This window comes from Colletotrichum siamense (genome assembly GCF_013390195.1).
Source record: "Colletotrichum siamense strain Cg363 chromosome Unknown KSG_Cg363_contig09, whole genome shotgun sequence".
In the NCBI taxonomy this organism is placed as follows: Eukaryota; Fungi; Ascomycota; class Sordariomycetes; order Glomerellales; family Glomerellaceae; genus Colletotrichum; species Colletotrichum siamense.
Window position 1 is genome coordinate 1,434,287 of NW_023501022.1, and position 273,722 is coordinate 1,708,008.

General features: G+C 53.2%; 65 protein-coding genes across 65 annotated transcripts in view; 35 read left to right on the forward strand and 30 right to left on the reverse strand.

Annotated features, from left to right (window-relative positions):
- Window positions 1-16,263: 16,263 nt before the first annotated feature.
- gtaJ (GATA zinc finger domain-containing protein 10) lies at window positions 16,264-17,656 on the reverse strand (the record flags this gene model as incomplete). Its single annotated transcript, XM_036644960.1, has 2 exons — window positions 16,264-16,446; window positions 16,505-17,656. The coding sequence occupies 2 exons, from the start codon at window positions 17,654-17,656 to the stop codon at window positions 16,264-16,266; spliced, it is 1,335 nt and encodes a 444-aa protein (XP_036489262.1).
- A 14,966-nt stretch (window positions 17,657-32,622) lies between these two features.
- On the forward strand, window positions 32,623-33,005 carry CGCS363_v013112 (uncharacterized protein; the record flags this gene model as incomplete). Its single annotated transcript, XM_036644961.1, has 2 exons — window positions 32,623-32,717; window positions 32,762-33,005. The coding sequence occupies 2 exons, from the start codon at window positions 32,623-32,625 to the stop codon at window positions 33,003-33,005; spliced, it is 339 nt and encodes a 112-aa protein (XP_036489263.1).
- Window positions 33,006-45,176: 12,171 nt separating this feature from the next.
- Window positions 45,177-48,051, forward strand: vpr-6 (Minor extracellular protease vpr; the record flags this gene model as incomplete). Its single annotated transcript, XM_036644962.1, has 2 exons — window positions 45,177-46,737; window positions 46,796-48,051. 2 exons carry the CDS (start codon window positions 45,177-45,179, stop codon window positions 48,049-48,051), a joined length of 2,817 nt encoding a protein of 938 aa, XP_036489264.1.
- A 1,038-nt stretch (window positions 48,052-49,089) lies between these two features.
- Window positions 49,090-50,819, forward strand: lepB-1 (Transcription factor lepE; the record flags this gene model as incomplete). Its single annotated transcript, XM_036644963.1, has 3 exons — window positions 49,090-49,107; window positions 49,164-49,287; window positions 49,342-50,819. The coding sequence occupies 3 exons, from the start codon at window positions 49,090-49,092 to the stop codon at window positions 50,817-50,819; spliced, it is 1,620 nt and encodes a 539-aa protein (XP_036489328.1).
- A 482-nt stretch (window positions 50,820-51,301) lies between these two features.
- On the forward strand, window positions 51,302-52,564 carry CGCS363_v013115 (Uncharacterized protein; the record flags this gene model as incomplete). Its single annotated transcript, XM_036644964.1, has 1 exon — window positions 51,302-52,564. One exon carries the CDS (start codon window positions 51,302-51,304, stop codon window positions 52,562-52,564), a length of 1,263 nt encoding a protein of 420 aa, XP_036489489.1.
- Window positions 52,565-52,818: 254 nt separating this feature from the next.
- On the reverse strand, window positions 52,819-53,721 carry CGCS363_v013116 (uncharacterized protein; the record flags this gene model as incomplete). The annotated part of the gene is made up of 5 exons (XM_036644965.1): window positions 52,819-52,976; window positions 53,038-53,115; window positions 53,168-53,245; window positions 53,303-53,362; window positions 53,415-53,721. 5 exons carry the CDS (start codon window positions 53,719-53,721, stop codon window positions 52,819-52,821), a joined length of 681 nt encoding a protein of 226 aa, XP_036489259.1.
- A 1,123-nt stretch (window positions 53,722-54,844) lies between these two features.
- Window positions 54,845-58,012, reverse strand: CGCS363_v013117 (uncharacterized protein; the record flags this gene model as incomplete). Its single annotated transcript, XM_036644966.1, has 5 exons — window positions 54,845-55,004; window positions 55,066-55,874; window positions 55,929-56,269; window positions 56,320-56,673; window positions 57,718-58,012. 5 exons carry the CDS (start codon window positions 58,010-58,012, stop codon window positions 54,845-54,847), a joined length of 1,959 nt encoding a protein of 652 aa, XP_036489260.1.
- Window positions 58,013-59,047: 1,035 nt separating this feature from the next.
- On the forward strand, window positions 59,048-60,565 carry MCH4-0 (putative transporter MCH4; the record flags this gene model as incomplete). The annotated part of the gene is made up of 4 exons (XM_036644967.1): window positions 59,048-59,222; window positions 59,283-60,200; window positions 60,252-60,299; window positions 60,375-60,565. 4 exons carry the CDS (start codon window positions 59,048-59,050, stop codon window positions 60,563-60,565), a joined length of 1,332 nt encoding a protein of 443 aa, XP_036489487.1.
- Window positions 60,566-60,636: 71 nt separating this feature from the next.
- On the reverse strand, window positions 60,637-62,133 carry CGCS363_v013119 (uncharacterized protein; the record flags this gene model as incomplete). Its single annotated transcript, XM_036644968.1, has 7 exons — window positions 60,637-61,164; window positions 61,224-61,337; window positions 61,391-61,482; window positions 61,533-61,694; window positions 61,757-61,839; window positions 61,912-62,024; window positions 62,080-62,133. 7 exons carry the CDS (start codon window positions 62,131-62,133, stop codon window positions 60,637-60,639), a joined length of 1,146 nt encoding a protein of 381 aa, XP_036489488.1.
- Window positions 62,134-66,934: 4,801 nt separating this feature from the next.
- Window positions 66,935-68,361, forward strand: CGCS363_v013120 (O-methyltransferase; the record flags this gene model as incomplete). Its single annotated transcript, XM_036644969.1, has 5 exons — window positions 66,935-67,138; window positions 67,196-67,328; window positions 67,384-67,504; window positions 67,553-67,992; window positions 68,048-68,361. 5 exons carry the CDS (start codon window positions 66,935-66,937, stop codon window positions 68,359-68,361), a joined length of 1,212 nt encoding a protein of 403 aa, XP_036489856.1.
- Window positions 68,362-68,816: 455 nt separating this feature from the next.
- On the reverse strand, window positions 68,817-70,705 carry CGCS363_v013121 (uncharacterized protein; the record flags this gene model as incomplete). Its single annotated transcript, XM_036644970.1, has 2 exons — window positions 68,817-70,022; window positions 70,127-70,705. The coding sequence occupies 2 exons, from the start codon at window positions 70,703-70,705 to the stop codon at window positions 68,817-68,819; spliced, it is 1,785 nt and encodes a 594-aa protein (XP_036489855.1).
- Window positions 70,706-72,206: 1,501 nt separating this feature from the next.
- On the reverse strand, window positions 72,207-72,656 carry CGCS363_v013122 (uncharacterized protein; the record flags this gene model as incomplete). Its single annotated transcript, XM_036644971.1, has 3 exons — window positions 72,207-72,231; window positions 72,290-72,475; window positions 72,565-72,656. 3 exons carry the CDS (start codon window positions 72,654-72,656, stop codon window positions 72,207-72,209), a joined length of 303 nt encoding a protein of 100 aa, XP_036489858.1.
- A 2,111-nt stretch (window positions 72,657-74,767) lies between these two features.
- CGCS363_v013123 (uncharacterized protein) lies at window positions 74,768-75,553 on the reverse strand (the record flags this gene model as incomplete). Its single annotated transcript, XM_036644972.1, has 1 exon — window positions 74,768-75,553. One exon carries the CDS (start codon window positions 75,551-75,553, stop codon window positions 74,768-74,770), a length of 786 nt encoding a protein of 261 aa, XP_036489857.1.
- Window positions 75,554-76,662: 1,109 nt separating this feature from the next.
- CGCS363_v013124 (uncharacterized protein) lies at window positions 76,663-78,276 on the forward strand (the record flags this gene model as incomplete). The annotated part of the gene is made up of 7 exons (XM_036644973.1): window positions 76,663-76,830; window positions 76,890-76,926; window positions 76,993-77,069; window positions 77,129-77,297; window positions 77,349-77,553; window positions 77,628-78,046; window positions 78,098-78,276. 7 exons carry the CDS (start codon window positions 76,663-76,665, stop codon window positions 78,274-78,276), a joined length of 1,254 nt encoding a protein of 417 aa, XP_036489859.1.
- A 5,662-nt stretch (window positions 78,277-83,938) lies between these two features.
- On the forward strand, window positions 83,939-85,103 carry TVP38 (Golgi apparatus membrane protein TVP38; the record flags this gene model as incomplete). The annotated part of the gene is made up of 5 exons (XM_036644974.1): window positions 83,939-84,053; window positions 84,115-84,188; window positions 84,250-84,436; window positions 84,500-84,612; window positions 84,669-85,103. The coding sequence occupies 5 exons, from the start codon at window positions 83,939-83,941 to the stop codon at window positions 85,101-85,103; spliced, it is 924 nt and encodes a 307-aa protein (XP_036489099.1).
- Window positions 85,104-86,717: 1,614 nt separating this feature from the next.
- Window positions 86,718-87,086, reverse strand: CGCS363_v013126 (uncharacterized protein; the record flags this gene model as incomplete). The annotated part of the gene is made up of 1 exon (XM_036644975.1): window positions 86,718-87,086. The coding sequence occupies one exon, from the start codon at window positions 87,084-87,086 to the stop codon at window positions 86,718-86,720; it is 369 nt and encodes a 122-aa protein (XP_036489860.1).
- A 1,948-nt stretch (window positions 87,087-89,034) lies between these two features.
- aaed1-1 (Thioredoxin-like protein AAED1) lies at window positions 89,035-90,380 on the forward strand (the record flags this gene model as incomplete). The annotated part of the gene is made up of 2 exons (XM_036644976.1): window positions 89,035-89,598; window positions 89,676-90,380. 2 exons carry the CDS (start codon window positions 89,035-89,037, stop codon window positions 90,378-90,380), a joined length of 1,269 nt encoding a protein of 422 aa, XP_036489643.1.
- A 2,125-nt stretch (window positions 90,381-92,505) lies between these two features.
- On the forward strand, window positions 92,506-93,033 carry CGCS363_v013128 (uncharacterized protein; the record flags this gene model as incomplete). Its single annotated transcript, XM_036644977.1, has 1 exon — window positions 92,506-93,033. The coding sequence occupies one exon, from the start codon at window positions 92,506-92,508 to the stop codon at window positions 93,031-93,033; it is 528 nt and encodes a 175-aa protein (XP_036489854.1).
- Window positions 93,034-93,297: 264 nt separating this feature from the next.
- mtr-4 (N amino acid transport system protein) lies at window positions 93,298-94,873 on the reverse strand (the record flags this gene model as incomplete). Its single annotated transcript, XM_036644978.1, has 4 exons — window positions 93,298-93,391; window positions 93,447-94,428; window positions 94,487-94,537; window positions 94,597-94,873. The coding sequence occupies 4 exons, from the start codon at window positions 94,871-94,873 to the stop codon at window positions 93,298-93,300; spliced, it is 1,404 nt and encodes a 467-aa protein (XP_036489853.1).
- A 3,227-nt stretch (window positions 94,874-98,100) lies between these two features.
- Window positions 98,101-99,262, reverse strand: CGCS363_v013130 (Vegetative incompatibility protein HET-E-1; the record flags this gene model as incomplete). The annotated part of the gene is made up of 4 exons (XM_036644979.1): window positions 98,101-98,106; window positions 98,162-98,284; window positions 98,336-99,126; window positions 99,178-99,262. The coding sequence occupies 4 exons, from the start codon at window positions 99,260-99,262 to the stop codon at window positions 98,101-98,103; spliced, it is 1,005 nt and encodes a 334-aa protein (XP_036489301.1).
- Window positions 99,263-99,979: 717 nt separating this feature from the next.
- On the forward strand, window positions 99,980-101,185 carry CGCS363_v013131 (uncharacterized protein; the record flags this gene model as incomplete). The annotated part of the gene is made up of 1 exon (XM_036644980.1): window positions 99,980-101,185. One exon carries the CDS (start codon window positions 99,980-99,982, stop codon window positions 101,183-101,185), a length of 1,206 nt encoding a protein of 401 aa, XP_036489749.1.
- Window positions 101,186-104,574: 3,389 nt separating this feature from the next.
- On the forward strand, window positions 104,575-104,946 carry CGCS363_v013132 (uncharacterized protein; the record flags this gene model as incomplete). The annotated part of the gene is made up of 1 exon (XM_036644981.1): window positions 104,575-104,946. The coding sequence occupies one exon, from the start codon at window positions 104,575-104,577 to the stop codon at window positions 104,944-104,946; it is 372 nt and encodes a 123-aa protein (XP_036489299.1).
- An 817-nt stretch (window positions 104,947-105,763) lies between these two features.
- Window positions 105,764-107,254, forward strand: CGCS363_v013133 (Methionine aminopeptidase 2-2; the record flags this gene model as incomplete). The annotated part of the gene is made up of 4 exons (XM_036644982.1): window positions 105,764-105,806; window positions 105,878-107,013; window positions 107,059-107,145; window positions 107,198-107,254. 4 exons carry the CDS (start codon window positions 105,764-105,766, stop codon window positions 107,252-107,254), a joined length of 1,323 nt encoding a protein of 440 aa, XP_036489300.1.
- A 2,122-nt stretch (window positions 107,255-109,376) lies between these two features.
- Window positions 109,377-109,946, forward strand: CGCS363_v013134 (Protein UPS2; the record flags this gene model as incomplete). Its single annotated transcript, XM_036644983.1, has 1 exon — window positions 109,377-109,946. The coding sequence occupies one exon, from the start codon at window positions 109,377-109,379 to the stop codon at window positions 109,944-109,946; it is 570 nt and encodes a 189-aa protein (XP_036489297.1).
- Window positions 109,947-110,525: 579 nt separating this feature from the next.
- On the reverse strand, window positions 110,526-111,184 carry CGCS363_v013135 (uncharacterized protein; the record flags this gene model as incomplete). Its single annotated transcript, XM_036644984.1, has 2 exons — window positions 110,526-110,750; window positions 111,044-111,184. The coding sequence occupies 2 exons, from the start codon at window positions 111,182-111,184 to the stop codon at window positions 110,526-110,528; spliced, it is 366 nt and encodes a 121-aa protein (XP_036489298.1).
- Window positions 111,185-111,852: 668 nt separating this feature from the next.
- CGCS363_v013136 (putative uridine kinase) lies at window positions 111,853-112,765 on the forward strand (the record flags this gene model as incomplete). Its single annotated transcript, XM_036644985.1, has 3 exons — window positions 111,853-111,928; window positions 112,072-112,101; window positions 112,149-112,765. The coding sequence occupies 3 exons, from the start codon at window positions 111,853-111,855 to the stop codon at window positions 112,763-112,765; spliced, it is 723 nt and encodes a 240-aa protein (XP_036489295.1).
- Window positions 112,766-113,427: 662 nt separating this feature from the next.
- CGCS363_v013137 (uncharacterized protein) lies at window positions 113,428-118,315 on the reverse strand (the record flags this gene model as incomplete). Its single annotated transcript, XM_036644986.1, has 4 exons — window positions 113,428-115,696; window positions 115,748-115,877; window positions 115,931-116,060; window positions 118,103-118,315. 4 exons carry the CDS (start codon window positions 118,313-118,315, stop codon window positions 113,428-113,430), a joined length of 2,742 nt encoding a protein of 913 aa, XP_036489296.1.
- Window positions 118,316-119,118: 803 nt separating this feature from the next.
- Window positions 119,119-120,856, reverse strand: tbg (Tubulin gamma chain; the record flags this gene model as incomplete). Its single annotated transcript, XM_036644987.1, has 7 exons — window positions 119,119-119,349; window positions 119,402-119,866; window positions 119,921-120,214; window positions 120,261-120,443; window positions 120,494-120,660; window positions 120,749-120,789; window positions 120,849-120,856. The coding sequence occupies 7 exons, from the start codon at window positions 120,854-120,856 to the stop codon at window positions 119,119-119,121; spliced, it is 1,389 nt and encodes a 462-aa protein (XP_036489302.1).
- Window positions 120,857-122,405: 1,549 nt separating this feature from the next.
- pld1 (Phospholipase D1) lies at window positions 122,406-127,835 on the forward strand (the record flags this gene model as incomplete). Its single annotated transcript, XM_036644988.1, has 1 exon — window positions 122,406-127,835. The coding sequence occupies one exon, from the start codon at window positions 122,406-122,408 to the stop codon at window positions 127,833-127,835; it is 5,430 nt and encodes a 1,809-aa protein (XP_036489303.1).
- Window positions 127,836-128,189: 354 nt separating this feature from the next.
- CGCS363_v013140 (5-demethoxyubiquinone hydroxylase) lies at window positions 128,190-129,107 on the reverse strand (the record flags this gene model as incomplete). Its single annotated transcript, XM_036644989.1, has 3 exons — window positions 128,190-128,723; window positions 128,780-128,835; window positions 128,969-129,107. The coding sequence occupies 3 exons, from the start codon at window positions 129,105-129,107 to the stop codon at window positions 128,190-128,192; spliced, it is 729 nt and encodes a 242-aa protein (XP_036489893.1).
- A 391-nt stretch (window positions 129,108-129,498) lies between these two features.
- On the forward strand, window positions 129,499-131,637 carry RTF1 (RNA polymerase-associated protein RTF1; the record flags this gene model as incomplete). The annotated part of the gene is made up of 4 exons (XM_036644990.1): window positions 129,499-129,692; window positions 129,893-130,650; window positions 130,699-130,835; window positions 130,885-131,637. 4 exons carry the CDS (start codon window positions 129,499-129,501, stop codon window positions 131,635-131,637), a joined length of 1,842 nt encoding a protein of 613 aa, XP_036489841.1.
- Window positions 131,638-132,509: 872 nt separating this feature from the next.
- Window positions 132,510-133,745, forward strand: CGCS363_v013142 (Phosphatidylglycerol phospholipase C; the record flags this gene model as incomplete). The annotated part of the gene is made up of 4 exons (XM_036644991.1): window positions 132,510-132,555; window positions 132,621-133,003; window positions 133,063-133,167; window positions 133,221-133,745. The coding sequence occupies 4 exons, from the start codon at window positions 132,510-132,512 to the stop codon at window positions 133,743-133,745; spliced, it is 1,059 nt and encodes a 352-aa protein (XP_036489892.1).
- Window positions 133,746-138,839: 5,094 nt separating this feature from the next.
- On the forward strand, window positions 138,840-141,563 carry CGCS363_v013143 (uncharacterized protein; the record flags this gene model as incomplete). Its single annotated transcript, XM_036644992.1, has 2 exons — window positions 138,840-140,234; window positions 140,286-141,563. The coding sequence occupies 2 exons, from the start codon at window positions 138,840-138,842 to the stop codon at window positions 141,561-141,563; spliced, it is 2,673 nt and encodes an 890-aa protein (XP_036489891.1).
- A 2,986-nt stretch (window positions 141,564-144,549) lies between these two features.
- On the reverse strand, window positions 144,550-147,359 carry CGCS363_v013144 (Transcriptional activator protein acu-15; the record flags this gene model as incomplete). The annotated part of the gene is made up of 3 exons (XM_036644993.1): window positions 144,550-146,131; window positions 146,185-146,782; window positions 146,852-147,359. The coding sequence occupies 3 exons, from the start codon at window positions 147,357-147,359 to the stop codon at window positions 144,550-144,552; spliced, it is 2,688 nt and encodes an 895-aa protein (XP_036489897.1).
- Window positions 147,360-151,421: 4,062 nt separating this feature from the next.
- set8 (SET domain-containing protein 8) lies at window positions 151,422-153,435 on the reverse strand (the record flags this gene model as incomplete). Its single annotated transcript, XM_036644994.1, has 3 exons — window positions 151,422-151,535; window positions 151,809-152,696; window positions 153,169-153,435. 3 exons carry the CDS (start codon window positions 153,433-153,435, stop codon window positions 151,422-151,424), a joined length of 1,269 nt encoding a protein of 422 aa, XP_036489896.1.
- A 2,664-nt stretch (window positions 153,436-156,099) lies between these two features.
- CGCS363_v013146 (uncharacterized protein) lies at window positions 156,100-157,240 on the forward strand (the record flags this gene model as incomplete). The annotated part of the gene is made up of 3 exons (XM_036644995.1): window positions 156,100-156,168; window positions 156,218-156,271; window positions 156,521-157,240. The coding sequence occupies 3 exons, from the start codon at window positions 156,100-156,102 to the stop codon at window positions 157,238-157,240; spliced, it is 843 nt and encodes a 280-aa protein (XP_036489895.1).
- An 838-nt stretch (window positions 157,241-158,078) lies between these two features.
- On the forward strand, window positions 158,079-159,567 carry CGCS363_v013147 (putative GTP-binding protein; the record flags this gene model as incomplete). The annotated part of the gene is made up of 4 exons (XM_036644996.1): window positions 158,079-158,172; window positions 158,262-158,271; window positions 158,358-159,477; window positions 159,538-159,567. 4 exons carry the CDS (start codon window positions 158,079-158,081, stop codon window positions 159,565-159,567), a joined length of 1,254 nt encoding a protein of 417 aa, XP_036489894.1.
- A 4,610-nt stretch (window positions 159,568-164,177) lies between these two features.
- On the reverse strand, window positions 164,178-164,977 carry gpi-11 (Glycosylphosphatidylinositol anchor biosynthesis protein 11; the record flags this gene model as incomplete). The annotated part of the gene is made up of 2 exons (XM_036644997.1): window positions 164,178-164,594; window positions 164,651-164,977. 2 exons carry the CDS (start codon window positions 164,975-164,977, stop codon window positions 164,178-164,180), a joined length of 744 nt encoding a protein of 247 aa, XP_036489898.1.
- Window positions 164,978-166,243: 1,266 nt separating this feature from the next.
- Window positions 166,244-166,574, forward strand: CGCS363_v013149 (uncharacterized protein; the record flags this gene model as incomplete). The annotated part of the gene is made up of 2 exons (XM_036644998.1): window positions 166,244-166,437; window positions 166,502-166,574. 2 exons carry the CDS (start codon window positions 166,244-166,246, stop codon window positions 166,572-166,574), a joined length of 267 nt encoding a protein of 88 aa, XP_036489842.1.
- Window positions 166,575-167,371: 797 nt separating this feature from the next.
- On the forward strand, window positions 167,372-168,726 carry ro-4 (Actin-like protein; the record flags this gene model as incomplete). Its single annotated transcript, XM_036644999.1, has 4 exons — window positions 167,372-167,680; window positions 167,761-168,213; window positions 168,291-168,605; window positions 168,664-168,726. The coding sequence occupies 4 exons, from the start codon at window positions 167,372-167,374 to the stop codon at window positions 168,724-168,726; spliced, it is 1,140 nt and encodes a 379-aa protein (XP_036489325.1).
- A 2,189-nt stretch (window positions 168,727-170,915) lies between these two features.
- CGCS363_v013151 (uncharacterized protein) lies at window positions 170,916-171,362 on the reverse strand (the record flags this gene model as incomplete). Its single annotated transcript, XM_036645000.1, has 1 exon — window positions 170,916-171,362. The coding sequence occupies one exon, from the start codon at window positions 171,360-171,362 to the stop codon at window positions 170,916-170,918; it is 447 nt and encodes a 148-aa protein (XP_036489326.1).
- Window positions 171,363-173,277: 1,915 nt separating this feature from the next.
- CGCS363_v013152 (uncharacterized protein) lies at window positions 173,278-173,728 on the forward strand (the record flags this gene model as incomplete). Its single annotated transcript, XM_036645001.1, has 2 exons — window positions 173,278-173,444; window positions 173,590-173,728. The coding sequence occupies 2 exons, from the start codon at window positions 173,278-173,280 to the stop codon at window positions 173,726-173,728; spliced, it is 306 nt and encodes a 101-aa protein (XP_036489327.1).
- Window positions 173,729-178,309: 4,581 nt separating this feature from the next.
- On the reverse strand, window positions 178,310-179,082 carry CGCS363_v013153 (uncharacterized protein; the record flags this gene model as incomplete). The annotated part of the gene is made up of 2 exons (XM_036645002.1): window positions 178,310-178,469; window positions 178,541-179,082. 2 exons carry the CDS (start codon window positions 179,080-179,082, stop codon window positions 178,310-178,312), a joined length of 702 nt encoding a protein of 233 aa, XP_036489960.1.
- A 1,448-nt stretch (window positions 179,083-180,530) lies between these two features.
- CGCS363_v013154 (uncharacterized protein) lies at window positions 180,531-186,132 on the reverse strand (the record flags this gene model as incomplete). Its single annotated transcript, XM_036645003.1, has 3 exons — window positions 180,531-180,574; window positions 180,626-182,249; window positions 182,299-186,132. 3 exons carry the CDS (start codon window positions 186,130-186,132, stop codon window positions 180,531-180,533), a joined length of 5,502 nt encoding a protein of 1,833 aa, XP_036489329.1.
- A 3,939-nt stretch (window positions 186,133-190,071) lies between these two features.
- Window positions 190,072-191,484, reverse strand: CGCS363_v013155 (Uncharacterized protein; the record flags this gene model as incomplete). Its single annotated transcript, XM_036645004.1, has 1 exon — window positions 190,072-191,484. The coding sequence occupies one exon, from the start codon at window positions 191,482-191,484 to the stop codon at window positions 190,072-190,074; it is 1,413 nt and encodes a 470-aa protein (XP_036489330.1).
- Window positions 191,485-194,378: 2,894 nt separating this feature from the next.
- Window positions 194,379-196,822, forward strand: Slmap (Sarcolemmal membrane-associated protein; the record flags this gene model as incomplete). The annotated part of the gene is made up of 3 exons (XM_036645005.1): window positions 194,379-194,412; window positions 194,480-194,703; window positions 194,759-196,822. The coding sequence occupies 3 exons, from the start codon at window positions 194,379-194,381 to the stop codon at window positions 196,820-196,822; spliced, it is 2,322 nt and encodes a 773-aa protein (XP_036489331.1).
- A 5,996-nt stretch (window positions 196,823-202,818) lies between these two features.
- LST8 (Target of rapamycin complex subunit LST8) lies at window positions 202,819-203,981 on the forward strand (the record flags this gene model as incomplete). The annotated part of the gene is made up of 4 exons (XM_036645006.1): window positions 202,819-202,840; window positions 202,940-202,961; window positions 203,013-203,508; window positions 203,565-203,981. The coding sequence occupies 4 exons, from the start codon at window positions 202,819-202,821 to the stop codon at window positions 203,979-203,981; spliced, it is 957 nt and encodes a 318-aa protein (XP_036489332.1).
- Window positions 203,982-204,307: 326 nt separating this feature from the next.
- Window positions 204,308-206,865, reverse strand: scy1 (putative inactive serine/threonine-protein kinase scy1; the record flags this gene model as incomplete). The annotated part of the gene is made up of 6 exons (XM_036645007.1): window positions 204,308-205,706; window positions 205,758-206,131; window positions 206,188-206,334; window positions 206,386-206,496; window positions 206,548-206,685; window positions 206,743-206,865. The coding sequence occupies 6 exons, from the start codon at window positions 206,863-206,865 to the stop codon at window positions 204,308-204,310; spliced, it is 2,292 nt and encodes a 763-aa protein (XP_036489333.1).
- A 2,002-nt stretch (window positions 206,866-208,867) lies between these two features.
- Window positions 208,868-210,340, forward strand: CGCS363_v013159 (uncharacterized protein; the record flags this gene model as incomplete). The annotated part of the gene is made up of 1 exon (XM_036645008.1): window positions 208,868-210,340. The coding sequence occupies one exon, from the start codon at window positions 208,868-208,870 to the stop codon at window positions 210,338-210,340; it is 1,473 nt and encodes a 490-aa protein (XP_036489334.1).
- A 5,906-nt stretch (window positions 210,341-216,246) lies between these two features.
- Window positions 216,247-218,943, forward strand: NBR1 (Next to BRCA1 gene 1 protein; the record flags this gene model as incomplete). Its single annotated transcript, XM_036645009.1, has 2 exons — window positions 216,247-216,369; window positions 216,544-218,943. 2 exons carry the CDS (start codon window positions 216,247-216,249, stop codon window positions 218,941-218,943), a joined length of 2,523 nt encoding a protein of 840 aa, XP_036490046.1.
- A 910-nt stretch (window positions 218,944-219,853) lies between these two features.
- Window positions 219,854-221,121, forward strand: ERV41 (ER-derived vesicles protein ERV41; the record flags this gene model as incomplete). Its single annotated transcript, XM_036645010.1, has 3 exons — window positions 219,854-219,938; window positions 220,027-220,602; window positions 220,658-221,121. The coding sequence occupies 3 exons, from the start codon at window positions 219,854-219,856 to the stop codon at window positions 221,119-221,121; spliced, it is 1,125 nt and encodes a 374-aa protein (XP_036489928.1).
- A 672-nt stretch (window positions 221,122-221,793) lies between these two features.
- Window positions 221,794-224,309, forward strand: CGCS363_v013162 (putative aconitate hydratase; the record flags this gene model as incomplete). Its single annotated transcript, XM_036645011.1, has 2 exons — window positions 221,794-221,838; window positions 221,898-224,309. The coding sequence occupies 2 exons, from the start codon at window positions 221,794-221,796 to the stop codon at window positions 224,307-224,309; spliced, it is 2,457 nt and encodes an 818-aa protein (XP_036489930.1).
- A 695-nt stretch (window positions 224,310-225,004) lies between these two features.
- On the reverse strand, window positions 225,005-226,105 carry CGCS363_v013163 (uncharacterized protein; the record flags this gene model as incomplete). Its single annotated transcript, XM_036645012.1, has 1 exon — window positions 225,005-226,105. One exon carries the CDS (start codon window positions 226,103-226,105, stop codon window positions 225,005-225,007), a length of 1,101 nt encoding a protein of 366 aa, XP_036489929.1.
- Window positions 226,106-227,718: 1,613 nt separating this feature from the next.
- On the reverse strand, window positions 227,719-229,899 carry CGCS363_v013164 (uncharacterized protein; the record flags this gene model as incomplete). Its single annotated transcript, XM_036645013.1, has 2 exons — window positions 227,719-229,213; window positions 229,277-229,899. 2 exons carry the CDS (start codon window positions 229,897-229,899, stop codon window positions 227,719-227,721), a joined length of 2,118 nt encoding a protein of 705 aa, XP_036490081.1.
- Window positions 229,900-232,982: 3,083 nt separating this feature from the next.
- On the reverse strand, window positions 232,983-234,486 carry pepA (Aspergillopepsin-1; the record flags this gene model as incomplete). Its single annotated transcript, XM_036645014.1, has 3 exons — window positions 232,983-233,108; window positions 233,167-234,036; window positions 234,091-234,486. 3 exons carry the CDS (start codon window positions 234,484-234,486, stop codon window positions 232,983-232,985), a joined length of 1,392 nt encoding a protein of 463 aa, XP_036489809.1.
- A 1,396-nt stretch (window positions 234,487-235,882) lies between these two features.
- On the reverse strand, window positions 235,883-236,765 carry CGCS363_v013166 (uncharacterized protein; the record flags this gene model as incomplete). Its single annotated transcript, XM_036645015.1, has 2 exons — window positions 235,883-236,000; window positions 236,056-236,765. The coding sequence occupies 2 exons, from the start codon at window positions 236,763-236,765 to the stop codon at window positions 235,883-235,885; spliced, it is 828 nt and encodes a 275-aa protein (XP_036489927.1).
- A 1,957-nt stretch (window positions 236,766-238,722) lies between these two features.
- On the forward strand, window positions 238,723-240,798 carry tom70 (Mitochondrial import receptor subunit tom70; the record flags this gene model as incomplete). The annotated part of the gene is made up of 3 exons (XM_036645016.1): window positions 238,723-238,914; window positions 239,075-240,512; window positions 240,563-240,798. 3 exons carry the CDS (start codon window positions 238,723-238,725, stop codon window positions 240,796-240,798), a joined length of 1,866 nt encoding a protein of 621 aa, XP_036489926.1.
- Window positions 240,799-242,456: 1,658 nt separating this feature from the next.
- Window positions 242,457-243,577, reverse strand: psy1 (Syntaxin-like protein psy1; the record flags this gene model as incomplete). Its single annotated transcript, XM_036645017.1, has 3 exons — window positions 242,457-242,810; window positions 242,878-243,402; window positions 243,485-243,577. The coding sequence occupies 3 exons, from the start codon at window positions 243,575-243,577 to the stop codon at window positions 242,457-242,459; spliced, it is 972 nt and encodes a 323-aa protein (XP_036490080.1).
- A 2,008-nt stretch (window positions 243,578-245,585) lies between these two features.
- Window positions 245,586-246,705, reverse strand: IMP4-1 (U3 small nucleolar ribonucleoprotein IMP4; the record flags this gene model as incomplete). The annotated part of the gene is made up of 5 exons (XM_036645018.1): window positions 245,586-245,757; window positions 245,811-245,942; window positions 245,993-246,421; window positions 246,474-246,631; window positions 246,700-246,705. 5 exons carry the CDS (start codon window positions 246,703-246,705, stop codon window positions 245,586-245,588), a joined length of 897 nt encoding a protein of 298 aa, XP_036490078.1.
- Window positions 246,706-250,295: 3,590 nt separating this feature from the next.
- On the forward strand, window positions 250,296-253,628 carry CGCS363_v013170 (Regulator of nonsense transcripts 1-like protein; the record flags this gene model as incomplete). The annotated part of the gene is made up of 2 exons (XM_036645019.1): window positions 250,296-250,585; window positions 250,646-253,628. 2 exons carry the CDS (start codon window positions 250,296-250,298, stop codon window positions 253,626-253,628), a joined length of 3,273 nt encoding a protein of 1,090 aa, XP_036489365.1.
- Window positions 253,629-255,197: 1,569 nt separating this feature from the next.
- On the forward strand, window positions 255,198-257,012 carry mns1B-0 (putative mannosyl-oligosaccharide alpha-1,2-mannosidase 1B; the record flags this gene model as incomplete). The annotated part of the gene is made up of 1 exon (XM_036645020.1): window positions 255,198-257,012. The coding sequence occupies one exon, from the start codon at window positions 255,198-255,200 to the stop codon at window positions 257,010-257,012; it is 1,815 nt and encodes a 604-aa protein (XP_036489103.1).
- A 6,592-nt stretch (window positions 257,013-263,604) lies between these two features.
- Window positions 263,605-267,426, forward strand: BUD2 (Inhibitory regulator protein BUD2/CLA2; the record flags this gene model as incomplete). Its single annotated transcript, XM_036645021.1, has 1 exon — window positions 263,605-267,426. One exon carries the CDS (start codon window positions 263,605-263,607, stop codon window positions 267,424-267,426), a length of 3,822 nt encoding a protein of 1,273 aa, XP_036489363.1.
- Window positions 267,427-268,332: 906 nt separating this feature from the next.
- On the reverse strand, window positions 268,333-269,515 carry cyp41 (41 kDa peptidyl-prolyl cis-trans isomerase; the record flags this gene model as incomplete). The annotated part of the gene is made up of 2 exons (XM_036645022.1): window positions 268,333-269,093; window positions 269,158-269,515. The coding sequence occupies 2 exons, from the start codon at window positions 269,513-269,515 to the stop codon at window positions 268,333-268,335; spliced, it is 1,119 nt and encodes a 372-aa protein (XP_036489364.1).
- Window positions 269,516-270,254: 739 nt separating this feature from the next.
- DTD1 (D-aminoacyl-tRNA deacylase 1) lies at window positions 270,255-270,830 on the reverse strand (the record flags this gene model as incomplete). Its single annotated transcript, XM_036645023.1, has 3 exons — window positions 270,255-270,490; window positions 270,543-270,764; window positions 270,800-270,830. The coding sequence occupies 3 exons, from the start codon at window positions 270,828-270,830 to the stop codon at window positions 270,255-270,257; spliced, it is 489 nt and encodes a 162-aa protein (XP_036489368.1).
- Window positions 270,831-272,102: 1,272 nt separating this feature from the next.
- The window catches only part of not3 (General negative regulator of transcription subunit 3), a gene marked incomplete at both ends in the record, with an annotated part of 2,038 nt that continues 418 nt past the window's right edge, over window positions 272,103-273,722 (forward strand). Inside the window, 3 exons of the mRNA XM_036645024.1 lie at window positions 272,103-272,357; window positions 272,414-273,461; window positions 273,511-273,722. The exon at window positions 273,511-273,722 is cut by the window's right edge and continues 302 nt beyond it. Coding sequence (XP_036489369.1) covers window positions 272,103-272,357; window positions 272,414-273,461; window positions 273,511-273,722 — 1,515 coding nt within the window. The remainder of the gene's footprint in view (window positions 272,358-272,413; window positions 273,462-273,510) is intronic.

A 273,722-nucleotide genomic window follows, 5' to 3' on the forward strand; every position in this document is an offset into this window, starting at 1 on the left:
GTAAGGCATCGTTGGGTTTCCTAGCCTCTCTCTCTCTCTCTCGTCATCAGCATCTCCGCCGGGAGACCGAAGAGACATTCCTCCTACACGTAATGATCATAGACTTTCAGCAGTACATCGTACGACAAGCATCGTGACATATTCTTTTCCCTTGTTTTCCCTCAATGACGCCCGACGCCCCCATTTCCCCTAAAGGCCTCCACTCCGTGCCCAGTTGGTCTTGTTCTAGATCTACGTGGCGGGCGGTCATCAGCCGCAGATGAAGTTTTGGATTTGAACATGTCTTACGAATGCGGTGTGGGTATACGGGCGTGTGAGTGGTTCACGGGCAAAGATTCAATCTTGTTCGCCCGCAGCAAGCAGCTAAACTCTAAACCTGAGTGATCACATTTGCAATCTGGGCATTAACGTGCCAGTAGCTCACAATCTCAGCCTCACGGCCGCGTAGGGGACCCCTAAGACATCGTCATCAAGTGGGAGATGCGAGATTAGATGACGTCTGAGATGAAGGTGGATATCGCAGCCTACATGCGCTTCGCGAGTTTAGCTGTAAAAGGAAACAAGCTCTTTCTCTCTTCCGCACTCGAGGAGGCGTGACGGATTACTCCTTGAGCCAAGCCGATTTCGCGTGGCTAGCTATGTGTCTGCTTCACGTGGAAGGGGGTGGCGGATGAGGGAGTGAACAATGTTCGACCCAGCTCCGCGGTGCTGGAGCAGCAAGGAAAGAACTGGCCAGAACGCAAGAGGAATGCGTGTTTCGCACGGGAAAGTTATGATGCGAGACCTGTTTTTCGCTTCCGACCTTCTTACGCCCGTTTGATGCAAGGCTGGGCAATGGGCATTCCCGCTGACGTTGCCTGGCTCTTGATTGGGGAAGGGAGGGCGTCACGCATATGGGTGATATTCCGGAAAGTTGGAATCGGCCGTAATTTGCAACAAAAACAGCCATGGGCAAAATGAAAAGTGGCGTTGCGTTTCGTCGATGGAGTTTCCCGCTCCCAGTTTCCAGGGAAGGGATGACCCGGATAGCTGGTACCTGGCTCTACACTAGAACCGAGGGGGGGTGTGAGAGCCATGTGTGAGAGAGAGGCTGCCTGTGTGCGTGGCGGGTGTGGGGAGAGCTGCGGTTGTGCCATGCCGTGCCCTGTTAGCAAGCCCGCGACGCTGGGACCGAAAACGAAATCGACACGGGGTTCGTGTGATGTTTTCCCCCCCAGAGGCGGGAGCCTAAGCGCCTTGGGCTGGCTAGTTTGACCGAGATGTTGTTTGAACCGCCAGGCCGTGTGTCTTGGATCTGCTCGACGGCGGCACGCCAAAATAAGTTCGATCCTGTGGCGGAAATAGCTGTACCGGCAGTTCGATTACGGGAGCAAGAGAGGGGATGAAGATGCCGTGGGCAAGGCAGAAAGGAGGTCGTTTCGATGGCAGCGTACGATGGCGTTTGTTCGGTGCCGCACCGGGCTGAAGCGAGGTTCTGCGGGCTCCGCAGTTCATCACGGTGCCCGTCAGTCCAAGCCTGCTGGCAGATTACCGTGATTTCGCAAATGCATTCCACACTTCTCTGCCGGAGGGCCACGTTGTGAGCATGGTCATGCGGCTGTCTGTGGCTGGTTTGATGGGCTCTTGGCCACTGAGTCGTCAGGATCGAAGCATGCCAAAGCAGCGTAGTAAGACACCGTATAATTCCCAGCTGTGCCTGGGTTGTCTTGCTGGCACGGCGCATTCGTCTGCAGCACGCGGCGTGGGAGAGAGCTGGGCTTGTCTGAGAGGGTTCGAGCAAAATCTTCTAAACCGAAGCCAAGCCACGAGCTGTCAATGGGGACCCTTCACGGTGAGTGGACTTGTGCGACTCTGCATCTCAGCTTGGCGGTTTGAGCTCTGCCGAGTGATGTGGCAGGACTAGCGGACCGCATCGTCTGGCACTAGGGGCAGCGAGGTCAAGGTGAAGGAGGCGGAATTCCCTCTAACACGATGCCCCTAAGACACTGCAGACAATCTGGAAGGATTCCACTGGTGTTCCCGAGCCCCTCTTGACCTAGGTGTTCCCTTTTCAACCGAACGTATGGGAAGCGGAAGGGGCAAAGGCTGAACGGCGATGCATAGAAGACCAGCCTAGAGCGTGGAAGGCTGCTATTATCACAATCTCCCTACGTTCCCTTGTCGATAGTGCCGCCGCCACGAAGAGCACTGAGGCAAGGAGAAAACATGCTGTTGCGGCACAACCGTTCCTTTCATGCTGGTTCGGGCGCATATTCATCTGCGCGCGGAAAGGCTTTGGACATGGCATGTCGCGTGGGAACCGTGTGGGCAGGCTGAAGCGGCTTCAACTCATGGCAACCGCAAGCGGCAGTGATCGACGCGAGGCGCCATGGTCCGATTGCTGGACCATCATGACGTAGCAGGCTGGGCTGGACGTGCGATGATGGTTCGTACAGAGCGCGCTATTGAAGGATTTAGATGCTAGCCTCCCGCGTCTGGGACTGGAGTGCAATCTGGGCGTGGTTCAGCAACGCGAGGCTGTGCTGCGGTTCTAAGTAGTTTGCAGTTCGTATTGGGCCGTTTTGCTGGATCGACATGTGCGCGTGTTTGGCAGTTACTAGGACCCCTTAAACCGTGGACGACCAAGGACGAACCGAACGGCCGTAGAAAGGATCTCTGAGGGGTCACCGTGAGACGGCTGCAATCATGTCCGCCATCATCATTGGCGCACTGTACGAGTTCGATACACACCCAGGACCGTCAGATGTGACAAGTTACTGAGAGATAGATTGGCGAGACCGGTTGGGTGGTAGCGGCGGGCAGAGATGCGGAATGGGATTGAATGGGCCCTACCCTTGCGCAGACACACGGGTGTCAGATCGTTTGATGAGATCCAACCAGATCTAGGTCCGGTGACCTCGTGGAATGCTGGGTGGGAAATCCGGAGCAAATCGGGTGTTCAGGCAAAAGATCTCGGGCAATAAGGCATGGCGAGGCGAAGGGCGAAGCTTAGATCAGATCGTACGATGTTGTCTATGGGGAAGCGTGAGAGTTTACGCGCCAAGGTTAGGAGTGCGTTGCCAGAGTGGAATTCGCTACTGCGTCTGTCAAAGTCGATGGGCGTCCATACAAGGTCAGCCAGGTGGCGGGTCAGGGTCCTGGGCAGCAGCGTGGCATTCTCTCTGTTCCATGGGCCGAGTCAGCGTGTTTGAAGGGGCGGAAGTGGAGGGGGGAACACTGGCATTGTCGTTGTTATTCGTTGAAGGTGGTCGTACCCAAGAGAGAGGAACGGCGTACATCAGGCAGACAAGGAACCTGTAGCCAGCAGCAAGCAGCTGGAGCTGGCAGCTATGTGTGGCAGTTTCCATTGTTGGAGCAGCAAGCAGGCAAGATTCGCACCCTCCCTGTGTCTGTACTGTGTACTCCGTCTGGCGCCACACAGCGTGTGATGAAGGTTGGAGTTTGGCGGAAGGCATGTACTCCCCTTCTGTATGGATCAGGGTGAACATGAACGGGTCCAGACCCAGATCCAGGGATCTGAGCAGCATAGCTTATCTGCTTTCGGGGCTTGAGAACCCACGTGGCTGGTAGAGGCACGGAGCTTTGTGCTAGAGCAGAGATCAACGGGCAACGGACTTTGTCTTGGTGCTGGGCTTCGGCTAGACCAGCCCAGACGACGAAGTGATTTCCCAGAATGCACTGGCGGCAGATGGGCAAGTGGAAGTGGCAGATTAGGCAGGCTGCTGGGCCGTGGGTAAGAGAGGGACCGAGACCTTAAGGCTTAGTATTAGCCACCCTCCCCCTACCCTAGGGTGTGAGTAGCCTGTTATTTGTTTGAATTTCTTATATTAGTCTTAGTATACTGCTTTATCCCTTAACTCTTTATCCTACTTTTCTTATATAATCTAAGTAATTAATAAAACTTTTAGTAGAATAGCTCTATAAGTAGTATATTTATTACTTTAGAGAACTATAATAAGATCCTATTCTTTTTAATATATTACTCTTTATTAATACTTTTTATAAATATAGTATAAAACTTAAATCTATAAACTTATTAGCTATAGTTTAGTTTATTTTTAGAAATAAATACTAAAAATAAATATAGTAATAATATTCCTAATACTAAGCTTAATAATATTTATAAAGAACTTTTATACTCCTAACTATAACTTTTATATATTTTTAGTAGCTATTAGAAAGTTAATATATATAGCGCTTTCTAAGTTAAAGTTATTATTAAAGTTATTAAGTTATTAGTTTATTATTATATTAATTAATAGATAGAGTACTAATTACTTATTTTACTACTACTTTCTTTATATAAAGTAAAGTTTTTAGAACCTTAGTAGCTAAAACTACTATAAAGAAAAGTTATTATACTTTATTTACTTTATCTTTAATTCTTTTAAGATCTCTATATTTTCTAGTACTAAGTATAGTACTTCTATGTTTATACTTTAGGTTATATCTATTAGGGTTACTTAGTCTTTTTCTATATCTGTACTTTGCTGTATATTGTACCTCGGCTTAGTATTGGCCTCTTTCTGTGTCTGCCGTTATTGAGATCGGCTGTGTCAATTCGTCCGGCTATGTCGCGTGTCTCTTGATGTCTTTGAGGGGGCGCTCTGACGTGTCCGAGGTACGCAGCCGGGACTTGCTACTGCTGCTGCTGCTGCGACTGTTGGTGGAGTAATAGCACGGGGAAGTGCCATGATATTGATGAATAGTGTCTCCGTCTCCGAAGTTTGAAGCGCAAGGGTTATTGGTGATCCGAGAGCGAGTGGGCAAGCGAGCAAAGAGTCGGTCAGGTGTTAGTCGATTCTCATGTCGATGCATCTGCACCATGTAAACCCAGAGATCGGGGTCTCCTGCCCTTGAAGGCCCACACGATAGAGGGGCATCTTGCAGACGACGGACAGCGGAGAGGAGCGATGAACATGGTTTCGAAAGGTGACTCTGAGGCTTTCGGCGAGGTACTTTGGACAGACGGTGGGGCATGGTTTCTCCAGTTTCCCTTGCTCGTGTTGGTTGAACAGACAAAACGCCCGGGCGGATGGTGGTGATTGGGTGCGGAGCACTCTCACCGATGTGGAGAAACGTGCCTGATCTTGCATGACGTGAGGGTGTCGAGTGTCAAGTGATTGGTACGGCGATGGAACCACCAATGACGGCGGTCAACACGGATGAATCGTCGAGGGCCATGTCGACGATGGGGGAGAGCGCACAACTGTTAATCGCGCTATTAGATCCGACTAAGCCGTGAAAAGGCAGATTCCTCTAGTGTGTGTGCATTCGACGCCCTCCCCTTCGGTTCCAGAACAAACCTCAGTTTCAGACCCTGTCATTGAGGGAATTGGACGTACTGCGTAGGTCAGCTTGAGGATCCGTTGCGACCCTAAACATGCAAATACCATGCCATGCAGATTGGGGCGGTAAAACGGTTGTCGATGGCGGCGATGGGCAGATTGGTTTCGACGTAACGGGGAAAGGCAGGGTTGTTGAAGAGGGAAGGGGGAAAAGGCGATGCTAGCTGGGTAGGCACAAAGGCAGTTCTGGATAGTTTGCATAGGATTGCGGAAAGGCATGAGATGATGAAGCCCGCTAGGACGTTGGCGATGGACGGGAGTTGAAAAATCACGCCACGCGCGAGTCGTGAAATGGGAAAATGGGACGAACATTTCAATCACGAGAGTGTGAGTGGATGTGTCCGTCCTGTGTGCCGCGCCTTCTTGAGTGGTATTGTGTGGTATTCCACAGGCAGGGCAGTACAGGCAGGGCCGCTGCTGCTGCACTGCTGCACTGTGAGTTGGTGTGAGTGGAGGGATGCCTGACTTGGAAGGATCCACCCCCGTTTTTCCCGCTCAAAGTGAATCGCAATCAAATCGACGCAAATCTGCGATCGCATCCGGGGAGTCGCCGGGGTCCGATGTGGGTCACCGCTGCCCAATTAGGTAAGCTGCGCCAGGGAACCCAGCCCAGATAGAGACCACCCATGGATGGATACCTCAGTCCCAAGGAGTTCGCGATGGGCGAGGCAGGTACGGAGTAGGAAGTACGTACCTCCGCAGCAGCAGCGATGTATCTTGTATCGCGCCGTACCTGCCACCCCTCCCCTCCCACACGCCCACCGTCGACCTACCCGCTCCCAGAGCCAAAGATACTTGCGATACATTGCAGCTGGGCCGTCCAGTCAAATGGCTGCGCTCCACCCGCCCACCCAAAATAGCGCCGGGACATTTTCCTTCTGTTCCCCGATCGAGCTCTCATCCCTGGCGATGATCTGATTTTGGAGCCCTTGTTCCTTTTCGTCTGGTCCAAGTGCCCAAGGGCAGTCACCTTTTTTTTTGTGAGGACGGAGATGCCTGCCCTCTCCATTCGAAGGCGCGCGCTATCGTCGTTTCCCTGGACGTCAGCAGGGACTACCGCCGTTTCGGGCCCGCGCCGGCGCCTTCCCACGAGGTCTCGACATGTCAATCCAGGGATCCCGCTGGTTTGACCGCCCGGCGCATCTTAGCCTGAGCAAGGTGCACATTAATTATTCTGCTAACTATGCCCACAGATATCCCAGCCGTTATTCTCGATTTCTTCATTGTTGTGCATATCCATGCCGCCGCCATGCCATGCCAGCCATGCCAGCCATGCTATACCATGCACCAACAACCACCACGCATGAGGAGCAGCATGGGATGGATCTCACGCCAACTCAAATAACACAATCAGCTGTTGATCTCGGCATCTCAGATCCTCTGACGAACGATCAAAATAGCATGCCACCTTGCAGCGCAGCCAGACAAGACAGAAAGGAAGAAAGTCGAGCCGAGTCAGGCAACACAATGCGAATATTGCCTGCCTGCCTGCTTCAGCCTTGGCCTGTCTCTGTCTCTGACCGACGTACAAAGCATGCATTACTGATTGCCTCTCTGCTGCATGGAAGGAGATATGTCCTCCAGAGGGAACCAGTCCCGAAGCATCACCGCGGCTACGGCAAAGGGAGGAATGCAGGAAAAAGCAATGTTGGCGGCAACCCGACGCTCGACCCCGTGAAAAAGCCGCCGCCAACCAAGTGCCAGTTCGCGCGCGACATGCGAAATTTGATCATCGACGCGCAATCTGCTGTCCTCGCTCTATTCAATTCGTACCCGGCACGGCAGTCCTCGTGATGGACGCTGGCCCCCCATGGCTGTCAGCCACGGCTGTTAATCTGATCATCAGTTAACCCGGCAGACGGATTTCCAGATCTATCCCTTCCGCAACCGTAACTATAGCCGACCGCCGCAACGATCCTTTCATTGTCCGACCCGCCCGTATCGCGGCACCATCACAAGCGCCCGCCAAAAGAAATGCTGCCGGTGCTGCCATCCAACGCCTCTTGCTTCTCTGGCTCTTCTTCGTCATCAATGATCAATCACCGAAATCCCCACGCCCTCATATCCTGCGCAGGCACGTTCGGGCTTCACCAACCAGACCACCAGCAAACAAGAGACATGGCCCGTCTGGTCTTGTCTCGTCTCGCTGCCACGCCATCCAAATCTCCCCTGTCTCTCAGCTACCTTACCCGTGCCTCCGCTGCACAACCCAACCTAACCTTGGACCCTTCAACTCTTGAAGCCTCGAACTAACCGCAACTTACCAAGCAGCAATAGCACAGGCCACGTCGGGCGCCCGTCTGCAACTTTCTAGACCGCCGAAAACATTGCCGCGTGCAAAAGTCACAGTCGTCGCCGCCACGAGCACCAGCCCCTGGCGCGGCAGTCACATCCACTCTCCATGCAAGTTGGAGAGATGTGTTGCCCGACTCCAACTCTACAAATCCAAAATGCACACGTCCTCTGGAGATCGGCCGAGAAAGATGGGCACGTCCGCAACCTTACCGATACAATATCCCCACGGCACCACCCCTTTGCACCCTGAAATGACTCGCACGCGGACCTCCTCTCGGCGCCAGGCGGCTATCAGACTTCCTCTCACTTCGGGCCTATCCATACAAACTTTGGCCCAATTTCACTTTGATCGTCTTAGCCCTTCGGCATCTCATCTGGATCGATCATGTCTCGTTTCCGGCCAAGCGCCCCCCTCCATCTCCAAGCGAGATTCAACCAACCTCACATCTTCAAGCCCTTTTGACACTAACCTTAAGCAACGTCTCGCTCGTTGTCCAAGCAAAACATTAAACATTTTCGGATAAGTACGGATATCCAAGTCCCGTACTCCGTATACACTTCCCTTTTGGGCACCAACCTCATTACCGCACAGCTTGCTCAAACGGGCCGTATGTCTCTGTCTCATCTGGAATGCCGTCGCAACAGGCACTCTTCTACCACGGCGGCGTTGACTTTGAGGCTGCCACGAGGTCTCGGCGCGCGAAGCTGGGCCCTCGTCATTTTCACCTTAGCCCCGTCTCGATCCTGGCGGACCTTGCTGCCTTCTCGACATCACACATGCTACTACCTAGACATTTTCTCACCGCCGTCAGATCACTCCGTCATCCAGTCCAGATCCTGGAGCTCGCCAGCCCCTTTCTGTCGGACAATAACCCCAATCGTTCCATCTCACATTCCTCCCTCCCCGCCCGGCCGCACTGGGACTGGCCTGGACCCTACGCCATGCCATACCACCACCACGCCCCGTCGCTCGCCCCTCCCTTCCACCTTGCCCGTCAACGCTTGCACAGCGCGAAACAGAGATCTCGAATAGATGCAGATCCGCCTGCTTGCAGGTTATGATTCTGATGCCGTTGTACAGCCCTATTCTCTGTCAAACCATGCACAGTGACAACAGCCATGCACGATTAGTGCCACACGATACGTATCGTCGACCACGCTACACACCACCCACACGCCGCCATGGCACTCTTCAACGAAGGGAAAGGCAAGCCGGGTCAAGCCAAGGCGCGGATGACCGCTTGCCTGCCTACACGAACGAGAAGAGCACTGGCATTGGCTCTGCAAAGGAGAGAGGCACTATTGAAGAACGACAGGACAGCTCACGCCTCACAAAGCCCCCTGGTCCCCTTTTCGCCTCCCGGATGCGCCCATCTTATCAAAATGCAGACTAAGTACTTGCGGCGGCGGCCGCGGGAACGGGGGCAGGTTTCTTCAATTCTGCACGGCGGCGGCGGCGCATGGACAAGCAGACGGCAGCCCTCCCTGGGCGCTGCCATTTTAAATGGCCCTGCATGCCAGGCCATGTCATGCCGGCCCGGAGCCGGTGTCCGACGAGCGTTGTACATGCCGTGCACACCGATTCCCGTACAGGCCTGGCTCTCTCTCTCTCACTCACCTCGGTGTCTCTCTCGTTCTCGGAAAACGAGACACGCCCGTTTTTGGATCAACCGTAGGTGCGCATACCGGTCTGCGACATTGCAACGTTCTTGTCATGAAAGCGAGAGCTCGTATCCCAGAGAATCATGAACTCGCCCGTTGGAAGGTACCATTTTCGGCCCCCAAGAAATCCAAAATTTTCTCACCCTCCCCCGTCACAGTGGTTCCAGTGCTGCTGCCACCGCCGCCCCTCTCCAAGATTTCATTCCAGGAAAACCCAAATCTCCCCGTTTCCGAATACTCGCAAGCCCCAAACATCAAAAGTCAAAATCACTCCATCCCGCTTGAACCGGGAATGTGACTCGCAAACGTCGTCGCATGGGAATGGGAAAAAATGTAACGCAAGGAGATTTTCTCTTTTGACGGAAGCTCCAACCAAAACCCTTCTCCCCGTCAAAACGCAAGGAGTGAAGTCCGCCGATAATAACTAACACACCGAATTCCGGTGCACGACAACCCCGGCAACCATAGAGGATGTGTGCTCCAACAGGAAGAGAAAGAGAGTTGCAATGTAACGAATCAAAAGCCCAAAGCGCAAGAGGAAGAACAAAAAAAAAGTCGAATGGCACGCACACATCAAGTTGTATCTTCGGAATTCCTACAGCCCTCCTTACGGAAAAGAGAACGCTCGCTCGCACGCCCTTGGCTCGTATCGATCTCTCTTCCTCCTCCCCCGTGCAACGAGGAAGGAATGCATCATCTCGAACACTTCTGCCCGTTGACTATCTCTCGCAGTATGTAGACATACCAAAACACCGAGAAATAAGAAAGGGAGAACCACAGAAAGCAGGGCCTATCGGATTAGCTTGGCATCTTAGCACGTTGTCGCACACACACACGCAAAAAGACCATGCAGCAGAAACACCCGCAACAGACAACGGCCGCGGCCGGGGGCTGCCTTGCCTTGCCTTACCTCTGCCTTTGCCTTTGCCTCCCGTGCATTCCCTTCCCTTGCCTTTGCATCCAGCAATCCAATGCTGCACAACACAACCCACGGCGCGCGCATGGACACTCGCATGGCTGATGTGCGGGAGACGGAGACAGAGAAACAGGCAGTCCTTGTTCCTCCGCGCTTGTAGCAAGATGGGCCAGCAACACCTTAAGTTCTGCCCAGCACTGTCACAGCTGAAAATGCGTGTGTGTCTGTGTTTTGCAAGGAGCAACCACGATCTGAGATCCTCTTCAAGATCTCAGCATTAGAGAATGGTTCCCTGAAAGTCATTCCACCTGCCAAGCCTGCGGTCCCTCCGAAGGGCGATAGAGAGAGGGAAAGAAGGCCAGCCAAGACTGCCAATGCCAAAAGACGAGACGAGCGAGACACGTCCAAACTAATCTGCAAGAATAGAATAGAATACGAGCTAGAAGGGCATTCTGGAACAAGAATTTTCGAATGTCGTTCGTTGCCCTTTGGGGGCCGAAAAAGAGGTCAGCAGTAAGCAGTTCGGCCGGTACATGCAAAATGCCATCCAGATGCCCGTCTGCCGAAAAAAAGCAGAGACCGGGCGGGATTTGCGACTGGGAAGAAAAAACCAGGATGGGAAAGGAAATCGTGTTTAGACGCAAGAAGCCGCCGGCCACGAAAAGCAACAAGTAAATACCAAAGACCGAAGATTGATTATCGCAACGCGACGAGCCGCCGAGATCCGATTCGATTGATTGCGGAGGCGATGCTGCTGCTGCTGCTGACTGTGTAAGCCAAAGAAAAAACGAAAGAAAATAAAAATAAAAATAATCAGAGACAAGACAAGACAAGACACGACAACACATCGTCCATCGGCCCCCTCCCCCTCCTCCCGCCCCGAAATCTGAGTGTAAGGTACATACGAAACCGAGGGCCGGAATAGCAGAATGCGACAACTCACATACCACAAGGCGACCTAATATCACCAACCGGCCGACGACAACGAAACAACGCAGCCGCCGAAACCACAACCAAAACCCGAACACCCCGACCGAGAGCCCAACCAGCCAGCCATCTAACCAACCACACCCCGTGGATCGTAACAGGAAAGAAAGAAAAGTGAATAAACAAATAGACCAGCACATGAGAAAGTTGCAGGCCGTCTTGCTACTGGCGTATTGCTTCATATGTTGCTGCTGCTGCTGATGCTCGTAAACCGCCCAATTCCAGTCCCCATTTCCTGTCCGCCTCGCGATCATGCCCCCCGCCGTATCTAAGAAAAATAAAATAAAAACCAAAACATCATCGCCTTGTGCATCTCCAACCGTGTGTCTCCTCCTCTTGTCTTCTCCCCCGCCCTGCGGCCGTAAACAGCAACATTAACCACACTCCTCCCCCTCTGCCTCCGCGCGCGCTGCCTTTTCCCCAAGCTCTTGTACGACGTGTCCCACTGCAGGGCCATGTCGGCTCGCGACTTGGCTTTCGTCGTGTCAAGATTACACAAGAAAGAAGAGGATACCGAAAAAAAAAGACAAGAGGTCCAACTGTATTTCCCCATCCCGCCTCAACCAACTCCGCAACAGCCAGCTACTGCACTTACACGGGTACGTATCCCTCTACCAATGCAAACCCGTTGCAGCCTGTCCCGACCAATGACACGCAGCACGGTCGACGCCCCTCATTCACTCCCGCTGCTCTTCCACTTTACAAGAAAAAGAAGGCTTGTGTACGGCCAACATGCTAGAACGTCGTGCGTGTCACTGCCACCGTACAACGTCCCACCAACACCGATATGAACAAGCAGACTACCCGTCTACGATCTATGCTGCCGCCGCACGCTGCCGCCCTCTTCTTGCCTTGCCCCTTCGCTGCCGCTACACGCATGAGACCGGTAACGCAATGCCGTGTACACGTCGTCGTCGTGTGTCGTCGTATATACAATGGGCACAAGGGGGAGGGGGGGAAACCCAGGTAGATACGCACGCATGCCTTTCGTGACACCCGCCGCGCGGAAATTTCAACCGCGCGCTGGCGACACAAAGAACATAATAAGTACGTATGTATATATGTACGTATGTGTCAGCAGCAGCAGGGTGCAAATGCAGCGCAGACACCGATGCCCGCTCCTGCTTGTGTAACCACGGGATTTGAATTTTGTCCTTTTTCTTTTCATCTGTCACCCGGCGCCTCCTTCTCTATGTGCCTATCTCATGTTACTAACTTTAACAACTGCGAAGAGAACAAAAAAAAGATCGAGCGATTTGCACATGTGAATTTTGGAAAGGGCATAGTCTTAGTCATGTTGTTTTCCGTACGCTGCGATGAAGGCGGAAGAGCATTACCCGGCGACCTGACTGTCGTTTTTTTGACTTTGCCCGCCGAGCCTCTAGAACACAACGTGCCATGTGCCAAAAAGACAGAATAAAACCATATTGGCACACACCCGAACGCCAGAGAGTTCGTGGACAGTGTAAAAAAGGTGTCCCCGGAAAACGCACTACCTTAAGTCCAACCCAAAGCCAAAACCCCGGAGACGAAGCCTAGGCCCCTCCTCTTCGCACTTTCTTCCGTGGAAGGCCTTCCCCCAGGGAAACATCCCAAGAAAAAAAAAACTACACGGATACAGGGACCTGGCCGGTTCCTCCTCCATTCCCATCGGGCGGCGGCGGCGCGCCATCGCAAATCGGACGGCGCGGCGGGATAAAACAATGTCAGGCAGGGACAGCCTTGCCGACACGACGCAAGGCAAGGTTTTTCCCAGGTTGCAACACCAGAACTCAGGATTCAAACAAGCGCGGTACATGAACTACTCGTGGAGTCCCCCCCGATCCATCCTTCTTCCAAAAGAAACCAAAAAAGGTTGCTCGGGCAGATAGATTGCAAAGAGCCCACCCACCAACCATGGTCCATCGTGGTTTGGGCCGACTAATCCACACATGACACTATTATAACCGCATCTGCATTCTGTTATTACCGTAGACACATACTAAGGTAGAAGCAGACCCTGCGCGCGCGCGTTTATGAGTTAAAGTGCGTCGATTTTTAGAAAACTCAAAAGAAGAAGAAGCGACACCCATACACGCACACTAACATCGTCCTTCCCGGTTGACCCGGCACCTCCATCCCGAAAAGCAAAAGACAGCATCCGGGGGGGCTATCAATCTTGGCCACAGACCACGCGGCGAACGCAGGTTTTGTCCCTTTCATGCTGGCTGCTTGGTCGTGTCGCGAACATGACGTGACATAAGATCTCTGTTATAAAGTATGTGCGTCGCGCGTGTCGTGTGTTGCGTGTGTCCCAATATACGGGCGACGCCATCTTGTGTCAATAGCACTGGCCAAAAACGATATGCGCGTCACTAATCGCGATCTGGGATATTCAAATGATGGAGAAGACAAGGCATCGCTTCCTTCGTTGCGTCTCTGAATCCTCCCTCTCTCTCCACATACCAGTGACCATGACACCCCAAAACAAAGAAGTAGGAGTCATCCAATCTTCCGAGAACATTCTTCCTCGCCTTCCATACGTACTTCCACACGACGATCTCTGCCCCCCCGTCCCCCCCCCGCCATTTTCCACCCCAACGCCGTCGGCGACGAAGCCCGTCTCCGTCACCACATTCACACAAACCACCCCATGTAACATACCTTGAATAATAAAATAAACCCAAGGAGCACATGGTAATACCAGGCCACCGGCACTGGCCCCCTTCCCCTCTGTGTCCCAAAAACCTGCTCTGACCCTCGTCCTCCCAGGGGATGGATGGGTGTGCCCGTACCTACCAGGGGCAAAGACCAGGCTGACTGACGGGTGTAGTTCATTTCTAATCACTTCTCACAACCTGCCGAGCACAAGGCCAGGCCGCCCGCCCGCCGACGCGCGATTAGAACAGACAAAAAAAAAAAAAAAAAAAAAAAAAGGTCCTTACCTACCCGTCCGAGATTCCCGCTCCGCTTATCGGATTTTTTATGAACGAACAAAACACCGTAGGCCCCGCAAAAAGGCTGCACTCACTGACACACACACGCCCCCCTCCCCCTGTCTATCCATCTCGTGAAATCGAAGGGAGCAAGGCAGCAAAAAATAAAAAGGACAAATCTCGCGATCTTGTGAGATTCTACCCGTCCGTTCCGCGCCGTTACGATGCCGATTTGATCCCTCCCCCCTCGCCGTCGGGAAATTTGTCATTCGTATCACTGTGTGTTATTTTTCTTACCCAGAATAATTGTCACGAGGATGAAGGGGGTGGTGGAAACACTGGAGGGGGGACGAAGCATGGGGGGGGGGGGGGAGGAAAAGGCCAAAGGGTTAAACCTGCCCACTCAGCAAGCTGATGCTGACAGTTTCTCTTCCTGTGATAGATGTCATGTATCTTGTTCGTGTACATCTTATTTTTGGTTGCAACGTCCCTATTTTAAACCCCGTCGAAACAAAGCGTCCATGGACAGAAAGCGAGAGAGAGACGAACAAATATGCAACATACAGCAGCCCAGTATCTTATACAAACAATCTACATCATACAAAACATCACCAGGTGAGAACATAATCAATGGTTTGCCCCTCCACCGTGGGTGTGGTAGGCTCCATCGTCCTCCTTCGTCACTTGACTCCCATTTCAGGCATGTCCTTGCGCCCGCGGCGGGGACCACCACCACCAAACCGCACCACACCTGGCACACCAACCCAGTCCCAGTCCCAACCCAGCCCAGCCAGCCAGCCAGCCGCCGTCAAATAAACCCCGTAACCGAGGTTTCCTCATCTTTCGCATTGCCTGTCAAAACCCAATCTCTTGGAACGGACATATCCGCCACGCGTCGGTGGGGTTGGGGAGGGGTGGGCTTGTACAGATTCGTAACCGGTCAAGTTAGATCTCCCAGATCTGTCAGGGGGGCAGGAACTTCTGCCTTTGGAGATTCCTTGGGTGTGCCCAGTGCCAGTCAGTTACATTCAAATCGTGGGTTTTTGGCGCGCTCGGCATGGAAATCTCGGTCTTTGGACGAGTAATCCTTGACATGAATTGTGGAGGTGTTTGTGTGTGTGTGATATTTCTCTCTTTCCTATCTCCGATGCAAACCAGCCGCCGCCCGCCTGCTCGTCCCCGTTCATCCGCCCACCGTGGTATTTGTTCCAATCCGGCTACTCTTACAATTAAAAAATCAGCTAATACTGCGTGTAGTTGTATGCCCCTGTATCCTTTCCAGAGACCAAAAATAGCCAGATATATCTCTTCCTCAGAAGGAGATTTCCCGTAGATAGGTAGAAGATAAAGAGAATAAGAGAAACTGAAAACATGAATGCCAAGGTCTCCCATAGACTTGCGCCGGTCAAAAGGGTCGATCTCGGGTATGACGACTCCCAATGTCGTTTGTTCTACTTTCCTGTCCTCAAAGGGACCAATGAAAATGCTCTTCGCCCGAATTTTTCCCCAGTTCCGTAGAGACCACGCCGCGACGATCAAGGAAATATGGATAGAATAGTGAAAAATGAGTAGACGAAGATTCTTGCATGTTCTTTTCAGTAACGATCGACTGTCGGAGAATGTTTGTGACATTGGCTCCAAAGAGCTCATGCTGCGCGTCCCTATGACGAAGCGCCCACTGTGAAGGTCGGGATAGATCCCGGCGTGGCCCGTTGAATGCGGCCATTTGGAGAATAACAAATACTCGGTCCAAAATATTTAGTGAACGCCGCCAGATGAATGCCTTGTCCTTCGATGCCCATCCGATGAGTATGTTGAGGAGCAGGATATATACAATATGAAAGGTTGGAAAAGTACTGGAAAAAGTCGATGCCGGGTATTGAGAAATGATAATATAGCCAGTTTTGTTGCTAGTGTATGAAGAAGAACGCCGGCGGCTGCTACGTGTCTGATGGTGATAAGGTGCCGGGTTGCGTTGACCGGGGTATCTGGGGTTTTATTTGAAGGTGCAACAAACTGGGACCGAATGCGATGTAGTAGTATCGGGGTATGCGTTGTGATCGAAGCCCTGAGCTTCTGTCGGTATATACTATTTGGGTTGAAGGTGGACGGACCACGGGTGGGCGGGGCAGTCGTCGTATTAGCTCCTCTCGTCAGAAGGCTTAGGACGGATTTGTCGCGCTTCAAGCTGACGCTTTCGCTCCAGCTTGGCGTAGTGTAGTCCACAGGCGTTGCAGAGAGTTCGGGCACCGTCAGGCCCCCTTCGCCATTCGGGAGTATCGATTCGGTTACAGCTGTGGCATCTGCCAGGAGGAGCAGCTCTCTGCGTCCCAGTTAGCTTCAGTCGTCCGGGCGTATGATGCTGCTATTAGAAAACTTACCCCGCGTCGCTTCTTGACCTCAGTGATACCGTAGCTGTTCTTGTTCATACCGTCATACATTGGCGTGTCCTCGTCTTCGTAGCCCTTCTGCTTGCCGACTACCCTCGCACGCTCGTTGCTGTCCTTGACAAGTTGCCTCACCGAGTCCAAAGAATTTCTGATGTACTCCACGTTGTCGAGCATGTCATTTACTTCCCGCTCAGTAGGAAGCCTGTCGGGCAGTGGTTGTTGGTTGCCATGCTGCTCTGCGGCGATGCGACCGTAAGCTTCGGCGAAGTTGTAAATCGTCCTCGTAGCGGAAGCGATCTGGTTAAACTTATTGGTAAGCTTGACGGAGGATGTGACACTAATGGGAACACTCACTCTACCTAGGGCATCCGAGTAGCCCCACGCATCCAAATGTCGGTTCAAGGTTCGGTCGTATTGAGGGCGGGCGGGACCGTACTCAGAGTCTTGAGCTTCGTGGACTCCAGGACGCTGAGCATCGTACGGCGATGGCAGAGGCGGCCCACCATGGCGAGGTGACACGGGGTACGCCGCTGGCAAAGGGACCTGTCCTGCCGGGAGTTGGTTCGCGTGCGGGTGAGGATATATCGGGGGCGGCGGCGGCGCGGTATGTTGTGAGTAGGGGCCAGCCGGCTCAGGTGCCCTTGGGTCGGGATCGCGCATATGCTCCGGCTTGTGAGGCGGGCTCGGTTGAGGACCGGAAAAGCTGCTCATAGGCGGCGGAGGACGAGCAGCGAATGGCGGTGGCGGCCTTGAGGGATCCGAAATGGCAGGAAGTGCGTCGGGCCTTGGCGGATATGTCGATGCGAGGTGGTGAGGCCGAGGAGAGTTCTTATCGGTGGAAGACTCTGCATACGATCTTGGAGGCCCTGGTGCGAAGGGAGAAGGGAAGCTTTGGGAACCCGACATGCTGGATGCTTGTGAAGGCGGGTACTGGCTGGGTTTCGCACCAGAGATGACTTCAGAGAGCGAAGGGAGTGATTGTCGATGAGGAGTCTCAGACTCATCCGAGGGTCGTCGAGGCTCAACTGGAGAAATCATGCCTGCAATGCTGGGCCCGGGAGCTGGGTGCGGATAGCTGGATGAAAAAGATGTCGGATGGCCATACGGGGTTGTGCTCGGGCTAATAAGGGCTGCGGTCGCCATGGCGGGGCCGTCGCGGTAGTGTCTGTTGTCGAGAGGTTCTCTTGGGGGAGGGTGATGATGGGACTCAAAGCGATCGGGGTTACTGGCAGAAGGTGGTCGGCTGTTAAATGGGAAGCACTTGTTAATGTCTGGTCTAGGGGCAGGGCAATTGAAATGATGAGGTAACGGGGGGCGTCTGTGAGAATCGAACGGACCTTTGCCTAGTACCAGATCCGCCCGCTTCCATAGCGGGTTTGCCGGGAGAACAGATGAAGTGACTAGAACCCCAGATGCGATCTATGAGCCTCTAGGCATCTGACTCGACCAAGGCGTGAAGGGACGAGAGCGGGCCTAGTCCGTGAGGTCGGTGTCAAGACGGGTGTCCGGTGAGGTTTGGTGTATTTGGGTGGAGATGATAGAGAGAGTGGTTAAAGGTGGGAGGCTCAGAGTCATGTAAGAATAAAAGCCGGGCAGGGCAGAGGGAGAGTGTGAGCAAAGACAGTGTGGTGTGGTGTGGCTTGGCCCTGAGGAGAGGAGGTGAGGTTAGGTTAAGTTAGTCGAACCTCTTCCAGCTGGGTACCCGGTAGGCAAGATCTGATCAAGCTATCGCGCGTATGTGATGCGTGGTGGCGGGATAGGAAAGTCACTGCATGTATCCTTTCCTCTGGGGGGGGGGGGGGGGGTGTGTGGTGTGTGAGAATGAAGGGGGGAGGGTAGGGGAGGAATCGGGGGTAATGCTGGCTCCAATTGGGCTTGTCGAGAGGTTCCGAGCTGAGAAAGAAAAAGCCGCCTAGCGTCGGTCAAGTTACCACGCTGCTCTTTGTGGCGGCTTTTTGTATTTTGTCCAAGACACACACTGTCAAAATCTCTCGTCCAGGCTAGTCGGGGTGGGCCTATTTCGACGGGGTCTGGGAGTGAGACTCAGACTCGTCGATGGGGTGTGGGTGTGCGAAAATACCGTGGGCCTGGGCCAGTGGAATTTCTGAATTTCTTTTCGATGCCGTTGCTTTTTGGTGCCGGTCTAGCGCCTTGGAGGGCGGGCGCCCTTCAATGAGTGCTGAAGAGAAAGGGAGGGTGTGTTTTGGTATGGGCGATGAGTCCTTGGAGCGTTCGTGCCTGGCCGGTCTGGTATGTCCGGCGAGTTGGCTGACGAAGTGCGCAATGTTAGGCGTCGCGTGTCTTCCAAGTGCGGTGCTACTCTTCGATGACTATCTGTCTGAGTTGAGATCGTACCTCTAGATCTGACACCCGATCCAAACAGTTGCGGCGGCCGATCTGGAGATAGTTCGAGTCGCGAACGGTCGCAGGAATATTGCTGGGTTTGTCGGATAAGTCAGATGGATTGGAAATGGGTTGATGGAAGAAGAGAGAGGAAGAGAAGGGAGGAAAAGGAAAGGAAGAGAGGAAACGCGGATGTGTGGGTTATGAGAGGAAATGACAGAGGTATTATGAGATCAGCGACTGACACCCAGGGCGAGCGAGGTGTGATTTCTGAGTGGACGTGCTTGGTATATTCACACGCAGGTAAGGTCTGATATGTACGGAGGTACCCCTTCGCGGCTACAGGGGCGCTGAGAGGGGGGGAGGGTATGGTGGTCTTCGGTACAGTGCCTCAACGGCGGCAGGTCCATGTTGCCTTATGCTTGCTCCTGATGAACCAGATCCATCATCCCTCCCCTAACTGTTCTTGGGGTATGTGGGGGGAGGGCAAGGAATCGCTGCTCGGGGACCAGATGTGCGGTGTGTTGGACTAGGAATCGTCGCGAGCCGGAGGGACTGAGATGCGTGTGCAGACTGCACCTTTGCATGTACCGGTCAGAGCAGACCGGGGTCGTGAGGGATCAGGTAACGCATCGTATTGCCCAGGTATCCATTCAGTCAACAGGCCGGGGTGGTAGGAAGGGGGGCCAGATTTTAGCATCCAGATTGGCGGCAACATGTCGATTGATTGACTGCTGATGTGCAGATGGTCTGCAGTCGAGGCTTCGGTTGTTGGAACTCATTCACCCAGGTCTCTCGTCGGGTCGTGGCGTGGAAGAAGAGAGCTCTCGGAAAATGACGCTCTTTACCAAGCGTCAGTAGTCTGACACTGCCAATCGACGACTATGGTAGACAAGACATTGCAGTCCGCTACATCAGTAGCTACATACTGCGTAGATTTACCAGCAACCATTGGGTGATACCTCGGCGGCAATGTGTAATTTGCAGGTATTTGTCCAGTGCTTTGGCTGTCAAGATAGCACCACGGTACCTCAACGACCCTGGAGGAGATAGAGCTGGAGAAGCCCAGCAGCAGTACTCTGTACGGATACTGCTATGTGGTGCCGACCTCGTGCGCCAGCAAATCCCCCCCTGGGTCGGAGTCTAGCAATCTCTGATGGCTAAGGAAATGGTACGACTTTTTGCGGTCATTGCATCTTGGGCAGGGGATATGCCCCACGATAATTGGCCTGCTGTCACGGCTGGATCGCAGATTGGTTGTCGAGGGGGGCAGCGGCTGGGCAGGGGGGCTCACCAGGGTCAGGGTCAGTGATGACTGGGGGTCAGCAGTAGTATCCCAGTCAGCCATCAGTAACAGCAGTCGCTGCCCCAAAGTTGGTATTTCCATCGCTCATCACTCAGGCGTTGGCTCGTTGGTACTGGTGTGGCAGACACGATGGACGGAGGCGGGCTGACGATGTACTCTCAGGAGGTTCATGGCGTCAGGGCCGGTGGTGTCGATTTGCACCCGCCCTGGTACCTCCTTGGCGAGATTGTGATTGTCGCAATTGCACAGCGACAGACTTTTAGAGATGGACTCAGATACGGGTCAACAATGAGTTAGAAGCGTCGATGTTATGCCACCCGTTGTCTAGGCTCTGGATAGCAAGTTGGTGCAAAAGCGCTGCGCCATTGCTTGGCAAATGCTGGATAATTGCGTGAGAAGGAAACGATGCTTTGCCCACTGCGACGGTCTTCCTTTGCATGCAAGATCCCATTCCTCTCGGCAGCGACATTTCGAAGCGCGAGAAGACTTTTGTCCATGGTGTTTGGCGGTAGTGACGGAATGCGCTAGAGCGATTCCAGGCTTCATTGAGGCTTTGCCTCCTCTTCTGTTGAGTTGAATGGAGGAAAGCAGCTGGGGCGTTTGGAGGTTGAGCTGCTACGTGAGTGGGAGGCGGATAGTCAGGGAGCGGGGAGGGCGCTGGAGGAGGGAAGAGGGCGTTGGCATCGGAGGCGCTGTCAGGGATGAGATGCAAAGTCTTTCTGTGGTGAGCACATCGGTTCCAGTTGGATTTGGTGTTTCCCGCAGTATGATGTCGCTAGGCGCGTGTCTTCGGAGCGTGGTACCATAAGGATACCAAACTGCGCACTCATGATGGAGAGACCAGAAGGAGAGTACTCGGTAGTATCTGTATTCGTGCCGTGCGTGGTGCGATGCGAGTGGAATGCGGCGGCGCATAGTGCCGCACACTGCCCCGGGCTTTTTTGGACGTCAGATGTCCGTGGACAGGGGTCGGTCGATGGCAGGAGTGGTGTTCCCAAGTACGTCTCCCATGTCCAAGTTCCATGTCCATGCCCTTGCGGCGTTGCCTCTCTACGGGGTGTCGTCTCTTTCAACCTCGGAGCGAGATTTGAAGAGGGGCTGTAGACGAGGGGATGGGCCAAAGCTCGAGATGGGTCGTCCATCAGGTTGAGCGCTCGCATTCCAAATGAGGGCCAGGAGCTCGGGAGGCGGAGGGAAGCTAGTTAGGGCTCGATGTATCTTGGGTCCGGTGCAGTTAGACATGTAGTTGGAGTTGATGGTTGCAGGTGAGCCGGAAGGCAAAGTTGAGGTCAAGGGCGACGACATACCGGCACACAGCAAGGTGAAGATAACAGTGGTCATCTCTTGGCGAGGTAGGTACAGCAGGCGATGAAACAGTTTGACGTGGACAGATGATGCATCGCATGCAGTGACGAGCTGTGACGGCAACGAGGATGAGGAGCCAAAAGCAGAGGCAGAGGTAGAGGCAGACCGGAGGCAGGCCCGAAGCCGACTCGAGCTGACGTTGGGATAAGTTTTCGCCATCTGCACTCTACAAGCCTTTTCGGTTCAAGTTTGGACCGCGCCGGTGCGTTGCCGTCCCGAGAAGGGGGACGGTAGGTAAGGTAGGTAGGTATCAAGGTGTGAAGTAGGCCTTACCTTGAGTTGACGTATGCGCTGACCTGGTGGGCTGTGCTTTTCCCAGACAGAAAGGCACGAGTTGGGTTCTTACCATTTGATGTGTACCTTAGCTGTTGGCTTGATTCTCCCAGAACCGCAGGAGCAACGCAGCAGTACAGTGGACGCGCCTTCCTCACCTCCAACCCTCCAACCTAAGGTACGGTAGGTAAGCAATGAAAGCCAGGCAGGTACCAATCCACACCTCACTCAGTTCCACCTATTGTTAAGGCAGGTGCGGATTCGGATTCCTAGGTATCCGCATCGTTGGGCAGATACAGTGGCCACGTGCTGCAGTCCGTCTCAGCGTCCCGAGCCCTGTAGGGAAGGAGACAGCGGCGCCCTAGAACATCCATCCGGGCAGTTGTCATCCACCACCCAGCTCGCGCGAGCCCCTCCTCATCTCTCTCTTCGGTCGCAACAGGCGGGTGCCAAGTATCTCCCGGCAGTAAAACATAGGGCGCGGTACTTCTGTCACCGACGGGCTGGTTAAACTGACTTTGCAGTTGTGGGCTCTCCTGCCTGGTGCCTGTCCCTGTCCTGGCTGTCCTCGTTCCTTCCTTCCTTCCTTCCTTCCCCTTCCCCTTCCCTTCCTCTTCCTCTCGTCTGTCCATGTCTGCTGCCTTGTGGCCTGGGGTTTCTCGAAATGAAAGATTAAAAATCGGGCAAGATGAACCCCAGAGGGAACTTTAGGTAATCCAGATCCATTGCTGGATTCCAGATACACCCGTCCTTCCCCTTCCTCGTCCCACCCGCTGCTCTAGGTTCCCTGTTTCTGTGAGCAAACCTACGACATGGACCGCCCATTCGCCGACCTTCACCCGCCGTCGCCGCCGTCGCCGCCGTCCACCGTCCATCGTCAATCAACTTCCACCGCCCAAGTCCCCTTCGGCTCGGCCAGTTTCGTTCTGTCACATCACATCAGGTGCCATTCCTCCACCCCCCTTCACTGACACACGCACATCTCCCTCTGTCTATTCGTACCTTTCAGGGGTGCCGGAAGAACTGGGCAGAAAATCCATCCGAATAACTGCAGAAACATATTGCCAACCCACATCCCAACCACCACCCCCCGTACGTCATATCTCCCCCATGTCTTCAACTCTTCCCTTTCCTAGCCCAATGTGGCTGGCGGCCTTTGACCGAGCTTCTACTTGTGCTCAGACGTCCTGCAAAGAGGCCCAGCTCCACCCCGTCATCTCGTGCAGCCGAGCCTCGTCTGTCAGATTTTCACTCCGACAATCTGGGAGACAGACAGTCGCCGTGTGATAGTTCACATCCAACCCGCTGCCGCTCCGCCTGGCCAAGCAACCACGCAACCAAAAACACCCTCTTGCGCCGGCGACCTAGTCCGCCCGCCAGTCGCACTGCACATCGCTGTTGTTCACTTGCAGCCTTCGCTATCCACTGGCACCCTATACACCCCCATCTACATCGGGCTTAACCGCCTGTTGGCCTGCATATGTCACAGCCATCACCTTCATCCGGCCTGACTCCATCCGAAGCACACGCACACAATTGGGTACAGCTACAATCACAACTTTTGTATTCCTACACGACTGGCCAGCCGATTCTACGGGTGTGCTCCTCCTTCTCCACGATGCACTAGCCCAGACCGTGAGCGAGAACCAGGTACCCTATCCAACCTCGCCTCATCGCCCTCGATCCTGGGGCCGCACCAGAATCCTGCCCCGGCAATCTGAACAACAGATCGACCCTCCTGAGGATGCGAGACTACTATGCGCCGCTACACCGTCTCCAATCACGACCACCCATCAGCAATTCGGCCAGGTCATCATCTTTTCTGTGCAACCCGCCAGCAAATTGGCTTTTGCTGGCCTGCTCAACCTGTCTTTCCCCGGGGGAAGCCAGATCCGCGCCTGTAATACCCTGAATGGTATCGCACGCTTCTCAGCAGGTCGTGTATTCTTGCCTCGCCGGAGCTCCTCACGGAACCAAGAAACCAACCGCGACGCAAACTGAACCACCCGTGGTCGGCCACCTGTCGACCTACCCGAGTCTTCTTCATGTTGCCGACAGTCTTCGCACCACGAACCAATGGCATGCCGCACATGGCATCCGGCCATGCTTCGCCTTCAGGCTCTTCGCCGTCTTCTGTACCAGCATGTCTCGTATCGACCCAGACAAGAGACAACCTCGGGTCCTGCCTACCCCATCCGCCCGCCGCTGTATCATCATGGGACGGTCGCCGCCGTCGGCCAGCTAGCTATCTCACAGGTCTTCCGATGCCCCCGCCATTTCAAATGGGCCCTAGAAACCAACGCTGTCGATACAAATCAGGGGTCCTTCCTCATGAGCATTTAGCGCTTCAACAGGCCCCGTCTCGGTGCATCCGCGATCAACGGGTATGGATTCACGTCCAGTCAACATCGAGGTTGCTCCCCCACCCGCGGCCCCTCTTCCAGTCGATTGGGATACTGAATCGTATCATGTCTGCCCCCTCCAATGAGAAGGACCTCGAAGACGGGGTTCTATGTCCTGGTCAGCGTCCGCTGCCGTTGTCCCGCGAAGCCTTCGTCCACTCCTGTCCGGCAAACCCTCACTGGTATCTTACGAGCCATTATTCGGTGTTTCGGCAGGAGAAATGAACCAGCGGCCTGCATCTTTGACGGATCAAAGGCTGGGCCTGCTAATTACCAACAGATCTCTTACCGGCTCGCGTACAAATAGATTAGGCGCGTCGGAGAGAGTCTGGTTATCTCGATACGTGCGGCTAACATGTCAATGGTTCATGCCAGTAGGCGGCACGTCATCAGCTGCCGCCGCAAGTTATCAGAACACCATCGACACGGATCAGCATGGATCACACCGGATCGCCACCAAAGCACATGTTTCGTCGCGTTGCTTTAACGGGCAGTATCCACCTCATCAGCGAAGATTTTCTCGCTCCATTCCCAGCCTCCCAAGAGATCCGTCAACAGTCATCGACCCCTGTGTGTGTAATTTCCTCGCACAGTTTTCGGACAACATTGCCTGCAAGCCTGTCGCGTATCAGTGCCGATCGCTGCCATTCTAGTCTCTACTTCCTGATGTTTCGGCTCCACAAACTCAAATGCACCCAGCAAAGAGTCGCAAGATCTACAGGTCTCATCTCAAGCCTCTCAAGCCTCTGTCTCTATTGCTGAGTAGCGGGCTGGCTGACCTGGAGCTTGGCGTATCGTTGGGGGCCAATCTGGGCGTCTGGCGACTGAACTTCACCACCAGCATTGGGTCCAAGGTCTGAGCGCTGGTGCCCAACGAACCACGGCATCACGACCCGAATGACGAAGCATTGCAGCTTTTCGTCACATTTTCTGGTTCATCAGATCCCGAGCTCTCGAAGATCGACCTTCTAGCCACTGCCGTATCTTGATAGGCATCCCGCAAAACCCGGATTGTCTTGGTTGCTCTTCCAGACAGTGAAACATTTAGCGACTGGCGTCGGACATGGCGCTACAACATACCTTACCCTCCATGCCTTCAGGTCTCATTTGTCTCCATCCGAGGTTTGGCAATATTTACGAGGTGGTGATACCTCCCTCCACTATGATCAGCAACGTCATAGCCTCGGGCCAGATGAACCACCAGTCGCATTTGCCGCCGCCACGCCTAGGCTGACATTTCTTCGAGACACTCCTTCCCTGGCGCAAGAAACGTCGGGACAGGACCACGAAGGTGTCACTGTTGCGCAGTGAGGCAGAAATTCATCGTGAGAGAAACGCCTTAGAAGCAGCGTTTAATGCGGCAAATTCACCGTAGGTCGTCATCTCGCAGAACGATCTCGCTACATGCCTGTCAAACTACTCTCTTCCCTGTGTCCAGACAAGGAGCAAACATCGGAGGCACGGCGCCATACCTTATTTTTGACGTGAAGCGTCAACGTCAGGTTTCACTGATCCTGGGAAACCAGGATGTCGTTGTCGCGATGCTAATTCTTCCATTTTCGCGTCAGGAATAACTCATGTAGCTCGCCTGTGCGCAGCAGAGCGATTGCCGTTTCCAGTGGCGCTTCTACGCCTGAGGCTGAGAGGAATACTGGTGCAAGTATCGTCCCTTTACTGGTGGGTACGGGGTGGCATATGCACGGACAGGTATCCGTCCGCGAGTCTCTCTGTGACACGGGCGGACGACCTTCTTCTCCTTAGACAGCGGCAGCCTCGACTCGCCGGTTGTGCAATATTTGCAACTCCGAGATGGCTCTTGCCTATCAAAACTTCCAGGCCTGACTTCTTGTGGACCCTACTGGCTCCGGGTGCGTAAGGTGTCATTCCGAAGGGTGGGCAGAGGAAGATGGCCACGCGAAAAGGGACATGGATATGCCCCGGTCCGCAGCTGTCTCGAAAACTGCGCAAAACCTAATGTCGAAAGGGACTCAAGGACTGATGCTGCTGCGAACTATTCCATCAGCCGTGAGCATTTCTTCCTCCGTAGGAATGAAATCGGCAGGCCATCCCCTCAGTACTACGCCTATCTGGCATCAGTCAATCGAAAACTGAAAGCAAGAGAGAAATAGCGCATCAGTCTTGATCACCCAGTGGCACGGCCGATCTCAAGCCGGAACGGATGGATTTCAACAGGGTTCTCCTGGTTGACCACTGCACGCAGCATAACAGATGTTGGGTTGGCAGACTCGCCATGGGCCATTGGGTAGCCTCCCAGGGATTCTTGACGACGTGCCTTGGTTCGCGAGGCTCCGTCTTTCCATACGGCAGCTCTCTCATGAAGATTACTGAACACGGCATTTCGCCAGGCTGTCCAACACAAACCTTTGATATCATGAACCATCTAAAAACGGATCGAAGCCAATGCACGTTGTTTTTTGTGCGACTCGGCAGACTGCTACCACATTCTGTGTGGTACTTGACGCTGCCGCTCGTTGCACAGTCACACTCGATGGCACATTGGCGGGAGTACTTTCAACGGCCGCTTGCCTCATCAGAGGTTTCTCCTACGCTACACTATGTACGAGCAGGTCTCACAGAATGTGCGAAAGACTAATTATGCTCCGAATCAGCATCCACAGCGGCGACACGGGTCTGGAGCTTGGGCCGTCATCGGTGATTAATTATGAGCACTTCCTCATGCCAGAGCGAAGTCGCGACACAATCACTGGCAGGCCTACCGCGCGGACACATCCTACGAATATGCGAGGCCTTCACCTGGCGTACCATCAAGCGTGAATGCGAATGTCGGCTGCGACACAGTGGGGGGTTGTCGGACGGTCGCCTCACATGCAAATTATGAGCTGATTGAGAGCGGAGGCCTAGGTATTCATACGAATACCACTCATGAACGCAGACGACATGGCCTGGCGGGGCTGTCGTCTGCGCAGCCGGGGTCTTCATGACGAGTCACACAAACATGGCGGCCCTCATAAGAACAAAACGCGGCATGCTGAGTACTCGTAATATGACAGGCGTCCAAGCGCATCACCATGTGCAGCTGGCAGGATCGCTTCTGCCGAAAGATTGTCAGGGAAGGCAGTCAGATGCCTTGACTAATGATATGACGGCAAATCAATTCTAGGGTTTATTCGACTGGATAGGCATGTGTCAAATATGTCTCGACCTTGAGCAGCGGATCTCGAACAAAAATACAAAGTCCACGAAGGACAAAAGGGGCTGGTGTTCATTCCATTTCTATCGGCAATGGCATGCCGAACGACAAGATCTTCACCAGGAGCATATAATGTGTATCGTTGTATCGTATCAGCCAAGCAGTAGACAATGACTCAACTGGAGAGGTTTTCCAACTCCAATCTCTCTGGTTTCTAGAAGACGGCTACCGCAGAGATCACCGCTCCCAAAGATTGGGACAGTCCGTCCGAGAACAGCAGATCAGGCCTGCTCTCCGGTGTGGGCCGGTGTCCCGCAGTGGGAGGCAGACGGTGGACAGGGTTCACGGTGACGGTGCAGCCGTCGTCGTGGTGGCTCGCATCTGGGAGTTCCATTGCGTTGCAGGGCTGCGATCCCACCCACAGCGAGGTGGAGGGCATCTCAGCATTGGGATTCCAACGGATTGCACCCGCCCCCCCTCGATTTGGGGGGCTCAATCTAAGAAAGTTCATGATTATGGCTCCGCTACGGGACCGGACAGCATGTCCGCGCCGCACTATCCAGCCCTCCCTGCCAGACAAGCCTGCTTTGCGGGAGCGAGACAAGTACCAGTGCCAAGAGCTTCTGCAAACTCTGGCGAGGTCCAAACACTGTCATGACAGCCCGGACTGTTGCCTCATTGACGAGAGCGGACGAGGGTCAGAAGCAGAAAAAAACATGGTCCCCCACTTGCCTCGCTCACGTCGTCCCCTGACCGCGGTTCATCAGTTGGGGACTTTTGCCTCCTCTCTCGAATCATCGTGTCACGGGATGACCGCCAGTTTGGTGAAGTGATCGACCTCGGCAGAGCTGAGCTCGATCTTTGTCAGGAATCCGGTGACGTCTCGGGGCTTCTGCGACTTCTATGGGGCTACCTGTGCAGGCCAAAGACGGAGCGCCCTCCGGTGCGGCGCGGATGTGGCCAGTGGGACACACGCAACAACTGGCCAAGGTCGGTTGATCACGATACAAATCTGCCTGTCAAAAACTCAAATCCGCCGACTCCAATGGCAAAGGGGATAAAAGCAACCGACTGCACACGCCTCCACCCGCCCTATCTCACCAGATTTGGGTTCAACTGACCGCTTCACGCTCCAGGTCCACTTACTGCTGTCGCGTTAACTCTACTGACCTGCCGTCCGTCTCGTATAGATGGGTAAGCAGGGTTTGTGCCGGTAACGGGCGAGCGCTCAGGCGCTCTGTGTGCTTTTTTGAGCGGCACCTCAGCAAGCTTGCGAGTACAGGTGCACGTGCATGACAAGAGTAGCAGTACTTCATCATAGCTAAGGCGCGGTGAGAGAGATGCCCTCACAAAGTACCCATACAGCCGTCCGCAGCTTCCCGCAGGAGCTTCGCTCGTACCTCTCTTGGTTCCTGTTCAGTCTTACAGCCCTTTCCCTGCAAGGTGGATGCTTCCCGTCATTTGACAGCTGCGGCGGATGCCAAAATGGCGTTTTCCCGACGTCCCTTGGATCTCGCTTGCATTCCCCCACTTTTCTTTCTCGAAAAGTTGAATGTTGAAACGAGCGCTGGTGGCCTCTCTCTCGATGGAAGTTTCGATTTGCATTCCACTGCTGCTCTGCTATTGACAAGGGTCGCGGGACATCAAACCGATCACCGTCTGCGCCGACGACACCGGCGGGGAACACAGCGGACGAAAGGGGGCCGCATCCCTCCACACATTCCACGCGTCGGTCCTCCACCAGCAGGATATCATGATACGCCTTCAATGGGTCCCACGACCGTGTGCTATTTCACCCTGGATGCACGTTTCGTCCATTCTCTGAGAGCCACGGATGACGCTCATGGGTCTCTTCGTGCGGTTGACCAAATTCTGCAGCGGACGACACCGCTTGCTATGTCACTCTGTCTGTACGGAGTACTAGGAGCTGAAATGTTCAAAGGAGAACGCTACCCGTACATTGATGGTCAGCATCATGGAAGGCAGCCTCCTCACTGGTTCTCTTCTCCGCTTCTGAAGCCTACTGCGCCCGATGCTGCGGCCGTTGGATCGCACGACAGCAGATTCCGGCTTCAATGCCAGAAGGGCAAATGAGGGGGCAAGCCAACCATCAAAAGAGGCGTGTTGCATCAGCTAAGCGGGCCATGTTCTTGCCGCAATCGAGACGGCACAGCGGCAGCATCAGCAGAATCTACGCAGCTCGCAGGTAGCTGGCAAATCAAAGCGCGCTTCCACGTCCAAACTGCATCTGTGGGTGCCAGGGAAAGGCGCAAGACGAGGAGGAGGCAAGAGAGAAGCAGGCCCAGTGGGCTTGGGCTTGTCGACGCAGCCCCCTAGTCGCCGCCTCTTGATCTTCTTACCGCATCTTCACTTCATCTGCAGGATTCATGCTGCTTGCTTGCTGCCAAGTTACCGCTCCGCCGCTCCTCCTGTAAGCCCACATCCAACCAAGATGAGATCGACAGCGCACAGCCAGACAATCCTCCTTGCAACCTACCGTGCGATGCAGTCAGTACACCCCGAATCTAGCAGGCCTATCTGCTTTAGGCAGCCTTGCTCGAGCGACACCTCTCTTTTGGTCTTCAGCCGCGCCAATACTTGGTCTTTCTTGCTTTTTCCGATCCAGTTTGGACCTCGTTCTTCCAGTGAAGGCGGAACAGACTGGCTGGTATCTAGGGATGATGCTACCCGGCCATTATCACGTCGGTATCCTTCGCTCGGCCAAACCAAAGCCACCCACCAACTTGTCTACCCAACGTTCGAGGGATCTGGCGCGTTTCCCTCGATCTCATGCATGCCCAGCGAGCGTGCCCTATCAAATCACCGCCCCTGGTCCACGTCGTGCCCCCGGTCGCCTTACATTTATACACTACTCGATTGACTTTCCGCTTGATGGGGGCACACCAATCCATCACCGCTTCCCCCGGGGATACTGCCATTTATGGCGAACATCTCCTTTTAACAAACAAATCACACGGCTCCATCAAATCCAACTGCCTCCGCTTTATTGGGCCATGTGCCAGATCCGTCCATCGCCATCAGGGCATCATATCTCAACCCGTCCACTGGGTCGTTTTCGCTGTGTCGATATGGGGCTAGAACGGGGGCATACCGTACCGCTCAAGTACCTCTCAAGTCGACCTCCGGTACCCTTCAACTTGCTACGCCGCGGGCTTGATCCCAAATTCGAATTTGGCTGACCCAAGTTTTCAGGCAACTGTGGTAGTAGTGGTTAGCAGGAGTGTCGCTTTCGTTGCTGTTCGAGCCACGACTGCGGTGTCCGTGTGCCAACCTGATTTCGGACCGAGAGCCAACGCGTAGCATACTACTGCAAACTGGACCCGGTGCAAATCGGCTCGGTCCAACATTGCTGACAACACTGCTGGTGTCAGATCATATTCGTCTTCATCATCCTTCGCCAATGCGGTTTTGTATGCCTCGCCATCAGTGCAGCACTCTGGATCCAGACATAACGACTATACTTGGTTCAACATGCTCGCCGCTGGCCCGGAGTCGCATTGCAGTTGACACATGCAGCCACCCACGACGTACTCGAAGCAGCAGCCGTTGAGAGTCATGGTCGACTCCGTGTCCCCAATCTTGTCGATCATTTCTGACCTGTTGATGGACCTACATACGAGAACGAGCATCGAGGCATCTGGTATGTCACATCTGGACGTATGGTGGGTCGCTGCGTCTCGCTCTCAGCACTGTATCATTTCGGAGCGCGACGCCCGTCTGCATCAACGATCTTGAGAAAGCCGTCATCCGCGACAAAGATACAGCCCTAGACTGTCCGAACCCGAGCCGCCATGTGGCGGCACGTTATGGGTCAACGATGCGCTTTACGTGCGAGGCCAAGGCGAGCAGCCGGTGAGGCAAAGACAACCCTACCCTGCCACCGATGCATGTGAGAGGCTCGTCAGACTACCAACGTCTACGCAGCTACTTGGATGATTCGCATAATAAATCGCACACCTCGTGTTTCGGTTGGATCTCAGCCATAGGGTGGCATCCTAATATCACTCGATCGTTTTCTCACGCCAGTGTGGTGTTTCCACAATGGTCACTTGACGATCTGCCGCGTCTGCAATCGGCGAATGCTCATGCAGCCGTAAGCGTATGGTTACCCTGAGACCCGAAGATCCTTGGTTAGGAGATCTCGCACAGTTCACTTGGTCATGCATTGCAATCGACAGTGCCTAAACGTTATGGTACTGATAGATCATGGCTGGCAAGGGGTTCAACTGGGCACATATCTCCAAAATTGACCGGCTAGGTTTTATTCGAACCGTGCTGTGACACCACTTGCGATCTCATTGCAGAAAACGGGGCATCGGAAGCACCAGAAACTTGACTGCTCTCATATCGACAAGTCTTTGATCCTGCGCGGGATGGCGGGACGTGGTCGAATCAGTCGCAAGGGTGCTCGATGTCGCAGTCGAATGCAACATGCGATGGCGGTGCACACCACAGTCAGCGCAGAGCTTACGGCGGCTTTTCCCATCCACTGTACAATATCTTCGATACATCGGTGATCCTCTAAGCGGGTATCTTGTGAGCAGCACATTCGGGTAAAAGCGCTGCTGGGTCCTCGTCAGCATTTTCCTGGGATCTGGCTCCAGTGTGCCAATGATGCTTGGCTCGTGGTGCGATCGTCTGATCTGGAGATCGGTCTGCCACGCCGCCCACACACACGTTATCATCTCGCATCTGCGGCTGTCAAATAACGTGTCCTAGGCGGTGCCACTCGCCCTCCATCCATGGCAAATCGAGAGAAACTAATTGCCAGGGGGCTTCACCGGTGAGAGGGACTGCATCGGCACTAATCTTTGGGCCCCCCTTCAGCCCCGGGCGACCGTTGCCAGAGGCAGGCAGCGGTGGCTCTCATTGAGAGGATATGGCGCGACAGTTGACACCCGTATCTTGGATGTCGGCATATTCAGTCCAATTATCAGCTGGCTCCGGGCGCATCTCCAGCGACCAACGTCTCGACGGCAGTGTCAGAAGTTGCAAAAGAAATTGTCTAGCGCCCGAAAAGGCCAGCAACCCCGCTTCCCGACCATATGGTTAGCACGCTTGGGGCACACCTGGCAAGGAGATTAGAGTCGGCGGCCGGCCAGGAGTCCCATGCTCGTTCCCAGAACTCGACGAAGACATCAGGCCAGAAGAAGTCGATGTGGATTGCTTGCCCGTTGAAACAACCCCACGCCACAGGCACACGGGAATCTGGGACAGAAGCGGCGCTATGCCCGGCTGCCGATGCAATGGCATGAGATCGAGGCCAGCGTACGTACGCACGGTCGACCGTTTGGTAGGCGAGGTGCCAACAAGAAACAGCTCGTGAGTCGCTTTACGTGAAAGCCGGCTGTTTTCTCACAGTGCAGTCACCGCAGGCGGAGACACGGAGTGGGCCACGGGGAACATGCTGACGTGCAATGCTCGGCCGAAGGATGTCAGCGGAGAACTACGAATTCCATGTACCTTCTGCCTTCGATCGATCAGGACGAAAACCTCCCATTCGTGGAATGCGACGTTGCTTTGGCTTGTTTCGACAACCGGTCAGTGCACAAGACGTTGTCCGATGCATCTCGTATGCTGGGAACAGCACTCACTGATGCTTACTTCTAGCTACCAATGACATCGATAGCACTGGCGACATAATGAGCTGGCTTGTATAATCAAGTCGCCGATTGTATTTCGCTTCTGATAGTGGCTGCTGATGTTGGGTGGCCTTGCCTTCCGGCGGCGGGAACAACGCCAAAGCAACCCACAGAGTTGGGCGTTCACTCAAAGGATCGATCGAAAGTTGGGCACTTTTGCTTGTCCTCAGGGACCTCCAGTTGGACGTCAGAACGACGCGTCATTTTTCAATTTCATGAATAGGCAGCCCTATTTCTCTCGCCAAACCTGAGTGGTTCGGTGGATGGAAAGACAATTTCCTTCATTTGCTCGAGTCAACCGAGGCAACAAGAAATAATGAGGCACGGCTGCCGCCCCTTCTCTGTCGCATGAAGTTCTGGTATCGTTTCTGGGGTAGTTCGTCACACGTTGCACAATTGCAAAGCGAGCAGCTATTCCCGTCGCATTTGCTTCTTACCAGCCACCGTATCAGATCATGACTGATGCCTTCCCTGCTCTGTCCCTTGCTCGTTTTCTTATTGCGCACCGAACTCCAATACGACGAGGGGTGTTGGACGCCTCTGTTGCGCCAATCGCAAGGATGGGTCAAGGCTTTCTCACGCCCGCCGCACACGGTTGTTTGTTTGCTCTGAGCTCGCACTTCTTCACACATGGAGTTCAGACGTAATAGAGGCTGCCTCCTGTCAAGTGCAGGTTCTCCGAGTATCAGCAACGTGCTGCAGACTGCGCACGTTCACCGCAGACTTCTGTGTGTTGCTCCGACGTCCGCGTCTCTCGAACCTTGTGGGCCGCAGCTTCGGTCTCTGTACCGCGTCGGCCCCGGCGCCCGCGACAGCAGCAGCAACAACAACAACGGCTTTGTCTACCGATCACCACCAATCTTTGTCAGGCTCTTGAAAAGAAGCCCATGGAGGAGGATAAGATTTTGAAGATAGGGTTAGCTCCCGCTGTTCAGCCTTACGACGTTAGGCCCGTCGGCAACACTAAACGAGCTTGCTTGGCCGCCCGTTTGCTTGCTTTTTCTGCTGCTTGGCCGTCAAGATCGGCAGAGACGCGCCATCGTATGATCACGGGAAGCTGGCCACTCATTGGAGGTTTTACGGCGCTGTTTGCTGTTTGCTACATTGCTACTGATTCTTGAACCATCTCACCGGGCCCCAAATCGAATGTTTGCTTGTCAAAAGGGATCTGGTGGAGGCTGTTATCGACACCGATATCTGAGCTCGAGCCGACTAAACTAATGCCTTCAAGATCACGCCCCTCGATGACCTTCCGATTCTTGGCTTCCCAGTCGCCACCGGGGAAAGTTCGCTGCCTGCCGAACACTATTGTTTTATGTCGACGCCAGGACATGAAGCAAGGGCTGCGCAAGAATTGTCCAGGGTTGACTTCCTATCTAGTCACGACACAAAATCGAGGCTCGTCACCGACGACGCCGCAAGTTGTGATTGAATTGAGACATTCAGCGAATGCCCAGGTGTTGGCAATGACCTGTCATGCTGTGTCTCGTGCATGGCCCCCTTTTTCTTTCTTTTTCCTTCAACCTGAATCATTTCCGTCGCGGGTCAACCACTCTGGATGCGAACCTTCCTATTCTACTGCATTTTACCGGTCTGGAATGCATGCAAGAAACGAATTAAGCAAAGTCGTTCCTCGACAAGGTGGGAGCGCCATACGGTTTTGAGAAGTTTTCAAGACACTATTGGACTTTTTTTCTTTCTCTTTTCTATCTGGACTTCAGTCCCCCACGCTGAGCGGGACTCGTCCTCTTGCCTTGCGCCCCCTTTTTGCCGCCTCACTTCAGACCGTTTCGATATTTCTTTTACCCGTATTGCATATCGCAATGGGTTTCAATGAAGTCCTTACCTCTTCAGCTTCCGTTTGCCATCGCGGCTAGCGTCTCCCGCTCACTGTTCCATATGGGGGCAAGCTCGAGTTGCCAACAAGCTAGGGTGGCGGTCTCGAACGCAATGATATGGGCGGCCTTGCGTTGGCGCGCTTCTGGACGGCGATCATGAGCTGGGGTCAGGTGGGCAATTCAAGACGTAGCCTGCGTGTCTCCAATAAGACGCCTCACGATGTCGCCCAAGTTGCAAGCCAGCGGGAAACTCAGTTCTCGCCCGCATGGTAACCCGTCCTCTTGCCGTCCCCGCCTCACCTTGTTTCCCCCACGAGGCTTTGACCTGTGCAGTAGCCCTCATGACCAGAGAGTTGGTCCCTGGATGAGGACCAAGTCCCACCCGCATTGAATCACAAAGAAGTCTTCTTTGGGAGAGACTCGGCAGTTGCTTCTTCGCGGCATGGCGGCTCTTGGACCTCTGCCAGCGCGAGGCGGATGGCTCCGAAGCAACTCATTGGCAAGCATACCGCGGCAGGCGGCTGTCTGATGCTGTTACATTGAACGGATCTGGGCGAGGCTTGCTGCCACCTCCCTCGTCCGCCCAATGTCTAACCACTCACATCGGCGATGAGGTGTCGGATGCCCTGTGGAGACTTGGCAGTGACATCGTGTCGGGCAAAACTGCTGAAGAAGTCACGGCGTGGCCTGAAGCCCCGAGGTATATTCCCTGGCTTGAGTATGTCGGGGACCTGGTGGCCTCAGTGGCGATGCCGTAATGGTGGTGGGTATGGTGACGAAGGGCCAATGCCGCTCGGTCAGCAGAACGGCTACGACTCCCATGCCAGTCTCCGGCAGCAGCGGTGATGCGGACTGCTCACCGGGATGGATCGCAAGCAAGGGCTCCAAACAGTATCAGAAGCAACCGGTCGAAGGGGCTCCTTCCTGACCTGGTCTCTGGACTGAGGGGCCAGTGTTTGTTGAGGTGGTAGCCGCACGTCAAAGCCTGCCGAGACCGCAGAAGAGAAGAAAAAAAAAGCCCGAATGGAGGGGCGTCTGGCTGGCGGCAGCAGTTGTTTGTCTGTCACAGCGGCTCATCCGAAGCGAGGCCGACGGCCGTGGCCCGGAGAACCGGTTCTCGTCACATATCTCGGGGCGGCTGGGTATGGATTATCCTCTTTTTTCGTTGCCTTCTGACTTGCACACGTATTTACGGGGTGTGACGTTGGGACCGAAAAGAATATCAGATCTCTCCTGCTTCTGAGAAGGGGTCCGCGTTGCATATGCCGGTGATGTGACCGATATCCACTTCTTGACCGGTCAACGACGGCGCATGCCCACATGCCTTCCGTGCGTCTGTTCCCGGAGGAGAAGATCCATACTCAGCGCGCTGTTCATCCCCCTCCCCCTGATCCTTGGTTCTGGCTTTCAGAAGCTCTCTCTCTCCTTTGGCTGTGCGGCCCAATCGCAAGAGTTGCGGATCGGAGGGCGATGCTCGGTGGTGGCCCGCAGCTGTTGGAGGTCATTCACCGCGGATCTTGGCCTTGACAGGAAAAGCGGGAGTGCGGAAAAAAAGACACTGAGAGAGATGCTGCAGTCGATGAAGGGGAGGGGGTGGGCCGGGGCATATCTTTCTTTGCCCTGGTTGGGGGACCGACCCGCGTCGGATCTTGCGCATCAGTGCAGCATTTCAATAGATGCGGGACCCGCGTTGGGGGCTGGGTCGGCGGGTTTTGGAAAAGTGATGTGCCCTTGCGAAGCTGCAGCAAGCACAAGCACAAGCATGAGAGAGGGAGAGAGATATGGGCGATGACGGTCGAGAATGTTTGTTTGTTGGATGCAAGGTTCTTTCGTTTGCAAGGATTCTCTGCTTCATCGACATGGGGAAGGAGGGGGAGGGGGGTGTTTGTGGTCGCCGAGTTCACCACATCGTGTCTTGGGGGCCGCCGCAGCGCGGGACTTCCCCCAGCATTGGCGTCTTCTTCTTTTTCAAGATATGCAGATGGACATATCTGGAGTAGCCTCAAAATGGAGCACGAGCAAGGCTTCACGAGACGGGGCTCGCTGTGGGAGCGGGACGAATGCCTTTCCCGATTCAGGTTGTTGAACCCTGAAGTTTCTGGGAGTTCGATTGTCGCATCCCTTGCGGTTGGCTTCATCATCGCGCATTCTTGAAAGGGGTCCCCTCAATCTCATCGGGGCTGGACCGCACACTGGGGCTGTCTCCAGTTTGTTGGTGCCGGGGTTTGTTTTTGTTCTTCTTGTGCCTGTGTGTCTGTTTTGAGGGACCGCACATTGGCACAAATGCGGTCATGCTGCATTACTTTTTTTTTCGGGGGATTTTATTTTATTTTTATTTTTACGTTCATTTTTCATGTGTGTGCATGAAATCCCTGAAGGAGCCAGCGTTGCTTTTTCCAGCGGTGCTCTCGTGCCTAAGGGTTCTGTTTAGTCATATCTGACAAGTTTTACTCTTTGGTTCCCCTAACGCAAGGCTAAAAATTCATGACGGCGGGAAGGCAAATGGTGAAGGGGCAGCAGAAGCAGAAAAGAACTTGGTTCGGACGGCACACGGCCGGGGCGCCGGGTGTTGGTAGTGGTGGGATAGGCAGGTAAGGCGGGGCTACCGGGGTTTTTTCTTTGCTTTGCTTGCTTCCTCCTGACGGCGGCGGCGGCGGCGGGCGGAGGCGGAGGCGCGGCCGGGGGTGAGGGGAGGGGAGGGGTTCGTTCAGATCTTGACTTGCGCTGCGACTGCGCTGCTGCGCTGCCACACCCCGCTAATGTGAGCCTAGATGATGCGGGCTCCAAGACGGTTGCGTCGATCGGCGATCCTTGCTCGAAGGGATGGATGGGTTGTGATGTGGATGGAGGGGGAAGGGGAGGAACGGGGTGTGTATGGGAGAGTGTGAGTGTGTATTGAGTGAGTATGCATGTGTTGGGATGACGCTGCGGGAAGTTTTTTTCTTTGGTTGTTGCGAGGGTGGTTTGTTTTGCTTTTTTCGAGGCTTGGATGGGGGTTTTGGTTTACTTTAGTGGGAGTTTGGATGTGGTTGCTGTTGTTGTTTTTTGCTTTTTCTGATGGATTGGGTATAGACGCCGCTGCGGGAACGGGGATTTGTGCGAGGAGGGGAGGGGTCTGCAGGGCATGGCAGAGGTGGCGGCAGGTCAGGTCCAGATGATGGTTCGCGCCCGCCCTCTTTGTATTAGAATCCAGTTCGTCGCGATCAACACTTGTTTTTGGAGATGGATGGATATGGGGATGGAGATGTTGGTTTGAGTCTATGTAAGTGTGCATGTGTGCATGTACACATGTGTACTTCTTTTTGTGGGTGGTGGTGGCCGCGTTCTTTTCTTATTGAGTGTCTGCGATCTATGACCTACGTACGACGAAGATCCCGAGATATGCGTTTGCTTGTCTTTGACAGGGGACAGGGCAAAGCACAGGGGTCACAACACCTTTTTGAGGAAATGGATGGCAGGCGGTAGGTGGCAGCTGTTCTTCGGAGGCGAGATGGTCCGGCGGGGTGTAGGAGTGAAAGTGAGACCTGCAGGCTGTTTGGTGATGGGGGCACAGAGGTCCGGGACCCGCATCGGCGCGGCGCGGGGCTTTTTCTTCCCTTCCCCCCCTTGAAGGCCGTGGGTGTATCGGAAGGGAAGGGGTGGAGTTGTGGCGGATGGCTCCGTAAGGGAACAGGAGCTCTTGGAGGCCGTTGACGGCGCGCCGGGAGGGCGGCGGTCCGGCTTGGCGTTTTGGTGGTTTAGCGCGGGGCTGCGTTGGGCTGCGTTGGGCGTCCGGGGTGGCGAGGTTTGGGGGTTGAGCATGGCGATGGAGAGTGTAGATAGTTGCCGTTTGAAGCGTTTCTAGCCCGAGAGGGAGCATGGAGGGTTGGTATTTTGGCGAAGTAAGGGATGGACAGCTGTTGGTTTAGGGTCTTCTTGGGGGAGAAGCGGCAGTTGCGAAGAGAAGCCGGGAGTGGATGTGGGTGCCGGCAGGGTGGCGGACCCTTCTTTGGTTTATCTGATGGGGACGATGGGTGGTTTCCGAGACCTTGATGTCTGGGTAGAGTCACATGGCTTGAGTCTTGCGTCGAGGCAGATGGCCTCCATGGGGATTTGATGTGTGTAATCGCGGTAAGGATGGAGGATTTACCCCGTCGTAGTTGAAAACTATTAGAATACTATCTCTGGCAGGGTAAGGATTGAGCTGCAAACGCATATGGCAAATTACGTAGGTAGGGGAAGATCCCTCTCATTCTTAGGGCTGAGGATTGTCTATTCTGGAGGGGTTGTTATTGTTGCTCTGTTTTCGTTTCTTTTTGGGGGGATCGCTAGTCTCGGTTATGGGTGGGGAGGAGAGCGGAATGAAGTTTAGTCTCGTGGGACGTGGGAAGTTCAGCTCCTGCTTTTGTGAGTTGTGATGGATGCTTGGGGGGGCTGAGACAGGATGTTTGGATACGTGGAAGACATGCCCAGCACGGGGCTGTCTCTTGAGGGGCTTAGGCTCTGGGGGAGGCGGTTGTTGGTATGTTGGTGTAGCGTCTTGGAGGTTCTAGAAGGGGGGCGTGAGCCGGATTTCGAGGCTTGTGGTTCTGGATTGGCATGAGGAGGGGAGGTAGGGACGGGTAGGTGCGGTTGAAGGGAGCTGCGGTGCGGGGGGTTTGAAGGGATGAGGAGATGGGCATGTTGCTGGGTGGAGGATTCAGGATGGGGTGTGGCGTCGAGTTGATGACTGGCGTGGCTTGCATGGCCCAGAGGTAGCATGTGAATATGGTACGAGAGGAGACGGAGGATCGTGAAAGGGAATGGGCTCTGTGGTTGGACTTGTTGATGAAGTTGTGGGGATGGAGTGAGTTGAGCCCCTTGAGCCATGTTGTGAAGTCGAATCTAAGTTGGCTGGTGGGGGCAACGGTTTAAAGTGTGTGACTACCCATGGCCCGGTCCGCATTGCGGCTCGGCGTTTGAGTTCGAGAACGAGTTGCCGTCTATGGGTAGTGTGCCCAAGGATGAATGGAAGATTGGAGTAAACCACGTAGGCTTAACACATTGGGGAACTATTAGGATCCATGGATACGTATTATTGCTGTCATGCAAGTACCCGGCTTCAAATCAGGGAGGGTTGCAATCTCGGCATGAGGAGTGGACTACAGCGCCGGTATGCTTTACTCCTTAATCGATGGATTCGTCTTGGTGGTGCCGTTCGGTCGTTCAGCTAAGGTCTTCACAAGGCTCAGTCATTGGACCACATTCTCAGCGCACGTGTCTCTTAGCGGTGCAGATTTCAGATATACAATCAGAGAATCAAGATCATACCTACAACTCGATGCGCGAACTTTGTCGAGGTGACAGTATATTTCTTTTGCAAAAGTTCAACTCAAGTTGTTGACCCTGGGAAGATGTCCATGACGCAATCGTGTTCATCCACTCCAACTAACAGCCTGAGTCAGGCTAGCAAGAACATGGAAGACAAAGGAGATGAATCAACAGCTCTCTAAAGCCTTTCTCTCGCTACAATTGGGGTTCGTTTTGCGGCACGCTCGCTGCTCGTGAGATAGAGAGTTCTGCCATCCAGGTAGAGTACCGCCTGCAAGCAATTTAGCTCATTGTTCTTCCACTCTATTTGTCTTTTTCTTTATCATCTTTGCTATTATCCTTGAAAGAATCACCATCATCACCCTCAACACCAAATCTTAGGAGTGAAATCGAAATTTGGCCCAGAGCCGTCTACAAATTATACGCGACGACCACAGCGAAGTAAAGAAACGGGGAACTCAATGAGAGCCATGCTGGTAGCAACTGGCGAGAAAGTCTTTAAGAGGGTCAGAACCTGCTCCTACTTTCCTTCCGCGCGAATGGTACCAAAACTAAGTGTTGACGGACAGCTTCGCAGTGAAAAGCCGCGGCAGTTCAATACTTGACACAAATGAAGGAAATGTCAACACGACATCGACATATCTGGGGGGCTATTACTTACACTTGTCTGTTTTGTGTCTACCTTAGTTCCGCAGGTGAGTTCCACCAATGCATTGAAGTTGAAAGCTACACGTCGATCCAGTCAACGATACTACATGCTAGTATGCTGAATCCCACCAAAATGCCCTTTCAATGAGAGAAAACGAAGACGTGCTTGTATGCTAGAGCAAGAAGCTTCAGTATTGATATAACAAGTAGATACTATGTTGGGATCATATGATTCGATTAGCAAAGCGTTATAGTCTAAGTGTTTTCGAGTAACTTCCAACCCCAGAGTAAGTACGCATTGGCGAGGCCTCTGCTGAAACGATTCACTCAAAAGTTTTCAAACGGTTCCAAGTGACTCGCTTGCCGATTTGCTTCTTGAATGCTATCTTCAAGCGATCGTTCTTCGCGGCAATGTTCAAGGGGCGAGAGGTACTCGATGCGAAGGTGGCTGAACCACGCAGAATCGGGATGCACTGTTTATATATATTTTAAAACGTATTGTGCACGACAATTTCGTAATGTGATGTCCCATTTCCTGGCCACTCATAGCCGCTCACGAGTGAGGTGCCACGAGGGCGCATATGCAGCTGTGGATGGAACTGCGTTGGACCAACGATTGGGCCTCGATGATTCTCCAGGTGGTCAGCGTGGCTGAGCGACCCATTAACCAGAACCAGCGCAAGTCGTCCGCCTGAAACGTTCGAAATCTCTCTTTTTACACCTTCCCAGCCTGATTTTCCGTGAGCAAGCCATCATGTCTGGCGTAGAAGCTGGTGCGACAGTCGTTGGCCTTGTCGGCTTCGGTCTCACGTCGCTCAAAACAATCTATCAGTTCATTTCCAACGTGAAAGATGGCCCCGAGAAAGTGCGAGACCTCGCGAACGACCTCAAAACCCTGCAGGCTGCGTATGAGCGGATTGAAGCCCTCGACGATCTCCCGGGTTTCGCGTCCAGCCCTTTGCTCACGGATTTGCTCAAAGATTGCAATAAAAGCATCGGAAAGCTCGAGAAGAAGATCGGAAAGCTTCAAGTTCGACCGAATGACAAATTCCACGGCGTGGTATGGAAGCGCCTGAAGATGGCCTTGAATGATGATGAAATCGTACAAGCTCTGGGCGTACTCTCGGGCTACGTCAACAAATTCACGCTCGAGATTAGCCTGATTGAAATGTAGGTTCATGCTGCTTTGAGGTCTGTTCAGTTGTGTTGACGCTCTTAGGCGCCTCGTGCACCAGAACGCAGGACACATATCCCAATTGATAGCTGGCGGCGAGAGACACTCGACAATAGTGGGACAGCAACATTCAATACTTGAAAAGATTGGAACAGACATGGTCAATTTCATTCCTCAGATACAGCAGGTTCAAAATGGCGTACATGCTGTTGCTTTGAAGATCACAAGCATGCAATCGTCATCTGCGGGACAGTCAGCCGGGATCGTTGAGCGGCTTGAAAGACTCGAGAAAGAAGTCTCTAGGATGAGCCTGCAGACGAAAGAATCCGTGAACATTACTGGAACTGACGACAAGAACTGGCCCGTTTCTCCCGAAGAGACGGAGAACTCAACCATTCTAGCGAGCATCCAGAACTTGTGTGCTTTGGTGGGTCGACAAGAACGTGAAATCGAATCTGATCAAGCGCAGAATATAATCGAAGACCTAGAAACAATCTTGCAGGATCTCAAATCATCAGAAGTGAAGCTGGAACGCTCGATAACAGCCGGCGTTGCGACAGAGTATCTAGCAGACCAAAAAGAAGTTTTCCGGGATGTTCGACAGTTTCATGGGATCGTAGGCTCCAGCATGAAACTCAGTCTAAATCACTCTAACAGCGGTAACAAAGAACTATCAATCACAAACTGAAGCAAACATAGCTGACTTTTCCTCAGATCAACGTGCCTCTGTTGTACCACTTGGCAAGGTCACGAAGAACGTGCATACATGGACTCAGCACAAGAGCCGGCACGGACAGTGGTTACTATCAACTCGAAAGAAGTGCCGTGGCGCTGCTGTGGACAATGACGATGACACTTTGCAGGAAATTGCTACGAGCGTCCTGTTCAAGCCGAGAAGTCGTCATTCGAATTTCGTGATCAAGGCTACTGTCTGGCAATTCCAAAGAATGCACGGATTTTATTCACTGAACCCAGCAGTGGCCGTCAGCCGGATCAGACCTAGATCATCCGAAGTATTTCAATGCGTCAGATATGGGGATATGAGAGGACTTTTGCATCTCCTTGCTTCAGGAGAAGCGTCATTGCAGGATCGAGACGATAAAGGTGCCTCTTTGCTGCATGTGAGTCTTGCGCAAGTCTATTTACATTAGCCATTTACTGATTATTGAAAGCACGCATTTGAACAGCCGGAGATGAGCCAGTTTCTTATACATCATGGTGCCGATCCTGACGATTTGGCAAGGTGCAATCATTTAATGAAGCAGGTTTCAGGTTCCTGGCCTAGGTTAATAGCGTAAGTTCCTCCCTGATTTTAGGTTTCTTTTTGACAGGACCTCTATTGAGTTTGATGGGCATATCCCGTTTACTAATCCTAATGGAACCCAGGACTCCTCTATATCTCAGCTCCGAGTCCCCAACAAGAAATTTCAAGACGTTACTTATGGCTGGTGCCGACCCAACGATTGAAATGCAGGTGAACTCTGACGGTACACTCCAAACCTATGAAGTATGGTCATTCTTAATGGATGACGACTCAAATGTGAGTTTCTGACAATGACTTGGTGTTGCTCACTCAGGGATAACCAAGTTTCTTCAGGGTCCGTTTGAGACCCTGTTTCAGAACGAGCACCAATATATAGATGTGAACCAAGTGTTGGAGTCTCATGGAGTAATTGGTCGAAGCATGCTACATCAATGCTGCAACAATTCGAATGATCAGAAGATACGTGTTCTTATCGACCATGGTGCAAACATTGATGCGCGAGACTCAGAAGGATACACTAGTCTACACTTATTAGTGTCAGTGATAAGAATGGCGGGTTATCAATGGGGCAATGATTGTGAATCATTGATTGCCCTCATCGACGGTGGTGCAGACATTCATTCGCGGAACAACGCCGGTCAGTCTATCTGGGCAACTGCAACGAATAACCGCCAGAAAGGCAGTTATGCACGAGACATGTGGGATTTCGTCCTAGTGTATTGTGGCTATATTTCTGAGATGGAAGCCTGTACCCGAGATAATCCTCGACACGCGGTGTACTGGAAGTGTGGATATGGAAAATATCTACGTGAAGATTTCGAGGAAATTTGGGAAGGATTGGAGCATTTGTGTCCGTACTATGACGATGAGGAGTCTGGTCTGGATTGCGCGTCTCTCATATTAGCGACGCCACCTCAAACTATCCAGTCACCCACCTCCTGCTCAACGTCCACAACTTCCTCAATGTGGGTAATAGACGAACGGGATATCGATCAGACGCCTCTAAATCAGCAACAGGACTCAAGTGAGGATGAGTTACCTATCGAACTGCCAGACGAAACAATCGATCGACTCACACAAGAATCAGACAGAGAGGAGCACAGCCGTATGAATAACAGTTGCCCCGAAGAACGTCGTCTCACCGAGGAACGCGTGGCGAGCTTGGGAGACTCTCACCTGGATGAGTCGGTCAACACATGGCTCTCCAAGTCCAGTGTTTCCAGCGACATGTCTGATTCGCCCTCGGTTGCGTCGCTCCAATATTTGGGCAATGCAGAGGTCGGCTTCTCGGAAGAAGTCTATGAGAACCCGTGGGCCGAAGGTTAGCGACTATGATTATCGGGAGTTGACAACTTGATGGCGGACCTGTATGCACTATCTCAAGGGAACATCTGTTGATTAGGTTACGATCAATGCCTCTCAATTAGGTTATTTGTTTGGTAAAAGGACTATCGTATAATTGAAAAACATCTGTGACTCTTTTAGTGTTTCGCAATATTTAAAATCGTCATTGTCGCCGGGCAAAAGTCCTCGTTTAGTTGATCAACTTCGAAGGTACGAACGATTTCAACTTCGCAAGTCTTTGCAACTTCCAGGTTCCCCACGATAGCCCGCGGAACCCACGGCTTTAGCGGTCTTAGCCGCTGACCGGTCGATATTGAGGTCATTTGACAGGGAACAGAATACGACGCTAGGGGGTGGTGATCTCCCAATACGAGAAATCCCCGCCTATTTAGAGAGGCCCACAAATGGCTATCCCGCGCTCGCATTGTTCGGGAGGGAGATTGGCGTAGGATCGTCCCCCAAGTTGACAGTGCAGAAGATCTAAAAGCATAGGAGTGGAAAGATGAATTGGCCTCTGCATCTTCACGTTCCATTTCGGCAACGTTGAGGTGGCAGGGATCTTACCTGGACGCATCTTCGAAGATGCGTCTCGTCACTCGTTTTACCGCAGCAGCAGCATACTGCCTGGCTCTGGTCACCTCTCACGCAGTGCCGAAAACATACTTCGTCGAGATCTCCAAAGATGGAACAATCGATGGCTTGGGTGTGAGTCCCGAAACTCTCGTTGAAAGAGCTGCCGAGCTTTCAGTGCCGTTGAAAGTACGCTTCGAATACCAAGATAAGAGCGTCTTCTACGGCGCATCGGTTTCCCTCGACGACGATGCCGACGCCGAGAAATTGCGGACTCTTCCTGGTGTCGAGAATGTGGTCCCGGTACAACAAGTGGCGCACCCGTACCGGCTTCCGGAGAACGGCTCCCCGATCGGCAGCGCAAACATCGGATCTGCGGCATCCACCAATGGCGAAAGCAACTTTCGACCGAGATCTGTTTTGCCTCGAGCGTCTGATGTTGACTGGAACAGCCCGCATGTAATGACGGGGGTCGACCGCGTCCATGCGAAGGGCATCCTTGGAGAGGGCATTCGCATCTCTGTTATTGACACCGGAATCGACTGGAGGCACCCTGCTCTGGGCGGCTGCTTTGGAAAGGGATGCAAAATTGAGTTTGGCTCTGATCTGGTGGGCGACGGATATGGAGGAGATTCTGGGTACACCATGATCCCCGGACCTGATCCAAGACCTGGCTGTTTTGATGGTTTCCACGGTACTCACGTCGCTGGCATCATTGGCATGGACGTACCCTCGAACTCTTCGACGTTTGCTGGCCTGGTGGGAGTTGCTCCCAAGGCTACGTTGGGCATGTACCGCGTTTTCGGCTGTTCCGGCTATACGTCGGACGACGCCATCGTCGCCGCGATGCAAAAGTCCGTTGAAGATGGCGCAGACGTCGTGAGCATCTCCATTGGTGGATTCGGCACCTGGTCTGGCTATCCTGGATCACCTCTTTCGGCCGCGGCTGCAGCTCTGAAGGCTAAGGGTGTTGCGGTCATCGCTGCCGGTGGAAACTCTGGCACTATTGGAATGTTTTCCATCAACATTCCCGGAGGATCAGACGATGCTCTCGGCGTTGCGTCGGTGGAGAACTCCAAGTTCCCAACATACCCGATCAAGGACTCCAACGGCGCCGAATTTCGGTACGGAGCTCTTCATCCTTTCCCGGAAGGAGAGTATCCCGTAGCTTGGGCAGGAAGAAACACCACAGGCTACAACTTTGGCTGCTCGGCATCCGACTATCCTCCTGCTAGTAGCTTATCTGAGCCGATCTCCGACTACGTCCTGGTAGTGAAGAGAGGTTACTCTTGCTCGCCAACCCAAGTCCAGCAACATGCCTCTGCTGCCAACTACACACGGGTACTTACTTACCCAGACCCGACTGTCGATGATATCTTCATCGAAGGCCACGCCGTTCCAACACCATCTCTGACCGCTGATGGATACATCTATCCTATGGGTAGCACTATCGATGACACTCTGTCAAATGCTTCCAAGAATCCCGGAGCTTACAAGCTGCTCGTTTCGTCCCAGACACCCTTGCTGGTAGACCAGCCTGGTGGAGGATCCCCCAATAACTTCAGCAGCGTCGGTATGTTGCGTTCCCTGTAAAGTGTCACATAGAACCGGACTGACTTCTCCGATATCAGGACCCAACGCGGATTTCGCCTTCAAGCCTGAAATTGCTGCTCCGGGTGGCATGATTCTCGCAACGTTCCCTCTCATGGAGAACAGCGGCGGTTTCGGTATCATCAGCGGCACATCTATGGCGACTCCGTACACGAGCGGCGTATACGCATTGATCAAATCCCAACACCCTTCATTGTCGATAGACGAGATCTTTGAGTTGATGCAGACTACGGCGAAGCAAGTCAAGAGGGCGAACGCCGATGCTGTGGCATCCACCGTTCAACAAGGAGCGGGCTTGATCCAGGCCTACGATGCTATTTTCTCCAAATCTGTCATCCAACCCGGAGAATTCAAGATGATCGATGTTCGAGAGGCTACATTCAGCATCGACAACCCATCGGAAAGTGATGTCACATATAGCTTCTCAAACAAGCCCGCCAGCGGGGCCGCGTCATTCTCAGCTGGTGCCGGTCCGACCGCCGAAGTCGGATTCCTCTCTGAGCCATTCTCAGCTGAAGTCAAGTTCGCTGGAGGGGATCAAGTCACCATCCCTGCAGGAGAAACTCAGAACGTGACCTTCCAGGTTACTTTGCCAGCTGACATGGACGCCAGTCTGATCCCAATATTCTCTGGCTTCATCGGTATCACTTCATCTATCAACGAGAGCTTCACGATTCCCTACATGGGACCGGCCTACAACTACAGCAGCGCGCCGGTCGTCGGCCTGAAACCCCTGACGGACGAGCAACGAGCCAATGCCTTGACCACAGCCCGCGACCCCTTCTCTGCCCCTCAGGTCTTCGGGAATAGTGACAAGAAGGACCTTGGAAACTATCGATCCTTCAACTTCCAGTACCCGGACTATCCTGTGGCGTACTTCACCTCCCTCCAACCTTTGCGCAAGTTCCGTTTCGATATTGTCCGCGCCAGCACCAACTTTACCCCAACTTGGTATGGTTTCGATCCCGATTTCAAACTGGACAACTTCACAGAGACGGCGATGGTAGAGAATGGTACAGTGGCAGGTGTCCCTATCCTCGGCTCAATTCAAATCCAGGAGGGGTGGCTTCCGAGGACCAACTATCAGTCTAGTTGGTCTTACAGTATCCTTGACATCACGGCTTCGAGAGGGCTAGGATTGAAGAAGGGTTCTTATCGTATTCTCCTGAGATGGCTGAAGTTCTTCAAGGATGAGGAGGATCCCGCGTCCTGGGAGAGTTGGATGAGTGGTGTCGTTGATGTCTTGGAGGACACTTTCGAGCCGACTCCGCCTTAGGTCATGGATCAAGGAACACAAATAATTGATAGGCATGATATTGCCACCAAAGTCTTGAAATTGCCCTACTGAGTTGACGGTGAATTATTTCTTCCAGCGGGGGTCATGATGGTCCTAAAATCGCCCATATTTAGACGAAACTAAGGCACGTTTTGTTACATCCCGACCAACCTAAGAAATGCACCAAGTTCCCGGAATGATCATTCGAAGGATCCGCACGCGAAAGACAGTCAAGGTGTGGCTGAAATAAGCCGCCACAGACTGCGGCAGACGGACGTAAGCGGTCTTATGATGCTGAGCGCGCCTCGACATATCCGCTTACGGCCGAAAACGGCGGATGACATATTTTCTTCAACTCCTCAGGAGACGACGTCTCTTACCTGCTGTGAATATTACAAACAACAAGATAAGTTACCGTCTATTTGCAGGAATCTCTGCCCAATTCTTTACGGCCGAGAAAGAGTATCATCATCACTCATGGAGCGACAACACCGTAAGCGTCGGAGGCCTGCGCTCTCGTGCCTGGAATGCCGTCGGCGCAAGATCAAGTGCGATCGCAACGACCCCTGCACGCACTGCGTCTCTTCAAAACTTCAATGCACCTACAAAACTTACAGAACCGATACGGAGACTCGGGATTCGACCCCTCGGAGCGACGCGGGCCGCGCGCTATCAAACCAGGCTTTGCGCCCAGCATCGCCTGCAGTAGCAGGACAAGGACCGCCGCCCAATCTCGGCCGATCATTCCAAGATCTTGCGGATACCGCTTCCCCTCAGACAATCCGTGCGGATGAGAGACGTATCAGAACCTCGAATGCCGTGGGACATCACAACATATCCCCTCAGAACCGTAGTTCCGAAGCAGAGCCAGATCTGCAAGATCTAGTGAGACGATTACAAAGACTTGAGCAAGACTCCACAGGAACGAATAGCCTCGGGTCGCCTGGACTGGCACGGAATGTACTGTCCAGTCATAGCGGGCCTCAAGACTCCCAGGTTGTTCTAAAGAAGTCGAGACTTTGGAGATGGAGCGACTGGATGGGAGAAGCTGAAGAGGTAGGGCAGTGTTAATCATCGATCCTAGTACTATGTTAATCTGACCCCATCACCAGTTTGAGCCAGTGTTGGCCTGGTTCTCAGCATACACCGAGGCCAAGGACCCCGCCAAAGAACCACCTTTTCAAAATGCCGCAACCCAAGTCCTTGCTGTGGAAACCGACAGTTTGTATCAAAATTGCAAGACTCTGGCGAAAAGGCTCAAGGTTTGCCGTCCTACCAGAAGCATGTCAGGCCTATCACCCAGCTTGATGCCTCCGTCTCGAGAAGTTGCCGACGCAATGGTCGATGCCTACCTCAATTCATTTGAGTTGGTGCATCGGATTTTACACATACCTACCTTTTGGACCGAGTACCACGAGTTCTGGGATCATCCGGAAACCACAACTATGGATATCCGTCTGAAAATACTGCTCGTCATCGGCATGGGTTCAAGCCTGTCGGAACATGGAAATGTCACGCTCCGGCAAACGGCAACCCATTGGGTCTACGCGGCTCAAAACTGGCTGTCTGGGCCTTTGGAGAAAGACAGACTTGGCATAACAGGTCTTCAAGTCCATTGTCTCACGATGCTCGCGCGCCAAATATTCTCGGTCGGCGGAGATCTGATATGGATGTCCATGGGGTCACTCATTCACCGAGCTATGCAGATTGGCCTGCACCGAGACCCCAAGCATTTGCCGAAAATGTCGTTTCTTCAGGCGGAGCTACGAAGAAGATTGTGGGCAACCATTCTCGAGCTGGTTGTACAGTCATCTTTGGATTCCGCTATGCCCCCAAGACTATCGTTTAGTGAGTTCGATACAGAGGCCCCATCGAATATCAATGACGATGAGATGGACGAGTCAACCGACATAGTTGAGCCCCATCCGCGACGTGTGTTCACGAATACCTCACTTCAACTACTGCTACTAGACAGTCTTCCAACCCGCTTGAAGATTCTTCAATTACTGAACGATCTACACTCAGAACTCTCTTACACAGATGCCCTTGCCCTTAGCGACGAGATCACCACGGCTTGTAGAGAAAACATGGCGTTTGGTAAACGATCTGAGGCCCGAGAGATAACCACTTTCCATCGAAATCTCGTAGACTACTTGGTACGGCGCTTCATGTTACCCCTGCACTGTCCTTTCGCCAGCAAAGCGCGGTCGAACCCCTTATTCCACTACTCGATTAGAGCCAGCCTAGACGCTTCTATGGCAATCATTTCTCCGGAACCTGACGATAATTTCTCTCGGCTGACGGCGCTGTCTGGTGGTCTTTTCAGGGAAGGATTTAGGTATGCCATAGCGACTATTAGTTTGGAATTCCTTGCCGTGGCGAAATCGCAGCAGGTGGATGGGACCATTCATCGAGACGATCGTTACAGAGCGCTCCTGAAGAGTTCGGTCAAAGACTTGATTGAGATGTCAGCTGAGAGAATTCGACAAGGAGATACTAATATCAAAGGCCATATGTTTCTCAGCATGATTGTAGCTCAAGTCGAAGCAATGGAGGAGAGTCACTCTGGGGAACACATGATCGCACAGTCTGCGAAGAACAGCCTTGACTTCTGTAACTCTGTACTCCAGAGAAGACTAGAAAGTGTTCCATCGCCATGGAGCACTGATACATCCACGATGGCAGCGGATCGTGAGGGACAGGAAGCGTTCGCGATAGACTGGGCCTTTGATTTCTTTCTACCAGACACAGACTTTGCTGCTTCTTAGGACCAATTTCAAACTTCATATCCTTGAGAAAGTAATTGACAAAAGACCTCGAGAACCTCCTATAATGACCAGTGACTTCAACAGCTACGTTTTGCTTGTGACGATGGGGAAGCTGGCACGTAGATGAAAGATTCAGCCGCCGGCTTTAATCTGTCATCTTAATGGGTTAGGTTACGTAGGGACAGCTTTTGCTCAAGCTTCCCTCTCTTTATTGGTTTGAGCTTGATGCTATCTATGGCTGCCTGTTCCGTACGGTCTTAGACGGCGTCAGGCGGCCTTGAGCGGAGATATGTACGGCCAGGCGGACAAAACTAAACAACTCTCTCACGAAAGCACTCACATCTCAGATCATTATTTAAACACGCATCAAAAGTGATCAATCTCGCATTAAGTACCCTTCTCCCGCATTGCATTCCTAATCAAAATCACATCGCATCACGATACATCTTCACCATTTACCCGTTTCTTAATTTTTACCAAGCATGGCACCCATGAGAATCCTCATCAGCGGCGGCGGTGTCGCCGGAAACTCCCTGGCATTCTGGCTTTCCAAGCTTGGCCATGACATCACAGTGGTTGAGTGGTTCCCGACTTTGCGGGCAACCGGTCTTCAGCTGGACCTCCGCGGCCACGGTATTGAAGTCATCAAGCGGATGGGTCTTGAACAGGCCTTTCGCGCCAAGTCAGCTCCTGAGCAGGGCCTGCAGATAGTCGACAGCTCCGGAAGGCGCCGCGCGTACTTCCCAGCCAACACGTCCGGCAAAGGACTTCAAAGCTTCACAACTGAATACGAGATTATGAGAGGCGATCTGTGCCGCATCATCTACGACGCCACCAAGAACCGAGCCAAGTACGTCTTTGGCACTTCCGTTGAGAAACTCGAGCAGATGGGCGACGGAGTAGAAGTGCTCTTCAGCAACGGGAAGACAGACACCTTCGACCTTTTGGTGGGTGCCGATGGGCAAGGCTCTCGTACCCGCAAGATGATGTTGGGGGCGAAGCAAACAGATGGCTTCGAGCCACTCGGAGGCTCCTACGCTGGGTACTTCACTGTTTCTAAGCCAATGCAGGAGGGGGAGGGGTACAATGCCACGGCTTACATCGGCACCAACAATCGCACCATCATGACCCGAAGACATAGCCCCGACCAGACACAGATCTATCTCATGTGCAGAACTGATTCGGAGGAGATCAAGAATGCTCGGCGGGAGGGACTTGAGAAACAGAAGGAAGCGATGGCAAGGGTCTTTGATGGTGCCGGATGGGAGACAAAGGACATCCTTGAGAGAATGATGAAGTCGACCGACTTTTACTGCGAACATATCGGCCTCGTCAAGATGAATGGTTGGTCGAAGGGCAGCGTTACTCTTGTTGGAGACGCAGCATACTGCCCTTCAGTGATGACCGGGATGGGCACAACATCGGCTGTTGTTGGCGCGTACGTCTTGGCTGGGGAGATCGGCAAACATTGCGGTGATAAGGACTTTAAGGACGGTCTTGGAAAGGCTCTTAGTGCCTACGAACAGAAGTTTCGGCCTTTCATGGATCAGGTACAGCATGGCATCTCAGGCGATGCTTTCATCTGGAAGATCTGGCCCACGACACCATTCGGAATCGGCATTCTGAACTTCCTTCTGGGGTTGGTCTCATTGCTGAGACTTAATGTGCTTGGGGAGTGGCTGTTGAAGGAGAATGTGAAGTGGGAACTGCCAGAGTATGAAGAAATGGGCTCGATGCGCCCTTAGATAGCCTGGCCTGGCAAGTTCAACCAACCCACAGTACTGGAGAAAGAGGCTTTTACTTCATTCGAGTTTTGGATTATGTAGACTATAGGAAGAATACAAATGTTGTCTCAGAAAGTGTTGTCAATCATCGAGGGGACTTGTGTGTATCGCAACATAGCGAAGAACTTGGTTTTATATGTATGAAGGTGGTACCTAGCCACGCGAAAGTATGTACATAGAATATGATTCCGTCACCTGGACCCGTACACAAACATCTAGTTGTTGAAGGTGTGCGAATGGATGTTGATGGTGGTGACCTTGAAGGTCTTGCTGTCGGAAGTTGTCAGGCCAGTAGAGTCAGCTTCGTTGAGGCCAAGGGTGCCCTTGAAGGTGGTATCGGCGGCGTTCAGGATGATCGTCGTGTCGGTGTACTCTGTCAAGGATGTTAGAGGAGCTCTCACTGAACCTTTGAATATTTTATTGATGAAACTTACTGTGAGCAACAACAGTGCCGACGCAAGCATCGTCTTGGCATTCAACGGCAGTACCCCATCCCTGAGCCTGTCCGGAGCCTTTAATGTTGTTAGCATTCGCGCGGCGGATGGTAAAATGGACAGAACTTACTGGTCGAGAGTGTGGAGACAACCTTGCCGTTGAGAGAGACGGTCTGGTCGTACTTTCCGGTGCTGTCGTTGTACTTGTCTGTTTCAGAACTCGTTAGAAGATGCGGGTGGCCTTGGACAAGAGAGAATAACTTACAGTGCATGGTGATCTTGTCACCAGCAGACGCAGGGACCTGCTTGCCACCAAGCTGCTCTCCTATCGCAAGTATTAGTATTCCAACTCTATTGTCTACCTTTTGGCGGCTTACCTTGGAGGGTGCTGGCCCAGGTGCACCATTGACCGGCCTTGGCACCGCAGTTGGCGGCGGGGTCGCTGAAGGAGACAGCCAGAGCCTGGATCAGATCGCCACCGCTGGTACCCATACCGGGCCACAGGGCAAGACGGTCCTTCTGGGGGCTGGGAACAGGAGGGAGAACGAGAGTGGTGTTGGCCTCCCGAATCCAGCTCTGGGTCGGGCCAAGAGAGAAGGCCGGGCCGAAGCCGACCTTGTCCTGAGCGCTCACGACATTGGCGCCGGCAGCGGCGAGAAGAGCGGCGGCAGTGGAGGTGCGCATGTTGATGATTGTCGGAACGAATGTGACAGGGATAGGGATAAAAAGACAGAACCAAAAGAGCGGAATCTGGGGAAAAGAAGGATGACAAGGGGGGTATCTAGCGGCTTGGTAATGGGACAATTCAGACGAAAAGGGCTTCGATTGAGCTTGGCAACGATCTCGGTCTTTATACGATGAATACCAAGTTGTTGATTCGGGGGGTTCTAGATCATTTCGATTCTGGATGATCGGCAACGATCCCCGTGCAGGGCCACAGCGATCCCACCTTCTCCTCACCAATTTGAATCCCACCTTATGGTTATGAGCATGAAACGATCCAGTGGCGGACAAATAATTTCCGCTACAACGGACAAACAACGTCGCGCCAGGTCCCACACAACCTGGTTGAAGGAAGAATTAAGAACAGAGGAGCTGCCCTTTCCCGCTAACTTGAACCCCGTCCACAGGGGTCTTGCTAGCTGCTGACCATCAGCAAGCCATCGTATAAATGCGGCCTCAAAGCCGGTTGGAGGACATACAAGAGCCACAGCTCTCTAAGTCCAAGGACGGTGACAATGGCATGATGGCCCCGTACCGAAATCCTGTTCAGGAAAGAGTCCAAACCGGCGCGGATACGAGAATTCGAGAGAGTGCCAAAGGGTTGGGTATCGCGACATTGAAAGTGGAGTTGAACCGTTTCACGGATGCCCGCCTTGGCCCGAATTGATATCGGCGGGCCCTCCCTGTCCGGAGCTATGATAAAAGAATGGAACCCCGGAGCCGCATCTAGATTGATATCCCCACTAAGACAATTCAAGCCCGTCGCTTAGAGCTCGTTCGGCATTCAACAGCCGCTCTAGCTGTGTTTTGATTGCCCTACAAAAGCAGAAGGTCATTCCTGCTGTTATTAGGGGGCCAGCAGGGCGAGAGTTGCCAACAAAGCGGAGGCGAGGCAATCTTGACTTCACGCAACTTAGTCAAACGGTCTTCAACACGCGCACAGTGCTGGGAATTGGATCTCAGGCATTTACGACTCGATTAATTAAACGACAAGAATTCTTTAACTACGATTTGGCGATACCGAGATTACTGCGGTTAACAGGTTCCGATCCGGTGGTGCGACCTACCTCAATCGTCAAGAAGTTCAGGAAGACTTTGGTCTTCCAACGCCCGAGTCTGCAGATTGAGAGTCCAGTGGTCCTTTCGTGAATCCGTGATCTGTCTTGGTTGGGATGCCAACGTCGCGTTTGAAGCGTCGTAACCATTCTAGGTTGTCTGCCGATGTTTGATTCCAAGGATCACCACTAAAAGAGGTTAGCAAGAGCATGCAGAGAGTCATCCCCCGAGGGGTCTTGTACAACTTACTCTTCAAAGACAATGAAGCGAGCTTGATGCTGTAGCTCCTGATCTGTAGGGATGTGACAATTGGGGTTGTTCGGAGACATGGTTGCTGCAACCCAGCGTCGGAGCTCTAGAGCTAGCCACCGGTTGAAGTTGGCGTCATTGAAGAATGCATAGTTGGCCTTTACCCTAGACCAAGCTGGCGGAAGTTCCAGATCCATCTTGTCTTCCTTCACACCCGGGCTCACTCGCCCATCCCATGGTGCATTAGCGTTGACACCAGAAGGAGACGGCACGGCATCCGGCGAAGGCACCAGCGATGCAGGTGCATGGGAGTCCATGCCTAATGCCAGAGCTGCCGTTTCAAGATCACTAGTAAATGCAGGATCGAGATCTCCTAGTTGAGATAGGAAAGAGCTGCTTTCTTCATTCAACAGGTTGTTGAAGCGCCCGTCGTGAGTACTGAGCCCGATGCGGTCGGTAGTGTCTTGCGGAAGTGGCTCATTGAAAGACCCCCCTTGATCCCCAAAAGTTGACTGCAGTTGTTGAATCGGAGACTTGGCTGGGCTTTCGGGGAAAGGAAGTCGTTTTCTGGCCCTAAACCCCGTGAGCCAGTCCGTTGATGAGCCGATCAGGTTGATGAGCCAGTTGGCCACGAAGTCAGATGGCGATACTCCACATTCTTTGCCCATACCCAGCACGATCTTGGAGGCTTCGTTCTGCAACTCCAGATCAGTAATAACACCTAGGCCCAATACGCTTCGGGCATCAACAAAGCTCTGCAGTTGCGTCTCGCAAGGGCAATGCTCGAAAAGGCTCCGTTTGCCTTTGATCTAAGAGCTGTTAGCGGCAATGGAACTTCAGCTGCGAGATAGGTGAGCACTTACTTGAAGAACAGACATCATGCTTTCGGCGACAGATCTGATGGGTCCAAATCGAGCCTTCCGAGTGATTTCGTCTGACGATGTGATCAAGTCCCGCACCCACGACGCATGCAAAGCGCCAATATCGTATTCTAGAGACGACGATATCTCCGAGGCGAAGATAATACGGCAGGCTTCCAGTTGTATTTCCTTGTTGTCAGGCATGTTTCCGGTCTTGTCGTAGAACATTCGCAAAAAGTGGTTGAGCTCAAGAGTGAGCAATCCGAACGCATTTCTAGGAGACTCTGGAGGGGTTCCGCTGGCCTGATAGGGGAATGGAGAAAAGCGCTCGTACTCAATAAGGTCTGCCCAGTTAGTAACAGTTCTCTCAAATGTTCAGTCGACGGAAGCTTACATGGAGGCACCGAGTTTTCAACCATATCCAACACAGCTTCCTCGAAACCCCAGTCGCCCTTCCAATTTGCCATGTCCTGCCCCATCTTGAAGTGGTCTGCCAGGTGATCCGCTCTGAAAGACCAAGTGTCCAGAAGTGCACCGCAAAAGCCACAGCGAGACCTAATGTCTGGGACAGCGACTCTCCAAAGCTTGGCAGACCAGTCAAGCAGGCCGGCATTATGAACCAGGCGTAGATGTTGCTTCAAGTGATCCTTTCTGTTGAACGTGCGTTCCTGGCAGGCGGAGGGGTTATGATTGTTGATGTGTTCTTGACTTGGCTCAACCTCGCCACAGAAGACGCAACAGACCTGGCCTGTATCTGGGTTAACAGTCTTTGGTCCACCCGGCGAGCACACCCATTTCTCCAGAGGCATGTGAAGAGACTTTTCGTGCCGTTGCCAATCGTGCTTGGTTCTGAACGTCTCGGTACAAAAAGTACACTGATACTGGTTTCGGGGAAACGCAAGTGAAGTTCGCTTCGCGCGCCTTCGTTGTCGCACACGGCCTCGAGGCGCTGGACGAGGAACGGGTACAGAGTTTTTGGACTGGTTGGAGTACGCAGAGGCGAACGATCGTCCACTCGACGTTCCTACGCTGCTTGCGGAAGATCGATGCGACCTTGGTGGCTCGTCGTCAGTGTAGCTGGCGTTGTAACTCTCGTCTACATCTTAGGTCTGTATTAGCCACTATGACTTCATACAACAGAATACGTTGATGGCGATCTCCAAGTATATGATCTTACCTGAAGAATCCGCGTGGGTGGATGCAACAGCCCGCGCTATCGCAGTCACTGTGGCTGGCTCATGTTCCGGAGGAGAGTCAACCCAACGCTCTAGAGGGTTCAGACTCTGGTAACGGGGGCTCATTCTTGGTGCCGGTGTTCCTGGCCTTCTGGGTACATCGATTGGTCTTGTTGAGCTTCCAGAGTATGGCGAAATTGACCGCTGCCGGCTCTGCACCTTGCCACGGCGTCGGGCATTGATGAGCCAATTGGTGATTTGAGTCTTGCTAAGGCCCGTTTGATGTTGAAGAATCTTCTTCTCTTCGTCGTTTGGGTACGGATGGTGTGTATGAGAAGATAGCCACTGTCTTAAGATTCTAGTTGAGTCTCGAGAGAATCTTGTGCCAATCTTTGGTGGGGGCGGGGTAGAAGTGTTCGGTATCGTGACATTGTCAAAAGCGCCACTCGATCTCTTCGAAGCCTCTGGTGTGGGAGGTGCTTGCATGCCGGCCAATGCGGGACTGCTGCCATCAATGAGGTTACTGATTCCTTCTCCAGAAGCACCTGCTACGGCTTCTGTGAAGCTGCACTCGCACCCAAGCGACGCGCATGGTACACAGCGACCTTGGGACTCACGTTCTTGTGCTGTTTGACACTGATAGCCCCAGGTGATACAGTTGGAGCAGGATGCCAAAGGAGTGATCCACCCGCTTCCTAGACCGTCGCCAATGTAGTCCAGGGCTCCCTCAAAGTCGAATGGAGAGTTCGCGCCGCTGAAGGGCTCAAAAGATGTGAACTGGAGGGCATCATCGCAGGAAGAGATGTCACCGAGAGAAATGCTGGGTCGAGAGTCCTGACCGGGTGAGGTCAACGGAGGAATAATATTATGCCCTCCAGCTGCCGAAGACGTCTTGTCGTTGAATTGGTCCATTTCTCCGCCGTTGCTCTGAATCTGCCAGCACTCCACTGGCTGCGGCGGAAGGTCGCTGCGAAGATAAGACACCACCCCTGCCGATAGCCTTGAAAGTCGGATATCGATACTGATAGCGGGTGAACTTCAATGTAAGATAGGGCGTAAGGCGTGCTGCCCCGGAATAGTGGCACGACGTTGCCGAGAGATGTTTTGCACAAGTGAAAGAGGGAGGGCGGTGCCAAAAGTCAATCGGCCGCTTCATGCATTGACTCGACGCGGTGACCTAAAGACACAACGGCAGACACAACGGCCCCACCAAAGCGCTCTTTATGATTGGATGATGCATCAATGTGTCAAGTGCGCCTTACACTAGAACCGCGTCGATTGGCTCCATCGACCAAGCTTGTTAGTCAGTAGAACTTCAAGTCCGAAGCCGGCCGTGACCAAGAACGTTGCGTGGCACTACCTTGAGGCCCGATATCAATGATGGCTCGATCAATGCCCCGTAATTATTTTGATTTGTTACTATGAATGAACAGGAATGTTTCAGAGTGTTAAACTCGACTCATCGCCCAAGGGAATCTTGACTCTCAATTATTAACTCTTTGTCCGTTGAAGCAATCAAATGGTCGTAATACGGGCTCATCGTGCTCAGAATCCATGCCTCAACCAGCACATCTTAGCCACAGAAGAGTTTTTAATGATTATCTTAACAAGTGAGCATCAAGAACTAATGATAATCTGAACAAGCGGACATTAAGAAAAAATCGACAAATTTAATGTGTCTCATGTGTCATGTAATCCCCGGTTTTCTGCAAGAACACACCTCGTCAGTTGTCGGGCGCGCCTGACAGGGTGAGGGTCCTTCCTAATCCGGCAGCGCCATCACAAAATTCGAAGCGAACATGGCGAAAGCTGTAGATGAGGACGAAGCCCGAAGGATGAAAACTGATAGCTATTGAGACGTCAATTCCGCTGAATTGTAGCATATCCGACATCTGTCAATTCTTTGTGATTGTTGTTCTGAGGAGCCTTCTTTCCAATTTTTACGTCATGGAGACACCAGATTCCCGTCATCACAACCCTGGAACCATGATCACGACAGCAGAGCCCGATTGCGAAAACCAGCATCATAATGAAGCCATTCACAAGTCATCGAAAGAAGAATTAGATCTTTCCCGCTGGGTATGCGTTGTTGGCTCTTCGCTTTTTCTCGCTTCATCCTTCGGTAAGTACACCTTTCGCCAATTTATCACGATGCTCAAGTACTCATTATTGAATTTACTAGGCTTCTCGCAGTCCATCGGAACTCTTCAGTCTTACCTGCAGCTCAATCAGTTACAAAACTATTCTGCAAGAGATATAGGCTGGATCACTGGGCTCGACACTGCTCTCGCTTTGCTGTTTGGTCTTCAAGTCGGACCTCTGATAGACCTCTATGGGCCCAAACTCTTGGCCCCAGTCGCGATAGCACTCACAGTGTCCAAGTTCTTCTTCTTGGCTGAATGCAAGGAGTACTGGCAATTCCTGCTCTGTCTAGGTTTTCTCAGTGGAATTGGATCCGCCGTATCCTCATCGCTGGCAATATCTTCGATTGGCAAGTTATTCTCTCGACGGCGTGGTTTGGCGATGGGTGCAGCCTTGGCGGGCTCGTCACTTGGTGGAGTCATATTCCCTCTTATTCTTCGTCGAACTCTGCCAGAAATAGGCTGGGCTTGGAGCTCCCGAATGCTTGGGTTCATTATCCTTGGTTTCATGTGCGTCGGGTCCCTGTGCCTTCTGCCGTTCACCCGCCTGGCTATCCCTTTGGCAAACCCGGCCGAGAAGAAGTCCGCAGCCATCACCTTTGAAGCGTTCCGATCCGCCCCGTTTTTGTTCATAACAGTTGAACTTTTCTTGTTCGAAATCTCAATCATCGGGATTGGCGTTCTCCTTCCTACGTTCGCGGTTGAGGCCGGTTTTCCGTCCAGCTCGGGGTTCACCCTCGTTGCCACTCTGAATGGCTGCTCCTGCCTGGGTCGTTTGTTACCCGGCTTTGCGGGAGATCATGTCGGCCATTTCGATGTCATTCTCTTCATGGTAACGCTCACTTCCGTCTTCACTGCGGTTCTGTTTGTTCCTTTCGGCACTAAGTCTGTGGGTGTCCTGTATGCTTTTGCCGGGCTATGGGGATTCGGATCGGGGTCTTTTCTCTCTATTACACCAGGTCAGAGTCTATCAAACAAGTCATCATGTTTCTGAGCTGACCGTGTTCTAGTTTGCGTTGGGAAAACGTGCGATCCCAAGGATTATGGAAGGTATTATGGTAAGTGTTATACGATGTTCTCGGCATATTTGCTTTTCTACACGTCGTCGAGTCATGCTTACATCGGTCTTTAAGGGACTTGCACCTTTGTTGTTGCTTTCGGTGCTCTAGGCTCCTTGCCCGCTGGCGGCGCTTTATTGGAACAGGTGGGACCATTGGTGGCTGCCGCACTTTACCTTGGTACCGTGTTGCTGGGCGGTGCTTGCTTCTATGTCGCACGCTCACTGTTGATCAAGAAGTGGGTTGTGTTCAGGTCAAACATTTGAACGGAATGCTGGCTGTCTGGTTACGTTTCATTACGTCGTAAAGTTTTCGCTGCTCAACCTGGGTATACCTGCTACAAATCTCTATAGACATTTGAAATCTCAATGATGCTCGTAATGGTATCCCTCCGCCAAGTTGCTGGGTCCGGACCACGCGCAATCTCGAGACTGCGGCTTGCCATGTCCATATTCGACGAGCGACTGTTGCCTGCTTCCACGTCCGATCGATCACCGTGCGACGTACTACCCTCCCCCGCCACTTGCTCCGCTCCTACTGCCAGTCTCTCTTGACTGTCCTTCCCGACCACCGTAACCTCGGTACGAGTACCTCGAGTTACGTTCGTTATGTTCGTAATGTTCGTAATATGTGTGAAACCCATCTGCGTTAAACTGTACGGGTCCGGCTTCTTTTGATTCGACATCCCGCTGCTCAGCTCATTCCCTTCGGACCCTTGGCTAGACTTTGGCGTCCATCGGATCCTCGTCTGTTGCCAAAATCTCTTCTTGAAGATTGGGACGACCATCGGCGCTTGACCGACGAAGATGGCCACGAAGTCTTCTCGGATTGACCACATAGCGCCAGGCCCGAACTGTCCGGTAGGCTGTTGAGAGAGCATGGTTAGATCCTGACGGATGGCAAAGGAACTTGGGTGGGACTTACGTGAAAGATAAGAATTACGCGGATGATGGCGGCAGTCATGACGAAAACTCCAAGACTGAACAAGAAATATACACCGAGTCTACGCCATATCGAAGCACGAACGAGGCTGATTACCTACAAAGTACATCAGCACTGACATGACCAACCACTAGCTTCGTTGCCCTTACTGGTATAGGAATGAGGATAATACACATGTCGGTCGTCAGGTTGAAAGCTAGGATGCTGTAGAAGTAGACCTTATTCTGCGGGACGCAATTTTCTGGGCGCTTGGTCAGCCGTACTTGTTTGTCTAAATTCAACCTGACATACCTCCAGGGTCTGGTCGTATTTGCCACATCAGAGTTATTGGTCGGCAGGTCAAGAAGATGATGAGTACCATCGCGATCGCAGTCGCTCCAACCAGGCCCATGACGGGAAAGATGAACTTCTCTACCCACTGCCCTTCGACTAGTCGTCGGTAGAAGAACAACACTGTAGCAGAAACGTCAGTTGGTACTCGTAGCGGAACTGGAAGTGTACATCGTGTCTCGTACTGTTGAATTTCAGGGTCCAAACGATCGTCGCATAACAACACATCCCCACCACGAAATTCTTCGACCCATATTCCCATAGGTAACTAGAGATTGCAAAACATCAGCGTCTGCGGTTCTCTTCAAACGAACACAATCCAAGGTTCTGGTACACGTACAATTCGGATTCCGGCATCATCTCTCGCTGCTCCGGTGTCAAGAGTGAAGTATGTTTTCCTTGGGCGACCAACACGAACATAGTCGCCATAGTCGATACCGTCGTGTATACAGCCTAATATTCGACAAGTCAGTCCCCAGTCGTACTATGCCTCACGAAATGCTCTTACCCAGGCAAAGAAGACGAGATAGTCGTCCGGCCGGAACCCCGAAACTCCAACCATTTTCGTGCGACAGAAAACCCTCAGCGCAATCATCGTAGTCGCAATCGCGTAGAGCGACCAAATTTCGGCGATGCTTGGATTTATCTCCATGACGGATCGACGTTGCGAGCACGCTGCTCTGTTTTAGTCATCGAAGAGTTGTCATCGAATTCACGTTCGTGATGTTAGTTAGCTAGGCAACCTGGGACGCCCTCAGATCGAAAGGTCGGGAGCATGCTCTTTGAATATGCGGAGGCATCATGGTTTGAAACGTTATTTGCTGCCCTGCCGGCCGAATGCTTGTCGGATTTTGAGGCGAGGGTGCAGCAGTAAACTTCGCGGGCTGTGACACCGCCCGAGGTCCACGTACCCGGCTGCTTCACTTAAGCAGAAATTCTGCGAGTCGTGTTTGATCCGCAACGACGGCGACAATGACTTGGCCAGCGGTAACTGCCGCGGTTCCTTTCACATCGCGTGGCAACTTGGCCTGATGATTGATCATGCCGATTACGACCTGGGCTTCCTTATCGCGGCTCGTTATAGCGTGTTCCAAACTCCGAGATGGCTGTATTTACCAAGGCCTTTATTTCAGGAAACGCATGGTTTCGTGATAAAGCGATGAAACGGGCGGTTGACTGCCCGATCGAGTGTATTGTAAGTGTACCAGCGACTTGCACGGTGATCGGCGAAATCACCCCAAGATCATCGAGTTCCAGAAGCTTGGTTCATAATATCCTTCATCCCATGGCTCACGCAACGACTAGAACAAGTGATAGCTCGGCAAAGTAGCGGCCGAGCTCACCATCAACTCCGGCAAACACACCTGTCACCACCACCACGGACCACGTGTGAGAAGGTTGAAAGTTCTCCATTCGTTGGTACATGGTTCAAATCCTGCCTGCTTTAACCCCAGTCGCTGGTTCGGCGAGTTCAGCCACTTTTCTAACCTTATGCATGCTCAAATTTGTCCCATCTGCCATAGAGCTAGGAAAGTGAATGAAGCGAACCCGAACAGCTTAAAGCTACTCCATTCGCGCATTTGAGGAAGTTTCCTGTGAAAGATGCGAACCTTAACTCTCCCAAGACTGTGAAGATACCGCAAATCACCATACTCGAGTGATTGCTGTGCAGAGACTGTTACACTACATGCGCACATATTGATGTTCATCCAAAAGCGATTTGCACCAACTGAGACCTATACGACGTTCGCACATGTCTGTGATGGTCCTCCCCAGAAGTAAACTCCGCCTCCAGGGAGTATCAGACTCTTCTGAACTCTAATCGTTCAAATTCTATCCCCAGACGGGGGAAGTTTCGTTGGGGTTCCTTGTGCAACGTCTACATCTCAGTGAAGCAGCCAATAATCATCGGGCCAATCCGGCGGATGGCTCGCGTCCATACACGCCGAAAGGACCAAGCTTTGAAGCCTGAACTCTGTTTTCGCTGGGCCAGGCTGGACCCTGATCCGAATCCTGGGGATGGGGTGACCAAGAGGACGGACTACGGGGAAGCCCCTCATTCCGCCGAACCTCAACTCCGAGCGTTTTTACGACCAAAGCGCACAAATCATTGACGTGAAGGAAACGTGGAATTTGCGTATGACCCTTCTAGAACTTGGAGATCGTACTGCGCAAGGAACTGCGACCAAACCACCATCTTGGAAAATAAAAATTACATATTGCCATAATTTCTTGTTCGTGGTATTCTTGCCCGATATTGATTCAACAATCAGGAAAGGGATAAAATTACGGGTGTTGCAAGTTCAATACATTCGAACTGAAATTTGAAGGCCAGAGTCTTCCAGCAATGTGTCTAGCCTAAATGCAAATATGCCTATGAACTTCCAGTCCACGAGGTCGATCATTTGACGATGCACATATTTCGCTTGGGCGAAGTACCAGGTGATGGTGTCTACGAGTGAGCCCATTATTGACTCTCTAACTCGCGGGAACACATGGCAACCCGATAACCGCTCAGGCTTGCAAGATAACCTCCCAGATGAAAGCTTGCGTACTGTGGAACACACTCCGAGATCTTCCCGAGACAGGTATGTTGGGCCGTTTGCCAGCCTAGCCCTGCCACTTCGTGCGGCTTTCCATGCTACCACATTCGATATGCTTAAGGCTGGTAAATGCATCTTATCTGCGGCAGAAATTTCGGACTGTTGACCAAATATCTCAATCACGACTGAAACATTGACATGGCATGGTCTTCCTTCTTCTCCTGACAGGTCCCATCCATTCTTCAAAATGGCTCTCGGGAAGTTGTTTGAGAAATTGGACCAACGATAATCCTAGAAAACCTGGACTTCATTGCTTGTTCTAGAACTGGTCAGTGAACCATTGAAAAATATCAATAACTTTAAGCCGCTGGCCCTTTAGAAGTATTGTAGTCGCCGAAAAGATGGACCGAGTCGAACCATTGGATATAGTGTCAAATTGACGTCCACACCAGCGAGATTGCTTCTGTCCTCCCTGAAGACGCCTCTATGGTCCACCAAGAGCCCAGGGACGACAACATAGTCAGAATATTTGGTCCTTGATAGGAAGCTGAGCGTTAGCTACAAGAATCCGAGCCTAATTGAACGGCAACATCCATGTTTCTTCAGTACTTTGCTCATATCCAAGACCAAGATTTCCACTCTGAAGAGACCAGCGGCCAAGATAATCTTCGCGGTGAGCAAGTTCGCAGAATACTAAACTTTATCATCTCGTAATCTATCACCCGAAGCTATGCACAGCCAGAAAATTGAGCAAAAACGGGACACTTCCATTTTTAAAATCGGCAAAGACGCATTTCTGAGGCATTTCCTATTCCTTTGCGACGAATAAAACTTCACATGAGGGTTCCAGCTAGCACAACGTCAGTGCATTTTCTGGCGCTGCGTAGCTAAAGGATCATTGGTGTTGAAATGGGCAAACTTGGATGCGCACAATCTGACAGTATGAGTATCGTCATAGCCTTGTCACTTGTGCCAACTTCTATTGAATCTGGAATAATAATCAAACACCCGATTTATTAGAAAGAAAGATTCTGAAGCGGCTAAGGCCAACCTTTGCCCACATTTCGTGAACACTTATATCGGAAACTGTCATTCAAGGCGGGAGATTGTTTGGATCGGCGGTTGCAAATTTCAATCATACGGGCGCACTGGGCTCTTTTTGATAGTTTTGCTCACAGCAGTAACTGCCATGGCAGACATGTTCATTATTTCTGCGTCTTTTGTTGGATATGTATTCAAACCAGCGCCTCCACAAGGGCAAGTAAATTGACAACGCAAATAACCTAACCAAGCAAAGTGAGGCCATCGCCACTACCCAATCGATCAATCCGACACCCCTCGATTGAATTGAAATATTTGATGTCTTATACTCTAGCCAATAGGAGGCCTTATATAGGCTATAGCCCCACTTATAGGTATGCCCAGCCCATAGGCATACGTGAGGGCATACGTGAGGGGCCCCCTTAGGGGGGGGGGGGGGGTTAAGGGTCCCTCTAAAGAGCCCTGTAAGGGGCCTTCTAAAGGGCCCTCTCTCTAAAGGGGCCCTCTAAGGGCCTACGAGAGGGCTTATAAGGCTGTAGATATCCTCAAAATTACCTAATTAAGTAGTCTATATAACGTCATTTTATATAGTAATTGATTTGTTTTATTTGCAAGTTAGCCAAGTAATCAAAAACACCAAAAAAAAGAGCCAAGTTAACAAGTATGGGGGTCAAAATTGCTTTGATTGCCCTTGTGGAGGCGCTGATTCAAACATAATAATCCAACTATCCGGGCCACGCATGTCGCAGAAAACCGGACAATGGCAGCACAGGCTCTCACAAACGTGATTTTGGGCTGCTGTCTGCATTCATAGATAATGAAAAGAATGATCAGAGACGGCAGCAGTATGAGTTGCATGAGAACCTGTCATATCCTGTAATTACGCCTCTTGAGTGCTCTTGATGTAAGGCAGGTCATGTTCGGCAGAGCTTGCATTGTTAGCGCCGACTGAAGCACTCAACAAAGAGCCTAAGCAAAGTCGTCGTGCGTTGGAGCTAGTAAAAGACACAGCGGTTACATGAAGCAGCGAATAGAGTTTTAGTGTCATGTTGCTGACTGTGCCTCCCCAGAAGCTAGACGGTGAGCGCGGCCTGCAGAAGAGCCTTGGACGAAAACTTACGACGACCCAGCACCAATCTCTAGAGAGCTTTCGGTTACCGAAGGGTAACAAGGCCTAAGGCGCGTTTGCATGTGCAAAGATAATGAACTACCGTCCACCAAAACTCTCGGCAATATCTTACTGGCTGGGGCTGTGCAGACCGAAAGTCCGCAGCGTGCTGCCACCGTGTTAGGGTCTTAACAAATATCTGTTAGACTTCAGGAATGAAACACGACCAATCTTTTCATCCGTTTACTCATCCATTTAATGCACCGTCTGTAGTCAATATGATTTGTTTTGATAGTGATTGATCAATCGTATCGCTCAAATTGCTCCAAGCTTTCTGTCAGATCGGCCGTTACTTCCTCCGGCCAACACATTGAGGGGAGAAGATCAAGTGATATCATACCTACATCCAATTCTGGAAATACGGTCATTGTTAATTCCCGTTCGCCGAAAGAGTAAGCTTTGAAGGTTTCAATGCTTGCTTTTCTGTTCTATCGTGGCACATAAAGTCATCTATAAACCCCACTGCTGAGTGCGCCTCGATTAGACCAGTTTGATCAAGCCTTGCAGAGATCTTTCGTACCAACAAGAATCTTATACTACAGATGAGATAGTACCCTTCCTCCTGATATTTCATCTTCCGCGCGCCATCAAGATTCATCTTTGTCATCATCATGGCTCAGAGCACAACCCACGCAAACGGCGTACAAAACGGAAGCCCCGGACCAGCCCAGGACTTCATCCGCGCTGCCAAGAATGTCACAAAATGCACCTTCAAAGATGAGGAAGAAAGAATGGACACGCTTTCTGCAGCATATGAAGTGATAGGCAAAGTGGAGACTTCATGGGACACCTACGTCCGCATGCTACTGAATCAGGTAGTAACCCCAATCTCCGCGAAGTCCGTCCGATGCTAATCAGACTTGTATTGTAAGCCGGCAACTGTCGGTGTTCTTCTGACTCTGAAGGACTTGAGACTTTTTGAGAAGTGGGAAGAGAACGGAAACGTACCCATGACCAGCTTGCAACTTGCAAACATGGTCGGGAAAATTGAGCCTGCCTTACTTCGTGAGTCTACACATTGCCTAAATTTACGGTATTGAAACTAAGACAATTACGCAAGATCGATTTCTGCGCCTTCTAGCTGCAAACCATCTCGTAGAACAAATCCCGGTTGACAGATTTCAACCGAGGGAACTCTGCATGGAACTCAACAAGCCTTTCGGGGCGCTTCTCGATTACTTGTGAGTCATGGAATTCCAGCGTAGCCTTCGTCATTCTGACTTTCACAGCCGATTCGCTACCCTTCCCATGTACGGTGAAATGCCAAGAATATTGGCTGAGATGGGTTATAGAAACCCTGTTGATGGTACGGATACCTTGTTTCAGAGAGTTAAGAACTACAAAGGAAGTCTGTGGTCCTACTTCAAAGAGCATCCTGAATTTGGCGAATCCTTCAACATGGTACAGAAGGTCTCGACAGGCAAAGAGCAACCGTGGATGGATATGTACCCCCACAAGAAGCTGGTAGACGAGTCGGATCCCAACCTACCTTTATTTGTGGACGTTGGTGGGGGTATCGGCCACGACTTAATGAGGATGTACAACGCCTATCCCGAGACAGCTTCGAGACTTTACCTCGCAGATCTTCCCGAGGTTGTTGCGTCGAATATTGTCCCCGAAAATATCAACAAGGTGGACTACAACTTCTTTACTCCTCAACCTGTGAAGCGTAAGTTGAGCAATTTCAATTACATGTCTACCGAGTTGCTGATCTGGCTGAATAGACGCCAAAGCCTACTACCTACATCACATCATTCACGACTGGTCGGATGAGCCTGCCCGGAAGATTCTAGAAATGCAGAAGAGCGCTATGAAGCCTGGCTATAGTAGACTTCTTATCCATGACCAGATTCTCGATGATGAGAAAAGCCAGATGTCTACAGCTGCCTTTGACATTGCGATGATGGTCTACCTAGCGGGTCAAGAGCGCACCGAGAAACAGTGGTTGGCTTTGATCGATTCAATTGGACTGAAGGTGGTTAAATTGTGGAAGAAACCCCCTGACCACTTCAGCGTTATTGAGCTTGAGTTGCCCTAAGAGGACTACTCTATAACTCTTCTAGATATTTGAGAGCCTTTGTAGAGGGTCTTTCAAACTATTTCTCAATGATTATTTGATTGACTTTAGATTTCTCTGAATGGCGTAACATCAAGATATCAAGCTGTATTATCACGTGGTCCAGATAGTACCGACAAAGTCAGTACATGTATCCATTGGCATCCATTGATGGTCCTGAAACCTGTAATCGTTTTTGATTTGCCACAAATATGAGTTCGTGATATGCCATAGTAATAAATGGTTTCTTGAACTGTTGATCTGCTATGAGTGCATTATTTCCACCGCGTCATTGACTAAGAACTTGCGAACGCTTAGCACTGCTTAAGCAGATTTTGTAATTGGACTATCCGGAACCGCCATGCATCCTCGCAGCCGACAATGTACTGATATAGCTGTACTTACAATCCACAGATGTGGGGCTTGGACCGAAGAAACTAGAAATGCTTCATCTCCACGGCGACCTCTCCCGGGCCTCCCTGCCTTGAGTCGTATATACTCAACGAATTTGTGCTCCCAAACAACCCGCCATCAGCCTCAGGGCCGCCGATATACCTGTCTCCAAAAGCTACAAAGCCATCATCTCGTCGACAGTATGCCTCAATGACACTTGCAATAGGCTTGTGCGGGAAAGGCACCATGATACCCTGTCCGTGATCCTTTCCATCCAAATACATCAACTCCAACTCCTCGTTGCCGCTCCATTCGTACCTCTTCCAATCCTCAATGTCATCTAAGGTCCACCTCACGTCGCCCGAGTAGACATAGCTGGCCACTGACTTCGGTGTCGTTACACAGTCTTCCCCTCCTAATATGACTGTGCTGCGCATTCCGGGCTGAATGCCGTTGCCAAAAATCGCGATCTCATTTGAGGATCCGGAGGCGTAGTATCCGGTCTCCGCGCTGCGGAGACTGGGTGTAAGCATTTCTCTCCACATCAGGGACTCTCTCCAGCAAAGTCTCCGAGCGAGCGTATAGGCTGTTCCGGCATCCGTGGCGCTCGCCCACCAGATCTCCCATTCGTTGCCGTGTCCTGTTCTTCCACGAATAGATGGAGTTGGCTCCCTTCGCGTGAAATTGTAGGCTACATCTGGCAGATGCAGTAACATCGAGACGGGATCTATCAAGATACAGGCGGCGACCCGTGGCGCAAAGTCGGCTCTCTGGAGAAGTTGTGGCATCAGAAGAGTTCCGTAGCTATTGCCAATCAAGACAAAGTCATCCCAAACGCCTCGCTCGCCCTTTCCAGGAGCGGGTTGTGCGGCACGTTGCTGCGCGACGCACTTGGCGATCATTTCAGCCAGCTCAGGGGTGGGCTGCAGCGGGTATGTCGTGACGCGGGTGGCTATAGGCAGCATCTCAACGGCGAGTATCCCAACGTCCTTGGGGATTGTGCGAAGCCAAAACATGTAGGGTATTAGACCAATTCCCAAACCATGGATGAAAACAATGGGACGTTGTGTCTTAGACTTGTGCGGGCGATACCAGTAAGACATGCCGTCGGCAGCGGAACGCCTGAAGGGGATAAGATTGATGAAGCGGAGGGGGAAGACTTTGAAGAATGTTGTGAATGGTTGTTTATAGTGCCGGTATCCCTGTGTTAGGAGATAGAAGGCCATTAAGTTGTCGAGGAAACCGATGACCTGAGACCATTGGCATTAGCATCAAATTGGCAGGACAGTATCTGGGTTTCCTCCTTTGTACACCGTGGCAATCACTGCAAACGGGGGTTAAGACGCTCACATACCACATAGTAGAACAAACTGCGATGTCTGATGATCACCGGATCGAATGTAAGCCTCAACGCCTCTGCGTTACCTCTCCCAGGCTTCAACTTTATCCCAAATTTCTCTTCGGCATCGTCGATGTATCGCTCACACTCTTCGTCAATCTCTTGGGTCGGCCTCTCGGTAGTGCCATCCCTCTCAAAAAGACCCCACAAGAGCCAGTCTTTGAGGTTTTCGCGACGTATGTCTTCGATGTGAGCGTTCAGCATCCATTTCCGCACAAAGTCTTCACCGTCTGGCACCAAACTCAGGGCCTTGTAGAAGAGCTGTGCCCGTTGCGATCGGCTCATCGGTGGTGGTCTGTAAGGCTTGAAGCTTTGGAGGTACCATTTGTAAGGCAGAAAGAAAAATAGGTAAAAGAGTATCTCGATCGCTCCTATCACCTCAATGACGATGGAGAATGGATGGACTATGGCTGGCACGCCGCCTAGTGCGAATATCGCGTAGAAGTATGTCAGACATAGAAGCCCCAAGTCCTTCATCAAGACGATGAGGATGCGTATGGCTATGTATTGTGGCCATGTTTTCTGGACGATCATTTTGGAACGGAAGAGATTTTTCGAAAGCAGATCAGAGCGCCTCGTATGCGGTTTGTATTGTCTAGACTTTCGATCGTATCGTCGGTTTACGTAGCGCCGTAGTGTCAGGCTTAACGAGCCGTACACTGTGATTTTTCTCGCATTTGAGGGTTGCCGCTAAAACCTGACCGGATCTTTTAGAGGGGAACCGTCGACTAAAAAGGCCGTCGAAAACGCGTCACATCCAACCCTCTTTGCAAGTTGCTTACTTGTTGCAAATCCGGCCGAAATGCCAGTGACGTGTAACGGAGGCAAAGAATCAGACGCGGCCAGGGAGGAAACTTGAAAGAAAACGACGCTTCCGTATCCGTGTCGAATAAACGGCGGATGAGGGGTCCTTAACTTGCCATCGGGGTGGAGTCTGATCGGCTGTCAGTCTTTGGCATTTTGCATGATGATGCCGGCCACGGTAGTTTCAAAGCCACTGCCGCACAACGGATGAGCTGATGACAGCTTTCGGGACCTCGCCGTGTCGACGACTAGCGTCGTGTCTGCTGTCAGCCTGCCGTTGTCACCGAAGATTACATGAGCCTTCCTAGGGGGTCTTTGTCCCGGCCGATAGAAACGTAAAACAATTTATAGTTCAAAAGACAAAACAGGCAATCGAAGAGTTGGCCCTAACAACGAACAAGTTCGGCCCAAACCGAGCATGTCGGACCTTGCCGGCATGGATGGCTGTCGGCTGCGATTGTATGGCCAAGTCTGGAGGCTGTCTTGGAAACAAAAGGCTCTGGATTGGATGGGAACGTCCCAACTTTGTCCGTGTCGGTGTCATCGTTCATGTAACATCCAAGTCCGGCCGTGGGTCATCCCTGCGTCTGCGAGGTCTGAGCAACAAGGTGGCTCGGTGAGCGCATGGATCGCAGCCTGCGGGATGAAAGACCGTGTTCGTTCAGCGAGTTCGCATTATGGGACAAATTTCCCCGCCGTCAAAGGGGAGAAAATCCACATGTTGATTCCCTTGGCCCATTAATGACACCGCGGCTGAATCTCAACATGTGGTCTTCGACGATCCAGCCCTCGCGTCCAGTAGGCCAGTGGGCCCAGAGGCTCAACTCGCCGCATCTTCTTTCAGATTGAATGAAACAGATCTCAATAAAGAGATCGCAAAATCTGTGCCTCGGTTCTTTTTGGTTCAAGACAACTGCAGGCTGCAGTACAACGATGTATTGCATGCAAAACATATTCCTCTAATCGGCGATCGGGTGCCGGCCTTACGATAAGCCTAAGGGTTCTTCTGCCATCGCATCCTTTATTGGATCACGACATCTTGATCCGTGGGTTTTAACCTCTTGGTTTTTAGTTAGGCTTTGACAGGTCACATCAACATCTTGCATGCAAAGCGAAAGTCTCAGTCGCATCCAATTTCAGAAAATTTTGGTAAAGCAATTAATGTCTATTAGTTTTTTCTATTCTATCCGCCTGGCTTTTGTTCGCGCTGGGTATGTAGGGAGCTTTCCAATTAAGCAATAGGGCAGTTGATGTTGCTGCATAATAGGTCAGAGCCCGCTCGAGTAGTTGGGGAACATTCGTTATAGCACTTACGTAGCGTCGTGGCCAGTGATGCCGAAAGGAGCCTTTCCATCGACGGTGCACTTGGCGAAGACACCGGGGACGAGCTGGCTAGAGGTGGTACCGCAGTCAAGGTGCCAGGTCTTGGTCTTGCCGGGGATGTCCTCGTCGTGGCCGACGCTGATGTACTGGTCGACAATGCCGTCACCAGAGAAGTAGCTGGTTGATTGTTAGTGGCCGAATATACACAAAATGATAACAACATGGGCATCACAGGAAGTGAGCATGTTGCTACTGAGCCAACTCACCAGCCGTAGATGACCTGGCGGCTCTCGAGGGCGGGGGCAGCCTGGGCGCCAGCCACAAGAAGGGCGGCAGCGATGGTGGTGAAGGCACGCATTGTGAAGAGTTGTAGTTAAAAAAGGTTATAAAAGAGTGACAGTTGTATAAAGAACTCGAATTGTTGTAACGACGGTTGTGGTTGCAATACATTTAGTCAACAGAGCGATGAACACCAGGCTTCTTATACATAGAATCGGCGCTTATGTTGCTCGTATTTCGAGGATATCTTAGCATTTGACTTTCCCCCTTACGAGTCCACAGTGGATGCAACGCGACTTTAGCAAAGCTTGCTGTTGTCATGCCGAGATCGACGCTGAGCAACTTCGACCATACAGCTGGAATTGATTCCCGGGGAATCCGAGTGCAAAAATAGCTTGGCAACGGTTCATCCTGTCCCGAAGGCGATTAGTGTTTGATTATGTCCTCACTGCCACCTGCAGTGGGGAAGTTTAGAGAAGTATAATTGAATGGCTAATCTTGATCTGGACGTGACATCCTTGACAAGTCAAGCGCAAGCGGCGGCGACGCTTGCAATTGATACATTTGGGCGCAATGAAGGAATTATAGGATCAACAAAACCAGATCACCAACAGCTGCATCGATTTATTCATATCTAACAGCTAGCCTCCGACACATCAATTGAAACCAGTTCACTCGTGTTCGTGTCATGTTTGGGGTGATCCTAAGGTTTCGAACCCCTAGGAACGGGATGTCGGGGGTTTGAACATGACTCAGTGAGAAAGCTTCCGGCTTCTCCCAAATTGAGTTTTGCTCAAGCACATGCGGGTGACTCCGAGATCTTCATGAGCAACAATATGCGAAAATTGCAATTCGTTGTCAACATCTCCGTTGCGCGACGGAAGGTCTTTATTCACCGCCGGCCTCTTGTATGGATGGGTTTACAAGTCTGGGATTGCGTGGTATTCGGCTTGAAAGGTCATGAGAAAACAGGGCATCGATACTCATTCAACATTCCAAGCCTCAAGTTAACTTTTCGTGGTTGAATACGCAAACTCTGAGCCGGAGAGGCCGGCAACTTCCACGCCGACAACGCCGATATGGAAACACGGACGGACAATTTGAGAGTTGAGCGATATCTATGGTGCAGAAAGTGCGAGCCATTGACATAGAACGTATGCAAAAAATGAAGACACAGAACGAATTAACTCTCTTATTATCATTCACTAAAACCCACAACTCTCTGGATTACATGTCTCTAACTCGGGAGATCGAAGACTATTCCGTAACTCGGGCTCCGAAGGTGGCCGAATCTTTCTTCCCTTCTAAGTTTTCTTCTTCGCAGTTTGCTACCTAGAGGCGCACCTTGTTAACTGCTATATAACTCTGACGGGGAAATATATAGAGGGAGTATAACCTCTATAGCTAACTTATAGAGTATATAAAGGGGATTTTTAAGCTATTTAGCTAAGTTAGTAGAAGTAGCTCTTTATTATACTATAGTTTATATTTAAAACCCTCTAAAATAAATCTTATATATACCTCTTATTTAATTAATATAGCTCTTATTACTAGTAATATTAAATATTTAAAAGAGATTAGTTTACTATATATTTAATAATAGCTTAGTTATATCTTTATAGTTAAGAATAATAATATAGTATCTCTATACTTCTTTATAATATATATTAAGCTCTTAGAAAACTTTTAGAACTAAACTTTTTATTAAATTAAATAAAGATTTAAAAAAATCGCTAAGAACTTAAAAAATAAGAATAATATAAGGGAGATTAATAAGATATTTAATAAAAAGTATAGCGAATAGCTTTAAGAACTAATTACTATTATTACTTTTATCTAAGTTATAATATAGTAGTTAAGAAGACTAGCTTAGGTTAGGGTGGAGGAAAAAAGGGTCCTTATATTCCCTGTAGTTATACAAAAATTTACAAAAGAATTCTTCACAAAATGGAAGGTGGCCGAATTGAGAAAGTGGGGCCGCAATCCGGTCCTGAAAGCGAAACGCAAGGTCGGCAGCGAAGGTCATTCTCATTTGCAGTGTAGATAAGCTCGGACCATTGGCGTAAATATTCAGCATGGACTTCTTGTTACATTTCAAGCATCGGCAATGCAACAGGACTAAGGGCTGAGCTAAGATATATCACGTTGGCAGCGATTGCAGGAACTCAATTGAATAGTCACCTAAACTACCTACTGTTGAAAACCCCTGCTTCCTTCAACTTCCTCCGAAATTTCAATCAACTGTTCCACGAACTTCTCCACCTCGGTTATGATCGCAGAATGGCCCCCAGGATTGCGCAACAACCTCTTCAAGTTCGGAATTGTGGATGCGATCTTCAGCTGAAGAGCTGGCGAAAGGCAAAGATCTTTCTCGCACAAGATGTAGTAGGTCGAAATGTTCAAATCTTCCATGCAAAATGTGACAGGTCCAGCGAGAGCCGCCAACGACTGTGGCTCCCACATACCCATGTACTTATTAGCCATCTCTTCTGACATATCAGGCTTGTAGAGAACGTTTTTGGCAGCCGGTTTGCCCACCACAATTCCATTGATAACGCTCGTGATATCCAGCTCAGAAGACATAACATCAAAAGCTCCACCACCTCTTGCCGCGGGTACGACTATCGTGATGAAGACGACAGCAGCGATACCGCCTCTCTTCCCATTTGCCTTTCGGTCTGCCGTAGAAAACCCTTGCACCGCCGCCACCATGGGTGTTCCACCATATGAATGCGCGACACAGAGAAATTCTCGCCCCTCTTCCGAGTGTGGGGATAGCTCTGACTGGATGTTGCGGGCGTCATCGTCCATGGTAATGGTCGGGTCGGTGCCGAGACTTGGATGACGGACAGCAATTACCGGGAAGAAACCGGCGGCTTCTGGACGGGCCTTGGCCGGATCGAAACACGTCGGTGTGTGGATTCCGCCGTGGGCAAGCAAGATACCCAGCTTTCTCGGGGCTGCGGTGGTAGACATAACAATAATAGACGTGCCGTCGGGCTCACTGCCGTCTTTGTCGCGGGATCGCCGATGAAAGGTATCAGGTTGTTGGGCGAGTCAATGAGATGGCAGAAAAGCTTTGTGGCTGTGTGATGCTCAGTCCTTTTGAACAAGTAGGGAAGAGATGGTCTTATTAGGCACTGGTTTGGACAGCGCTTAAGCTGATGAACGTGCTGTCAGAACCATTTGCCATGAATATGTTTGTCTTTATTCCGAATATGGCGCGTCCCGTGTCTATCATGCAGGGAATGTTGGTTCCAAAAATGACTGCGGACCAGGGTTACCTTTGAGCCCTATTTCGGGCTGCGTCTCTGTCATTGAGATCAGCATGAGGTTGAAAACCCATTGAAATATGGTGAAATCTGACCTTTGCCGTTATTTTGCTATTTTACATGCCGTCAAGGTGCAAGAAATTCAACTTTGCGTGTTTCGCTGCCCCTCCTCTGCCATATAAGTCAGACTCGGACGATTTGAATCCTTGATGTATGGCCCAACCGCTGAGGGTTTCTCTAATAGACAACCAGTTAGCAACTTTGCCCAGATTGCGCGAGGTTGTTCGAGTCTGCAGCTCTACACGTGTGGTGACTGGTTTCGTCGTTGACATTGAAGATCAGGCCTGCCTTGGCTTCGTTTTGTCCTCTTGTTCTAGTTGGGCTGAAGAGTTCTGTTTACAAATCTGCTTGAAATGTCGCGCTGTGACAAGGGCTTTGATTGGGTTTCTGTGCAGTCTTTTTGCGAGACAGCCAATGCGCCTCGCCCTACTGATCCTGTGCTCCTGGTGCCCGTTCCAACAAGAAGCTGCACTATCTTGCCCTGTCATCGCGTGCCGACGTCCAATGGGAGCCTGACAAACAAAATGGTTTCTTGTTGGGCCACACCAACCCTGTCAGCATGTGGCAGTCAAGACAGGGTGATGACAAACCGATCCTAATCCAGACTTCAGAACCGATCGGCCCCCTTTCCTGAATCGGAGCCAAAAGGCGAATCCTGAAATGCGATGAGCGTCTAAAAGACATGGTCTTCCTCGAGTCACCATCTCTTGCTGATGTGATGTCTCCATTGTCAATTCGACGACCCATCTCATGATGGACATCGATTCGAGATCTTCAAGCGAAAGCATTGCGTGGGCTCTAATAGTTCCACACACAATACTCAGTGTTATTGCCACCGTCTCGGTAGGCGCCAAACTGCATTTTGGCCGCGCCAGCGGAGCCCGTTTTAGCCCTGCAGATGGTGTTTGCCTTGCGGCGTTGGTGAGTACGGTACGCCTTCAAATTCTTTCACTTTGACTGACAAAGATTGGCGTTGGAAGTTCTCTAATCATGCGTTCCTCATCACCGAAGGGGCTTGTAAGTGTTCCACTTCATCCAAGAAAAACAAAATGGGATCAAATTCAAACTAACGATTCAAATTAGCCGTTCACGTTGGTCTTGGAAAAGACGTAGCCACGGTTGGGGCTGACTATTCTGGCGGCATGCCTCCTGTGCTCAAAGTAGGTCATTTGGCGTCTGATTCAAATTCTCGTGTATCACTGGATCTGACAGTATTCAGGGCATCACCGCCATGGGCATCGTATACGGCATAGCATGTCCTCTCTCCAAACTTGCGGTCTTTGCTACGTATTTTCGACTCTGCTCAAGTTGCAAAGCACTTCGGATTTGTGTGTGGATTCTATCATCCATGGTATTAGCATGGGGAATTGCCATGTTTCTTGGCACATGTCAGTGTAATCGCCAGCTGCCGTGATTTCAACCAACTAACATTGAAACAGTATTCAAATGCACGCCTGTCCAGGGGTTCTGGGACAAAACTGTCCCAAGCATTTGCTACTTACGCACCGAAGTTAGCATCGCTATCCCAAACATCTTCATTAACGCGATGGCTACTGTGCTACTTCTGGTGGGAGCTGTCTGCCATTTGGAGTTTGGAAGAGAAAGAAATTTGGCCATGGCGACAGTCTTGTTGTTTGGCACTTGGTAAGTGAGCTAGAGTTGCTTTTGCCTTGACTAGTGAACATGAACCCAGAAGCCTGACAATTTGTTTACTCTAGCATTGTGGCCGCTTCCATCGTTCGCCCTATCCTTTTCCATGTCTACCGCCTGGGATTCGGTGCCAGCAATGGCGGCAATGCCACCAACATCAGCCGAGTCATCGTCTACCCATACATCGGGTCATCCATTGAGACATGCCTAGCCATCATCGCCACGAGTCTCCCTACCTGCGCGCAACTCTTGAAACGACATATTTGCAGCAATTCTGAAGACTTTTCGGGTTCCAAGAGCACCGATTGTACCAGCCAAAGATCCGGATACTCTAGGAAGGCACACAGCGTCAAGCCTTCTACCTATTCAAACAGCACTCGCATCACCATAGGCAATACTTTGAAGACCCGAAATACAGGCGGTGTCCTAGCAGCTTGCGTGAAGCACAAGCGCCCCAGGGAGCTTGGCAGCGATGACGACATCGAGGGTTCGTTTGAGAGACTGGAGGATGGACCGCGGAGCTCACAGGCATCCACAGACGTGCTGTACTCTGATAGCCGAGATGTGAGCAACATAGAGGGCATACAGGTCCAGCGAGAATTTCACATACAAGTGGACCGTGAGTCGAGGGTAACGACTGGAGATATCAAGAATTGGGTGGTCGGTGATATCGCTCTGAAGGAATTGCCAAGTCCAACAAGGAAGATGAACAATTAAAGCACAACGTTGTAAAAACACCGATCAATGAAACTGTTTACCTATACCTAGGATTTCTTGAATCAGTTGAAGTTTATGATGAAACGGAAAGTTCAAAGGTCTGGTGGATATACCTTGCTCCTCTTCTGCCTCGTCCATCTCTCCGCCAAGGATGTTGTATGGTACGCATTCGTATGGTCCGATCAATCATGAATTTCAAAGAGCAAATGTCTATTTTGGATCGGATTCTCTGAAAGCTCGGAAAACTGACAAATCCTTCACACCACCTAGTCTTTTCATGCGCGTTATGATACTCAGAGTCCAGCAGCAGCTCTCCGGGTGCGTTTACGACGTCCCATCTCAGTGGCCTCTTGCTCGGCATTCGAATCTTCAAGCGAGTGCTTTTCTGGTATTTGAGGGCTAGCTGTTCGAGATTCCATAATCTTGATTGGTATAGAGATTCCGTATGTTCCCTCCATATTCTTGTAAAACCCAGCAGCGCCAATAATGTCCATTCTATTCCGCAGGCGAGACCAGCCATGACCATGGTCAAACCTTCGGACATTGAACTGCCAGTCTGGCAGTGTAGTCTTCATGTACTCTTTCAATGCGGGATTCCATGTCGCTAGGTTTGGATTTAACACAAAGGCCATGAAGTTTCCGTACGAACTCCATTTCCGGTTCCCTGGAACGGCGGCCTTGGACACTGCGTAAACCACGCCCAGTGTCTCCCACTCACCTTGCTTCTTCCAAAAACAACGGGTGGCTTCATGCTCCATTGGAGAAGGGTCTATGTTTCCACATGTTGCCATGCGACTGGATACGCGGAAGATTGGCGACGAAGGCTCAATGAAACCTGTCTTGTGCTTCGTGTACATCATGGATATGAAGTTATGCGCTGCACCTTCCCAATCCAGGATGATACTGGCATGCCTCCAAATAGTTACCCCGTTTTCTGTCATCTTGCCTGCTTTTTCGATGTTGACGAAAGTCAAGTCCAGAGACCTGTCATATAGGCCGAGCACGTCTGTCGAGAGAGAGTGTCTTTCGACGCAAGCAAAGAGGACGTCGATGGGTTTTCTCTCACGAAGTGCTGTCAATCTTGGAAATAGGTCGCCAGTCAAAGTAGGGAATTCTCCAAGCCGATCCTTTAGTGGTCTCTCGGGGACAGTTTCTTGTAAGACTTCCGCTGCATCAACTGAAACGGCGATGTATCCCAGTTCGAGTGTCATTTGCCATTGAGGATTCATATACGCTGACATGTGGGCAACCATGAAGAACATCTCGTCTGGGGCTTGCGTATCCAGGTCTTCTCGGTCCTTGCCTGTCCAACTGAGTTCAAGCGCATCAAGGCTATCTCTCCTGACAAGACAGGCTCTGCCAAGAAGATTCTGCAATTTTCTTCTCATTTGGCTGAATTCTCTGTTTGACGTCGTTGAGTCAATGAAATATTGAAGGTTGTCCATTGTAATGTAGAGAGAAATGAACCGAAGCCAAATATGGCGGGCGTCTCTAAGGAAGTGATGCCCAGTAAGTCCAGCGTGATATGCGCTCACTCTCATCTCAGATGTCTCTAGTGAAGAAATGTTGAGCTCGCTGGCTGGACTGCTCTCGCTGCTATTATTCCACTGATCGATACGGCCGATCGTGGAGAATATGTCGGTGTCATAGGTTAGACTCCTCGAATTCGATACTGCCAGCGATCTGAGACATTGAATGATTGATTCGCGGTATATGTCTCTAGCCCAGTCGCAGATGTAGTCAACGATGAGCAAGAGTTGAAGTGCGTCGTCGACTGAATCCAACGATCCTTGTAATCAGCTGTAGGGTAAGGTCAGCGGAGAGTGAACTAGAATAGGTACCACAAATCCGTTTCGAATACCCTTAACTCACAAATCTCTGTGCTGTACTATTGGTGTCAATGTAAGCAATCGAAACCCTCCAGCATTCCCCTTTGTTGGACAAGAACCACACCAGGGGTCCACCCTCCCAGTTGTCCTCTCGATCTGCAGCTTGCCAGAGTCCATCCTGAATGAGCAAAAGACGTCGGATCGCGAACGAAGTTTGGACTTCTATGTCGGACCACGAGCTGCCGCTCTTTTCGGACTTGGCCTCTGAGACCAGGAACGGGAAAAGAAGTGGCTCGCCATCGGAATGGAAGGGAGTACTGTTTACACTGCTTCCGATGAAACAGCCGTCAGCATCCGGCCGACGATCTTCCAAGTCAAGGATACGTTCAATCCGTCTGGTTCTCCGAAGACCGTAGACTCTATCTGGACGTTCCTCGCGTTTTGGGAACAGCCGCCGGAGGCCTTCCTCAGGGTGCACGATCGCTTCGTCTGCACGGTCGTCGAAAATCGGGTTGATGCCCTGCTCGACCCTATATTCCCTTAAGTAAAGAGTTATCGGAGTGAGATATCGCGCGCTTACGGGTCTTCTCTGTGGCTCTGTGAGCGGCAGACACAAGGTGTTCGCCTTTCTTGACGTTTCTTCAAGTTCTTCGCTCGCGAGTTTGGATTGTTTCCTTGGGAAGAGTTTGAGCCGACTTCCTGTTCTGAACGCCACAGCCTTCCGCGGCATCTCCGGCTTTGAACCGTCAAATGTCAGTGAAAGCAAAAGTCACCTCTGTGTACAAATCTATTAGGAAGACGAGAGCTCACCATCCAACCTCGACGCTGAATCTCGCCAAGACATCGGGTTCCAATGTCAAGCGCCAACCCATTTCACTTTTCCGTGCATCACGGCATCTTTGCGCACTCTCGATAACCCTTTGGACGCGGCTCCGGACCTCTCGTCTCCAGGGACGCTCACGTGAATCTGTGTCGATGCTCTCATGATACTTCTTAAATTCGGTCTTGCCCAGCTGACGGATGTCAGACACAGTGGACGAGTGATTTTGTGGATACAACTCTTTTTCAAGGGTTTCAATTGGCTGAACGAATCTTATGTTGTACGTTGCCATTAGACGCCTTTGTATGGCTATGGGATTGTCTTGTTTAGGCATGCTCGTGTAGGTGTTTTTCTGTCCAAATAAACAAATGTGCAATATGAACTTGGATTTCCTCCAGGACTAGTCATGACCACCCTCCCACCGTAAGAAACCAGTGTGCTTTTGAGCCAGCAAAGCATTCTGCAATTTGAGTAAATGGAGGCCTCTTCACCTGTCTTATTAGGTTACCTTGTCCTATTGTTAGAAGTCGTCGGTTGGCCGGCGCTTACAAGCGACCTCGAACAGAGACCGGCCCATGGTCCGACCAACATCGTCGGCTAACCAACCTGCCTCATTGGCTCACGCCTCAAATACAACCCCTTGAACTGTTCTACTTCTTTTGGCGGTCAAGGCAGTGCCTATTCACACGGAGAACGTGGCTTTGCACGGGCACCCATCATCGCCACGAGACTTGCCTAGCCAACATGGACATACATCTGTTGTTGGCCTACGAAGAACACAATACGACTTTATTGAGACAGTACATTCAGACAGAAATCAGAAGCAAACCGTGCTGCTTTTCCTGCACCACAATGTACCTCAGGGGAAGGCCATATGCAATGATCAGCAAGTCTGCCTTGCCAAGCATATTGTTCGTCCATGAAAGAATAGTCGGGATGCATTGCAGCGCTAAGCATAACGGCCCGTTGCGCCTCGAAATATCAAGATCGGGTGGCTCGGATGTCTTGGCATCTTGTCGACTGCACATGACGTGATGCATGCCATCGGACTTGCATCTGACCGGCGTCACAATGCTTTGATGGAAGGCGCGTGAAGTCACGCAATATTGATTTTTCCGAATGACATAACATTATCAAATCAACAAGACACCCACCACGTAGATAGAGCGAAACCGAGTAATCATAAGCTCAGAGTTGCGAGCAATACGAGTGTCAACCCAGAGGGCTGGGTCCTGGCCACAGCGATCAACAGTTCACAAGAAACATTAGTGCCACCCTTTAAAGTCTAGAATTTCTGCGCATGTCGGCTCGGAAGATAGCGTCCGTAACTTACATCTGCAGGGCCGGAACATGACGTCCATAGGCAGAAGAAACAAAGGAGCTATGGCGATAAGGATCCTTGACGTAGCTTTAGCCGCACGGCTTGCTGACGTTCAGAAAGCATATCGCATAGCTTCGCAGGTAGAGACTAGAGTAAAGGCATGTCGAGAGTTCATGGGGGTGGGGGGCAACGTGTCCCGCGCGCCGCGCGGGCAGACAGGCCGTCAAGTCAAAAAAAGAAAAGCATCATTGCCTCCTCTTCCCTTACGCTTGCTATGCTAGAACCTGCTGGGTCAAACGTTAAGCAAGCAGGGAACGGCCGCAGCCACAGCCGCGATGAGGCTCTGGCACACGCGGCCCAGAAAGTTTATGTATTGGTCCCTTTGGTCGCGTTCGTGCGCTGGTCCTCACCCAAGCCTCACAGCCCGCTGGTGTACCATCAATGTCTTCACCTTATTGGCACAACGCGGAAGCCAGCGTGTGAATCTATAGCTGAAAGCGCTTACTGTGATCCAGCCTGATGTGCCGCGTTTCCCGCCGGCGCGTCCGAGTCTCCTGAACCAGGCTCGCAGTGCTGTTTGCAACCTCAGCTAATGGCATTGGAACACGATGAAGAAAGTTTCCGCTGCCCGCAACTCTACCCATGGGCCCTGTCCATCAGCCATCAATAAGCGGGCATCTCGGTGCCGTCGTGGTGTCCGACGACTCGAACCCATTGGACCGCACGTCGCAAGCTCAAAGCTCTGCATCAACATTGGACAAACAAAATGGTGCCCGTCAGCCGGTCGGCGAAGTCGCATCTGCTTCCCTCAACTGTCAGGAGAAATTCTTTCAAGCTTATCGGAATAGGGCAGGTTAAGACAAGCAACCCGGTTCGTTGTAGGGAGACCATTCCTGCCGGGGAATTTATGATCTCCGAAGAGTGCTTGTTTTGGTGGATCAGATCGGCCAGGTTTGAAACGCCAGGAACCGGCTTGCCACGTGGGGGTTGGTCGGTTTTTTCTCTCTCTTTTCTTTCTTCGTACTACTCGCGGCTTTGGTATTGAACTCGTCATGTTTGTGTTACAGCGCCGTGCGCGAAACGGGGCGCTTCATACAAAACGTGACGTTCTCAGAATTCGATACTACCACACATCGTCAGAAGAACTGGAACCCGCCCGCGCCTCACTCTTGAGTCGCCCCCTGTCTATCCCTCCGACGTTCTCTCCTGATGTCCGTCAGGGTACGGCCTGTTGGTTGACATGCCCGGCCCCCGGCCTCAAAAGCAAATAAGAAGAGAGGGATGCGGGGGATTCTCCCGTTGGCCGCTGGACACATCGCCCCAACGGCTGACGGTTTTTCGTTCCAGGGAGCAACCCCGGAACGATTTTGGTTTTGTCGCTGCCCAGTGCCCACGACGTCTGCGAATAATATGCACTGACTATTGCCTCTTTTGGCCGATCTTGTGGTGGCTGTGCGTTCCGCTTTCCGGTTTCGCATTGATTTCAGATCCCGCCGTCTCCCTACCATTCCATATGCGCCCGAGGGCATCCTTGTCCCTCATTTGTATGAATATGCATGTTGGTCCGTCGCACCTCTTTGGCCTTTTGCATGTCTAGCGAGTTTGTACATGTTGCGTCAAAGAGAGTGCGTGCAGTTCATCGCCTCTCTCCCCATTCCATCAACACACAACAAGTCGGCCTGAGATCGTATCATGCCCGACGTCGAGATGGCTAGAAGAAACGGCGAGAGGAAAGACGAGGTTCCGGAGTTCACTGAGTACCGACCGTTGAACTGGAAGAAGATCTTTTTGACACCGAAATACATCCGTACGTGGGATCTTGGTGGTGGGGTTTGTTGGCGACGTTTTCGCTGATGGGCTCAATGCAGCATTTCATCTTCTCGGTATCGGCATTCTCGTCGCCACGATTTTCATCAGTCTGCACCATGACGAGGTTGTAGAGGTACGTGGCGCTGATGAGAAAAAGTGATCATGGAGTTTCTGTGCTAATAGGTCAACTGCAGAAACTGAGACCATTTTCCGAAAAGGTTCGAGAGATTCCCGGCGGATTCCTCATCCCGATCGCGATTTTGATTCTCATCTCGTTCCCACCGCTGTTTGGACACGAGATCGTCGCTCTTTTGTGCGGTGTCGTCTATGGATTATGGGTTGGTTTTGCGATTGTGGCCGCAGGAACCTTCATTGGTGAAAGTGAGTTGGCCCCCCTCGGTTGGGCATCTGGCGGTTGAGGAAGCGTGCTGACAATTGTGACAGTCGGAACCTGGTTCGCATTCAAGTACACACTGCGACGTAAGGCTCAGAAGCTGGAGAGGACGAACCTGAATTACGGCGCCCTCGCGCGGCTGACCCGAGATGGTGGTTTCTGGGTACGTCTCCCCCGTTTCCCGGAGCATTACAGTCTCAATTCTAACACTATTCTCAGATCGTCTTCATCATCCGATTTTCCGTGATCCCGTCCCACTTCTCGACGGCAGTCTTCTCGACTTGCGACGTCAAGTTCTGGCACTTCGCCGTCTCGACCTTCCTGACGCTCCCGAAGCAGATCATCCTCGTCTACCTCGGCGTCCTCCTCGTCGAGAAGAAGCAGAACGGCAATAACACCATCAAGAACGTCGTCTTCGGCGCGACATTCGTCCTGACTATCGCCCTCGCCGTCTACATCTGGGTCAAGATGCGCCGGGTCAAGAAGATGCTCTTGGCGGAACAGGAGCAGAGGAAGATGCAGCAGCAGATCGAGATGTTGCCGCAAAAGGTTGAGGTCGACGCTGTTGAGACGGAGGTGATTCCCCTGCAGCCTGGCATGCCAGGGATGGCTGCAACGAGGAGCGACAGGCCGGGCTACCCACAATGGATATGAGAGGGCCAGAAATATTGGGTCACGGATGAGCGGAGTTGGTTGGATGAAAAGCCCATGGCTGACATGACGGACTTGGAACACACGACTTTTTTGGGATTTTTGTAAGGCGTTGGCGCGGGCATGCGCATACTGGTTATCACGATAAACATGCGCTTGATGGGATCGGGTGTCCCCCGAATATGATTTTCTTTCCCCCAAACAAGATTTGCCTCCTGAATATTGATCATCGCGAGAATGGATGAACCGTTCAACTCTCATTTTGTACAATAGCGACTGCGGACCAGAGGTGAGGCTCTTGCTGTTTCGCCAAAGGTGGGTAGAGCGGTGCCAAGTAAGAAATGACCTGTTGGGACAGAGGGGTGGCTTAGTCTGGAGTCTCAGAGCGGTTTCCAACCGCCTGACTAGCAGAGTCCTCACTACAAAACCGAATTCGGCATGTTTCTTCACATCACACGCACAGATCGGGCACCGCGAAGGTAACGGAGATTTTTCATCATTTAATCGTAAAGACTATCAAATTGTCCAAAGTATCCAGAGCCCACTCCGCAAATTGCCATCTCGGCGTTTCCGGTGGGGCGGGCCACTGCAGAAGCTCAGTCCGGTGAGCCCGCCCACCCCATCTTTCCCCACGTCCAACTCGCCGATGTTAAAACCAAAATAAACGTTGATCACCGATCAGGGCGGGAGACCCTTGCCAAGGTCTTCTGCGAGGTGAATGCCGGAAGGGATTTCTGCCAGCGAGTTGGGGGACTTGATAACCTAAGGCGTAAGAGTGAGGGGTAGGTTGTTGAGTGTTCCGACCAGCAGGGTGTCCTTGCGTCACCCTTGTGTGCTGATACTTTTGTCGCTGGAAACCTTGGAGGGTTCCGAAGTTATCAAGCCGTTTTACTGAAGGGTGTTCAATGTTTGACAGGTCGTTGTAACCTGTCTGGAGTTGTGCCGAGTCGGACAGGTCTTGAAACTTCCCAATAATTACTGTGTAAGTCTCTATCCTCTTCAAAACAACGAGGTCTTCGTCATCTTTCTGACCCTCAAGGATGTTTTTCTTTTTCTTCTAGGCGGCTTCCGTGATTCATAATTCGTAATTCGTCCTTCGTAATTCGTGATTCATAATTCGTGATTCATAATTCTTGATTTGTGCTTCGTGTTTCGTAAAGCTTTCCTTCCGTTGCTCCATCGAGATAGCAATTGACGGCGGTAGATTCAATCAGGAGCGGCCATGGTTCTCATTGGAATGCGTCAGAGCGTTGTTGTCTTTTGCGATCTCATAGCTCTCGGGAGCAGCTCCATCATGGATCATCATGGATGTGTAATGTAATGCGATGCACGCTCTTTGCTTGTAAATGCTTGCTGAAGTTTGTGGTCGTTCTCAAAGCCATAGCTGTATTTTGAGCCGTATTGTAGTGTTTTTTGAGTCGTAGTTGTATCAAAGTCATAGTTGTAGTTGTAGTTGTAGTTGTAGACTTATAGTAGCTGTAGTTTCAATGGTGTTACCGTCGTCTAGTTGTTATCGACGCATTTGGCAAACGTGTTGAGCAAGGTGTGAAGACAAGACTTGTGTCCATGGGACAATATATGTCTTTAAGTCGACTTGCTCCACTTTGAGTCTCTCCATCAAAGTCGGTACAACCATGACTGGGCAAGATCGGAGAGTGTCTCCTCCTGTGCTAAGCGCTTCATTTGGATCTTGTAATGGTGCTTCTGGAGTGCCCGTTCTCGAGCTTGCTCAATCTTTTCCATCTTGGAAGTCAGGTTGCGGGTGAGAATGCAGATGTCAAAAACACCCGGGTTTTTGTATTTTGACTCGGCGCGGGCTCTCTTGGCGTCGTACCGCTTGTTGATCTTCGACTCCTGGCTGATGGCCTGGCGGTCGATCTTCTTCATATTAGAGTCGAATGCATTGTATAGAGACTCCCGCACTGGTTGGCCGGCGGGCGCGCCGTGCTGTGGAGTTTGAATGTGCATCTTGGAAAACGAAAGCATGTTGTAAGAGCAAGTGGTTGATGTTTTTGTGATTGAGCGAGTGAGGAAGGCAATTGACAAGATAGCTTTGAGGATGAAGATGGGGATGAAGAAATTGACTGGGTTGCCACGATTCATTGCCTACATGCGATGTATTTATTACTTTGAGTTTTATTTCGGAGAAACATGATGTTGGTGAGCCATACATGTCTCTGGATTTGAGTTGAGAAACTTGAGGTCTGTTTATGACTCTACTGAGAACCTTGCTTCTCTACAACACAGTCAGGGTGGGCCTACATCAGCCAATGTGCAGTACCAATAACTATGAAAATTACATTTGTTACCCAGACAAGACCATTACGGTTTCCAGACTCTTTGAATCAGCAATATGAGCAGCGACATATATGAGTTGGACTAATGTCTGTTAGTTTGTTTGCTCTTCGCAACGCCAAGGTGTGGTTTGTGCACCATTGCAGGAAACAACCAAACGCAGAAGAAGCTTGGCCAGCAAAGCAGCCAATCCAGAACATTACAGATTCAAGCTTACAAGTTACAGCGCATTCGTGGCCCACTTTCAGGCTCTCAAGCCCGCCGGCCCCGTTCACAATCTGTCCGCAGCTCCAGAGAGGGGCGCTCATCGGAGGTTCCAGAGCCCCGGACCCAGGCTGGGTGAACAGTGCCCGTGGTGGTTTGGGGGCTGGCGGTGGTAAAAATAGTGACAACGCACCCGCGGTGAGTCGCGGGACTCCGCAGTACGTACTCGTACCTTACCTGACCAGGGGGGACGTCAGTGGCTTTGCCCGAGACAATTTCAACGCTGGTCTTAGTGCGAGACAAGAACGGGCCCGGCGGCCGATGGCTTAGAACGGGGAACAACTTTGAGTCCTCTAGATGCAAGTTCAATTCTTGGGAGATATCATGATTTGCATGTCTTCTTGGGATGATGCAGTAAACGTGGTGTGCGTTGCATGCAATGAGGCTCAATTACAGTTGAAGACTGTACCCTGGCATTGCCTGACAAGGTACGACACAAAATATGCCCGGGCCTCCACCATGACCTCATACGCGAATGAAACAGTGCTGTTCCCTGAGGAGGAGCTGAGGCCAGCGGCCTCCAGCGCCGAAATCGCGAAAGAAACACACAAAGAGAAGTCGGAATGCAATTGCCATGCATGTGTACCTTACCTGAAGAGCCAGTCTGTCCAGGTCTACCGCAGAGGTTCCATTGCGTCTAGACCACTTGGCAAGACAGAAGAAAGCCCCAATTTCCGGGCCTGACTGATTAATTACGCCCCAACGGTGAACCGCCAGTTCATCTCCAACTCAGCCCATCGAGGGTGGCGCTGGCAAACAACACACATCTTGCCCCCCATCCCCTCGCGTCCCCCTTGATCGTCGAGGCACTTACGACACCGATGCCTCGGACTCCTGGCTTGATCTCCCCATCTCCCCATTCCAACCCCTGCACTCACCAACCAACTGCAAGCCGCGCGCGACAGGCGTGTCACTACCGGCTTTGACCTACCACTAATTTATCGCTATCGAGGGGCCTGGCGCAGGGAACTTGTGCAGCACTGCAAGAACCTGGCCATCTTTCTCGGCAGAGGGAGCCCGGCCAGCTGAGAACCTGATTCAACCCGAACCCTTTTTTTTTCTCTTCCCTTCCAGGCCTTGGATTCTGGCCGCAGCGGCGACCCCTTCCGTTTTTCCCTTCCCATTGTCTTGACAATCCATTACGAAAGCAATCCTGGCAGTGACAGCTGCTGCGCCTCCTTCAGACCACCTTTCGTCTCTTCTCCCGATCAGCTTCCAAACTTTTTTTTCTACCACCCATCGAATCTCTACAGCCGACTGGCCATCATAAATAAAAGTCTACGCTTACCTACTCTTCGCCCTGGGAGACACCGAGTAATTCGCTTACCCGAAACCACAAAATCCCATCCCGCTTAACCCACCCAACTACGACGTCATGGCTACTGTGCCGCAAGATCCCCCAACTGCGGCCGCGACCGCCAATCCTGACCCTACGAGCAGCGACGCCAAGCCTACAACCGACCCTGCGGAGACCACAGCACCGGCATCCGAACCAGCACCCACGACCACGGAATCAGGTCCGGACGCAACAGCTGAGAACGCGAATGGGGCATCTCCAAACGGCCATGCTGCGACGGACGATCAGAAGCCATCGGACGCGCCTGCTCCGGCGCCGACGACCGCTGCCTTCAAGGTGAACAGGAAGCCGGTCGGGCAACAAGCAGACCTGCCGCCTAACACCGCCACGACAACGAGTACCAGATCACCAAGGACGTCGACGAGTGCTTGTGCTTGCGATACGCGCGGCACTTCTATCGAGGTCGACAACTCGAAACCTGTCGACTTCGAGGGCGAGATCCCCACCAACAACCACTTGCCTTCCCCCGAGACCTTGAAGAAGATTGAGAACTATGTAGTCCTGGACAGACATGGCAAAAGCCACCCTTTCAAGAGCCTCTACACTGGACGCAATGTCGCAAGGCGTGTCCTCATCATCTTCGTCCGCCATTTCTTCTGCGGGGCAAGTCAACCGTCAACCGTCCCTGGGTTTTGATTTCGCGCTAACCTCCTGCCTAGAACTGCCAGGAATTTCTGCGCACCCTGTCCGAGTCTATAACCCCCGACGCCCTCCTTGGCCTGCCCATGAGCACCTTTATCGCTGTTGTCGGTTGCGGCAACCCAGGTCTGATCGACATGTACCTCCAAGAGACAGGCTGCCCATTCCCCGTCTACACAGACCCTACGCGGCGCCTGTTCGACAACCTGGGCATGACACGCACTCTCGCCCTGGGCGAGCGACCAGCCTACATGCGCAAGTCGATGTTCAAATCGGCCGCAGAGAGCGTCTTCCAGGGGCTGAAGCAAGTAAAGGCCGGCCTGGCCACCAAATCTGGCGACCACAGGCAGGTCGGCGGAGAGTTCCTGTTCGAGCCCGTGGAGCTCATGAGCCCCGTCGGAACGCCATTCGTCGAACGACAACTCGAACAAGCAATGCAAAACTCGCAAAAAGAGGACATCAGCCAAGACGGCATCGATGGAGAGGGCGGCGATGACGGCGTTTACGTTGAGGAAGAGAAGAAGGTTACCTGGTGCCACCGCATGCGATCCACCCGAGACCACGCAGAAATACCCGAGTTGATGGAGGTGCTGGGCCTGACGGGGTCAGGGAAGCCCATCCAGGATAATAAGAGGTGGTCGAAGGCGCTCGAGACACGGAAAGGCACCGGCCTGAGCATGGCAAGTCAGATGAGCAAGCTGAGCGGCGAGCAACAACGAGCATAGGAGCGGCGAGGCTTTTTCCTTGTTATCAATGGGTCGGTGCGGCCTGTTGTTCGGGTCGGCTCAGACACCTAGGAGTGAGACATTGGCGGATCCTGGTCAGCACGACGCCATCCTCGGCTCGTCGAGCGAGTGGCATGGATACGCGCAGCTGCCTTTTCTGTGTTTATTTTTCGATTGCTAAGTTTAGCATAGCCATCTGTTCAAAATGATACCTGAAGCATTCAATAATGTTCTGCGCTCGAGACTACTCCGAACTTGTCGACGCGAGCAGTCGGTCCAGCGAGGCAGCAATTCGACGAAGCTTCCAGATCTGCGCCCCTTGTGTGACGACCTTTCCCCGCCACGGATCCCTAAGGGCAGAAATATTCGCGGCATGTCTCGCTGCCGGAAACCCGGAACGATGTCGTTGCAGGCTGGACAAGCCCATTGCCCGATTTGGGTAACGAGGGACGACGGCAAACCTTGTGTTCAAGTTCATCTCATCCATGAGACGACCCTTTCGCCTAACTTCCAGCCGTTCGAGAGCCTTGTCAGCAGCGAAGGACACGACATACCGTCCTATGAAAGAGATGCCAAGCGGCGTAGGAAGGCATCGCCGGTCTTGACCCTGCGCAAGTGCTCTCCAAGGCCACATAGGGATCTGCACTTTGGAAGCACCAGGCTGCAAGCGACAACACTTGGCAAAAGTTGCCACGAAACGACAGCTTCGTATCTACTCAACAATGAAGCCTCGGCTGGCGCATTTTGTTCAGCTTCACTCAGCCCAACATCGTTCCCAGCTCTGGAATCCTTCTCACTTCTCTAACATCCTTTCTTCCACGCATCATGAGCAAGGATATCTCACGAACCAACAGGATGAAGCCTTCCAATAACCAGGTTTCCCGGTCCGATGACCACAGCCAACCCGGATCCTCCGCCAATGGGCGATCGCTCTCATCAGTTCCAGGTTGGAGAAAACAGAAGGCAGGGAAAACTTGCTGGCACTCCCGCTAGTGCTGCGCCCCGCACGTGTTGTGTGTGCACGCTCGTTCGTCCAATCCAAAGAGCCATGGCCTCCTTCTTCATCGAGGTTGCTTTGATCTTGGGTTAGGCTTGGCACTGCTGGGAACATCCAAATCTGACATGCCCTTTCTAACCTCCATATGTCTCCGACAGAGGAACAAAAAGGGTTATCACGTTCCATTCCTGTGGGATCCGCGATATAAGGTCGCCAATCATCAGCCATGCTTAAAATTAGAAAAGTCTGGGGAAGGAAGGAAGGCAGCGAAGCTGCGGGAACAACGCCTCTCATTGTGTGTGTCGCGCTAGCGTCTAGCAAGCGCGTCAGCGCGGCAATTGAGATACCCGGGTTCGCGGTGCTTCCGACTGCGGTAATATTTTGGACGACAGAGAGCTTTCTAGCTGGCCTGTAGGAGAGCAGCTAGCTAGTTGGCATACCCGAAGGCGGAGCAGCTCTTGGCAAGCTGGGACGAGCTGTTGGCTTTCCCGCCTCAGCTCGGAGCCGGAGGGATCAACAGCAGCTAGCTGCGGATTATCTGAGCACACCTCTCTGTTTCCTCCGTCGACAACAAAGCGTCAGATCTCAGTAAGGCTGGGAGGTGGAGACCAAACTTCGTTAGCCTACCTACCTCCCGAACCCGTCGGGGAGGCGCTGGCCGTGCTACGGACATACATGCTAACGTCGACTGACTGCCGTGTGCTGAGCTATTTTTCCTGTCGGAGGCGGGAGAGGCTTGGGTCGGTGAGATTGTCATGTTACCCGTGTCTCCGGGCCTTCTTGAGAGGTCGGGAGTGGGAACTCTGCCACGATGTCTCTTGGGATGGCAGCTGTGCGCGTGGTGGTGCTGATGGGGGAGGAGGACACAGCCCGAACGCCCAGCTGGACGTCATCCTTCCGACTAGAAGTCTAGCTACATGGCGATGGAAGCAGAAGAAGGCTGTCAAGGAATATGAGGGCTGTAAATCTATAAAGGAGAAAGGCATCCACGTCAACAGTCCATCTGCTTCTCTCATCATCAGCAACAACAACTTCCACAACACTCCAATCCAATACTCAACACTTTCAAGTTCCTCTATCAACACTCTCCATCAACACTTCAACCCCCCAAACCACCCAACCGCCAAAATGCAGATCACCAACATCCTCATCACCGCCCTGGCCGCCGGCTCTGCCACCGCCGCCTCCGTCTCCTCCCGCGCCGCCCGCCTCGCCGCCCGCCAGACCGGCGCCCCCTGCGAGCGCATCGGCGCCAACGACGCCAACTTCGGCGTCGCCGACCTCTCCTCGGGCGTCGTCGTCAAGAAAGTGCTCTCCTTCGCCGTCGGGCCCTCCGCCTCGGGCCCCTGCTCCCTCATCGGCCAGTTCAACGCCGGCTTCCCCATCGACCTCGGCGGCGCCGAGTTTTCGCGCCTCGACGTCCGCAACGTCGCCACCGGCGCGCTCGTCGGCTCGTTCCCCCCGCTCAAGGTCGAGAACAACGTCGTCGTCGAGGACACTTTCGTCACGATCAACAGCTTCACCTGCACGGACAACGTGGCGTTTGAGTTTGCGATTGCGAACGATGGTGATGCGGACGCTGATATTAACGTTACCTTTACTGCGTCTGAGCAGGGCGGCTTCTTCATTAAGAAGGGCGACCAGTGCCCCATCTAAGTGTTCGGGGACGTGGCTTTTTGGAAATGGCAGAAAGGTGTGATGGGTTCGGCTTGGGATACTGCATATAGCGGCGTTTGATTTCGATTTGCATAGTTGGCGGGACGGGTATCTGGGACTCTGGACATATTTGCATTATCTTTCGTACTGGTACTTCTACCGATTAACATACTTCATTCCTTGCTCATACTCTCGTTTTCAGCTTTCATTAGTGTCAAATTTTCGCGTATCAGATTCTAAACATTATTGGAGAATCACTCCATATCAAGATATAGTGGCCGAATTATCAGCGCAGTCAAAGACCTTCGTGATCAAGCCAGACGCATATGCATCCTTGATGGATACGGCCACGCTATAACTACAGAGTCATGTCAGTCTCTTGCAATCTCAAAAGGCGTACGGTGCAAACTTACGTTCCGGCGATAACCATAAACAAGCCGACTAGTACAATGAGGATGTGGAAGCCATATGCGCTCTTCTGCTTCATGCTGCCGCTCTTGTAGCTCGAAAAGTCCTTCATCCACAGCAGCGCGGGGAAGACAAGACTGAACGGCGCAAAGCAGATGGCACCCGCCAGGCCCAGAAGGTAGTTGAGAATCGGCACCGCCTCAGCAACGATGAAGGCTAGGATACCAAGCACAAGATTGCTCCCGATCCAGGTCGACCAGTGGACGAGGGTGTTCTCCTGCAGGTGGTGCGAGTCTCTAAGCACCCGCACGAAGATGTACTTGGCCGCAACGTGCTGGTAGATACCAACGCCGATAATCAGCCCCGGCAGCGCGATGCCGTACGAGATCTTCTTGAACAGCGGGCCCGCGCTGCCGAACGCCGGCGTGGCCAGCCAAACACCGCACCAGCGGTAGATCACAAGCGAGAAGGAGAGATACATGGCCAGCACCAACCCGCCCGTGACCAGCGCCGCGCGGCGGTAATCTTGCGGCCGGCGCATCTCGGAGATGACGGGCAAGTACATAGACGAGCCGCTGTTGCTGATGAAGATATTCGCGCTCGCGGTGATGCCCGCTACGAAGGTAGGGTGCGCGACGGCGGTCCAGCCGAGCTCGAAGGAGCCAGTCTGCGGGGCGACGGCGGGGCGGTCCTGTTTCGTGACGGCGACGACGAAGACGAAGACGGCGACGAAGAACGTGGTGAAGCCGAGCCAGGTCAGCCAGCCGAGCTTGCTGAAGGTGCGGACGGAGGAGAATGCGGTGATGAGGATGGCGCCGAGGAGGGTGAAGACGACGGTGCAGGTGCCGTGGGACGAGACGGCGTTGAAGGCGGTGGAGATGGAGACGATGCCTGCGGCGGAGATAAGGACCTGCGCGATCAAGATCTGGAGGCCGACTAGCTCGCGGCCGGGGCGGGACCAGAGGCGGCCGCACATGTCGGCCAGGGCTGGAAGAGGAGGTTGTTAGTGAGGAAGAGGGAGAGAGTCGCGGATGGGAGGTCTTACTGTGGCATTCGGGGTGGCGGTTGCGGAATTCTCCCAAGATGACGGCCGTGTCTGGATTGTTCGTGTTAGTCCGAATCGAGAGACATGATCGTTACGCAGAGCAGTCCTACATGTGTTGAGAGCGTGCCATCCCACGAGAGATACAGCACCCGGAACAGCTCCTAGTGTCGCAAAAGCTCCAGGAACACTCAGGATGCTCATCGCAAACTGGATCTTGCAGAAGATGATGGTGGCCCTCTGCCAGCTGACCGTCCGGAACTGGACGCCATCCTCGGTCTGTCTGAAGACATCGTGAGTCTCCTCGATCTCACCCTTCTTCGAAGCGACATCGGCCTGGCCGTCGAATACGTGAGGGCTGACTTTGTCGTCGGTTACGGGAGACGCCATGATGTTCTGCTTTCGAGAGCGAGACACGCGGAAAAGGGGGTTTGGTCTTCACCGCAGTGTGTCGCAATAAGCTTTCTCTGGGGAAGTCCCCCCCAAAAGTGCGGTGGGTCGGGGGTTTGTTTTTATATACAAAAGAATGCCGGCCAATATGTCGAGAGTTGCATTCTTGTCAATACTTTTTATCCCGGGGTCGGAGATAAGCTTCGAGTTCAAGGGTCCAAAACTTGCCTCTGACCAAAGGCTGGGAGCCGAATGTAACGATAGGGGATTTCGAAGCTCGGCATGGTAGCTTATCTCTTTTGGAGCTCTAGCTCCTTAGCTTGGCCGATAAGAACTGCCGATTTGGAAGATTGTCAGAGTTAGGTGTTTGGATTTGTGAGGAGTCCACGATATGATAAGCTAGATCGTGGCCAGGGGGTGTAGCCGCTGATAGCGGGTAATACACTCTTTCTCGGGTAACGGCAACTACCAGCACGGCGAGGCGTTTGACCTCACTCATGACATTGTGTGTTACTTTGCACAAGAGAAATGTGATTCCCTCACTACGACCTGAGTACTTCGTGAAGGAAACCGCTAATCGTGAGTTGATGGGAAGTATGGTCAGAACATATATATCGCTCAAGTTGACTTGTGAGGACGGTTTGAGCGGCTAATTAAACACAATACTATGGGTTAAGCAAATTGAATGATGACTACACGGCCTGATTTGCATCCAATAGCCAATGCCGAGTCCCTGACAGCAAATCTGTCTCTCCATGGTCGATATTCTTCGGGTAGCCATACAATTTTGGCCTCGTCCTTCATTATCCAATCTTCCTCAATGAAATAGCCCTTAGGCTTCGAATCAATCCACGATGCTGTTTCTTGAGATGTCAACATGCTCAAATCGATGATGCCAAGCCTAGTATAGAGTTCCGACTCTGATTGTGAAAACCAAAAGTGTAGGTACCCCAACTGTGACAACATCGGGGAGAGAGTCTCTTCGGGAAATTTCAATTTCCAAATGCATTGGCCTTTTTCCAAGCTCCAGATCTGAATCGCATCGAGATCGGCTTGTGATGAAATTGCGAGTCGCTTCGCGTCGCCTGAAAAGACCACTGCATAAACAGGCCCACAGCCTCGCAGGCTTTTGACATATGAGCCTCCAGTTGCGTCCCATATGTTGACTTCGAAGTCACCTTTCACCGCTAGAAGAATTCGATTTTCTTCGGAAAATGCTGCCGTTGACCCGGCACGAATGTAAACCGGCTCACTGGTTCCTGGGACATGAACATGGAGCTTTTGCAAGCGTCGACCGCTTCGTGTTTCCCAAACCTCAACTGGAGAACAGCCTTGGCGGACTGAAACGATTCTCTGGCAATCGACGGAGAAGTTGACGGATTGAACAGGACTGAATTCCTCATTTACTTCCTTTGTCGAGATCTCACGATGTTTGCCACTAGTGGCGTTAGATACGGTTCCTGCGGGACAAAGCTAAATTAGCGATGGAAAGATTCAACAAGGAGATGGAGGATCACCTCTTGTTTTAGAGATGAACCCTGACCGAGTTAACCTCTCGGTTGATTTGCGCTCATTTCGTTGGTATAGGTGTGCTGTTAAGTCCCAGAGACTGATGATGCCGTCAATGGCTGCTGTAGCAAGTCGGTCACCGTCATTTGAGAGGGCCATTCCCACGAATACTTCGGAGTTCGGTATTGTGCCCAGCTGTTTGCCAGTTTCCACACTCCAAATCACAAGATCATCAGTAAAGTTTTGATCGGACGCAACCACTTGCGAAGATATCTGTGCTTCTCTTCCAAAAGCCCTTGGGAAACTCTTGATGTTCACTCCAGTAGATGTTTCGCAGACTGTGACATCTTTCGCATATTTATCGTTCGTGATGAAGATAATTCTTCGTCCGTTTTGGGCGTAACGTATCGAAGATATTCTGCCAGACCATCCCATATCCTGAACAAATTCACCCGTTTCTACACTCCATATTTTGACGGAGGTAGCAGCGGAGGCAAGTGTGCGGCCATCTGGAGAAAATTCAGCCACAACAACCGGGGATTCATGGCCTTCGAGTACCCGGCACCTCCCAGTTTCGGTGTCCCAAAGCCGGACAGTAGCATCACTCGATCCCATGGCTAGAGTACAGCCATCTGGTGAGAGGGCGACGCATTCAATCTTTCCTGAGTGGAGCTGAAACTTTTGCAGGCATTTACCCGTTTTGGTGTTCCAAATCATGCATTCACTCTCTTCAATAACAGTTGCCACAATCAATGCGTTGTAGGAAAACGTCATTTGTGCCGAGGCCATGCCGGGGAGTCTGATGGTCGTCAAGCAACGGCCTGTCATGACAGCCCATAGTTTTATGTCGTCAGATGATTTTGATGCTAAGATGTGCCCCTCAGGTGAGAATTTAAGTGCATTGCAGTGCCTGTGATATCCAAGTACTTGGCGATATGTGTTCCAGTGGTCTTCTTCCACGAGCGGTTTGGTGAGAAACCAATTCTGCACCTTGTGCAAGCAAAGTTTTCTGATGAGACTTTTTCTTGGACTGAACAAAATCACTGACCAGTATATTTGAAGGGGAGTCTTTTCAATGACTTGTCGATGTTGTTGCAAGAAGCGCGAGGCATCTTGAATCAAGGCTGTCAGTTTCGAAAACTCTGCAATGTCCTGGTCAAGTATTAGCATTGCAAGCATAGCAATTCTTAACATCTTTTTTGCAGGCGATCATACTTTTATAGACTCGGACAATCTGACCATACTTTCAACAACTTCATGAATACTCCGTAAGAGACATACAGCCTCAGCCCAATGGAGAAAAGAATGCTTGAAAATATCTTTCATTTGGTCATCTTGAGGCCGTCCAACCCACGTTGTCATGGAGAAGTGATCAATCCAATGTATGCAAGCATAACGGACTGGTGCCAGAGGATCAGGAGTGGGGACCTTTGCATGTTCGATTGAGGTTCCGGGCGTTTCGAGATCGTATATGTTGTATCGAAATGTGCTTGCCATGGCCTTTACAGAATTCATCCAAAGAAGTTGGTGTTCGCGCCTGATCCCTTGAGGCATGACTTTTCCGAGTACCGTATTCTCAAGGAGGAAGTCTTTCGCAGACTGATGCACAAAGTACACGACGTTGTCTCGAATTGTCACGAAAGAGCCACATAGCTTGACGGCTTCCTCCAAAGATCGTTCGTTATTGACAAAATTCCTCACGGGTCCAAGTAGACACCTCAATTCTGTAATTTCAACCGGGCGAAAGACGACTGATGCCACCGCGAGGATTCTTCGAACCAGATCGACGTTGGTCGAGCTCAGGGCGTGATGCAACATCCGAGTATAGAGCACGTCCAATCCTGGAGGAAACTCGGCTAACTTCGATTCCACTTCCCAATCGTTGATATTGTTATCCGCAAGCTGTTGGCAAACTAAAGCTGCCCAAAGAAATGTACTGTTTGAATTCTGTACCAGAGTGTTGTAGACCAAATCCCGCTTTGTGTCGGAATACTCATGCTTTTGCGCTAACTGGCTGACTTTGTGCTCGATGAAGGCCACCACAGCGGCTGATATTGAGTCTTCATTCAGCTCCAAGGACACATGAGCTGCACGTTGCGCGGCAGCTGCTACACCGCGCTCGATCCTCGGCCAGTTACGACTGGAAATAATGATCCTGACGGCTTTCGAAGATAGAATGTGAATGAAATCGAGGAGGTCATCAACGCCCGTTTTGCATTCATCCAGTGCATCTATGACGATGACAGTATTCTGAAAACTTTCGTGTGCAAGAACGCTAATGACCATGTCGCATAGAGTGTTCCACCCGTTGCTGCCCTCAAATAATTGTCTTTCGCCGTAGTCGTGGGTTTTGCGCAAGTCTTTGATAAGCTGGGGCTTTTTCTTGAGCATGAGGTACAAAATTCCGCGCAGAACGGCAGAGGCAGTATTAAGGTTGGAGTCAGTCGCTTGGCAGAAGAAGTAAATAGGCTGGTGGGTCGATTTCTCTTTGTCCAACTCGTTTACGATGCCGCAGAGGAGCATGGTCTTCCCCTTCCCGGGATCCCCTCTTATCCAGAGCAGTTGATTCCGAAAGTCAGCTCGCCATCTTTGGAAGTCCTCGTTATTGAGGATCCAGACGTATGAGTCCTTCAGTAGGCCGCCCTTTGTGCGCTCGATTCGTTCTTTGTCTAGACGCGGGTCGCTGAGCTTCAGATCGATGAGAAACTGTCTGTCTTTGTCGCCAGAGTCATTTGCTGCATGATCTTTGCACTTTATCAGCGAAGTTTGTTTCGCGGGAGGATGGGCAAACTTACGTATCGTGATATTCTCCGCGTTGTACTGGCTCCCACCCCCCACATTGTTGTACTGTTTGCCCGAACTGATGTTGTTAAGGTTCATTCTCGTAGTGTCCCACGAGGCGCATCGTGAGCTGCGTCGCGTTGACCACTTTACAGTTTCTGTTCTGCTCTGGAGTGTTGAATGGTATTTGCGCGGATTTGGCAAAAGGACTGCGTAGAGGAAATCAAGTTCCTCTGGTCAAATAATCTGGGAAGCGTGCGCAGCCTGATCGAGCGGGGAAGAAAGTGGGAACGAAGACAGATGATGGTGTTGGGCGTTTTTGGTTCATCAGACTTGATTGGAGCACTGCCTCAAAGCACGCCAATCAAGTCTGCTTCCGGTTGTGACGGGCGATGACTGGCTGACATGCATATATCTTGGATATGCGGGGCTGGTTTGTCTGTAGCCTTGTCTCTGTCCTCGTCCTGCCGTCGTCTCCGGCAGTTTCCATGATCAGTCCCTCTTGCTACATTACCTTACGCTCACGATCAAAAGCCTCAAACCGTTCGAAGCCCAAAAAATCAAAGCGGAACACTGAGTCACCAAGTAAAACAAAGTTGGGGCAACATAGAAGTTCAAGAAGACCCAGCAGCCGAAAAAGACCTTTGAAAGCCCTGACGCCGAGTTTGGGCTACGAATTGCGCAGCCACTGTCAGCCTTCGCGATCACATCAGAAGTGTGACGAGACTGAACGTGATCGCAGTTCCCAAAGAACTCTAATTACATTGTGTTCTCTGTTACCTGATTTTGATACTCTTACTCTTTGTGTTGGTCACCATGACGACCTACGCTCGTCCTCAACACCGCGATGATTTCGAAATCGCGGTGGTCTGCGCGCTTCCCCTGGAAAGTGACGCAGTTTCCCTGATCTTCGACGAATTCTGGGGCGGTGAAGGCGGACATGGACTCGGCCGGGCAGCTGGGGATCAGAACAGCTACACGACCGGCCGCATAGGTAACCACAACGTTGTTTTGGTCCATCTTCCCAACATGGGAAAGGTCTCTACCGCCGCAGCGGCTGCTGGACTTCGGTCAAGCTACACAAGGATCAAGCTCGCAGTCTTGACTGGAATTTGCGGCGGAGTTCCTCGCCCTGAAGGAGAGAAAGAGATCTTCCTGGGAGACGTCATTATCAGCCAGGCTGTTGTTCAGTATGATCTCGGAAGACAATATCCTGATAAGTTCATTCGGAAGGATACGACTAGCGACAATCTCGGTCGCCCCAACCAAGACATTCGGTCCCTCCTCGCCAGTGTTCAGGGAACATTTGGTCTTGATCGTCTTCGGCAACAAATGCTACGGACTTTGGATCAAGTCCAGCAGAATGCAACCGGCCGGCAAACTTGTTACATCCGCCCACCTCCCACTGAAGACATTCTCTTCGAGCCGGCCTATCTCCATCGTCACCACGACCAGTCCTACTGTGGATGTCACGACAATGCAGCCTGCGATAAGGCCATGAACGCATCCTGCTTGGACCTTCGGTGTGCCGAGAACAGCGTCTTGCGAACAGGACAGCCAGGCTCTTCAAGGTCGCAGGACCCTCGTATCTTCATTGGACAAGTCGCTTCAGGAGACACGGTCATGAAGTCCGGAGAGCGTCGCGATAGCATCGCACGAGAGCACAACGTGGTTGCTTTCGAGATGGAAGGCGCCGGCGTCTGGGACCAATTTCCATGTCTGGTCGTCAAAGGAGTATGCGACTACGCAGATAGTCACAAGAACAAAGTGTGGCAACCCTACGCCGCGGCCGTGGCGGCGGCTGCAACCAAGGCTCTTCTTGGGCTCTACCCTCGAACTGACAACCCGACGCAACGCTCTGCCGCCGGAGACAATCGACCGCCCCTCATTACAAACAATTTCAACAGTAATGGAACCGGGTCTCAATACAATAACACCGGCAGCGGTCCTCAGTACAACAACACTGGAGGTGGGAACCAATTCAACGGGACCAACATGACCTTTGGCAACTTTACCAGGTAGAGTGTAGTAACATTGAGGCAACGAACTATAGTTCGACGAAGAGACAACTTAGAAGACAATGTATGTATGGTGTTGGGAACGAAAATATCTAGTACTAGAACAGGAAAAGGGGCACAGACAATAGCACAGCTAGGTATTGGAGTTGGCAAATGTCCACTTTAAAATGCTTTCGTGACCTTCGAGGTATTTCTATGGAGGTTTTATTGAATTATTACTACTGAACTTGAAACTGTGCCGAAAAGCTCGATGTACAAGCTATGCGGCCCATGTCGTCGAAATACTAGAAACGAAGCTAATACAATCTATCTCGCCCACACGAAGCAGCAATACTTCTACCCAAACCGACTCAGGGGAATGCGACTGTCCTTTAGCGAACAGCGATCCATCTAATGAAAGGGCTAATTCCACATGAGAGTAGCTCCGCAGTTGATACATCTGCCCAATGAATGTTAGTCCACGTGGACCACTCTAGGAACCTGACAGATTGCCCGACAAGAACGGCTCCAGACTCACTTTGACGTGTTGGGTTGGTCCTCAGACTCCTCAGCTGGGCAGTGGCAGTAATAGCAGAATCTGACTCCCATGTCTGTTAGCGTGGCAAGCGTCTGCCGCTCCGCCTCCTCGACCGCCGGATCCACCCTTGCCCGACTTTGCTCGCAGGTCTCGCCTGGGTGTACCTTTCGTTTGCAGATCATGCAAGTCCGCTTCTTGCAGCTGCAACGGGCAGTTTTGGCGGTCTCGTTACGTTCGTGATGAGGAATGTATCGTCGGCACAACGTGTCGTGGCAGTAGATTGCCTTTCGTTCTTGGACGTCGGTTGCTTCGGAGACGAGCCTTTGGTAGCGTACGCACTCGTGTGGAAGGAGGAGTTCTTCGGCCCACGCATCGACAAACCCTGATTCGCCGCTGTAAGCACAGTAGGGCTCGATGCAATTTGGCTTGAGAAATGGCCGCATAGAGATGGAGGAGCGGAGGTATTTGGTGACGCAGTTGCGACAGAACTTCGTGCCACAAGGGTGTTCCAGGACACGGGCCGGTCGGAGTTCTGCTTTACAGATGAAGCAAGTGCTGAGAATTACCTGTTGGTCATGCATGTCGATTTGAAGCATTTTGATTAATCGCTTTTCTTTGGTATTCGATACTCCTCGGTTTGCTGGTCTTTTCTTTGTCTGTGGTACCTCATCGTCAATTGCTTCTGTTTCGTCTTCCCTTCTGACTGGGCGCGTCAGTCTTACCTTATTATTAATACTTCCTTCATCATTTGTCGTTCTTGCTTCGCCCGTCGCTCCTACCACATCTTGCCTCGCTTCGTCAGCTGCTCTTACCTCGTCTGTGGTTCCTATCCTGGTCGTCGTTTCCTCTGTGGCTACAGGCAGCGGGGCAGCAAGATCCGCCTCAATGACTTGCCCTGCAGCATTCCGTGCTAAAACCCAGTCACCCTTCTCTGGATCGTAAATGAGGCCTGGCGCTCTTCTAACGCCAAATCTCAGACCCCTCCTGGGTCGTCTCCAAGGTGCTTTATACCAGGAAGGCACTGTGTGTGAATTCATGAATTCCTTCCTCGTGGTGTCCATTGCATCAAATATTAGAGCTTATGAAGGCGAAGTTGGAATGATCACAGGGACGATACGTTGATTCTGAAAACCCCGTCTAGTCTAGTTATGCCCCTTTCTAGGCGCCTGTCAGATTATTATAACTTTTGACAATGTATCTCCGATGCAGGCTTAGAAAGCTGATGATATACGGACATTCTTTATGCAACCTGAGTGGTAATAAGTGGTGTCTCTTTAAGTTTCACCATGATATCTCCGTCACAGTGCCAAAGTGGGGAGCGGATCTCATCAGAGGTTTATTTCGCAAATTCGCAATTTTCATAACAGGGTACTCACTCCAGCCTCACAGCACCTCTTTGAAGTTTTAAGCACAGCAAAAAGTAGTTCCTCACAATGCACCCTCTGCGCAGATTCTAGACATGTTATCATTCAACCTTTTCGGCGGTTATTACTGGTGACTTGGGTTTATCTATTGCAAGATATGGCCACTAATCTTCTAAGATTTGCAGCCATAACTCGATGAATCACCCATTTGTTCTAGTAAGCAGCAAAAGCTTTCTTTACTCAACGCCTAGTTTATACTCACCACTTGAGATTACCAAAAGCGTGGCTCGTCAAATCAATTTTCCGACGACCGACTGTTCGTTGCAAGGATCACAATGCCTGAGTTGCCGTGCTGCATGTTGTGCAACATGACGTTGAACAAAAGTAAGACGGATGAACTTTAGTATTTCCTCCGCTGCTTTTGTGTCACCAGCTGGTCTAGCAGGTGTCAAAGTTAGGGTCTGAGACAGCCCATTACCAACGGCCTCTAGCCGTTTTCATCTGAGGTCTCATCAACCCCTCTCTGCAGTGCGCCCCAAGTTGCAGAAAGCCTCGACGTAAAGCTACAGGGCTAATAAGCCTACAAAATCATTTGGCCTAAGCCTCACCGACGGCTGCAGCTATCGTGGGCTGATTTTCGAGATCGGCATCAGAGCTGAAAGACTAGCTGCATGGCCATCTGCCTTTCCCCGCAAACGACCCGTCCCTTGTTTCAAACTTCATTAGCTCAGGCCTTGTTTAGAGATAGGACTAAGCTTGATGTTTATACTTCTCAACATCACGAGACTACATTACTAACCTTAGAGACCTAGGGCTTGAGTCCAGACGTATCATGGGCAAGAACTGATATGATGGTCGTGTCAATGGGCTACGGTGATCATCAACTGATTGGGCTGGCACATAAGACTTGAGGCAGGAATGGGCCAATGAGTATTTAGCCAAGACTGGCCTCGACTCTCGTAAAGCATACATCTACTCGCTTGTGCGGTTCAGGGTTAAGATATCCGAATTGTACTAGGTAACGACACGGCCAATGCGAGGGGCGTTCAAAGACATTTGTACGTAAAACATAACGACAGGACCGTCGTAAGGTTTGTAGCGGCATGAGATACCATCCAATCAGCAGTAACCAAACCAGTATCACAACATTTATATCGACATGCTACAGCCAATCGTGGCCCGTGGACTTCAAGTGTCTTACCTATGATAGATCAACCACACGGCTGCTTAAGTTGAATCTCATCAATACCGTCAGACGGAGGAATTCTTTCCTCCGAATTTCACAGACTAGTCGTCATGGGCAGACTATTCTGCTGAGCCGTGATGTCTGCCAGAAACGGCATAAAAGGCCACCAATACCTCGAAGCAAATAACAAAATCATCTCAGCCATTAAGCAAGAAAGCCTTCAACAGGACACGATTCCGTATCTTCAAAGTTCAAGTTAGTCATCAAAGCCTTCAACCCCTCAGTTTCCCACTGACTTCAACTAGCCGAAGCTCACGCCAACCAACATGCGCTTCTCCGCCCCCCTGACCGCCCTCTTCTTCGCCATGACCGCCCAGGCTGGCGTAGCTCAGTCTGAAGGGCCCGTCGCTCTCGCGGAAGGGTCCGACGATGTGGACACCCTCGAAGCCGCGGTGGAGAAGAGAGAGGGCATCTCTCTCGAGAAGAAAGCTTGCAAGTACAACGGATGCAAGTGCAACAGCCGCGGTAAGCAGCTCACTGTCTGCGGCAACTGCTACTGGGCAAACACCGGTACTTGGGTCGTGACCGCCAAGCGCGTCAACAACCACATTTACGAGTGTTCGCCATCTGGAAATTGCTGCGATTACGGAGTTGGCTCAGACTGTGGCAAGGCTGGTGCCAGATGCATCAAGAACTAAGCCGAAACCGAACCACCATACATGCACAACCCCCTGGGAGGGATTCGCAGGATCATCAGAAACAATACGACGTATGAGGCCTTTTTTGACAGGTTGTCATGTTTGAAGTTGTCGTCTCATGGGGGCCGTATCTAGACTCTACCATTCGTCGCTCGCTCTTACACGCAGGGTTGTTGATCGTGGAGATCGTGATGTGCGGGAAACGAGATAAAATCCAGAGAAAATCATTGGAGACAACAATTATGGTTCCATGCAGGAGTGAAGTACGTAAAGTTGCATGTTCCTAGTCGATACACTTGCAAGGCAAGACGAGGCGAGTCGAGCCTAAAAATAGGGGATCAAATGACGTTGTGACATGTAAGAGAAGCAAACTTAGCCGACTTGAACCAACTCGTGCCGCGTGCAACTCCGCAGTCCAGTCGCAGCACGAGTAATATTGTCTGGAACCTTGCCGTTAGTCTTCGAGTTGACCAGGCTAAGCGCTTAAGGGGGCCGCTCGGTCGCAGGCTTGGCTTTCTTGGCTTTTGATGATTTTTTTTTCTCAAACCCATACGGACGAGAAAACAACGACGGTTTTGTGGGCTGGCCAGAAACAAGCGACCCTACCCAGGCGAGTCTCGACAACTCCTGCGCTCTTTTATTAGGTACAGAGGGCGTTTTGCAAGGTGAAACGGTCATTGGACATTGCATAAGGGGCTACTCCCCGGTTAACGATTTACGGGGGCTTACCCCGCCCTTGCGTTTACTAGGTGGGGTCAAAAATCTGTCGCTCCCACCACCAACTTCATCACACACGCGCAAATCCAGTGATGCCAAGATGGCTGCCCAAGTTCCCACCGAAGCTTTGAAGAAGCTGAACGGTACGCTCGAAGCCGGAAATCCGACGTCTGTTTGTGGTCGTCAGTTTGCTAATGGAAGATTCAACATCTAGTGGGAGAGCCCGCGACGAACGGCAAGCCAGCAAACCCCGCCGAGGGAAACGGGGTCGACCATGAGAGCGACGACTCTGATGAGGAGGGTGACGAGGTAGCGGCGCCCGCCGCCGGAGCGGCCGCTAAGAAGAAGAAGAAGAGAAAGCCCAAGAAGAAGAAGAAGAACCCGACCGCCCAGTCCGACCCGCCCCGTGTGCTTATGTCCTCGCTGTTCCCGCAAAAGAACTACCCCAAGGGCGAGGAGGAGGAGTACCGCGACGAGAACCTCTACCGCACGACGAACGAGGAGAAGCGCCACCTCGACAACCTCAACAACGACTTCTTGACCGACTACCGCGAGGCCGCCGAGATCCATCGCCAGGTCCGCCAGTGGGCCCAGAAGAACATCAAGCCCGGCCAGACGCTGACCGAGATCGCCGAAGGCATCGAGGATGGTGTGCGCGCGCTGACGGGCCACCCGGGCCTCGAGGAGGGCGACGCCATCAAGGGCGGTATGGGTTTCCCCTGCGGCCTGAGTCTGAACCACTGCGCTGCGCATTACACCCCGAACGCCGGCAACAAGGTGGTCCTGCAGCAGGGCGACGTGATGAAGGTCGATTTCGGTGTGCACGTCAACGGACGTATCGTCGACAGTGCCTTCACCATGGCGTTCGAGCCGCAGTACGACCCCCTTCTGGAGGCCGTGAAGGCTGCCACGAACGCGGGTATCAAGGAGGCCGGCATCGACGTGCGCGTCGGTGACGTTGGCGGTGTCATTCAGGAGGTTATGGAGAGCTACGAGTGTGAAATTGATGGCGTATCGTACCCCGTCAAGTCCATCCGCAACCTCAACGGCCACACGATTGAGCGTTGGAGCATTCACGGCACCAAGAGCGTGCCCATCGTCAAGAGCAACGACACGACCAAGATGGAGGAGGGCGACGTCTTCGCCGTCGAGACCTTTGGCAGTACCGGTAACGGATACGTCAGAGATGACATGGAGGTCTCTCACTACGCCAAGCGCGGCGAGGGCCACGCTGCCCTGCGCCTGGACTCTGCTAAGAGACTTCTCAACGTTATCAACAAGAACTTTGGCACCCTGCCCTTCTGCCGGCGTTATCTGGATCGTCTCGGACAAGACAAGTACCTTCTGGGGGTAAGCTTTCCGGATATTGATATTGGACCAAGCTGACTTGTATAGTTGAACAACCTCGTGGCCAGCGGCATCGTCGAGGCCTACCCGCCCTTGTGTGACAAGAAGGGCTCCTACACTGCTCAATTCGAGCACGTACGTATCCTCTTTCCAGTTTTCTCATTGCTCAGTCTAACACATTCTACAGACCATCCTGCTCAGGCCAAACGTGAAGGAAGTAATCAGCCGAGGAGAGGACTACTAGGCTGGATGAAACCAGCCAGGGATGGATATTGACATGGGTTTCCTTCCACTCAATCGAGACTATCGTTCAGATACATCAAAAATCCAAGCAATCCAGCCATGAAGTGAAGTGACATGGTGATTTCAACTACTGGCAACACGGGCGGGGAATATTTCTACCTCCCAACGCAAAAGCAGACCCGTCAGCGGATGTTCAATGAAGACAGCTGATGCCATACGTTCAGCGTTATTGCGTTCCTCGGCACACGAAACCTAGGATCAAGGCGGCCACGGCGGCGTAGCAACCATCATGAACGCTATCCACAGACGGCGGCCGAGGAATGTGCGTCTTGGCAGCGATCCACCCTCGGCTGTGTGCTGGGCCATCACGGCCCCATCCCGGGAATGGACCCGGTGCCGGCACGGGGCGGATCGCCGACAAGATTAGGGCCGAGGTGCCCCAATCCTCCATATCGGTCAGGTATCATCCCCGTTTGCCTCCGAATGACGGCCATGATGTCAGACCCTCCCCGGATCGGAAACCGATCTGGCCCGGGGGAGATGAAGATGAACGAACGCCGCATCCTGAGTCACCTATTTCCGGGCTTCAGCCACACAAGAAGCAACGATCTCCGTTCCTCCCCAGGCTTTACCCAGTTGAGGCTGAAGGTGGCGAATGCAGGTGTGGCACCTGAGAGGCTGTGTCACCAAAACGTCAGAGCCGACTTCCAACGGGAATGTCAAGGGCCGATCCAGGCTTTCCCGTGACCTGCACCGTCAGCGGTCACCGCCAGGCCCAGCCAGGTCTGGCTTCACCGTCCACGGTTGGCTAGAGACGGATACGTATCCGTTGACCGTTCCCAAGGGCCTGAGCTAGCCCCCACTCACCGCAAATCCCAAGACATCAAGTACACTCAAGGGTCCGATCAGCGGCGTCGAGAACCTCAGAGAACCATACCGCACTGCAAGACACACTCACGTCGGCTGCCCTCCCGCAGCTAGTCGGCTCGGGTATGGCAGCGCCTGCGTCGGCTGTAGCAGTTGCAGCAGGTAATGCACAGCATATGAAGACACGCCAACCAGCAGTTGGATTTCGGGCGTGCGGGGTCTGTTATGCCCGCGGAAATGGAAACAACATTCGCCAAGAATATCGCCAATTATTTTGACCGCAATGCTGTCTCTGAGGGGGTCGAGCGGGCGCGGGTGCGGCTGGGCTTGGAGTCGGCGACCGTACCAGTGGACGCTTGGGCCTCTGTACACAGAATGGAAGCTTTCCTTGCTTTTCAGAAGCCCTCTCTCTGCCCCGCCGAAAAGCCAATCACATGTAAGCAGCAACACCGCGGCCAGCCCGTTCCGATTTTTTTCAATCGCGCTCATGCACGCCATACCCAATCAGGAGAGATAGGCGAGGTCGATGGGCCTCAGCCGGCCCAAACAGCGCTCTCCCTCCCACTTTTCAGATGGAGCTCAAGCACGTCGCACTTCGCACGCGCCACCCCGAATTCCCATTCCTTCCCCGGGGCACCGGCCGGGGTTAAGGAGGGACCAACCAGCACCCAACGTCCAGCAGCAGCAGGCGGGGACAGAGGCAGCGAGAATTTTCTCTCAGCGCTGCACCAACGCGCAGCGCACACTGAAGTGTGAAACCCTGCCCAGTTCGCCGGTCGCGCTTCTCTCTGCGTCTCCACCTTTTCTTTTGCCACGCACCTGGTTGGTCAGATCTCCTTCCTAAAAAACCCGCACACGACACCCGCTCCACCCTCCGACCTACCGAAAGCTCCTTGCAAGGTTTCCCAATCGCCCTTGCCCATTTATTTTTTTGCGTCCCTTTATTATCAACGAATCCCTTCCCCCCATCCGCAGGTGCCTATCAACCGCGCATTAATCCCTCTACGAGCATTTGACTCACCACCGTCGCTTCGCTCGACAACAATAACAAAAAACAAAAAACAACTGTACAGCCTCAGCTTCGACTCTCTCTTCGAAGCCTTTTCCGTCGCTGTAACACTCTCCCTAACGAACTTCACGACCGCACACGATACCCAGAACCGAGTGGAGGACCCGCGAAGAAAAAGTTTCCCGCAAAAAAACATCCACACGAGCTTCCCCATCTCCGCCGCATCACCACCACAAACACTTCCACGATGAAGGTCTTCTCCAACGCAGTAACCTTCGAGTACTCCTGGGAGGAGGTCTCAACCGCCAACTGGCGAAAGTACTGCCCCTGGAACGACAAGTCCTCCCACGTCGTCGCCGTCGACACCCTCGCCCGCAGCGTCGACCCCGCCACAGGCATCCTCCGCACAGAGCGCCTCATCACTTGCAAGCAGTCCCCGCCCGACTGGCTCAAGCCCATTTTTGGCGACGGCAGCAACTCCCAGGTCTTCGAGACGTCCTACGTCGACCCGGCCAACAAGACCGTCACCATGGTCTCCCAGAACCTGACCCTGACCAACCTCGTCAGCGTCCAGGAGACGGTCGTCTACAAGCCCATCAGCGCCCACAAGACCCTCTTCGCCCAGGAGGCTCAGATCACCGCCCTCTGCGGCGGCTGGCAGAAGATCAAGAACAAGATCGAGGATACCCTCGTCACCCGCTTCTCCGACAACGCCATCAAGGGCAAGGAGGGCTTCGAGACTGTCCTTGCTATGAGCAGGAGGGCGTTCGAGTGCGAGCGCCAGCAGGGCAGCATGCGTGAGGGTATGGCGGCATGAGATGGACAGGACTGAGTTGCTTCAGTTTCTTCCCGTCATCGCCATTTCGCGCGGTTCTTGCGTTTGCAGCGAGCGTAGCGGCGTTTTGCAATTTCTCTCGACCACAAAAGCGGGCAGCATCACATCTTTTTCACACTTTTTTAAAGAATCGGAGCGGAAAATGGGCTTTAGACGGCGTTGGGTTTAATGACTTTTGAAGACGAGAAGAGGAGGGGATGTCGAGCGAGATCGTTGCTTAGAGCCCTCTCATTTGAGAGTGTCTCGCCTTGTACAAATCATCTTTATATTCACGGAGTCCGGGCAACAAAAATACCCCTACACGATAGAGCATCCACGGGGGGGATTTCTCTTTTGCCAAAGCATTGTCTTTTCGGTCTTCGGGCTAGAAATTTGAAAGTGTTCCTTAGAGAAAATAGACATCTCCCACACCTACTTCACACACCGCATCTTGCCTCACACTTAAATCATCAGCAAACTTTGCACCCTGAAAAACTTATTTCGTGCATGCCCAATTGCCACTACTGAATGATAGGGTATCGCATTCTCAACAGTGCACTTCCGTAACACGGGTATCTTTATTCAGTTTCCCATCCGACCTCGACACTTGGCCTCGTACCGGCTAAGCATGTCCTTCGTATCCCGATCCAACGCCGCCTCACTTCCGTCCAGGACCCGCCTCACAAACGCCGCGCCCTCCTCGTACCTCCGAAAGAAGTACAGCTCCTCCACAGCGTGCAAAAGTTCTTGCAACACGGGCTTGCTGGCCGGACCAGGTGTCAATGGCAGCTCAATCGTCTTCCAAACCTGTTCCGAATCAGTTTTGCTCCCGTTCAGCGTGCGTAAGCAGGTCGGATGCAGGGAGGATGAGGGGGTGAAGGCGGTCTCTCGGATGCGGTGGAGAAAAAAAGTGAGCATCGGTGAGGGGGTGGTTTGGGGGGGCTCGGTTGCTCCGGTTCGGCGTTCTGGACAGGGCCGGGGAGGGGGAGAAAAAAAGAGGACTTCCTCCCGAGGCGTTCGATAAGGTAAGAATAATGTAATTGTGAAAATGAAGCATTGCCATAATGAAAATGCAGCGTATTTGTGCTCTCGTGACTCACCTCGCCGTTCTGCTCCTTGACTCTGTACGTCGCCCGGAGCTCCTGGAAGGCCTCCTCGGACTGGTGGTCCCGGGGCTTCGCCGTGCCCTCTTCGTCGGAGTCGATGGCGATGCAGAACAGGCCCCCGTCGTCGTCGGACATTGTGCTGTTATGTCGTTTTTGCGTGTTGAGTGGACTGGAGCCCTCCAAGCAGTCGCCGAATGGTTTCGAGATGGCGTATCCTATCCCCCAAATTTTTTAAATTGCTTGTCTTGACTGTTGCAAGTTCCGCTTCCCCAGGGAATGATTGGGAATATTGCGATGTCTTTGATAACTGCCCAACGTAGACTTGCTGATGACTGACTTGAATCTCAATTTCCCAAAAGAGTCCAGACACTGTAAAGCTTTCTCCCGTTTTTCTAGGTGACTCTTCGTCGCCGACTGCGTTACCCACAGCACGCCGAGAGAGTCCCTCCAAAGTGGGACCTCCACCAGTCCGTCCGAGTCGCCCGCGACAGAACGCCGTCCGCTGTCAGAAATATGCATCTAACCACCACAACAGAATTTTTCGTGTATTCTTACTAATAAACCCGCCCACAGCAAGTCCTGCCGAAGCGAACTTTTAGAAAGCCACCCACCCCCGAGGAAATGACATCAAGCCGCATGGCGGGGTCGGTGGGGGGGCGTTTACCTTGCCAGGCGGGGCGTTCTTTGAAGCTGCCCGCAAGCTAAACGACTCAACGACATCCCGCAAACGCTTGTCTCGACGACACCTCTTAGTCTGATACCAGCCCGATTTTCATAGTGCATTGGGGTAAATCAACACAAAAATGGAGGAGCAGGTCGAGAGACTCGTGGACAAGGCCTGGGACAAGTTTGAAAAGACACCGGCCGATAAACGTCTACGTACGTCCACTCTCTGTCTGCCGGAGCTATCACGCGAGCATCGTGAAGCTCTGATGCGCCTCATCCCCCAAAGCTCCGAGCTCTATAGGCCAAAACTTTTCCCGCCCAACCCAACGCAAGATGCACCGCTGACCCCCCAACAGTCATAGGTATCGCCGGCATCCCAGGCTCAGGTACATCCCCTCCATCCACTTCTCATCCCCTCTAACATCCCGCGCAGGCAAAACAACCCTCTCCCAGATAATAACAACCCGTCTCAACACCCGCGCCTCCGCCCTCGACACCTCCTACACCCACTCCCCTCCCGCCGCCTTCGTGCCCATGGACGGCTACCACCTCACCCGCGCCCAGCTCTCCGCCCTCCCGGACCCGTCCACCGCCCACGCCCGCCGCGGCGCCGCCTTCACCTTCGACGGCCCCGCCTTCCACGCCCTCGTCACCTCCCTGCGTGTGCCCCTCGGCCCCGAATCATCTGCGCCCATCCTCGCCCCGAGCTTCGACCATGCCGTCAAGGACCCCAAACCCGACGACATCGCCATCCTCCCGTCCCACCGCATCGTCGTCTTTGAGGGGAACTATCTCGCCCTCAACAAGGATCCCTGGAACGCCGCCGCACGGCTGATGGACGAGCTGTGGTTCGTCGACGTCGACTTCGAGGTCGCGCGCAGGAGGCTGATCAAGAGGCACGTCAAGGCGGGCATCGCGAAGGACGAGGAGGAGGCGGACAAGAGGGCGCGGGAGAACGACCTGGTGAACGGGCGCGAGATTGTGGATTTCAGGATGGAGGTTGATGAGGTCGTCGTCAGTCGCGAGGATGACGAATGGGTTCACGAGTAGGCCAGGTATGATCCCTGCGAGATCGGGTGGGTTATAGAACGAGGGGGATATCACCGTGTTGAAAGAGCGTCTGGGCGGTAATGAATGATCATGAAAGCGTTGAACACTCGCATTGAGCTTGATAGATAGCATGATGGGGACGACCATAAGATGAAGTACAATAAGCGACAAACTCCAGTCATGAAACTTCTAGAGTGACGTCACTTATCGAAACACCAGCAGAAGCATGACCACAACTCAACAGGACGGCCCTAGCCAGCAGAAAGAAGCCCGAGAATGAATGAGTCGACAGTGCCACCCCCGCCACTCAGAATAGCGTGATTAAACGAAGACTGGCTCGGTCCCTACCGGCAGAGAGAAAACTAAACTGTAAAGTCAATTACAAAGGAAACGCAGGTCTTCCACAACACCCGAAACATGACACACAATCACACCAGGGAAGCAGGGCTTGAAGAAAGCTATTCTCTATCTACTGCTGGCGTTGATCTCTAGAAGCCAGGCATGATGGCCCATTTCTGTTCTGCTTTCCACCCACTGTCTCACGAAAACCTTTTTACATTCCATTCATCTTGTGACCCGATCCCGTACCCCAAATCACATTACCACGGTCCAAGACAGAAATATGCAAGCCCCCATATCCACGCGTCCCGCTCAGTCCGGGACTACTCATCAGCCGCGATTCCGGTGAACGAGCCCGCGTACTTGGCACCAGAGAATCCAGTGGCAAATCTCGAGCTCTCGAGGCCACGACGCATCTTGGGTCCGTTACTGTTGACAGTCTGGCCCTGGACAACAGGCTGGAAGACCTGCGCTCTAGGCGAAAAGCCTGTGCTAGTGTTCAGCTGTTGAGTCATGTTATACATGGTGGGCGCAGGCTGATGGCCGCCGTTCTGTTGAGCGGAGGAAGGTCCCTGGCTGACGTGGTAGGTCACGGAGATGGCGTGCAAGACTCCATTAGCGGGCAAGTGCTGCTGCATCGCAGACTCAATGATCTGCTGAGCTCCATACGGATGGTAGATAGCGGGACCGGCCATGTGAGGAGATCCCATGATGGGAGTTGGCATCTGGGGAGGCATGCTCTGGACGCCGTGAATGTAGCCTGGGTGGGGGGTGGCCTGCGCAGGCGGCATGACAGGAGTTGGCTGCTCTGAGTTATCAGTAGCGATGGCTGCATCAGTCTGCTTAGCAGTCGACTCAGCCATGGACACTGCGGTGCCGCCCTCTTGAGAAAGGCTGGTGTTGAGCGTCTCATCCTCAACGGTAGGGGCAGTGGAGGTGGGCTGCATGGAGACAGCAGAGTCAACCTCGGACTTGCTGGTCTTGAATGAGATCAGCGACTCGTCAGCGGCGCTTGCCTCAGTAATCTCGGGCTTCTGCATAGGAGCCTCCTGCGCAGGCTCAGACTCCTGGAAAATGGGAGCCTCCTTGACAGGCGTCTGGACCATCTGATTGTTGATCTCAACCTCGACCAAAGTATCGCTTTTTCCAGCAGGAGCCACGGTAGAAGCAGTGACGGGAACCTCCTGGCTCGCGACGCTCTCTTGATGAAGATCAGCCGTAGTCTTGTTGCCGGACAGCCACTCCTGGTGAAGCTTGGCCTTGGCCTGCAGATCGGCGCTTGACTCCTGGCGACGGTTGGAATGAAGATGAGGAGGCAATCGACCACCTCGGTCTTTCTGCAGAGGAATCTTGACATCCTTGATGCCGGGAGGCATCTCAGCCGATGAACGTCTCTCGAGAAGCTGTTCGGCACTGTACTGCCTACGTTCCGCCGTACGCTCCGCCGTGTACATTGAGGAGCCCTTGACCTTATCAAGTGCGAGCTTGTCGAAGGCATCCTCAAGGCCTGTAGTCTTCGAGGCATTCTTATCGACGTCGGTCTTGGGAGCAGCAACCATCTTCGAAACAGGCTCGGGGGTGGGAGTGCCGACTGCCGTCTTCTCCGAAGGCGTCTCGGGAAGCGACTCTGCCTCTGCTTCTTGCTTTGCCGAGGGTTCGACCGCCTCACTCTTTGCAGGGATGGCGTGCTTCAGGATGTACTCCATCACACGCTTGATGTTGTCGCATTGAAGGTTAAACTCCACTCCAGTACTCTCATCTGGGAACCTGAAGCTGTATCGCACTTCCCGGGGTTTATCGTTTGAGGAGTCGATAAAGCTGCAGATCACCAAGACACCCTTTGCGTAAACGCAGCGGTAAGTTTCCAGACCGTGGCTCTTGGTGAGAATGTCCTTGTACTCCATAACGAACATGGCGTGGCCCTCGGGGCGATTCTCGGTGAAGACGACCTTGAGTTTGACGATGACATCTTCCCAGGATCCACCAGGACCTCCAATCTTTCCCTTGCAAGTAGACGAGAACAGCTGTCTGTCAGAAGGCAAAGCGGAGTCGTTGGCCTTTGCATGCTCATGTTCCATACGTCCCTCGCTGGGCAAAGAGGCCTTGGTAGTAGGAGGAGCAACGGCAGCAATTGGCGTCTGTATCTTGGCAGCCTGAGCAGTCTGAGCAGGCGGGGTAGACAGTGCAGAACTGACGGTCTGAGTAGATTGAGCAGGCTGGGCAGGTTGCTTGTCGGCCTGAGTAGACTGAGTGGTCTGGGCAGACGAGGGAGAAGAATCACCCTCAGCGGGCTTCTTCCTCAGATGAGGAGGCAAAGCAGACGTGCTTCCTCGGCCGGGGTTATGCTGACTACCCTTGAAGGTGACAGAAGCGCCCTGAGAAGACATCGCAGACGTCACCTGGGTGGCGCCAGTTGCCTGAGAACTGGTTGCTTGAACAGCATATGTCTGCTCGGTGCCTCCGACAACTTCAGCCACTCGAAGATTGGTACCAGCACCGTCATCACTGGCCTTAGTAAAGATCCTGACCTTAGCGCCGGGTGGAAGAAGGATGCCATTCGGGCTGATCTTCATGCCAGCATAGGCATCATTGCTATTCTGTGTCAGCTAGATTGCCGCCGAGAGAAGCCGGGCAGCTACTTACGCGGGGCGGGGCTTGGGAACATAGTCCTGCGAAGGACCTCCAGAGACCCGGTAGGCACTTGGACCGCCTAAGTCGCTGAGGTTTTGAACACCCTTGGCCTCGTCATCATCAAGGCCGGTCTTTGCCAAGTCTGATTTTGAAGTCAGATACATGTTACATCAACGAACGTGGACAATAACCTACTCAAATATCCTTGGAGGGACTCAGAAGTTTGCGTGGGGACGACAGGACGACGAGGGCGCAGCCGATCATGGTGCTCGCGCTTAGTATTGTCAAGAGGGAGCTCTTCGACACGGCCAATGCCCAGGTCATTCTGTTGAATGTAAGCGGGGTTCAGGAGGAGGAAGGAAGGAACTTGCCATCATGGCATCTCTGATCGAGTCGGGCGCGACGGGAGGAGTCATGGGAGACTGAGTCGCGGTAGGTTGCATATGCAGCTTCGGCATGCGATCAGTACGCCGCTCTTCTTTGTTTCCCCAGCTGCCCATATTTGCTACGAGGCTCGTAGAGCTGGGAACTTGCGTTCGTGAGCTTGCTTGCTATGTTGCAGCGCGGTTCTGGTTGCAAGTCAGGACGAAATCCAGCGAGTGGACGGGATGGGGAGAAAAATAGGCAACAGCAAGGAGACACCCCGACGAGATGGAAACCTAGAAGCAAAAACGCGATGAAAGGCGCTCTTACCTGATACTTGAAGGCCCGGTTGTGATCCGAGGTCCCTCGATTTGATTTTGTAGACGTAGGTAGCGCGTTGCGCGGTGTTTGGATGATGCAGAGACGAAATAGCGCAGGCCGTTCTCAGCTATCCGTTCAAGAAGATCTTGAAGGTAGAGAGTAAGGTGCGAAGTAGACGAGAAGGTGCTCTGGGAAGGAAATTTTGATTTGGAAAGAAGTGTGTTGTTGTGTTGTGGTGGAGGATGAGTGTGGGAAAAAGAGAAGGTGAGGGACGGGCTTTGGGGGAGAAAATGGAAGATGCAACGGGCAGCAGTGTGCCCAGACCAGATCCAAAAAGAGACAAGTCTGGCCAGAGATAGGGCAGGAAGGAGGAAGGGAGGGGATTCGTCCGGGATGGAAGTCAGGCAGGCAGGCCCACCCAGGATATGTTGCTCGAGAGAGCAGAGTCGTTCCTGCTCACCTAGAAATGAAAACCCTGTCGACTCAGTAACCAATATAAAAGAAGGAGCAGCCCTCACTCCGGGAGACTGAGGAAGGTGTCTTGCTCCTGCCTGTGAATGAGTTTTGTCGACCTCAGTGGGGACTATAACAAACAGACCAAGTTGGATATTAAAGAGTCGCTGCATGCAGATGGGAAGAAGCAGAAGTCATCCAAGAACGACTTTTGGGTTAAAGGGATGAACTTCATGCAGTAGGGAAGCTGCAGAAATTCGGCTTTGTCCTCTCAGTGGAGGCACTTAGATGGGAAATATGTGACATCCCATGCTGTCTCATAGTGCCATGTTGCGTCTCCAAAGTCGGGTTGACTGCGATCATGTTAGATGGAAAGGGTCTCGACCAGACACCGCTAAATTTACTTTGGGAAAGCATATTTAGCTAGGGAGAGGTCTAACTCTACCGATGACTGGTTTCAAGTAAGGAACTGTTCAAATTCACTGGATTGCGACTTCGTTTGCAACTAACCTTCCTCGAAGTGAGATACTTCAATCGACAACAACGAATGGGCATGTCATTTCATTTGTGGAGGAATGTCAAACGCAGAGTTCGCTTACGGCGGTAGAAAAGGATCGTGATGTAGAATAGAATTGTGAATTGACTGAAACTCGAGTACGCCTGACTGAGTTGAATCTGCAGAGCGAATGAAAGGACATGTCCTAGCTGTTGCATTTCCCTTGGGCTCAAATTGATCCGAGGTTGTGCTTAGATAGAGGACAATAGTAGAGAAGTGGAAGTATTGCCTTGAGACGATGCTGATGGAATTGGTAAAGTATAAGAGATCCCATGGTAGAAGCAGGCTACTTTGTATTCTACAGCGCCAGAGCCAGAGAAATAGCTTGCCTCGGAAGAGAATTAAGATGTACCATCTAAACATGCAAAACTGATACACTGAATCTCGCGTCCAATGATTGGAGGATTTCATCCCGAATCTCGCATCCTCGCTTCATGTCTCTCAGTCCAGGCAGAAGTTCATGTTGATCACACCAGCAATATCAGCTTCGCAGACTTGCTTCGCACCATACTTCAAAAGACCATGACGCAAAGTTCGAAATACCCCTTTGGGCGCATCATTTACTCATATCCCGTGCTTCCTATAGTACAGTACCTAGATTCTCATCCCACAATTTACCTCGCAGCAGCGTCCTTAGGAGGTCCGCTCAATCCCTCAACACCCTGGCGTCCAACACTACTCAGATCCTCAGTGGCCTTGGAAGCAGGCTCTCTCAGACCGGCGGTGGAAGCTGTCTCGGTACCGATCTTGCGCTCAGCATCGCCGCCGCTGCCGACGTTGACGTTGCGGGCGTCCGCGGACTGCCAGTCGGAGGGAACGGGGGGCTGTTCTGGGAGAGGGAGATTCTGCTGGACCTTGTTGATCTTGTCGGCCTTGGACTGGGTCATTATGGCGGTTTATTGTTGGGTGAAATGAAATGGTGGTAATTTGGAGCTAGGGGAGGGATGGCGAGTTAGCGCTCAGCCGTCATTGGTCGAATTAAAGATAGCTAGCCCCGGAAGGGAACGATGCGACTTACTGAGTGGAAGAACTTCAAAAGACCTGGAGAAATATTCCTTAGGACGGTTTTCTTAAACTGCTTTGATTCACTTTTTTGTTGTGCTGAGGAGTGAGAAGCATCGGGTTAACCGCTAATCTGGCTTCGACTGAACGTCTTTTATGTTAGCTATCCAGAGTCCTCCGGGGCTTGTCCTCCGGGTCTTGTCCGCAGGGATCAAGCTCAATTGACGCTGACGTCAATGACGTCAAGCAGAGGTAATTGCGGCTCTTCGCACACAACAAGTGGAGCAGCGAACCGCACGCTCCAGTATTATCGACGATTTGGCGGGTAGGTGGGAACTCAAACGACAGATGGTCGATCAATGACAAAATTGCTCCAGAGCCTCCAAGAGGAAAAGCTCCTTGGGCTTCCAAAGAGGTCTACGCGCATGTGCCTTGACAGCTGTTGCCTCATCCAGATGCAAGTTTATTGGGGGTTGGTTTCGTAATCTTGTTCAGCCCTGAACGCCTTAATTCCCGGCAAAAAAAAGCCAGCCAGGCCATGTCCGATCCCTTCCCGATAGTGCCACATGGCCGCCTGAACCAACAAATCGACGTTGTGATGCACCCACGTATGATGCTATCCCAGCCTTGCTTCCTTTTCCCCTCATCAGGTCTAACCCCCACCTCCCCTCTCGCAATCGTGTCTAACTTAACCCATCCTCTTGTCGGTTTCAGCTGAAGTCGCCTTGTCTCCAGTGTCGGGGTTCAGGTAGTCGGCATCTTCTGCGGCCTCGTACTCTTGAATAAGGTCCTGCACCACCTCGCGGGCCTCGTCAAACTCGTCCAAGTTCTCTGCAAATGGCGCCGTCTTCTTGTACCCTTCCATGAATGCATTGCGCTTCCGCATGCCGTCGTACTGTCTGACGATTCTCTTGAAGAGCTGCGCGTCTGTTAGCAAGCGGAATCGAGGTTCAAAATCAGCAAGTACTCACAGTTGCAATACTGGTGTGATTGGCCAGCATCAGACCGCTGACGCGGTGGGCCATCGGGATGTAGGGGCTCCGCTTCGTCAGGGCCACCTGAATGCTGGCTGGGCCCCAGGGAATGAAAGTTGCCAGTCGTCGTTCCCGGATTCTAAGCAGACTCTTGTGAACGTCTGTGGGGTCCACCTCGCCCTGGATGACGTTTAGGATGGAGATGTAGCAACTCTTCTTCCCGGGCTGCGTCGAGACCATGCGATTCTTGGGCTGCAGCAGTCTGCGCATGACGTCCAGCACCGTTGTCTTTCGCACCGTCTTGGCCTGTTCGACCTGGTCGCCAGTGAATGGCGTGTATGCTGTCATCAAGAAATGGCATCTTGGAGTAGGAATCAACGAGGCCAGAATGCTGACCAGGTCGTTGTGCATATATCCGGGGTATCTCAGTGTGGTTGTGCTTGCTGACATGACTGTCGAGACCTAAAGACGCCTGTTAGCTATGGCGCCAGTAACGTCATCAAGTGTAGAACTCACAAGTTGGTTGGTTTGGGCAAACGATGGCTCTTGAACGTGAAGTCGGTCGGCCGCAATACGTGAAAGTGCTCCGTTATCCAACACAACGACGGAGTCGGCATTTTGTACCAGCCTCCTCATGGCGAGGACGCTGTTGTAAGGGTGAACAACGACATCTCCTGCGTTTGTTGTGTCTGGGAAGACGGAGTATGTTTGGATAATCTTCTTGGGAAATCGATCGTTGAGGCGCTCGAGGAGAAAGGATCCTAGACCGGATCCGGTACCGCCAGCTATTGAGTGCAACAGCATGAAGCCCTGTTGAACGTCAGCAAAGCTCAGAGCGTTCTAGCATGATGCATACCTCCAGAGAGTCACTTCCGTCGGCCTCGCGGTCAATCATCTCCATGATGTCCTCGCAGACAACCTCACCCGTCTGGTATCCGTCACCCCAGTTGTTCGCGGCGCCGACGCCATTCTTCCCAACGAAGAAGTTCTCGGGGTTGTAGATGTTCTTATAGGGGCCAGTTTGAATGCCGTTGATTACCTGAAATGTTTTAGCAACAGTAATTGCTCCATCGCCATGTAGGCACCTACTCTTGGTTCGAGATCGACTAGAATGGCTCGCGGGATGTATCTTGTATCGTCACTCTGGTAGTAGAACACGTCTTTTCGGTCGCCTCCCTCGGTCGCAAAGTCCTCAAGGTTTCCATCTTGATTGATTCCGTGCTCCTGGCAAAGCTGCTGCCAAAACTGGCTTCCAACTGCATCGTGTCAGCCTCAATATCGGCGCTTGCTGCCCGTTCGCAGCTGGGTCGATGCGGGAGAGCAAGAGATGGCGGGGTAACGTACTGCTGTTGCCGCATTGTCCGGCCTGGACGGTGATAATTTCCCTGTGGAAAATACGTCAGATGAAGATGCGTCAAACGGACGAAGGAAGTGTGCGACGAACCTCGGCATCTTGCGATATGGCGGCGGGGCTTCGGCGGCGTTGGGCTTCAAAAACAGTCGGTCACCGGGAGTTCGTGATGTTTGACGCGACCCGGGTCCTTATCGATAAGCGAGACGCGAGGCGCGGTCTCATTGGGCGCATGTGCCTCAGCTCTAAACAACTGATGGCCAGGGACCCCCCTCTAACGCCGCAAAATCCCAAGACGCCTCGGTTTACAAGCCACGGAGACTCGAATGATTGAATCCCCATTTCTTTCATTCACGGTGAAACAACCCACGCAGGCTAGTCAGGGACGATCTTGGGTCTTTGTTAATTGGCCGCGCCTTGTCGAGATTGGCATAACGACCGCGATTCCCTTCTGAGGCCTCTCTTTATTTGAAGCCCGCTTCAAACACACAATGGATTGATTGGGTCTTTGATGAGGCCTCTGTCGCAGCTGTCACTAATCTGCATTCCATGCCGGCTCGCTGCCACAACGAAGCTAATTGAGCAAGCTAAAACGTAGGCATGTTGACGTGGTCCCACGTCTCAGATCTAATCGAACCCCTATTGCATCCGTCGTATGGACTCCAGTCTTTACGGAAGGTACGCGGGTGTCAGTGAGTCCCCTGGCCCCCATTTCGCGGAACGAGATAGATAATAGACAGATTGATCCATAATAGATTGCGGGATGTGCGCCATCTGTTCTCGCCGTCATTTCAAGCCCGCACAGCCCTCAGAAGTCTGTTCCGCCGGGAGTTGGGCAGAATAAGGCCCTTGTTGATCTGGAGGAGCTAGAGCCGGAGCTGCAGCTTGTATATGCACGCCAAAAACTAGAATTCTGCCCCCCCAAACCTTCCCCCATCCTTCAAAATCAGAGGTCATTCGCTGCTCACTTGCCGAAGACGAAGGGCTGGTGTCAAATGTCAATTCGATCAGCTGCGTGTGGCCCAAATGGGCCCAAATAGCGCGGAAGCCACTGAAGGAGGGGCGTGACATCGGACTGGCGCGCCCCGGAGGGAGCCGCTGGGTCCCCCCCTGCGCCCCTATTTCGTAGCCCGGCAGCGCCCATTGGCTCGGAGCCAAATAGCAATTAAGCCTCTCCCTCCACTAACGGTGCTACTTGGCTGGGGAGTTGCAGTCCGTCACAAGGGTCGGGCTGCTGGGACTGGCACCGTGGCATCCTCCCTTGAACCTGCCCACCCCGTTGCTCTCCCTGTCCGCGTCTTTGGTGCTCCCAAACCTGCCCCCAAGGTCCTTGCCTGGCTCAAGACACCGCAACTGCAATACCGATCGTCCGCAACCCTGCACCTCAACCTGCAGGAGGAGCAACCTCACCTCACCTACCTCCACGATTTTCGCAGCTCAGTTCGACAGGCCGTTCTTTTCCCCTCAAACCCGTCATTCTTGCAGCGATTAGTTCTTATTTTTCCAGACATTGGTGATCGACGACGAGCGCCGTTGCCATTACCGTTACAGATGGTGTCTCGGTCTTAGCTCCAGTCCTTCCCATTGTCTGTACCACCCTCAAGTCCCTTCTTTGCCCTGTGGAATTCCAGACTTTCCACTCGAGACACAATGGCCACGACGGCCAGAGATGAGTCCATCTCACCAATGACACGCAGCCCTCGTGCGGCCTCTCCTGCCGCGACGGGAACCCCAGGCGCGCCCGACTCCCTCGCTCCTCCCCCTCCTCCACCGAAAGACGGCCCGCCTGCTCCTCCGCCGAAGGACCTTCCCTCCCCCAGATCGACGATCTATGCGATTGATCCGACGACCGAGGCAAGAGATTACATCAATGGAGGCGTGCCTCACGATAGCCAATCTCCTGTTCAACAGCCCGCCAAGCGCCCGACACTGCCGAACCTGAATTCCGCCGACAGTATCGGTGCCAGACAAACCCCGGGAGGACTGCCCATGATGCCAGAACACAGCACTTACTCTCCCGAGCCTGCGTCCCCGACCGACCGACGAAGCGTGCAGTTTGCTAGAACGGATCAAGTTTTGGAGCCCCCGGCCAGTCACTCGCGGAACCCTTCGTGGGAAGATGGCGGCAAGTCCATTGGGTCTGCGTTCATGACCAAGTTGAAGCAGTTGACTGGTTCTGGAAGCCTGCAGACTCTCAAGACGAGTAGCTCGGGCAATTTGAACGACTCGGGCACCCCTTCCCGGAGCAACTCGCCTACATCTGGTCGCCCGAGAATACCAGGGACCTTGGACGAGGATGATGTTGTCGGCGGAAGCGATGCCGACGCTGATGTCGAGACAGCCGACGAGGGCAATGCCACCGACACAATCAAACCAAAGAAGAAGAGGAGAATGCGCAGATCGAAGAAAGACAAGCCCCAGATGTCGGTGCCCAGCACTCCTAACTTGAGGCAGTCGCACCTGCCTGGTCCAGACTCCCCTGTTGGGTATGGACGCATGGGTGCGCTTCGCCGACGACTCTCCATGCCTGACAACACCGCCGAACAACAGCAGCAGCAGCACGGCATGTCAGAGGGCGAAGGACGCGACCAGCTTGCCGGCCCATCGTGGATGCGGTCCCGTAGAGCGGATGGCACCGAAAGCCCCCTCGGCCCTGGCAGAAGAGGTCACATGCGCCGGATCACAGTTCTCGGCGGCGGAGGTGTGTCGGACGGAGACGCGATAACGACGCCCAAGAGGCCCTTCTTTGGTGGCGAGAGAGCGTCGACATGGAAGTACGTCAAGAACACTTTGAAACTTCTTAGGCAGAAGAAGGAGGACCGTTTCGATTTCGCCAAATCAGCAGAACTCATGGCCGAGCTGCGAGCCGGAGCCCCCGCCGTTCTCATGCTTGCCAGTATGATTCAGAGAGACGAACACGGCAATAAGAGAATACCGGTTCTCCTGGAGCAAGTGCGCCTACGTATTACAGACAGCCAGCCAGAATCAGAGGACGACGACAGCGAGCGCCACTGGGTGTTCACCATGGACTTGGAATACGGCAGCGGCCCGTCGCGCATGAAATGGACCATCATCAGAACGCTCAAAGACGTCTATAACCTACATGTCCGTTACAAACTGGCGATGAGCAACGATAAGTACTTGCATGGGCGCGCCGACGTGGGTGCCCGACCTAAGATGCCCAAGTTTCCATGGGGCGCCTTCCCGTACCTTCGTGCGGCCCGCAACAAGGACGACAGCGACGACGACGACGGGGCTAGCATTAGAGCTGCCAGCCTCAGAGGCGATGAGACTGGAGCTGAAGGCACTGCTGCGGAAGCAACTGCAGGAGAGGGGACTGCCAGCGAGTGGGAGGGCCGCGCAGGGCCAGGCAATAGGAAAAAGTCCCGTCTCGGCATGTTGGGTATGCGCAGGAAGTCTACCGGCCTGACTGACCCGGGCGATTCAGGAGCAGAGAACCAAATCGAATTGGCCCAGGCGCGGAAGCGCTACTTTGAGAGACAAAGACGAGTCCTCGAGAAGTACCTGCAGGACATGATCCGATGGCTCATGTTCCGTGCTGACAGCAACCGTCTTTGCAAGTTCTTGGAGCTGTCTGCGCTTGGTGTGCGCCTGGCGGCTGAAGGCAGCTACCACGGCAAAGAATGCTACCTCCACATTCAGTCATCCAAAGGAATGGACTTCCGCCGAGTCCTGACGCCAAAGAAGGTTATTGCCCGTCACAGCCGAAAGTGGTTTCTCGTGCGGTCCAGTTACATTGTCTGCGTTGAATCACCTGAGAAGATGAATGTCTACGACGTATACCTCGTGGATTCCAAGTTCCGCATTGTGTCTAAGAAGAACGGTCTGAAGCAGCTGGGCAAGGGGAAGGCCAAGGCCGAAGAGAAGGAGATCGACCTGATTGAGGAGCCTGACACGGAAAAGCACCACACTCTGACGTTACACACCGCCGAGCGGAAAGTCAAGCTATTTTCGAGGAACCAGCATATCATGAAGCAGTTTGAAGACTCTATAGCAGAGATGCTCAAGCAAACTAAGTGGCATGACATCAACCGCTTCGACAGCTTCGCCCCCATTCGCAACGGTGTCTTCGCACAGTGGCTCGTGGACGGAAGAGACTACATGTGGAACGTTTCTCGGGCAATCAGCATGGCACGCGACGTTATTTACATTCACGACTGGTGGTTGAGTCCTGAGTTGTACATGCGTCGACCTGCGGCTATCAGCCAGAAGTGGCGTTTGGATCGTCTGCTTCAGCGGAAGGCACGCGAAGGTGTCAAGGTCTTCGTCATCGTCTACCGTAACGTCGAAGCCGCCATTCCAATCGACTCAGAGTACACCAAGTACTCCCTTCTGAACCTCCACCCCAATATATTTGTCCAGCGGTCGCCCAACCAGTTCAAGAAGAATCAATTCTTCTTCGCTCATCATGAGAAGCTTGTCATCGTCGACCATGATGTAGCCTTTGTCGGCGGCATCGATCTGTGCTTCGGTCGATGGGATTGCCCGCAACATCCGATCACTGACGATAAGCCAACAGGTTTCGAGCAGAGCGAGCAGCCCAAGGATGCGGAGCATGTGCAGCTCTTCCCCGGCAAGGATTACTCGAACCCTAGAGTCCAGGATTTCTTCAAGCTTGATGAACCGTATGAGGAGATGTACGACAGAAGCAAGGTACCCAGAATGCCCTGGCATGATATTGCCATGCAGGTCGTTGGGCAGCCCGCCAGAGACTTGACCCGTCACTTCGTCCAGCGATGGAACTACGTCAAGAGAGGACGAAAGACGACCAGACCTCTGCCTTTCCTGCTTCCGCCACCCGACTCCAAGATGGCAGAGCTTGACGCTCTTGGATTGACCGGTACCTGTGAGGTCCAGATTTTGAGATCCTCAACCAACTGGTCCCTTGGCATCGAGCACACGGAATGCAGCATCCAAAACGCTTACATCAAGATGATTGAGGACTCTGATCACTTTGTCTACATTGAGAACCAGTTTTTCATCACCAGTACCGAGGCATTCAATACCAAGATCGTCAACCGCATTGGCGATGCACTGGTCGAGCGCATCATCCGAGCTCACGAGAAAGGAGAAGACTGGAAGGCGTGCATCATCATTCCTTTGATGCCAGGTTTCCAGAACACTGTCGACGAGCAGGAAGGCACCAGTGTGCGACTGATTCTCCAGTGCCAGTATCGCAGTATTTGCCGTGGTGACGGCTCCATCTTCTCACGCCTTCGCGCTGCGGGCATTGAACCAGAGGACTACATCCAATTCTACAGCTTGCGACAATGGGGCAAGATCGGCGCCAGGAACGCTTTGGTAACAGAACAGCTGTACATCCACGCCAAGTGTATCATCGTGGACGATCGCGTGGCTCTCATCGGTTCTGCAAACATCAACGAGCGCTCTATGCTGGGAAGTCGTGACTCCGAGCTTGCTGCAGTCGTCCGTGATACAGATATGATCTGGTCGACGATGGCTGGCAGGCCTTACCGCGTCGGTCGTTTTGCTCACACTCTGCGTCTCCGTCTCATGCGGGAGCATCTTGGATTGGATGTGGATGAGATACTTGAGGAAGAGAGACAGGCTGAAATGGACCGGCAGGCCGAGTACGAGGCCGAAATGGACGAGATCTATGCGGATGACGACGAGACGCCACCTGTCGCCGGACCAAGCGGGCATTCGAATGAGAAATCAGCAAAGCCTGTTCTTCCTGGACAAACTCCCAGCTTTAACCATGATGCCACCGCCGTGCCTGACGAGGCTGCAGACGAAGTATCATCGGCGTCGTCCTCCAAGGACAAGGATATTGATCCTCGGGTCATGAACAACAAGGATCATGATCTTGATATCGCTGGCTACGGAAAGGATCACTGGAAGACTGCTGAGAAGCTCGGTCTTGACCAAGGCCGTGACTCTGTCATCGTCAATGGTCGCGAAGTACTTGTCAATGGCGTCTTTTCTGAAGGCAAGGGTACTCTGGAGACTCCCATGCAGCCGCACGAGCGCAAGACCTCGGTCGAGCATCACATCGAGGAGGACAATTGTGTCAGCAACGATGCGCTGCCGCCGATTCCTGCTCTCAACCGACGCACAACCGACCAGCTTGGTCTGCCTCGCATCGCCGGACTTCCTACCTTACCCGCTGTGGATGACACTGATATTGGTGGTCCTCCAGTTCACTTCGATCAGAACGGCCAACCGACGACTGGACCTCTTCATCCCCTCGCTGCAGACATCAGGCAGGCACATATCGACAAGGACTGCATGCGTGATCCAATCAACTCGTCATTCTTCGACGATTGTTGGAACCGTGTTGCAGAAAACAACACCAAGCTGTATCGCCGAGTGTTCCGGTGCATGCCTGATTCGGAAGTACTCACCTGGCCTGACTATCAACAGGCTACACAGTACGCAGAACGTTTCAGAGAGAGCCTTGAGGGGAATACGAAGACGGAGGAAGAGCCAAATCTGGCTCGGCACCAGTCCCCCGTCACTGGCGGCGGTGCTGGAGTTGGCGCGCCAGGCCCTGCTGCTGTCGTCAAGGCCGCGGCTGAGAAGACAGGAGAGAAGCTGCCTCATCCCACTATCATTATTCCTGGAAACGACAACCACAGAGGCGGTACCGTGGAGTCGGACGAAAGAGACAAGAATGACGAGAAAGCTGCCCTTCGATCTCCAGAAGCCCCGTCACCTGTTCTTCCCGCTGGTGATGTGCCATTCCCGGCTTTCGAGGTTGGCTCCCCTGCTCCTGACGGAGGGCTGCTCGATCCTGCCCGTGACAAGAGCAGAGAACGGAAGACAACGTTCTCCCCTCTTGAAAAACCCCCGTCTAGAGACGTTAGCACCCCGGCGCAGCAAGCTCAAGGGTCGGTCAAACGCCGCCGACGAGCCACTACTAAAGGCAGTCGGCGCGGTCAGCCGCCCGAGGAGGTGCTTCCGAGAGCGGAAGCAGAAGAGTTGTTGAACCTTATCCAAGGTCACGTCGTACAGTTCCCTTACGACTGGCTGCTCACGGAAGAGCAAAACGGAAACTGGGGCTTCCAAGTCGACGGCGTTGCACCTCTACAAATTTAGTAAGTTTTCGTGGGCTATTACCCCAGAACTGTGATGCTAACGCACTTTGTAGTAACTAGTGGATGAAGCCTATTTTGGTGCCCCTCTTTGGCTAGACGTTGCGGACTATTGGCTAGACGTGCCTTACCGACGACAGAAGCAAAACTCAGGGTCCGTTACAGACGATAGAAAAAGAGACGACGGAAACGCCATTCAAGATGGAGGCACCAGGGAAACGTGTGCAAAAAACGGAGTCGGAGGGTGGACTATTGGCGTTTTGGAATCGGTTACTTTTTTTTCTCTCTTTTACCGCTTTTCCCGGCTTTGGCCTCTTGTTCTTTTACATGTATTATACACATTCTTACACTACAGACTTTATACTCTTTCGCTGACCCAAATGGCCCCTCTGCAGCCCGCGCGAATGACGCCAGTCAGCAGCCAATGCGGCTCGGCCTTCTTGGCGTCATGTTCGACAGCATGGTCGAGGTGCTCAAGTTCTTCGTCTCTGATCCTCCGCAGCGTCTTGATGAGCTCCGAAAATTCGGGGCCAACTTCATACCCCTCCGCCTCCCACTCACTGACCATCTCTAACAGAGTTCGGATCTGATTGTTGTAGTGGTCGCCAATCTCAGTCTCAACAGCCTCCGTGCAGGCCATGGCTGCCTCGCGACCCATCACAGCCGTACCCCAACCCAGACCTGTAGCCATGACCTGCCACACGGGATACAGGGCAGTCGGACGTATACGATGCTTGTGGATAAGAGAGTTGAAGGTCTTAAGATGCCCCTCCTCTTGGTCGTACATGTGCGCCATCAAGGGTCGGAGGTGAGGGTGTCGATTTACGAGTGGTGGGGTTTGGGCGGTGTAAATGAGCGTCGCTGCGAGTTCTCCAGCCTGGTTTACCCGGAGCTGTTTCGCATGTGTCAGTAATGGGTCTGAAGACGAATGAGAGATCAATGACGCACAGCTGAGGACAGAAAGTCCTTCTGCTCCTGGGTCAAGGGCTTGCGACGTGGGCGATCTTGGCTGGTTGCTTCAGCCTGCGACCTGGGCGTCGTCGAAAGCTGTCGCTGCGAAATGCACAGAGCCGGCGCATGCGCATGGTGCGCTGTTCGCCTTGCTATCCCGCTGCAGGGCCTCAAAAACGTTCGTACAGACGCCATTGTGTGGTTGTGAAATGACAATGTCAGCCCCAGCTCGGAGCATGCACTCGGCCGAAGTCCAGTCGCAAATGAAGCTGTCAATGATATCGAATGATTTAGCCCGGCGGATGCCGAGCACACTGCGAGCCATGATTGGTTGACGTCACGGCAGATCGGATGGGAAGGGGCCGATGCTCCGACGGCCCATTATTCTGTGCAGCTGTATGACATAATATTGGCCAATCAGACGCGAGCTGTAGACGACAGTGTCCCGACCTGGAAGGCAGTGAATAGGAGCCAGACTTTCAAGCTCTTCTTCCCACCTCACCAACATCGCCAATCGCCCGTTTCCGCCAGTCTGTTGCTTTCCTTCCATCGAATCCGCGCCGCTCCCACCGAATATATTGCAACATCTCAGAGCACAACAGTATCGTTACCTAGTCGCGTCGACGACCGGGTTCCGTCGCGATCTCTCGAGAAACCCTTCGAAGCCGTCGAAGTCGCCTTTATTCCCCCTAATCGAGTTCCTTCCACAACGCACAATGGCCGACATTGACGATGAGCTCTTGGCTCTTGCCGGAGGTGGAGAGTCCTCAGATGAGGAGGAAGTGATGTCAGAGGCCGAGAGCAGGGCGCCGTCCGCATCACCTCCTCCTAAGGCAGCAGCAAAGAAATCAGTGGCAAAGAAGGTGAAGAAGCGCACAGGAGGGGAGGATTCGGAAGAAGAAGGCGAGGCGTAAGTTTCTTCCACCTTGAGGATCTGGTCTGGTCACATTTGAATGGCTTTTTCACCTGCTGTCAACCACCCTCACCTCCAACCAGCCCTCCACTGCCTGTCAAACCTGGCATCTGCGCGCCATTTTTGCGCAATCTCTTTTGCTATATTATCCTCATCTCGGATTATCTCTTCATCACATCACTGACAATGCGCCTCAGATCATCCGCGATCGGCAGCCCGAACTCGATAGGGTCGGCCGCAATGGACGAGTCCGACTCCGAAGCCGAGCAGCACAGCGGCCGCGCCGGCGCCCACGACGACGACGAAGAGGATAAGTACCCCGTCGACGGAATGTTTAGGAGCGCTGCCGAGAAGGAGCAGGTGATGGCGATGCGCGAGGTTGAGAGGGAGTCACTGCTGGCAGAACGCCAGGCCGAGATTGAGCGCCACCGACAGAACCGCATGCTGCGCCAGCTCGTCGGCGAGAGGGAGAACGAGGAGAAGAAGCAGAAGCTGAAGAAGCGCAGCGCGGACGCCGCTGATCTGGAGGATGGCGCGCGTAAGACATCGCGTCCTCGCACGGATGGTAAGACGTCGGCGATAGATACGCTGCGTCGCGCCCGCGCGGAGAAGAGCGATCGTGCTCGTAGGAGGGAAGAGGATCGCCAGAGGGGCAACCAGTCTCCGCGCGACGACGATTACGGTGGCCGCGACGAGAGCGACGGCGAGGATGACTACGACGAGCGCAACCGCCGTCGTCGCAAGACGAGGTCGCCCGAGGACGAGATCGTGGCGCGCGAGTTGCCGCCGCCTGACATGCGCGACTTTGAGCGGATTCGTGTTGGCAAGAGTCGGTTTGCGGAGTATTGCTTCAATCCCGGCTTTGAGTCCGCAATGATTGGTTGCTATGTTCGCATTAGTCTGGGGCCCGACCCAAAGACTGGTGCGGACGAGTATCGCATGGCGCGCATCCAAGGTATGCTGGTCGCTTCTGATGGATGAGCCCTTTTTCTGACATTTACAGCCATCACTGTGGGCAAGCCGTACGCCATGACCGGCCCAGGTGGCTCGTTCGTGACTGACCAGTACGTCTTGGCTGCGCACGGCAAGGCGGAGAGACCATTTCCCTTCATCTTCCTGTCCGACAGGCCGTTCACAGAGGTACGTTTGCAATGGCTCGGCAAGTAATCGCACAATCTAATGGTCTTAGCGCGAGTACAACCGTTATGAGAAGGTCATCCAAGCAGATGGTCTCAACATGCCGAAGAAGCAAACACTCCTCGACAAGATCGACGACATCAACCACCTCGTCAACTACCACCTCACAACCACAGAAATCGACGAGCGCATCCAGCGCAAGTCCGCTCTCCGCAAGAAGTTCGACCCGAAGATCCGCGAGCGTCTCGCGCAGGACATCGACATTGCTCGGGCTCAGGGCAACACCAGGAAAGCGGAAGATCTTCAAGAACAGCTCGACGAACTCAAGACCAACGTTCTCGCATTCAAGACCAGCCTCAGCGACAGCCAATCCAAGCCCAGCGCGACCTCCCAGCAGGACCGCCTCGCCAACATCAACCGTCAACGCCGACTGCAGAACGCGGAAAATGTCCGCAAGGCGCAGCTCAAAGAGAAGGCCGAGGCGCGCAAGCTCGAGGCCGCGCTGGAGAGAGGCGAAGACATTAAGAACGACCTGTCGCGGCGTCTACGTACCAAGGCCAAGTTCATCCACGACGTCAAAGACGGCGTCAAGAAGCCTTCCAGCACGAACGGCAGCAACGCAAGTACCCCGGCCAACGGCACGCCTCAACTTGGAGCGCAGAAGTCAGGGTCCCTGCTGCCCCATCTGGCCAAGCTGCAGGCCGCGAACCAGGAGAAGAAGGGCATTCCCACCATTCACAAACCTCTTATGGATGACGACATCATCGGAGCTTTGGACCTCGATATCGATGTCGAGATCGACTAGATATAAAATTGGCATTGATTGGCACATCAACACATTGGGTTATTTCACGTCGGGGCCTCAGCCTATTAGAGCTATTAAAAGGGATACATCCACAAGTAAACTTATAGCACATCATTAGGCTCCTGCCTCCAGCGCAAGGAATTGTAGAATAGAGACCATACGGTTAAAAGCGGGAATCAATGAATACACATGCTTTCACACCACCGTTACTCAGACTCGATACGATGATGTACGCAATGCGATTACATACGTGACCTCCCGTAGACGGCGCTACTGCACGCCGCAGCGGAGACGGATTTAAGCAACTGGGAAGCCCGACCAGCATGTCCCGTGCCGTTGCGGCCGATTGGATCCCGCGGGGTCGCAAGCTGCTGCTGCAAAGTCCGCTCCAGCTTCCTGCAGCTTCAGCTCCTCCCAAGCTTGGTTGGCCCCACCCCACTCCCAGCAGCACGTGGGCTTCCCCGTCTTCAATTGGCACCGCATTCATCCCGAGGCTTCCAACAATCCAATCCCCACACCGCGCGGTCTTAAGCTCTGTCAATCGCCATCACCCGACGCAGGCGACTACCGCGAGCGGTACGGGCTCTTCAATTCCACCGACGACAAACGGGCGTAGGCTGCTTTATTCCTCCTGACGATGAATATCCCGATCATGGTTTGAAGGTGTCTCCTTGTGTTTCTTATTATAGATTTAATACACTACATCATACACTTATCTGTCTCCTCGTCCCCCTTCAGCGCTGGCCGTTGCGATTGTCGATTCCCCGACGGCTACAGTGCTCCCGACTCGACGATAGAAGCTATTGAGCTACGATCAGCATACCATATAAACACCATCTAGATTCACAGATACAAGCAAAAGATACATCGCCATGGTTTCAGAAACGAAACCGCTCCTCTCAGAGGGCATCCCATCTGGTACTTACACCGCCACCTACCTCTCTTTTCGTTCTGCAAGGCTAACAAACCAACCTCGTGCGCAGCCCAATTCACCCGCGCCCTGCAGCGCCCCTCCTCCTCCCCCGCGACCACGCTCCCGCAAGCGATCGCACACCGCGGCTACAAAGCCCTCTACCCCGAGAACACGCTCCTCGCCTTCCGCGCGGCGCTCGACGCCGGCGCGCACGCCCTCGAGACGGATCTGCACCTGACCAAGGACGGCGTCGTGGTGCTCTCGCACGACGGCACGCTGAAGCGGTGTTTCGGCGTCGACAAGAAGATCAACGAGTGCGAGTGGGAGTATGTTAGCTCGCTCGAGACGATACGCGAGCCGAGGCAGAGGATGCCCCGGTTAAGCGACTTGTTGGAGTTTCTGGCTGAGGGGGGGAAGGAGAGGGAGAGCGTTTGGGTTTTGCTTGATATCAAGGTGGGTTCTGACGGTGCTGTCTGAAGAGGCGGGATGATGAAGGCTGATGCGTGCTGCAGACTGATGACCCCGCGCCGGAGCTGTTGAGTTGCGTTGCGCAGGTCCTGGCATCGACGCCGGGTCCTGTGCCGTGGAACAAGAGGATCATATTCGGGTGCTGGAACGTACGTATCCTCTCAACATCCGCTGGGATCCTCATACTGACACAGTGCGCCAGCAACCGTACATCAACCACTGCACGACCTACGTGCCCACGTACTCCGTCGCCCTCATCTCCTGGTCCCCAATCTTCGCCCGCAAGTTCCTCCCTCAGGAGTTCCTCTCCTTCAACATGTTCCAAAAGTCCCTCGTCGGGCCCATGGGCAAGGCCTTCATGCGCGTGCTCAAGGCGCATGACCGCCGGCTGTTTGTGTGGACGGTTAATGAGGAGGAGTGGATGGAGTGGAGCATTGCGCAGGGCGTGGACGGCGTCATCACGGACGAGCCCGAAGCGTTCCTTGAGGTATGCAGAAGGTGGGAGGGTGAGGATGGTTCAGCAGCAGCGACGAAAGAAGGTGGATCGCGGTTGCAGCAGATTAGGAGGGAGAGGAAGGATCAGGGCTTGAAGAGGACGGTTAAGCTGTATGCTGAGATTGTCTTCATCCAGGTCCTCGTTGCGATCTTCACTCCCGTGTTGATGATTGTGGCGAGGTTTGGGGTTGTGGGACCGGGCCCGAAGGCGGCGAAGGCTTTGCGGTTGTGATATTCCGCTTGCTTCCCAAGTCGAGACGAGATATAGAGGTTTGCTATAGACGGATGGTGCTCGTGCGATAGCCATCATATCTCTGCCTTATGACGGGTATTAAACGGTCCATAGACTGGAGGACGAATAGACTCGATTGCTGAAATGGATGCTTGATGATTGGTACACGCTCACTGCCTGAATCCAAGCATCTCCGACCGATATAGGCTGCACCGCAAGTAAGCAGATTCCATGCAGCCCAGCATATTCATCGCGCTGTTCATTTTGTCTCATTGCTGTTCACTTTGTCTCATTGCCTGAGCTCTATTCCATGTCATATCTTCGGATGTGTGGCACTCTGAGAACGAATTTGCGACTCACCCTCACTGAAGCTGTCGTCAGGGCTGATCATCGCCTGCCACGGAAACTACGCGCTTTGAATTCCACGCAGCCTGGTCAGGATGTTCATCGCCACCTTTCACTAAAATTTCAACTGATGCTGAGGCATGGTAATTAGGACCAGTCATCCAATTTACATCCAAAGCGGAAGCCATAAACAGTGACAGTCGAGAATCACCACGAGCTGGACTGTTTATGCCTCGAGAGACAAAATTGACGACGTGTCACCTGCCAGGCTACTTTTCTGGCATGCCCTGTCTGTGGAGAAGTACACGCCCAGTGGTTTAAACCTACCCATAACACCATAGTATACCATCCATACCCATCGACCTTCCAGCAATCACGTTTCCCCCGTTATCGGAGGAGCCTTAAAGACTTCTGCATGAGAAAAGGAGGGAGCCGGCCGTCTTGGAACGCGAGCGGACTATCGCAGGACGTCACCTCGCGGTCCTAACGCTGTCCCAAAACCCCGACGAGGTCCTTCGCCAGCCGACGCTGCGCAGGGTAGTGCTGGGTCAAGCCGCTGACCCCTTTGATGAGGAAGCCTTTGTGAAACTCATCACCAACGGCGCGTGTAGTTCCTATACCCACCTGGTCGCAGCCGTCATAAAGCCCGACGATGGCCGCCTGCCCCCTCTGTTGGATGTTTTCAAATTAATCATCTGCGACGCTTGCTGCCCTGAGGAGCGCAACGCTGCAAGATATATACGACGCACGGTTACGGGAGGAAGAGCTCCAAACGCCAGTCGCGCTCGCGAAGGAGATAGTTCGTAGCGAAGACCAAAAGGCAGCCCAAAGAAACGCCAGATTGATCATCCAACAGCTCGTATATCACCAGAGGAGCTTGCTCAAATGGATAGAGACGAGGGTAATGCTATCAACACAATCTAGAAGCGGGTCTTCCACCCGCCTCCTGCTTGGGTTCGTCATATCGCCGATGCTCAGCAACCTTGGGGCTTCGTCTTTTACAGAAGCAAGGAGGTCGAGCGGAAACACGGCTACATCTGAGTTGAAACATGGGATGCAATCCGAGAGAACTCACGCCAAACCCCGCATCCTGTCCAGGAAGAACGTTCTCGTGGATACGCACCGTTGCATTCTATTCATTGTGCCGAGGAAGAATCTACTTCGAGACGTCTATGGACGAGTACTCGGGCCACTGGGCTCATATCTGAAGACTTGCCTGAAGACGACGCTCTGCGACGGTGGGTCCTTTGTCTTGATCTTTTTCTCATCACGTCTTACGTCGGATTGGTAGTTCTTCTGATGATTTTGCAGACATTTCCAAGACTTCAGAGAGTCGCTATCATCCCCTTTCATCTTGCGAAACACCTTCATGGTGATCGACGACGAATGCATCCCTGAGGACCTTTGGAGATGCCCTGGCGGACCGTCTGCTGAGACTTTCTGGGTTTGGGCATATGATGCTGGCTGGAAGCCTGCCGTAGCAGATACCATTGGATCTGATGGAGAGGAGTACCGAGGTCACGTCAAAGTGCCAATCTGCTGCCTGGATGCTTGGTTCTATGCTGCGCGTTACGAGGGTGTCAGTCTGAGGGACATGTCGCTCCAGGCGCAGACCCATCGCTCAAAGTGGTGGATCCGCTGCTCCAACCCGATGGAAAACTGGGATCATGAGTCTTATATCTGAGCTCATTCATGGTAGCATTCCGAAGTATCATTGAAATCAACGGTTCAATTGTCTTTTAAAGCTAGTGTCCTGGGCGGTATCGATGCTGAATGGTTACTGAGGCGGATGACCGGTCAATATACCCCACTTGCAGCCTCTTCTTTCACGGGAAATAACAAGACGTCGACATTGATGGGTGTAGATTCTGAACTCGTTTTCTGTTATTCGTATATTCTCCGGCATAATTCCTCGCCGGTATCGAAGCTTGTGTCCTTGACTCTACTGAACGCAAGCTCCTGAGTGATCAAGGGGCCGAAGTCGAAAACCGATTGTTAGTCTATAGGATTTGGGCCTTTTCACAGCATTACAAACCTCTCCCGAGGCATTCGTCTCGAGCACTAGGCCTTTTGTAACGGTATGGCCTCAATGAGCGCGGCTGAGAATCCCTCGGCAAACACAGAACCTCCGTCAGGCTGGAGGCCGCTGGCCAAAAACTCAGTACGAGCTTGCTCATGCATGATTCCCAGCTCCGTAGTCGCAGCATCATATTTACTCCAAGGCACAATTCTGTAGATATACGGAAACACCATGTGTCTTATACACCCTGCCAAATTGCTATTGAATTACAAACGCTCGCCTCGCCCAAAGTCCAACACAGCTTTCATTCATAAAGGACTCCTCTCCGGCATGACGTGGGTCCCAAATAGCGCTGACGGGTCACATGCGATGCGGCCATCTTCGATGTTGTATCTTATTGGCCAGGTCTAAAGCGAGGTCCTTTTCCTACATCACGGCCTGGCGCGCTCTCGGTCTACGAACCAACGTTCAACCACGGTTTGCATCCGACCAACCAAGATGCAGGCTGCAATGGCACTCTCGTCGAGGGTGGTGGATTGAAAGGCAACCTGCGTTCCAATGACTAAGAGTGAGGTGATCATGCGCTGTAGTTCGGTACATTTTCAACCTACCCAGAGGTCTCCGCAGGCAGCCTCGTCTTCATACTCCTCATGCGGCTCAGCAGCAACCTCTGTCCTACATTACCACACAGTGCCTGCTAATTCCAGTACTGCTCTTTTCGCTCGAACTTCGGACCGTTTTTGATCTCTTTTTCTGCAACCGAAGATCTCTACAACATGTCGGAACAAAGAACAACAAAGCTTTCAGAGGCTATAGAGGAGGCAGCTGAGAACGGAAAGAGACGTCTTTCCTACTTCTCCTTCGGAGATGACGGTCTCACTGCGACCGTCGGTGCAAGTGGAAGCTTACTACGAATCACTCAACATTTTCCTGGGGAGAGGACAGGCTTTTGTGTAGATGTTCCAGGTCTTCCGGACCCTTCCTATGTTGAAGATCGTCTGAAGAGCTTTCTACGGAGCAGCAGACTGATACGTCCTCGGCATGTCATTGGCCCAAACATCGATTCACTTTGTCGACGAGGATCATCTCGCCTAAACGCTAATGACGGCATGACCAACGATCGATGGCCGACGTTCGACCGAGAGTTGCTGAATGGTGATGACCTTACGCTTCAATACGTAGCATCCGAGGGTACTATCTATCAGATTTTTGAAATAAGCGGTGGAGACGACAAGCTGCCACCTCTGAAAGTCACGCCTGACCTGCTGATTCGAGATCTTGACTTCGTGGATGAGGACAATCAGTTCAACAAAGCCGAGGCAGGTAACAAAATGGTTTACTACCATGAATCGCGGGGGAACTGTCTCATTCGGGTGCATGAAAACTCTCACAAGAAGGCCATTCTCTACATTCAGGCACTGAATGAGGAAATGTCTCTGGAGTTTGTCAGGGATGAGTCAAGATCTCCGACATTGGAAACCCCTCTCGGGAGATTTGTCAACACCAAGCCCTACTTTCGACAATCTGACAAACAGAGACCCACCGAAGAAAGGCCTGCCTCTGAGGAGGTTACCACTAAGAATTCAGTCGCTCGCAAGCTGGGTGCTTCTTGGTCTTCTTATCGAGTTCATAGAAAGTCGGCACCCAAACTTGAGTATGACTTACGGCAAGAGCACGCAAAAGACATAATAATCATATCATATACACTTGGATATGTCCCAAAACACGAGGAACCAGCCATCCCTTCGATGTCGTGGAGGAGCGTTCTGGAAACCAAGGATCAGCTGCTCATGCCTTGGAAACCACATAACATATCCAAAGATCAGACAGTTGACTTCTTTCTGAAGAGAAACCTTGAGCACATCTTGTCTGTCTGTAGCATCCCTGTGCGGCGTACTAGAGGCGAGTGGAGGCCTGCTGTTGCGCTCACATGTGGCGATGTGGACAGTCACCGAGTCGCTACAGGAGCAAGTTTGTAAGTTCGACGACACTCATAATATCTGGCCTTACGACAATGGCTAACAGAAAAACCTGATGTTCACAGTCACGCATTCCAGATTTTATTGTTGGCCCTTGGGCATTTCACATCGCAACATTCCAAGCCTCAGCCCGAAGATTGGGCTTGCGAGTGCGGCAAAAAGTCAACAAAATCGTACATCTGCTTGATGAAACAGCGCATTCTCCGAGTCTGCTTGGGTCACTTGAAGTGGCTTCTTCAAAGAGCCAATAAATCCGGCAAGCCTTTCTGCCCTCACTACTGGGTTGATGGTAGTGAGATCGAAGGATGGAAACGGATGGACTTCCTGGTAGGGAAATCCCTCGTCGATACTCCTCTCCAATTAATAAAGATTGGAGACTTGTCCAGTCACTCTATCCTGAGTGTCGCTCAAGTCAGAGAAGTACGCAGAATTGCGAGCAACTGGATCATGGAACTTGAAAGGGTCGACAAAAGGAAGGCTGGCGCCTTTCCCCGATACGACAAGGAGGCAACGCGTAGTTTCTATCTTACCGACCACGCATTGATTTGGAAAGCAATCAAATCCGTCGAAATGATAGTAGCTCGGCCTTGGACGATGACAGATTACTCCTCGAAGTGTGTCCAGCAAAACATACTCAAGCGATTCACTACCCAAAACCCTGCTTCGAAGAGGGAGACCATCGCGGTAGTACGAAGTCCTCTCTACACGCGTTTTCTACTTCAATCGAAGGATTCTGAAATTTTCAGTGCGATGGAAATGGGATTGTTTGATAAGCAAGGGACCGAAGACAGTGTTGAGAGTGGGCAAAGTGTAGACGTATGGCATGGCAAGATCGACGCATGGAAGAACACCATCGACTGCCAAAGACATCACGAGGACAATGACGACACAACTTGGAACGACCCACAGAGGTTCGCTTTGTCGATAATTTTGTGCCAACGCCTGAGAAAGGCCATCAATCAACGATCGCCTCAAGAAATGCTCGAGCAAGCTTTTTCGACACTTTTTAGCAGTTGTTCAGCCAACGGGCTTTTCCCGGGAAAGCTAGACGACAACCATAAGCCAACTCTATACGACTCTGAGCTTACGCGGGATGTTTACTGGGAAAACACATTCGAGATACCCCATGTTCTTTGGAGGTATTGCCGTGACTTAACCGACGGATCTGAATCCACTGGACAGCCGGAATCCAGCTTATCACCTAGCACACCGTTGACAAATGATGATGAATTCTGTCAGTCGCACACCACAAATCAAATCATTAGACTTCTACAGAGTCTTTCGACTGAAGATTCAGGATTCAAGAAGCCGGAATCCCCTCCCTGCTTCTCGATGAAAAAAGCTTTCCCGTTCAATAATATGACAGACACAAAGAACATTGTGGAGCTTCAAGACGAGTGGCTTTATAACTTGCCAGCCTTTTTTATACCGGCCAAAAAGGGATGTGAGAAGAGAGAGGACACAGACACCAGCAGCATCGCTTCGGAAAACAACTCAGCATATGCCGCATCGCTGTCGACTGGTACTGGGAAAGCTTCAGCCAACCGGGTGCTTGTCGGGTTTAAGATTGACATCTTATCCAAATCTGCGCAAAACAGAAGTTCTGAAAATGACTCCGAGGAAAAGATCAAAACGCATGCGGATGTTGCAAGAATTATGGCGAGAGGGAGGACCCAAGATGTCAAAAAACGACTCTGGCTATTTGCGTCAACAAATCCACTCGGTAACAGAATTTGTGCGTCAACTGTGTCAAAAACAGAGAGGAAAGAAAAAAAGGCGATCGAGACTTTTTTGAAGAACCATGAATCTTTCGACAATTATTTCTGGGAGGATACGGTGGCGGAACTCAACACTTGGGAAACGGAGCTGCAGCTTTCCTACTACACGCTGCGCTCCAATAACGACGAAGATCGGGAACAGAGAAATAACCTGCATAAAAGAGACGACATCGTATTTCCTGCTCTGTCAGACGATGGATATCAAATTCGTATCGCCAAAGCGGTGGCCGGTTTTCGGTTCGAGGGCGACTTTTTCGACCGCTACTGGACATGTCGGTTTTTGATTTCTGACCCAAATTATAAGTATAATTGGGGCATAAAATCTGACGGTCAACGTGAAATCTACGAAAATGATGACGAGGACGCGATGAGCTTATCGATGAGCTTGCATTCTATATCGTCTTGTGGGTGTTCCGATGAAACCGATGCGTCTAGCGAGGACGACGAGGACAATGAATATGACACATTCGCTGGGATATCACACAGATCATCAACGGAAAAACAGCGCAGGATCCTGGAGCTAGTTCATTCTTCTTGGATGATCAGAACCATGAACAATACTGCACGGGAGGTTCTGAATGTGATGAAAGAACATTTAGAGAAGGGGAAAGGCAACATGCGTAAGTCGTTCGCTGCCACCCAAGAATATCGACTCGAAGAAGCCGAGGTTCAGAAGTTGGATTTCAAAGGCTTCTTGGTCGCAAGCAGGCGTTTCCAGGAATTTCAATTTGAATTGCAAAAAGTTGAGGCGCAATTTTCCGAGAATCTGGCAACTATCGATCTTTGGCTGGGTCGAGAGAAAAGCCGCCAGGCCGAAAGACCGCGATGGTCATTTAATGATGAAAGTCGTTACAGAGCCGAAATTCAGAAATTCGTAGCCCTAAACGATCGGTCCATTCGGGAATTTAGGAGTTACCACCAAAGGATTTCAGCATTGATCGAGGCAACTACGAAAGATCTCGAGATCATGCACAGTTGGCTGGACATCTTACGTAACGACCTAGAACTCCGACGCGGAGAGGACATCAAGCGCTTCACGTACGTCACCGTCGTGTTTCTGCCACTGGGTTTCGCAACTGGTATCTTCAGCACGAGCGGAGCACCTGCTGGACCAACATTGATCAACATGACTTTGACCGCCATCACAACCTTGACAATCACTGTGCTGGCATTGGTGGTGTACAAATTCGCAGATTCGCCTCGATCTAGGGAAGAATTGATGAGAAGATGGGTGTCATTCAGAGCAAGAGGGCTAAAGTTGATGATAATGAGAATAATAGTGGTTATGTTGTTTAACCGGTTGAAGAGCCTATTCTCGAAAGAGGCTAACAAGAGAGCGGATGATAGCCCAGAAAAAGAGGCAGATGGAGGCCGTGAAGACCAGGACAGGGAACTTTCAGAAAGATCCGAGGATGAAGATTCACAGGTACAGATGGATCGAAGTGAAGAGGGAGCAAGTGATCGAACTTCGGAAGTTCAAAGAGGTGGTGCTGTGAATGGACAGGATAAATGGAGATGGAATGCGATACTAAGGAGTTTCAGGATAAGGGGTACTGGAAGTCTAGATGAGAGGTTCCGGGAGGATGTTGAGAGACGTGCCTCTAGCGATGCGGTCACTATTAGCAATTTTGAAGGAACCAGCTTAACATCGCGGCGGACCAGCTCGACTAGTTCAAGTAGACAAACGTCGGGATAGGAGAGTAGTTTTCTTACATTTTTGACGAAGTACAGGCTAGGATAGTGTTTAGTAGCGACTTTAAACCAAGGCAACCGACACATTTGAGTCTACACCCCGGAGACGCTGTAGATGAATTTAACATTGACATACGGCATGCGATCCTCTTCAACTGAGTTCCCTCGTGACTTTCTTTCACTCAGCAGAGACCTAGCGTCATTCCGACTGAGTTCCTGGGGGGGAAATTCCCATTATGCCTCCCCACCAGGGAGAAATTCTTACACATCTAACCCAAAGTTGTGTGAACGTCGTGTGGGAAGGAGCAAGCAAGTGTGAACATATATATACATCTCTGTGTGTTTGGTGGTTGCCTGTCAACTTCTGAGGGATATCAGGCTCACACTGGTTGTCATTAAGTAGCTTGAGGGTTAAATGAAGCCAGGAGGGTAGAGGAGGAGGACAGCCCCAGCCTATGTTTCATTTCATTCCATCTCGTCTGTGAGGTGCGACTCAACTGACGAGTACAACACCTCACAGACGAGTACACCAGTGTCAGCGTAAGCAATGGGGCATGTAAACATCGGCTCTAGCTGAGTTCTATACAAGGTGAGATGCAAGCGACGGAGCCGGCTTCCGGTGATTGGAGGTTTCCGTGTCCAATTGCTGCAGCCTGCGTACTATGAGCCTAGAGCCATGGTTTGTAGCTCATTTTTTAGTATCTTTGCATTTTCAACCCCACCCGGAGGTCATCCTCAGGTCTGTGAAATCTTTTCGACTGTCCCACCAGCGCCTGACGACTTTTGTGAACGAGGCTATGTAAAAGGTGCTGAGGTACAGAGCAATCAACCTTATCTGTAACTGTTGCTTCGTTAATACATTTACAATTCTCTGTCGAGGGCATCTTTGAGCCTTAAGACACAACAACTAGGTACTTCGTTACACCTTTAACCGCAATTCCTTCCAGTATCTCGTATCTCGTAACAGGTCACGATACCCTTTGATTACCCAAGGCTACTAAGCAGCAAAAGCTTCAGTGACCTCCCATGCTGGTTGATCCTACGGGTCTCCCCACGCGAGCGATCCGCCTCGTACCTGAGCGACAGACTGCAATCCTCTCATGTCGCGGCATGGGTCTGTCTTGTCATATAGTCCCTCATCGTGACTCAGTATGTTATCTCGTGCGTTGGGAAATGGCAAGATATCAATCCATGGATGATGACTAAGTATCACCTGAAGCTGAGTTGATTTGAGGCTCTCGGGCATCATGTCGTACGCCGCATGTGAAATACTTCCATCAGCAAGCCGTCACCGAGAACCTGGTGCCATAAACTCATTTGTGACACCCATCGCCATTACACTCGTTACTCTTGCTGGCGTTGTGTTGAACTTGACGAGACTGGGCAGCATATCCATTGACGGTGCCACGAGGTTGGAATTTGCAACAACTTCAGTGCTGAACTGGGAGATAAAAGTCTCGCTGCGTTCACTATCAGGCTCATAGGCTGTGAAAGAAGGCAGAGTGAAAGGTCCCATCTCCCTTGTCGGGTCTCTCATATTACTAGAGGAATAATCGCAACTTATATGTATATCGCCGACAGGGCCAGAAGGATGCTTTTCCATGGCAGTCAAACTGGGTGGCGTATGATGGGCTCTCTTCGATGTCCGGCCTTGTTCTCATTCATAGGCCTAGTTTCCAATAGTCAGATATTAGCACAGCCATATAGAGTGAACTCAGAAGATGAACCAACGTCTGGTTCCTTGATGGACGCGGTCCTGCCTTTTGTTTCTTTCCTTCGAGTCAGTGGTTCCAGTTCAATCACTCCCTGACCCTGCGTCAACACTAATCACTCCTTACTCAGAGGCTTAAAGAGATACTTTTCGAGGGCTGACGGTTGAGCCCTGGGATGCACGTCGCGATGATGGAAGAAATAGGGAATTGGCGCCGCGGACGAGGAAAGGAGGGGTACTGGACCGTATCCCTGGGACGAAGTCGAGAAAGAGAAGGATGTGCAGTATCGAGGGCAATATCATAAAAAGCCTTGCGTCAGTTGGAAAACTAGGACAGGGACTCCAGGTGGTTTTTAGCAGTCTTACAGAAGTAAGAAGTGTAAGCGCCCTTTCACATTTCAAGCTTGTGCCTCGGATTGGGCTCCAAAGATCCTTGGATCATCGCGACATTAATCGAATGAGAGTGGATATGTCCGAGGTCTATCAGCATTGAATTATCTACAGAAAGCCTTCTGAAGCCACACAGTGTCTCGTTGTCCCTAAACTAACGGCACGACACTAAAACGTCCAGTCACTTAGAGTGGCTGTTGTCATATTGGGGCTTTTACCTCACTGCGTTCTGAACTCTCCCAGAGATTCCATTCGTTTGAAGTTCCTCTCCAAGGCTGCTACTGCGCCTAGCATCCGCCTGCCTATCACGCTGTTTATTCTGTCAGTGGACTCGTCAGTGGACCGATTTCTAGTGGCTCAATCCACAATTCACTGCATTTTAAACCCAGCCCGAGGCCATCCTTGAGCACCTTGAAATTGACCAATTGTGTCAACCACCCATGATGACTTGAAGTAAGCCCGGGGATTGTCACAGAAGTCCACCAATCCCGTTCTGAATCCGTCATTCGAAATAGACTACCCGCCTGGTTAGCGTGATCATACAGACATCGGATCTCAGAGGTTTCCTATCTGGAGTCGAGCAGGATGGTTGTCAAACAGGCTTTTGGCAGAGCGTACCGCGCCCTCACTCGAGGCTATGGAGTAATGCGTTGAACCCATGGAAGGACGATACCAATAAAAGACAAATAACCATGTCACGCATGTGTAGAGGAGGAGGCTCGATCTCACAATCATGAAAACATAGATTCTCATCCGCTATCCTAAGTAGACCCATATCCCACCTATTTGTCCAAAGCCAACCCATCAAAAAATCAACCTCACGCCGTTGACTAAATGTTTACATTCAAAAGGTCGTCATCGCTTTCATGTTTCGGCAAGCCTTCTCAGATCATAGCCCATAGTTCACATCTAATCCTTCAAATAGTCCGTCGTTATTCCCTGAACATGACGCCAATAGCGCGTTGCGGTACTCTAAGCTGCTGACGCTCATGTTCAGATCGCTCGCCAGATCCTCGCCCGAACTCAAGCTCTCTTCACTGACGCTCAGCACACTTTGCGGCGGGGCAGGGTTGGTTCCGAAGTCGCCAATGTTGAAGCTCGCCAGGTCCCAAGAGTCTGGCGACCAGCTGTCCAGGTTCGTGGACGCGGGGGTTGTTTCGCTCATCGGTGGCATACCGGCACCACCGCCGTAGATGGCGTCGTACACGTTATTCAGCCCTCCATCCATGGAACCCAGCAACGCTTCCCACTCAGTCGTCGATACACCAGCGATCTTTTGCGGGGGTTGTTGCGAGTTGTACAGAGTCTGGTGAGCCGCTGCCAACAGGTGCTGCTGAAGGCGCGCTGATGTTGGCGATGGCGGGGAAGAACCGTTGGGCGTACTGCTGAGGGAGAGATAGTCAAGATTCTGCTTTCCACTCATTCTGACGCGGTTGGCAATCTGCGACATCGAAAGCCGATGTTGCTCTCGGCGGGCGGCGGAGACGTCGTGCTGTTGTTGCTGGGGCAGGTTGTCAAAAGATGGTCGCGAGCGAGAGCGGTATAGTTCCGGGCGGTTGTGGATGCTGGGCATTGTCATGCGACGCATCTTTTCTTGTTGCTGGATGAGATCGCTCTCACTAGCGGCCGCGCTGGGGAGGCGGCCAAGGGTTTGCTGTGGAGACTTCTTCCTGTTCCCTGCCGCGGGAGGTGAGGATCTTTGCGGCGCAGGCATGGAAGCCTCGGAAGTTTGTTGAGATGAAGCGGAGAAGGGCTCATCCAACCTCACGAGCATGCCAGCGACGCGCTTCAGGTCGAAAGAGCCTGGTGCCTTGGCTTTTGTGAGGATCTTCATGACGCCGTTAACGAGGCGCTCGACATCCTTCATCATCTTGCTATCCTGCTTCAACTCGAAGCTCTGGTAGAGCAGGGTCATGCCGCACAACATAAGTGTGTCTGTCTTGTTGAGGCAGAACGAGAAGGTCATGTTGCGCTCCTCCAGAAGCTGCACGATCTGGACAATGTGCTTGCTTGACTCGCCGATGGACAGGAGCGCAGGCGCAGCCTTGTGACCGAGCGAGGAACCGACGGCCGGGCGGTAGATAAGAGTGCGCGTGTAGTAGTAAGCGAGGGCAAGAAGAGGCGATCGACTTCCGGTGACATCGGTTGAAGGCTTGTCCTGGACGAAGTTGAGCTTGAGGTGTGCGGGCAGCGACGCGCACCATTCATCGAGCTCGGCCTCCATGGCGGACATTTGCTGCAGTGACAGCTCATGAGATGTCGCTGCAGGGTAATTCTTCTCCATAACCTTTGCAAGAATGCGGCAGCAGCGGAACAGAGCGAGCGCGCTGGACAGGCGAGTGTACTCTCCGGGCAAAGTTGGTTGGAAACCCTTCTCAGTGACGTACTCATCGTCCGTGTCTGACGGGTATTCGGCGTGAATGTCGTCTTCCTTGAGCAATTTTGGCAGGCCAAGAATAGCGCCAGAAAAGCTGCGGTTGTCAGTGGAGGTAACACAGAAAGAATAAAGGACGAGGATACTCACCAGTCAAGAGTATAGAGGGTCCAGAAGACCTTCTTGCGCGTCTCAATAGTGAGGGCGCCAAATGAGAAGCGCTTCTGGCTCTGATGCAGACCGAGGCGGTGCGACAGACCCACGGCAATGCCCTTGTAGTGCTGCAGGCGCTTGTAATCCGCTCTGACGATACAGTACAAGAGGGCCAACTCGAGACATTGAAGGGTCACCATAGTGTTCTCCATGAGAACGGCCTCAACAGCACGCTGCCATTGTTGCTCGCAGACAGCGATCTGGTCGTAGTCAGGCTGGTCGCTTCCGAGAGCCGCAATGCCGAAGACAAGGTACAGCTGCGCAATCTTGTGGTTGTTCTTGACCTTTTCCGGGTCTGACACAAACTCCTCGTAAATGTGCAGGAAGGTTGGCTTGTGCAACACGGGGAACAACGGTGCCCATTCCTGGAAGTAGACGTTGACGCAGCGGTCCGAGAATAGGCGTGGCGGGACTCTCAGAGCTTGGTCTGGCGACTTTGGCGTCAGAGGATGGCATCCTTGAATGTGGAGGAAAGCCTCGGGGTTGAAATCTGTGCACGATTTCCCATTTTCTTGCATCTTGCGCTTGAAGGCCTCTGTTTTCTCATGTTAGCATTGACGGCACTTTCGCTTGGACGCTTCGGATCGATGCGGGGGTTACGGACCGATGAAGGCACGGCCGCTGGACGGGCCCATGAAGTACGAGTCGGAGTTCTCGACGCCTAAAAGCAACGGCGACGCCTGGACGCGGAAAGTATCCTCCTTCGGCGGTGACGCCGATTTTTCCCTCACGTCCGTGGCCGAACCGGCCGGCGAATGTGCCGACGCGGCGGCCGCGGACGGACTGCGGTGGCTACTGTGGTTTCCGTGCATTCGCGAAAGCATGTCAATCTTCTCGTCCTTCTCGTCCAACAGATCTTTCAATTCCCTGACTTCAAGCTCGAGCTGGCGCACGCGCTCCTCGAGCGACTCGGTGTAGCCTCTGGGAAACGCGCGACGGCTAAGTTTATCGCTCGTGCGGCACTCGAAGCCGACGTTGGCGCATTGAGAGCATGTTGGCCGGATACCGTCGCAGCGAATTTTCTTGCTTCGACACCGGTCGCAGGCCTGGGCTATGCGGCTCTGAGAGCTGGTGCCCACCTTGATCACCTTCATAGGCAAAATTCCGGGCATGTTGGCGGGCGGTTGTCCTCCTCTTTTTCTTTCAAATTCACTTTGGTTGGGGTCCAAGGGATGCGATGCGTTATGTGTGGTGTCGGTAGCGTTTTACGTGTAGCCCGGAGGCTTCGGCGATTTCCCGTTCTCGATCGGTCGTGGACACGTTCAGATTCGGCGCGAGGCGTGAAGCGGTTCAACCATTCCCATACAATCAGATTTCCAGGTGGGCGTAGAACAAAAGTCGGTCGTCAATTTCGTGGTCGATTGTGCGTTTGCGATGGCAGATAAGACGGTGGTATCTTTTTTAGTCACGGAAAGGGCCACAGGTGAAAAGCAGGTCCGCGAGAACAACCCAGATCTTCCAAGCAAGAAACAAAAAAGGAAAAGAGTGGAGAGGGTCACAAGTCTGGTACTCGGAAGCAACGGACAGAGGCAAGTGGAGGAACTGGAGATGTTGAGGAAAGGAAGGACGGATGTTGGGGTGTGTGAGGGAAAAAGAGGGAGAAGAAGTGGAAGTCGACAGTGGGAGGGACGTGAGACTGTGGAGTCCCTAAAAGAGACCCCGTGGCCGGGAGGTGGACGGGAGAGAGACCGCTGGATGGAGTGACCGGGGTGAGGGCTGGAAACTTAGAAACAGCGACTCATTCCTCATTGGAATGAAAATGGTGAATGCCTGTACCGGGATTGGGAACGGAACGGACTGGGGTGGGAGGGCACTTGGGGGCCACCACCGGACCGGCCTAGCAATTGCCTTGTCCTTGACTGGCGCTGGACTGGGAGAAGAAAGGGCAGGAGCGACCCGCTGGAAGTGAATCTGGGGGAACCAGCCCTGGGGTCCTGCTGGTTGCTGCTGTTGGGAAACTCGGGGTGGGAAGGGACGACACGCTAAGCATGGTGAGGGGAGCCAATCACGTCGAGGTAATTGTACTCGAGAAGGCGCCTAGAACCCACAGTACATCGCCCGGTCTGCCGTCGACCTCCAGGCTGCGTTGCGCTAGTTCGACCTTAGCGAGCATGCACCGGAGGACACCACCGGGGACTTCGCATTCACACTGGACTGGACGTACAGACAGACGTACAGAAGCAGCAGGACAGCAGCACATCAGCAGCAGCAGAGAGTATCACCACCACACCACTTCCGCCACGATCCAAATGCCCTTCACTCCACCTCCCAACTGCAGGTTGCTGCACCACCTCGCGAGTCACATCGTACCTTGCACCTACTTCTGCTCCTCTTCCCCTCGTCTAACGGACAACCTTAGACACTAGACAACACGCAAGAGATACGCGGGCTTCTTCACGCATGGCTTCTAGACAACAACCCCCAAACCTCCAAGCCAACCAGCCTGCTACCCTGGCCCAACCCACGACGCTAAACGCAAAAAACCCATCCAGCAAACGCAGCCATGACACCACTCGACCCCGGAAGCGGGGAATTATCTGCCAATTTCACCCTCCTTCTCCAGACCTTCCGGCTCTCTCCAGCTCTCCAGACCCTTCTCGATACTCGGGACGACTTCTCAGAGGCTCTAGGCCCTCGAAAATGGCTCCACCCCCAGAATCACTTTGATGCTGTTGTTTCCATCAACCGGCCCAGAGCCAGTCATGCGGCCCTGCGTCAATTCAACCAACCCACCCACACCTCCAGAACCCCCGTTTTCCCCAGGTTTTCGCCGTTCAAGGCAAAGTTTCGGCAACAAAGAAATAGGCACAAAAGCAAACGGAAGCCTGCAGCGAACCCTCAAATCTTCGGCAAGAATAGGAACACGGGAAACTGGGGAAGGGGCCACACCTACGTCCCTGTACTACTCGTGTACTCAGGGAGGGTTGGACAAGAAGCTGGGGTTGGCGTGACGGGGGGACTGGAGAAATCTGGGGCAAAAAAAGGGTGAGGACCAACCGCATCAGCACATCGTTACACTCGTTCCGGGGCCCCATTTCGCGATATGTCGGATCGGAGGACGATCGCTGCTCTGTCACTGGTGCCACCAATTGTCCGCCGCCTGACCAAACTGAGCCTGCCTTGGCCCACGCAACCTCTACCGCTCTTTGGCCAGATATCAACGGTTTCCACCTTGCTCTCAATAGTTGGCGGTGATAGTCGTCGCACGGTTCGAGGGCTGAGCATCCAATGACACTCTCCGAGACACGCACTTCTTCAATGCGACTCCAGTGCCGGCACTCTGGCGATCGACACACAAGTCGCCATTCCAGGATCTGATGATGGCTCGTCATCGAGGAACTGACAACGTTCTTTCGTCACGGATTCCTTAGGGCCAAGAGCTGTCAAGCTTGGGCTACTGAACGATAAAGCTTTCGACGATCTGCCAACCATTCATCGCCAACAGTGTCCGGTCGTTTCCTTAATCTTGTTCCATGTCCGACGATTCACACCGCCCGACTTTAGCTCATGAACACTCACCTCTGCGATAGTGTGTTGTAACACGAAAACCGTTGACACCGACTCCCGTTCCACGAATGCGACACTACCGTCGACCGTCCGAAAGGCCAACCATCTCGCATTCTACACTCAAAGTGGTCCTCCGTGATAACCACCTACCGGAGCCCCAAGCCACAATTCTCGACATCCTATCCCGCTCCGCACTCGGGCCAACCGGCTTCGGCTGAACGGCGAACTACTCTACCCCAAATGCTCGCGTGCCCGCCTCCGACATCTTCCCTTCTCCAACTAGGCTGCTCCCTGGCGTCTTCACACAGACTCTCGGTCCACATTCGGAAAGAAGGCGGACATGTCTCGTCAAATGTCCCAAAACAATGCCATCCCAGAGCAATGGTATTTGTGGAAAAGTCAAAACGAGGCCATTATCGGTATCGGGTGATTTAAGACATCCTGTCATGTCAAATAAGTTCGCCTCAGACAATGACAGAGGACAGTCGCAATTGCGCTGCAGCAACAGCTAGTCAGCCAAGTAACGGCACCCCGTACACTACCCCATACCCCGTAGATCAAGGTCAGCTAGCGCAGGCGACCGAGGAGAGGATGACGCTCTCCTCCCGCAATCCTTCGACTCCAGCTCCACCGTTGGAGCGATCCCCACTGGCGCGCGGCAGTATCACCAAGCCCGCCTTCCGCTGACGCGGGGGAGATGCATCTTTCGAAACCCGTCATCCGTTGAGCTGCAAAGTCGGGCACACTAGGAACAGAAAATACCATTTGTGTTGAGACGTCCTATTGCGATGCAAGGCAGACTGCCGCGCTTCAGCGTGGCAGCTCCTTCATGCAAGGACAGGGCGAGACCTATCCACTCCTTCAAGCTGCACAGGGTCCAGGGGTGCACCGCGGATCTCGCCCTCCCACAGCTCAGCTTGGTCGCTGCCCCGCGGCTCCCTGCCTAAAACACGAGTGTTTCTTACTTTGTACAGCGTTCTGGGGAAGGCTTGATTTCAGGCAAAATGCCACCTTCCTCCCATGGACATTGCTCTCGCTGCACGGCATCGCGGGTCGAATATATCCTAAGAGAGGTCCGTTCCGAACGCGGCCAAGCAATGTCGATCTTCCTTTTGAATGTAGGTACGGCCACGAGCTGCCAAGTCTCCGTTCGTGCCTCATTGAGGACATCGGAAGACATTGTTGCACTGAGACATCGCATTTGGGTGTGGCTGCCGACGACGTCGGGTAACGGCACTGTGGCTTGCTGTCATCAGTTGGGCCCTGACATCGCGCGGTTTGTCAAAGAGAAGTCGAGGTAACAGCTTGACGCGGGGTAAATCGGAGATTTGTCCTCGCCATGTCTTTTTCAATCACCTCTCGGGAATGAGATCGGTGTTGGAACTATCCCATGTGCCATGCGCCATGGACGAAAAGATGCCGGAGTGACAGCACAGCAGCATCGTTTCGAACAAGTCTACAGGGGGATCAGGATAAGGCCGTTCGCATTACTCCGTGCCGTCCACGCATATTCTCGCTCTCCAATCGCCTTGCTTCGTAACGGCTTACAATGAGTAAGAAACTACCCCGCGACGATAGGGCCTTACTGACAGAGAATGTTCGCACTTGGGCGATTGAGTGCCGAATGGGATCGACCCGGCCGCATGGCTTCGCCTATCCCTCCCTCTTCAACTGAAGTCCTCCTCGTCATTGGACGCCTCGGCCTCCACTAGTTCGTTTTGGGCAACTTCCATCGATCCGAGATAAGCCACCACGTTTTCGTCTGCGAGAAGTTGTGTTTTCTGCAAGGTTGGGGCAACGAGGCCCATCCCTGTTAGTCTTGGCACCATACAAGCGCGCGGGGGAAGGACAACAAGCACGCAAAAGCAGTTGAGACGGGACTTGGGGAAGATCAAATGCTGGGGCAGCGGCAGCGAATCCCCAGAAGGAATGCAGGAGGCTCAAAAGAGGAATAACGCCTTAGGCGGGGAATGGGCAGAGCATCGTATGTTTACACTGCAGCCCTGACACTGACAGCGACGCCAACGACTGAAGAAACTGCGCGAACCACTCACCTGGTCTTCCAAAGTCTTCATAGCGGCTTCCAGCAGGCTGGTCTCTTGCTCCCTTAACGTGGCAGCGGCGGTGATGCACGCCCCGCAAATGAGACCTCCTTCACTGAGCGATGCGTCAAGGTCGTCCAGGGACATGCCCGTGGCCAGCCGTTCCAGCTGGCCGGCGACGAGATCCTGCAAGACGGTAACCACTCTCAGACGAAAGATCTGAGCGAGGGGATGACCGTCAATGTGCTGTTCGAAAGACGTCGTCGTGTCGGTCACGTCCTCCTCCTGCCAAAAGACTTTTAGCTCCCGTGATCCCCCGGTGTCCTGCAGCACGCGAAAGTCAAGGCCGTCTTCCTCGTTCAGACACAGGAAGTAGGCGAAAGGGCTCTTCCAGCTGAGCGTCCCATTCGTCCGGTCAAACTCCACACTCGGGGCGCCGCCAAAGATGTGCAGCTTCGCCTTGCCCAGCGGGTCGTCTTCGAGAGGCGCCAGGGGCAGCGTGATGCGGTCGGCGGCAGACGCGGGGTCGATGAACCCATAGCTGAAGAGCATCTCTGCCCCGGATTTCGCGTCACCGTACGAGATTGTCATCTCATCCCCAGACAAGACCCTGCATCCCGGTCGCAGGAGCAGCACCACCTCGTCCTTGCTGTTTTCTTCGTAGTACGCGTTGGCCTGGGCTGAGTGGTTCGCCAGGTCCAGCACCGGGACCATGGCCTCGCCTGACTTGGGAAGCTCCAGGCAACGGGAGCGGAACCAGGCGTCGACACGGGCCCAATCGATGAGTGATACCTTGTCGGATTCCCAGAAGAATTCGTTCCAGAATGGGAGGGCTTCTGAGGTTTCGCGGAGCTCGTCGAATTCGTCGGTCAGAGTGACGATCTTGGCGGCGGTGGCCGACTGGCTGCTTGTCAGAACGTGATCCTTGTATCCCTCAAGTATGCCTAGTCTTCTTCAGCCGCAAGCTTCTTGGCTTGCTGACCGGAACGTTGAGGGAGCATGCGTTTGTGTATGTGCATGCGTGGCCAGTTACTGTGTAGGACATGACATGGTGTGATGCTCGTGAAGAGCGAGTGTCCAAGATTGGAAAACCTCATGAGCTTACCTCAAGTGATGTTCCAACCAACATTTCACGTTCCTGCTCAGTCCAGAGCGTCGTAACTGGCACCTGCGGGGGCAGAAACTTCACATACTCCGTCCACGGCGTCGACACGCCACCTTTCATAGTCGTCTTGGGCCTATCCGACAGTACCATCTGCGTCAAGAGAAACAAACAAATATCATGCCGTGTAGACTTTTCCCCTCTCAAGCACGTCAGCAACACTGATTCTCATCTTATTCATCGTGAGATGTGAGGTCTGCGCGCCCTAACCTTGTGCCCGCACGCATCAAGCAGCTGGCGGAAGTTCTTGTCCACCTTGGCGTAGCTCTCGACGGCCTCGGCGGAGAGCACCAGCTCGTGCGGTATCCTGAGCAGCGTCGGGATGTCGAACGTCTCCTCCTCGCGACTGAGCTCCTTGTTCACGAGAAGCCCGAGCCCGCAGCCGGGGATCTCGCGCGCCTCGACGTCGACGAGGTCGACGTCGTTGAACATGGCCCAGGTGGGCAGGGTCTCGACGGGGAGTTTTGAGGTTGCCATTTGTCCCTTTTGTTGGATGGATTCGGTTAGTGGAATGTGAGATGGATCCTCTCGGCTTTCAATGTCCGAGGTTTGGATTGGTGTTGAGGCGGGTGCCGTTTACCGGGCGGCGGCCGTGTTTTTTGATGAGGACCTGGGAGGGATGGTGGGCTTGCGGGCCGAAGATTCGGAGTCCGGCAGCGGCGGGGGAGGTTTTCAGTGTGCGTCTACGGGCGGTGGATCAGACACCTTGGGGTGGTAATCCGGGAATGAGCGCGGAACCTCTGACAGATGGTGCACTTTGGGCTTCCCGAGAGAACTTTTTGGTTCGATTGACTTGAGATGCAGTGGTTTAGTTGAGAGATGAGCTGTGTTTTCCTGGCAGAATGGATGAGGCAATTCTTCGTTGGCGTCCGTCCTTGTGTGGAACGGCCCTGGAAGAAGGAAGGATCCTGACGTTTCCAAGCTGGCTTCTGGGCCGCCGCACCGTCCAATTTTCTCGACCAGTAAACCCGGGTTGTGCGCAGTGTCGATGTTCATGCTGTTGCTAGCGTGCTATGCGTTGGAGAAACAGGAAAATATCCAAGACTTTTTGACTGGGTATTGATGTCGAAGTTGGACGAGGCAAAGGAGTGAGTGCATCGTTGGTTTTAGCAGGTATTCGCGTTTGCCACGCGGGAGATTGCTGCTACGAGAACTGCAAACAAGCGAGAAACCATCTAATTCTTCGTTTGTTCCTTGACATGACCAGGTTCAAGAGACATATGAAGCCTTGCCTGCACCTATTTTTGTGTGTTCATTTTGCCGGATTTCGTTCGACTGCGTCTTCAACGTCGAAATTCCGTCTCATATGAACCCCGTTACGAGCCACCACGCTCTCCCGTCGCCAATCGCCACCACAACCAAAACCATCAGCTTTCCTCCCTTCGTCTTAACTTTCTTGCGTTCTTCACCCGTTCGACTACCCGTTCGTCTTACTTACCCTTCAACTGGCCCCGACCGTATGTCACTCAACACCGGCCACAGCTCATCCTCTCCCACCGGTAGGTGTGGTGAGTGCGACGACCCCACCGCAACCTCTGCCCCGGCCAGCCAGCCCCGCTGACCTACATCAGTAAGCTTGTCAGCCGAAGTTTCCATCGTTGGGCGTGTAGCTCAGTGGTAGAGCGTCCGCTTTGCATCTTCATTGCAACTTCGTCTGCGGAAGGTCCAGGTTTCGATCACCTGCCCGTCCATTTCTTTTGCCATTTTGACGCATTTTTCGTTTTTGTTGCATCTTCAGGCTTGATTTAAATTGCTTAGGAACGAATGACAATTCCATTTCTTTTGGCGAGTAGGGTGCGTCTTTAATCGTTTTGTCCCGCCATTGCGGATCATCTCGAACTTGATGGTATGCGACTGGATGCGACAACCCATGACAAACTTTTGTATGGGATCTCGAACCAAGATCAAGACTTTTGTACTCTTTATTTTTTTATTTTTTTATTTTGTTTTGACGTGGAATATGGCATAGCCTACTCCGTCCCGCAGATCTCCTCAAGACGATCTTTGAATAGAGCAACAATGCAAGCAGATGTGCCCGAGACTGCGTCTAACATTTGACAACGTCAGCTGACGGTATCGCTCCCTCCATCAGCTATGAAAGGCCCAAATTGGCACCACGGATGCCATCAGGGCGGGTTTGGTTTGCTGTGAAATCCCTCCACTCGGTTACAGTTAGTTCGGAGGCTATGGTCGTGGCTGATGCTGAGGAGGTGTGGCAAGCTTGAGGAGGTAGGAAGGCTCGGATTTCGCATCGGTCTTGTAGACTCATGGGCCAATGAAAACATCAAAATCTGGTCGGCACCTACTCGATTTATTGCGGCAGCCGCCATCGCTCCGACTCGAATCAGGAAGGAATCGTCAATCGACGAGAGTGATTGTTGCTTTCCTTGATGACAACTGCGACAGTTCATTTACGATGGAAGGATGCATGTTCAGGGTGCTAGTAGGTGACTTTTGTTGGCACAAAGGACACCAGAAAGTTGAGAACCTCAGTGTTGCCCATCCCAATTGCTCAATCGAAGACGATAGCAACACCGTGAGCCGAGACAACGGCGACGACGACAACAGTAGCAATTACACAGGAAAAGCAGTCGCTCCAACACAACGAAAAATAGGGGGTTTCCCAACATGGGGCCCGTTGCAGCAGAAACGATACTGGGAGCCATGGAATTCTTGGTAGCTACGAGCAAGACTTCGGGCTGCGACCCCTTCGCCCAGCTTGACAATACTTCGCGGCTTGTAAAGATTAAGGGGTCGGGCAAGGACAATCAGCCAAACGGCACCCAGCATGACTGGTAGAAAGTTGGAGGCAGTAAGACCTGGGTCCAGATATTTGTAACGGGCGTGAGAGAGGCAGGTCCAAGGAGGGCTGATCACCACAAGAGGGAACCGACTACATGTGCCTGCCACACTGAAAGCCAACGCTCTTGCTGTTGACTCTTCAGCCAGTCCAGCAGCTTGGCAGACTTCCTCGACCAAGACCACACATCTTCAGTCCATCCGACTTCCATCACATTACACGTCCATCAACAAGAACTACCTCTTCTTTTGCTTCTTGGATCCAGCAGAGATTGACTTCTTCACATCATACCGGCAAACATTTCCAACACTATTCGAAATACAGATAACTTGACGATCAACATGCAGACACTCGCCAGCGACCTGGAGTACGTCCTCCTCAATAAACTCGTGCCCTTCGAAGTAGACGAGGTATGGAGCATCGACGAGCATACTTGATGACATGACTGACACATAGTAGGACGAGCTTCATGCACTCGTCGATGATACAGTCGTTCACGTAAACAAACTATTGGTAAGCAATCGGCTTCTACGTTCTTTCTCCGACCCCTTTGGTTATACTGTCATCACCGTCGTTCGTCTACCTGGCCGTTGCCCTTCGCGAAAGACAGGACTGGCCGAAGTTTCTCATCATTAGAGGGCTTCCACATGTTTCTCTGCACCTACAAGTCCATGCGCATCACCCCCTTCCCCTCGCTGTCATCACTCTCGTCTCTGTCGTCTCGCCCGACCTAGCTCTGTGTATACTGACTCCCGAATGCAGTCTTGTTGCAAGACAGGGTCTCACGACGAGGCGAAAGCCTACGTGGATAATTTCTGCGATGAAATAGCCAGTGATTGGGACATGTGTCTGATGTCTGAAGAACCCATTGATAGATTGTGGCAAGCTGTGATCGAATCGATCATCAATTGGCTTTCTGAAGACGTTGATCTCAATACGTATAACGATACCAACCGGCGATATCTCGGGAACAGCATCATCGTACTGGTGGGTATGGTGTATGCCGACGCTTCTTACTACCGTCCTGGCCTTTCCACTTTCAAGACGGGGATAGCGCATGCCGACGCTTCTACCTCCCGTGCTGGCCCTTCCACTTCCGAGGCACCCGTACAAGACGCCGTATCAGACACCTCAGACGATGCAGACGTATTATCTTCGACTCATTCTAACTCTTCCGGGGCTCATTCTGACTGCACCGAGGACAATAAGGGCAAGTCGCGCCGTACCGCTGACTACAAGGGCAAGCCGCGTTGGCTCTCTGGCAATGACAAAGAAAATGACGGTCAGACTACTCCTCAGAAGCGCAAGGCTGACGAGGTCTTCGACACGAACGACGACAAGATCGTCGGTTCTCCACGCAAGAAATCTTGGGAGCAGGACAGCATCGCTGAAACTGGATTCCTCGGCACTGCGGACGAGCCTGGACCTGATAAGGAGGCTGGCGAAGAAATGGACATGGACAAGGCAAAAAACTTTCCGTAGACTCAAACCGGTGAGTATACTTACTGAGAGACGTCGTACAGTCACGCCCGCGACAAACCAGCATGCCTGAGTTGGATCAGAACATGGACTTCAAGTACGAGAAGCCAGAGATGGACGACGAGGAACAGGATGATTTGAAGACAGGTAAGACGCAGCTCACAATGTAGAGAAAGACACAGGTATTGACAAGACCACGCAGACAGACGCGGAGCAAGAGCTCTATCAAGCGCGGATGCTCAAATGACGAGGGACCCCTTTCGATTGCGAGTTCTGCGAGGTCAATCCCCCATGGAAAAGCCTGGCCGTACAATGGGACCCGATGAAGCAGACTAGGATGGAGACGTCGAATCCTCCAACTCAGATGGCGGAATTACGAATAGTGTGTGTTTTTTGGTGCCTGGAGTTTCTTTTGTTGCGGTCAGTCGGTTGGCGGGAGAAAAACATGATGTGATAGCATTGAAATTAGAATGGATTCGCGTCAACAACCTGATTATTCCTCATATTGCGAGCTTTACTTGTGAAGATCTGCAACGAGGATTATACTGGTGAATCCGCGGTAAATCCGGCAACTCAACGGAATGAGGCATCGCAGCACTGGCAATTGGCACAGCCCGAGATGCTGGCTACATACTCAACGTGCAGAGCGAAAGGGAGGCGAGACGGGACTCAGTATGGACGCGGACCATGTCGGAAGGACAGTCAGCAATTATCGGGGCAGCCCCTCATTGCATTAGCGGGACGAAGCCGACCAGGGTGGGCCGCGCCCTTCGCAAAATCGCTACCCCTCGAACGATTCTCGAAGTTCACCACGACAGCACCACAAGCCCAAACCGACACAATGCCTCGAGATCCGCTGATCGGCCTGGTTGGCAAGCCGTCGGCAGGCAAGAGCACAACGCTCAACAGTCTCACAGACGCCTCATCAAAAGTTGGTCCGTAGCCCTTACCAAAAGCCCGCTCGACCGAGAAAAACCGACCACCCCACCATGCGACCTGGCCGCTGATGGAATTTTGTGAACAGGAAACTTCCCGTACGAGCCCTGCTTCTCCTCTGTTTCTTTCAGCAAAACCTCTGCCGTTTTCATGCCGGTCGTTCATCACTCACCCGAACCTCCAGATTCACGACGATCGATCCCCAACGAGCCATCGGATATCTCCAAATAGACTGCGCCTGCGCCCGCCACAATGTTTCGGACCGCTGCAAGCCCAACTACGGCGCCTGTGTCGACGGCCGTCGCTCCGTGCCGATTGAGCTCCTCGACGTTGCGGGCCTCGTGCCCGGCGCCCACCAGGGCAAAGGCCTCGGCAACAAGTTCCTCGACGACCTGCGCCACGCCGATGCGCTGATACACGTCGTCGACGCCTCGGGCACCGTGGATGCCGAGGGCAAGGAGACGCGCGGGTACGACCCGTCGGTGGACATTGCCTGGCTGCGCGGCGAGATTGTGGCCTGGATCAAGGGCAACCTGATGGAGAAGTGGGGGAGCATTAGACGGCGTCACATGGCGATCAAGGCGACGGCGATCGAGACGCTGCAGGGCCAGTTCTCGGGATACGGCAGCACGGCCAACGTGGTCGCGCGCGCGCTGGACCGGTTGGGAATCAAGGAGCCGCTCGAGGACTGGGACGAGGCGACGATCGACCGGGTGGTCAACGCCTTCACGGACGAGAAGTTCCCGACCGTCATCGCGCTCAATAAGATCGACCACCCCGACGCGGACAAGAACATTGCGAAGATTGCAAAGATGCAGGACCCCAACACGATCGTGCTGTGCTCGGCCATCTCGGAGATCTTCCTGCGCAAGATGGCGAAGCAGGGGTACATCAAGTACACGGAGGGCAGCGAGTTCGTGGACACGCGCGAGGACCTGATCGAGCAGGGCGACCCGACGGGCGGCGGGCTCAAGGAGCTGGACGAGAAGAACCGCAACCGGATAGAGAACCTCAAGGACATGGTGCTGTACCGGTTCGGGTCGACGGGAGTGGTGCAGGTGCTTAGCAAGGCGGCGGAGATCCTGGGGCTGGTGCCGGTGTTTCCCGTGCGTAACACGACGACGTTCCAGTCTGGCGCGAACGAGAGCAGGGTCGTGTTCAGGGACTGCGTGCTGGTCAAGAAGGGCACGACGGTGGGGGAGGCGGCGAGGAAGGTTATGGGGGATGCGCCGATTGCGTATATCGAGGGTGCTGGGGGTTTGAGGGTCGCCGAGGACGACCCTGTTGCGGTTGGGAAGAACGATGTAAGTGTTTGCCTATCATCATGCTTCCCTGATCAAGAATTTGTTGCTAACACCTCACAGATTCTGTCGTTCAAGGTCGGAAGAGGTTGAGTGCAATGCGCCTAGGCAATTCCACGCGCGGATGTCTGCCTCCGTTTACCTGCCAGCCAGCCGATAGTGATCAGAATCTCGCACCGCTCCCCGCTCCCCCTCCAGCTCCTTGATATCCGAAGATGTGGAACCATGGAGCACACCCCGTGACACTCACGCATACATGGTAGACATCACACACATTCCGTGAGGAGAAAACCATCCCCGGAGCAAACGGGAGGGCGTTCATCGCAACGATTCAAATGAAGAAAATGTGACATGGAGTTGGCAGGCGGGTACGCCGGAACCCTTAGCCCAGCGAGGCGGGATGCAGGGGATCACCAGGCCCCCCCCCCCCCCCCCCCCCCCCCCCTTGGCGCGGACAGGGGTATATGGGAAGGCCGAAATCGAAAGGGTCTGTGAGCGCTTTGGGGGCCAGCAGCGTGCCACTCGAAACAATTGTTTAAAAATAAAGGGCAGACATACTATGCAGTATCTCGACCAGAAATGAAGAATGAAATAAGGCCGGGTGGGATATCAAAGCTCAGCTCCATACTCGCCGAGTCATTGCGGCTAAGGCGGTGGATCGTCGTTGGTGTCTTCTTTCTTGTTCCTGTCCTCGCATTCGCGCAAAGAACCTGGGAAAATGGTGATCTATCCGGTAGGCGCTCACCGCACTCGGTCCGTTTTTCCAGCGCCCTCGAACAGGCCGCAGCCCAGCTCAACGGTCTGCGTGCAATTAAACACAGCCCTCGCGGACAGGGATCGCAGTTTATCTGATTCTGGCGGCCGACGGCAGTCAGTCAGTCAGCCAGTCCAGCGGCAGGCGACGACGGACGACAGGCTTCAGGGCACATTCAATCTGCCTTAGCGCCTCGAGGCCCGGCAAGGCCAGCCTCAACAGTGCAACGCTTTCGGCTTCGCGCCGAGTGTGTGCACAGCTGCACCGCAAAAGGCAGTGTGGGACCGACGCTGCGCCGAGTATTTTGCGTGACGCGTCCCTCGGCTTCCGTTGGTTGATCCGTCGCGGTGAAGAGCAAACCGCTCCGGGGTCATTTGGAGGTTCTGGCGTCTCCATTATTGTGGCTGGGCTCCGTCGTTCAGGATACGCGGGAAACAAGGTTATTTTTTTGCGACCATGGCTGCCATGGCATGGCTGGCTATGCAATAACTGCTTGAGCGTTTTTGTTGCACGTGAAATAAGCTCTTGGACGGTGTTTCCAAAGTCTGTATGCTTAGGTGGGTTGGCGGGATCTAGAACGTTTCCGGGCGAGAGTTCAGCGTTTCAATGCAAATGAGGCATGACATCACTGTAGGGAGCTGCGGCAGTGTCGCTGTCACTGCTAGCGGGGGAGAATCACAACCGCTGTCATGCGGCACAGCCGGATTATGAAGCAACCAGATGCGGCTGCGTCTGACAACACATCACACATGCATAATAAGAAAATGAGTCTTTGCGAAAGGAGAAATCTTTGATTGAAGAGATTGATGTCGGGTATCGAATTAAGCATCAAGTGTACACAGTCCAAAGTCTCCCTGATCCAATTCTTGCAAGCGTGCCGCAAGAACATAAGAGCCGATGAGAACCAGTCCCTGATGAAAATAACCGCCTCCAACAGAGGAAAAGAGGCCGTTGCTGTGTCGTGGTCGTAAAATAACAAAAAGCGGTAGGGGGTCTTAGGCCACCCTGCACTGGAAAGCAGAATCCCTGCCGTCCGGTGCAGGAGGATCCCCCAAGGTTGCCGGATGAGACGGAAGCTGAGGTCGCTGGAATGCCCGGCCACCGCCTACACCACCACCCTCCTGTCAAACGATTGGGTCTCGCATGTCGAAGGGCTGAGGTCATGCCGCTGTCGCTTGCTTGAAGTCGTCATAGCGCTCATTGATGTAGGTGGTTCGAGGTCGGGACGACCTCAGCGTCGGGACGCTTAGTACTTCAGGATGATGTACAGAGCGTGGATGATACCGGGCAAGTAACCTGAGTATGTTAGTGAATGCTGTAAGTAATGGCGATGAGTGTCGGAGCTTACCAAGGATGGTCAACAGGATGTTGATGAAGAAGTCAGCACCGCAGCCGCGCTCGAGGAAAACACCAACGGGCGGGAGGATAATGGCAAGAAGGATCTTGCAGATATCGGAAGCGGTGAAAGGCATGGTGATTGATGTGTTGTGGTGATGAAGTGTTTGTTTGTGTGAGTCTGATAGTTCGCGACGGGATCTCGAAGATCTAATGTAAGGTCGAGTGTAGGTTCGTTGGTTGAGAATGTCAAGAGGGGAAAGGAAGGGTGGGATGGGGACGAGATGCTTAAATAGAGGAATGGTACTGGGCAATCCTCCAAGACTCAACGAGGGAAAAAAACAAAAGAATGGCCCCAGCAAGTAAGGTAGGCGCAATGGACAAGGTCACGGTCACCAGTCGAGCTCACAGTGATGTGATGTGGACTTGCAGGGGCCGCCCCCTTCCCGCCATCAGTACATCTCTTCCTTACCTCACTGCGGACCTTACGTCTGACAAGGGACAAGCCAGTCGCAGGTGCCAGGCCATTGAGGTCCGGAAGCACCCAAGCACCAAGCATCACCCAAGCGCAAGCTCCCACTAAGCCGCAGCAGCTGTACTGTTCGTGCCGGGGAATAGGCTTGGGGTGAAATGAGAAGGGACATGCGTCATCGACTGATTCCCGGTTTGCTGCGGCAGGAATAAGGTGCGCCTGCGTAAGGCACACCGGGCCCCTACCTCACTGACAGACAGTCCGCACCTCCCCTCGGATAGCTTCTCGCTAGTTTTCTTGGGCATGGGATGGCTTTGCCGTGCGATGCGGACAAGCCACACCTTCACCCGCTTTTTGGGCAATGACCCTGCTCTTCACGCCCTGTCTGGCCCTTGACGTTCTCCGGAAACTACAATCCGTGCGGAGCAGAACCGAAGCCTGAAGACAGTACAGCTGCATCTTTACGACGTATCAGCAAAGTCAGATATGGCACGGCTGTTCCTGCAAGACGGCGAACCACTGACTGCCTGCTGCCAGGTTTCTGCAATTACATCAAGATGCTTAAAACTGATACCGGTTCGCGGCGCAGACTTCTCCCACATGATGCCCCCTTACAGAAATCCGACACTTGAATATTTTGCCATGGCATCGTCGTCGTTTCCGATCTATCCTTACCAGATCGAGCCTTCAATTGCGCGTCCCCCGCCCCAGCCAGTTCCCGCGACATCGCCGTCATTGGGAAGCAGCACTGTACCCAGGCACGGCCATTCCGGGGCTGGTCTTCAGGTAATGGGTGCACAGGTGCGCGCTGGGCTGCAACTGGCATGCTTGTTTTCTCGCGTAAAGGTAGCCAGTGTACATCGGAATCTAATGGACGAGAAGCTGCGCGAACTCTTTTTCGGGGCGGGTAGGTGGATGCTACGTCATCAGCCGAGCCTAGCGCCGCCGGTGGGGTCCGCCTTCTTAATTTTGCTTCTTTCGCTCATCGGTCCACACACTCTCGACCAGTAGGAGGGGCTAGAGACAGTCACGACGGCAGGGAAGGGGCCCTAGCAACATGCAGGCGATGAGCCACAGCGCCACACCAGGAAAGCTGATCAGTGTCGCAAGAGTGACGGCACAGCCACATAGCCACAGATGAGCATCGAGGATCTGCCTGTCAGTTCGCTCGAGCTGGCGCAAGGTTCATGCCAATTGTTTCTCCAGCGGACATCGGTCCGTCCGCGCATGCTGCGGAGAAGACATGCAAATGATTTGGCAGTGAAGAGTCACCAAGTCACTTTGGTCAATGTCCGCTCTCCCAAATCCCCACCGCCTTGTTGGTTTCTTTTCCTCTTGCGCGGCGCGCCGTTCACCTTGTTCTTGTCTCCTCGTCCCATCAAAAACTTGCCAGAGCTGTCTCACCAATGAAACCTCAAGCTGCCCCGTGACTTATGACGCAAGGGGCCCGGTCATGCCCGGCGGCAAAGGGGGAGGAGCCAAGTCGGCTCGGCAGCTGGCAGGGCTGGGACGGAGACGCGGCCTGTACCCGCTTTTGTGACGGGGGGCGCAGACGGCGAAAAAAAAACGTCGCTAGGAGTCGGACTCCAACGCCTATTTCGTCGACTCTGTAGGGCTGGACTCTTCCATGAGGCAAGCTTGCAAGGCTACATGTGGCTGGGGTGAAGTGTGCCACGACGGATATGATGTTGGTGTTTCACTGCACGGCATTGATTGCGACATCGCCGAGGCTCATGGCGGCAAACACTTGCAACGTCCCGTTTCTTTCTTAGCGGTCTGTCGCATTGGTTATGTTGGAACTTTGTTTCGTTTGTTTTTTGAGGCCACTCTTGGCTGTTGCCAATTGGCACTAGGTATTATACATCGATTACTCTGCGGAAGGCCAAGTTGCTGCTAAACAAGAGCTAGCGTTGTTGAAGCCGCTGTTGCCACGCACGCTTGAGCTACCGCCTCTTCAGGTTCAGGTTCAGGTCTAGGCCTAGCCATAATACACCTCACCCGGAGGCATTCTTGTGTGAGACGTGACGAGCACTAATGTTTTGTCACTCTCGTGGTATTATCGACGAGTCAGGCAGTCGGCGGGACTGTTGTCGCTGACTTGCAGCATGCTGCTAATTCAGATTGTTGACCGCCTCAGCATGCTCACTCGTCGTCGCTCGCAGAACCTGCCATCCTCTTGCCAAACGCCAATGTGCCGCCAATGGTCTTGCCCAGGACGTAGCCGCCGTAGAGGCCACACAGAATCGTAACGGGCCACTTCTGCCAGTCACGGTCCCAGTCCAGGGGGATTGGCACCGCGCCGAGCCACGCGCCCAGCAGACCTCCGATCAGACCGCCGTATGCCTCGTCCAGCGGCGCGGACGCGCTGGCGATGGACGCCCATGTGCTGGCCTCGACACCGTGGACGTAGAAGAGCGGGAAGAGCGAGAGGAGGGAGACGTTGGCGGAGCAGAGGAGGGTGTGCGGGACGTGTGTGAGGAAGGGAGCGCCGAAGAGAACGAGCACGATGTGCAGGGCGGGCGTGATCAGAGCGGCGAGGAGGACGGAAAGGAAGATAGCCTAGCATAGCTGTTAGCGATGACTCTCCGACCGATTGGTGACGGATGACCACTCACGATGAAGGGGTTCGGCCCCGTGCTCTCAACCTTCTTCTTCTCGCCAGGCCGGGGCTTGCGAGTACCCTTTGACGCTTGCGAACCGGCGGCGGGCAGGCAGACGAACGCATAGACAATTTGTATCACGGCGACGACCGGCAGGGAATTTGTGAGAGTCCGCACGGGGTCGGCCACCAGCGAGCTGAACTGTGCAACGAAGAGGCCAGATAGGAGCACCGGCTGGACGTGTCGGACGAGCTGCGCGGCAGGGCTTGGGAGGGCGTGGACCGGGTGCAGTCCGTCTTTCGACTTGCCCGCGTCGGAGGCGGCCTTCATTGGCGACGACATTGTCACGTGGTCTACCAATGGCATGCTCGAGTGGTCGGTCGGTCGGACGATCGCGAAGTCGGGAGACTCGGAGGCGTTGTAGGGTATCGGTCGGTCGATAAGTGAGCTTCAATGGGACGGGAACCCGGAAGGCCACGGCTCAGGAAAAACCGCGGAACGGCGTCAACGTCCGACCGCGTTTGGCGGGTCCGCCCGAGTCACATGGCGATAAGACCATTATCTGAAGGAACTGCTGCGTGCTGGCTGCCAACCCCAGATTCTTGGGCCACTCAGCGTGCGCAGGGTCGCGACGGGCCTGCAAGCTTCTCAAGTGACAGCTCGCAGTACGTACCGTTTCTGCAGCAAAGTGACACCGCATCTTCCACCTCATTCTTTCTTGGGAAAAAGAGTGACGATGTCATCTCATCCCCTATTCTCGTTCGGGATCTGAACTTCTACACCTTTGCAAGTTCGGACCAAGGCAGCTGTCACTGTCTTCCCCGGATTCTCCCTCGTCGTCGCTCCCAGCCGGCTGGGTCTGTGGTTCGATTGTTCGCTTCAATGGTCAGCAGCGGCGATCATCTCATTCGCCAGGAATCCAGGCCCCTCTGCCAGCCAATCAGCGCGCCTCCTCGGTGGCCGCCGTCACACCACATCACCCCATAATCGGTGGCAGTCGTCAGGAAACTGCAGAGAACCACACCATCGCCAATCGACAGTTTTAATACGCGATTTTCCAGCGCAGGCTTTTTGCAAACCGCCCAAATGACCCAAATGGTTTGCCTCCCCACCCGCGCGGCTGCGCCTATTGGGTGAGACATTGTGTCTTGTCAACTTTCATTGCAGAATCCCATGGCCATGGATACCGTTTGGGGGCCGTTGGAGATGGGATGGCATGATTTTGCCTGGGCCTCGATTGAGAAGACTCACTCGCTCCGCCCAGGCACGGCAATCTTACGGGCAAAGCTGCCCGCCCATCTGCCCACAATAGGCGTTTGCCGTAGGAAATCCCGGAATAGCCTTGTCCAAGATTTACAGATCTCGTAGCTTTGCGGGCAGGAGTCACAATCTTTTTCCTGGTATAAGATCCGAAGCAGCTTCCCGTCTGTTGTGTATCCCTCTCCCTCATCATCATCATCACACATCAACAACATCAAACAGAGTCTCGACTCAAACAAACACACAACTCTCCACTACATCTTTTGTACGAGTGTATCACCACCAACTTCACTCCTCTCAATCACTCAAAAGTCTTTTCTCGACTACCAAACCAAATCAACACTCAAAATGTCTCCCGCATTCGCCGCCCGCACTGCCGCCCGCATGGCTGTCCAGCGCAGACAATTCTCTCTCCTCACCAACATGCGCAACGTTGCCCGCCAATTTGAGCCTCATCCCTTCCAGAGGATGCCCCAGACTGGCGTCCAGGCCAAGCCCTACTACGGTGCCATGCTTAAGAGACGTGCCGTCACGGCCACAATGTAAGCATTATATTTACCGATCGTGCCTTTTGATTTGAATCTCGACTAACAGTACACTCTGCAGGTTCTTCCCTCTCTTCACCTTCGTCCTTGGCTGGCCCTACCTCACCAAGGTGGCGCTCGACGGCCACATCTGAGCGAATGCATTCATTCCTCTTAATGAACTGAGTGGAAACATCGATATGGGAGTTGGAAGCTAGAATTTTGGGAATTTGGAACATATCACGGAGATACCTGTACATATCTTATCTCGAGCATCTACGGCGTTCGGGGGCTTCTTGGATTCAGCATCGGTAGAAGTCTGTTCGGACCAGCACTATTTACTTTGTTCAAACACACAGACTACTTTGCGCGCGTGAGATTAGAATTTACTCAACGACAACTAAAGATAGAGATAAATCTCCACAATCGTTTGCATCCCAAATGCAACCCTTCCGTGTCACCATCTCTGCACTTACACACCTGCTCCAACCGAGACCCTAGAGGCCAGTGCACGCCAGCTCCCAATCGCGCTACTCCACATCTGTCCTAGCAATTCGCGCCCCTGCAGCTCCCCGGACTGAGACCGCGTCGTGCTTGAAGCTGTCCTCCAATTTTGACCACTTTGACAACATCCCATCTCCAGCGATCAACGACGAACGAGCCGACGACCCAGCGACGACACCGCAAACTTCTGCAATCCTCCCTTGCACACCGGGCTCAAAGCGTGCGGGCGTCAATCGTAGCCTCATTTCCCCAACGCCAACGAATCGCCGAGTCCCCACTTGCCAGCAGTCACCGCCAAACACAAACAAAGGGGTGGGTGTGGTTCAACGTGTGCGCGAAATCGGAACGAAACTCGCCGACCCGACGATACATACGACCGGCGGGAACGATTGAGAAGCGGAAGGATTTGAGAGAGAGAAAATATTGAACCTCGGATGCATCGCGCAAGATGACGGACTCGCTGCACAACGCGCCCATCGTCCTGGACAATGGCTCCGGCACCATCCGCGCCGGCTTCGCGGGCGACGACCTGCCAAAGTGCTACTTCCCCTCGTTCGTCGGCCGTCCCAAGCACCTGCGTGTCCTGGCGGGCGCGCTCGAGGGCGAGGTCTTTATTGGGCAGAAGGCGGCGACGGAGCTCCGGGGTCTGTTGAAGATCAGGTACCCGCTTGAGCACGGTATCGTCACGGACTGGGATGACATGGAAAAGATCTGGGAGTACGTGTACGGAGAGGGGTTGAAGACCCTCAGCGAAGAGGTGTGTTCCGGTAGACCGCGGGGAGATGATGGCGCTTTCCCCGCCCCAATTTCATCTCGCGATGCTAATGCTTGTCCCAGCACCCCGTTCTCCTAACCGAACCCCCCCTCAACCCCCGCAGCAACCGCGACACGGCCGCCCAGATCCTCTTCGAGACGTTCAACGTGCCGGCGCTGTACACATCGATCCAGGCGGTGCTGTCATTATACGCCAGCGGCCGGACGACGGGTATCGTCCTTGACTCGGGCGACGGCGTGTCGCACGCCGTCCCTGTGTACGAGGGTTTCGCGATGCCGAGCAGCATTCGGCGGATAGACGTCGCGGGCCGTGACGTGACGGAGTACATGCAGACGCTGCTGCGCAAGAGCGGCTACGTCTTCCACACCAGCGCCGAGAAGGAGGTCGTGAGGCTCATCAAGGAGTCCGTCACCTACGTCGCGCACGATCCCAGGAAAGAGGAGAAGGAGTGGGCCAACAGGACGGACTCGGCCAAGAGCATGGAGTATGTTTTGCCGGACGGTCACAAGCTCAAGGTAAGCAACAGAGAGCAATACCTTCCGCCGGGAAAAAGGTTTGGAGAGGGGACAAACAATGCTAACCGTGATGTCAGATTGGCGCGGAACGCTTCAGGGCACCAGAAATCCTTTTCGACCCCGAGATCATCGGCCTCGAATACCCGGGCGTGCACCAGATCGTCGTCGACGCGATCAACAGGACGGATCTCGACCTGCGCAAGTCGCTGTACAGCAACATTGTGCTCTCGGGAGGCAGCACGCTGACCAAGGGCTTCGGCGACCGCCTTCTCACGGAGCTGCAGCGGTTGGCCGTCAAGGACATGAGGATAAAGATCTTTGCGCCGCCGGAGCGCAAGTACTCTACATGGATCGGAGGAAGTATCTTGGCTGGTCTCAGCACTTTCAGAAAGGTGAGTTTTTCCTTTTTTGTCCCGGGGAGATGAAGTGAAATGTTGACAACCGGGACAGATGTGGGTGAGCATCGACGACTGGCACGAGAACCCGGATATCATCCACACGAAGTTTACGTGAGACGGCTTCTGCGTTTTGAGTTTTATACGAAGCGGCTTTCTAGATGCGTTTACTCTGCACATTCTTCTGCCCACGCTTTTTCCAATAGAATCTGGGCGTGTCTCCATCAGATGAGCAAGACATACACCGTAGACGCGTGGCGAAAGAAGGGAATGTCTTTTCTTCCCGGATGTCAATCAATGTATGTGTCATGGGAAGACGACGGGAAGAGGACCGGAGGGAGGACTGGCTAGATTTTGGTTTTTCAAAGATTACCCCCTTCTAAAAAAGACGTCCCTGGCGTTGCAAGAGGCCAGGGGTTCAGGCAAGGTAGGCAGCATGTTGAGGTAATGAGTCAGCTAGAAAGTTGAGAATGATACCCGAGTCTTGTTGTCCCGTTTAGGTGTGTGATTAATGGTGTGGGCTGCTTGCTAATATCGATATCGTGGAGACTTACGGACGATTGAAAGCAATCATAGATGACGGGCTATCCATGCCCAACTATACAACGCCCGCTGTTGCGCTCTAGCCTTGAATGTCACGATTGTCACCTGCCAATGACGAGGCTGACTTGTGACAGAGATACCAGAGCCGAAATAAGAAAGTTGCCCTGGGAGGTTTCAAAAGCAATGATGCCGAGATAAGACGAGAAGGAAAGATGGTTCGTGGGAGCTCTGACCTCTTTGATAAGGATAAGGTCTCATCTAGAAGCCTGTTGCTTTTGGAATAAGCAATGTGAATACTCACATGCGCAGGCCATGTGCGGGCGAGACATTTGTTTAATGGCGTGTGTTGGGAGTGTCGGGTATGGCTTACGGGCGTGTGCTATTTAAGAGGGTGTTTGGGGTGACGATCTGGAGTCTCTTGGGCAACGAATGTCAGAGCTCTCGGTTTGATCAATGATTAAGAAAGGATTGTGGCTTGATTGAGGTGACATGTGATGCGATGCTATGAGGCATGAGGTTTTTATGATTGGCATGAGGGTTTGACATCATCGTTTGTTTCTGCCCTTGAAGTATTCACTCGTAGGTCTGGTGCCGGTTGATGTTCAAGTAGCTAACGAGTCGTCTCCTTCGCCGGCTGTTTCTCAAACAGCTCCCATAAAGTCAGTAAGGCGGAACAGATTGAGACGAGATGGCACTGTCCTTTGAGTTGATGGAGAGGAAGTCCTGGTATTGATGTGGTTCATGATTGTTTCCATGGACGTTGCCCGTTTTCAACAGTCTAAGGCTGTTTTCAGCTGTCTTCCGGGCGGTATGTCGATGTTACTGACAACATTGTGATAATGTGTAGTATATATTTGGCCGGTTTGTGTCATTCGCACACACTCAACAAGCCAGAAATCGGGCGCAGGGCTCACAAGTCGTTTTCTTGAAATCACATTGTTTTAGACACGAGGAGCACGCAGATTGGCACATCTCCGTCAGTGTCATTGAGAGAGCCGCCCACATCATTTGCTGTGCCGTTGTCCGTCAGTCTTGTTTAGCGTCGATTTATTCCTGTCATAGCTGTTCCGAGAGATTTTGATTTAGCGTTGGTGTTGCCGTTGTGACTTTGAAACATGATTCGCAAGCTTTGCGTTGTTGAATTACAAATGGATTAGTAGTTACGAACCATTCATTGGCTTTCCTCTGGTTCTTCATCGTGAGGGGATGACGGCCTCTTTTATTGACAATGCAGAGGGGCCAATGTCGTGCACTCAAGTCGAGTGAGAATGTGCGAGGAAGAATTGCCAGTTCGAATACACAACGTCCACGAAGACTTGGCAGTTGTTCGTTTGATACTCAAAACTCAAGTCACAGGCAGTTCAGGATCAAGGTGGAGTACAATGAAGGTTCATAAACTTTCAATTCAAGGGCTCCATCATCAGATGGGCCATGCTATCCAAATGAAATTGGGGGGTATTGTGTCGACTACTCGACTTCGCTCAAAAATCGTAAAACGCCCGTTCTTTTTTTCCCGCTATGCTCCCATGTCTCTGGCATCTTCCAGCCAGAGAATGATTTCCTGCAGACGGTTTCTTCGTGTTTGCTCCAAGGCAACAGCCTCTCGGTTCTCTTTGTGAGAATCTCCTTTGCTTTTCCCCCTATGACCACATGATATATCCGATAAATGACTTTTTTTGGTTTCCAAACGCCTTGCTGAGTTCCGTTGCTTTTTTATGACATGATTTTGTTGATGTAGTGGAGACAGTAGACCACGAGAACCGCTCAGTTCTTCTTGGAGGCGAGACGGCGGAGGAAGCTGCCGCCGCGCTCCTTGATGGACTTGAGCGACGAGCCGGACGAGGCGGAGGACTCCTCGCTCAGGACGGAGGAGGCGTCGGAGCCCTTGCGGCGGGAGACGTTGCCGGCGCCGCCGATGCCGACGTGGCCGACGACGGCGCGGTCGCGGACCTGCTGGCGGTCAAAGTCCTCGTCGAAGCTGATGACGGGCCTCTCGGTGGCGCTGTGGGCGTTGCCCGCGCCGCCGATGCCAGAGTAGAAGCGGCGGGCGCTGTTGTTGGCGGAGACGGGCTTGAGGGGCGTGGTGACGCCGGTGGCCGGGGTGGTCACGGGGGCCTTGAAGATGTTGCCGGCGCCGCCGCGGCCCGAGTAGATGTAGGTGTTTGGTACCACCGTGGGGTGAGGCTCTGTGACGAAGATTTGGGAAGGCATCTTGTAGGATGTGTGTGTGGTGTTGTGTTGTGGTGTAGGTTTGGTGTTGGTTGTGATCCGTGTAAGTGGGTTGGTTCACGGGCTGTGTCGTCTGAACTCTCGGATGAGGGAACGGAGCTTGGATGAAGCAGAAGCTTGGATGTCTTGGGATGAGTCAATGATGGGGAGCGAGGTCGATCGTGAGAGACAGAGGAGGGTCCATGGTCTATATAGGTTTGGTTCGTCTTTGAAGGCGTGAGCGTGAGGAAGGGGGGAGGGGTGGTGGGCGGCCAAGTACCATCGTACACATACACGCCAGGGAGAAACGGCGGCCAGGCTCTGCGGCGTCCGCCTGACGTGCAAAAAGTTTCCCATGGGCTGAGTGACGGCGTTGCACTGGGGGGGAGAGAAGGAGTCACCTGGCGGTACGTAGCTACGTACAGCTCGCGCGCCCCATTGCAAAAAAGAATTTTTAGCGCTGGAGGGAAAAGTTTTGGCGGCTCTATTGCGGTGCCGTAGGTACTTCTCAGAGGGGGCAGACGGGGGGGCCAGAGTGGGAGCGGAAGAGGGACTGAGGGGGTAGATCTTGGTTGCAAAATTAGGACGGTCCCGAGGCCCCGAAACGTCGGGAGCGGAGCTAGTTGCTGTAGGCTAGAGGCCAGAGCTAGGGCTGGCAGAGCTTGGTTTGGGACAGCTCATGGGTAGCTTGGTTCGCTGTCGTTGGTTGCTCTTGTTCCCCGTGACTTGGACCAGGGTACCAGGAGAGTGGTTTCTGCGCAGTGGAGTGTGAGAATGACCAAGGAGGAGTACCGTCGTAAGAGCTCGAAATGTCTTGATGCAGCTGGGTGGATGACTGCGCGTCGTCCTCATTCCTACGGCATTCAGAGGACCAGTTTGTGAGGCTTGACTTGCATCGATGGGATGATGAAGACATGTTGGGATGTGACAGTAGGGGTGAGACAGGGTTTCTGATCGGAGGCATGCTGCATATGCCGTCCGCCTACCTCTCTCCTTGCCTAACTTACCTCATGCTCCCTGGTGTTAGAGAGCCATCAGTCATCGGCCTTTAAGGAGTTGCGTGTAAGATGCCCGGACATTGGATATTGAGAGCCTGCTGTTATCTGCGAAATAAGCAAACCCAGATAGGATATCTTTCTGGATTTGTTTATTTTGATAAGAAGCACAAAGAAGCAAACAGCAAACATGTCCAATTCGTCGTCAGCCAAGCACGCATTATGTCGAAACGGACATGTCCGCGCAAATTGCCAATTGCACCGGCGCAAGGCGAGCTCCTCTGAGATGAGGTGGCACCCTTCTGTCCTCGTCTAAACCAGATCTCAGCTAAGCAGTTTTTTTTTCCTCGAGTCTTTCGGTCTCCCCACTTTCCACAGTGGCCCGCGTGATGCAAACCTGCTACCGGATGGCGTTCTGGAGTCACGCGGAGCCACTTTCTGAGGAAACGAAGAAAAAAAACACCTCGAAAACCGCAAGACGCCATTGCGTTCTGGGGCAATCTGTTAGCAAAGCGTTACCCCATCGATTGCCGCTTTCGGCCGTAGCGTAGCACTTTGGGCCACTCAGAGGCTTGGACCACAACTGGGGAAAGATGGGGCTAATGCAAGGAACTGGAAAGTCTCCTCTGGACCTCTGGCTGGAAGTTTTTTTTTTTGGTGCCAATTTTTTTTTCTGCTCTCTCAGTTTCTGTTGTCCGCAGAGCTGGATCTGCTGCCAGCATGTTTTGTTCCCGTGTCCGTCAAGACCGGTGAGGTACCGCTACACACAACCCCCTGTCTAGGGCCCCACGACATGGTCGACGACGTCAAAGATCCAATTTGGGCCCCCCTGGCGCGACCAGTCAGCAGTTTCCTGGGGGTAATGGAAATTCTGTTTGCCGCGACGACGACGGTCACCAGACCTTTCTGAACCCATGTCGCAAATGCCACGATTCTTGTTGCAAGTTGAGGAGTCTGGGGAAACCGTCGCCCTCGTCTGTCGTCTGTTCGTCGTCTGGGTTTTTCATGGGCCCCGCCTTCGTTGGCGGGAAACGTGCTCGCTCGAGGGGTTGCTGTTCGTTGGGGTCGTGGCTGGTGATGTGACGCCAACGTGTGGTCTCATTTCGCGATGTCGTTGACGAATGCTGACGAGTGATTTTGCCATGCAGATTGAGAGTGCCTCAATCGTGGGTTTGTCGTCGACAACGTGCTGAGACGTTTGGCTGATGAAGTGATCATCAACCTGATTGTCCATGAAGTCTGAGCGGCAGACGGGCTGTAGTTGAGAAACCGGAGTCTTCGAACACGTTGACAAACAAACGCACATTATGGTTACAGCCGGCGACTTCGCCAAGCACCCCTTTGCAAGTCAAAGAGCTCTCGCAGCTTGTCTAGTCGCCCTCGACGCCCGCAACATCTCACAGATCACAACGGTCCGTCCCGCGAGAGCTGCCATCTTAACTCCCCATCCTGCCCATCCTCCCGTCAACGACGACAAACGTCTCTGGGTCTCTCGCTTCTCCAGATTCGAGCGAGTTCCATCGTCGGCGCAAATACCCAGGTCTCAGATCTCGCTAGCAACAGCGAACAAAGCCGTCCCCGCCTGGGCCTCCGTCCCCCGACGCGCCGGCACGCCTCCCCCTCGCCCACCTCACCATTACGTACAAATTGCAGCTCTCTCTACCTTCCCCGGATCTTCACCTCCTTCTCACCCCCTTTCGCTACCCCGCGTTCTGCCGACTGAGGAGGCAAAAACCTTAAAACAGGCCGACGGTGCGGTGTGACATCTGATCAACAACACTGCCCGCTTGCGAGAGGGCCTGGAAAGGGAGGGTAGGGATGCTCCATTCATTAGGTAATGGCGTTCTGCTTCAGGGCTGAGCGCCCGCAACAACGTGGTTGAGACTAGCGGTCGAGGAACGGCTGTCTTGGTCTGTTTGATGGTGGCTGGGACATGTTTTACCCAAGAGAGACGCGCGTTTGATGTTGTGAGACTGTGTCTCTTTGTGATGTTGGTGATCTTCCTGTGAGTGAGAAGCTACCCCTGACGGTTGTGAGGACGAGCATCCCCGAACGTTACTTGATGTGCTCGTGAACTGCCCCAGCCAAATGACAGTATTCATAACAGTGGCTTTGTAGATTCTCATGTGTATGTCAGTGTAGTCGTCCTTAGAAGCCGGTCGCGTGGCAATTCTTTTGAGCTGGACTACTTATTGCTCTCAATGCCCTGCGTCTACAACGGGCTGAGCACAGCCAGGCTCTGTAAGGTACCTGGGCCAGGGGCTACGGTCAATAGATCACGCACCCTGCCAACGCAATGGCGAAGCTTTTCTCGTCATCTTCGGGACTGTCTCGCAATGGTTGAAAGACGAGCCGTGACATGCGGGACCAGGGGTGTCGAGAGCCGTTTTGCCGAGGCTCGTCATCACGATATTCCCCACAGATCTCGCGTAGTCATCACGGGTTATGGATTAGTAACAAGCCTTGAAATCCAGTGCTTCTCTTCCATGACATGAATAGCACAAGGGACCTACCTTAGCTAATACTGAGCAAGCCAAGGCTGTATAAAACGGGGCTTTAAACGAAGAGTCTCACCTCGGGGCAGAATGCTCTCCAAGTCCATTGCCGAAAGCCTAGATTCAAAACTTCCAAGTCCTCTGCTCTTTAGAGCGGGTTTGTGAAATGTCTGTATTCTCTGGCCGTAGTTAGTGCCATGAGGGTGTTCGCAGTCTTTCGACTTTTCGCGCCGCTGTCCTCGGCTTATGATATCGGAATACTCCCCGAAAAGCGGTAGGATATTCTCACCGACCTGCTCTCGATGCTATGGGTAGAGTCTTCGCCTGCATAGATTTCGATATTGTTTCCAGTGATAATACATACGCAAACCGCCCAAGATGACCGTTTGATTTGGTTCCTCGGTGGATCATTTCAAACCTCCAAGGGTTGATTACCTTTATACTGAAATGCTTTGCGGGGTATCAAACGATCTTTCCTTCTATCAAGGGATGTGTTGGGTAACAGCGAAGCTCAAACTCTTGATTCATTTCACGCACATCCACAAGAACTGGTCACCTGATGGGTTTCCGTACAACGTTCACCTCCGTCATCTCGAGATGCTGATGACGACAAGCCTTGAAATCTCACTTGTAGGGTCGACCTAGTTTAGAATGACGCAAGGACACCAATGTTGGGTTCTTATCTCAGCAGGCCGAAGACACAGCCCTCAGCAGGGCAAACCGATAGGAGAAGAGGGCGATCCATTGCATGGAGAAGAGTTTGCGGTCAGACGGTAAGCTTCTCCGGTGTATCGCATCCGAATAATGACGAGAACCTGCAAAATAGAGACCGGTTGGCCTGACCAAACTTAGATAGGAGATGATTATGACCCGGAGAACGATTAGCATATGCTTTGATCGTCAAATATTCAACAAATCCAAGACGGTGAAGTCAGAGACACCTGGTGACTGTCGATTAATAATCATGGATTAGCTGTTTTGTACTCCAGAGGTAGTTTGAACAAACCTTAGACGCAATGAAGCATACATAAAAAGCATGTTATTGTTGAGAAAGTTGATCGCCTCCTTTACAGCAGAATCTCGTGAGCACGAAGAGGAAGTGGACATAATCCGGTCGACTCCGTCTGGCCAACAGAGGCAAAGCTGAGGAACCAGTCAACGCCATACTACCGGCTTCATGTGGCCGCTAGTCGTTCCACCTTGATTCACCTCTGTCTGTGTATTATCAGAAAAGTATCTCAAAACTGAGGAAGGACGACGTTATTGGGATTTCTTCCCCAACATCACTTTGAGATTAGTATGTAACGCTAACGTGGCGTGAATGAGATAGCTTGCAATTGCTTTCAGGGCTTACTCTGACCTCCACTGGACTATATCGAAGGATGACTTCAATGGTGTTGCGTCTCTATTCATAGGGCCGAAGCCATGGACTCAGCATTGATGAATCATGGCTTCAATTCAGAAAATACCGTCTTCTACTATCTTTGACGAAGAGGCCAGGAAGTGAGATTATCCCACATTATTGTTAAGGTTGTCGCCGAGTGTTATTGTTCATATCATGATCTATGCTTCAAACCCGATTCCAAATGCAAATGCTCTTGCTGTTTCAAGACACTTTTGTCTCATCGCGTTGGTATTTCCTTCTTATTCGCACCGAATGGAGCCAGGACCGCTGTGCAAGATCCTTTCGTGACAGTTTCCCAAGCATTCCCTTTCACGTCCATGCAAAAGACTGACAGACATGTCTATCACTTCTTTTAGGCAGGCAAGCTCAGATCCAGCCAATTTGGTGTAGGAAATGACCGTTTCGCATTTGCTGCAATATTTGTAGTGCGTCATTCCCAACACCAAAGACACCACCGCAGACGGTTTCAGATGATATCTTCCCATGAAAAGATCTATAGCTTATGATTACCAAAGCCAGCTCGCTAGGAATGACAACTAAACCTTTCGGTTTGCAATGGTAAACATAGTTGGAAGGCGTCTTCAAAGGCAAGGCATCAATGGGGAACACACTCGGGATTGGGCATTCAAGTAGCTCTACCGCATGATTCCATGGGAATATTTCGCAATTCTTGACAGAAAAGTCTCAAGGAAAGCATCAGGTCATTGCAAGTTTGAAACTAGGGCAACATGATTGAGTTCTTAACCTGCCGCCAAGGGCATGGAGAACCGGATGGTTGCCAAAGCCACGACAGCGAAACAAAGACAAGATTGTCTAGTCGACCGGGCATTGTCAAATTGCGTGCGTGCTTTATACTGTAAACACCTGGTGTTCAGAGACAAGGCAATTACTACGGCCTCCATTCTATGATGTCAAGGCGCTGTGGTAACCATCAATGAAAACTTAGGGGCAGGAGCGCCCTACTAGACGAACCCTTTAGCAGTCGTCTATGACATAGAACCCCAACTCTTCTGCTTGCCAACAAGATATGAGCGGGGAAGAAGCGGTGGACAATACAAATCTGGAAACGGCTCGATTACAGAAGCTGCCAAACTGCTGCTTTACTGCTGATAACAAGGCCGTAGTGTCTATGCTGCTGCACTGAAGCAACTGTGACATTTTAATATCCGGAATAAGTAAGAGAAACTGACGAACACCACCGTGAGCCTAGTGCAGCAATCTTTCCTCCTTTCACAAGCACACTGTCGAAAGTCCCAAAGCGCTGAAAGCCGAGAACGTGCGACTCCTTCAAGTTCTGGGACATTTTGTGGCGCGTGAGACGGGGTAATTACTACATGGCTGCCTTTTATACCTAATCCTGCTACCGGGAGCGCCAGAACCGTGAGTCTAACTTGCTCGGCTCCGTCACAGACATTAATAGATCTCCAGCATGTTAAGATACGTGGTAGAGATTCCATATATTTGACATTTGATGCACAGCAAAACTTACTTCAAAACAAGCGAAATGTGGTGGAAATCACACTCTACAACATACAAACGAGTCACATTGTTTCCTGCTCGAGGCGCAATTGCTCCGGGTCTGTACCTTGAGAGCCTCATAATGAATGCGTGAATATTCCGTTAGAATACTCTCTAGATGATGAACCACAACGGTGTAGCCTGTGGCTTTGGCCACTTCACTTTGTAGCTTCCTCCATCCTTAGTGCTTGGGAAATGAGACGGATATTGAAGCATATACCGCAGACTAGAAGAGATCAAGGAACATCCAGAGGATTATTGTGCTTTTAAGATGTTCTTGCCTAGTATCCGATACCTGGCCCATTTATAGTCATACAGGCCTGCGAGAGCACAGTCTTGCTGACAAGTTGAGAATCACGCCGGAGCAACTCATACAGTATGATGACCTACAGATTGAATGGTCAGTTTATTCATCTAAGAGAACTTCGGTGCTGTTTGCTCGACTTCTAGAATGTTTCCACCCTCCTCCCAATTTCCATCATCCATCTCCCTCGCCGACGTTTGACACATCAATACGCCGCCGCCTGACTTGTGAACTCAGAACTTCTTGTACTCGCCATCAACAAAAGTGACATCAGAAGGCAAAGCCGCGACATCCCCGTCGGCAAGCTCCAGATAGAACTTGCCATGAGATTCAGCCCCGAGATCCCCGCCCGCCCCGCTTCCATCCTCCTTCCTCTCATCAGCATAGAAGAACCTGTCACCTTCGTTAGCACCCCGTTCACAGAGCATATCCTCACGGCCCGAGCCCGTGACAATCGAACTCACCTCCATCCCTTCCCCTTGAAAAACCCATCAGCAGCCCCAACCCAATACCACGCCGCGCTCTTCCCAATCCCGAGCGTCAAAAGAAACGGAACAGGCAACGGTCCCGTATTCAAATGGTTCCCCGTCATAATAAACCGGCCCCTCCCCTCCCCTGCCTCCGTCCACCCCTTCACGGCCTCCTGCGCCGCCACATATGCACCCAGCGCGTTCACCCTCAGATCGCCCTCGACCGTCCCTATATCGAGGCTCAGCAGGTTCTCCGCGTCAGGCGGCTGCGAGACCGTCGCCGCGTTGTAGACCACCACCCGCGGCGCCGCGCCGCCGAAGTGGGCCCGCACGGCGGCGAACGCGGCGGAGACCTGCGCCGGCACACTCAGGTCCGCGCGGACGCGCAGGAAGGAGGTCGACGGGTCGACGGCCGGCGGGGAGGGAGCGGAGCGGCTGACTAGGGCGATGGAGTAGCCTGCGCTGGAGAAGTGCTTTGCGATGCTGGCGCCGACGCGGGAGCCTGCGCCGAGGATGAGGAGGACCGGGGGAGACATGTTGTGTGCGTGTGTGTGCGTGTGTGTGCGTGTGTGTGCGTGTGTGTGCGTGTGTGCGTGAGCTTGGTGTAATCGTGTATTGATGATGTTGGATAGAGCTTCTGCTTTGAAGACGGATTGGTTCGAGCAACGCTTTGAAGGACTGACTTATATATCCATCATTCAGATTGATGAACATGGGTTCACGCACCCAGGGACTTTGTAAATTGCCAACCGATGAGTCCCTGGCATGCCTTGACGATCAAAGCCGCCTAAACCCCCTTGCGACGCCGTCCACCCTCATGAATCTCACTTGCATATACTCCCGCATCACCATGCAGACCACCGACCAGACCTGACAAATGACACAAGCCGCAAGATGAGCCTGGTGCCGACTCCCCCATTCCTCCAACGTTGCCAAATAGAGCCTCACCGAGTTCAGCGAGGGGAGTAGCGTCAAGCAGGCACCGTTGTGCTACATTTCTCCTTACCCAAAGACCAAATCGGAAATGGGCGTGGGCCAAGGTAAAAGAGAGTTAGCCACGCTGACAAACCCCCATATATCACAGACTCGACCGACCAAGACAGGACAGTACTCGGAAATCCACAACCGAGAGACAACCGTCGCATCTGAGGATTCAATCATCATACCTTGATACAGGTAGTCAATCGTCTCCATGCCCCGCCTAGCATGTATGCGAAGGATGCGCGCGGCTCGCATTAGTAAAACCAAAGCACTTCGTCCGCATTTACATCCGCGTCAGCATCTGGCGGGCTTCCGCCAAACAACGCCAGGCGCGCGCGGGACTTGACTAATCCAGCCCAGCCTGCCGTACCCGTCAGTCGACTGCATACATCATTCAGACTGGCTGATAAATCCAGGAAAAAGACTCGTCAGTCAACCCACATCATCACGCATTCACTTCCCATGCAAAAGGCCCAAAAGTTGTCAAGGCAGGGTGAAAATTCCATTATCCACGACTACAATTACAGTCCCCTCCTTATGGTATCTACCTGAACTTGGACTGCGAATGAAATACCTCACGCAGTCCCCCGGATTCCAGAAAAATATGTGGTATCAACCAACTTTCACGTCATGTGCGTTTCAAACCCAATCCTCATGCCTCGACTTGAGGGGGGAAGGGCCATATCGCTGTTTCCCTCCCCTCAAAACATCGCTCAAACGCAAAACCATCAATTGCGTGTCATGTCGTCGTAAGGTCGAGTAGCGAAACACTTTTCCCTCTGTTTCCTCCGCTTCCTCCATCCGGACTCTTCTCCTTTTTGGGTCCGTTGCCGCTTGACAGATCCTTCCCTGCCATTTCTATAGCAGATTGCACAGATCTGCTTCAATATGTCTGATGATTATAGGTTGATCATGTGGTTCAAGCTATCCAGTAGCATCAACTCATGTGGCAGTGCTCACTCTCTTGTACCGAATAAAAAGACGTTGCGATGGAAAATTTCTTCTAAAACGTGTCGGTCTCGTTGCTTGCGACAGTGCCAAAAGTGTCTGAAAAATGTTAGAACAAGCTCTGGTCAACATGCGTAACAGTCTGCTTACCTCTCTTGCGACGTCGCTCTTCCCTAGCGGCTTCCTCCTCCGCACTCTTGGGGGTCATGGCCCGGGGTCCGCTGGGCCTGCGAGTTGGCATGCCAAGAGCGGCGTTGAGGTTACGGTTCTCCAGCTTGGGGCTGTCGGTGTAGTTGCTGGGCTGGGTGCCCGGACCGGTGCCATAGCCGCTCTCAACGCTGTTGTAGGGGAGGGGACTGGTCTTCGATGCCAGCTTAGAGATGCGGGCCTTGGAAGGCGTGGTAGCCCTGGAGGGAGTTGTGGCCCTAGAAGGGGTTGTGGCCCTGTCATCGATGGGCTCCTTGGGGGGCCGAGGAGGACCGGCAGGGGACGAGTTCCAGTACTCGCCGGTGCCAGCGCCGGAGTTGCTGTAGCGGTTGTTGGCATTCGCTGGGAAGCGGTTCAAGCTGGTAGCCGAACCGGCCCAGTCGGCAGTGTTGGGCGACATCGGCGTGTCGTACTCGTAGGCTTGGCTCTCCAATGCTGCCTTGAATCTCTCGGTCTGTCCTTGGCGAGGCTGGGGATGCTGGAGGTTGACCGAGTTACGGTGAGCCTTGTACTTGGGATCCTCAGGGGTCATGTAAGTGCCAGGCGCAGGCGGGACGGTCTCAAGCCGTTGGGGAGGAACGAGGTCCTGTTGGGAGAAACCAGAGTGCAGCTGATCGCTCTGGTAGTCATCTTGATAACGGTCATCGTACCGGAAGTCAGATCCGGACCTGGAGGGAGGGTGCTGAAGGAACTCTTCTTCTTGGTCTTTCTTGCTGGAACCGCTCATGCGGAAGGCTTTGCCGACGCTCGTAGCTGTCGACTCAGACCACCGGGAAATCTTGGGGAACCAGCTGGAGGATCCTCGGGACTTATGCTTCTTCGCCTTCTCCGTCTTTGGTGTGTTCTCGTTGCTCATTGATGCGTTGCGCGTGTGGGGTTGTTGGGGAGGTGTACTAAGAGGCATAGAGTCGGCACGCTGGAATTCACTTCTAGGAGTCTGCAGACCCTGGTGGTATTCCTCCTCATTGTCTTCGTGGACCGTGCTGATACGGTTGGGTTCGTATCCCATCTTTGAAGGACCACGCGACTGGGCGAAGGAAGACATGCCCGAGCCATGGCTTGTGGAGGAGGTGCCAGCCTGGCCCTCAGGCTCGTAGCCGCGGTCTTGCTCGTACTGCATCTCTTGGCCAAGATTCTCATAAGACTGACCACCGCCAGGTCGCACAGTCTGGGCCTTGAGGGTGTCGACCTCGCTCAAAAGCTGGTTCAACATGTCCTCAATTCTGCCAAGATCATTTGTGCCCTTATTGCTGAGACCCTTGAGAGCCTTGCGGAAGAAGTTGCTCTTCTTGGTCGTCTCATCAAGGGTGCTATGCTGGGAAGCTGCACCGCTCAGGCCCTTGATGGATCGCGGGGGAAGGCTGCCGGGGTAGGGACGGGGACCGCCGATAACGTTCTTGACCGTCTCCTCGGTGTTCTCCTGGACCTCCTTGATAATGACGTCTTCAGTGTTGGCAAGGAGCTTCTTGAGGTCCTCAAAGGAGTTGCGCATCTCAGCTGCGGAACGGACCAGGGTAACAAGAATTTCAGTGTCTCGGGCGCTTCTTTGGGCGTCGCGGACCATGAGCTGGAGAATGTCAGTGCGTATTCAAATGTGGAATCGTTCACAAACTTACATGTTGCATAAGAGCGATGATGTCCTTGGACTCGATGCTGTCAATCCCGTTTCCGGTGGAAGCGTCGTAAATGGGAGAGGCCATGCCCTGAGACATGCCACTGAGGTGCCTCGCGTGCTGGGGCATGTAGAAGGGATCCTCCGCACCGGGATCGTTGAAAGGCATAAGAGCCTTGCCCTTGGGCTGGCCGTTGGGCGATTGAAGGGGGCCCTGGGAGATGTAGCCTTCGTCCAGGTTCTTGTGACCAGGGCTGCCATGGTAATGAGCATCGTAAGCATCATCGAAGCCGCGGGCGCCGAGGAGGTCGGGATTGTCAATGGGGCTGGCACCGTCATACGGGTTTGTGATGACAGTGTCCCGCTTCCGCTCGGCTGATGTGCGCCGCCACTCATCCTCGTGTTCTTGACTAGGCTGGCGGTGGTGAGCCAAAGCTGCCCCGACAGCAGCCCCTGCGGCAGCACCGGCGGCGGCCATGCCCAAGCCATGGCCATGCTTTTCACTGTACTCCTCAAATGTGCCGACATCGCTCTGGCGAGGGGTAACGTCTCCAGGCCAGTGACCGTGGTCGTCATTATCGCTACCGCCAAGGGGTTCGCGGACGAGAGACGGGTTGGTCAGGGCGTCGTCGTCGACGTATCCGACCTCAGGCATGGGATCATGTAAGGCGGGCATGGCACTAGCACCCATCTTTGGCTGGTCTTCCAAGTCGAGGCGGTCGACACTGTGAGCCGGAGTGTGGTTGGGCTCGCGTCCCTCCATAGTTCGCTGCTTGAAAGACTTGTTTCGTCCAATGCCGTCACCAACCCACTCGTCTTGTTCCTCATCGACTTCTTCAACAGTTGGCTGCTTCCTATCCTTCGCAGCTTTCAGAGCGGCAGCGGCAGCGCCGACGGCTCCTGCGGCGATCGCCTTCTCGGAAGCCGTGGGCGAGTGTCTTGTTGAGGTGGATGGGGAGTTCTTGTACCTCAAAGGAGCAACCTTCCTACCGTACTCATCGAGGTCGTACTCTCCATTGAACTCTCTTGACCTGCTCTGGCGGCTAGAGGTAGGCGTCCGGCTGCTCTCACGCTCACGCTGCTCGAAGAATTCGCGGTGGCTAGCGACGGAGCCCTTCTCGGGGCTGACCTCGCGCGATCGAATGTTAAGCTTGCTAGGCTGGTCATCGTACGAAATGTTGGAGTCTCCGTAAGAGACTTGAGAATCCCTTCCGTACTCGTAACCAGATCCAGTGGTCATGATAGACTGATCGAGCATGGACCCGTCGATCAAGGAAGCTACATTTGATTCCACGCCGTTCGCTACGTGGATAATGTTGGGGTTGGCCATAATACCGCGTACGGCCTGGCCGGATCCCAAGACATCACTGCCTTCGGTGTACTGGCTATTGCGGTAACCAGCATCGCTGTTCTCCGTGAGCTGGCTGTTCCTGTATCCAGCCTCGCTGTCTTGCGTGAGTTCGCTCTGTCTGTATCCAGCCTCGCTATCCTGCGTAAGCTCACTCTGCCTGTACCCAGGTTCGCTGTCCTGTGTCAGCTCGCTCTGTCTGTAGCCAGCCTCGCTGTTCTGCGTCAACTCGCTGTTGGGGAAGCCGTGACCGGGTTCTATGACGCTGAATTCAGATTGTTCGTCAAAGCCTCTGCCCATTACGTTGCTGGGTATCGATGACGAAGGAGACAAAGCTCTCATGTCCGGTTGAGAGGGGTGGGACTTTGTCGGTGATGCAGTGCCATGCGACATTCGGGAATCGCGCTGAGCAGCGGTCTCACTTCCAGCCTCAGTGTATCCAGAAACGCTGTAGATGGGGCTCAGGCCGCGGCGTTCGGGTTGGTACGGGACATACTTCAGAGGAGGCGGTACATCCTGGGTGTTGTAGTAGTCGAACTCGTTGGAATCGTCGTAGTCGCCATCACCATCCACGCGGCTTCGGTCATCGTAGTCGTCATAATCATCGATCCGCGACTGGTTGGGGCTGCTGTAATCGTCTACCTCACGCTGCTCGGTGAGTTCTCCGGTCCTGGTGCGGGACAGCTCTCTCAAATCACCATGCGACACGTTGGCGTGTTTCGTGCCCAGAATTTGCAGATTGGAAGTAGGTGTTTGAGCGGCTGGCGTCTGGGTAGGTGTTGGCGTCGATGCGGCAGAAGCAGCATTGCCCCGGGCAACCTCCTGAATGACAGCCTTCTCTTCCATGGCGGAGTGAGGGCGGTCGGCGAGGGAATCTACCGACAGAATTGAGGTGCGAGTCATCTCTGAAGGATTGATCTCACTCATCAAGGGCATTGGTGGTGCAGGGACCTCTTCCTCCTCAAACTCTTCGTTGTACTTCTCACGACCCAAGCTGCGGCTCCTAGCTGATCCATCCGCACGCCGTCTTCTGCGCTGTCTTCTGTCGTCGGCTGGTGGCGAGGTTGCATCCAATGCGGCCGCAGCAAGGCCAGCGACAGCTGCACCTCCTGCGGCAGCCTTGAGCGCTCCATTGCTTCGTCGTGGAGTGTCATCGACTGACAGTACTGACTCTCCCTCGACAGACTCGGCGATGCTGCGAGGTGACTCGGTGTATTCATGCCGGGCCTCGCGATCTCTGCGCTCTCTGTGACGACTGTCGCGGCCAGATTCGCTGCGCTTGTCGGATCTGCGTCGGTCGACCCCCAAGTCCTCCCGAGAAAGGGATGTGCCTGTGCCGGTGGAGGTAAGAGAGCTGCGACGACTTTCGCGCTTGCTTTGCTCGCGCTTCAGAGCACTCAATTCCGGCAGGATCAGTCGGCGAATGGCGTCCTCGACGGTTTCCAACAATTTGGGGTTGTTGATGGAAGACTTGGAAGCTCCAGAGCGGACAGAGCTCTGATCATACGAGCGATGGCTGGGAGAAATGCTGGATGATAAAACGCTGGAATCTGCCCCAGACACGAGCGAGTCAACGTGATTGCGGCTAGAGCGTCGCCTAGGCGATCGCGTTCCAGCCTCGGATTGCTTTTCGCTGATGCTGCTTGTTCGGCTTTTACTTGAGCGGTGCTTGCGGTCTTTATCCTTCAACTTCTCACCAGAGACTCGCCTCTCACCGCTGTGTCTCTTTTTGCTCCTCACTTGGTCGGCAGCAGCAGCACCAGCCATTGCACCAGCAACACCGGCAGCAATCTCGCCACCTCGAGTTGAACTCTTGCTGCGTCTAGTCTCGGACGATTTTGTCAAGACGGTCGAGCCGGGAGAGCCGTCTAGGAAGCTGTCATTAGGAATAGCCGAGATCTCGGAAAGGTTTGGAGGCAGGTAAGTAGATTCGTGTGCAGCGTCGACGTCTGGGATCAACGGGCTCGCTGGTCTTCGACGACGTCCGCTGCGGTCGATCTCGATGTCGATGGGGTTTTTGGACACATTGGACTCCTCGGTGGCGGAGGCGTAGGATCGCATACTCTCTCCGTCCTCGCCCTCGAGGGCTTCGACGTCCAGATGGGACGAGGCTGTGGTGGAGGGTTGTTGTACACGACGGGTCAGCGAGGCCTTGCGGACGCTGCTGCTCTTGGTCTCGGTGATCTGGATGTGGTCGTGGCGGTGCTTCTTTGACGGTGTCAAGCGCACGCGGACGCTGGGCTTACGGCTGACGGAGCTGGAGTCGCCAGGCTTGCCACCCTCGAAATACTCGATCAACAACGAAGTCTGGGAGCGATTGGCTCTGTGGCCGCGGGTCTTGATGGTGACGGGAGTGCCGTCTGAGGGGAGAGAGTAGTGGGAAGATTCGTCGTTTGGCCTGGACACATCGGTCGCCAATTCGGTGGGGGTGATGGAGTCGGTCTCGGTCGGGGCAGGGAGTGGAGGAGGCTTGTTCGAGTCAACACCCATTGTGTGGTGAACAGCTCGAGGCCTCGGCGACGGAGCGGGTGGTGTTGCGCGGGCGCGGAAGACGAGTGCCTCTCGTACTGCGGCTCACACACCTCTCTTCTTTGCTTTCTCTTGTCCTTCCCCTTGGATCAAGGAAAGAAGGAAGAGGGAAGAGGGAGAGGTGAGTGTGAGTGGGTTGCCGAAGCAGGCGGGCAAGGGTTTGTTGTGGGTGCCGGTTCGCCGTTCAAGACATCAGGAGCAGTTCGTTACTGCGGGAAAAAAAAACTGGGCGGGCTGGGCGATAAGCTGGGCAGGCAGGCGAAGCGAGGCGAGCTCACGCCGTTTGTTGGGGGCCGTTGCGATCCGGCGATGTTTGCGCGCAAAGAGGGGGGTCAATGTCAAGAGGCAAAAGTAGAAGAAAAACTGCGGTATGCGGCCGCTGATGCCACACGCACAGCAATGAAAAAAGCAACCAAGAGGAATATTAGGTGGTGGAAAAAGTGAGGGAAAATGCGTGCAGCAAAGCAGCAGTGTATGATGGCGCAAGGGAAAAGCCGAGTGGTCGAGGTGCAGTGCGAGGTGAGGTCAGGTAAGGTTGGCGGTTCCCAAACTGGGGTGGCTGGGCTGGTGGTTGCCCCAGTTGCGGATCTTGAAGCTGAACCAGAGAGGCAGGTAAGCTCCAGGGGTAGTGCCTCCTTTGATTTTGCGACTCGCTTTATTTTTTTATTTCTTGTTTTACACTTTTTGCTCCTCCGACGTCGAGGCTGTCGCTAGACGCTGAAACAAAAATCGACAAGAATACCAAGTCGAGAAACAAAAGTGTGGGAGCTGTTTTTGAGAAGGTCGGGTTATAGCAAACGGTGGTCGATAATAGAGGCGCAAGCGACAAGGTGAGAAAGAAGAGAGAGAAGGCGACAGACAAACGACGGGCAGCACCGGGGGTCGAGGTAGAAGGCGGCGACAGTGACAGCGATGGACAGGCTCACAGTCTGGGATGATGCAAGGCAGCACAGCACACAAGCACAAGCTTGAAGGCCAGAAGGGACAAAAGTGACAGGGAAGCAGGCTCGAGGGAGGGGGAACGCAACGAACAGATGGACGCTTCGTCGGGCTCTCCTGCCTCTGTCTGTGACGGCGTCTCGCGTCTGACTCTTGGGTTTCTGTGGTTTGCGGCCTACAGGGCCTCCCCCGGCTCGTCCAAGCTTATGAGGCTTTGTTATTGCGGTACAAGATCAACGTCGCGGCAATCTATGGGCGCTAGAGGTACCCGTCGTCATCTCAACTTCTCAAGTTGGTAAGGTGAGCGCGGGAGCGGGCTGGGCTGGGCCGGGTGTTTCTGGTTCTTTGGGCTGCGGTGCGGTGCGCTGCTCTTGGGCTGGCTGGGAACACTGGTCGACTGACAGACAGACACTCGGAACTCTCTGAGGCGAGCAGAGAAGAGAACCCTAGGTCCTCCCAAAACCTCAGACGAGAGCGTTTTCGCCTGACTTACGGGTGAGATGCCCTCTGCTTCCCGGTGGTCAGAGATCAGAAGGTACACTCCAGAGTCCAAGAAGCTAAAAACGGGTGCGACTGTGACGGACCAACAGATGGGCTCTTGTCCCACGAGGGTGGAGGTGCTTGATGAGTTGTCCCTCGCTCCCTTCCCGAAAAGAGCTGGGAAGGCACCGGGAGACGGGCCAATTGCCGCCGCATGCTTGGGGCGTGTGAAAAGGGCCTTGCATGAGGGTGCTGCTCCAGCAGATGAACGATCCGACTGCTTCTCATCGACGGCAGAGGCGACGACGGCCTCCTCTCCTTTGCCTCTGCGCGCGCCCTGCAGTGTGCTTCGCATCGCATGCGCATCCGTCCGGCTCTGGAACCACTAAACGGACGGCCTGCAACCACACATAGTCTCTCTCACGTCGTTTAAACTCGAGCTGTCTGTCGCAAGTGGCTTCCCTTGCCCTTCACCGTCTCTTCTCCCGCAGCAGCCAACCCTGCCCGCACGTTACGTCTCCTCCACCTCGCTCACCCAACGACAGCAGCTCACTTCACACTCCGTCTGCTCACCCCTCGACCCTACCTTAGTCAAGCAACAACTTAGCTCAAACGTTCAAACCTCGAGACCCAATTCTTCATCTTCGCAGCTTCACTTTGGCATTCTCTCCCTCCGTTGGTTCTTCTGTCCCAAAACTCACCTGTTTGTCTTCTCCTCCCGAAACCCCCTCGGCTTCTGCCCCCCAGCCACCCCGCCAAACAGATCGCAATCATCCCACTTTCCTGTCTCTTTCACTCACTCTCTCGCTCCCCCAGCCCCTCCAAATCCCCTCCGCCCCTCTCCCCCTGCGCTCAAAAAGGATCCCCTGTCAGCAATCAAACCCGACGGGCCCCCACAGTTGGCAACCTGAGTGGAGGCGGAAGCTCGGGCGTCACATTTTTGCCTGGACGACGGGAGGAGACTCGTGGAGAATGATCAGCCACTAGCAGGGCGCAAAAAGAGAATAAGGAAATAAAAATGGGGAGCTAAGGTTCTTCCTCCCGGTTGCTTCTTTTTTGGTTTTCCTACCAAGAAGTCAACGGGCTTGGAAATTGACTGACACGCCTACGAATACGGATACTTGCGTCCTGCTTCCTTGCTGCTGCCGCCGCTGCTGACATAACAAGGTAGAAGTCCCAAACCTGATCAACGGGGGACCAAGTGCAACGGGCCAAGTGAGATGCCATTTCATCCGCTGGCACCTGAAACCGCATGTCTATCCGCCACCCGTGGGCGGCGCCGAACTCATGTCTGGGATACAGTCCTACTGCAGAGTGACATCCGGACATCCTCAGCACGTCTCTGGCCGAGGCTTGTGACCCCGATTTCAATAAATCCGCCAAACACCTGCTTAGTGCCGTCGACCCCAATGAGAATCTCAGTTCAGCTGCACATGGGAGATAAGAAGTACTAACCGCCGCCCAACGGTGGCAACAGCCCCGCGTCCATCGGGACAAGCCCATCCTCCGGCAGCCCAGGCCCCGGCCGGCCGTTTGCACCTTCAACCCAACCCCGCTACCTCCGTCCAGTCACCGCCGTCCAAATCACCCTCTTCAAGAGAGGCACATACCCGGCGCCCCAATATCAGCAAATGAAGCTCCTCGTGCCTGTCCACGTCCGCATCTGTCCTCTTTTGCCATGCTTTCACGCTCACACACCTGCCCCCGCTCCCCTTCGCCTCTGCACCCGAACATCACGGCATGCCCGACATGCTGCATCTACAGCAAAAGCCCCGAAATATTCTATCCAGGAAAATACTGTGCATGACGCAGGATGAACTCCTGCCCCAGGTGGTCTTTCTAAACGGACCCGAGCTTTGTAGGTTTTGAGAAATGTTCTGTGGATAGATAGACAGCATCCCTCAAGCATGAGTATTCGTCACGACAGAGTGACCAGACGCTCCCGTTTGCACCACTCACCTCCCTTGGAACAAAATTCAACCACCGTCGGCTTCCTCCCCCTCGTGCCTTGCACCTGATTGGTGCCGCCAGCTTCGTCCGACCCGTCGTACCGAGGGGATAGATCGGCTCTGCCGTGTCACCCCGTGGATGCGCCTCCGGCGGAGAGCTGCATCGGTGGCTTTCTTGCCAGGCACGTCTGCGACCCCCTTGATTGCCTCCGTCACGAGAAAGAACACAACTACTACGAAAAAGAGGTATCACATCATGGAAAAAAAAAAGCTTGGAAACTTTGTCCTGTAAAGCTGTGTTGTAGGTGTAAATTTGATGCTATCCGAGGGCCCGCCCGCTCTGTGGTATCTTCCGCCTCTCTTCTCGTCTTTGCATCTGTGTATTACTACGATGCCAATGCCAGATGCCGTTTACCCGTTTTCCCCTAATAATTCCTCGTCTATCGGCACAAAAGGAATGACATAGGAAACCATGACGTGCAGCCGTGTGACTCTTCTTGTTCCTCCTGCATTTCCTAGCCCTGTCTGCTTTCTATCTTCTCATCTTCTTGGCGTCTCGGGGATGCAGCGAATAAGTCTGAGCCGTTTCCTCCTTCTCGGCGCCACCGAGAAGCTCCGCCACCGTTGGGTTCTCGTTGAAGTGAGTTGGCAATCCACCACCGAGGACGACGCGCGCCGCTTCCACTCTCGCCATGAGGGACCATGAGTCGATCAGCACAACCGTAGAGCCCAGGCGCAACTTCTCGCGATACCCGAAACCGCTCATGTCATCGTCGTCGTCATTTCTGCGGCCAGGCTCTGCCCTCGTGCCTCCGGTGTGCGGGTTGAATGAGGGGCGACCGGCGGTCGAGAATCCGGGGCCCTTGCCGTGCTCTAGTGAAGTAACAATGCTGGCGAACTGTTTGCGCAGGTGACGTCTGTCCTTGCGGGAGGTCTGCTTCACTGAGGGCTTTGATGCTTCGCGCATGCGGCTAATCAATCGCTTAGGATCGTACTGTAGGTTCATTGGCTCGCCCGTCTCCTCTTCCAGGTCCCGTGCGGCCTCGAAAATAAAGGCGATGTTGAAACCGGCGCTTGTTTGTACGTCGACGTCTGTGCTGTCGAGTTGTTCCACAAAGGCGTCGATGGCTGTGTATACGTTCTCGGTGATGTCGTCGATTTGGCTGGCGACGAAGACCCAGGATTCCAACGCCGCGGTAACCACTTCGCCGCTGTCGGCCGCACTGATGGATTCGCCATCGCTCTCTACGATGGTGACAATGTACTCGAGGAACTCGCTCGCGGCCTCTTCGCTTCCGCCGGCGTAAAGCGTTGCGATAGCCATAGCCCAGATCGCGGCCGCCTTGACATCGCTGTCTTCATCGTCTTCGCATGTCTTCTCCAGTTGTGGGTAAATGTCGTCAAACAGCACTTCTGAGGGTGACGTCAACAGCGTTGCCTGAAGTGACTTCAGAGAGTAGATGCGCTCCACGGTGCTGCCTCCGGACCTGATATTCTTCATGAGAGCCGAAACGATCTCGTTTATTGAGCCGCTGATTTGGCGTCCGCCGTAGTGGTGCTTGACGAGGTGAAGGTATGACATGAGAGTGGTCTCGCGACCCTTGGTATTTGTTCGCTTACGATCTTGCAACTCGACGATGCGATCTTGCAGAAGGGTCGCCCATGAGGCGTCAGATGGGCCGCCAATACCCTCGTCGCCGGAGTCGGTTCCGTTGGACAGTGTGCTCATGGTCATGTTGTCGTCGTACTCGTCGTCGCTCGCTTCGTCCTCGGAGGCATAGCGGCTGCCGGCGCGTGAGTGCGCGGGAGAGTTGATTTGTGAGTGGGAGGGAGAGATGTTGGGAGAATTTCTCATGGACGCCCTGGCAGATTCGGGGCGCGATCGCGCTTTTTTGGAGACAGTCTTGCCGCTCTCGCGGAGAACCTTGAGTCTAAGATCGTGCATATTTGCGACTTCGGGGGGTCGGTTGCAAGCTGAGATGTAGAGGTAGTTGAATGTGCGCGGTACTTCTCGAAGAGAAGACCTAGAGTTTTATAAGTGCCGAGTGACTGCGAACTAGGTTCTTTTGTTCTTGTACGTGAATCGAGACTGCTTGGAGACGATGCCGTGTGTGAGAGCTTTCGTAGATTTGCGATCAACAATCCATGAGAGGTTGTGGGAATGTCGTTATTATACCAGTAATCGCAAAGTATCGGAGGTAGGAGTTTGGGGATTTAAATTAGGGCAACGGAGAAAACAAAAGTTGTGGAGGGTACAGTACAGAGAGGTGGTGGTGGGTGGTAGGCGGATGAATATTAAGAAAAAGGGTGTTTGGGTGGCACTCATTCACTTGGAGGATTTTGATCATGGATCTGGGTGCAACGCCCAGGCCCAGCGGCGGGTGGGCTTATGACGAATGACGACCGAGACTTTTTTAATGGCGTGTAGGGCGAGACACGCAGGTGCGCAAGGTCGAGGTAAGGAACAAAGCACCATGGACGACCTTGGAGGGGTAGGGGGCGAGGGGAACAGGACGTCAGCTTCTGCAAAATGCTGCCCAGCAGCTGCTTGTCGCTCCACAGGTCCCGAAGGCAGGACTCCAGAGTGATGTATTGGGTGGGGTTGGGTCCGTCCGCTCGCACACACCACCCAGGGCTCACCTTGAGGTGGGCAGTGATCCCTGCTCGTAGATCGCCCTCCCCCCGCCGTCATTCCATTCCATCCATCCATGGCTGCGCGCTGGGCCCTGTGAGTCCTCCAACATCTGTGTGTCACTGGTGAGTCTGCTAACCGCATGCGAGAGAGGGGTACCTCAGGGACCTTTCCCTTCCGAGGTGACCGGCACCGAGGTACATGATGCCACCCATCACACCGTGCTTCCCGCCGATGATGGGAAACAGGTAAATCTGCATCATCTGATCGTGGCAGCTTCGGGTCTAGCTCAGGCAGTCGCGGCCGGCGCCAGTAATACAACGGGTCTGGTTGTTTCTCAGACACACCACCGGATTCACCAGATCCGCAACTCACCTCGAGGTGCAACTACTCAACTCTGCCACGGTCGTCGGTGGGATGCAGTTCGTGGGATTGCCAGCTGATGATCTGTCTTGGTTTCGCAAGGCGGTCAGACATGACTAGAAGTTGACATATCTATTAGGTACGGACCATCAGCATCGGCAGTGTCATGCAGTTAGAATTGAAAGAAACAGCACCTCAGGCACACGGTAAGGCAGGCAGTAAGGGTCTCGCCCGCAGGTAAGGGCGGATATGTGCTTTCTTGACGTGAAGGCGGACCACCAACAAGGGAGGACCAAAGTAGGGGCTCGAGCCAAGGTTAGGATTTGAGGCCGAACCAGCCGCGAGCTAAATAGATGTACGCGCAGTTGCGCGAATGAAGCCGGACGACGTGGACACGGGCAGGTCGTCAGGCAGGCTGTATGCGATTTGTGAGGTGTCGGTTGCCTTTCCAGCCAGCCTTTGCGATGCTGGCTTGACTGGGGCGCTCTGGCGACTGCGATAATGGTCCGCCTTGCCTGTGATCAAAAGGCGAACCGAGAGCATTCACGTTAGGCTTGCCCACAGAGCTGAGGACGTCTAGAAAATTCGACCTTTGATTCGGCCGTTAACTCATTGAATACGACAGCGTCGTCGCAGTCGTACCTTCTCGGGTATCCTCAAGTTGTCTTTCCGTCTCATTCGCCTCTACCTATCTCGAGGTACCCATCAATGGCCCCGCTACACCTCGAACACGCACTTTGTGTCTAGGACTAGCACTTGCCTCTTTAGCCACTAACCTCACCTCTCTGGCCGCCTTAGCAAACAACTTCTTCTGCCTCAAACTTTCTTCCGTCTACCTACTGTACCTCGACCTACCTGCCCGCCTCCTGGCGAAAGCAAACCTGCCTACCATCAGGTGCCATATGGGTTGAAGGTGCAGCAAATTGTGCCCCTCTTTCCTAATCCCGTCATCACATTCCAAACCACCCCGACTGAGCCTGCCTGACGCCCAGACACGCACTGTGCAGCCTGGTGGAGAGCACGGGCCAATCAAGGTAACTGTGTGAAGTGCACTTTCACCTCTTTGGCTCCAGCTTCACAGGCGAGGAGCGTACGATATTATTCTCTATCTGTCGGGAGAGGAAGGGAGCGCTTATTTCAATCTTCTTCTTCTCTACCGATATTCCTCTTTCCATCTTTCCCGAGGCATATCGCGTCGTCGGCGACTTCCACAGTCGTCTTATCAGCCAACTCGACCCAGCACTTATCTAAAGTGTCTGAACGTCACCGCTGCTGATAACCCCACTAACCCACCATCCCCCCGCTACCACGACGCCAACACCCCTGCAAGCTTCCCTCGAGGCGCACCTTCCTGAGGTCTGATAAGGCGTTATCGTTGCCTGCGACTGCCTGATACAGTACCAGCACGGTGCTACTTCCAGATCCCGCTGCTTCCTGCCCCACCTCACCTCTGCCGGCCTCGACTGCTCCCTACTTACACTGTATCGCTCCTACCTCTCTGCCTGACTTCCACCTTCCGAACCTTCAGCCTGCGCCATCGGCGAAACCAAGGCTCTCTTCTACGCCCACCCGACCTCCTTCTCGTCCTCCTTCTTCTTCTCAACCTCACATCTTATTTTTGGTCCGCGAGGATTCACTTCCGTCCATCGTCTCCGTGCTCCAGACGGGATCGTCTCGTCTTCACGTACGCTCTGTCAGCTCCGACACTTTCGGACGGAGGTAACGTCTCCCGAGACACGACAAACGCACGTCGATTCTGACCCTTCCTCGAGAACACCAAGGTCCTTGCGTCTGTCGCTCTGCACACTTTTTAGTCGACCAACTTTGGGTCCAGCCTATTCATAATGGCATCTGGCCATCGACAGCTGGCGAGTAGTGGTATGTCTGCCTACAGCATTTTCCTCTCTTCTCCCAACGTACAGCTTGTGGTTAACCGATATTCCAGTGCTTGTCACGCTCTCGGCCCAGTACCCTCCTCCAGACTTCCAGTATCCCGAGCGCAGAATCGTTTTGGAATCTAAGAGCGACGACTCCGCCTCTAAGAAGATCAAGATTGGCAGATCCAGCAAGCGGCTACCCGCCCTCGAACCCAAGAACACCAACGCCTTGTTCGACAGCCCGGTCATGAGCCGCGAGCATGCCGAATTGTATCCTGATTGGTACCACAAGGTAGGGTCAAACCCAAACGTACAAAGTGGTGAACCAAGGTCTAACCCGAACATAGAAACTTTATATCAAGGACTCGACTTCCCTCCACGGAACCCACAGAAACTCCGTGAGAATTAACGCTGGTGAGGCGTACGAGTTGCTTCCAGGAGACACTCTTAAGTTTGGCGTCGACATTCAACGATCAAGCGAGTCATTCCCGCCTTGCACCGTTCAGGTGCACTTCCAGTGGGATCCTCCCTCTGACACTGAACACGCGAACGCCCGGCCTACCTACACATACTCTGTCCCTGATGACTCTGACAGCAGCGACAATGACGACGACGATGATATCAGAGCGACAATGGAGAAGATTCGCTTGATTGCGCAGCATCGCCTCCCGGGCGCAGCAGCCACTGCTATCGACCTCACGGATGACGCCCCTGTCCCTGCCTCCACAGCAGGACAATCCGCCGCCGCCGCCATCGTCCTTGATGACGACAATGCTCCGAATCACGTCTTCGAGGCTCCTGCTGTCATTCCTCGCTCCTCCCAGCCTGCTCCCCCTGCTCCACCTGCTACTGTGGACTTTGACGCCCCCCATGACGATGATGAGGAGGAGGACCCCTCTTCTGCGCAACATTCTGCGCTCGTTGACCCGATCCCTACCTTTGACGACTCTGATTCTGATTTAGATGATTCTTACGAAGAGGGAGACTCGATGGACTTGTCAGACAAGGGTGTCTCGAGCGAGGGTCAATCTTCTGATGAAACCTCCGACGAAGAGGATATCTGCCTCAGTGACTCCCTGAGCGGCTCTGACAACGGCGACGTCATCGACGAGCAAGATGCCGAGGCAGACACTAACTGCGATGCCAACTGCGATGGTGATCAAGAGGACGATGAGCAAGACAGTGAACTTGACGATGACGCCGAATGCTACGCCGACTACGATCACGACGTCCGTAATTCGGATGCAGAGAGTAGCGACGGAGAGAACGACCCACAAGATGATGATGAGTACGTCTGGGATGAGCCTCCTCGCAACAAACTGGCCAATGACACATCCATGACCATCTGTGAGCCGGCTACTGCTACTGCGTCAACCAACCAAACGTTACCCCTTCAGCACATTATGTGTCCTGCTGCTATGCCATGGCCTTTCCCAGGTTCATCCGAAGACCAATTTGGGAATGATTTCAAGCTTCCGCCTCTGCTTAACCAGGCGACGCCTCTGTCCGATGGCAGACCTCTTACCCCGCTGCTTTCAACGCAACCTCTGGATGTCCTTGCCTCCCATCGGCCTTGGCTAGCAGCTCATGGACAGCAGCCAGCCCATGGACCAAGAGGGGATGATTGGAAATATCCCAGCATGGAGGAGAAGAACCCATGGTTGTCCCAAAATGACGGGCCGTCCGTCGATGTCCTTGGACAGAAGAGTGGCAAGCCTGAATTCTTCCGTGCCCGTGAGCAAAACAAGGCGATATTGCGTCAACACGAGGAATCCTTGAAGCCTTCGCAAGCTCCAGTCTCAACCCAGCCTGCTGCTACTCCAGACCAAGCTCCAGACAACGACATCTATTCAAAGCCCACTCCAGTCGACGTTGAGGCTCCAAAGTCGACAAAGGTTCCCGAGTCTGTCTGGGCTGCCCCGGGAAGGAGATTCCTCGACTCGCCTCAGGAAGACCGTCTTTCTCCTGAACGAGAGATGAGCCCGGAGCCCGACATGACCAGCGCCTTCCAATACCAGCAGAGCAAACTGGCAGTGCTTACACAGCCGCCAAAGACTCGAGAGACCGTGATCGCTGGCACGGACAAGCCTGTTCAGGAGAGCACGCCGCCGCGGTCTCCCAAGCGCAAGGCTGACGAGATTTCTACTCTTCTTCCAGAAGAACAAGCTGCGGAGACGTCAACCATCGACCAAGCTGCCCAAGATACGGTCTCGGTTGTCGCCGGCGAGGAGAGCAATACTTCCGAGATTGCGCTCCCCGTCCTCCCTAGACCTGAAGTCACTGAGCAACGTCCCGCTAAACGTTTCCGCTTCCTTCCTAGCATGAGCAAGATCGGAACTTTCAGCGTCGGTGTCGGCGCTGGTGTCAGCATGCTTGCTGGAATGCTCGCGATGACGGCTCCTTCTCTTTAGTCTGGGAGGTTTACTTTACTGGCTCTTTTCTTTTTCTACGTTGCTTATTTACGACTTGGGGGTCCAAACTTGGACGATCCACAACTGGATGGTTCATACGGCGTCAGGGGATTTAGGAACATGGAATGGCTCACGCAAGGTCCGACGATTGGGAGGGCTTTTACGTTTATGGAAAGGCACGGTTCATGGGTTATGACAACGATTCTGTCGCAGGTTACGATATACCTAGGGCCAGACTTCCTCCTATCTCTAGTATGACTTTCCTCACCCAGTCTTTCTTCTAGTCAATCGCACAATTAGCTTACTTATGGAAACTCGTCACTTCATAATCGATGAGATTCAAGCGTGTTAAACTGTGTGATGCCATCATGTCTTTTGACAAGGCCAAGGACCCTCGGTCTCATTGCACTGAATCTCCCCAGGGGCCCGTATTATTCGTGCTGCTGAATTGCAGTGTCGTGATGATAAATGCCAAGCATTACGTCCGAGAGCTCTCCGCTAACTATACACATCTAAGACGGCAACTGGCGTTATTGTGCACCTAAAGATCGCCTATTTCTTATAAAAAGGTAAAATCTCAAAGACCAGGCTTTCTTAACCTTTCTGAAATATTCATTCGACCGAGAGGAGAATTCCACGATCACACGGGTATAGAGAGGGTTCAAGATACAGAAGGGTGGAGATCTGTCAAGTCGAATTCGAAGGAAAAGAGAGAACAGTCTCGGGTAGACTAGAAGCCTCCCGGTCACGACGCTTCAGGCCGATTAGTACGCAGGAGATTATTGGACAGCCTGACTACCATATGATTATGCAAGATGGCAGTGACGCTGTACGTTTGACAGCTGGGGCGGCTGATGAAATTGGGAAAGAAAGGATTTCTGATAAGGAAGGGGGGAGGGTTCGTGGGTAGGTCGGGGCCCCTTCGGCCGTGGGAGAAGTATTGGCTCTGTCGTGGGACACGTTGGCCTCGGGACAAAGGGCCTTTCTTATTTTCTGTCCATCTTGTTATGAGACATGCATGGACGTAGTATTAGTTAACGCTGCTCCGGTTGGCAACGACTTCTTTCCTGGGGAGTGCCCGGTGCCAAGCCTGCTAGTCGTGTGCTACTGTTCAGCGAGACTCGCAAGTTTGCCTGCAGTGGGCGACGCCACGCGGGTGAGAGACTGGGGGAGCGTTGGCGAGATGCGCTTGTCGGCATGAGTTGTCGGAGGAGGACAAAGGAGAAGAAGGGAGAGGGAGAGCAGGAGCTTGTAGAAGACAGGAGATATCACGGGGCGTATTCGTTATGTGCGTACTAGACCGGGGCATATCTCGAAAGCCTCTGAGAGGTCCGTTGATATGAAGGCGCGGAATGACATGCATGGTGATCATGCTGGGGGTAAGCCCCGCGATGTAACGAGAGAGTTGAGAGAGAAAACATGTCGTTCTCCGCGGGGAGCTGGGGGTTTGGTTGGTTGGTTGGTTAGTCAGTCGGCACCGTACCGACGCCCAATGGAATACTGTAATGGACAGACCCCTCGTCTGCATTCCACGCAGACATACAGTGTCGTTAAACCAGTCCTGAGTTGCGAACGCCATGGAGAGTACAGACTTGTCGGATGACCCATCGTGATCGCCTCGAGCAGGTCTTTGACCAGAAAAGTGGGTAGCACAACGCGAGAATTGGCTGAGCAAAGCGATGAATGTTGCAGGGCCGCCGAGATCGTGAAGCCGAATGACTGCGACTTCCCCAGACGTTTCGATCTTTGGCAACTGCTATAGTTCACAATCCTCCCAGAATGTTGCATCGTCCGCCTGAGCCTGGGCATGGCAAGCTGACATCCGGATTCTTCCGAGATTCCTCACCGGTGTGGGATCGAGGTGAGTGCGTGATGGCAATAGAACCGCGCAAAGACCGCTTGTTGGAGTTGGTTGACCACAACATGGCGCTTAAGGCCACGAGGCTGGCATAGCGGCCCACTGCCAGGACTTGTCGACCGGTGAATCCTTCGAGAAACTCGTGTTACTCAAGGTTCAAAAGAAGCTTGCAGTCCGAGAGAAAAAAGGGCGGCAGGTCGCTTGTAGCATTCCCAACAGCTGGGGACTCTGGGTTTGCCTTGCTAGGCATGGGCCGACCCGTGGCTGTCGCTTGACGAGACGGTGAGACTCGAATCGAAATGCTGAGTCGGCTGTTGTGCTCAGAAACCCACGAGAGTGAAAGTACCTTGTCTGGATGAAGCTTTCCTATTGGATCCCGTAAAAGCCCACGGGCGCCGGTAGCACCACCAGGGGGAGCTTTGTCTGCAATACCAACACGCCTACCTTCAATAGACGCGTGCCCTTCGTGGCTCAGGCAGTTCTGACAACACCGCCCTTTCTTTTCCCCTTTGCGACATGCTGAGAGACCCTTAGCCTGGCTTCTTGAACCGCAGAATTCCAAGGCCCTAATGTGCTCGGTGTACGTCTGAGTGGGCAGATCGGCATGGTCTTGATGCAGGTAGCCGGCAGTCGGTCGAGCTCGCAGGATGATTGCTGGAATAGCTAGCATCCGACATGCCCGGATCGAAGTCCGAGGCAGATCAGGACTAAAGCAGCAAAAGTTGCTGACATTGTTAATAGAGAACAATGGTTCTTGCTGCAATAATATGGGGGGAATTGACCCCAGAGCAACTCCCTCTGCCCAGTAGTGTTGTCAACTTCAGATACGTTGAGACGCCTCTCTGGGGCTGTTGGAGTCAGCAAACAGAATACCGCATGGGAAGCACAAATGCCACTTACTTCGAATATGCCGACGGGGTGGCATGTGCAGGCCGATATCTGTACTTCCTGCGGCTGACGTCAATAACAGGGTCGAATCCCCTTGATGAATACCCAAGGGTGCCCATCGAGAGCCCCATGCCGGTCAAGAAACTTCCCAATCAGGACAAGCAGGAGAAGGCGGCATATGAAGTATCACCCACACTCTTCACCCCATTCGTTGGTCCGCAGGATGAAACGAGGCAACCTTACGGAAGCACCCAGCGTAGTCACAAGACCGGACCAACAGTCCTCTCCTGTGATGTCCGATGGGTGTCAATAGCTCGGTGATGATGCCCAGAAAAGCGCCCGGAGAAGGCGGTGAAGGGTGGCCGAGCTCGAATGCTTACACGCCTCGTCAAACCTCTCCTAGGGTTGGATAGTTCTCGAGACCATTGTGAGCGTATTTTGAATGGCGCGGCGAAAAAGTATAAGAGACGAGCAGGGCCGGTCCCTTTGTTCATCTTCCTGCAAAGATCCAGAGAGACTTGCTGCCAATATTCTCATCGCGCAATTCCTCAAGTGAATATCAGCTTTTCAATTGAAATTCTCAAGTTCCGTATACATCACACATACAGTCATCGACAACATGGCCTCCGACGAAGTCTGTGGATGTATCGAAGATATGTATTCTGGCAAGTGGGACTTCAGAACTTGCACCCACTGTTTTGGCCATGCACGGTAAGACAACTTGAGCCTTTAGTTGGCAGAGTTAACTGACGGTTTTCAAGAAACCCTTGTGATTTCTGCGGCTCTCAAGGCGTAGTCAGAGTCCCGTGCCCTCACAGGCGCGCAGCTGAAGATCGATCTTTGAGCTCCAAGCCTCGGACCGGAGGCGCGCGTCCTGACAAACCCGGACCTAGGGGCCCTAGAGGCCCTGCCAACGGCGATCCTGATAGAGGAGTTGCCGCCGGACGTAGCTGAGAGTGCCAGAAGAGCTTCCATTTTCTGAGCCATGAGAGGCTCCTGTAAATGTCATCACCCCTGACAGCCACGTTACTCTTCAAGAAGATCCTCTTCAAGAGAGCAGGGAGGTCCCAGTGGCCAAAAGAGTGTGTCTGGTCGGCGTTTTGTATCGTTTTTTATTCCATTTCCTTTTTTTCTTTTAGTGGTTCTTGTCAGAAAGGGTCTCACGGCTTTCGGAATCCAAGAATGCAACTCTTTTAGAGGAATTTGCCGGCATTTGAGGAAGCGTCGCTAAGACCAGAGACTTCGCAAGCAGAGCAGAGTAGAAGAAGTTTCCAGGTTCTCAATGAACACTTTTCAGCGGGTTGCTATTCTTGAGGTTTACAATCGGTCTCATCCTCCCCTCCTCTTAGGGCGCTGCCTGAGTATTTCCGAGAGCACTTCGACAATAACACCGGTTAAGCGCCGTCATAGGTACAGATCATCGGTATGGAGAAACTAGGACAGAGATCAAATGTTCTTTGGGGCAACGTTGACACGCTTCTTCGGCATAACGGAACCATCGATGCATCTCGAGAGTCACGCGTATGAAGCTGATGAGGCGACACACATGCGTAATAATCGCTGACAACGTGGTATTGGCCGGTCGTGAATCACCGGGGCAGTGTCCGGTGGCTCCTACTGAATCGAGCTGTTGGGCCGCGACACACACGAATCGAATTCTGGGTTGGGTTCCAAATCGTAGTTTGTTGTCAGGCGTCTTCCGGGGCTGGGTGTGATGCTTCCGGGGTCGGACAAGTGTTGCAGGTGTACGGCTTTAATCCGCTAAAGACTTCGAAGGATGTGCATGGGTATGAGAGCCGAGTTGCACAACAGAGAGCTTCGCTCTGAACCATATACCGAGTACCTTAAAGATTGAAGGCAGTAGCCTTCGGTTGATGTATCTCGTCCGCCAGTGTTGACTGGTAGGCTCAACCATGTATCGGCCATGATTCGTGATCTAACTCAAGGATATGCTAAAAAGCAGAGGTCGATATCGTGCGTCCTCTATTCCGAAGTCTGTATTTCCCTCGGATTGATAATCGTCGGAAAACCAGGTGACTTTGAGTTTGCAGGGACACGGTTGGATGAAAGCTGACGCGACAACCGGGCTGAAATGCACAATTTGCTGAAAGCCAGTCATTTCTGCCTTTGTGTCAATTTCGGGGCTGCCCATGGTAGAAAAGTCGAGAAATCGGCAGCAATCCGTATGGGCACGAGTCCAAATTGTATCGCTTGGATTGATACGCCCACGGTTGTCCAGAGTGCGCTGCAAAGCCAGATAATGGCTCGAATACATTCCGCGAAGGTAGTTTGACGCGCATTGAGGCTTCCAGAAGCTATCGGCCGAGTGAACCTCCACCACTGAGGGATCCTAACGTCAATCTATCAGGCAGTTTTCAATGACCTTCACATTGGACCCGATTGGTAGACAGTGCCATCTCCATATGGTCTTTTTCCTGAGAAGTGACTGATGATCCGGCTGGATCTGCGAGGCGTCATACGCTACCACGACAGTCGTACCGTACGAGCCTTGCGCGAGCTGCTCGAGTAAGCCCTGGCTGTAGCACGACACCTGGTTCGGATGACGCTGGTAGGAGTACTGGGAAGCCACGTCGATTAGCACCTGGGATCTCCTACTCAAACGCGGTACTTCGCCCGAAACTTCTGGATTTGTTTGCACGATATAAGTGCAGACCGACTTTGATCGGAATCATGGCAAGCACCTCCTAAAGGTCGGGTTACACTGCCGAGTTGCTTGTCGAAGGTGTCATGTGGCCATGGTTCAGCCAACGTGCTTGACAGATCGGCTCCGAGATCGAGCCATACGGTTCGAGATGCGACATGAGACGAGTTTGGTGCATTGGAAAGACAATATGATGGTGATGAAGCAACGTTGTAGCCGAGAGGCGGTGTTGAAGTTCAGGTTCGGAGGAAGGTGGTTGTCGCGTGTAAGTGGTACGTACCTTATCTGCCTAGGCAGGTATGGATATGCGATGAACAGCTGCCGAAGTTAATCCGGCAAAGACACACCTTGGTGGGTCGTCCAGTGCCCCGGACCTCTGGTGGGGCCGTGGTTTTAGGAACCGACACTGGAAGCTCCATTGTGATGCCAATCCAGCCGACCGCATCAGTGTCGTGGAGGGGCACTTTCCTAGTGGTGAACTTGCGCGCAACAGCCTCCCTGTCGCGCTCTTTGCGATTTCACCCCCTTCCTTTTTTCAATACGACGTATCATGAGATAACCGAAGCCTAAGGCTTTCCTACAGCAACCATGTCTGTGATTCTCTGCACAGGTAAGCCCCCGAGTCTTGGGTCCCTTTCGCATCCCCAAAGCACCTTCCAGCCCTGCCGATGCTCAAAGGCCGGTGAAACAGATCGCTAACAATTGCCAGCTGGTTACGACCACACAATCAGGTACTTCACAACGGTCGCGATCGCCGAAACATCCTGACTAACCTCCTGCAGGTTCTGGGAGGCCCTCTCCGGCATCTGCTCCCGCACGATCCAGCACCCTGACTCCCAGGTCAATCGCCTCTGCATCTCCCCCGACAAGCGCTTCCTCGCGGCCGCCGGCCACCACACCGTCAAGCTCTACGACATCAAGTCCACCAACCCGAACCCGCTGCTGACCTTTGAGGGCCACACGGGCAACATCACCGGCGTCGCCTTCCACTGCGAGGGCAAGTGGATGGTCACCTCCTCCGAGGACGGCACCGTTAAGATCTGGGAGACGCGCAGCGGCCAGGTCCAGCGCAGCTACAACCACGGCTGCCCTGCCAACGACGTCGTCATCCACCCCAACCAGGGCGAGATCATCAGCTGCGACCGCATGGGCAGTGTTCGCGTCTGGGATCTCGCTGAGAACAACTGCTCTCACCAGCTCATCCCGGAGGAGGACGTCTCCGTCTCGAGCGTCACCGTCGCCAGTGATGGTTCTCTGCTCTGCGCGGCCAACAATGGCGTAAGCAGCACTTCATAATGATGATGACTAGTCCCAGGAAGCTGACAGTAAACTAGGGAAACGTCTTTGTCTGGCAGCTCCTCCAGACCTACGACCGCACGCAGCTCCTACCCGTGACGCACTTCAACGCGCACAAGGAGTATATTACTCGTATCCTCCTGTCGCCCGACGTGAAGAAGCTCGCGACCTGCAGCGCCGACCACACCGCGCGCATCTGGGAGGTGAAGGATCTCGAGCCTGCCCATAACGAGGAGCCCAAGCCCTTCCCCCTCGAGGCCACCCTGACGGGTCACCAGCGGTGGGTCTGGGACTGCGCCTTCAGCGCCGACTCGGCTTACCTCGTCACGGCCTGCTCCGACCACTACGCCCGACTCTGGGAGCTGCACAGCCAGCAGATCATCCGCCAGTACAACGGCCATCACAGAGGAGCCGTCTGCGTCGCCCTCAACGATTACTCAGAGTCAGCTAGATAACGACTCGATGGTTTTCTACCGCGGGTGGCCTTTTCTTTTCCAACTTTGGTCGGTTACGTTTGGTCTCCAAAAGGACTTCTTGCTTACGTCTTTTGTTCTCTCATTCTGATATTGGACTTGGGGCCTGGGTTGGCGGGGCGTCTGGAAACTCGTTTGTATCGCATCACAGATAGGCTGCGGCCATCTGCATTACGATTCTCATTTGCAGACTAGGGTAGTTGCTTTATGAACATTACAAGCAGAATTATGGTATCCCAAAAACATGGGTCTAGTGAGACCTGGCTCCCAACGCCGTACATGCTGCAAAATGTGCGTGCTACAATCGTCTACCATCCGTCGCCCCAACCATCGTCGTCGTCCTCTTCCTTGGGCTTCAGATCTATCTTCTTGGCTACTACGGGCTTAGCCGCTGGTTTAGTAGCCAGCGGTTTCTTTGCGGCAGAAGCGGACGACTTGGACAGTCCCTTCGGCAAGGGCTTGCTTGAGCCACCCTTCTTTTGCGACTGAGCAGCGAGCCATCCAGCAAAGTCAGGCTCGGAGCCATCGTCAAATGGCGTCGCGCTGGCGGTCGTCTTTGCTGCTGGCTTGGCACTTTCAGTCGCCGGCTCGCCCCAGGTGTCATCACCCATGTCTCCCCAAGCATCACCATCATCTGCAGGCTCGGGGTTGAAAGAGTCGGCGACAATAGTTGATGGGGTTCGCGAGATGGGAGGGGGCGACTTGACTGCCTGTCTATGCAGGGCAGATGCCGAAGACATGGTTGGCCTCTTGGCTTCCGGACCAGGCGATGGAGACGGTTTAGGAGATGCAGTGCCAGCAGAAGTCTGCATCTCCCCTGCCGCAGAGGACAATTTGTTGGTGAACGAGGAGATGGCCCAACCGGTCCAGGAAGAGGCAGCTGAGTCGCCGCTTGGCTGGGGTGTGCCCATCCGGGGAGCAGCAGCGCCGTCGGCACCTTGGGGAGGCAGGGCACTATCTGGCATGGCTGCGGCTGCTTTCTTGATTTTCTGGATGTACACATCCATGGTCTTGCTCGTTTGGTCGCGAATGAGCTTCTCCTTGTCGATCAACAACGGGCACAGAACGGGCATGATCCTAAGGGCGACGTCTTCGTCTGTAAAGTATTCTCCAGTAACGCCGAGAGCCATGAGAGCGGCGTTCCGGGCATGCACGAAAGGGTCCCTGAGAGACCTCGTGAAAGCAGCAATCAGAACCTTGCCTCTGGATGAATTGCCTAGGTTCTTAGCGATCTTTCCAAGACAAATGGTCGTGTTTGTACGGATACCAGGCTGTTCGTCGTTCGCCGTCTTGGCAAGGTACTTGAGCAGGTCGCCGTTGATTGTCCGGTCTGAAAGCTTGTTGATGATGACAAGAACAGATTTCAAGGTCTGTTCCCGGACGATTGGCGCAACATCGGTGAAACCGGTCACGAGCTGCGGGAAGATCTTGTCGTTGACAACCTTCTGCGAGAGACGATCGATCATGAGAGGTAAGCTGTCAAGAAGGCAAACGCGGATGGCTCTATCTGGATTAGAGAAGAGACGAACAACCACCGGTGTGATCTTGGCGTCGAAGTCCTCATTAGACAGTTTGGCGGCGATTTTCATGACAACGCTGAACGCCTTGGGACCACCGCCGCCAAACTCCACCGACTTTATTAGTTCTGGAAGGACCTTCATCTTAAAGAAGTCTTCTGGGAAATCATCTGACAGTTGGTCGAGATCACTGTGGCGGTTAGTCAAATCGTTTCTGTATAGGTAGGTTGGCTCAACTCACTCAAGAAACTCTTCTCTTTCGGTCTCGGACTTGACGCCGAGATTTTCGATGCCCTCTGTCAGTTTGATCAGAGGGCTATCGAAGAAAGCCCCGCTACGCTGGCCTTGCTCCAAAAAGTGGCCAACACTGACACGCGCTTTCGGGTTCGGGTTCACCAAGCGTTTATAGCTTTGTTGCATTGTTGGGGGGATGCTCTTCGTCTGGCCGGCCTGGTCGGACCCCATAAAATCGCCGTTGAACACTTCGAAAATTAAGCAACCGAAACCGAAAGAGTCAATGGCTGAGTGAGGGTTCTTCTTGATAGCATCCCAGCCGCCGCGGGCAAGCTCCGGTGGAGCATATCTTGCAGAATCTGGAACCAAGCTTCCGTATGTCTGTGTGAACAGTCAGCGCGGCCGTCGGCATAAAATAAGGGAAAGAGCTTGCGCACGTAAATTACAGCATCGTCTTCCTTAACGTTGCTGAGAACCTCGAAGCCGCTCATTTTCCACTCTCCGCTCTCAGACGTGTAAACGGATCCGACCCTGACATTGCCATGTATTGATGATGCTTCGTCGTTGATGAACTTGACTGTGCGCTGGAAGGAGGTCAGTTTCCTGCAGAGCTCCAATCCCCTTGCTTGACATACCGCAATGCTACTCAACCCCCATTTTATGGTCTCGGGTGTCAAACTCTTTCTCTTCACATGCCATCGTAGAGGCACCACGCGCTCGGTCGCAATGTAAATATACGAATCGGTCTATGTTTTTCGTGTCAGAAACCACCATATCCTGACGCAGGGCACGCATACCTCCACCGTATCCAACACCTTGATCACGCCTGGGTGGCGCAGCGTTCTCAGCTTTCGCAAAGCATTCTTAGCAAGGGGGAGTCGAGACTTGTTCGCGGTGACATCGAAGGAGAAAATGCTGCAATTAGATCCGTCTTCCTGCAAGGGGCGTCAGTTTGGAGCGTTTTGGGGATTTCCTCGGGAAGCTTGACGTACTCGCTTGGTGCCATTGTTGAGAGTCCAGATGGACTCGTCGATGTCAACTCTGTCGCCAAAGCTGTAGGGGAACGGTGGCCCTTGAGCTATGGCAGAGGCGACTGCCGACTTGAGAAAATTCATATCGATCGTTCAGTCTCGGATGCCTTCGTTTCGGTCCGGCGAAGCTTCGATCTATGAGACTGGTCTTGAAATCGTGTAAATGTGAGACGTTGCAACACGCGCATCCAGCGCAGGCAGGGAGCTTCGGGCAATTTGGCGACAAGACAGTGGACCACTGACGCCAGGGGACAGCACCTCAGCCAGCAGCGTCCAGGGCCCCGCGCTAACCCGCGTTGAATAGAGGGGTGGTACTTGGTACGGATGGGAGATGATCCGCGGCCGACCTTCAATGGGCCCCGCGGAATGTGCCACCCAAGGTCCCCGTTTTGCCCGTCGCTAAAGAGTGGAAGCTAGGCAAGGATCACCCCGAGGTCTTGCGGTCTACCTACCTTACCTGACCTCTACCTCAATTGAAGCAACCAACACTCGACACAACCTCCACTGAACGTAACGCGAGGCGAGAGCCTCAACCACGTTTCCGCGACCACGAGCCCGCGTCTGGCGTTTCTCCCACGAGGCAACCCGCTGCTTTCGGCATAACTCTCAGCTCATGATGAAAACAGTCTGCGGTTCCATGTTATACACGTTTTAACGCCGTTTACTTTGGATCCATGCGAAAGTATCACTCGGCGGCTGTCGCGAAGCGGAGGGTGCGTGGGCGCGAAACCGAGAGAACGGGCGGGCAGGTTTCACCAGGTAAGCAAGGCTCTTCATTCACTCTTTCCGTCAAATTTTTTTCGTTCCATTCCCTTCACGCGCAATGATGACTATTGGTAAAAGGTCCGATAGAAAAGGATACTTCTGGGGTTGTTGTCTCATCTTGTACCTGGTCTATGGCTTCACTCTCAGGATTGAACCACGTCCTCGTCCCCGCAAAGCCTTCGCCTGGCGTTGAGCCGCGCATCGTTTGTCGCTACCTCATGAACCAAGCTTCACACGTCGGGATCGAGTAGCGACATTATTGCAGCCTCATTTGGAGTTCAGCTTCTGGGTGCCTCTACGAAGTTGGACCAAAGGCCGAGGCGGACATGAGAGGTTCAAGCTAGGGCTGCAAAACCGCTGTTTCCCCAAAATGAAGACCAAAATAAGAAACTGAAAAGACCTGAGCGCGACACACATCATTCTTCCGTTTACACCATTCTTGTTCCTTCCGTCAATCTACTCTTTCTTGGACTTTGCTTGGTTAACTCATTCTCGATGGCTAACCTTCACTAGAGCCTACGGTATACGTGTCTACCCGCTTCGTCTTCAGCCGTCGGACCATGAGACAAGAACTCCAGGCTGCCCTTGACTTCTGTCCCATTGAACCGAAAGGCAGGCATCAAGCTCAACAAAAGCTCTCGTGTCACCGATAGAGCCTGGGCAAGCCAGCAGCATAATCCGAAGTTGCGGGCCACCTCAAGTCAGGCAGGCATCGCCTACTTGGCCCGATAACGTGCTCGATTGCGGTTCTTGACTCGTACATTGCATTTCGACGACTCTGATGACTACCAGGAGTACGCTTCAAAATCTGCGAGCCCGGCTTCTTAGTACTCAGAGCACCGTTCCGAAAGAGCGCTCATGTGATGAGATGGACGCGACCCGCCCAATTGACCGATGCGCCACTGCGGGGTGCGGTTCTACTGTGTTGACCAACGGTAGCAAACACTGCTTAAAGCACAACACTCTCATCACACGCAATGTGCTCGGCCCCGGAAACTCCAGCTCATCATTCAAATCGAACCAGACGCCTCACCTGGTTAACGAGACGCAGGGGATCTCTAGGAATCCACGCGTGACGGAACGTCTCAACGGCGGACAGTCTCGCAACGGGCTTCCTGGCTCCCTTGGTGGGACTAGTAGTCTCTCGGACCCCCAGCAAACAGTCAGGAATACTAACTTCCCTCCTGATCTTCTCCATAAGCACGCCATTACAGCTAAGAAGTCAATTTCCAGGCCTTCTGTGCAGAGAAACCACCCATCATCTGTGTCACCCACTGTGGGGTCTGCGCCTCGCTTTCAAGAACATACCAGGTCTAGATTTATGCCACCAACCTCGAGGAGCCCCGACAAATTCCCGCCGGGCAAGGTAGTACAGAACGGAGGGCAGTCTGCCAAGTCAACTACGACGAATGGCCAGGATCAACGCAAAGCTCCGAAAACCAGCTCCGCGGCTGATAAGGTTGTCCCGCCCGCTCGTGCAGCCTCACAAAACTCACGTCAAACATCACAAGCCTCGTCGCAATCAACGACCAACCATGGCGTCAACAAGCCCCGCCCAGAAGCCAGCCGTCAAAGAAGCAAGTCTAAAGAGTTGACAAAGTCTCTCACGCCATCTGCTGCATCCCCGGGCAGAATAGATTACCGCTCCCTGCCAATCGTGAGATCAGGGCTGCAGCCTCCTCCGACGAGTATCAAAACCGCGCCCCCATTCCCGCAACCTACAACTTCATCAGCTAAGCGCAAGAGAGCAAGCATCTCGGACACGGCTTCAACTTCGACATCAGACTCGGACTCAGAAGACACCGACGAAGATACGACCGCTGCCTTCACCACTAAGAGAGAGACAGGGCCTTCGCCGCAGTCTCGAGATGGAACGAGGCGTTCGACAGGCGCAGTTGCGCATGGTAGTGTTCCGAACATTCACAACTTCGTCCCAGATCCCAGTGGGCCTTCTACGTTTGCTTCCGATAACCCTTTCGTCAATAACAGACGTGGGGAGACAATCCGAGAACCTAGTGAGGAAAGCGAAGATGCCGGAATCAACGGTCTGGCAACCAACGCCAGGCAAAACCACAGCACAGGGCTCATGGCGCGACGCCCCAATCTTGCCATCCAGAATCAACAAGTCTTCTCAGTTTCCACTGAGCGATGGCACACAAGGCCTCCAAACTCCAGGAAGTTGACCTGCGAGCAGCGGCGGGTTGAGCTTTGCCGTACTGTTGACCAAGACAAATTCGACACCTGGATCTACACACAGCCTGAAGCGGATACGCCTCCCCCGGAAGTCTTCATCCCACCCGCTCCTACTCGCCCCAATTCCGCTTCAGCCGGAGAGGAAGCACACAGGCCGTTCTACATGAGATTCGATCCCCGTATCCACTGGTCTCACGACCGCTCTGACGAGTGGTTTGAGCAGAAGATAGAAGAGATCAAGGCTCGCGGCGGACGCAAAGCTAACTTTGGTAAGGCAGCCTACCGGATGAAACAGCAGAGACTTGCCGAGGAGCGGTCTGAAGCTGGGCAGGCAATCGCGAGGGCGCTGGCAGCGCGACGGGGTAAGGACCCGCCGAAGCCACCACCCAACCCGCCGCAGCCATGGTCACACCGAAGACCCATGGATTTCGGCGACGTACCGGTGGAGGAGCTTCCCAGCTACGTGCGGAGGAATGAAGACTGGCTGAAGGCCACTGAGTGGATGCGGAAATCACGCGATCTTTCTTTGAAAGCCGCAGCGCTTGAGGCTGCCGGCGAGCCTTATGAGCATTTATTCAAGAGGAATCGAAATGGCCAGTGAGCCATCATTCAGTATACCGACTTACGAGGAGAGATGAACTGGGCCAGGATCATCCTGCCCACGTCAATCCATTCTGTACATCAAGAACATTACGAGCCATGAGAAGGTCAGACCGCGAAGGCATTACGCACATACAAGGAAGAGGGAGGCAAGAACGCAGAGAAAGACAGAAGCATGGAGTTATCGGGTGGCTGTTTTCGGCTTTCGTTCAGGGGTTTTCTTACATCATGATACCTGGGCTTCGAATACGAAGGACCTGTTTATTCTTAATATCGGGGGAGCATTCTCATCTCTGAGTGATAGAACACCTAGTGATCCACGCCAAGTTAGGTAGCAACCATCTGGCTTAAGAGATATTCAACAAAAGTGCGATCTGCATTATGAAAAATGCTATAAGATGTACCGCCAGTGAGAATGGGAGTTGAAGCCTCCAGTGCTCTAGGTTCCAGAATCGTGAACCCATCTGGAGTCGTCTGGTGTTCTCAAGGTTGTCGTGAAAGCTTCTGAGTGAAGAACGACAGCGAGACTTCTCGTGGGATTAGCGTTTTCAATGCCGTGTTTTCCTAGCCACGTAACCCTGTCAACCCATAATCGCATCTACAACAAGTGGAGGTGGATTGCCATAGTACAATTAGATCAGTTTCTTCTCGTCCACGTATCCAAACATGACAGCTTGAGCGCCACATCTAACGGTGGAAGCACAATAAGTCTCCCAACCCTTCTTGCTCATTCACTCGCCAGTCATCTCTCACACAGGGCAAAAAAAAAAAAAAAAGGAGGAGTGTGCTGAGTGGAAAGCAAGGCAGCCATTTCAGCCACCCAGAAATCTACACACGGCCATATCAGTCGAAATCCGTAACTCACTCTCCTCAGCGTGGTTGACGTGCCCGCCTTCTCGATATGGGCGAGAGCTGGTGGAGTTTGATCGCCGTCGCAAGGGAGAAATCACCCAAACACCATCACATCTCGGTCCGTCGACAGCTTCACTTTGCGCCCACGGACCATTTTTTAAAAACACACAAAAACCTCGTCACGGAATTGCATGACGTACACATACACCAAAGCAAAAAAGGGGGGCTATCCGGGTTTCCGGGTTGTCGGGTTAAAAACCGCATTATCGAGTTCTTGCAATGTCCATGGATGGCCCCGTTCTCAGGTAGATGGACGGGTGCGTAATACCACTACGGGTGGAGGGTGTAAGTCACGCCACACTTACCTTGCCGTACTCGCCCTCTCTGGGCTGTGTATATTCTTCGGAATAGCCTACGTACACTACCTTACCTTACTAGAAGCTTGATGCTTGGGTGTGTCAGCATGCCAGTCCAGGCACGAGGAACCACGCGTTCGCGCTGTTACGTTTGCGGCTCATCGCGGCGGCGGCTCCGTTACCCTCCCCCTTCGCATTCGACCCCTCTTCTTCGCCCGAGTCTTAGAAACTTCTGAAACAAGGCCGTCGTTTTCGACGGGTTGGTTTTTTTGTACGAAAAAGTCTTGTTCAGAATGAGAGACTTCCTTTGGTTTGACCGTGGGGGCTTGCGAGGAGGGGCGGGGTGAGGGACGATACAATGACATGACGTAGGTTCGGGTAAGCCTGGAACGACTTTTATTTGTCCACCACTTCCCTTTGTTGAGACGGAAGGATGGGAGGGGGCGTGTAGGAGCATAAGAGAGTGAGAGAGAGAGAGAGAGGCGAGAAGCTTACTTTCCGCAACGGGCCAAGATTCGATTGTGCGTCCCGCCACAGAAAAGGAGGTACTGTGGCAGTAAGCTTGCCTGTTGCCTTACCTTTCTATTTGATTCATGGGATGATTTCAAAGCGGAATGTTTACTTTGTCCGTGCCTTGCCTGACGTATCTCTCTGCCTAGGAACATTGGATGAGGCTGGCTTGCGACGGCGGGGTAAAGGGGTGGAGGAAAGTATCCGGGTCCTACATGTAGGCGGCGACGGCGAGAGGGAGGTGGGAGGGAGAGAGGGGTCGGGATTGGGGTTCATGACCCTCGGGTCCGGAAAGGGGTTTCTCCTGCCCGGCTTGCCTATTGAGGAGACTCCGGAGGCGGCGCATCTTGACGTGTTGAATTCAAAGTCGATTACACTTTTAATGTTCAAGCTGGACCAGAGGTGTCTCGAAATGCAGCGATTTCAGGAGACACTTTCTTGGCGGGACGCCGTCGTGGATGAACTCTGATGGAAAGGGAAAAAGGCGGGGGTTGAGTTCGCATGACTAGCAGCGTGGGCTAATCGGATAGCGCGCAGCGTGAGCGTTTGAACAACAGACCTCAGTCGAGGCATCTTTACTGCCTGGGAGTCATTATCAGTTCTGCAGGCCGATGTCGACGCATGGCAGGCTGCGCTCTCGGACCTCTGGGGGACGTGCTGCAGTCGTCTTTGATGTCTTCCTGCTTATCCCCGCCATCTGTCGATCTCAGCCAACCAGCCAACCGCCGAACGCTAATTGCTTGCTCACCGAGAGCTCCCCGCCTCCGACGGAGCTGTCTTGTTGGCTGGTCGTCGCCGTCGTCAAACGTGCCTCTTGGTGATGAGTTGTCGCGTCGGCTTTTACTGCTGGCTTGGTTGGCTGGCCGTTCGGTATACGCGCCTCCCTGTTTTGTAAATCTCACGGACGCTTGTCAGAGGAAGTGTAATGCGAGGCTGGCGCTCTACTGCCTGGTGGCCCGGGAGACGCATTACATGCTACTCGAATTTGGGTAAGGAGGTAGGTTAGAGGGCAATGAAGGCAGTGCTGGGTTGCAGGGAAGAGCACGGAAGCAACAGCTGGCTGGCTGAGATGAAGAAGCTGAAGGAGCTTGGCTCGCTGGCAGCTGTTTGGCTGTCTTGCCATTGAGTTCAGAGATGGTTTCTCGATCTGTGACGGATGAAAGGGCCACGTGAGCGAGTCAAGACACTGGGCCCGGCGGTTCTTTTCCGTCCTTCCAGGTTGGTTAGTTGCACATCATTTCTCCTACCCTCCACTGGCTCCGATAAGCCCATGGAGACGGTAGGATTGCGTGCTGCTGCTGATGCTGCTGCAGCAAGTTGCGTGCTGCGTGACTGTATCGTATCAACGGGTGGATGCTCAATGCAGCGTTGAGTAATGAAGCTGCTCAGGTGATAGGCGAACAGACTGTCCCGAGTCTTGGGGTATCGACGACCCGCCCCTCCAACGACGTGCTCCGATCGAGACCGTCCAGCCCGCCGGGCTCGCTAAGATCGGATGCGGATGTGGTCGCGGCCGCGGTAGCTGCATGAGGTTGGCGTTCTACGGAGCGCATCGTGGTATCCAGCGCATCAAGTGCAATGTTCATCTCGGTCTTTCGAGTGCAGGTAGCCCGACATGGTCTGCATAGTTGCATTGGAGAGGATTGCGAGACAGCGCGAGACAGCGCGTCTGCTGAGGAGGCACAGCACTGGGCATCCCTGGGCGAATTCGGAGAGTCGGGGGCAGCTGTATTGTGTTATCGCTGAGGCGAGTGACCGACTGACCGACTTGCTCATGCAATTATGCAGCAAGCTGCCTCTTCGGGGGCCGCGATGGGTTGCATAAAAGCACCGTATCAACGGGGCCGGCAGAATGTCGCGGACGAGCCAGCATGGTGACATGGCACGTCTGAACGCTGGATGCCATTGTGTGAGAGGAAAGAGAAAAGTCGATGGAAGATTAAGGAGCCAAGGAGGCTCTTCCAACCAAGCCGCAGAATCCGGCGAACGAACGCCATTTCCTGGATTTTGCATTGCTGCAGTGAGTAAACATAGGAACATTTGCGGCGAGGCTCCAGTTCGCCTCATTCCGAGTCTTGTGTTTGCAGGGCAGCCCCCGGTCATGTGCCAATAGGAACTGGGTATGGCGTCTTTGCTCAGAGCAGCCGGGGTAGGTGGTAATGGGCAGAAGACAGCCCAGCCGGGGGGCGTGTAGGTGCGAATCCTGAAGTGCGAGGGGTGGGAAAGGGAACAGGAGGCAAAGATAGGGAAGGATTCGAGGTTCCGGGTGGCCTTGTTGCAGCAGCTGTTTGTGTCGTCGTCTGCCTGCCTGCCTGAACGGGGCGACGACGAGAGGCGACATCGGGGGGATTCGATTTGCGAGGCAATGTTGCCATGCATCAGCCAAACAGTAAGCTACACCTTGGCTGTGTGAGTCAAGGTGCCTAGGCAAGAGGCGAAAGAATATTGTGGCAGCTTCCATGGGCAGTAGGCAGCTACCAAGGTAAGGTAGAGGACGTGTGATAGAGCGCTCGGCCAGATATCTGGCTGACCGCCTCTTTCCAAGTCGTTCCATGGTGATTGAATAATCCTCGTGTCAAACGCGGAGCTGAGCTGAGGTGTCGCTACGGGTGCCTCTCTGCCTGTCTGTCTCGCAGTCCAGTCCAGTCCAGTCCAGGTACGGGCCCTAGATTCGTGACATGTGAGCAGTTTGTGGTTCCCGAAGGGGAGAAGGGCGGGCATGGATGGCGAAGAAGTGCTAAGCAGAGACGGCGTGCGACTCGAGAAGCGCTACGTAGACCTGACACTTGGACATGGTCGCGGTTAGTGATGTCTCGGCTGGCTCGCGGCGAAGGCTATCTCCGCAAGCGTACTGGAACCCAGCCGTCCCCGCCGAGGCAAGGTTGCGCCGGAGCAGTTCGCAGTTCCATTCTGGCTGGGCAGTGACTGCCCGCCTGTACTCACTCTGTACGATGGTCAATGGTCAGTGAGGTGGTCACCGCAGCACTTCCATTCACTTCAGACATGAGCCCCTCGGTGCCATCCCAGCCAACCACATTGCACTAGCGCCTCTCTCGCCCCTCTCTTTTCCTAGGTACCTTAGTGTCCTGCCTGGGGAAAGCCAGCCCGTAGGTCGTCTCCAAATCCAAGTCCCGCCTGCCTCCGTGCCTACCTACCTACCTAAGGGACCTTACACTCCCAGGCAGGTAGGTAGGTACCTTTCGCAGTGAAGTAAGGCATGCACGAATACCACCTCCCAAATTCACACCGGGTTCGGGACAGTGCCAGTGCGCATTCACTTCCATCACCGCGAGATACCCGACACCGACGTGCCAATCCCAGCTCCAGCGGGTGCGAGTGACGCTGCCGCTCTCCTGCCTGGCAGTGGCCATCGCCCATTGCCATTGGATTGCGTGGTGTGTGCATCGCGCGTGTGAGTGTGTATGGTGTGTCCATGTGTCCCGGCTCTGTCTGTATGCCTTCTGCCTCTGGCCACCACGGTTTCGGCCTCGCCCTCCTCGCTGGTCGTACATAAGTGTCCTCCAGTCCCCTTCCCCCAGTCCAAGCTTCAAGTCACCTGCAGGAGCTCTCACCCAGTACCGCACCGTTCCGCATCTCAACGCAGGAAGGTCTCGTCCAGTCCCCGTCGAGTTCGGCACCTTGATTCCTGCGTCCTTGACACCTTCCAGAGACAGCGACGCATCATCCGCCTAGTCTCCCACAGTGTCCCCACCCGGCACCTCCACCTCCACTCCAGACCACGCCCCGCCCTGGTCAGTGTCGGTGCAAGACCACCCCAAGTGTGAGCCAACCAGTCCAGTCTGTCTCCGGCTTGTCCTTCCTCGCCTGCTCATCTTCTTTCTCCACCTGACGACTGACCCCCATCATCCTTTAAGTCACTATCTCTCCCACCCCATCCGTCACCCGCTTGTCCAGCTTCCCGTCTTCCACTACTTGATCTACTCTTTGTCCCGTTTCTTCATCTTCTTTTTTCTTTCACATCCATTGTCGACCACCCCAATACATATACCATCACGCTACCCGTCGTCTGGAAAAGGAGAACTTCCCTCCAACCCCGACCGAGCGAGCCTCGTGCACCGTGCTTACCCGCTCAGCTCGTGAAACACCCGCAAGAGCCGTCATCCCCTCCCCGCCGGCCGACCGCGACACACATCATCGATACCCAGCAATCACTTTCCATCCTTTCAACATGGCTTCCAACAACACAACATCGCCAGACACTCAGGTCACCCTGAAGATCAACTTTGAGGGAATGACCCGCCGCCACAAGCTGCCTCTGCGAGATATGGGACCCAGCACCCTCGAAGAGAGAGTACGTCATTCACCCGCTGCTTCCGCTACCTGCCAACCTGCCTGGATTCTCATGGCCACGTTCTGGGTCTCTTTGCGACGTGTCGCCACGTTGCAGAGTTGCACTCTTCACCGCCATTATCAGAGTTTTGGGGCTTTTGTGGTGGAAACACCTTGCTAACACGGCCTCACATAGGTTCGCGCTCTTCTGGCTGTCACCCAGGACGATAATGTAGTTCTCGAGAGATACTCTGACTCGGCTGGTTCGTACATCACCCTCGACAAGTCAAACGTCTCAGTCTACAAGCAACTCTACCGCGCCGCCAAGGCCAAGCAAAAGCTCAAGCTCCGTGTCACCAAGCTCGTTGAGGAGAAGATGGCCCCTAGGCCAGTGTCCGTTGAGGATGTTCCCGAGTCCAGCACCCCGATCGTCCCACCCAAGGTTGAGGAGCAGCCCCCAGTTCAGCCACTGGTCGACTTGCAGCAGTCTGATGTTGAGCCCAAGAAGGAGCTGCCCACTAGTGACACCGGTCTTGACTTTGAGGCCTCTATTCTCGCTTCATTGTTGAGGAGACACGCCAAGATCAACGACGAGGAGGCACCAGCAATCCCGGATATCCCCGTTTCCGAGGGCATCACCGCCCGCGATCAGTGGTTTGCAAACGCTTCTGGCGCCGAGACTACGCCCGCTAGATCATCATGGGGACGCTGCCCTGCTCTCACGCACCCCAACACCAACTTCGCAGTCTGCTGCAACAGCTGCGACCAGACAGTTCCTGATGCTCACTACCACTGCTCAACATGCGACGACGGCGACTTTGACCTTTGCCAAGACTGCGTTGACCAGGGCATCACCTGCTACGGTGCCGACCACTGGCTCATCAAGCGTATCGTGAAGAACGGCCAAATTATCAACAGCACAACGGAGACCATCGCTCCCAAGATCAAGAGCAAGGCCAAGGATGCTACCAAGGAAGTCAAGGAACCCATCAAGGTTTCAGTCCAGCAACTGCTGCCCGAGAGAATTCTCCCCGTCTTCAGCAATGCCATGTACAACATGCGCACTTGCAACTGCTGCGTGACCGAGCTTCCTGAGGCCAGCTTCCTCCACTGCACCTCTTGCGAGGACTTCGACCTGTGCCACGCTTGCTTCGAGAAGGATTCTCACGGCCACAACCCGAAGCACCCCTTCGTGCCTGCTGTCGAGGGCGCCCACGTCCCCAGCCACATCCAGATCAAGTTGTCTCCTGGCCGCAACCAGAGCCACAACGCTATTTGCGACGGCTGCGACAAGTACATTGCTGGTGTCCGTCACAAGTGCCTCGACTGCCCTGATTGGGACTATTGCGCTGACTGCATCGTGAACTCCAAATTCGTTCACCCCAACCACCGCTTCGTTCCCATCTACGAGCCTCTCGAGGAGGTTCGTAGCCGCGCTGTCAGCCGCTCTGTCCACTTTGGCATCTGCTGTGACGGTCCCCTGTGCGCTCGCGCTCACAACGCGCCCACCTATATCACCGGTGTTCGCTACAAGTGCACCGTGTGCCACGACACCGACTTCTGTGCTAACTGCGAGGCTAGCCCGGCTAACACCCACAACAAGACTCACCCTCTGGTCAAGTTTAAGACGCCTGTCCGCCATGTCACTGTTACTACCACTGGCGAGCGCGGCGATGGTCAGCGTATGCACCAGATGGGCGACCGTAACATCCGCCGCACCAGCTCCCGCTCCACCGAGACTACTGCCAACGCATCCATCAACACTGTCCAGACTGTTGTTGATGTGAAGCCTACGGAGCCTACCGTCAAGGAGGAGGTCGTCGAGAAGACGCCAGAGCCCGTGGTAGAAGTAAAGAAGGAGCCTGAGATCAAGAAGGAAGTCATCGAGGAGAAGCCAGTGGCCCCCGTTGCTGAGAAGCCTATCACCGAGCAAGATCTCGCGGCTGTCTTCGTTCGCGACACCGTCGCTGATGGCACCATCCTGCCGCCTAACCATGTCTTCGAGCAGACTTGGGTCCTTCGCAACGACGGCGAGGTTGCCTGGCCTGCCGGATGCTCTGTCAAGTTTGTTGGCGGAGACTACATGGGCCATGTCGACTCTAACCACCCTGCCGGTATTTCCGAGCTCGTTTCTGCCTCTGAGTCTACTGTCTGCTACGCACCTCTTGCACCGGGTCAGGAATTTGCTTTCAACGTTCTCCTCCGCACTCCTGCGCGCGAGGGTAAGATCATCTCTTACTGGCGTCTGACCACCAAGGACGGTCTCAAGTTTGGTCACAGACTTTGGTGCGATGTTAGCGTTCAGGCCCCCAAGCCCGTCGTTGAAGAGCCCAAGGACGTCCCTGTCGAGATGCAGAGCAGCAACATGATTTTCCCCAAGTTGGAGAAGGAATCACCGATTTCTAGCATCCACGAGGAGATCAAGTCTGAGGCTGCCCCTGCCACTAGCTCTGAGGCAGAGGAGTTTGAGGACTGCGGTGAGGATGAGGAGTGGGACGCCTCAGACGACGGCTTCATGACCGATGAGGAGTACGATATTCTGGACGCTTCCGACGAGGAGTTCCTTGAGGAGCAGCAGAGGCGGCTGAGGAAGTAGACCATCCTCAGGCCGTTCTCGTGATTTTCTTTCCCACTGGGTACGGAGTGACCGGTGGTCTGTTCAGGGTGTCTGGCTCTCCTCGCATGTCTCATTTCACAGGGTTATCAGGGTATTTGTTTTTCGTTTGAGACCTGTCTCGACAGTAGTGAAGCGGTAGTTGGTAGTGGCACGCGAGGTGGCCACTCAGCGCACATGTTAGTGTAGGACCGATCACTCGTCTCTCAGGTTGTCCGAGGTGACGCTCGTTTCATGACGCTTTCATGACAGATTACAGATTGGTACTTGTAGGTTTTAGGCAGCAATGAAACGTGGCTATCCAAACTATTCGGAAAAACACATGCGGTTAAAAGTGAAAGTAACATGTTTTGGCGACAATCAAGGTGTCGAGCAGTGAACAAGTGTAGGTAGAGTGGCGACGATGCATGTGGGACGGAGACGTTCCCGCACACACCCCTGTTGGAAGCTCCAATGTGCATGCCCCACTTAGTACATCTGCACTAACATGCGGCACCAATCATTTCTGGACCCCTGGACAGGGGGCCCGAACTGCAGATAACTTTTGGATAAAGTGTCCTTAAGACAGTCTTCTACGACACCTCCCACTTCACGAGAGTTGCGCCGAGTAATCTGACCAGCTTTCCAGGAGGCGAATTTCGACGACTCAATCCCTGGCAGCTTCAAAAGTCTCTCATTTTTGCGAACAGGCACCGAGAACGAGGCATGCGGTAACGAGACAAGGTTTTGACGGCAGGCATTTGCAACAAGCCGAAAAGAGACACATCGACGAATTGCGACAGCCTCGTGATCAACACACACACCGCGAAGCGACTTGCAACCACATCTCAATTGCGCTGATCACTGGCGGCATTGGTAAACGAGGTTATCGAATTGACATCAGGCAGCCATGATGAACGGCTGGGACGAGAAGCACGGCATGGATGACGACGCCTTCGGGGCGAAGGGGAATATTGTCAGCGCTTTCGATGCTTTCCGTAAGTCACACGACAGACTGTTGCGCACCTTCGCGCAACGCTCTTCAACAAACCGCCGTGAAGCAATGAGCTGACACGGTTCTCGCAGCCAAGGCGAAACCCCAATATGTAACGCGGACGTCGGGCGGCGGCAAGTGGACTGTCGCCATGGCAGTGATATCACTCTTCCTCTTCTGGACCGAGGTCGGTCGCTGGTGGCGCGGTTCTGAAACGCACACCTTTGCCGTTGAGAAGGGAGTCGGACACGAGATGCAGATCAACTTGGACATCGTGGTGCGCATGCACTGCGACGACCTCCATATCAACGTGCAGGACGCCGCCGGCGACCGCATCCTTGCGGCCAGCAAGCTCAAGCGCGACAAGACGAACTGGTCGCAGTGGGTCGACAACAAGGGTATCCACCGCCTGGGCAGAGACACCAAGGGCAGGATCGTGACGGGCGAGGGGTGGCAGGAGGAGGAGGGCTTCGGCGAGGAGCACGTCCACGACATTGTTGCCATTGGAAAGAAGAGGGCCAAGTGGGCCAAGACACCGAAGCTTTGGGGCGAGGGCGACAGCTGCCGCATCTACGGCAACTTGGACGTGAACAGGGTGCAGGGCGATTTCCACATCACCGCGAGAGGTCACGGATACATGGAGTTTGGGGAGCACCTTGACCATGCTGGTAAGTTGACTGTAACTCATGCGCCGTGGGTCGAGTCGTACTAATCATCTTGCAGCTTTCAACTTCTCGCACATCATCTCCGAGATGTCGTTCGGCCCCTTCTACCCCTCGCTTGTCAACCCTCTGGACCGAACCGTCAACGCCGCCAGAATCAACTTCCACAAGTTCCAGTACTACCTCTCTGTTGTGCCCACCGTCTACACCGTCGGCAAGTCGGCGTCCACCTCCAACACCATCTTCACGAACCAGTACGCCGTTACCGAGCAGAGCAAGGAGGTCGACGACCACAACGTGCCCGGCATCTTCTTCAAGTACGACATCGAGCCGATTCTGCTGTCCGTGGAGGAGTCTAGGGACGGCTTCTTACAGTTCCTGATGAAGATTGTCAACGTTGTTAGTGGCGTGCTCGTCGCCGGCCACTGGGGCTACACCCTCACTGAGTGGTTCAAGGAGGTGAGGGGCAAGAGAAGAGAGAGGAACGAGGGTTTTATTGGCACGAAGAATCAGTATGACCAGTAGACGATTAGTAGAGGAGCATTTGATAGCGCAAGGGGGACTACTGTGGGATTTCGGAGTTTACGGGTTGTCTATAGAGTGCACAAGAAGGCCCATCTTCTGAGCCGTGCTTCAACTCAAGGCTCGGCTGAGAAGATGTTGGTGCAATTGGGACAGGGGAAATTGTTTCTTGGCATCAAGCATACTGTCGGATAAGTTGACAAAAAGAAAAGAGACCACTTTTTTACAGTGCCATGGCGACTCAATTTTATATAGGTTTTTGTCATCTCTGCCGTTGTTGTCCTCTCTATTGCCGTTGTCGTCGTCCGTCGTCGTCTTCGTCCGGTTCTGCTCTTTTTGTCTCTGTAGCCTTCCTTGATTATTATGGTGTATACGCAGGAAAGATGATGTAAGCCATATCAAAGAAACTCAATGGGAGAATCGACAAGCTGTCTCGTCTCACTGTCTCTGGTGTAAGTGATCAGTTCTTAACGATACCGACTCAGTGCAGGGATTTGCCTCGGCGTAGGGTCGTCGCCGGTGCCGGCAGTGCAAGGTTTCTTTGGGGTTGCCCCACAAATGGTGTAAAACTCCCCCAGACTTTCCAATCCGACATCGCCAATTTGCAATCCAAAAAATTCCACACCCCGCCATTACGACTCACACATAGTCTTGGGAGCGAGGTGCGCAGCGACAATGGCACCAATCCAGCTTGCCAGTCGAACTGGAGGCGCCGCGAGGGTATAGCCATACTCTAAACATTTTTCCAGCCTACAATGAGGTTACTAACACCGCAACAGCGGCTCCTGGCGCGCACGCGACCATGCCTCTCCGCGTCCTCATGTCTGCCGGTCCGGAGGACTTTTGCGACGGCACAAGACGTTGACCAGCTTGACGCCGAGATGCGCAAGCTCCTGCCCAAGTCGATCAAGCCCGACACCTACCGAAGGCTCCACGACAACCTCCTCAAGGTCCGCCACGTCCTCGGAGGACAGCAGCGCCTTACCCTCGCCGAGAAGATCCTCTACAGCCATCTCGACAACGCCGAGGAGTCGCTCCTCACCAACACCGAGAATGGACGCAACATCCGCGGCAGTGCTAACCTGAAGCTCAACCCGGACCGAGTCAACATGCAGGACGCCTCTGCGCAGATGGCCCTGCTGCAATTCATGTCCTGCAACCTTGCCCAGCCCGCCATTCCTGCCAGTATCCACTGCGACCACTTGATTGTGGGCTCCAAGGGCGCTGACAGCGATCTTGTCGACGGTATCCAAGTAAACAAGGAGGTTTTCGACTTTCTCGAGTCGGCCGGACGCAAGTATGGCATGGACTTCTGGCCTCCTGGTGCGGGTATTATTCACCAGACGGTGCTTGAGGTCTACGCTCTGCCGGGCATCATGATGCTGGGTACGGACTCTCACAGCCCTAACGCTGGCGGTCTGTCTACCATTACCATTGGTGTGGGCGGTGCTGATGCTGTTGAGGCTTTGGTCGGCGCTCCTTGGGAACTGAAGGCCCCCCGCGTGCTGGGTGTTAAGCTGACTGGCAAGCTCAACGACTGGGTCTCTCCCAAGGACGTCATTCTCAACCTCGCCGGCAAGCTTACGGTACGTGGTGGAACTGGTTTCATTGTTGAGTACTTCGGCGAGGGTGTCGAGACGCTCAGCGCTACCGGCATGGCGACTATTTGCAACATGGGTGCCGAAGTCGGCGCTACGACGTCCATCTTCCCCTACACCAAGGCCTCGGAACGCTACCTGCTCCAAACCCGCAGAGAAGCCCAGCACCGCGCTCTTGAGGGCTACAAGAACTGGGGAAGCTTCAACTTCAGAGCCGACGAGGGCGCCGAGTACGACCAAGTCATCGAGATCAACCTGTCGGAGCTGGAGCCCCACATTAACGGTCCCTTCACCCCCGATTTGGCCACCCCCCTGTCCCAATTCAAGAGCACCATTCAGCAAGAGCAATGGCCCGAGGTCCTGTCTGCCGGCCTCATTGGCAGCTGCACCAACAGCTCTTACGAGGACATGACCAAGGTCGAGAGCATGGTCAAGCAGGCCGAAGCCGCCGGCTTGAAGCCCAAGGCCCCTTTCTACATCACGCCTGGCAGCGAGCAGATCCGCGCCACCCTCGAGCGTGACGGCACCCTTCAGACTCTGGAGGGCGCTGGTGGTATCGTCCTTTCCAACGCCTGCGGCCCCTGTATTGGCCAGTGGAAGCGTCAAGACGACATCCCCAAGGGCGAGCTCAACGCCATCCTGACGTCCTACAACCGCAACTTCCGCGGCCGTAACGACGGCAACCCTGGCACCATGAACTTCCTGGCCTCCCCCGAGATCGTGACCGCCATGGCCTACGCCGGATCAACCACCTTCAACCCCATGACCGACAAGCTCCAGACGACCGACGGCAAGGAGTTTCAATTCAACCCTCCCCGCGGTCTCGAGAACCCCAAGAGCCCCTTTGAGTCCGGCGTCGCCTCCCTGCAGGCCATCTCACCCGAGAAGCCCAACCCAGAGATCAAGGTCGCCATCTCCCCGACCTCTGAGCGCCTCGCCTTCCTTGAGCCCTTCCCCCCCTTCCCCGAGGGCGACATCACCGGCCTCAAGGTCCTCGTCAAGGTCACCGGAAAGTGCACCACCGACACGATCTCAGCCGCCGGCCCCTGGCTCAAGTACAAGGGCCACCTGCCCAACATCAGCACAAACACCCTCAACACAGCCGTCAACAAGGAGACGGGCGAGGTCAACGCCGCCTACGACGTCGACGGCTCCAAGCACACCATCCCCGAGCTCGCCCAGCGCTGGAAGGAGCGCGGCCAGGAGTGGCTCGTCGTCGCCGAGCACAACTACGGCGAGGGCAGCGCGCGCGAGCACGCCGCCCTGCAGCCCCGCTACCTCGGCGCCCGCGTCGTCCTCACCAAGTCGTTTGCCCGCATCCACGAGACCAACCTCAAGAAGCAGGGCGTTGTGCCCCTGACGTTCGAGAACGAGGCCGACTACGACAAGATCGCCGCCTGCGACGAGGTCAGCACCGTCGGCCTCTACGAGATGCTCCAGAACGGCGGCAAGGGCAAGGTCCAGCTGCTCGTCAAGAAGAAGGACGGCTCCGAGGTGCTCGTCCCCACGCTGCACGCCGTCACCAAGGACCAGGCGGGCTTCATCCTCGCGGGCAGCGCGTTGAGCATGCTCGCCAAGCGCAACCAGGCTTAGAAGAGCGGTGTGTTTCATGAGCGGAAAAGGGGGGTTGGTTGTTCTTGTTTTATTGGGTTATTGGTTTTCCATCATGTTGATACAATGGCGAAAAGTGAAGACAAAAATTGACGATTGTATATATCCCTGTGCAGACAGATCTTTTTGTATTTGTTTCAGGTAATTTGTTTTTGGCTACGTATAAAAGGCAAGAAAGGTAGGAAATGGAAGAAATGAGTTGAAAATAGTCGTGATGAAGCCTATCTTTCATCGTCTTGTGATGGGTGACAAAGACGACGACAGCATAGACGTCGTCAAGGAACCGTTCGACATCCGCAACCGACCGGATATTGACAACCTCGGTGCCCCAGTGCTGCGCGGGCTTCGCATTGGTCGGTTTCCACTTGATTGCGGATCTGTATTCTCCTTCCCGGAGTGCCTCGATTCTGTCGTCGATCTAGAGGCTGAAATCTTCAACGCTGTTAAACCTCACGTTTTTCTAATCTACGGGACTCGCGACGATCAGGTCTCGCTGTCGTCTGTTTCGTCGCCGTCCTTTGTCGGCGTCCTTCGTCGTCGCCCTTCGTCGTCGCCCATCGTCGTTCCCATCGTCTTCGTTACATATGAGAGACAGGATTAGGCCCAATATTGCGGGCAAACTCGTCGTTGACCATGATAGTGATGAAATGCACCGCTGGGTAGCCTCTTAATCCGCACTAGACATCAAACGTAGCCTTGAAGAGTATTTCCGTCCCTGAGACTGTGGGGTATGCGCGCTCGAACTTCACTCTGTCGATATTGTCCAGGCGCGACATCATCATCCACGGAGTCAAATCAGATAGGATGATGCTCTCTGCGTCTCGCAGGCGTACGCTCAGCACAACTATAGCTGGCTGGGACATATACAGGCTGACTCGACCAGAATACCAACAGAATGCCGGCAAGATCGGTCCTAGGTAAATGGGGACGCGGGGTGTGTTGCAGTGTTGTTGGATGTGAACGGGCATGGACGCCAATTCGGCCTCGCCGTGCACGTCGAATGTGAAGCATTTGGTGGCCAGTCTCGAGTAGAGCTGCGGCACCGTTAGGATATGCTTGTTAGTCGCTGCGAGCCGGAGGTGGTAGACGAGGCAGGCAGAGAACGATCGCCAGCCGTCGGCGCAGGCGAGGTGGTCGGGGACTGAAGCTGCGATGATCTCTTTGCCGGGCCCGATCGCGCCCGTGTGGCCAGCATAAGGGCAGTCAAGGAGCATTAGCACGTCTGGCTCGGCGCTGTCGATCAACTCTCGGCGGATATTCGTGAAGTATACTCGAGGGACGTCTTGGGAATGGTAGGAACCGATAGGTTGAGGTGGTTGGTCGAAGACTGTGGGTGGCCAGCTTGGGTGTAGAAGGAGGCTCGGTTCATCGTTGGGTGCTGCTGGCATCACCCTGCCGTGCCCAACGTAGTAGATGATCACGAGGGTTTCTCTCCCGAGCCGAGGCTGGTATGGCGTTCCGTACAGTGTGTCCCTCACGACGTCGGAGAAGATGCCGTGCGGGTTGGGCGCGAACGCCGGTATTGAAGTATGCAAGACTTCGTAACCGTATAAGTGCTGGAAAGCATCGCCAAGTTGGTTGGTCCAGTGTCCAACTCTCGCGCGGCGGCTATAGTCGATATCCCAGCAGAATGTGAGCACAATCACTCTATTATAGTTCTGTGTGTGTTCAGCATCGTAATAGTTACGAAGACTGATCTCCAAGGCAGATTTGAACTCTTGGGCGGTGATCTCTTCGGGTTGGTAAGCCCGCAACGGGTGCGTCGACGGCCAGTCCATGTCATTGTCGTCCGGAGAGTATTCGTAAGCACAGTAGAGGAATACGAGCAGAGAGGAGGGTTGCTGTCTCTGTAGGCAGCTGTGCTCGTACGACTTCGTATTTCAACATCAGGAAATCATAGCAGAAGAAAGATCTGTAAATACTCCCAGTGATTTTGCCACGTAAATGCTCGATTATCTCCGGTGCTCCAGGTTGAGCGAAGTCTAATACATACCAAACGGGATCCTCATACGACGAGGACAGCGAAGGACGACCACAAAGGACGACAACAAGGACAACAGTAGAGACGACGGCAACATAACGTCCAAAGGAATGAGAGTCTCAGGCGTGTAGTTTCGTTCCGGACCTTGTTATCAAGTGAGAGTACCTTGCAATCACAGCATCAGGCACCCGAGCAAAGAGGTCCACGAGGATCCAGCCAACCATTGTATACATCGACAACACAACACCCCAAAGGCCCACAACACCTCAGAACTACCATGTACACACACTAAGCATCACATACATCTACCTCTCCCCGTCTCCCCCCTTCCCTTCCGTCAACCCTTCTGCCAACACCATTCTCTTCCCTCTCGCGGGGTAAAGAACAACAAGCCATCATGCGCAAATCGGAAAGAATATCCAAGCCCCCACCTTCCTCCCTTCCACTCAAACAAAGAAACTTTTTTTTGGTCGTCAGAAGAATATCCCCCTAAACATGCATACCTAGACCGGGAAAGCCCTCTCACGAGATACTGCAAAAAAAGAAAAGCAAAGGAAAAGTCAAACGGCGAGAACTAGTCTAGGCATATCGTATGGTCATGATGAGGTAGAAAGAAAACAAAAACACAGAAAATCGGGGGACGGGTCAATGGCCCTTTCCCTCTGAAGGAATGTCTAGGTAAACTAGGACCAGAAATCAACGTAATGGGGTCATAAGCTGGAAGGGAAATAACTAGTAAACCATGAAATGTATAGACGCTCCAGACCGAAAATCCAAATCCAAAACCAAAACCAAAAGAGAACCTTGAAAAAAACTGTGCGAGATTGGACCTCCGATTCACCAACGCCCCGTCTGTCGGGGTCAAGCACGAAGGAAACAACTGAAATTACCCGTGAAAACGCCAGACGCTTGGAGAAGTAATGGTGGCTGATAGGAAACCCAAGGAGGGGGAAGTGGCAGGGGCTTCGACGTGGGCAATGGGAGGAACTTCTTGAATTCGAGAAAAAGGTGTAGAGGTTGTAGAACCAAGGAACCTTGCGCTGTATCCCCCTCCTAACTCATGATCCGCCAGACCGTCCTTTCCTCTCCTGCTATCAAATGCTTGCGAGCGTGTTGGAACAAGAAAAAAGGGGGGTTTTGGCGAAAACCTCGATAACAGAGTCCCTCCCAAACAAAGTGCACCTCAACGCGGATCAATAGCGCCCGAATCCTAGCAATACCATAAGCATATAGAGTTCATCAGTGCTCATCGCTTTTTGAAATTCCTCCTGCCCCTGTGCCCCCGTCCAGCCGTCCGACGAGAAGAGGGTATAGCGCGACCAGAAAAGCCGACATTGAGAATTACAAGGATTATGGGGAAGGCGTTACGGGGAACGAAGGAACCAAAGTGGTAGATAGTTGCCCATAATCCTATTGCGAGTAGTACACCATTCCGGGTGCGGGTTGCTGGTAGTAGAAACCGTCCGGGCTTGGCGTGATTCCGCCCATGCCACCAACACCGGGTCCGAATTGCGGGGGAGGCTGCTGGTAGCCCTGATAGGTGTTCATGGGCGGAAGCTGAGCCGCATCGTAATAGTAAACCATACCGTTGACCTCCTGGGCGACCAAGTTGGGTCCTCCCGGGGCCTGTCCGTTTGCTTGAGCGCCCGCAGGATCGACCTGGCCTTGTTGAGGGAAGCCAGGGCCCTGGGGCGGCTGTCCGGGGGGTACAAAAGACGGCGCCGCAGCCGACGGTCCCATGTTGTTACCATTGTACTGTCCGGGATAAAAGTACGGTTGTTGATGCTGCATCATGGGGTAAGGCTGGTTGTAGAAGTTCTGTTGCGGAGGCGGGTAGTTGGGCTGGAAAGGAGCAGCGTGGATCGCCCTCTCGGGGATCTGAGACAAAGGCGTGCCAGTCGAGTGCTGCGTGGGGTACGACGGTTGTCGTGAGTGAGCTTCCTGAGGTAGGCCGTTAGACACCTGAACAGGAACCTGCTGGTGGAAAGCCTGCTGGAAGGCTTGCGGGCCTTGGTTGAGGGTCGGCGATTCAATGTTTGTGACCGATACTGCCTTTTGCGGGCGAGGCTGATGCATAGGAATCTGGCTTGGCCGGTTCTCCTGGAATGCAGGCTTCTGAGGCAACGGGTGGGTTTGTGGCTGCGGCAAATCGTTGATGGACGTCTCATTCGGGTGCATAGCGTGCATTGGCTGCATGGGCATGCCATCCTGCCCAACAAACGGCTGATTAGGAACGAAGGGTTGATGAGGGTGGCTCGCGGGCGGCAGCCTGACAACAGGTCTGGAATTTTCGACTGGCACAGGAGCTCTCGACATGACAGAGCCTGTGGGCGAGAAGAGGTATTCACGACCATCAGGTGCCAACGAGGAGCGACGGCTGAGAGCAATGCTCGGAGAATAGGCGCTGCCGTAGTAGCTTCCGCCAAAAACGCTGGTCCGTCTAGAAAACCCTCCCATCGAACCAAGGCCGGAGCGAGGCTTGCCCCGGGTCCGCTGCTGGTTCGGCCGCATGGCACGGGGAATGAAGATGAAGGATCGGTCGACGGCGGGGAAGATGTACTTGGGCGGGTTATCGGGCAGGGAGATGCGGACTGGCTTGTCGCGACGCAGGGGCGGGCGGTGGTCTGGAAGTTTGGTGTATTGTTTGACTGGCATGCTAAACGCAGCAGGACCTTTCCCGGTGACGGGAAGGGACACCCTCACCTGCACGTTGCCGATGTGTCGCTCGGTGGACAGAGTCCTGTTGATGGGGGTCGGGTTGGACGGGCATGTCGGGATGAAGCCGTTGCCGTTGGCCGGTCCCTCTTCCTCGGGCAGATGCCTTGGTTGTCTCGAGGGCAGCGGGTCGGCGACGGTCTCATGCATATCATGTGCCCATTGACCACTGGTCAGAGGATCGGTCGGACTGTGCAATTGACTGAGCGGGTTAGCCGAGAGATGACGAGATGACTCTTTCTGGGAAGCATACTTCATGGGAGCGTAGGGGCCTCCGATGCCTCCACCACGGCCACGTCCACGACCTCTGCCAAAAGGCCGGAAGCCATTAGCAGAAGGACCGGCATGGCGATGATCGTGCATGAAGAAGGCCCCCCTGTTGGGAACGAAGGCGGGGTCTTCGTCCCTTTTCTTCTTGTATTCCTCGTGTTCCCGGCGACGACGCTCGCCGACGGGCTCCGCGGGGCGGGACGAGTTGGAGCTCACGACAAGAGGAGCGGAAGACTTGGGCGGCGATGCAGCGGGGTCGTCGAGCTGGAGCTCTTGCACAGGCTCGGGACGGTCGCTGACGGAAAGGCCCTGAAGCATGGCATCGGCATCGGATACAGATTTGTTGTTGGCGGGCGCCGAGGGGTCCCGGGCAGCGTGCTTCGCGGCTCCATTTCCAGCAGACTTCCTTGCGTTCGGGGTGATGGGGGAGGCCTCGTCGATGTTGCTAGTATCGCTATCGTTGCCGTGATCGTGGTCGTCACTAATGATGGAACCCTCGGTCATGGAGTCGTCATCGAGGTCGAGCTGATCAGGACCACCTTCTCCATCTTCCTCATCCTCGATGCGTCGTCGATGACCAATCTTTCTGCGTCGGGGGGCCGCCATGTTTTCGGTAGCTCTTGTAGAGCTATCTGGACCTTTCGGATGTTGACTCGGCGGTAGGTTGATGCTCAGGTTGACGAGCAGGACAGGCTCGAGGAGCGGAAGAAGCGGCGGAAAGATGTCGAGGGAATCATGCGATGCTTGCCAGATAACGGTTGATGAATGGAAGACGGGGGAAAAGCAAGTACCGCCCTGCGGTTGGCGAAGAATTCGGGCGATGGGCAAACAGACGGCCAAGAGGGCGTATTAAAAATAAAATACAACAGCGGGCGGGCGTTGGGCAGTGCGGCGGCGTCGGCTTCGGGAGAAGCAGAAGCAACAGCAACACACAGCTTCTTGTCGGACAGATTTCTCTGCAACCAAAGAGCAGAGCAAAGCAGAGCAGAGCAGGGTAGCGGCAGAGTGTATAAAAAAACCGCAATGCAGTGCAGCAGGGGCGGAGCTCTACCCGAATGGTCTCCTCAAACCTCTCTGCTTCTAATGAAAGAGCAGACGAAGGGTGGAAGTCTAAAAGGAGGAGAGGAGGAGAAGGGTTTGGGTGCGAGGAGGAATCGCAGGGGTGGAGTTGGTGGTGATGATAGAAGGGAGAGAGGAAATTCGGCCAGAGACGACGACAAGAAGCAGAGCAGGCAAGACGGGCTGGACAGACAGGCAGAGGCCAGCAGCGGGCAGGGCCAAAGCAACGCAAACTTGAGGGGCCTCAACTGGCTGTGCTGTACTCTGCTAGGCAGGTAAGGTACGGTGCGGTAGTGTAGCTGGACCTCTGCTAGGGTAATGGGGCCCAAAGGTACCTGCCTGCCTACCCACCTGAGGGAATCGGTGCGATGGGTGCCCGTGGAAAATGTGGACGGACTAAGGTACGGGTACGGGTGTGGTCCGGGCAGGTTCCCGTCCCCCAGTCTCCAGTTCACTTCAGCTAAACGGTGCGCTATGTTAGACGGTGGATGGTGGACGGACACAGCTAACAGGAACATGCACCTTCAACGTTGGTCTTTATTTTTATTTAGGTGCTGTCATCCATCCTCGGCTGGCCTGTCTAGTCCGGGTGTTCTTGGGACACACCATTGCGTATCAGTCCCTCAGCAACCAGCAGCAATGGAACTGAGGGGAGGCACGCTGCTGCAGCTGCTGTTTTCTGTTGTTGCTGCTGCTGCAGCTGCTCATGTTGCGTTGGCTGTGCTTCCGTAAGCCGGCCGTTTGGCTGGCTGGCCGGCAACTGCACACTCGTCACTCGTGTTCCCCCAAACCCCCATTCGCTGTCATGCCCCTCAGCCAGTAGGATGCTTCCCTTGGGACCGGCGTGCCGGAAGTGCCACGCTGTTTTGGGCCCGACCTTGGGGCCTGGCCCAGCCTGGGCTGTGACTCCCAGAGTCCCTCTCTTGCTGCTGGTTTTCTGGAGCTTCTTCGCCCACCTCACCGAAATCCCACCTCATTACCCAAGCTCGGCGCCTTGTCAAACCATCCATGCCACTTCGTCTCCAAGAATAACCTCTCCACCAATCCACGACCGTCACGGAGCTGAACAGGACCCGCTTTTGCTTTTTTGTTTCGAAGAGTCCAGAGTCTCGTCTCCGGTCCGGACGTAACCTCTTCAACTGGCATGTTTCCATCCTTACATGCACCGTCCTGATCACGTTACCCGTGGGCCATTTTCGTTAACATGTGTACAGCGCCTACACGCAACATGTGAAAAAAGGTCATGGTGGAATTCCGCAAGAGCCCAGAAATCCCAGTGCTCTGGGTCAATGGAATCATAGACCCAGACTGTGCTTCACAACTCGTCTGACACTCCGCACCCGCCCAGGGCGATGTGCCGGCTCACCGTTTCAAGTCCCTCAACGCTGGGACAGCCCCGGATCTGCCTGCGCTCGCATCGAACCTTACTGGCCCTGCCAACCATGTGCCCCCTCGAAACCCAGGATGGGATGACAACTGGTGGCCCGGAACAGGGCAAACTTAGACCCCCGCCAAGAGCGAGGGAGTCTGGCTGAGTGGTTCAGTTCAGCTTATCTTCATGAACGGTCAGCCTCTATGCGATACAGGAACCAACCACGGACGCCGGTTGGACGACTGGCTCGCTGTCCGAGCCGGTCTTTGCATATCGGCTCCGTATCCTCTCCGTCGTCTTGATGGTGAGTGATCTCTCACTCTTGAGGGACTACCGTCAATAGTTGGTCGACCCTGGTCTAACAGTCTTCAAACCTGGATTTCACTCTCAGTATGTTCAACTCCGAAGACCCCGAATCTGTACTATTAAGGAGCACAGTTGGCTGATGTTAGACCAGATGATACTTGGCCGAGACCAGAGGTGGAAAGATACGACCGGTCACGTATTCGAAGCCCCATGACGCCCAGGAAGCTCTGGTTTCTTGCCATATCTTCATTCGTCGAAACTTATCGTGTCTTCCCCCGTCAACGATACCTTTCCCGGACAAAAACACGGCCTATCACGTCCTGCAGTCCCAAGGGGCTTGTCAATCTTGGGTTCGTGACTCGAATATCTTGAACTCTATCCAACGCAACCCCGATGGACCAAATCTGCTTCAGGTGGCAGCCTTCCACCTCTGCGGCACACGCTGACCAAGGGTGCGAGGTCTACAGGCAGAAACAGTTCTGTTCTTTCCGTAGCCACTCGTCATAGCGAAGACTCTAAGGTCGAGTGGTTCACGCCTGGTGATCCCAGAAAGCCCTAGCTCGAAATGCTATACGTTCGAGCCTCGGTGGGAGGGTAAGATATCACCAACCCCCCTTTTTTTCGCTTTCATGCCTTGAGGACCTTGTGGGCAAAGCTATGTCCTAAGGAAACATCTTTCAGGCATTTGTCAGACCCCCTTTCCTGTACATCGTCTTCTTTCATCCTTGTACCTGGTTTCTTGTATGTGGTTGATACATGGGCTTGACAAGTACGTAGCTGTTGGGTGGTCGTGTACTTTGGCAGGTAAGTAAGCAGACAGAGATCACGGACAAGACATAGCAAGATAATGTCGAAAGCTGATGTGTTGATTTGAATCGTTTATTGCTGCTTTACTCATAAGTCATATTCCGCCATACGTTTCTACCATCTCAACGTCAACGCCGTTTGTTGTTTACCACCTTCTGTTGATTGTCTCAATCTTGCTGGACCCGGTCGCCGAGCCCGATGGCGGAGTCAGGTTCTGCGTCTTCTCAATCTTCGGAACACATCCAAAGCGAGTGTTTCCCTGGTCCCAGATCTGTAGCAAAGTCAGCACCACCACCTCATCACATGGTTCGTAAGCAGTAGCAACTCACAGCATAGATGGACTTCAAGAACGCGTCACCAAGGATGTCAAAGTCGTTTGACCCTCTCGACTGCACACCGCCATACCACCACCCGTCCTCAGCAGGCGCAAACGCCAAGTCCTCCTTCTGAATGACAAACTCCTTGTCCCCAACGGCGACCTTGAACTCGGGCAGGTCGTCCGCCTTGGTGCTCGTCGGGAAGACGTACCCCTGCTGCTGGTCGTCGTACTTGGACCCGGGGATCGCGGCGTACAGCGCCTCGCACACGTCGTCCGCGACGAGCGCCAGCGTCGTTCCCGTGTCGGCAATGGCCTTGTTCCCGCTCTTGCCGACCGCCTTCCCGTTCACGCTCGCGCTGCCGGACTCAAACATCCAGAACCCCTGCGAGCTGTCGATCTCGGTCCAGTGGATCTCCTCCCCAGACGCCGAGACGAGGTCCGTGTCGATCCAGCCGAACGTGTAGAACGACTTGGGGTTACCCTCGTCGCGCTCGCTGTAGAAGGCTGAGGTGAAGAGCTCCGCGCCCGAGGGGATGTCCTTCTGCGCAATCATGTTATCAACGGGCGTCTTCTGCGGGTCGCGGATGTTGCCGTCGCGCTGCACCGTGTTGATGGAGCTGAAGGCCAGCCCGAGCAGGCCGTCGCCGGTGCCCTGGGAGAACTGCGGCGCGAGCTGCTGCGCGAGCTCGACGACCTGGTTCTCGACCGTCAGCCCGCCGAGGACGAGGTTGTCGGTGCCGCAGTCGCCCGAGGCGGAGCTGCCGTCGCCGTACGAGATCTTCCACGAGAGGTCGTCGAGCTTCTTGAACGTGGAGGACTTGGAGGCGTCGAAGATGTTGTGGTTGGATTGGAGGGAGCTGCTGAGCTCAGTCGAGAAGACCTATCGGCTGTGTTAGTGATTGCTATGGCGGCAGTGTGTATTCGGGAAGGATACCCAAAGGTCAGAGGAGCCGGTGTCGAAGTCCAGCTTGAACTTCTGCGGCGGCGTGCCGATGAATACCTCGCAGAGGTACATGGAGTCGTACTGCTGGTCCTCCGCCGTGACCTCCCCGCTCTGTTCCCCAGAGTCGGTCTTCTTCACCAAAACGTTCTTCATGGAGACGCGGCCGCCGAGAGGGGCATTGAAGCCCGGGGCAGCAAGACCCCTTTGCGCCATCCTCTTGGTCTGGACATAGGGGCCGGCTTTGGTGGGCTCGAACTTGTATTTGTTGAGCAAGTGAACGTACGACTTGGTGCCATGGCGCTGGTAGTTCTTGTTCAAGGCGGCGGGAATCTTGGCGAGGCCCTTGTCCAGCTTGAACTTTGCCTGGGTTTGCAGGAATGCCTCCATCGTGTTTATGTATGGAGCTGTGGTCAAGGAAGGAGGTGGTTGCACTAGTTGAGTCGGTGGACAGTAGGATGAATTGAGTTGAGTTTGAAGGTTGTTTGCGAAACAAGCTCGCTCTTTGGGTTGAGCTGGCGTTTAAATACCTGCCCGTTTGGGTAAGAAGCAAGTACCGCGATCACTGATCGGAATGTCGGCACCTTCAGAACCTGGTCGGGCTGAAGTGAGTCGTGAGAGGGGGTTACGGGCGCGTAGGTGGAAAACCTGCTTTGCTCTAGATGTGATCTGTCGGTAGATAAGGAAGATAAATATCACCAAGGGATGTTGGCGCAGCAATCATGCGGCGGCCTGTCCGGGACTTATAAAACGGCAGGGCTAACGTTTCGCTGACGACAGCTCAGCTGAAGTGACAGGTTGGGTATATTCTGTCATGAGAGAGAGAGCTCATGCCGGCATTGAAGTGTGACAGTTCAGAGCAAGGCACGGGAGGTGGGGCGGTGCAACCGCAGGCTTGAAACGGAGCTTTCGTGACAACGCGCATTCGGACCTTTCGCCCGTGCTCTGAGCTCCCATGGGGATAGGGGGGGGAAAGGGAGGAAGTCTGGCCCTCGGTCCAGCCCGATGAGGCAGTTGGTTAGGGTACAAAATGGCCCGGTGGAGACTGGACTGAGTCGTCGATGAACAAGTGGTTCAAAATGAACGAGAAAGAGGGGGAAACGTTATGGAAACACATGAGCGATTTGGACTTGTCACAGTCGCTCTACTTTGGAGATGCCCCGCGGGAGCTTCGGCCACCTGAACTTTCAAGCAGCCTACCTGAATACGCGCCGGTCAATTCAGCTGCCGTGATTCAGAAGGGGATTGGCACATGCAAATCAGAGACGGCTCGTGAGCCAAAACTGTTACTGCTTGACGACCAGCTTGGTCTGATGAACAAATCGGCCGGGAGATGAGGTCTTCCCCGCCTACAGAATGATGTAACGGACGCCGCACGGTGGTTCCGGGGCAGGGATTAGCTTAGCGGGCCATGTCCCGTCTTGGCGCCGATCGACTCCAGATTCCTGGATACCCTGCCAAGCACGATGCAAGGAGACGAGGCCTCCTGATTGTTCTGCAATCGCTGGACCTGAACTTGGCATTGTGATGTCGTCAGGGTTCTTTTTCTGGATCCATGCTCGATGTTCCATCCGGATATAACATCTCGGCAATACACATGTGCCCCAAAGATAGGGCGTTCATCTCGAATCAGAAGATGACGATTCAACATGGCAGTGGTTGCTATCAAGGCAGAAGTTCCCATGATTGGTTCGATGAACCGCCCATAGTAGGCTGCTCTGATCATATCATGAGATCATGCGCCTCCTGGACTAATAAATCGACAAGAGCTTATAACGCAATCTTGTTATGCGGCACTGAGCAGTACCTTGCCAAAAGTGAAGCCGCGAACACCATTGCTGATCCAGCAACACTCACCGTCGACAAGACTGCCGGCCTTGACCTCTTCTTCAGCACCCAGGTTCCTGAGCACGTAGTCAGCAGGCAGGCGCGAATGACGTGATATGTCAGGATATTCACCTTTCAAGAGCCCATCTGCGAGTGGTTCCATCTTGACCACCGCTCCCGCTATCGGGATTGAATTTGGCAGATACCGGAGGTGTCACCCACCTACCGTTCCTCCAAAACCAGGGAGTAGTCAAGCTGCCCTCCATGATCGTGCCATCTCTGGAGTTGACCAGCAGGACTTCCTTTCGGTCCGTCGGCGCAATGCTCGCACGATCCCGAGCAGTGTCGTACATGGCCCTCTTGGTAGTCTTGAAGTGGGTGTACTCCGATTGCGATGTCTCGGTGTTATCTACAACAACCTCCATGAGGGGTTCCTCAGAAGGATCGCTGGTCTCCTTCGAGCTTCCAGGTGGTGGGAGTCTCTCGGGAAAGAGGTTTTGCAACGGCACCGGGGGCACTGGTGATGCTTCACAGCTAAGCTTCCCGTCCGAGGTAAGCAGGACCTTGACTCTCAGTGGGGTTTCCTTGCCATGCTGAGCCAAGAAGGTCTCGACGGCGTCTGCGAGATTCTGCAGCCCGGTCTCGCCAGCGATAGCCTCAACGGCAGGAGTCCAGTTCCAATGTGTTGCGGCTCTAAGCATCCGATCCCGGTGGAGGTCGAGCATGTAGTACGGAGAGGTCATCTTGGCGTTCCACCCCGCATTAGCCAAACGCCTCTTTGGGACGCCCAGCAATCCGGGGTCGAAACGGAGCGACGTGAAGAGCTCAAATTGATTGGCCATATTTGCGACTGTCTGTAAGCTGTTGACTCAAGGTGTACGGTGCGATGTAGGATGGTCGATGATTGTCAGATCTGCGATCTTGACGAGAAGGCAGATTTGAAAGAGAGACGCAGAAGTGAAAGAGCCACTCTTATTGATGTAGGTAAGTTTGCCGATGCAACAAGTGCTGTGACCGGGCTTTGACTTTAGACGGCGACGGTGGTCAAGGTCAGCCAGAAGCACTCTGAGTCTTCGCTTGCAGCACGGAAGTCGCTCATGAGACCGCACTAACAATTTTGTGAGTTGCAGTGTAGGTTACATAAGCACACTTTCTCACTGCCTTCCGTCTCCACTGGTCACTTTCAACTACCCATCTAATCAATTTGTTGATACTCATGGGGATGAACACAACTTCATGGTTCAAGACATATGTTTAATGTATATTTTCCGTTAGCAGCTTGAGATAGATTATCAAGTTCAACTCTTATCTTGGCCACCCGAGACTTCAAATTTCATCAGCCCAGCTACTAACATCCTTATCACCGAATGCCTCTAGTCCCATGTATATGAACAAAGTGCGGAACCTAACGGTCTGGAGAGTCTCCTAGTTTGATGTGATGATCAACATGAAATCTTTCAAAAAATCGCTTTGATTAGCACAGTAATTCGGAGGCCGCTGATACACGGACTGGAGCGAGGACTAATGTTAAGGTTCTTCTGGAAACGCTCTTCAAGGAATACGCGCTGGATGTCAGGGCTCTGCCACATAACGAGTACCTTATTTTCAGCCGTTTTCATTCTGGACGGCCACATGTTCTCCAGCAGAAGTAAGCATCTCTGCAGAGACAATGTCTATAGACATCACACTCATCAATGAAACATACCGAAGGCCATTCCGCGTCAAAACAAGTAGAACATTGTTGAGGCTCTCAAGCTGGAAACGACCTCTTCATGTCTCTTGGCGCTAGGTCATGCCGAGCTGGCTGATCGTCGCTGAGGAAAGAAGTCATATCCAACTAGCCGTATGTAGTTGCGAGTCTCTTACTCGTGTAATTTGCACGACGCGTAGCCAAATCCATCTTCAAAAGATTTGTACATACCACAAGTTTTTGAGGAACACAGAAGCATTGTTTAGAGAGTTTCTAGCAATGAAGACTTGCATCGAATGCTTTTCTGAAGGACGCCAGGCTAGTGAAACCCAAAATGAGGATATAGGAGAATATGACGACATGGTACTCCAGCCAGATCCCTGGCGATTGAAGCTCTCGCATTTGTCTGGGAGATCGTTCCTACTGTGTAAATGCCCAACGAGATACAAGTCTTCAATTGATTCGATTTGAGGGCGTAATACGGGTGCACATGAACATTTCGCAAGCTTCAGCAAAAGGCGACAGCTTATTAATGAAGATAATAAACAACAAAAATCGGCAGCCCAGACCACGAAAGCGAAAGGCACCCTGCTGGCTGACCAACATATCCTTGCGACCTGGAGCGCCAGGGCCCTCACTGGTTACGTAGTTTGCAGGCTCATAGGCGGCCCTCCCTTGCCAACCCCACTCTTAAATCGCCTGAGGCCAAGCTGATTTGGTCAATGACAGTTGCTCGACCCAGAAGACTGTGGTGCTAGGCCGGAAAAACTCCTCACGAGCTTGCCCCGTCGCGCAACAATTTTTTGCGCGCTGTGCCGGAAGCTCCTGGGCCCCAGTCCAGCGCATAGCAAACAGACCAGACAGAGACCACCACCACCACCACCACCACCACCACCAGACGGCCAGCAAGCAGCATCAGCATCACAGCAGCCAGCTCCTGCAATTGCACCTGCACCTGCAACCTGCCTACATCATCGAACCAGACCGCCCTCGCACTGGTCAGCCCATTCACACACTTCAAGTCCTTGTCGACTTTACGACTTTTCTTCCTGTACCACCCTTGATACCTCTGCTCCTCTTTTTATCAATTGCCTCGAGCCACCACAAATATGTCCAATCCCCTCCCCTCCGTGCCTCCTCTGGCAAAGACTCCGACCGTTATCCCGGTTGATTCCTCCTCCGGACTTTGGGACCGCATCACCTCTTGGGCTTCAGAAAACAAGGCCGTCGTTTATACCGCTGCAGGTGTTGCCGTCGTCGCTACCGGTGCTGGCGTCATCTACTTCCTCAACAGCGACTCCGTACGTTTTTACTCTTGTGTCTTGCCTGCTTCTGGCACCTGGCTGTCGTCATGCGATCCGATTTTCCACACGGCCGCTACGACTGGGATCTTGGCCATCTCCGCCAGCCCTGCCAGGTCAAACTGCACGGAATCAAAAGCTGACCTTAGTGCGATTCAAGAAGAAGGATGATACACCAAAGCTGAGCAAGAAGGAGCGAAGGAAAAGAAGGGAGGCCGAACGCAAGGCCGCCGAGGCAGAGAAGGCCGCGCCCGCACAGAAGGAGGCTGCTGCGCAACCGACGGCCGCCGCCGAGAACCCCGAAGAGCTTCCCGAGATCGACGAGACGTCCGTCCAGAGCTTCACCCAAGAAGAGCGAGAGAAGTACGCCGCCAAGTTGAAGGACGCCGGTAACAAATCCTATGGCGGTAAGGACTACAACCAAGCCATCGAACTCTACTCCAAGGCCATCCTCTGCAAGGCCAACCCCATCTTCTACTCGAACCGTGCCGCTTGCTACAATGCCCTCGGCGACTGGGACAAGGTTGTCGAGGACACCACCGCCGCCATCAACCTCGACCCCGAATACGTCAAGGCCCTGAACCGCCGTGCCAACGCCTACGAGCACCTCAAGATGTACGGCGAGGCTCTCCTCGATTTCACCGCCTCCTGCATTATCGACAGCTTCAAGAACGAGAACAGCGCACAGGCCGTCGAGCGCCTGCTGAAGAAGTTTGCCGAGCAGAAGGCCCAGGAGATGATGGCCAACCGCCCCAACAAGCTGCCCAGCCACACTTTCGTCGGTAACTACCTGCAGAGCTTCCGCGTCAAGCCCCGCCCGGCCGGTCTCGAGGACTCTATTGCGCTGGACGAGGAGACTGGCAAGGGTCAGCTGCAGCTCGGCCTTGCGGCTTTGGAGAAGAAGACTGGTGACGGCTACGAGGAGGCGAGGGCGGCCTTCGAGAAGGCCCTGGAACTGGGTGAGCTCGAGGAGTTCGAGGCTCTCGCATACAACCTCCGCGGTACTTTCAGCTGCTTGCTCGGAAAGCATGACGACGCCATGAGCGACCTGTCCAAGAGCATTGAGCTCGACCCCTCCATGACCCAGAGCTACATCAAGCGTGCTAGCATGAACCTGGAGCTTGGTGCCCCCGAGAAGGCTGCCGACGACTTCGACAAGGCCATGGAGCAGAACGCCGAGGATCCCGACATCTACTACCACCGTGCCCAGCTGCACTTCATCAAGGGCGAGTTCTCCGACGCCGCCAAGGACTACCAGAAGTCCATCGACCTCGACCGCGACTTCATCTTCTCTCACATCCAGCTCGGTGTCACTCAGTACAAGATGGGCTCCATCGCCTCGTCCATGTCGACCTTCCGCCGCTGCATCAAGAACTTCAAGGACGTTCCCGACGTCTACAACTACTACGGAGAGCTGCTCCTCGACCAGGGCAACTTCCAGGAGGCTATCGAGAAGTTCGACGCCGCGATTGACATGGAGTCGAAGACGAAGCCGATGGCTATGAACGTTCTTCCCCTTATCAACAAGGCCCTGACCCTCTTCCAGTGGAAGCAGGACTTTGGCGAAGCCGAGAAGCTTTGCCAGAAGGCTCTCATCAGTATGCACACCCCGTCTTTATTTTCAAAACGCAAGACTAATCATATACAGTCGACCCCGAGTGCGACATCGCCGTTGCAACCATGGCCCAGCTGCTCCTTCAGCAGGGCAAGGTCACCGAGGCTCTCAAGTACTTCGAGCGCGCTGCCGAGCTCGCCCGCACGGAAGGAGAGATCGTCAACGCTCTGTCGTACGCCGAAGCGACACGCACGCAGCTCCAAGTGCAAGAGAAGTACCCCAAGCTGGCAGCGAAGTTGCAGGGTATCAGCCCGGGTATGCCCAGGTAAAGGAGAGGATTTACACTTTTCCGACTGAATTGAAGTAACCACACCCACACAACTCACCAACTGGCGCCGTGTAAGAAGAAGAAGAGTAGTAGTTTAAGCTCCTGTGACGGAAAAAATGGGGGAGCAGGTAACAGCCTCGGGAAATGGGTTCCGGGGCGAGTAATGGGGGACGAATCAAAATATCAGGACGGGACGATGTTAAGAACCAAAAAAAGCCCGTTTGCTGTTATGTTCATGTCTTTTTTTGTTGGCCGGCGGCGGGGAGCTTCGGGTTTTGGCGGCGGTGAAACCAGGGCTTAACGCACACGGCTTGGGAGGCATGGGTCGAACCCTTTAACACGTTTGTACATAATCCGACTTCCCTCACTTTGCGTACATTTGGTGAGAGCATTGTAGAACTAGTCCATTGTCATCTGTATCCATATTTGTCAATCTCGGACCAGTTTAGCTACGAGCGATGGGACAGCGGTCTCGACGGAGCTTTTGAGTGACTTTCGGGATGTCTTTTGAGGACAGTTGCTGGAGGCGAGGAAGGCATCGGTGTTGATAGCGGAGACTACTTCACTGGCTGGCTGGTGTTATCTAGCTGCCCAATTTGCCGATAGCAAAAATGTTCTTGGGCAGAAATCGCCAATACAATCAAAAACGATGGCAAAAGAATGATTTCGCCCGGACTTGAACCGGAGACCTTCAGTGTGTTAGACTGACGTGATAACCAACTACACCACGAAACCAGCGGAACTCCTTATCGGAGGTGTTGGAATGATCTGCGATTTCCGTCAACTTGAATCGTGCCGCCCCCGCTGTGCCGTAGGGCTGCGGCGGGATATCGAGCCCGCGCGTGGGATGCGGGCCAGCGGGCGGCGGTGCGGGACGGGGGAGATGAGAGCACGTAGCTAACAATAACAGCACCCATCCCAGGCCCAGGGCACCGAGACATTTGCTGGGCCGGGGGTGGTTGGCCCGACCAGGTTCCCGCGTGGCATGCCGGTCTGCTTCGGTTGCCGGGCAGATGAGGGCGTTTTCACGAGCAAAATTTCATTCAGTAACACAGCGGTATTTGGTGTGGTGTCACCGGAGGAACATGGGAGGCCATTCAAGTCGTTAAACCCTCGCCACTGTTTGTGCGATACGTATAAGGAGAAAAATGTGCCGTTGCCCCCCCGCGCCCCGATTGCCACTATCCCACGTTCTCATGATCCAATGGGTGGCAGGAGGAGGGTGAGGAGGCAAGAGACGTTCAATACATACAAAAAAAAAAAAGAAAGAGGAAATAAGAAGACTCCGGACCTCCCCCAATCTCCCGTTTGTGGTCGTATGAAGGGTATGCGTACAATGAGTATAAAACCTGGTGGTTTGGGGAATCAGGAGCCCGCCGTGGGTGTCAAATGCTCGGCGGTTTAAATAAAAGTTCGTGGCCTCGTTGGAGGGGGAGTCGGTCGGATGCGGCGGGATACAACACCAGTGCCCTGCCCTGATTAAAACCTCTCCTCCGTTCGAGCCATGGTCATGAAATCTAAAACAGTCGTCGTGCCCTCTCTTTTTAAAGTGCTGTCCTTTGCCTTCGTCATGGGGGCTCATCGCCATGCCTGCCCCGTCAAAGCATTCTCCTACTTCTGTGTCGTACACCGTGCTCGCTCGTAGTTTGCAGTCGTGATTTACTTGCTGCCGCACTTATTGTTCGTGCAGTAGAGACCAACGCCCAGGCCGACGGCGAGAGCAATGATGATGACAACGACGAGAAGGCACCACCACTTGAGCTTTCTGCGGTTGCGGGCGTGCTTGTTGGCGACGGCGACCTCCTCATTACCCTTGGCGATGTTGTCGACGGTCTGCTGGGCGTTCTGCTCGGCGGCGTCGACGACGGGTTCTTGTGCCTCGACAAGAGTGGCCATCTCCTGGTACAACGTAGCGAGCTCAACGAGAGTCTTTTCAATGCGCTGCAATTCGTTGTGGCGGGCTCTGACATTACCCAGCACCGAGTTGGCCTGGCCTGTCCGGTTTGACTTGAGCTGTAGGCAACAACGTCAATATCCGTGCTTCGGGTCAAATTGGCGATAGAAAGCTTTGAAAACTTACAGCTGTTTGGAAAACACCCTCATTACCCCAATCGAGTTCCGTCGCCTGCTTGACCTCGTCTTCCGTCGCTTCCGGGTTGACGATGCGGTACTGGCGGGCGATCTGGTCGCGGTAGCGCCTCTGGTAGTCGCTCTCAATCTGCTGGTACTTTTCGAGCTCGCCCTTGAACGTGTTGCGGAGCGAGTTGAGCTGGGCGCTCTTGGTGGCGCGGGAGCCGTCTTGGGTCTTTGCGAGGTCCTTCTCGAGGGCCTTGATGCCGTCCTTGACCGCGGTGTTGCGGAGCTGCGTCGCGGAGACGGCCTGCTCAAGCTGGTAGCTGGCGTTGGAGTCGGTGGAAGCGAGGGAACGCTGGTGCAGCGCAGCAATGCCTTCAATGTCGGATGTGAGGCCCTGGATCTCGGAGCGCAGATATTGCACGCGCTGGAGGAACTCTTGCTGGGTCAAAGTGGTAGGCGGCGGCGGCTGGTTGGCGTACTGGGCCGGCTCTTGGCCGTAAGGCTGCATCTCATATTGACCTTGGCCATACTGCTTGCGATTGTTAGCTGCGATGCGATGCGACGAGACTCCGCGACGTGGGAGGAAGCGATTGAATGGATTGGTGACGGACCTGGTTGTTATTGTTGTTGTTGGCGTAACCGTAGCCGCCTTCCTGGTCGGGGCCCTGAGCGTAAGGGTTGTTGTTATACTGTCCGTACGACATATTGACGGATGTGCTGCTGTCGACGCGATTACAGACAGAGCGTTGGAGAGGAGGTTGATCGCGTGAAGCCGGAGAGAATTGGCGGAGTGAGAATGTCCGGCGTTGCTCTCGTGAGATGGATCGGGTGGTAGCAGGTGTGAGCACTGAGTACCAAGCGCTGAGGATATTTCGGCTGATGTCCAGTCGTTAAATGACGTCCAGGTTGGACCTCCGGCCGCTGACAGGAACTGGGAAGTGCTGGAAAGGCACTGAAATGACAGTGTGGGCGGACCCAATCAGGAGCCGGGACCTGTCAGAGCGGATACCCCGGGCAGTGTCTGTGGTTGGGTGGGATGGGGCGCAAGTGGGCAGGATTGGCCGATCAGATTTCCGGGGTCCTGTTTTTTTCAAGTCTTTTTTTCTTCTTCGCAGAGGAGCCTGACGGGCGCTAGAAACAAATAAACAGTCGCAGCCCCTCTTGTGGTTTTGGGATGGATGGTACTTTTGAGGTTATACGACAAGCCTGGAACGGGAACCGTGAGCGATTCTCGATGCTGACAACCTAAGCAAAAAGAGGTTTCGTCGGGTCCGGAAGACAAGCTGGAGCAGCGCAAGGTCAGTGACATCAGAGCATGTTGCGGCCAGCGGGCGGGGCGAAGCTTATCATTGTACACGGGACGCGGGCATGTTTTCTGCGAAGGCGTCCACGGGTTTCGCTGCCCGTCCTACAGCCCAGGGAATGTAGATACCTACCTAAGGTAGGGACTGAGCAGGACTCTATGGACGGTACCTGTGCCTGGGTTGTACGTCCTTCAGTGTCTCACACGCACCCAGACCGTCCATCCGGCGGTGGTGTGCAGAAAGGGTCAACGGCAGGCAGAACAGGAGGCTGGGCTGCTGTTGTTGCCCCTCCCTGTGTCTTCCCGCAGTCTTGGCTCTTCTAGCACACATGGGACCGACCTGCCACCCAGCTTGTCCAATGTCCAGCCCATGAATGAATGAGGTGACGATTGGGTGGGAACGGCAACTGCAATCGAAATGGGCTGAGCGGCGGCGACACCATCTAGTCGTCCCCAAAAATAGCTGACTGGTCTGACGTGAAAGGTCGAATAATGCTGCCGGTCAATTGCAGCTCATGTCAATCGACGAACCAAATCGCCGACTCTCTTCACCTGCAGCCGTTGCAGAGACTGTTGAGATCCGCAGCCTTCGGTACTTTCGCTGCTGACCGTCCCGGCTCGACCGCAGGTTCCTGGAGGCGTCACCACCTTTGAGCTAGTGGCTGTGCGAGCCGCCGTTTTTGCCCATCCCAAGAGTTCTAAGCCACCCTCCCTTCCCGCGGTTCGTCCTTTTTTACCCACATTGCCTCCCACCATCAACCGCGTGTTTGCGGTGTGCGCAGCCTGACTGACAGGCAACGGCGATTTCAAAAAGCCCGCTTTACGCTCCGTATCCGTGTTGCGCGTATGTAGTGGCGGGGGCCCCTGAGAAAATGATTCGCTATCAACCCAGCCCGACAGGGGCCGGTTCGTTTATCCCATGCTTAAACCTTTCCGATGGAGAGCTCGGCAGCGAGACCGCCGGATGACGGCTTGAGTTGCCCCTCATTGGCTCGTGATGGCTGTAGCAAGGACGTCGCTGGCTGGACCCGTTCCTGTCGCCTCGATGGGGGTAACACAATCCAACCAGTCTGACTTTGGCGTCATGAAAGGAGTTTCCTCACACATCTGGAGTGACGATGAATATGCTTTGTCGGAATCCAGATTTAAAAGATTAGCTTGTAATTGGCCTCTGAATAAGACATGTAGTTGCTTGGTTCTCAGTATCGTTGATTCCGGCTCTAGCCGTGATAATATGATGTCTACCTCATGCAGCCTTTTTGATGCCTTCAACGCCCAAATTTCAAGATTAGCCCAAAGGTTTTGCAGTTCTGCACTTAGTCTGAATACCCTAAGGAGTGAACTGCTGTTGAATTCACAGCCGGCTCCTGATCCAGCTCTGTCCTCGTTTCTCAGTCGACAACACTGTCTCACAAGTACTCCTTCTTCCTTCCAGTGCGAGTGTACTGCGAGAGGTGCCATTCCACGTCTCCCTCCTTGTTTTCGAGAGTTCCGGCGCGAATCTCGAATGGCCGCATGGTCATGCGCGGTCCAACTTCGGCAAGTTCAACTGAGTCGTAGGAAGTACGGACAAAAACGTGGCTATCAAGTCTGGTGAGCAGCGGTCAACCATAATCAGTCAAAGGTCAACTTACTGTCGAACTTCTATGGTGTCTTCATTGTTGACGAAGGTCACGACTCTGTTACCTATCTTGGTTTTATTCGTAATTGGTTCCCGTGGAGGGAAAAGATGCTTGAGGATCTTGACGATACGCTGTCCGAGGCGGCTGTTGTGAGGTTAGCTAAAGCATACGAAAACCAGATCGCTGCCACAAACCTCTTAAAACCTTCAAATATGAGATGGGGGTAGGCTTCCGAGACAGATCCCCTAATAGATCCCGGAATATCGTGTCGCAAAACCACGGAGTGCAAACTGCACGAGAGCGTCGGGCCATGAGGAAGGTGAGAAATAGTGATGGCGGTTGGTACGCCTCGGTGTTCGTGAAGCAAAACGACGTCGGTCAGGGCGTTTGATTTACAGGACTGCACAAGGTCGTCGAGGATAAGGTTTCCACGGTTGAGACGGACGGACGTGGGGAGTAAAAGTCTAATCTCCTTGCTGAAGGCGGCCAGACGGCTCGAAGGATCTCGACTGGTGGTTACCAGTATACGGGGGTCTTGAATCCCGCTCAGTTGAGAATACTCATCGTCGAGGTCCAACTCCTCGTTGACGGTGAGATCGGGACGCGACTCATCATACTGGTAGCTGCTCGAGGTCAATGCTACTGCGACTTATTTGAATTTGAAGGGAATCTCACTCTTTTCTCAGGCTCTTGTCCTTCGCGATGGATGGGTCCAATGGCTTGCCTGAAGCAAGAGCAGACTTCAGAGCGGCCTTCTTCTCGTTGGTCTCCGCATCCTTGAGCATCAACGCGCGGCGATACAGATAGTCGCGCCTTTGGCGCGCTTGTTTTCGCTGTCTTCATATTAGTGTATATTCTAACATTATATTAGCGTCAAGGTTTGGTCAAGTTAGGCACTTACAATCATCGTTGCGGTTCCCTTCGATGTTGTCGGAGAATGATGAGTTTGGCTTTCGCTTGATCCAAGTCTGGACGTTGAACTGCACCGACAATGAATTTTTTAGTGGGGTCAAGTCATTTCAGGCAGAGCTCATTGGCCAAGGGAAACAGCCACAATCGATACCCGGGGGCGTTGGTCAGCCACGTCAAGCGCAAAACGCCCCCTACTCACGTAGGGGGCGAAAAAACAGGGTTTCTATACAAAAAAGGAGGTTTCTAGCTAGTTATATAAAAGTTACGTTTTTTTTATTTTACTACTAAAAAAATATCTTTTTTAAAACTATATTATAATTTAAAACTACTTTTTCTTTATTACTATATTTAATCCTTAATATTAAGATATTTTACTAAAATAATATTAACTTAATATTTATTAAATAAGCTATATAGATACTATATACTTTATATTAATAAACTTCTTAGCTAAAACGTTTAAAAAAGCTTCTAATTACTATATTATTAACTTAAATTATTATTACTAACTATAAAGTATTATAAATAGTAATAAAGAAATATTTTAAAACTTTAAAAGTTAGTTATTACTTCTTTATACTATTTTAAGAAAGTAGTTAGCTAAAAGTAGTAATAAAAACTAAAAACTTAATTTTAATAGTATTTATAATATAGCTTAATATTATTAATTTCTTAGTAATTTTAATTATTATTTAAAAAATAGCTAATACTTTTAAGCTAATTAAAATAAAGGCTTTCTTTTAAAGTATTTTATAAGATTTTAAAAATCTAATTATCTAAAGTTTTAAAAAAAAAGTTAAAAATTAAACTTATTAAAATTTATTAAAAAAGTATTAAATTTAATTTAATATTAATTTTAAACTTCTTTAATTATTATAAAGTTATAATTTAAAATTATAAACTTAAGTTTTCTAAAATATAAAATATTAATAAATTTAGCTATTATATTAATTATTAAAATCATTATATATATTTTATTTTATTCTAAAAGTAATAAAAATAAAATAAACTATAAGAAGCTATTAATCTAATTAATAGAGAGTTATATACTCTTCTAAATACTATTATTAATTTTATTTTAAAATATATAGCTAATTACTATTAAAACTAATTATAATATCAATAAAGATATTTATTTTATATAGTTTTTTTATTACTTTCTCTAATTTAAAAATTATAATAAATTATATTAAGTATTTTAATATATATTTTTATTTAAATAATTAGTTAAAATCTAATAAATTAAATATATAATAAAGTCATAACTTAGTATTAATATATATAGAAGTTATTTTAATTAGCTTAAGATATATATTATAGTACTAAATATTTATATTAAGTTAGATAGAGATATTCTTTAAAACATTTTTAATATAGAACTATATTATTTACTTTTCTTAATAGCTTCTCTAATTATATTAGCTTAAACCTTATAAAATATTATATTAACTTTAATATTATTATTAGTTTTTTTTATTCTTTATACTATATATTTATTTTAATTTATAAATATAAAAATCTTTTAATTATTAAGAAAGCTTATTAAATAATATTATAAAAGTTTATATAAAATAATAAGCTTATTTTTATTTAAATAAACTTAATTAATAAACTTAAATAAATAATAAATATTATATTTACTTTATTTAATATTATATTTACTTTATCTAATATTATATTTACTTTATCTAATATTATAATAAAGTTTAAAAAGTTAGATATTTAGTTAATAAGAGATAATATAATCCTCTTTTAATTAATTAAATATATATAGTTAGCTTAAGTTAATATATTTTACTATTTATTAAGTAAAAATAGTTTAAAAGAACTATACTATAAATAAATATAATTAAGTAATATTATATTACTAAATAAAGCTTTTTTATTTATAGAAGTTATAAAGTAATTTAAACTATAATTAGTTAAAGTAATTTATATTATAAATAAAGTTAGAAGTATATTACTAATTAAAATATATATAGAGATATAGTAATATAAATAGTAAACTTAGTAAAGTATTAAATTAGCTTATTTATTTACTATTAATATATTATTTATAGATATAAAAGAATATTATAAAAAGTAAGTAATTAAAGCTTTAAAAAAAGCTTAAGTAGTAATATATTATTATTAAAAAAAGAGACTTAATAATAGAAAAAGATATTATAAGTAAAGTATTATACTAATAAATACTAATTAATTAATTAATATATAAAGAAGTTAAACTTTATATTATAGTTAAAATATATTAAGAGATTTAATAACTATATTATATTTAACTTAAAAAACTTATAATAATATAAAATATTTAAGCTTAAGTAGTAAATTAATTTTAACTTTATATTACTATTAAAAAAGAAATTAAAATATTATTAAGTATTATATAAAGCTTTTTAGCTACTTTAATATTAGAGATTTACTAGCTTTAAAAAGGTATTATATTAATAATAATAACTTAGAAGTTTATAATAATATTAATAACTTTATTAAAGAAAATAGTAAAAATATTATTTTAAATATTAATTTAATAAGTAACTTAAGTATTAATAATAATAATATTAATATTTATAAACTTAAGTTATTATTATTATTAGTATTAGCTTTACTAGCTATACTAATATTATACTAAATACTTATTACTATTATATAAAAAGGTTTAATATATTTTTATACTTATAATATTATAAAAAGAAACTTTTTTAATAATACTTTTATTAATATAAATAGTAAAGAAATAGAAATATATTATTAATAATATAAAAAGTAATAATTTAGTTATTATTTATAGCTTATTAATACTTATATTAAATATATAGATATTATATATATAGTTTAATAGTTCTACTTAAGAGTAATATAATAATATTATTTTTATTACTTTATAATATAGCTAAAGCTTAAATTATATTATAAAAAGTTACGAATTTAGTAAGTTAATACTACAAAATGCTATTTTTAGTAATCTAGGTAGAAGCCCCCTTTTCTACGTGGAAACCCTGTTTTTTCGCCCTCTATGTAAGTAGGGGGTCTAGCGTTAGCCTGCGCCGCTTGGACCCCCGGGTACGTCCTGCGAAAGGACATGATCCCTGTCTTATCAGAGGGGTCACGTGGCGATAGCCGCATCCCACCAAAATGGCTGTCTGGGCACCTTCGCCGCTTTCTTTGGGCGGGCCGACCTGATTTCCCATCGTTCGGGTGCCGAATCCACGAGAGCACACATACGTTCAAGGTAAATCTTCGCTTACTTGGTGTACCTTTGAGGGCTCGACACCAAACCTTGGATTTTCGGCACCGATATGATGTGACGTTTCTCCTCACTAAACACCTCGAATCCCCTTCCGTACGACCTGAGCCATCCGAGGCTCTGCGACGCCGAAATATTCGAGAACAACAAAAAGGCTGAAGTAAGTTGCGCTTTTCCATGGCGCGCGAGGAATTCCAAATAATTGCCACCACCTTGTGGATTCCGTTTTGCGAGCACTCACTCGTTGCCTCTGTCCGAACTTTCCGCTGACCATTCTCACCCAAGGGAGTAGAAGATCAGCAACGAGATAGATAGAAGTGGAGGAGCGAACTATCGCGATAATGGAGGGCGCATTTACACACCTGGGGAACCATCTGATTAACGATTCGACTGCAGCGATCAAGGCGGGCGCCGACGACTTTACCGGTATCGACCCCGACGAAAGCCTTCTCTACGGGAAGTTTGGCGGCCGCGGCGGTCGCCGCCGCGCCGATGACGATGACAACCAAACGGAGCTGTACGACGATGATGACAACGATAGCTTGACGAGCATGCCCGTCGGGGCCATGAAGGATCTGAACCTCGGCAGACCTCAGGAAGAAGATAGGGAACTTCCACCTCACGCCTGCGCGTAAGTTGGCCCGCCGTCACACTTTGCGCCAAGTACCGCGCTGACTTGACCCCTCCCCAGGTATTGTGGAATCCACTCACCGAGTTCCGTCGTCAAGTGCCTTGGCTGCAACAAGTGGTTCTGTAGCGCTCGTGGCAACGCGACTTCAAGCCACATCGTTAACCATCTCGTCCGAGCTCGTCACAAAGAGGTCCAGCTTCACCCCGAGTCGACTTTGGGCGATACCGTGCTCGAATGCTACAACTGCGGAACCAAGAATGTCTTCCTCCTGGGTTTTATCCCTGCCAAGTCAGACACCGTTGTCGTGCTTCTTTGCCGCCAGCCATGCGCCGCCAATACGTCCTCCAAGGACATGAGCTGGGACACTTCGAGATGGCAGCCCCTGATCGAGGAGCGAGCCTTCCTGACCTGGCTGGTTGCGACTCCTTCCGATGCCGAGCAACTCCGTGCACGACACCTGACCCCGCCTATGATTGCAAAGCTGGAGGAGATGTGGAAGGATAACTCTACCGCGACCGTCGCCGACCTCGAGAAGGCCAACAGCATCGATGACGATCCTCACCCCGTCCTGCTCAAGTACGACGACCCGTATCACTACCAGAACATTTTCGGTCCTCTGGTCAAGATGGAGTCCGACTACGACAAGAAACTCAAGGAGGCCCAATCTGAGGACGGTCTGACAGTTCGCTGGGACTACGGTCTCAACAACAAGCACCTTGTCAGCTTCGAGCTCCACAAGATAGAATCTGGCGACGTGAAGCTGGCGGTTGGTGACGAGATGCGTCTGCGATACAAGGGAGAGCTTCGTCCTGCGTGGGAGGGAGTCGGCTATGTCATCAAGATTCCCAACAATCAGTCCGATGAAGTCACTCTGGAGTTGCGAAAGGCAGGCAACGAGAAGACGGTCCCGACCGAGTGCACCCACAACTTCTCTGCAGACTACGTGTGGAAGGCTACATCTTATGACCGCATGCAGTATGCGATGAAGACTTTTGCTGTCGACGACATGAGTGTCTCCGGATACATCTTTCACAAGCTTCTTGGTCACGACGTGGCGGTTGCGCCTCAGAAGACGACTATGCCTAAGAAGTTCAGCGTCCCGGGCCTTCCTGACCTCAACACTAGCCAGATTGCCGCTATCAAGGCTGTGTTGTCTACTCCGCTTAGCTTGATTCAGGGCCCTCCCGGAACCGGCAAGACCGTGACTTCAGCGACCATTATCTACCACCTTTGCAAGATGAACAACGGCCAAGTTCTGGTCTGCGCTCCGTCCAACGTCGCTGTCGACCAACTCTGCGAGCGTATTCACCGCACCGGTCTCAAGGTTGTCCGTCTTACAGCCAAGTCGCGCGAAGACGTAGAGTCCTCTGTGAGCTTCCTTGCCCTCCACGAGCAGGTCCGTATGAACGACAGCAACGGAGAGCTTGTTAAGCTTGCACAGCTGAAGAGCGAATTGGGCGAGTTGTCCAGTCAAGATGAGAAGAAGTTCAAACAGCTCACCAAGGCCGCTGAGAGGGACATCCTTCACAATGCGGATGTCGTTTGCTGCACTTGCGTTGGTGCTGGTGACCCTCGTCTTTCCAAGATGAAGTTCCGCAACGTTTTGATTGACGAGTCTACCCAGTCCGCTGAGCCGGAGTGCATGATCCCCTTGGTTCTTGGCTGCAAGCAAGTTGTGTTGGTCGGTGACCACAAGCAATTGGGCCCCGTCATTATGAACAAGAAGGCAGCAAAGGCTGGCCTGAACCAGTCACTCTTCGAGCGTCTGGTCAACCTGCGCTTGGTGCCCATCCGCCTTAACATCCAGTACCGCATGCACCCCTGCTTGTCCGAGTTCCCTTCCAACATGTTCTACGACGGATCACTCCAAAACGGAGTTACACATAGGGAGCGTCTTCGCCGCGACGTGGATTTCCCCTGGCCTGTTGCGGACATGCCGATGATGTTCTGGTCCAATCTTGGCAACGAGGAGATCTCTGCATCTGGTACATCCTACCTGAACCGCACTGAAGCTTCCAACGTGGAGAAGGTTGTCACCCGCTTCTTCAAGGCTGGAGTGAAGCCCGGCGATATCGGTGTCATCACTCCGTACGAGGGTCAACGAAGCTACATCGTTAGCACCATGCAGAACACTGGCACTTTCAAGAAGGAGAGCTACAAGGAGGTCGAAGTCGCGTCTGTCGACGCTTTCCAGGGTCGTGAGAAGGATTTCATCGTCTTGTCCTGTGTCCGTTCAAACGATAACCAGGGCATTGGTTTCTTGTCAGACCCGCGTCGTCTCAATGTCGCCTTGACCCGTGCCAAGTACGGTCTCGTCATCATTGGCAACCCGAAGGTTCTCTCTAAGCACGAGCTCTGGCACCACCTTCTCGTTCACTTCAAGGAGCGAAAGTGTTTGGTCGAGGGCCCCTTGACAAACCTGCAGACCTCTCTTCTGCAGTTTGGCAAGCCGAGAACTGCTTACCGCCAAAAGATGAGCCAGCCTCCTCAGTTCAACGGCGGCGGCGGCAGCGGCGGCGCGTTCCCCAACGGCAACCGCTTCAACGGCGCTGGTTCTACGCGTGACTTTGACTCGGGGTCGATGATGTCTTACATTCCCGACGACGTTTCTTCCATCCACAGCTCTCTCGGCGGTGCTGGCCTGAACACCACCTATCCGCCAATCTTTTCCAGCTTTACTCCTGAGCAATGGCCTGGTCTGCCTGGAGTACCCGCAGCAGGCCGCTCTGGCAACAAGAGGGGTGGACGCGCAACTGAAAGCATCGCCGGCGAGAGCGTTGCCAACTCCGAGTACACAGATGCCAGCGCCAGCGTTATCGGCGCCAAGGGTGTTGGTCAAGGCGGTGTCAGCTTGGGCGCCGGCCTCCAGGACGCTATTCACGGAATGCGGCCCGCGTCTTACAGCCACAGCGACCGCTTGAAGCAGTACGTCGAGAGCGGTGGCCGCATGGGAACAGGCAACGGTTACGCCCGCCGGTACGACGACGACGAGAAGAGCGTTAGCACCGCCTTCCACAGCCAGATTGGTGGCGGCTTCGACTGAAAAGCGTGACGGATACGGACAGGAACATGCTGTACCAACCACACGAGTGGTTTCTTACCGAATCATCCGCCGGCTTTCAGCCCTCGCCGCACCACGCTCGGTGCTGTACGAAGGAGCAGGCAGCTCGCCTCAGTCTAGAGGCGTCTCGGACTGGCCCCGGTCGACGGTAGATACTCCATCAGACCGAGGAGTCGATAGCCCACGACGTGCCGCAGGCGGGTGATGGCCCGACCAGCGAGAGCTGCAACCGACGGAGGGAATCGCTCGCGCGCCCTCAACGGCCCGCAATTCGCAGATTGTTATCAGTGTGCTGTTAGTGTTAGCAATGGGGAGATGGACGAGGCAGTGGACGATGACCGGCTTAGGCGGAGGACATGCGTCTGCGTCTTATGCGGCAGTTGGTCTGGTCAATAATAAGATGGACTCGGTCATCTGAGTCTGCAATACGCAAATTGCTGCTCAGAGGTCATGAGAAGAGCTTATGCGATGATGCAATGAACATGGAATTGCACAACTCCAGCTTAGATTTAGCCCATAGAGTCTACGTAGTAATCACGGTCTTTACTGATTTGCACTCGAGCCCCCAATGCCCCAGGTTTCGCTAGCAGTTTGCAATGCCACTAAAACAAATATCGATCCACAGGCTGCTTGGAAAGACATTCAACATTGCGTCTACTCCAATATGACAGGCTTCGGATGCACTCCGAGGAGAGCGAATGAGGTGGCCGGCGTATTCATTGTGTTTGTACCGCGAGGTGGGAAGCAGCCACAGTCCACTGATAGACAGGGGGCGGCGGTCGATACCCCACAAAATCCTAAATTAATTGCAACGACTGGGAAGGCCCCCGTTCAAGCGCGGGAGCTGGCACTTAATCTGACGTGCGAAAAGGCAGGTTACAGTGGTCCTTTCGCCGCCCCCCATTCCAGGACCGCATCCTCGTCGCGAGACCGGGCGGCATCCAATGGACGGCCCACTATGACGATCCGTCCGATTCTTGGCCTCGCAAAACGTCTGGTCAGCGGAGTTGCAGTTGCAGTTGCAACGGTGCGGCGGGCAGTGTGTTTCCCAAGACCGGACCCATCCAGCTTAAGCCTCAGCGAACGCCTGGGTTTTACGCCCTCGCTGGCTGGTCTGGTTGGCTCGGAAAGGGGAAGCCGGATTAGCTCTTGGCAATTCCTTACGTACACGTGTGGTGTTCGTGTTGAGCAGCAGCGCACATCGACGACGGTAAGATGGTCCGCTTGGCTTGGAAACGGCAAGCAGCGGTCCCCCTGACCTCCTCCGGGTTGTTTGGTCTCAAACCTTGGAGCTCTGTGTCTGGGTTCCTCTTTTCTTCCAAGTTTCCCCTGGACCTTACATCCTCCCCCAAACGTCCAGAAGTTCTGGTTGAACCGACACGTCGTTTTCTTTCGAGCGACAACGTCGGCCTGTTCCTCCCTTTCTCGCCAGTCGAGAGGAACGAACGACACCAATTTCCCACCGTTCGCGCGGGGAATAGACATGAGTACCCAGCTGCTCCGAGAAATGCTGCCGTTGCTGCCCATCTGCCCTTACGCCGAGCCGCCAACATGATCACCATCCGCCGCCGCCCTGCGAGGCTACCAATTTACCTGGGCATTGCCCTCACCCTGCTCTTTCTGTGGCAGACCGGCCTCCCAGCTGGCTGGAGCGCCCGCGAGCTTGCCTTCAATGGCATCCGCTACCGTAAGTCGAGCTACGACTGGGGTAGCCTGAACCTTGAATACCCTCTCGAGAAGCCCCTCCGCACGCTCCCGAAGGGCAAACCCGTCGACCTCCCGCCCGTTCAGTACGACTTCGGCACCAGCGGGAAGAAGTCCAACAAAAAGAACAAGAAGCTTTCCCATGACGAGGACCGCGACCGCGAACACGAGAAACAGATCGAATCCCGCCGTGCCGCCGTGGTGAACGCTTTCAGACGCAGTTGGGACAGCTACAAGCAGCATGCGTGGACCTGGGACGAGTTGACACCCGTCACGGGCGCTGGAAAGAACACCTTTGGCGGCTGGGCGGCGAGCATGGTCGATGGCCTTGACTCCCTTTGGATCATGGGGATGCACGACGAGTTCCGTCGGGCGGTCCGCACCGTCGCTCTCATCGACTGGTCTAATACGACCGAGTCTGCCGCCAACATGTTCGAGACTACCATCCGACATCTAGGAGGGCTCATCAGCGCCTACGACCTCAGCAGCGAGCCCGCCTTGCTGGCCAAGGCCATCGAGCTTGGCGACATGTTATACATGGGCTTCGACACGCCTAATCGCATGCCACCGTTTTGGTTCAAGTTCTCTGATGCAAAACACGGCACCCAAAAGGTTGGCGAGCGTGAGTCCTCTGCTGCGGGATGCTCACTGTCAATGGAGTTTACCCGGTTGTCGCAGATTACCGGTGACCCGAAGTACTATGATGCCACGGAGCGCGTGAAGGAGTTCTTGGTGAAAACGCAGCCCGACACGAAGCTACCCGGCATGTGGCCAATGTTTATGAACTATCGCGAGGAGAAGGCTGATGAATCTTCCTTCACCATCGGCGCTCAGGCCGACTCGCTCTACGAATACCTACCAAAGATGCACGCACTGCTTGGCGGTCTCGACAGTGAGTACGAGAAGCTTACAACCTCATCTTTCGACGTCATCAACAAGCATATTCTGTTCCGCCCCATTCTCCCCAACAAGACCGACATCCTGATTCCAGGGAACGTCTTCGCCCACGGTTCCGCCCACTCCGTGGACCTTACTCCCGAGGCCCAGCACTTGGGCTGCTTCGCCGGCGCCATGTACGGACTTGCCGGCAAGCTTCTTAGCTCTGACTCCTACGTCAACATTGGCGAGCGCATCTCCCGCGGCTGCGCTTGGGCCTACAAAGTCTTCCCCACGGGCATTATGCCGGAGATCATGACCCTGCACCCGTGCAACGAACCAGACCACGGCGCCTGCGAGTGGGACGAGAAGGCCTACGGGCGTAGCGACGTGCCCGCCGGTGTCAAGCAAGTTCGCGACGGCCGCTATATGCTCCGGCCCGAGGCCATCGAGAGCATCTTCTACATGTATCGCATCACGGGCGACGAGGAATGGCGGGACACCGCGTGGGACATGTTCCAGGCCATACAGCGCGCCACCGAGACGCCGCTGGCCTACTCGGCTATCTCCAACGTCAACGTCCCGTACGCGGAGATGACGACCAAGACAGACTCCATGGAGAGCTTCTGGTTCTCCGAGACGCTCAAGTACTTTTACCTCATCTTCTCACCGCCCGACGTCATCAGCCTTGACGATTGGGTGCTGAACACAGAGGCGCACCCCTTCAAGCGGCCCAAGAGGACGCACAACGTCGAGACGGAGGCCGAGCTGCGGGGGCAGTCGTAAGGGAACCCACGTGTATTTCGCGCTTATAGAGGTGACACCGTTGGATATGCGTATCTGTTTGGCCTCAGTAATTAGGTGCATTGTCGGGGGTAAAACTGCATTGGGATATCCATAGACTTGGGGGCGAGCTCGACTGGGCATGCATACGGGGTAGAAGCCATCATGGGGTGTACATTCCAAGTCGATAAGTCATGACGTAGAAGAGTTAATAGACTACATTTTTTTTTTTTCATTCCAAAAGGGGACAATGCAGTTCAGGACGTGAACTCCCGGTGCCCGCTTCATGAACCTGTCCCAACCCCATGGCCCCCACGCCGGAGCCATCACGTTGGGCCTGGCTTTCCCAGCAGACCGACGCAGGGATGTTGCGTGCGGCGCAGAGCGCACGCCGCAGGCTACATGTCCGTGGTCGACATATTCCCAGGCGACCCAACCTCAATCTCCGTCAGACTTTGATTGGAAACCCGGGCGGGCTCAATAAACTTCAATTTTCACACGAGTGACAAGTCACAACACACTTTTCAATCAGTGTCCGGGCGGAAGGGGTCGGGGGTTCCTTTTTGCCGCGCTTCAACTCAAAGCAAGCGCACATCTACGAGGGGCGGGACATACAGATCTCCCCTCCCCTCCCCGCTCTCCCGCCTCCCTTACAGCAATAGCTCGTGGGCTCTTTTCTTCAGCCGTGATCGAAGAAGCAAGTTGCAGGTCAGTGAGTGCAGCATCTAGCAGCAGCATCTAGCAGCAGCAGCAGCGGACCCCGCGCGCGCATGCTGCAGGAGACGGGTTGGTTTACACGCGGCTGCGTCGGTTCTTGGAGAAAATAAGTGTATGTAGCGTGTACACCTCACCAATGCCCAGAGCTGAACTTGCAAATGGGGGCGGGCGGCTTTGCGTTACCAAGCAAAGTCCTGTGAAACGGTGCCATCCCGCGAGTACGACAGGATCTGATTACGCAGGCCGCGGGCAAAAAGCCAGACAGAAAGAGACATCGAGGCCCGGGGAGCTCTTCCGCGGTCATGGTGGCGGTAAATCATCGTTGTAGGATTCACTCGAGCCAACGATGGGACAGGCAGGACAGCAGCGAGACGCCAACATCCGCATCCGCCATCCGTGAAGAGCGTTTGTTGGAAAGTGTTGGAAAAAAAGCAAGCGTCGACAGCAAGGATCCCGCCCGATCTCATCCTGTCATCTGTCTGCACTTACCAAAAATAATCCAACGACGACTCCACCGAGCGAAGCAAAGCTGGGGGCCCTTACCACTTGGGGCCGCAGCGGCGGTGCTTTGCTTTTTGGCTCACCGGTCCAAGGACGACGACGTGACGATGAACGCTCTCCCGGAGCTCTCCATCCATCATCGACTCCCTCTTTTGGCTGCCATCTTGTTTTCTTGTTCTCCTCGGTCCCCATATGCTTTTCGCAAGACAGGGCAGAAAAAGGAAAACAGTGGACGGCCATATGAACCACCCAAGAAGATGGGATGCAGTGGATCGGCTGTCTGTGCAACGCCCAGGGACAGGCCGGGTGTAATTCCTTTTCTCTTCTGCGTTTGCGAAGAAGAAAGACGAAATGCCCCGTCTTTTTGGGTCTCAAGGAAGGGATAGACCGATATAACGATCCACCGCATCGCGGGGCGGAGAAGAGGTCCGAGGGTCGTGTATGTGTTGTATTTCGAACGGATACTGGCTGTGCCAATGAATGCTTGTCAGCTTTTATCAACGTGCAAACAGAGTTGCAGATACCGAGATACCAAACGGCCGCACGGGGGCCGGCAGAAGCAGGTTTTTTTTTTGCGGCAACGATCTTCAGGCACACGGCAGCAGATGAAAAGGAAGCCGGGAGAAGGGACACAAGACGCGGGAAAACACTCCGACTGGCTGGGCTACGGCACACGCGAGATTGGCTCAGGATGGTGAGCCGGTGAGATGAGGTGAGAATCTGGCTCTGCTGGTCTCGGTCTCTGATTTAGGTGTCCCTTCGTTGGTTTGAGTCGCAGTTCGTGTTGCGTTGCAATTCACTTTATCCATCGGAGGATTTCTCGTTTGAAAATATGCAGCCTCCGATGGTGATTTCGATTGGTCCCGCTTCATGATCCGGGGTGTTGCGATTGCGCGGCGCAACCACCCGCGATGCCACCTTGTTCATGATGAGTGATCCGGCCAAGAGCGACAGAGCAAGTATCGCATAAGGTAGCAACGACAATATGCAGCAATTTGGGAGCACTATCAGTGGGGTTCTTGTTCGCTTGTGGGTTTGACTAGCTGAGAGAGACTCTTCGCATCGTTGCGCTTGTCTCGTTGCTGGCTAGTCCGGGCTGAGGAAGAGTGGCCCTCCGTCAGATGCTGTTGCTGGGGTGGCCCGCTGACGAGAGCCTGAGCTTCCCATTGAGCGTGTAGACGAGGACAGGAGAGATGGCTCCGCGGAGGATGTTGCCCATTAATAGAAGTCATGACCGGCAAGTGAGGGCGTTGGAGGCAGGGAGACGATACCCGGTGCGCGCGGCCACGGGCTTTGTTCTGGACCGGCGGTACCTGACGCTACCACGAAGCCGGTGGTATTAGGGCGAACGAACGATTGAAACGCAGATGGAAGCAGGTACCAGGCGCTCACCGGGCGGCACTCGTCTTCGTCCGAACATGTTTCCAAGCTGGTCTCGATGACTCGAGAAGGCCGACGGAGAGGAGGGGCGGCGGATGGGGGATTTGCGCGGAAGGGATCAGTGCACGCGGTCGCTGCACCCGTGCGCTGCATGGCGCCAGGCCAGCATGTTGGGTTGTTTGGTGCTAGGGTCGAATCCGCGCCTGTCTGGGCTGCGCTTTGGAGTATTCTTGGAGGGCCCGAATGCACGAAAAGGGATCGTCATGTTGCTTGGCCGCGAACCGAAGAGGGACGATTTGATGAACGGCAGCGTAGGGCGAGATGGTGTGCTGGGATAGCAAGCACCACCGTTGGTCGCTCCGGCCGAGGAGAGGAAGAACGAACGGCTAGCCTTCGTTGGGGATGCACCCACTCACGGCTTTTGCTAGTCGTGCTCGTGCTGCTGCTACTACTTGATGGCAGGGCGAGAAAGGGGCGGAGGCCGAATGGTGTTTATTGCTGATAGAGGAGCTGAGGTGGAAGGGGCGAGGTGCAGTCGTCAGGATAGATAAAAGAGGAATGGATAGTCGTTGGCAGCGGTAGGTAGTGTCGGATGGTTGGATGTGATCCATGGATGAGGGGTGTCGCCGTGTTGTGGGGTGGCATGGCATAGCATGGCAGTGTGAGTGACGGGGCGGTGGAATGGAGATGAACCGGGAGGGCGGATTCGCATTCTGGTTCGGTTCAGACGAGGAGAGGAGAAGAGGTGTAGAGGTGGGCGGAATGCGATATGGCATTGAAACAGACAGCTGGAACAAAGGGACTGCCGCTCATGTTCCTGTCCATCATCCGGTTGACAATGGGATGAAGGTGTCGGGCGCGTGTCCCGCGGATGTCGACGAGACACGAGGCACTGTGGAATCTGGGGTTAGTTCGTCCCATTGACCGCTGAAGGGGCTAAGGTTTAATTCAGTCGCCGACGACACATGGCCCTCCGGACAGTTGGGTTTGGCTTGCACTTGCACTTGCACTTGCACTTGCACTTGCACTTGCAGACCGGTGAGATGCACTCCGGCCAGGCACCTAGGAAAAGCAAGCAAAAGCAGCCGGACTGGAGGTCGCACCTGACGCTCCTCGCCGTCATAGTCCGTGCTGGGTATTTTGTATCTTTCGAAGGGATGGAATACCGTAACTGCGTCCAGTGCTTTGCTCGAGCTTGGGCCTGGCCGGTCAACGAGGGCCGGTCAGGTGCCTCGATATCTTAATTATTACCTACCTGCTACCTATGTCGAGATGCGTCTGCACATGCATGCGTGATGCTACCAAGTACATACCACGCCTGCGCCAGTATGACGGGGAGTCCGCAAGGGACGCAACACCATGGGCGTTGGAATGCTGAGGGAGACCCTCGATCCATACAGGCGGGAAGGAGGGATAGGCGTGCCATGTTGCCTCACAGTTACATTGAATTCAACACTGATGACTGCTTACCTCACCTCCTCACCTAAAAACGAAAGGTCCCATCTAACAACAAGCGTGACATGGCGGTGATGGCTGAAGTGCCGTTTCCAAGGCAAACACCCTTAATTGCAAGAGCCAAAGTATCGAGTACCGTTCGTCCCCCCCTCGGGACCTGGAGCCTTACTGTTTAGGGCGAGGTGCGGTGCGTGCTAAGACATGGCCCAAAACACCTCCAAGGCAATGGAAGGCGGGAGACTGGACGGGATGCACCTTCTGCCGTCCTCTCTTTTCCTGTCCTTGGCGTTCATGTCTCTCGATGCACTGCACTGCACTGCACTGCACCACCACCCTTACCTGCTTGCTTACCTTACCGTGCTTACCGCTCTTACCGTCTCTACCGCCCGTACCTTACCTAACTTGCCGTACCTTACCTTAGGGACTCTGGTTCTGGGAATCCAACCACTCACCTCACTCTCTCATCTTTCCCATCTCCCGCCGGCCTCCATTCTGTCTCCTTTCCCTCCCGTGCCCGTCTACTCGAGACGTCCCGACGATACTCTGCTTATCCCCTCCAGTTCGCCGCGCCCGGTTTCGGTATTCGAGTCCAGCATCCCGTCAACGTTGGGGAAAAGTAGACGACGTTTTGCCCCTCGCCAGGGTGCATACGACTTATCGCCCCCTCAGCTATCGATCGTATCTATTGTGTATGGGGGATTGTCTCACCAGCCTCCGCTCTGCTGGCTCGATATAGCTTCGTTCCATCTGCATGCACTGCAGCACCGCCGTTGCTCTCCTATTGGCAGTGCCATCGGTCCACCACCAGCATCATAGGGGGCGTGTTTCTCGGGATTTGATGGATCCTGTAAGTCCAAATTCCCCCCTCCTCACCTTCCCCTCCCTTCAGACCCTTCCATCTTCTTGCAACCATCTCGAAGCCTGTCGTCCGTCTGCCTGTCTCCAACTTCCCCGAGGTACCGAATACCACCTCGCTCTCCCTTGGTCAATTGGCAGCGCAGCCCCCAAACTCCCAACTCCATCCCAAGATTGCGGCAGACATACCCGTTCGTCGAGCGAGCACCTCAAGTTTCAACTCCCGAACCCTCTCTTCTCCCTCCCCTTGTCCACACCCACGCCGACAAACCTCACTCGAGCCCCCTTCATCCATGCGCGTCGCTTGCTTTTCCTATGCTTCTTTCCAAGGCCTTCGTCCACTGACATTGGATATCTCGCTTGCCAACTAGCCTGGTCCCCAGTCTTCGCCATCTTCCCTGCCCTGATCCTCCGTGGTCCCACAGGCCTTGCCCGATTGCCTGTCCTACCCTGGTGCTTGAGACAGCCTTAATATGCATGTCGCGGCAGCACACTGGCCGAACATCCTGCGCAGTTAGCAGTAGCTAAGGTAGCTACGCTGTACTCAAACGACAAGCAGCGACATCCTTGGTGCTCGATTCCACTGCGCCGAACATCTAATCAGCAATAATATTTAGGTCCCCGGGTCCATCTCCGTTCTGGGTCCTCAGAATTTGCGACGAAGGAAAAAGAAGTGGGAAACCGAAAAAGCAATTAATACCACTTCAACCCACCCGAAGCCTTCATTCGATTAACTAACGACCTTTTCCCCCTCGTCTGCCTACGGTCGGCCCTTCACCTGACGGATACTCCATACCGCTGCTGGCTGCGTGCTGTGCTCTCGACTCCGCAACACTGCGCCGCCTTCGTTTTTGTCGTCGTCGTCGTCCACGTCTCCGCCGCCCTGTCGAGGCCATCTCCCACTCTCCGCATTGCAGCTCTCTGTTTTTTTTTTTTTTTTTTTATTACCGTTCGCTGCCACCGCCGCCCTCCCGCAGAAGGACCCTTCTCGGCACGACCCCGAATCCCTTCCACCGCCTGTGCGACTTTGACTTTGGCGGCATCGCCGAACACCGTACGAAGCCAAACTGTCCAGTCTTCTCGAATCTTGGACGGCCGCTGTTCGCTGCAACCCTGCATCATCCCACCTTAGAAGCTGTGGATCAACCACCAAGAATTCCCCGCTCTCAACCTCCCATCCCGCTGCTGATCCATTCTTCTCCCGCTCGTTCGCTCGCTCGCTCTTTGCCTTGCCCTGGCCTGGCTTAACGGTTGCCACCACACCGCGTCGCACTTTGAAGTTCCCCCCGAAATTATCGGAGGTCTCTTGCTGCGCACCACCATCTCACTTTCGTAGCTGAGAGTCTGTGTCCCAGCGACAACCAACGTCACCTCCGATACGCTGCGTTTGCGACGAGACTCCGCGCCGTGAGACCCGTTCACGAGGTTCTGGGCGACCGGCCAGCAACTATTATGCTTACTGCTGTGTGGCGGCATACACATCAGCCCCGAAAGCAGACCCGAATCGGCCAGCAGCTGATTGCTCGAGGACATAAGAAGCGTGCAGGATAGGGATTCCGGGAAACAAGACGTCGTGGGACGTCCAGGTGCAGTTCTTGGGAGAGACAGCAGCATATCGAGACGCACAAACAGTTACTGAACGTCAGATGCGGGCAGTCCCCAAATGAGGACGAATCATGGAATGAGCATGGCACCACCGGGAATGGATGGACGAACCTACCACAACGGTGGTCACAACGTTACGCCGCGTCTCGAGTGGCCCCAAACCCAAAGTCAGACTTTGGCTGCCGACTCGTCCTCCCGCGGCATGGAACGCGCTTCGATCAACAACCTGCGCACATCCTTCCGCTCCAACCTGCCGCCGAACCCGACTATTCGCGCCGTGACACCGGAGTACCACCACCCCGAGGTCTCTCCGGCAGTGTCCGCCAGCTCCGTCTTCGATCCGGCTGCCAGCTTACACTCAGCCCGCAGTGGCTTCACCTCGACCTCCCCTCAAACCTCTCCGAGATCCATACCCGGAGACTTCCAAAGACGGCAAGGTGTGGTATTCAATGACCAGTACGGCGGAGACTCGTACCAGAATTCAAGTAGCCCCCCTTTAAGGCAGCCCAACACCTTTCGGCCGAGAACACACACCATGGACGGGGCATTGAGACAGCAGTTCCTGAATGCGACGGCCAGGGAGGGCCCAGGTCGACCACGCTTAGGGTCGTTCTCTTCCTCCGGGTCACAACCGCTCTATGACGATGCCCGTTCCCCGCCGCCGCCCATTGAATCCTTGGGTTTTCCTTCAGTGATACCCGCTCGCCATTCCGAGATACCCGCAGGCGCCACAAACAGCTTGAGAGAAAAGAAATCGTCAAGCAAGCGACTGATCAAGCGGCAATCCTCACGTCCTACTTCGCCTCCTGCCACGACACCTTCAGTGGACTCACTACCTGTCCCTGTGCCGACTGAAAACGCGAACAACATTTTACTGTTGATGAAGAACCTTTGTGGTCGAATGAGAGGCGATATCGAGTTCAGAACCGAAACATCAGGCCATTGGCAAATCGGAGTCGCCTACGTTGATGAGGAGAAGGGATCCCTGATGTTTGACTCAGGTAACGATGGGCCATTCCACGTCCCCCTGGTGTCAGATCTGCGAGGGTGTCGCATCTCCCCCACCGAGCTGCCTGAAGGCAAGAAGTGCTTGGAGATTTCGTCTAACACACAGCCACCTGTGGACCTACTAATACACCCACTCCTCGCGGAGGAGCGAGATCTGTGGCTGGCTGCGTTGTTATGCTGGCAGCAAATGCGGCCACCTAAAGTCAAGCTCTCCAATGCGAACCGAAACCCAACCCCTACCCAATTAAGACCAGCAGTTAGGAGGCGCGGCTCTGAGAACGGAACACCAAAAACGACCAATGCACTCATCAAAGTTGGCCAGGTCCGGCTATGGGATAAGGGACTGGCTAGCTCTCCAAGGGCTATTGTCAAAAGACCCTCTACCAGGGACTTGAGATCGCCGTGTACTTCATGGCGGGTCGTTTCCTGCCTACTCCAGGAGAATGGCGAGATCAGGCTTACCACGAACGATGGTGATGCTGTTATTGCTGTGGTAGAGCTCTCTCAGCTGTCGAGATGCGCCATTCAACAGCTGGACAGATCTGTTCTCGACGAAGAATACTGCATCGGCATCTTCCCCCATTACTCCACAATATCCACCCAACTCTCCATTTTCCGACCCGTCTATATCGCATTGGAGAATCGTTTGCTTTTCGAGGTCTGGTTCGTCCTCCTGCGCGCCTTTGCACTGCCTGACATCTTTCTGTTGGAGCCATCTGCAGAAGGCGCTGTCGAGGTTACCGATTTGGATTCTGATCTTACGGGAGAGGTTTTCAGAATCGAAAAGACGATTAGTCTGAGGGTTACAGAGGCCAAGCTGAAGCCAAGAATTATGTCACCAGATGTTGGCAGCTTCGTCGACCGGCAATCTAGGGATGCTGATCCGCTGATTGGTAACTATCTCACAGAGGTCATCCTTGATGGCGAGGTTCGAGCTCGGTCAACAATCAAGACAGGCACAAAGAACCCTTTCTGGAGAGAAGACTACCAGTTCTCAGATCTCCCCCCGATGATGCCGTTTCTCTCTATTGTCTTGAAGAGAGTCGATGGGAACCTTGATAGCTGGAGCCATCAGCTGCAAGCATCACTTGGATTGCCGAAGACGGGCAATCTGACGGAGGTTCTATGCGGTTCGGTTGACATCCCTCTCGACCAAGTGGAGCCTGGCAAGGATCTCGAAAGGTGGCTCGACATATACGATGAGCGACAGCAAGTCGTTGGTACGATGCTCGTCAAACTTCAGCATGAAGAGCTCGTGGTACTTCACTCCAAAGAGTACCAGGCGTTATCAACTCTTCTCCACAGCTTTCCGTCTGGTCTGACTGCCCAGATTGCTGATGCCCTTCCCGGAAATCTCAGACGCCTCTCGGAAATCTTCCTCAACATCTTCCAGGTGTCCAATCATGCGAATGAGTGGCTTCAGACGCTGGTAGAGGATGAAATCGATGGTATCGGAGGCACACAAAACCAAATGAAAAAGTACCGATACAGCAGCAGGCTCAAGTCCAGCGAGGCGTTGGAATTCCACAACGGTAGAGAACAGGTTTTGCGTGACATGGGCAAGTCGTTAGCAGGGGAGGCCAACCTACTCTTCAGAGGCAACACCTTGCTGACACAAGCTCTCGAGTTCCACATGAGGAGATCAGGCAAGGAGTATCTTGAGCAGATGCTGATGGCCAAGATCTATGAGATCAACGAGATGAACCCCGACTGTGAGGTTGACCCCAGCAAATTGAAGCCAGGGGAGAACGTCCAAGAGCATTGGAATCGCCTCATTCAGATCACGACAGAGGTCTGGCAATGCATCTGCCGGGAGCCGACTAAGTGTCCTCCAGAGTTGCGGTCAATCCTCAAGTACATTCGTGCTGTTGCCGAAGATCGCTACGGTGATTGGCTGCGAACCGTCACTTACACCAGCGTCTCGGGCTTTCTCTTTCTTCGCTTCATCTGCCCTGCGATCTTGAGCCCGAAGCTCTTCGGCCTGCTACGGGACCATCCCCGGCCGCGAGCACAGCGAACGCTGACACTCGTCGCGAAAGCGCTCCAAGCGCTGGGAAATCTCTCAACGTTTGGCAAGAAGGAGGAATGGATGGAGCCGATGAACAAGTTTCTGGGTTCAAACCGCCAATCGGTCAAAGACTACATCGACACCATCTGCTCTATTCCTGTCGAACGCAACAAGGTCGCTCTGGGGCCATCCTACTCGACTCCGATCACCATTCTCGGCAGACTGTCTCCGACGGCTCGGGAGGGTTTCCCAGCATTGCCTCACCTGATCGACCACGCCCGAAACTTTGCTGCCTTGGTAAAGATGTGGACTGACGCAAACCCTATTGGCAATGGCGAGGTGTCTAAACCTGCTGGCGGTGAAGACGACATTCTCATCTTCAACGAGATGTGCATGAGCTTGCAAGAGCGTGCAGACATCTGCTACGCGAAGATGGATGGGTCGCTACACGATACCGCATCACTTGCTGCATCCGCATCCGAGTTCGCCGATCAGCTAGAACACAGTCAAGCTATGCTGGAATCTATGACGTTCGCGACCTACCACAACAACAATTCCGCAACAAACTCTACTACAGCTTCAACGGTCTGGATGGAGCAAGACAATCTCGTACCTCCTGGATCAGCCGGCAGCGATGCGTACATGGAGACATCTTCGTCCCGAAGCCGTGAGCAACGCCGTGGCCGGGACAGGAGCTCAATGAGACAGAACTCTGGGCATTCGGACCACTCGACAGGACACCTCGCGACGCTCAAGCGTAACGGCCGAGCCACACGCCATATTTTGTCTGGCATCATGAAGCCATTTGCTCGAGGAGAGTCGCCTGACTCGTCGCCATCAGTATCGCGAAGCAAGAACTTTGAGCGTAACTGGAATACTGGCTACTGATCAACGTCAGTGGACGCATCACAAACCAACACCACTTGAGGGCCACCGGCCGTCTCTTGTTTTTCTTTGTTGCCTACTTTCTTCGCATACGAACATGAACACAAAAGCCCACAGGACTTTGACGACACAAAAATCTTCTGTTTTTAGTTTTTCTCACGACGAGGAGGATATCTGGATACGCGCATTTTGAGCGTATAAGATGGCGATCATGGCTGCTGCATTACTACTCTGGGAGGGAGGCAAGCCGGGCTCTCATGGGTTTTCGTGAAACCATCCCGGCGTTTCTTTGACCCGACAGGGCAGCTTTGCTCGCTCGGGAAGGAGGGAAGACAAAAATGGCTTCCCATGCATTGGTTGGAGGCTCGGCCCTGTTGTTTTTGATGTTGATTGTTTCCTTTACCCTTCTTGCTTGCTAGGTTCCTTGGTGTAAGGTAGCCTTCGCATCATGGGACACGATGAATATACCCAGACACATCATGATTAGAAGATACCTTTTTGCCTCGTCCGCACGAACCAGACGCGCGCACAAGACACTTGATGCGCAGTACAAGAACATGTGCGTGTAATGTAAATAATATTGAACATTGTGTCGAGGTATCTACCTGAATCCTATGGTTTTTCTTTTCGTCTTCGCCATGTCCGTCGTCTCTTTACGCCCCAAATTCAAATGAATTAACCCGGATTTTAATCGCCCCAAAGACCCAAAATTCGTCACGTCTTCATCGTCTCTTTTTCTAGGTCGTACCACGCGCGGCTCCTAGTTGCTCGCTCTAGTCGATCCAACCCTCAATCCCCGCTACTGTGGTCGGTTTTCCAGCCTCATCGCTGTAGAGCTCCTCCGATGCCTCGACAGTCACATCAGCGAACTGGATGCAGTTGCACGTCATTTCAGAGCGTAAGCATACTCTATTGGAAGAACTTCTTGTACGCAGCCTTTTCTTTGGCCGCGCGGGCGGAAGCTTTCTGCTTGACGGCGTTGAGCTCATTGAGGATGACTTTGTCCTCGGGAACAAGCTTGTGAGCCTCCTCCAGGTCCTTGATGGCGCTCTCGTCATCCTTGAGGCGAACGCTGGCGAAGCCGCGACGGTAGAGAGCCTTGGCGCGGTCGGCGTCCTTAATGCCGGCAATGTCGAGGGCGTAGCCGGCGGTCTTGGCGGCATCCTCCCAGTTCTCGAGCTTAATGTTGAGCAGGGCCGAGTTGTTGTTGAGGGAGAAGCGGAGGGCCTTGAGCTCGGCCTGCACCTCGGCGGGCTCGTTGTCGAGGTCAGGCTCCTCGTTGAGGTAGCGCAGGCCCTTTTGGTACTTGTCAAGACCGGTCTGGAAGTCGCCGGCCTTGAAGGCCTTGTTTCCAAAGTCCTTGCAGGCCGTGGCGATCTTGAGCGTCTCCTTTGCGTCGGGAGGGGAGGCGCAATCCTCGGGGTAGTCCTCGTAGGTATCGCCCATGGCATCGGGGGCCTTGACATCGGCAGCCAATGCAGCGTCTCCGGTGAGCTCACCGCAGTCGGCGATGACGGCATCCTTGACGGGCTTGTCACCAGTCTCGGTCTGGAGGTTCTCGATCTGGCGAACGACAGACTTGCCGTTGAGAACTTCGCCAAAGACAACGTGCTTGTTGTCGAGGTGGGGAGTCGGGACGGTGGTAATGAAGAACTGAGAGCCGTTTGTGTCTGTGTTGTAGGTGGTTAGTTTTTGGGACCGACGGCAGGGCTGAATAAGTACGGAGCAACTTACTAGGTCCAGCGTTTGCCATCGAAAGAAGGAAAGGGCGCTCATGCTTCAAGGGGAAGGCCTCGTCCTCGAACTTCTCGCCGTAGATGGATTCGCCGCCAGTTCCGTTGCCGGCGGTGAAGTCACCGCCCTGGATCATGAACTGCTTGATAACACGGTGGAAGCCAGATCCCTTGTAGTGGAGGGGCTTTCCGGTCTTGCCCAAGCCCTTCTCTCCTGTGCACAGAGCGCGGAAGTTCTCGGCAGTTTTGGGGACAAGGTCGTTGTAGAGCTCCATGGTAATGCGACCGGCGGACTTGCCACCAATGGTCACGTCGAAGAAGACGCGGGAGCGCGCCTGCTTGGTCTCGTCGGCAGACATGGTTGCGGTTTGTGTGGTGTTGGTGAGGTGGGAAGGATGAACTGGTGTTGTCTCGATCTACCTAAGATCAGGCTGAGACGTTGCGCTCTGTGCGAGTGGTGCGGGGAGAGAGCTTGTCACAGTCTCTGGGTATCTAGCTGGAGGTTGCTGTTTGGTCTGAGCTGTGGATAGCTTCAACCAAGTGAAAGTCAGACGCAATTGTGAATGGTGATCAGAAATAAGTCAAAGGAGCAGGATTGCAAGTGACGATGCGGCGTTGGTAGTAGTCACGGTTAAGAATACCTCTCCATGTGAGCTCACAGCTAAGTGGGGTTGCGATGGAACTTTCTAGCTCCAGGAAGACCTGGCGCGGGGCAGCTGCGTTGCACCGCAATCCTGCGCGGCAGTGGGGGAAACGACGCCCGAGCCAACCCCCTTGCCTAAAGGAAGGGCGGTTTGGCGCTTGCCAGTCAGCAGCTTGTCGTTTGTGAGGAAGGCAGCGTCGGTGACGATCTACCAATCAGCTCCTGCAGTTTTCAATCATGGAGATGTCGGTTTCGCATGCCTGGGAAATGGCATTGTGGCCTCTCTATGTGTCCAACCCTGTAATCAAGGGTATGTTTATCTAGTTGAAGTCTAACAGCTCAAGTAGTAGTCTATCTATTGTTTGCCCCGTATCTATGAGCAAGAGCCCCAAGCCTCGGGTATACTTACAATCCAAAGGGACCATGAAACCGAATGCAGTGCCAGACGCAGGTACTCACTGCTTCGGCGGCGCAGGGTCTGTGTTGAGCTCCAGGGTTACGGGGCCATCGTTGACGAGAGCGACCTCCATCATTGCCTGAAATCTCCCATCTTTGACCTTGTCTGCGGCGTAACCAGCCTGGACCTTCTGCAAGAAGTGGTGATACAGCCGCTTGGCGTCCTCGGCGCCTGCCGACAGGCGGAAGTCAGGCTTGTTCTTACTAATCTTAGCGAATAGTGTGAATTGAGACACTGCAAAGGTTAGGAAAGCCGGCGCGCTGATTCATCATCATGACAGACGTACCGCAGAGAACTTCCCCGGAAATGTCCTGGACGTTCTTCTTCCATCTGCCGCCGGCGTCGTCATCCCACATCTTGAGCTTCAGCACCTTGGTTGCAAGAGCTTCTGCTTCCTTCTCCGTGTCACCGGGGGCAACGGCAGCGAGCACCAAAACGCCTTTGCCAATGGAGGAGATGACCTCCTTGTCCACTGTCACCGAGGCGGACAGCACACGCTGGACGATGGCTGGAAGCAAAAAGAGTCAACATACTAGGACTTACAGCGGATAACGGAAGGATCCTTGCCTTTCATCTTGCAGCACTGCGTAAATGCAATTTGGCAGAAACAGGGAATAGGTTTCAGAGCTGAGAACGGCAGAGGATTCAAACGCGCGGATCCGTCTCTTCAGACACTGATTGATTGACCGGAACGTGGAACCGCCTCAGCCGTCGACCGGATGAGGTCAAAAAGTGCCAAACACAAGGAGGAAAACCCAGGGGCTAAGATGGTAGTAGCATGCAGCCAGCCAATGCCGTCTGAAGGTTGAGAAGCCACCGATCAACCAAGCGTACAGATTGCAGTACGTAGAAAGCAACTCAGGCACCTAAGCAATTGAGGGGAGAGACAGGCTAGCGACCAAGGCGTCCTGGGGTTTGTGGCCTTGGCTTACGCCCGGCAATTAGAGGGGGAGGGGGTTAGGTTCTCAAGGAAACCACAGGGCACAGCTACGATCTGTTTGCTTCGGGTTGCAAATCAATGCTTGCTGGGAATAGAAATGAGAGCGGCCAGAGATAGAAGCAGCCCGCAATCAAAAATCCAGACACTGGACGGCTGGAAATTGAAGCTATTGGGTGCTAGACACCTGGATAGATAGGCTGACAGGGAGTTAAATAGGGTGCGTGCAGGTTGGTGGCAGGACTTCACATCCCTGAACGCGACTGGAGTGGCAGGCTGGGCTGAAAGGGGCCGTGTCATCATTCGCCCTACACAGTGCAGACCTGGACAGTCGGGACTTCCTTCAGATAGACCTAGAATAACTTAGATGTTACACGTTGGGTGCTCAATCACTTTAGAGCCACCTAAAAGTCGCGGCTTGGGTCATTAGAAGGGCCTGAAATACTAAGACCACCCGACAAAAATAAAAATTCTCCACTTCACCAGTAGATGGTGCTTGTTTACCTCTCACCTCAGACTGCCCCTCTACCACACACAAGGTACCTCCAGACGTCCCACCTTGGCGCACGGCTTTCACCCACGCCTCCAGCTGGCGGTTCTTTCTTCCGCAGCCTCAAATCATCAAACGGCCGCATCTGTTTGTTGCAAGCAAATTTGGATCGCGCAATCACCGATCGCCGGTATTTTTCGGCGCAGTAGTCGTCATCCGAGGGACACAAAACCTCATCATCACCCACTCTCCGCCCATCGGCACATCGATAGCGCATCAGACGAGCCTGAGCTCCGATCCGAAGCCGTCATCATCACCATCAATCACCACAACCATACCTGACACACCCAATCAGTCGATACCGAAACTCCAAGCCGGACGAACGATCTCCATCCCTGATACACACACAATCAGGCACCATGGCGGCACGAAAACTGCAACAAGAAGTCGACAAGTGCTTCAAGAAGGTGGCCGAAGGCGTCGCCGAGTTCGAGGCCATCTACGAGAAAATCGAGCAATCGAATAACATTTCTCAGAAGGAGAAGCTGGAGGACAACCTCAAGCGTGAAATCAAGAAGCTCCAGCGTCTACGAGATCAGATCAAGACATGGGCCGCAAGCAACGACATCAAGGACAAGGCTCCTTTACTGGAACACCGTCGCTTGATCGAGACGGTCGGTGGCCCATGATCCCGCGGTAGCCTTCCGTGGCTCTGCTAACTCTCTCGCAGCAAATGGAGAAGTTCAAGGCCGTCGAGAAGGCCATGAAGACTAAGGCATACTCCAAGGAAGGGTTGGCCTCTTCAGCGAAACTCGACCCACAAGAACAGGCCAAGGCAGAGGCAAGCGATTTCCTGAGCAGCATGGTCGACGAGCTGGAACAACAGATCGAGACCCTCGAAGCCGAGAGCGAATCGATACAGGCCACCATGAAGAAGGGCAAGAACCAGTCTGCCAAGGCCGAGCGCATCGCCGAGATCGAGCGCATCATCGAGCGCCATAAATGGCATCAGAGCAAACTTGAGCTAATTCGGAGATCCCTCGAGAACGGTGGCGTGGATACGGATCAAGTGACCGACCTCGAGGAATTGATCCGCTATTACGTTTCGGATGGCATGAACGACGACTATATCGAGGACGACGAGATGTACGATGACTTGAACTTGGACGAGGAGGAGGGCGTGTACGGCATGCCTCAGGATGGTGACAAGGGATCGTCGCAAGACGCCCAGTCGCAAGCAGAGGAGCCAACGCCGGAGCCCGAGATCATCAAGCCTCCAAGCGCAAAGCCAAAGGCAGTGGCCGAGGTATCTGCGTCGGGACGGAGGTCGAGTGCGCAATCCAAGTCCCCCTTACCGGCGCTGGCGACGCTGCATACGCCATTAGCGACTATCAGCAACGGCAACTCGAGCGGCCCCGTCATGAAGCCAGCATCTGTTCCCGCAAGACCTGCAGAAGGCCTCAAGTACGCGTCTGCGGCGGCGGCAGCAGCGGCGTCAGACAAGATTGGAATCTCCCCGTTGCCACCTCCACCAGGCGCCCAACCCGTCGCCATTGCCAGTCCAGCGCAGGCCAAGACGAGCGTATCAAACTCTCCAGCAACGACATCCGCACACCCAGTTGCTGCGAAAGAGCCGGAAATCAAGCAGCCAACGGTACCGTCAGCAAGCACGAGCGAGACCCCCGCACCCAGCGCAAAGGCAATGCCTACTCCGAGCAAAGCGGAAAAGCGGGCAGCCAAGAACCAAGCCGCGACGGAGGCGGCGGAAGCTGCCAAGGGTAAGCTGTCACGGAATTGCAGTCGACTTCATATGCTGACCATCTATAGCTGCTCAAACGAACGGCGCCGCCAACGGTGTCAAGCCTGTCGTGGAGGAAGAAGAAGAGGAGTCGATATACCACCTTCCCGCTTCTCTCCAAGACCTCGTCGAGTCGTTCGAGACGTCACGCAAGCGCCCGCCTTCCTACACCTCAGCGACCACACAGCGCATGCTCCAGGCATCGCAGGCCATGTGCCCCGACATTATGGACACGGATGTA